The 286083-nt window shown below is 40.7% G+C and overlaps 3 protein-coding genes, 1 long non-coding RNA gene and 2 pseudogenes across 10 annotated transcripts; 2 read left to right on the forward strand and 4 right to left on the reverse strand.

Moving 5' to 3' along the window:
* Positions 1-40147: 40147 nt before the first annotated feature.
* TMEM182 (transmembrane protein 182) lies at positions 40148-89737 on the reverse strand. The gene is made up of 5 exons (XM_079110713.1): positions 89421-89737; positions 89085-89184; positions 87404-87502; positions 57118-57255; positions 40148-42324 (listed from the first exon to the last, which is right to left on the reverse strand). The coding sequence occupies exons 1-5, from the start codon at positions 89550-89552 to the stop codon at positions 42104-42106; spliced, it is 690 nt and encodes a 229-aa protein (XP_078966839.1). The 5' UTR covers positions 89553-89737; the 3' UTR covers positions 40148-42103.
* On the reverse strand, positions 55413-56735 carry LOC306644131 (rRNA-processing protein FCF1 homolog; annotated as a pseudogene). Its single transcript has one exon. The product of its transcript is annotated as an rRNA-processing protein FCF1 homolog (transcript).
* Positions 89738-111392: 21655 nt separating the features above from the next.
* On the reverse strand, positions 111393-113627 carry LOC306643626 (nucleophosmin-like; annotated as a pseudogene). The gene has a single exon. The product of its transcript is annotated as a nucleophosmin-like (transcript).
* A 102-nt stretch (positions 113628-113729) lies between these two features.
* MFSD9 (major facilitator superfamily domain containing 9) lies at positions 113730-134217 on the forward strand. 3 transcript variants are annotated; one of them, XM_079110714.1, is made up of 6 exons: positions 113730-113970; positions 118125-118212; positions 119410-119453; positions 123770-123899; positions 126732-126941; positions 131261-134217. In XM_079110714.1, the coding sequence occupies exons 1-6, from the start codon at positions 113779-113781 to the stop codon at positions 132046-132048; spliced, it is 1452 nt and encodes a 483-aa protein (XP_078966840.1). In that variant the 5' UTR covers positions 113730-113778; the 3' UTR covers positions 132049-134217. The 3 variants fall into 3 exon arrangements, with proteins under 3 accessions (XP_078966840.1, XP_078966841.1, XP_078966842.1); XM_079110715.1 differs by having other exon boundaries at positions 113730-113943; XM_079110716.1 differs by lacking the exons at positions 113730-113970; positions 118125-118212; positions 119410-119453 and adding an exon at positions 119762-122201.
* A 3432-nt stretch (positions 134218-137649) lies between these two features.
* On the forward strand, positions 137650-141183 carry LOC306643925. Its single transcript, XR_013759125.1, has 2 exons — positions 137650-138982; positions 139045-141183. It is a non-coding gene; the product is annotated as an uncharacterized lncRNA (long non-coding RNA).
* Positions 139771-237185, reverse strand: SLC9A2 (solute carrier family 9 member A2). 3 transcript variants are annotated; one of them, XM_079110265.1, is made up of 13 exons: positions 235570-237185; positions 204160-204623; positions 196268-196518; positions 178462-178679; positions 177641-177843; positions 164517-164606; positions 163903-163973; positions 157878-158039; positions 147650-147746; positions 145243-145374; positions 143562-143652; positions 142972-143010; positions 139771-142274 (listed from the first exon to the last, which is right to left on the reverse strand). In XM_079110265.1, exons 1-13 carry the CDS (start codon positions 235856-235858, stop codon positions 141904-141906), a joined length of 2478 nt encoding a protein of 825 aa, XP_078966391.1. In that variant the 5' UTR covers positions 235859-237185; the 3' UTR covers positions 139771-141903. The 3 variants fall into 3 exon arrangements, with proteins under 3 accessions (XP_078966391.1, XP_078966390.1, XP_078966392.1); XM_079110264.1 differs by having other exon boundaries at positions 142972-143013; positions 235570-237184; XM_079110266.1 differs by lacking the exon at positions 142972-143010 and having other exon boundaries at positions 235570-237183.
* Positions 237186-286083: the final 48898 nt, after the last annotated feature.

A 286083-nucleotide genomic window follows, 5' to 3' on the forward strand; every position in this document is an offset into this window, starting at 1 on the left:
TTTAAAAGGAGCTATAACTGAGAAATTGTACTTAGTGAAATCTACCTAAAGCACTCATTCATACCTGGACCTAATTCTAATAATGACATTCTGAATTTTTTTTCACTGTACACAAATGGGATACAACTTTCATTTCTCTGGTCGTACGCAAAGTAGTCACGCCATTTGTGTATAGGCTAATGATGTTTGTCTCATTCTATTATTTTTCTTTCCCCCCACCCTCTCCCCACCCCTCATTTTCCTCTATACAATCCGTTCTTCCTTCATTCTTGCCTCCCCTTACCCCCCATTATGTATCACCATCCACTTATCAGAGAAAACATTCGGCCTTTGGTTTTTTGGGATTGGCTTATTTCATTTAGCATGATATTCTCCCACTCCATCCATTTACCGGCAAATGCCATGATTTCATTCTTCTTTATGGCTGAATAATATTCCATTGTATATATTTACCACAGTTTCTTTATTCATTCATCTATTGAAGGGCATCTTGGTTGGTTCCACAATCTAGCTATTGTGAATTTAGCAGCTGTAAACATTAATGTAGCTGCATCACTGTAGTATGCTGATTTTAAGTCCTTTGGGTATAAACTGAGGAGTGGGATACCTAGGTCAAATGGTGGTTCCATTCTAAGTTTTCTATGGAATCTCCATACTGCTTTCCAGAGTGGCTGCACCAATTTGCAATCCCACCAGCAATGTATGAGTATACCTTTTCCCCCATATCCTTGCCAACACCTATTGTTACTTATATTCTTGATAATAGACATTCTGATAGAAATGAGATGAAATCTTAGAATCTTTGTCACACACTTCAGATAGAGCACTAATCTCCAGACTCTATAAAAACTCAAAAAACTTTACGCCAAGAATACAAATGACCCAATCAATAAATGGGCTAAGGAATAGCACTTCAGACACTTCACAGAAGATCTACAAGCACTCAACAGATATATGAAAACAAATGTTCAACATCTCTAGTAATAAGATAAATGAAAATCCAGATATTCTGAATTTTGAGCAGAGTTATGATGGGATGTGGGCATTGAGAGGCTGTGGATGCATTTTACAAATGAGAGGGACAGAAATCGAGGAGACCGAAAAGAACATTTTGTTAGGCAACCTGTAAGATGGCCTTCAAATTCCTCCAATTCCTGGAGGAATTACTTCAAACTTGTATGTTCCCTTCACCCAGAGTGTGAGCTGGATTTTTATTGATTTGCTTCTGGCATAGAAAGCTGTGGGGATCATGGGATGCCACTTTTGAAAGCACATCTCCAAAAGAATGATTTCTTCCTTCCTGGGCACCCTTTCTCTCTCTCAGTCAATTTCTCTGCAGAAACCTGCCGCCATGTTGGAAAGTACTCTAGGGAGAGGCACATACAACAAAAAATGGATGTGTTTGGCCAAAATCCAGAGAGGAACTGTGACCCACCAAGAGTCATGTGAGTGATGCTCCAGGTGGATCTTCCCAGTCAAGTCTTGAGACGACTTCAGCTCTGGCCTAGACCTCGTTGACCACCTTGTGAAAGTTCCCAGGCTAGAAGCAATCAGCCAAGCCATTTCCATTATTCTCATTCTTCCAGGGCTGCTGATCAGACATCCCCTTATTCTTGACCAAAACCATGAGATGACAAATACTTAACCAATACTCCCACTCATCCATGGTTTCACTTTCTCAGGTTTCAGTTCCCCCTGGTCAAAAAACGTAAAATGGAAAATTCCAGAAACAACTTAATAGTTCTAAATGATGCATGATTCTGTTTCATATGATGAAATAATTCTTGCATCATTCTGCCGCAAATAGGAACCATTCCTTTGCCCAGCACGTCTATGCCTGTGTAGGCTACTGGCCCGTTAGTAACCTAGTCCTCCTCGTGGTTATCAGACAGGCTGTGATAGCATTGGGGTACTTGTGTCCAACTAACCTTTCTCTTACTTACTAATGGCCCCAAAGCTCAAGGATACTGGTGCTGGCAATTCACATACGCCCCAGAGAGGCCTCATCAGAAGGAGAAGGGTGAGCACAATACGATAAATAACTTTGAGAGAGATAAAGGGAGACCACATTCACATAAATGTCATTACAGTAGATTGTCATAACTGATCTAAATTATTATTAGTTAACCTTACTTTCTTACTGTGCCTAATAGATGAATTAAACTTTATCGTATACTTGTGTGTTTCAGGCATCCTCTGGAGGTCTTAGGAACAGATTTCCCCCTGGATATGGCAAACTACTCTATTGTAAGCCACTAAATCTTGGGACACTAGTAGTAGGTAACTAGTGTAAGTACCCTAACACCAGCTAACTGATAATATTTCTTTAATAATTTTTGCTACATAAATATAGTATTTTTATAGATGTTATATGTACACTTCCAAAAAAGCCCCATATATTCAGCAGTTCTTGAATGGCTTTTAAATCCATAGAAAACCATCAGACACCATCAGACAAATTAGTTTCTGTTCCATTCTTTCCCTCTTTCCTGTATGATTCTAATTAAACAAATATTAAAGTTGTGCAGTATAAGCTCTGTCTGCAGCCCTCTTTTCTGACTTTATTTGAAAATTAGACAACGCTTTGATCTCCAAGACTTCCTATGCATCATTATCCAATTTTTTCCTACTCTCTTTGGTTATGTCTAATCTGTTTTTAAAATGACCCACTAACTTGCGAATTTCATTTCAGCTGTCATTGACAACTCCAATATCAAGAACCCTTGGGTAGTCTCTTATTTATTTTTTCTATTGTACATTCAGATTGCCTATCTGGGAGTCTCAATCAGATAATCATATTTTTATTGCTTTGCTTTCTAGGCATTATATTTGCCAAAGGGCACCTACAATACATCTAGGGCTGCATGAACGTTTGCTGTCTGTTTTTGACAAGTACCTGGAGATTTCTTCACTCTCTAAAATTCAATGCAGATCCAGTGGTCCAGGTGAACTTTCTCTCCATCTGCAAAAGAGTCCCAAGGAACTTTGTCTCCATCTGCAGAAGGGTCCCAACTCAAAGCCAAGGAGATTCAGAGAACTCCTTCTCTTAACAGATCCTGGATACCAGTCCATGTGGCTTTAGTCCCCAGAGCTTGACACAAGCAATGCCAGTTCATTCCTCTTTCATTCTCTCCCTTATAAATCACTGTTTTTCCTTCAGAGAAAAGAAGACCAAAAAGCCAATGTGTTAGTCATCTTTTCATCCCTGGGATGAAATACCTGAGATAAGCAACTTACAAGGAGGAAAGATTTGATTTTCGCTAGAAGTTTCATGGATTTCTGTCCATGCATCCTGGGCCCTGTTGCTTTGGGCCAGTGCTGAGGCAGAACATCATGGTGGGGCACAGGGGGTGGAGGGTGACTGTTTTCCTCATGGCATCTGGGAAGAAAAGAGGCAGAGAGAGAGAGAGACAAAGAGCCCAGGTTCCCAGTGGACCCCCTTCAACACATGCCCTTAATGACCTAACTTCCTTCCACTAGGCCCCACCTCCTAGAGGTTCTACCTCCTGTCAACAGCATCGCAGGCTGGCAATTAAATCTTTGACAAATGAGACTTTGAAGGACACTTCAAATCCAAACTATAGCAGCCAGTATCAGTTTTTCAGATCTCTGTCTTCCCTTTAATGCCAAACCACAATACAGATGATTATCACATCATCAAGACATTAACAGGAGGTTCATTCATACAGAGGCAGCAGGAGAGGAAATAACATTTGTAAGTAATTACTAGATGCTCTATGTTTACTATATGACATCTTATTTATTTATCGCTTTAAAAAGGGTTTTGTAAGATAGTTTTCATTCTTGTGTTATAGATGACAGACCTGAGATTCAGAGTGATTAATGACTTGCCTAGGATTACAGTTAGCAGAAACAGAATTTGTTTCCCAAGTATGTCTGACTACAAAGACAGTGTCTTCTATACTCTGTGCCCATGTTTCATTGGGCTCCTATGATGGTCTAGATATTAGGTGAGTCCCCCTAATAATTTTCTCATGTGTAAGGCAAAGCAAAAGAGTTTAGAAGTGAATGATTGGGTTTGGAAAGCCTTCATCCAATCAATACATTATTTGAACAGATTAACTGAGAGGTAACTATATGCAGGTGGGGTGTGGTTGGAGGAGGTGGGTCACTGGGGGCGTGCTTTTGGGATGTATACCTTTTCCGTGGTTAGGTGAGCTCTCTTTCTCTCCCTCTGCTTCCTGGTGCCATATCCTGAGATGCTTCTCTCCACCACACTCCTCCACTGTGGTGTTCTGCCTCATCTCAGGCCCAGAACAATGGAGCTGGCTGTCTGTGGACAGAGATATCTGAAACTATGAGCCCCAAATAAACTTTTCCTCCTCTAAAATTATTTTTCTCAGGTCTTTTGGTCACAGTGGTGAAAAAAATGACAAAAAGCATCTTCCTTCTATTAGACTGAGAAAGGAAAATGATTCTCATGATATGCAAATAACGTGATATGCAAATAACACAGCAATGACCCCCTCTTCCAGGGCCGCTTACCACTCAATGTCCTAGGGCTTCCAACTTCAGAAATCATTCACTTCATAACTGCATATTATGTGTCCTTCTGGATTTTTTTTTTGAGCCTCTTACAAACTGATATTTCTGCTTCTTATACAATATTTATAATAAAAGAAGAGAAAGAGTCATAACTGTAAGACCTGGTCAAACATAATCTATACTCAGACTACTCAATGAATGGTCTACAAACCATTGGGTCTACTTGTTGATAGCAATTCAAGAGAAGAAAAGGAGAAGAAGCATCCAGAAGTCTTACCACCTTGACATTGCATGACTTTCACGTGTGCCTGGTAACTCCTCTGCCTGAACACCGCTTGGGCTTTTCTCAGTACTGCTGGGCTGAGGTACTGGGTCACAAGTAGCAAGCTGCACACTAATCAGGGACAATGGACACAGTAGGACCGGAATCCAAGAATCATCAAAAACTTTCAAAAGTGTGTCATTCATGATAAATAATGTGGGAAGCACTGACCATGTGCCAGAGTTAATTTATGTGCTACTCAGGGTTGGGGCCTTTCCTTTCTGGCTAGAGTCGCTTGATAATGGCTGCCGCTCTGCAGAATTCTGGACAGCTCCCTTTGCTGCCTAGATCATGCTTGGTGTCAAATGCACCAGCCCTGTCTGACAAGATGATATCTGCAGGGCCTGGACACAACTGGAAGTGGGGAGCAGCATTAATCAAGGAGAGAGGAAGGGCTGGGAAGTGCTGGTGGACAATTTCATCTTGCCTTTCTCCAGGGAATAAGCTTAGCTCAGACAAAGTGAGACCCAGCTCGGCAACTCCATCACACACCGGAAATGTGTGTTCTCCGGCCCTGCTTCCTGCTCCATTTCCTCACACCACCTTCCCAGGGCCGCCTACCTCAAGTATTTACTCAGATAAGTAAGTACTTCATTGGCCTGCGGCTCTGTTTCTGAAGAACCTGAGCAAGACACACACTGTGTGACCTGGACCCAGGATCAGCTATCTCATGCTTTTGAACAGTGGTTCTCAAAGGGTAGTCCCCAGTCTGCAATACGGACATCACCGACATATTGTCAGAAATACAGATTCTTGGGTGGCAACGCAGAATGACAAAATCAGAAACTCTGGGAATAGCAAATCCAGCAACCTGGATTTTAACCAGTTCCAGATGAATCTGTTGGCTCCCAAGTTTGAGAATCACTGCTCACACTGACAATGAGTATTGGAAAAAGCACCTTGTTCTTTTGTGATTTTATTTGTGCATTATAGTTATACGTAACACTGGGGTTTATTCTGACATATTCTTACACGAATGGGATATAATTGGCTTCACTTCAGTCTCTAGTAAGTACTTCCTCTTTTCCTCCATCTGGTTCCTCTTCCTCTTCTCAGTCTTCCATTTATTTATAGTTTTTTTCTTTTTTCTTTTTTTTTTTTTTTATTTTTACAGACTGCATTTTGATTCATTGTACACAGAAGGGGTAAAACTTTTTGTTTCTATGGTTGTGCACGATGAAGATTCACACCATTTGCGTAATCGTACATATACATAGGGTCATGATGTCTGTCTCAGTCCACCATTTTTCACACCCCCGTCCCCTCCTCCCTCTCATTTCCCTCTATGTAATGTAAAGTTCCTCCATTCTTCTCTCACACCCCCACTCTTCTACCCCCACTATATATCATCACTGACTTATCAGAGAAAACATTGAATCTTTGGTTTTTGGGGATTGGCTTATTTCACTTAGCATGATATTCTCCAATTCTGTCCATTTATCTGCAAATGCCATAATTTCATTCTTCTTTATGGCTGAATAATATTCCATCATGTATATTTACCACAGTTTCTTTATCCATTCATCTGTTGAAGGGCATCTAGGTTGGTTCCACAATCTAGCTGTTGTGAACTGAGCTGCTATAAACATTGATGTGGCTGCGTTACTGTAGTATGCTGATTTTAAGTCCTTTGGTTAATTAGTGTTTTATGCTATACATAAAGGTGGGATTCATTGTGATATATTTATATAGGTGCATGATATAATTTATTCTATTTCATTCCTCTGTTCCTGCCTTTTCCCATCCCTCCTCTCTCCTCCTCAGTCGCCTTCCTCTGCTCCACTGATCGCCCTTTTATTTTCATCAGATTCCCCCTCTCCGCCCATTTTTTTCCGTATTTTGGTCCAGCTTCCACATATAAGAGTCAACATTCAACCCTTGACTTTCTGAGTCTGGAAGAAGCACTGTCTTAAAGTGCAACAGTCATGCTAAATCTTAACTCACGAATGGCCCATTTCTTAGGCAGTGTTCATAATGCTAACTTGACAATAGACTAAAGGCATCTATCTACTGGCTGAAATACAACATTTCTGTCATATACCAGGTTAACTGAAAAATAACGCAGCTGTCATGACTTCCATTCTTTCCAAACCACCACTTTTTCCATATTATTTCTTTGTAACTTAGACCAACAATGAGGAAACTCAACCCTCCAGATAAATACCCTCACCTCTTTAGAATGGAACTGCTGTTCAACGTGTCCTTGGTCTGCTTGACTTCTCGTCACATCCTGCCCCCCTGTTCTACCCTCCAAAGTTACTCACTTAAATTATAAGGTATATCTAACCTACTTTTTAGAATTTTGCAACACACCCTAGGTCTCCCCTGGGCTCTGGGCTGTTGACACCTTCAGATTTGGAATCAGTGCTCTGATCTGCCGTCCTGGCTGCAAGTTGGAATAACAGTTCAATCACTAGCACAACACATACACGCACAATCCCACTTCAGGAGCTTTCAAAATCTGCCCATGTCTGGGATCAGAATCCAAGTATTTTCTATGTAAAAAATCCTACAGGTGTATTGGAACACGCGCCAGGGTTGAAAAACACTGAGTCTAAGTCTAGCTCCAAGTGTCTCTGAGTTTTGCTCTTTGACCTCACAAGTCCCAGGCAAATCCACTGACGATTTCAGATATATTTCTGCTTTGCACCAGTACCACCTCCTTACAGCAATCTTGAAGAGTTCTAGTAAAATTACATTCTGGAAATTGAAGGTACAGGATGAATAAGAGTCTATTAGAAATTATTCTGCAGCTAGGTCTCCAAGAGACACAGAACTTAGGCTTACAGTAAAAATGGTTTGCAACCTTTTGTAGAATTTTGATTGCTTCTCTCATTTCGTGCAATCTTGGTCCATAATATTGCAAACCCGGGACCCCAGCCTGGTGTTCTCCAAGGTGGGTGACAGCGTGGGAGGAGTCTGAATGTTCGCACACAGCTAGCTCCTGGATGCGATCTCAGGGGGCCAGGAGCCAGCTCTGGAGGAAGGCTGCGAAGATACACTGCTCCAGAGCCAACACCCAAGATTCGGCACCCCAGCCTTCAGCCTTAGCCTGTGGGTTGGCTTGTACTGAAATTTCTGTGTTTGATTCTCACCTTCTATTCCCTGAGTGAAAATCCCATTATCTCTAACAGCTGTGTGTCAAGAAAAGACATGAATTTTGTGTAACAACAAAAGGATCAGATACTTGTTTCTCCAGGTAGCCTTAGGCAAAACCATTTTATCTCACTTTCTTCATTTATAATATAAAGACTTAACTTCCTGCAGAAAGAGGGGGCATAGGTACTTCAGGGTGGGAAACTTTAGAAAAACGAATTAAATCTTTACAAAACAGAAGCAAGTTTACAATTGTGCATTGAGGAAAAAACAACCTGGACCCCCCAAATTGTATAAATATGCCATTGAAATGTTATTTGAAATTTACCATTTCTAGACAAATTCATAAAGGAAAAAGAAAACCAGGAAGGTGACATACCCTGCTTGTGTAAGCTTTGAAATTGATTTCTGAAGCATCAGAGCTTGCTACAAAGGAACTTCACAGTTTAATTAGGATGGCTCAAATCCAGGGTCTATATTTAGGATAAACTGGAAATTGCAGTGTAGAAAAGAGAATCACCCAACTAGAGTCTAAATAGCGGGTGGTGGGGGGAGATGGATAAACTACCATAGCTTTTCTTAGCTAACCATAAAATTTCCTAACTTTTGTTTTTCACTGAACACAAACTGAATAATCTCTAAGGATTTTAGCTATTCCTTTGAGGGATGTGTTTTTACTAAAATTCTTGAACTATGAACTTGTAAATCTGACTTCATATGTTACCCAAATTCTCCTCAATACCTGTATGATCTGCTGAAGTTAGATGAATCTGGCATTTAATATACAGCACATCAAAAGAAGCTCATTAAAATTCTGAATGTATATAAACATATTTTATACCGTTAATATTTTGGCTTCTGCTTCAAGTGGTTGGCAGAGGACTCATGGCACTATATCATTAATTTCTTAAATATTCCTGTTTTCTTCTCATCATTGGTATATCATCAAATAAATTAGTTCAATCCCAAAATGTGACAGAAAGAACCATATGATTGATTTTTTTTTCCGATTTTTTTTTTTTTTTTTTTTTTTTTTTTTTGCTTCAGGAAATGTTTTGAGTGATTTTGTACAACTTATATTGGCTTGCCATCCCATAATTTATTAGAGGAGCACATGATTATTTGTGACCATAATTATGGTTTTTGGAAGTCAAATAGGGGTGTTTATCTTTTTTGTCGTTTTTTTCTTTACAGTGACTGGGTTCTGAATTTAAATATTCTTGTCGGTAATTTCCCTAAAAGCAGTTTAAATGGTCTAAATAATATACTCAAAATTGTTAAGAAAATAAATCGCCTTAGCGAACTGACCTCATCAGCAGATGACTATACAGCCAGAAAGATGCAGAGAGAAATTAGCATCGCAAGAGTAGAGTTTGAAATTCATTCAAATTAAAGTTACTAGCCTTGGCTGAAGGTTTAATTTTAAATTACAAGAAAGGAAATAGGTAAAATAGCTCTTACCTAATTTTAACTAGCAAATAAATTGCAAATATCCGGTTTGGAGCTTGCATCTGCACTTGTCATATATTAGTGAATTAATTCCCCCTCATTTATTAATTTTGCAGTAGTACAAACCTCATCCTACTCCATTCTTCTAGTGTCAGGCTCCTCTTCCAGGGTGGTGATTCGAATTTTGAAATGGCCTGAAATTCACCAAATCCCAACTCTGAAGACCCCGTCTAATTGAGTCCGCTCACCTGCTTGAGTGTTAATGATAATTGGAGGACAACTCTCTGACCCAGATACCGCTCAACTCGTTCAGTCCTTACCAAGCTCCTTACTGGTTGTTACTCATGTTCTCCAGGTGAACAAACTGCCATGAAGAATGATCTGGAACTTCAGTTGCAGAACCTGAATGCAGACTCTACTTCCAAGGTGACATCTCCATTTCCTGCGTGACGCAGGTCGCTGTTCCCAGTTTGGACAAAGCAGTTTAGGAAAGATGGAACTGACCTGCCCAGGAGTTGCCTGACACTCATGTGAAGAAATAGGCGGTTCTTATTGTTCTGAACCTGTTTTAGTGAGTGAAGATCAAACTTGGGGTCAATAGTCATCTTTGGTCATTTGCTCTCAAACTATCTGTTGTCTGGAAGACTTTGAAAATCTCATTGTTTATTTTAACTCAAATTGAAAAACCTCAGTCTTAACGGGAAAAAAAAAACAAAACACTTTAATACTTTGAACCAACTCATCTAAATGTGAACTGGCGACTTCCGTGACAGGGAAAGCAAACCTGTCTGGGAAGAGCATGTCACTCTGGGTCCTGAGCTCTGCACCCAGATACATGCAGCAGACCCCAGGAGGAGGAGCCGTGGACACCATGAGCTGCCAGTTGACTGGAAGCTGTTCATTGTACAAGCACTGCAGATGCCTTAGCTGGCGGGCACCAGGAAAATGCAGATTTCAGGAGCAAGGTCATCAGTAACATGAAGACTTGGGGTGGAAGGAAATGCTGTGCTTAACACTGCCACCAGGTGGTCTTCCCTGCAACAGATTCCTGCTTCTCTGATAATGATCCAAATCTAATCAAGCCTTAGTTCACGGGTGTGCTGCTAAATGACACTGAAGGAGTCCATCAGACAAGCCCGGTGTGTGCAAATCTTCAGGTTTAATAGCCCACTGTCCTCAGCAAATTCATGGTAGAAAGAAAAAAAAAAAATGAGAGAAGTAGAAGAATGCAGGGAGAAGGGAAAACTACCTCAAAAGATACACCCATAAAATAAACCAGTAAATAGATTATTTGGATCCTGATTCAAACAAACCAATTATAAAAAAAATTTTTGGAGGGCTGGGGATATAGCTCAGTGGTAGAGTATTTATGCAGCATGTGAGACCCTGGATTCTATCCCAAATAACAGAAAGATAGAAAAAAGATTTTTTGAAAGAATATTATGATGTTTAAATCACGGGGATTTACTATCTTGTTTTTTAGACTTGTATGTATGAAAATATTTCCAACAATTCTTTAAACTTTCTTTTAATTTACAGGGGAAATAATTGATAATTCTGAATTCTTTTGACTGCTATATTAAAAATATTGCTTTTTCAGCCAACGCTTCACAGAGTTTTCCAGTTCATCACATTTCCCTTCATACACAGGCACACACGGTGGCCACGTTAGTTACGGCTGCCGTCACATGTTGCTGTACATCAAATTATACCAAAGAAAGCCAGTGTTTGAAGCAGTCACCATTTCATTAACCAACACATCCACAATGCACTTGGAACGTCCATCGACCTTAGGAATCCATTTTTGTCTTCTCTCCTTGAAAGCTTTTCCTCCAGAGGAAGAAAATCAGCATAGAGCAGCAGTGGTTTGGAGTTAAATCTGGTCTCAGACATGTGGCAACTGAACCTTTGAACTGGGCTACAGACAGCTCCTCCTGCCCTGCCCGCCATGAGCTGACCTTTGGCCTGGGCCAAACCACAGGTTCCCAAAAGATTGTTTTTTGACCTCCATTCACCCCTGTACAAAGGACTATTTCTCTCAGACTACCCAGAGTCTGAGACCACACCCAATTCCTTTCTTGCAAATGGTTTAACTTTTGCCAATACCAAACATCATTCCTTACTAAGGAGCAATGGAATTAAAGACCCCCTGAGTAGAGTCACTATTGTGTAAAACCTTGGAGCACACTTTCAAGCCTGCTTGGATCTGTGCTTCCCTGAAAGACACTCCTAATTCAACCCCAATAAATGTAATTTTCTTTGTCCTTCACCTGGTTGATTTTACTCTGTTGACACCATTACAGTTTATTTGTATGGCACAAAATGACACGGGATGTCCATTTCTTGTTTTTTTTTTAAATCCAATTTCTTAGACACATCTTAATATATTTCTAGTACCTGTGGGCAAAAAGTCTTTGATAATATAATGTAGTTTCTGAGCTTTGAAAGTCAAATTGACATTTTGTGTTTGATTTCCAAAAGAAGTAGTACCCAGGCAATAATAATATCATATTTATAGGTCCAGGAAATATAACAAATCAGAGCTTCTCATGAAACTGGACACACAATCAGTTTTGATTTTTCTGGTCTTCTTTTGTAAGAATAAGAACTCTGACCATAGTGTGAACATTGGTTTAAAAAGTTTAGGGATAGGAAGAAGAAAAGAAAATGCCTAAACAAGAAAAGGTAATAAGGATTTTTTTGTTTACTGATTTTTTTTAAATTCCACTAAAAATAACTTTAAAAATATCTTCAGAAATCCTTATTGGTTTTTCATGCTGTTTTATTTGCTTGGGGGTGGGAAGTCATAAGTAAACACTCCAAAAATGGTAATCGTCTTATATTTCTGAATCAAAATCACATGATGAGATTACCAAGTGCTCAAAATTTATTGGTTAGTGTTCAATGATTAAAAATTGCCAGTTCTATACACTCAAGGAAAAAAAAGATGATTTGACTTCATGAGTTTCAGGAAAGTCTCCCTCTCCAATCACATTTGATCTGATAAGGAGAGAGAGACTTTCCTAGAACTTTTGTTCACCTCTTGTTTTAAGTGTGAATTGTACCCCAGGACAGAGGCTCTGCTCCACAGTCTAGGTAAAAATCCCAACTTAGCCATCTGATAAGTTGGTGAACAGGACAATTATTTATTTCATCATTCAGCTTCCTCAGGTTTTTTGTTTGTTTGTTTGTTTGTTTGTTTGTTTTGTTATTTTTTGTTTTGTTTTGGTTTGGTTTGGTTTTTGGTCCCAGGGATTGAACTCAGGGGCACCCGACCACTGAGTCACATTCCCAGCTCTTTTTTGTATTTTATTGAGAGACAGGGATTCACTGAGTTGCTTAGCGCCTCACTGTTGCAGAGGCTGGACTTTGAACTCGCCATCCTCCTGCCTCAGCCCCCGGAGCCCCTGGAATCACAGGCATGTGCCACCGGGTCCAGTTTCCTTGCTTTCAAAATGGCCATAAATCACTCCGCTGTTGTGGAGACCCAGCGACTCTACCTCCTCAAAAGCTCAGGGAGAAGTAGCAAGGCGAGAGCAGCAAGGCAGCCCAGCCAGCAGGGGTGCGCTGCCAGCCCACTTGGAGGCCATGTTCATGGTCACCCAGGTGGAATTCAGCTGTGACCAGGAGGAATCAGTGCAGGTGGGCCTGGGTCCTCCTACCCTGCCTGTCTGCCGGCACTTTCCCCCTTCCAGTCCCCCTCACTGCCTGTGCCCTCGGCCTAGAAAAGGTGCCCCAGGGTCACCCTGCCCACTGCTGTACACTCTTCCTGTCTCCCTTTCACCATCAGCTGCTCACGAAGCCTCAACCCGCAACTAACCTTTCTTCTCCTGGGAAGGTGAAGCCCCTCTGGCATCTCGGTGATACTTGGGCTTCGGATGTTCATTGGTGCCGTGCAGAGGTCACCTAACGACTGAACCCTGACCATTCCTGCCAGGACGGGGAGAGGGCGGGACCCGTCATCTCCACGGCTACCCCGCCAGCCCTGTGCTTGCACACAGTAGGTCCTGAATAAATATGTATTATACCAATGTCACAGGATCCAACAGGAGCTACAGGCAGCCCCCTCTGCCAGAGACGTGCCAGGCAGGGGCCTGTGTTGGAGGTTTCCAGGAGAAAGAGTGCTTTTTCCAAATCAGCACGCAGTTGTAGGCGCCCAGAGAGAGGCGCCAAGATAAGGGCAATAAGAGCAGAAGTCCGTGGATTGGGTACAGTGTGCCGCACTTTTCCAAGCGGTACTTGTGGATTTCTTCTACTCTCACGCAGCCCTGGAGGATCCGGAACTTCATTTTCCCACTTGACAACTGAGACAAGCTAGATGCAAGGGGATGAAGTGAATGTCAAGGTCACACTGCTCATGAGTGATGGAGAAACTTGGCCATCCGGGCACTGAACCACCACACTGTGACCCTAACCCAGTACCTCTAACAGAACTCATCTGATGTGTTCAGAGAGCGAGACTCTCCCAAAACTTTGTATGTATGCCAGTTGCAGATACGCTAGCACCCAGGGAGAACAATAAAACCAGGGACACAGAGGGAAGGATCTTTTCTCCCAAGAAATATTATTAGCACTTCATTTTGGAGAGCCATTTATTTTAGCCTATAGAATTCGGCTCCATGTTAATAACTGTTCCACAAACAATTGTTGAACTATTCAGAAGGTTTTCCCTAGCATACTCTTAAGCGAGTTCCTGAAAGATAACATCAAATTTATAAAATTACTAGAAAACATTTCCTTAGTAAGAGTACTTATAGGAATAGTCTTATTTTTATAAGGATACTTACAAGAATAGAAGCTGTGTGGCTTTAAGACAAGTTACTTAACTTCTCTGTCTCACACTTTCTGCCTCAGCAAAGTGGGACTCGTAGGCACACCTGACGCAGTTGGGTGCTGGGAGGAGTAAATGTCAATTGAGTGTGCGCAACGCTGCACCATCCTGGCTCACCTCTTGTGCGCTAGTGCACAGACTCAGGGCTACTACTAGTTCTGGTGCACTCACAGGGTTCACTGTGGCTCCCTCGGACCAGGAACCTGACTGGGGAAGGGAAACAGGAACAGGGGGCAGCCCTCCTGGGACACTGGCTTCCTTCCCACTCTGGGCTCTAACCATTGCTGCTCCACCAGGGGACCAGAGCAGCTGGATCCCAGAAGAAGAGCACCAAGAACATTCATGACAGCAAAGTGACAAACATAACTAACAGGGTGGAAGTCCCTTCAACCTGGACACAGGTCCCTGCAGGAGACGTGGGGAGCCCCTACTCTCCTCACTCCCGCTCAACTTTGACCCCGAGAGGCCAGCACAAAGACCCTCCGCCTGAGGTGTCAGCCAGGGCACAGCAGGTACAGGCAGAGGACCGAGAGCGTAAGGAAGAAAGTACATTTGGCCCAAGGCACTCGCCTGACTCCGTCTAGAGTGACCACCCCACGTCCCTGTCTTGAGGGACTGGCAGGCAAACCAGGCCTCCCACCTGGATGTAATTAGCCATCAACGGACTCCAGGAATCCACATGCAAATATACCCATAATGCAACCTTAGCTCTTTTCCAAAGGCATGATTTTCTTTTTTAATCTCAGGCAGGGATAGAAATATCTGAGACAAGGTGACCTCTGCTGACCACTAGGTCACCATGGAGGTTCCTGGTCACAAGCCACTCTCCATTAATCACCCTGACAGGAGCAATTACAAAGCAGACATTCTACAAAGGGGAAGTTCCTTTTCCCAGCTAGGAGGGAACCAATGAGGAAAAGGGAAATTGGAAGCATTTTTGGAAAAACTAATACTATAATCCCAATTCCCTTTATTTAGAAATAGAAGCAGGTATGTATTTCATCCATTCACTTTATACATATTTATAAGGCATGGTATAGGAGGAGAGAAACATTGAAACAATAAGTATTTAGGAATAAGAGTATACACAAGCATTTAAGCATTAAGCAATTCAGAGAAAAACATTTAAAAAACCAATGCAAGACTTTGTGTCTGCTTTCAAGTGGCTGCCGAGATGGGAAGATGTATTAAATACAGTGCATAGATAAATGGGAATGTGAGCCCCTGTAAGATAAATGATGAGTGAGTGGTTTATACCAGCAGTGGTATAGGAGCTGAGAGAAATGAGTCACCACTGAAGGTCAAAGAAGCTTCGGGAAGAGTCTGGGGCCTGGGGGTCTTGATAAAGGTAAAGAACAAAGAGGAGAGGAAATTTTACCTAGAAAAAAGTAAGATATCTTAGGAGAGCCTTTAGAGAAGAAACGAGTGCAGAATTGCGAGATGGATCAGGCGACTGGAACTCTACAATGAACAGACTCAATCTCCAACCACGTAGGAAGTTCACTTTATCATTGACCAACTAGCAAAAGCAACTAGCATTGGACCCGGGGAGAGAGGGGCTATTTATTTCAGGTGTCACAGTATCCTTTGATGTGGTATTCCTGTGCACCTGAGCTAGGATGGGCGGTCCCTGGGAGGTGTCTGGGAGTCTGAGTCACAAGAACTCTCCAGCACGGGGCTTACAATTCACATGGTTCAATGCCCGTGGCTTCCGATTTCAGTGTATGTCCACTTCATTTTCCATAGTTTTGGAAGATAACATCTCTCTGTATATGTTGGATCAAAAGCTTGCACCCTGTGTCAACAGTTGTGACCAAAGAACTATGTCACTGGCTCTCCTCTCTGTCACATGGTCCCAGGAGCAGAGGAAATGGCAACCACCAAAGGTAACTATTTTGAATAAATGCCCACCGTGCACCAGGCATGTTGCTGTGAGATAAGCAAGTTGCATATTGTTGTTGCCTTCATGGAACCTAAAAATTGAGTGACATCACCTGACCACAAAGTGATACATCCTCGAGGAAACGGGAAATCACAGGGGTGTGCTGCAGGAGAGGAACAAAATAGAAACCGGGCTTGAAGAAGAGCCTTCTGTCAGTCAAGAGTACTTTGAATTTAAAGGTGTATCTGACTTGGGGTCAGAGATGCATGTGACCTGATTCCTAGCAATTTTCTCAGTGTATGTGAAAGCCGCACAATCCCAAGACCCCCTGTGGCTCTGAGGTTGTGGATCCAGGTGGAGCCATGGGATTGGAGTTTGGGGAAAGCTCCTCAGGAACTCAGTGGCCAGTAATCCTGACAGAGGGCTTCATGGGGCAGTGGACAGACCCAGAAGGCAGGGGAACAGTCCAAATGGCTTTGCCAATTCATGATCTGTTTGAATACAGGAGGTACCGGCCAAGGGGTGGTTGAGGAGATCCTGATTCTATGCTCAGGAAAGAGGCACAGCAGCATCAAAGGGAATAAAGAAAGAGGAAAGAGATTTGGAAGATCATAGACAACGACTCTTGAGCCCAAGCAAGACAGCTGAGCAGAGCTGGTTGGGAGTCGCGGGGGCTACAAACCAGAACCTGGAGCAGAAGAACAGGGCTTCCTCCTGGAGGTCGTCACCTCTATTATGCACATGGTGAATCCTGCAGGAGCAGAATTTATTCAAAATGAAATGAAAATATTAAAACCGTAATGAAATCTAAACTTCACTTCAGTGATGCCTCTGGATTCAGATTTAACCAACCGTTCCAGGTACTTCCATGAAGACTACTTTATGTAACCTTCCCAATTACCCTGTCATGCAACTGAGTCTTAAAGTGCTAAATTATGTAAATTCTCCAAAGTAACATATGCAGAAGGATAGCACAGCTAGACTCAGGACTTGGATTTCTAGATGCCTGCGTCCTTCCCCTGACAGCTCATTGCCTCTCCTAATTCAGAAACTCACAAGGGAAAATACTTGTCCAGTCAAGGAACACGACAAAAACTTGCATGTTCATCGCCACTTTGAAATGCAGATATCTGCCTCTTTAATGTCTCCATGGGTAAATGTTCAACTTCTATTTTACTTTCTAAAACTTAAAAGATGGGGTGACCTTAACAGTTCAAAGACAGCAGACGTTGACTATTGGCAGAATTGGCGTCCCTGAGGGGAGCTCTTAAGTCCACGTATGTGCCATTGCCACGTGACCTCTGTGCAGTTTGGGTCCAAGGTCCTATTCTGGGGCTCCGCTTGCTAAAGCGGTTCCTCCTCTTCCCCTGGTGTTAATAATTCCACAGTGACACCTGCTGGGAACAAAGAAGAGCTCAGGCCCTGGTCCAGCCGTCAAGCAGGAGAGCTCACAGGCTGCCCAGAGGGGCTGGTCTACAGGGTGGGCAGCCATTGGCCACCACTTGTCCCTTGTCCTTCCACATCTGACTGGCATCACGTGGAGAGTGAAGGAGCTCCCACGTGATTCATACCCAGACCCTGGTGTCTTTTGGGGCGAGGCTGGGGCCCCCTTCAGCTCTCGAAAAGAAACACCTCCAAATGAAGGGCTCCCCTAGCATCGTCCACCTGAGGTGCCTGCTTCAGCTGCCTGCTTCGTCTCTGCTGGTAGCTGTGGATTCCCTCCCAACACGCTATTTTGACACCACTTCTTGTTTTTCCGTGGATCTCCAGGACCCCATACTTAATAACAAAGTAAAACTGGGGAAAAAAGAAAAAAAAAAAAAAAAAGAAGTCCCAGCATCATCGAGAAGGAGACGAGTTCCTCAGAAAAGTGCCAAAATGTTTTAGAAATAAATGGCAGACAACAGTCATTGCATATTTCACAAGGCAGGATAGTAATTTCTGTAATGTATTTTTAACTGTGAGGAGTGATGGGGAAGCCACTTAAATATAATGTGAGTTGAAGATTTGTCAGTTCTGTAGTTGGTGCAGTGGCAGATCTAGAAACTGTCATAAAAGTGAAGGATTACCAACAGAGAATGCCTGAGTCGGAGCTCTCTGGTTTGAGTCCTAACTCCCCCTGTTGCTGGGAATGTTCTGCTTTCTGGGAATATTTTCTTTCTGGGAAAGGACTCAGAGTCCCACATTGTCTTTCAAGTGTTCTCTTCTTTCACTATTATTCTTCATTTTTGTTTTTAGCCCCAAATGTGTATTGCCTGTGTGGTTGAGGTGGCCTGACACTAAGTGCCCCTCTGCACCCTCTGTGCCTAATCCATCTCCCTTAACTGACTGAGGCTCACCCTGTATTCGCTGGAATTCCTGTCCCCTAATTTAGGTGGATGGGTCCTTTGGAGAACAAGGCAGCATCCATCCAGTTTGGACCCTCCATGGGAGAGTTATATGGGAATAGCTAGTCTTTAATTTCTCAGGAAAATACAGCAACCATAAGCCCTAATGACTTCTCACTTAGGCACATATCTTCCCCCAAAGTTATCCAAGGATGTATCTCATGCCACCTCTCTGATCTCCCTCACCCTGCCCATACACAGGTGCCTCTCCCTTACCCCGTCCCAACCCCCACCCATCCTTTGAAAGGTGCTCAAAAGCCTGTTGGAAAGTTCCCATTTTTTTAAGAGAATTTCTTTATAGATGAAACGCGCCCTCTCGTGGTAACTTTGAAAGTTGCAGCCTGCGCCTGTAGGATTTTGAGTACTAGGTTCCCTTGTACCCTTGAAGAAGGCATCCAGAGTGGTTCTATGAACTGGTGTACATCCCATTCCTTGTGACTGCTTTTCCCAGTGTTCAGCCTTCCCGAGAATCTTTCTTTTGTGTGTTATTACCTGTGCAATTCGTTCTCCTGGATTGGCTGCCAGAAAATGAATCTGTCATCCTCCAGCCCCTGTGGTTCTGTCTAGAACTGCCGCACTCCTGACGTCAGAGGTCCCCGTGCTGAGACTGATGCGCCACGTTGGCAATCCGCCTCTGAGCACGACTGTCGTGCACCAACCACCTTCTTTACCAAGGGCCACACTCAGTTTGGTTAGGTCCTTGGGCTACCCTGCTTGCCTGTGACTTTCATGGTATTTCAACATTTACCCAAGAAATCACACCATTGGCTGTGCTGGTCATGTCTAATACCTGCAATTTTGTAGTGCTCAAGAAAAGAAAAATTCTGAAAAGACAAAATTTTGAAAATTTAGGAAAGGGTACCGGAGTAGATTTAAAATCTACTCTTCTAGCAGCTTGATTGAATCATTCCAGTGTATAAATATATATATACGTTCCAGTGTGTGTGTGTATATATATATATATATATATATATATATATGTATAAATATATATAACTCATACATATACATATTAATTTTAATTAAAAATAATTTAGACTTTAACAATGGGTATTACTTGAAGACACTATAAACAAAGAAGTTGATGTTAATCCACAGGTGTGTGGCCACAGTTACAAATTGCTTTATCTCCTATGTTCCATGAATGATGATCAATACAGGAAATCCACATAGCTGAGAAAACACTTTGATGTCTTCTGTGGGATCTGAATCAGTCAGGAAAAAAGGGCACATATTTAGCACCCCCTGTTTATGCCATGTAAAACAAGCATAATTGCAAAGGCAAGAAAAGAATCCTACTCGTGGTCAAATGCAGAAGGGATCAAAATGAGTAGATGAGGAGCAATTGAGAATCTGTTTGTCAGAAACATAAAAACACAGGCACAATTACCCCTAGTGACTTCATTATCAGTGACTAATAAGATGCATGCTAAGCACAGATGAAATATAGGACTTGGTTTTCACCACATTGGTGAGGCTTTTTATTTCCTTTGGAGAAGATGAAGGTTCTTTAACCATCCTTGACTTCCCGCTCATCTCCATTTTTCACATCCTCAATGTATCTCCATTGCATTCTCTTGCTGCCCTTGCTCTGCCAGTGGCTTAGGTGAGGTCTCCAAGATCTGCCTGCACAGCTGTGAGATCCGCATGGACTCAGGTCATTCACATTTACTTCTCCCCAGGACCTTATGTCCATTCTCTGCAGAGCTCCTGAGTTGTTTTTCTAAAACACATCTCTGAACTGATCCCTGCTTTAAAATGGTCAGTGACACCCCCCCCCCATTGTCCACTACAACAGTTGCTAAAGTGTCTTTAGGATTTTGGTTTCTCAGGACTTTACTACTGGCAAATGAAAAGGGGCCACGCGTTTAGAAATGAAAATGTGCGCTGTGAATTCCCAGGGGAAGGAGGAATGAATGGAGACATACACAGATCTTCTACCCCATAGTGCTGCCTTGACTACCTGAGCTGAGTGAGTCCTCCTCCTCTGCACACCTGTCGCTTTTTATACATACATTTCATGCATCCCATGCTGTGTAACACTAATTGAGTTACACGCTTATGCACTAATAGAATATGAGTGCTTGAGAGAAGTGACAATGTCTACCATGTTTGCAGTTCAACACACCAGGGTTTGGAACCAAGGGAAACAAGAAAATAACTTCCTTGAATCAAATAAGTTGGACCTAAAGGATGATAAAACTTTGAGTTTTCCTGTTAAGAAATTTGAGACCAATGAAAGTTACATCAAACTGGGGAAAAACAAATACATCAAAGTAGCCCAGGATAATTACATTTATTAAGAAAAAGGGAATAAGAGTAAATTTGTAAAATGGTCATACCAAACTGGTGACCTTTATTTCTTAATAGCACTGATTTCCCAGGGAAGGGAGTATAGGCCACGAGTAGAGTAATTTTACTACATCTTTCTTCTTCCTGAACCATAAAGAGCTGACGCAATGAGCCATGTTCATTTTTACTCAATTCTATTCTCATACAATGAAGGTTTAGTTTAAGACAGATTCCTGAAACCTGTCTGAAACCTGACACAGGTTTGTTAGAAGGATAAGAAGAGATAGTCACGCTGGACAGGGCCAGCTTCAGGGGCAGGTGACCTGTTAAATTCTTTGGTCTCACGCTGGTTTAATGCTGTGCTCCCACCATCTTGAAATTCTCAATGATTTTCAGCAAGGATTCCATGTTTTCATTTTGCACTGGGGCCCACAGATGAGGTGGACTGTCTAGCAGTGGAGAGCTCCCAGAAGCTGCCTCTGCCTCCCTACATAGGCAACTTCCCTGGAAGTTCCCTGCACTGAGCAGAAAAGAGAACACAACAGTCTTGTTTTCTTGGGTCTCCAGGAAAAGAAGTGCACCCTAGCTAGGGCCAAATCCACCTGAGGCACTCAAGGCTCAGCACTCTATTCTGCTGCAGGATCGTGCAGCTAAGCAAGCTGTACCTCTTCTGCTCCCATACCCATGGCTGCTTTCCTTATTGCCTTTCACAAGTAGAATCCAAGACTCTTTCAATGTGACATCACCATAGCCCCGGAGTCCCGGAGAGCCCTCCCACAGCATCCCTACACGCAGAGATTCCACACAGTCTACTCTGGTCACTTGCACGCTCGACTCTGTCATCCATTTTAAGAATTCTCATATTTATTTTCTATAACAGAATCCTCACCTATCAACAACAGCAAATCATTCTACAGTACATCCACAGAATCTACTTAGCACCTTGCTGTTTGTGCTTTTTTCCCCCACTTCTAGTTCAAGTTTATTTTTTTTCTTATTCATCTAAATGAATTGTTTTATAATTTTTGACATTTTTTTGGAATTGCAAACTCTGAAATTAGAAAGAAAAATGAAAACTTCACCTTCTTCTAACATTTGTTTTTAAAATCCAATTGGTTTGGAACTAATGTTCTAAGAATTCTCTATGACACATGAAAAAATTAGAAACACCATGGGGTATCAGAGAACTGGAAATGGAAACTACCTAAGAAAACAATTAGCGATGGAGGGAGGTGCCATAATAACCCAGGCAGAGTCATCATCTGCAGCTGGTGTTCCTGCACAGGGTAAGCAACAGAGCTTAACCAGATCATGAGGCAAAACTAAGTTTTATGTGTTGTACCCAAAAAGGTGCTCTGTCTGTAATCTGAACACAAAATTAAATGTGATGAAAATTAAGTACCATATTGGCGAAGCTTGGACTGACCATTGTATATCAGGATTCCTAGTGTAAAGCTGAAGAATGCACACGTTCTATTGGAAGCAAATTTTGACATGATTGATGGCTGAAGAGTTGCATGGCATTAGAGAGCACTGCTGATAAAGACCAGATACTCCTTCTGCGTCGTGCTCTAAATAGCTGTGTGATTCTGAGCCCTGCTGCAGACCTGGAATTCACATCCTCCTCAGGAGGTAGCAGGCAAGCAGACCAGTTTTGTGACCACATGGTGATTTACTTTCCAAGATATGAACATGTGGCTTTGTGCTTGCTGTTGATGAAATCTTGGACAAGCTAGGTAACTTCTTTAAACTTCCATGTATTCATCTGAAAAGTGCAAAGCTAAAATTGTAGCACTCACCTATATGCAGTTCATTTAAGGACCAAATGAGATCCATGTTTCAGGTAGTTATCCTGACGTCTGTCACTTAGCATGCTTTCAAAAATTATAGGAAGATGAGATAGCACTCCGCAGCTATTACAACTGCTCCAAACCAGAAAATCAACAGCACCAAATGCTTGTGAGAATGCAGAACAAACTCTCAATCCTTGCTGGTTGGGAATGCAAAATGGCAGACACTTTGGAAAAGGAGTTGGCATTTTCTTAGAAAACTAAACATACTCTTATTATATGATCCAGCAACTGCTTTTATTTACCTAAAGGAGTTGAAAATGTATGTCCCCCAGAACACTTGCACATGAATTCATTACAACTTAGTTAATAATTGCTAAATAATTACCAAAACTTGCAACCTAAGGTGTCTTTCAGCAAGTGAAGGGGAAAAAATAAAATGGTGGTACAATGGAATAGTATTTAGCACTAAAAATAAATAAGCTCTCAAGTCATTAAGAGAAATGGAGGAACCTAAAATGCATATGACTAAGTGAAAGAAGCCGATCTGAAAAAGTTACATGCTAGATGATTCCAAGTGTATGATATCCTGGAAAAGACAAGGGAGACTGAGATAAGCAGTAAGTGCCAAAATCTCGTGGGGAGGGAGGAAGCAATAGACAAAACACGGAGGACTTTCTAGGGCAATAAACTACTGTGGATGCTATTATAATGGTAAGTACCTGTCACTATAAATTTGCTTAAAATAAAATACAACTCCAAAAGTGAACCCTCATGCAATCTATGGACTTTGGCTGACAATGTTCAATGCAGGTTCATCACTATAACAAACGTACCAGTGGAGCGGGGATGTTGCTAAAGGGGGAGACTGAGCAAGTGTGGAGAGGCCTTAGGCGAGACCTTTCTGTATGTCCTGCACAATATTGCTGTGAATTTAAAACAAATCTCAAAAAGGATGTCTGTTAACAAAATCCAAGCTACGGTTATTGTCTAACATCCCTTCTAGCTGTAGATTCTGATGTTAAATTTGTTAAATGGATTTAAAATTTGCCTAAAGTTTGTGTCATCCTGGCTTCTGGTGGTGAATTTGAAAGAGGTCATAATTCTTGCTACTGTATTTAGCATTTCCATAACACTTTTCCCTGATTTGGGTTTTTCTGTGAGCTATTACAATTATTGAGCCTTCTCCGCCCCTGACCCTCACAATTGCTTTGTGTGTAGCTGATTACTATTATTATCCTTAATTTCCAAAGAAGGAAACAGTCACAATGGGTTCTCATGTAGGAGGTGTTATTTGGGTCTAAATAACACCTCAGGTGAAACAGGTGAGGTACAATTTGCATCTTGGCATTAAATTATAAGCAGACTCCAGGAATATTTTATTCCTGTGATAACAACCATCAAGTAGAAACCTTGAGTGATTAACTAAGGGACCTTGGTTTTTTTTACAACTTGATAATAAATTCAGAGTTCACGCTACCTGCTTCTACGTTGGACTGTTCTGGACACGCGAGGGCCCTGTGCCATTGTATTGGTGCAAATTGACAATAGGCAGGTCAATAGATAGTATTGGGTCTGTGGATTCTATAACAGACCCTACACCATCTCAGCTATAGACCTTGGAGAGTCCTTGAATGTTTTGAGTATCAGTTGTTTTTGTTGCTGCTGTTGTTTTGTGTTGTGTTGTGTTTGTTTTAAGATGGGAATCTAGCTTTATTGCTGAGGCTTGTCTCAAAATCACAAGCAACTCTCCTGCCTCAGCCTCCCAACTAGCCCGAACTACAGGTGTACACCAGCCCACCTAGGTCAGGTTACTTCCCACCCACCCACCCCCATTTATAGATTAGAAATAATACTCTGATTTTTCTCACTTCCAAGGCTCAATTGTGCCTGTTTTGAACATAGGTTTGGGATTGTGGGGCATGGGTGGTAGGTATTTCTACATTCTATTTCATATCTTCCATTTTGGTATCCTCTAGATTCAGTTCATTGTAGAGGATCCCAAGTGAAACTAAGGAGAAGAAAAAAGAAAACGTAACACGTACAGATAAAAAATGGCCTTAAGATAATACCTGGATGGGTATTTTTTTCTTTAGATGGACTGTAGTACATGCAACTCATTGATGGATAATCTTGCAGCCTTGGAGTCAGGACCAAAGTATAACAGAGCTAGGAGATGACTCTGTGAAGGCTACAAGCAAGCAAGGTATTACAAGAGATATATTTAGACCTATATACATCTTGATGGTCACAAATCATAGAGCACAGAAATTGAAAAATGCCAGTCCAACCAATGACCAATGATTCAAAGCATTGAATCTTTGCTTAATGTACATATATGCTCTTTAACCATAACCTGCTAAATTAATAGTTAACCTAAGCTTCCTTTGCTGACTCAGGACCTATTCACCTAAATGGGACAAGTTGTATGCCATTGACTTAGCAGACCCCACCTTCATCAGCAGGTCAATGTTACTATGCCCAGTATAAATACATTAGTATTGCATGTACCCTGATATCATGCAGGGAGAAGCACACATTACCCCTGTGATATTCTTTCCAAAAATTCATGACTCCAATCTGTGATAACATCACACCAAACTACAATAGGCATGCCTGGCAAGGTACCCTTCAAAAGTGTCAAGGTCATGAAAGACCAGGGAAGACTGATGAATTGTCATAGATTAGAGGAGACTAAGGAAACATTGCAACTAAGTTCAGCATGGACTCCTAGATAGGATTTTAGAAGAAAGACAGGTGAGATTATTTTAAATAAGGTGTGTGGTTCTTTTAGTACTAAACTTGGTGTTTTTCTGAGATGAATCTCTGAAGGGTGTACCATGGTTTTATCAGATGTTAATGTTGGGAATGGAAATTGAGGGTGTGGGGAAGCTCCCTGCTCTGTCTTTCCAGTTGTTCTATAAGTCCGAATGTATTTCAAGATAAACAGTTTTTTCTAAAAAAGATGGTGCTTGATTGGATTCTCTAGTCCTACCCACAATAACCCCAGGCAGAAGGCAGAGCCAGGCTTGGTTATGGCAGAGGAAGAGAAGAATGTCTAAGCTGTCTGAATGGATGCAGAGGTTCAACATTGACATGGTCGTCATTTCCACAGAAAGTTTGTCCAAGACTAATTTATACCAGACTGTGAACAACTTATTGAGAATTCATTTGGTAAGCATCAGCCAGCAACCCTCCTCTCACTACCCACCACCTTCATGCCCAACCTCCCACCTACCTAAAAATGAGGAGCCCCTCCCCAAAAGCCTCGAGTGTTCCCGTTTTTGTGTAAACCACTGCAAAACATCAACTCTCTTCTTTTTACATTATTCCCATGAAGTGTGCCATTAGGGGCTCAGAATAATAAAGACTGCTGTCATAATTAAGCTCTGGGATGTATTTCAAAGACTCGCAGACATTAGAGATGAGAAAGACCCAGCGGGTCATCCAAGCCTGTCTCCCTGCCAGTGCGGGATGGCTGTGTGCAATTTGGCAGCTCTGTTATCAGGCTATAAAAATTCTAAACTATTCAAAAAATTATCACATTGTATAAATTATGATAAAAAGTTTACCTTCTTCCTGAGCGATTCTTGAGGGGTAGGGGGAGTGAGTCACTGAATATCTTTCTAACAACAATTATCCTCCTATTTAGAATATATTTTCCAAGATGAAAATGTGGTTATTTTCCACTCATTGTGACAGCCTGTCTTATTGTTATTCAGGAGTCCTCCCTGCATCTGATCATTTAAAATTTAGCACTGACCCCAGCTGTCCCTCAAATGATATTATAAACATAGATGGCAATAGTTCCAACCTCCTCTTTCTTTTATTGGAGTGCTGGGCTTGAACACAGTTTATACGATTCTGCTTTTGGCTCAGGCATCCCAACCTCAGTGTCTTCCATTTTTTTAAGAGTGAAGTTTGCAATACACCAACCCCCCAAAGATCTTCAAAGAATAACGACCTGAAACACTACACCCTGTTGAGTGAGGGGAGACCGTTTTTCAAGCAGAATCGTGACATGACAGTGACGTACATACTAATCTAAAATAACTGCAGGACAAAGCAGCAGCGGATTCAACGACAGCAAAAGTAGGGGGTATTTTCAGGGAAAAGAACTTGGAGGAACATTGACAGCGACATTGAAACGGGAGAGCGAATTCACAGCCCAGAAACGTTTCCCTGGAACAAGCATTGATTATGTCCAAAGTGGGAAAAGAGCAGAAACAAGGATGTAGGCGACAAAATCCAGTGAAACAGATGACCGTTTACTCCATCCAGAATGCCTGTCCGTCTGTCACTCTGTCCTGCTGGAAATGGGGGTGGGGAGACTGGGGCATAGAACAAGATATATGTCAGAACTTCTCAGGGTTGTTTTCCTTCATTGCTTTATATTTGCAGTGCTGGGAATCTAACCCCGTGCTTGGTGCATGCTAGGCAAGTACCCTACCACTGAGCTACCTCTCTGGTCCCAGTACTCTCTCTCTCTTTCTCTCTCTCTCTCTTTTTTTTTTTTTTTTTCTTGAGTAGGTTCTACTTGGCATAAACAAGTTACCTTAATATCATGCATAAGTAAATGTAGGTGTTCTATGGGGAAAAAAGGAGCATGGTAGCCATGATTGTTCTTTGCCCTCTTTCACAAGAACTGGAGTCATTGGGCACATCATGTTTCCAATATGCCATGGTGGAAACCCCCCTTTGGAAGCAGAGCCCAAGAGGTACTCATTCTGCACTGGACATTCCTCATCCCTCTTAACACTACTGCTTCATCAACAGGTCAATGTTACTATGCCCAGTATGAATACGTTAGTATTGCATGTATGGAAAACGTATGTGGGCTGCATCCTGCTTCTGAACAAAAACCTCATTTTTTCAGTTGGTTAGAAGATAGAATGCACTTTCCCAAGGTCCCCGTGTTGTGAGCAAAGCTTACTTCCTTGGCTTAGCTCACAAATCCATGATCGGAGCTGGGGCCATGGCCTTGGCCATCCATATATGAACACTTCAAACCAATTTGCTGGAAGTCTCATGGTTTCACAGCCTTCTGAATCCTCAGACTTGAGTCCAGAGACTAAAAATGGTCGATTGCATGAAATGGTTGTTAGAAATTGATTGCTTATTAAGTCCATGGATTATGGTATTGAAAATAATAGGTAAAGATTTAGATACATGACAAAAGCAATAGGAGTGAGACATCGCTAGGATTTTAACAGTGAATGACAGATTAGAAATCAAATCTACCGTAAGAGACATTAACCCTTAGAAAGAAAGGGGGACCACTGAACTCTCAACATGTGAACAGCTTCTTGGATTCCCTCAACGGAATACAAGCGAAAAGAATCTACATCCTTTTATCTGTAACTATCTTTCCTACAGGCAATATGGTATTAACCTGGAAAAGTGCCCCTCTGTTTTCCTTTTCTGTTTTGGTTTAGCTCCTTGGGTTGCCAAGTACGTGGGGTAGCTTCCATCTAATTTAATGGAGGTGGGGAATGTGGTCAAGCAAAAGGCAGGATGCAAGAAAGGAAAGTCTCGTAAAAAGAAAAGGACAAGAAACAAAAACCCAGGCTTCCTGGATCCTGGAACTTGAAGCAAGATGGCTCCAGGAGCCTCAAGGGCAAAGACCCCTGGACCTGGCAAGAGTCCTCTGGCCTTCTTGGGACGCCTCTGTATTCTCGCTGAGCCTGGCTTTCTGACCTGTTGGTTAAAACTTTGTGTGCTTAACAACGTTCTCTGTCCCCTTAAGCTCTCTGCCTGTGAACAGCCTGTCACCTTCTCTCCTGTTCCTGTGGTCACTATTGAAGCACCCTTCAGCTTCTCTCACACCTTTTCTAACACCTTTGGGTATGTCCCCAGTATAAATCAATATCCAGGCAAGAGATGGGAGAGGAAAGATGAAGAAAGAGGGAGGGGAAGCAGGTGAGAAGGACCTGACTACCTAACTCATCTACGACCCTGGACTGTCATTGGCTCAGTTGCCCTCAATGCAATTAGGGGACTGCTCATGTGGCTCAAACTGGGGACCTGGTCCCCAGAAAGTATAACAGGAGCTAAGTCTGAAACATTACTAGCACCTTTCCTAATGAAGTGCATTTCAACAAAGTGTCCCAGGCAAATAAGAAATTCTGAATCCAGTAATGTCAGTGTAGATGGAGAGATCATTACCACCCGGTTGGGAACATCAGCTAAACCTAATACCTCAGTCTTCCACTTCAGCTCCTCACAGTGGGAAAGGGGCGAAATAACTTGCTCATCCATGGACCTTCTTAGGGAAAGTCAGGAACTAGAGGAGTCATTACTTTTGCTGTGTTTCAACTCTTCAAAGAAACAAGGTCCTTTTTCTAAATAACCACAAATGGGCCACAGAATATTTGCCTAAGATAAGTATGTGCATGCTGATTTACATATCCCTTATGTTCTGGAAATCAGTTCTTCTGCAATTTCACGATAAACATTTAGTACTACAGTTTTTTTAATTTATTTATTTATTTTTTTTAAGATGTCATCCCCTACATCTCCATACCCCAATTTCTTCTAAGTCATCAACAAAATTAACAGTGCTGTGGGCCACATCTTCACAGCAGCGTGGCCTTGTCCCTTTACCCATTCAGTCCGTCAGCATTCAGCACGGCACGACCTTATGTGGAGACCTGGTCAGAGAAGTTTTGACTGGAAAAGGCAAGGAAGAGGCCAGGGCTTCAGAAACAGTGGGCAGAGTGTCAGCAACCCTTCCCTTAATTTGAGGCTCATTTGGAAGAATTAACTACCATCACCATCATGTTAGAGCAAACCACCCCAATATGATCATGATATGATTGTTAACTACCATAACCAACCGATCATCTTCCATCAGAACCGAAAGACAAGTCGGCATCAGGACCCTGATGGCTTTTTTACAAAGATAACACGACAACCTGGGACATGAGCTGCTACTTTGTTTTTACAAATTCTCTAAATGACTATTTTTAAACAGAAAAAAAAAATAATAATAATAAGTAACCTCTTTCCTATTGTGTTGGGACTAATGACACGTTAACTAACTCAGGCTGACTCCTTACTCCCTGGTGAGTGAGCAAGATCAAGGCATCAAAGGCGGTTTCAACTGTTAATGACGATAAACGGACCACCGTCAGGGATTGGTTAACAACAGTTCCACCAACGTGATCAGCTCTGCTTGCCATAAAGTCCTATGGACTCTCACCTGCGTGAACCCCCCCTGCCTTGCTGACCTTTAAGCTGATTGGTTCCCACCTAGCCCCCACCCTACATAAAAGCTGTGTGACTTCCTCAATAAAAGAGTTCCTGCTGTGGCTGGTCTCCTTGATACATCTGCCTCTGATTGTCCTCCGCCTGGAGGGCTGGGAACAGGCGGTCAGTTGGCCCTACCTTTCCCCGTCTGAACTTGTTGGGGAGTGTCCCCTTCCCTTGTCGCTGGTCGAGAAGAGCAAGGGGTCTTAAGACCCCGACACTATAGTTACTGTATTTATCAGCCATGAGAAGAAGCCGGGTCCCCATGCCCACTTTTTATCAGGTACTAGTAATTCTCTCCACGTGTTCCCCCAGGAGTTGCCTCTATTGATGTGATCTGAGGCACCTTTAACGACCTTGGGCCACTCTTCAGGTAGGGATTTGATTTTTCTAGCTATTAACTGCAAAGAGTTCTATCTCTTAATCACATCACATTCCAAAACATTTCTAGTTCCTTAACTTCAAACACCAAGTCACCGTTGTCTGATGCAGATATTAGCCAAATCCACGTGAAAGTTGCTTTGTTTGTCTTTCTGGAATATTCTGTGAACTTCCAATCCAGTGCATAATAACGAAGGTGAAATTTAAGTCTGCTCTCTTGACACCCAACTTTCAAGTGCACTTCCAAATCTTGTCTTCCATCTCTTAGGCAGGGGCAAAATGAAGCTTTCGAAAATATAATCTTCCAATATTAATGATGCCAAAAGTCCTTCAGCAAGAAAGGAATAGGAGGTGGGAAACGGAAAGGAAAAGAAAAAAAAATAAAATAAAACAAAGAACTCAGTTTCAACAAAAGCTCAGAGCTCAAGACTGGAGCACCTTGAAGCCAGGGAGTGTTTGAAGTTATTCGCAGAAGCAGTATCTGCCCTTGACAGGTCACTTCCTTCCAGTTAGCACTTTTAATTCTCTGTGGTTTATAAGCTCTTAAGCAAATTTAGAAAGGAGGGAAAGCTAACCCATCCAACCATACAGGGTATCAGACTGACTACCTGAATTCCCCCTGGGGTGTGAGCAAGTCGCCATTTCAAAAGAAAGAATGCAAAAAGAAAGAGAGGATCGAGCGACCCTGGCTTCACATTTCATTTCGGAGAAGAGGACCTGACGCTGCTTTCTGTTTAGATCAGCGATATACCAGTTGGAACACGGGTGCCTGGCGCTCCAACACGGTAACATGATCTGCGCTTTAAATAGCTGCCAAATAGCCATGTGGTGGCTGGCAGGCTGCTATGTGTGGCGAGGAGAGCGATGCGCTCCAAAGTGAAGCCACAAAACAGGAGGGCTCCGGAGGCCGAGGCGCAGGGGGACGCTTCTCATGATCCGCCTGCGGTTCTCTTTATCTCTACTGAAACGCATTCCCCGTTTAAAAGGGGCATTAATTCAGTGTGGGCCTTTCTTTCTTTTTTAACGTGAACGGCCGCGTTTGGAGAGTCCCCACCCAACTCATGGCTGAGCTGATTTCTCTTCTCGGGTGGTCCGTCTTCCGACGCATTACCACGGCCACGCTCTGCCCCAAGTTTCCCTGGCTCTCAGGACACCCGGGGACAATCTGGGTCCTGCAGATGCAGCGAGCTGAGCTGTGAGATGTTCCCGAGATGAGGAAGGGGATGAGTAACCCGTAATGAGCAACGGGTTTGGGGAGGGAACCAGTAACCTCTGAACAGTAAGGTAGGCGGCCAGGGGTCAGCGTTACAGAAGCATGACCATTCAACACGAGAGCGGCAATGGTGACCTTTGCTGGGCACTGACCTCTGTGACAGGCGCTGTTCCATTGACCTCTAATGAACAGTTCACTGTCCCACTTTGTGGAAGAGAAGACTGAGGCACAGGGGTGATTGCTCAGCATTGCGCTCTAGTGGAGAAACTCAGATTCCAACCTCAGGCATCTCTCCTTTTCCAGAGCACTTCTCTGAACCATAAGGGACCCCTTCCTACCCTGCATCACATAGGAACTTTGGTTTTAAAAAAAGACCTTCCAGTGGATTCAAACTCCTTATTGCCTCATACCAGAGTCTAAGTCACTGAGGTCACTGAACATGTCACAGAGGTCTAGACATAACATTCAGTTCCATTTAATACTTCAAGACCAAACACTAAATCAGGGAGGGATCTGCCAAGGTTATGAAAGGAGTTCACTGTATGAACCCATGGTATCTTAGAGCATGGAGATTCAGACACCCGGCAAGTGCCTCCAATTCTTCCCAGCTGTGTGACCATGGGAAAGTTACACACCCTCTCCATTTCAGTTCCATTAATTCTCCAGCATAAAAGATACCACCACATAGTGTAAAAAAATAAAATAAAAAAAGAAAGAAAGAAAGAAAGAAGAAACAACTATCAGCACAAAGAAAGGGTCCAAAAATCAGATTTATCACTATTGTAAAATTTGTCTTGCCTTCCATTCAGTAGAAATGTAGAGAGCACAAATGGTTTGTTTATGTATGCATGTATGTATGTATGTACGTATGTATATTTTTTGTTTTTGTTTTTGGTAGTAGGGATTGAACCCAGAGGTGCTTTACAACTGGACCATATCCCCAGCCCTTTTTCTTTTATTTTTTGAGACAGGGTCTCACTACATTGCTTAGGTCCTTGAATAGTTGCCAAGACTGGCTTAGAACTTGCGATCATCCTGTCTCAGCTTCCGAAGCTGCTGGGGTTACAAGCATCCACAACCACATCTGGCCACTTTTTACTTTTCTAATAGAACTTCATTTGCCCACATGAAGTATAGCAAGGTGGCTCAAACAACCAGGGCACTCTCCAAGATCAAAGATCAAGCCCTGACAGGGTCAGCTTGTGTCTGGGCTGTGCTAGTTTGCCTGTGGTTGAAAGAGCATAGATCATTTTTGAAATATATTTAATGGCACAAAAACATGTCAGAACTATGGTGTTAAGTGAAAAACTAAGTTCACAGAACTTTACCTCACTGTCTTCCAGTGACCCATCAGAACACCCCGTCATGTCTAGTGGCAGGCTTGTGGGTGAAATTTGCTCCTTTCCTGCTCACTCTTTGTGCTTTCTGCATGCCTGATGAATACCTGTATGTATTACTTTCAGAAAGAACATAGGCTTGGAGAATTAACAGATGTCTTTAACATCTCTTTCTTCTCTGTCCTATTGCATCTTTGAATAGGTAAGCACAGAACTTGGGAACTGTTTGGTAGGTAGCAACATTTTTGGCTCTGGGGCTCCACTTTTATAATTCAAACAATAACAACCAAATTAACTTGGAATATCTTTCCCTCTATGAACAACAGATAAAAGTACTAGAAAATGTAAACTATTGAAGATGTCATCAACTTATCAGTCAAAAAACCACAGTATCTATAAGCGAAAGATACAGACATTGTCTATTTCCATCCATTTTTCTGCAAATGCCATAATATTATTCTTCTTTATGGCTGAATAATATTCCACTGTGTATGTATACCATAGTTTCTTTATCCGTTCATCTGTCGAAGGGCATCTAGGTTGGTTCCACAATCTAGCTATTGTGTATTGAGCTATCATGCTAACTGAAATAAGCTGATCTCAAAAAACCAAAGCCTGAATGTTTTCCCTGATAAGTGGGTGATGATGTATAATGGGGTGGGGAGATGGGGATGAGAGAAGAATGGAGGAACTTTAGATTATGTAGAGGGAAATGAGAGGGAGGAGGGGGCAAGGGCATGAAAGATAGTAGACTGAGACAGACATCATTACCCTATGTGCATGTTTGATTACATGAATGGTATGAATCTACATCGTGCACAACCATAGAAACGAAATGATGTACCCCATTTGTGTACAATGAATCAAAATGCAGTCTGTAAAAATAAATAATAATAATAATAAAAAAGATATAGGCATTGATTGTGAGAGTAGACATTAGGACCAATGACAGAGAGCAGTAAAGGCAACTCTTTGTATTGTCTCTTAGCAATAAATGAATCAGGGCTGGGGAAGTAATTCAGTGGTAGAATGCTTGCTTAGCATGCAGGAGGCCCTGATTTTGATCCCCAGCACAGCAAAAAAAAAAAAAAAAAAAAAAAAAAAAATTGAAAATAATGAATTAAGAAAATTCTGAAAATTCAAATCGAGCCCTTTTGTGAAAAGAGCCCCTTTCTGATTCTTTCAGAACAACTTTTTCATATATGACACTTTGTCTTTTATCTTAAAATTTTCTCCTGTATCACAAATGGACAGCCTAAGTATGTGGAACCCTAGTCCTGGGTTCTAGTGCAGTAGCACCACACACGCTCTGGTAGTCCTTAAATAGGAAGCTGAGAACTCTCATTAAACCAGAGGATGGCCTTCTGAGAGTCACTGGGATTCTTCCAGATAGGAATAAAATTAATGGCATCAGAAGTGAACAAGAAATTTCCTTCTCAAATACTCACCTAGGGAAGCAAGTCAGGGACCATTTAACTATATTAGCAATTGGTGGAATGTTCTAGATATACAGTAACATTCTCACACACTCAGTCTGCTATCACTTTCTATTACCACTCAAAATTATAACAGATCTATCTGACAACTATGTTGACTCTTTGGGGTCTTATTAATGTGTTTTGCTTCTAAGTAACGAAGACTATACTACATTTGACTTATACAAAGTGATTTGCCAGCACCTAATACTAGAACTAGTACTTTGTACATTTATAGTAGGATTTTTGTTTGGTTGGTTGTTTTGTTTGTTTTCGTTTTTGTTTTCATCAAATTGAATTCAATGAGTGCTTTCTACATTCCTGCTTTTTTTGTTGTTTTTTGTTTGTTTGTTTGTTTTTGTCAAATTGAATTCAATGAGTGCTTTCTATCTTCTAGGTATTGTCAAAATTGTGATGTCCCTAGAGGGAAGGTTGGCACCTCTCCCCTCCACGTGTACATAGGTATGCTCCATTCCACACTCAAGCATGAATTCCCTGATAGGGATTAACTGGGTGGTAAATGCAGGCAGGTAGGGTGTGGTTGGAGGAGGTGTGCCCCCCAGGAACATGTCTTTGGGGTGTATATTTTGTCCCTGGTGAGTAAGAACTCTCTTTCTACTTCCTGATTGTCATCTCCTCAGCTTCTTTCTTCCACCACAATCTTCCACCATGATGTTCTGCACCACCTTGAGGCCAAAGCAATTGAGCTGACTGTCTAAGGACTGAGACATCTAAAACCATGAGCCCCAAATAAACTTCCCCTACTCACAAATTGTTCTCCTCAAATCTTTTGGTCACAGCAACAAAAAAGTTGACTACAACAACACTCAAACTTACTTTATCTTCCCAGGTGTGAAGACTGCTTGCTTTCACACATTCTGTCCTACCCAGATGCATGACTCTCTGCACTCCTTCAAAGAACATCTTCTTTCATAAGTTTCACGCAGCTTTCTCCACTTCCTACCTACTGATAATCCCTCAAACCAGCTCAGTCTGGTCTATTTCTGGGCTTTCTGAAGGTTCAGTCTCCAACTCATACTCTAACGCTGGGTTCTCCAGTGCGGAGACTCGCTCTCTCTAGCCGTCCTCCCTAATGTCCTGTCTTCCTCCTGGCTTTAAACTGCATGGTTCTCCATGTCTCTCCAGCTCAGATTGCTCTTTTGAGCTCTGAACTGCCAAACCCCAGGGCTTCAACATAGGCATTTCACATGCATCTCAAACATGACATCTTCAGTATGAAGCCTGGGTTCCTTTCCTCGCAAACTGACTTCCCTCCTGTCTTGCTCCAGCCTTCCCTAGCTACTCATATGCTTAAACTGGAAATCTCAGTCATGCTGGATTCCTCTCTTTCCTTACCCCATCTCCAGTCCACCAGCAAGGCCTTTCCATTTTATCCCTCAAAATATACTGCAATGGCCCATGATTCAAAGGAACAGCACCTCCTAACTCTTCCAGCGTAATCACAAACCTGTCCTTCCAACACATGACCACAAAAGCTGCATTGCAGTTCCTAGACACATTAAGCTCTTTTCCACATTCAGAACTTTTTTCCACTTGTCCCTCTACCTGAAATCTCCTTGCTGCCATTTTTCACATAGATAGCCCTTTGATTCTTCTATGCATCAGAATATTCAGAATTCTTTCTTTTTAGAAAAAACTTCTCTGGTTATACAGCAAGCATGGTTTCTTAGTTCATTGTCTTGTGTATTTCATATCGATTTTTTTGTTCATTTGTTGTTGTCTATATTCCTTGATTGAGCTCTCTCTGATGAATGAAACAACCATGTCTGTTTTGTTTAGGAATATATATTCAATATTTGGCACCATTTGTGACACTTAGCATGGTAGATAATTCCTATTTATTGAATAAACAAGCAAATTTTTTGGATGAAGACACTGACTCAAAGTGAAGTGGAATAACCTGTCAATATATGATTATAATCCAGGATTGGAATTCAGGTTTTTAGACATGGGCTCAATTACCCTTCCCTTCACACCATATCTGTCTCCACTCAGGTAACCCAAGCAAGGAGTTCACAGAGAATCCAACTGGCTTAATCTGCAGGAGAATTGAAAGAAAAAAAACAATCTCAGCATGCTTCTTTAGAGGAAATTTTGTCCAGAAAAGCTTATAACTATTAAATAAATATTGATAAAACTATCAATTGCTAGGTGGTTCCAAGAAGATGTTCAGAAACACAATCAGTGCCTTTGGTCATTTAAAGGGAAATTCAATCAGTCCACAGCACCTGAATCACTGCAAATTCCTGACCCCAGGACAGGAGGGTCATGACAACACTCACCAAGTCCCATCCCCCTCACTTTCCCTACCGGGATAAGGATGGAGAGGTTCCAAGATGAAACATGGACTTCTTTTCAGCTAACCTCAAGAGCATAGGAGTGTCTGAGACAGACACGTGCACATGTATGTTTAACAGGCATTTCTTATATTTAGGCATACATATGTTAGGTTACATGAAGTATTTTTATAAATACACATACTGCATGTGTATATATATATGTGTGTGTGTGTATATGTGTGTTTGTATTCAGACACATATATGTACATACACACACATCACTCGTGTGATATATGGAGAGGGTTATCCAGACCCATCCCTACACAGGCCTACATGTCACAGAAGGGTACATACACATAAACATGCATAGGTATGTGAGTGTATTCACACTTACAGGTCAATCCAGCTTTCTATTTCACACTCTCCAAGGCATTTACTTGCACCCATAACACTCTTGAGAGGAAGTTCCCTTGTATTTTTGGAAGGTAAAGACACTTTATCAATATCCCTAATATTTATTTGTATACACTATGCTAAAATATGAGGCAATAAGCATTACTCTTGGCACATCACTCATTTTATACTATGCCGTCTAAACACCTACTTGTTTAGAGAGTTTTTAATGTCAATAGTATCTGTAAGCATCCATGAACTTTTTAATAGTGGCAGTCTCTCTTTAAGAATTAATGGCAAAAGAATTGCTCAGAAAAGAAATATAGGAATTGTCACATAAAGGGAAAACCAGCCTATATTTTCTATGAATTATGTTACAACAACTCTGGACTCCCAGAAGCACGAGAATATTAAGATGGTTGCTGTGTGTGCACTTACTTGATCCCAGAGAGAACTCCCTGCCCCGAATTATCCCCATAATACTCAACACTGGTACCGGATATCAATTACTCCCACCATGCTTATCTTATAAAGCCAATTTAGACTCCCCCATCCACTGGGTACACCAGGAGAACCATTCTCTTTCTGATATAACCAGAAGTAGAATCTAAAATCACTCAAATCCAATTATCTATAAAGATACTTTATAAATTATATGTAGTTGTAAATAAATTGTAATGCACATAATTTACAGAGAAGGGGATCAAATCGCCTACATAATTTAGACTGAATTATATAGAAATATTAGGTTTATCATGTGGTTCTTTATATTCAGAGGTGGATCCATTTACAAAACTCCATCTTGCTATTACCTCTTTAAAACTCTGCAGGATTAGGCCAGGTGTGGTAGCACACACCTGTAATTCTAGTGACTTGGGAGGCTGATGCAGGAGAATAACAAGTTTGAGGCCAGCTCAGCAACCTAGTGAGGTCCTAAGCAACTTAGACCCTGTCTCAAAATCCAAAATGGAAGAGCTGGGGGGTATCTTAGTAGTTATGCTCCTCTAGATTCAATTCCCAGTACAATCAATCATCCATTGATCAACAAAATAAACAATGCAGGAATAGAATTCAGGTCTTTAGACATAAGCTTCCTGTTCCACAAATCTGGCTTAACAGCACACAGGCTGGGGAGCATAGCATTTAAATCTAGAATGGACCTCTGGTATGTTTCCATCTTCACATCAGACTCTCCTCTCACCCAAGGCCCCCTAAAGACTGTCCTGAAGTCCAGCCCTCCTAGAACTACCCTTAGCCAGTTCAGAAACTCTGCACTCTAACTAGACACTTCTTCCTCTTCTTCCTGCTAACCAGACTCACTGTTGCTCTGCTTAGTTGGTGCATGTTATCATCTGAAACATGTTAACTGCTTCCCCACCTTTCTTAATTGTTAACATGGCTAAGGTTCTGTCTTCCTAAATTCTTGTGGGGCCTTTTTTCCATCGACATGTGTTAATCACCAAGGAACAACTCCATATATTTAATTCCTTTAGATAATCAATAAAAATTTGGTTTTCTGTGGGGTGTGGTTTTGCTGGCCTGTAATCCCAATGGCTTGGGAAGCTGAGGCAGGAGGATCCCAAGTTCAAAGCCAGCCTCAGCGATTTAGTAAGACCTGAAGCAACATTGTAAGACTGTCTCAAACTATAAAATGCATTTTTAAAAGACTTTTTAAAAATTAAGAAAGGGCTGTCAGGTTAAGGTCCTCTGGGTTCAATCCCTGGTACAAAAGAAAACCTTTTTTTTTTTTTTTTTTTTATTTTTTCAGTTTTCTGTGTCATCTCTTTTGCATGAGCTCCCCATTCCAGGTGAAGTCCTACCACAATCAAATCAGGTTTTGATTTTTGCCTATGAACAGATTTGTTCCTATAGCTGCGACACTATTGGTCTTCCCCACAATTCCAACAAGGTACAGCTCATGTCCAGCTAATTTTACTAATATCATATATTTGTAAACACCTCAGACAGTCTAAATCTCTTTGTAAGTCCAGTTGGGTAACTTCCATAAGAATACAAATCAAGTTCCACATTGTGCTGAATAAACATCATCAGTTGCGTGAAATAGTTAAAGGGCTCTCCAAGGAAACAACTGTCTTAAATTCCCCCAAGGGAAACTGATTTTTTAAATTTTGCTTAGCTGAAATATAGTGATTTAAACCATTCAATTAATCTTTTTCTGCCCAAACTTACAATACTTTCTCTTTCTCTCTCTCTGTCACACACACAGACACAGACACACACACACACACACACACACACACACCTGTACATATTGATGATTACTCTAAACAATACTTCCTTCTCCACCATAGTCCTTTATAAGTAGGTTTTACCTCGAAATTTGATAACGACCTTCCACAGATCAGTAGTAAAGATGACCACCGAGAGCATACCTGGCAGCATTTTTTTTAAGTCTTCCCGTCAACACATACTGTGGGCCCTACCGCTGGGCTTCCCTGTACCCTTCTCCATTCAGTTTCCATGCCTCTGCTTCCTGCTGTCTGACTGCCCCCAGCCAGCTGAGCAGATCCCAGAGGGAGAGCTCACAGTCTTCCCTAGTGTCCCAGGCCTCATTCTCTATCATTCTCTGCCCTCGTTAGTCACCCTTTCTAGAAGTGTCACTGAAAATACGTCATATTGCTTAAATTGAAAGTTTATAATGCAAAATCAACCCTTTGGGGGATTTTTTTTTTTTTTTTGGTACAGGGTATTGAATCCTGGGTGCTTAACCACTGAGCCACATCCCCAGCCCCTACTTTTATTTAGAGACAGGGTCTCGCTGAGTTGCTTAGGGTCTTGCTAATTTGCTGAGGCTAGCTTTGAACTCACAATCCTCCTGCCTCAGCCTCCAGAGTCACTGGGATTGTGGGCATGTGTTGTGCTTGAAGGCTTCTGAAAATTTATCAATCCACCCAATATGCAAATGAATATAGTGAGGACACTTGGAAATACAAGTGTTCCAAATCAGATATAAAGCTGTTAAAACAACTTACTGTGTGTATTCATACTATTTTTATGTATAGTTTGCACCTTGACATAGCAACACAACTTACCTTCATTCCTTCACCTCAGCAAATAGATGAAGATATGCACTTGAAATTAATGTGAGTGACACAACACCACCCTAAAAGACTTGCAAAGTGTGGACCTGTGTAAAAGTGGCGTACCATCATCTATTCAGGCAACTGTCTTACAATAAACGCATGGTAGCCACATAAAGATATTAGAAAGTGAGGGTAATCGTCTGAAACTTACAAACATTCAAATCTTTACTAAAAGTAGATTGTACATGAACTCTAAATTGCATACAGGACTCCAGAAAAATGTTTCACTCCACAGTTCTATGAAAAGGACCTGCATTTTCAAATGACACGAACTAATTGAACACATCTCAGCATCTTCGGGAAAACCTAATGGCATGCCATCATATCACCGGCAATACACATAACAGAACCCATAGTTAATTTTCTGATAATCAAGCCAAAAAAGCCAAGAAGCAAATGAGGCAATAAGAAAACAAAATAGAAGACAAAGGAAAGGACCACCCAAAACACATTTATGATATCATTGAGAAACTTAGTTTTTTAAATGGGGAAAAAAAATGACTTGAAAACCCAGTTAAACTCCTGGAGTTTTAAAAAATTATTATGATTACAGGCAAGTCCTGTTATAAAATGCCCTCCCGAGTCTGTAAATAGCTCAGACCTCTGCTATTCCTCCAGTTCCCTCTCATGGAAACAGGCGTATTGATGGAGTGTGTATGATGGGCAGAAAGGGCTGGCGAAAGCTCTCCATTGAAGCAACAGCTGGATGCGAAAAGAAAATCTGTCCTTCCCAAAGCATCGTCCAGGTGGCCGTTCCTCTGCCTGAGCCCACTTTCGACCCAGCTGCAGAATGAAGCTCGGAGCTTCCAACAAGGCTCTTGAACTATGCTGCTCCTCCATTCCGTTGCCAACACCAAATTTCTCCTTCGAGGAAGCTTCCAGAATGAAAACACAACCTGTGCCCCTCAGATGGGTTCGATTTCAATCAACATCTGAGCCAAACAAGCATCTTTGATATGCAAATGTCTGTGCTAGTGAATAACAAGAAATTATTCCTTTTCTTCCAGGAGGTTAAAGAAAATTGCAGATCTGTAAATGTTAACACACCTATTGCAAAGATGAAGAAATTGAGTTGCAAGAATTAAGGACATCAAATGAGCAGAAGAACTGGAACCCATAAAATTGGGGGGAAAGTTAATACTTCATGTTCTTTCATAACACGAGACTATTATAACCCTCATATGGAAGTATTTTGAAACTTTATAGCTAGAGAATATTAAAGGCATGTTTCATCAATAAATTTTCACAGGCAGAACATCTTAGCAATATGATTTTTAAGTGGGAATTTAAAAATATCAAATAGAATTATGTACTAAGCTGAGGTGCTTGATTTTTACCTGTTTTAAACCATATTACATTACACAATTAACCCCCTTTAAACTCATAAAATTCTCGACTGCATGATATAGAAGGTGGCATAAAGATTTACTGCTTTTAAATGTAGTTTAAGGTTTGTGTAAGAGAATAAAATTAGGTGACCAAACTATTGTTGGTAATAAAGTAGAATAAACACTCTCAGTTTTATTTGCTACTGCCCATTTTAACTTAGGAGTCCCTGGCTCCTGTTAGCAAGAACAACTGTGGTCTATTTTTAAGTAGTGAATAACTTGCTTACAGGAGTCTGTCAATGTGTACATGGATACGTACGTGGGTGGAGAAGACACAGAATATACTTTCTGACAACACTTGTTTTCCATCCTTCATTATTCTCCTAAGATTTTTTTTTTAATCAGTGGTAGAAGAGAATGTCAACGAGGAGATTTAAAACCAACCTTGATCTGACCACATAAGGGCCTCATATGCTATTACCAGACCCTTGCAATCTCCATGAACTCCAAAATACAAAATGAGAGGGAGGCCTCTTTCCCTGCTCCCTAGAGATTAAGTCCTTGCTAGCACTTCAAAACAATGGAAACATGTTGGTATTCAGAGAAATTCCAGAACCTTCTCAGAGGAAAGAACAAGTAAAATGATTCCTTCGAGATAACAAAAGGTACATCAACTAATGTTATGCTGATTCCATTGAGACAGAATGAGGAAAAAAAAATAAGCTCTGTTTTAAAAATCTCTTGAAAAATGCTGGTGACCACCGTTGGATTAGTGATGTATTTGAATATGCCGTCCAATAAGTAGAAAGAGCAACCCAGCCAGCAGAGAAAAAAAAATCCCAGCTGGAGCCAGGAAAAAGGACCAGCCGTACAGGACGGAAGGGGTGAACTCCAGGCAGTCTTCCATTTTCGTGTTTGTGTAGCTTTCCATGTCGGCCACCGCCTCCACCCAGATGACATACAGCATCACCACCAGGGAAAACAGGACACCTGAGAAGGACAAAACAGGCACTTTTACTTCCTGAACTTGTTGCTGTAGAAATACTGCACGACACCCATGGATCGCTTGAGGCTATGCCTCTGCAGGTGTCCCGAGCTGCATCACATACCCGGCCATGAAAACCTTCAGAGTCCTGTGGGAAGGCCTGATGCAGAGGAAGAACAATAACAAGGGCTGATGTGCCTTTATCAGTACTTACCACGTGCCAGGCTGTGTGCTGCCTGTTTGCAAACATCAATGTCCAACATCCAAATCCTGGTGGGATTTGCATTCTAACCCTTGTTCATTCTTTTACTGTTCACCTGGTTTGGAATAAGCACCCTAACAGGTCATCTCTCTCAATTCACACAATAAAACAGCCAAAGAGGTGCCACGACTCCCAGCCCTGCTTCCAGTTTTAAGAATACACAGACCCAGCTGGCGGCTTCCAGTGCTGTCAGCCCAGGTCTTTCTGATTGTCCTTATACCATCATAATCCAGCTGTGGAGAGACACAATGCAATAGGACCACGAAAGCAGAAGCCAAGATGAGTGCCAGACAAGGAAAGAGAGGAAAGGCTGAACACACAGAGAAGAACATCTGTGATTCTTTAAAATATAAAATGCACATACAGGCTGGGGGCAGTGGGGCACCCGTGTAATCCCTGCAGCTTTGAGGGTTGAGGCAGGGGGATCACAAGTTCAAAGTCAGCCTCAGCAACGTTGTGAGGTCCTAAGCAACCTGTGAGACCCTGTCTTAAAGTAAAAAATAACAAGGGCTGTGGATGTAGCTCAGTGGTTAAGCACCCCTGGGTTCAATTCCCAGTACACACACACACACAAAAGTATACTGAAGATTGATTGCAGCATATGCAGTGTCTTGAAAGAACAAAGGGCGGGGTTGATTATAAATGTTCTGAGGAGGGGCTGGGGAGATAGCTCAGTTGGTAAAGTGCTTGCCTTGCAAGCACAGGGCCCTGGGTTCGATCCCCAGCACCACAATAAATAAATAAATAAATAAATAAATAAATAAATAACTATCCTGAGGAATGTAAAACCCCAGGTTCAAGAAATGAAAGGAAGGAAGGGTAATAGAAGCCATCGTAACAATTTATCAACAACTTCCACGTAACTATAACCCACCAGGCAAAACCACAGATGGAGTCTGAGAGTACAGAAAGTATTACAGGCTGGACCACTGACCTTGACAAGTGATGTGACAGTTTTGAAAATTCGGAAATTGGAATATTATGTTATAATTTTCCAAGTAACTGTTACCATGATTACCAGAAGAGAATAACGCCTCTGCATCAAGCTGCAGACTACAGAGAGTCACTTATGCTGATTTTCTATCAAGTAGAGCTCCACTCACAAGACACACAGCCCAAGGATTCAGATGTGCCCCACAGCAAACTATATTTGAAGGCACTTGCTATTTGTCCAAAAGTCCAATTAGAATATGCCAAAGAACATTACACTCATTGAGTTAATCAACCAAACCTTCAGGTATTGTGTTAATCATGTTTCTATCACTGTGACAAAATACCTGAGACAATCAATTTATAAGAATAAAGACTTGTTCTGGTTCATGGTTTCAGAGATTCAAGTCATGATTGCTTGGCTCTGTTGCTTTTGGGTCTTGGTGAAGCAGAATATTATGGCAAAAGTATATATCAAGGAAAAAAGTCTCAGCTCATGGTGGTCAGGAGACAAAAACAGGGAAATGGACAGGGTCCCAATACACCGTCAGGGACACAACCCCATTCTGAGGAACCCTCCATAGACCCCACCTCTTAACAGTTCCACCACTTCTCAATAGCACCATAGGATGCCAATCACATTTTCATTACACGAGTCTTTGGGGGCATTCCAGATCCAAACTCTATAGAATCTCCAAGTTCCAATTGCTAATTTATCTCAAAAGTAGATGCAACTAGAAGCAGAGATGGAGGCATATTGATAGAAGAGAGCAGCTTTTTTGGAGCCCCGCCATCCATCACACTTTGCATATTAATTGTGCTCCCACTGTATTGAGGATGCCCCACTCCTCTAGGGCAATCAATTTATGGAGAATCTTAAGGCATAGGCACAAAAGAAAGGCTCATAAATATGTTTCAGTATGCTGGTACCAGAACTTAAACTTTCTCATAATCAGGATGCCAGGTACAGAGCAAGAAGGAATCAGTATAGATGCTTCACTAATAAAAAATAACTTCCACACAGTGGTCTTCAATGTGACTGCAAATACTGGTGCACAGGTCAGAGAGAGAGAGAGCGCCACTGAACAAGAAGTACCTCACAAAGAAACAGTAAAGTCATAGATGTCGGCAAGCAAACTCCTTAGAAAGCTGTACTGCAGATTTTGACAATAATATGGCCATGCTGTGTGTGGTCTAGTGACTCTGTGCCTTCCAGTACATTTTCCAGCACATACACAGGCAGCGTTCTCTGTGAATGTAAAGGCCTGGCATCTTTTGCCTTATGCAAACATCTTGCACACCTTTGTGTTGTGGTTTTTATCTTTCTTGCACGATGTGAATCTCATGCTTTCAAATATCTTAAGAAAAAAAGGAAATTGCCTTTGTGAAAAGCCAGTAGCCCTATCTACTTCAAAAAGTTGCAAAACCCAATTCAATTAAGATTATTAAAAACGTATTGTCGGTAATCACACAGATGAGTCTTAATAAGGAAAAATTAACTTATATTTAAACATTGCCATTATTTGAAAAGGAATCAAATTAGAAAAGCATTGAAGAATAGTCATTTCTATTACTATAGCCTTTAACTTGTTTACTAATTGAAGATGCAGTCCATTTAATTTGTATCAAATCAGTTTAGGATTATATCTCACCCATGGGGTAGTCAGTGCCTCCCTACCCATTAAATGACAAGTGGTCTGTGTGTGAGTGTATGTGTGTGTGTGTGTGTGTGTGTGTGTGTGTGTGTGTGTGAAGAGAGAGAGAAAGACAGTGAGAAGGAAAATGAGCTAACCAACATTGGGAAAGCATTTACACCAAAGGGCAAATATGTAGCTGATAGGCAGCAAGAATTTATCACAGAGGCCTGTATGAGGTCTATAGCCAAGACAAGAGGCAGGAAGCTGCTATTTACAGCTGCACTGATAAATAAATACATGCATTAAAGCTAGTTTGAGTCACATGTCTTATTACCCAAAAATTCAGTTACAAATTGGAAAAGGATGGAAAGCTAGAATAAGCGCTATAGAATTGAATATATCAGTGTGAATTCATGATTTTCATTTGATGAATAGTAGAGAGTGATGGATGGATAGATAGATAGACAGATAGATGGATTGACTGATTAAGTAGGAGAGAAATAAATGTAGAAGCAAAAGTTTTCATGTGTTTCTTTTAAAACATGCATGTCTACATATGTCCTGGCTCTGTTCCCTGAGAAGATCTGAAAGCATCAAAACCAGCAGCAAGTGTCCAGATCTTGACTCTTCAAAGAAATAACTGAAGCCAGGTCGTGTCAGGCTGTGCAAGATGACCCTAGACCATCTTGTTATTCTAGAAAGCAAAGACGTGTTGGAAGAATGATAGGGTATGGATGTGAGTTATTTCCCCAAAGCTCCTGTTAATGCAGGAATGCTCAGAAGTACGATGATTGGATTGTGAGACCTGTAGCCTGCTCATTCCATCCTAACTTGAAAGGACTACTGTGTAGGAGGTAACCATAGGCAAGTAGGGCATGACTGGAGGAGGCAGGTCACTGGGGGTGTGCCCTGGAAGGGTTCATCTTCCCTGTGGCTCCTTCTCCTTCCTCTCTCTGCTTCCTGGCCTTCGTGAACAAGCAACTTCCCTTCACCACCCCTTCCGCCATAATGTTTTGCCTCACCTCAGGCCCAGAGTCATGAAGTCAGTCAACCATGGACTGAACCTCTGAAACTGTGAGCACAAAACAAACTTTTCCTCCTCTCACATGACATGTTTTTGTCATGTATTTTGGTCACAGCATCAAGATGCTGACTAACACAGTGGTGTTTCTGGTAGCCAATTTGATGGCGCCTCCTATAGCCCAAACTGAGACAATAGCCATCAAATGAATATCAGAAGTGCCATATTATATCTCAATGAATAAAATAGGAAGCCACAGAAAAATAAATAATTAGTGAATAAATAAATGGGGAGAAGGAAAAGTTATCCCTTATAGTAGTAAACCAAATAATCAATGTAGAAGAAATGGAAGAATTAGAAATCACCACTTGGCATTCATTTAATAACTCAAGACAAGAAACTAAAAGGGGCACTAAAATCAGGGAATGAATTTGAATGAAACAAAAAGATATTTACTTAGGCTCAGAATTTCTCTCCACAAAATACTTCACGTTGTAAATTGGACAAATTAACTTTATCCTAAAGAAACTCAGCAAATACAACCATATTCAAGTGATCAAAGTCAACATCACCTGTGCTATGACAAATCAATGTCACATGTCACTCGATGAACTGCACTAGGGAGGACACAGCAACACTGCTATGATAGTGTAACCCCAAATGCAAAGCCTAACTAAGTCCAATCACAAAGAAACAGCAAATACCCAAATTCAAGATCATCCTACAGAATCAAAGACCTTTATTTTTCATGTGTCAAGGTTGTGAATGTCATTGAAGGACTTCTCTGTCAATGATTTGGTCCACCTGCTGGGTGGAGTGTCCCCACTGGGACAATACTATTAATATAGAAGACGATAGTTCTCTGATATCTTAAGACTCTCATTTATATAAATAGAAACAATAACTGGCTTAGGGAACAAATAAGTTACATTTCAAACTCATTTGTCCCTGTGCTTTTTAGCAGGAATAGAAATTATTGCTAACATTTAGGTAGTAATTTGTTTTTAAATAATACTATTCTTAAACTTTATCATATATGTTTAAAACACAAATGTATTTACAATTAAATTTTATGATGCCAATTTTTTTAAAGTTCAATTTTAAAATTCAAGAAATAGCTCACTGGAGGCAGAATCAAAATATGACACCAAAGCCTATGAAGATTTATGATCATAATAAAACCAGGGGCAAATAATTGCACAAAGAGAACACTGAGTCTCTTATTGGCACCATGCAGAAAAATCATTCAAACATGATCTTGCATGATCTTACAAAGTTAAAACATTTTCCTGAGTTTTTTTTTTTTTTTTTGAGACAATGGACATATGAAATTTCATGGCAAATGGACATAGGAATATAACTGAAATATGAAAACAATATATAAAAGATACATAAATGGTGTATGATAGTCACTGTATGGAAACAAAAACATGAGAATTTCCCCAAGGCCAAGTCAAACACTGAGAAAGAAAAGTGTGCATCCTTAATATTTCACAAAAGCAAGAACAGAAAAACAATGCATGCTGCAAAAAATCTTTTTTATTGTAGTGTAAAAACCAGATTTAAAAATATATTCCTAGGGGGAAAATTAGCTACAGATATGAAAATTATTTTCTTAAAATATATAGGCAAATGGTCAAATGTCTTTATTCTTGCCTGATACATGTGTTATATTTTATTTTATTTTTTAAAGAGAGGGTGTTTTGAATTTACTTAAAAATGATAAAGGTGATCTTGAGCCATTGAGATATAACTAAACTTTCTCTAAGTGCAATTTAGATCAAATCAAAGGCAGTGATCAGCGACTTCTACAGACTCTTCTTTGGCTTCCCCACAAATACAGTGGCAACTCCTTTCAACTTTCAACCAGCATAAGAAAGGCCATCCATCAGATTTTGTAATCAAAAAAACAGGTTATGAAGGAAGTTAAGGTGAAAAGAAATTCAGAATCAGAAAATGGTCATTCCTCTACTTGGACACAGGACATGATCCAGCAAGGGCATCTACACAGAAGCATGAAGTCAACATCGTAAAATCCGGGGGACGAGAGCATCAGCTTACTCACTGAGGCTATTTTCAGAAGATGAGAATGAGATCTGCTGTGGTTAATTGTCTACCAGGGTCACACTTTTCCCCTGTGGCACATCTCAGGCTGGATCCCCGACTAGGTGTGGCCATTAGGATGAGACTTTCATGACCATCCAACCATAGGGAACATAGCCCAAGGAGGCAGTGGGGAGACCCGGTGAACATTTTAGGTGGAGCTGTTGGTGAGACAGCAGGGAGTTTGCGCTCAGTTACAGAAACAAAGACAAACTCCGGGGGCATGGGAATGTCAAGGACAGCAGCGTCAGTAAAATGGTGAACCTTTAGTTAAGGTGACCCAAAAAAGAACCAAGAGAAAACGTATAAGGGATGTGTTTGCTTTCATTTTCTGAGAGGAAGCATAGCAATTCATTGAGAATGGTAATCATAGCTGGGCTTGGTGGTACACACATGTAATCCCAGCCACTCAGGTGCCTGAGGCACAAGGATTGCAAGTTCAAAGCCAGCCTCAACAACTTAGCAAGGCCCTAAGCAACTTAAGGAGATTCCATCTCTAAACAAAAAATTAAAAAGAGGAGCTGGGGATGGGGTTCAGTGATGAAGTGCCCCTGGGTTCAATCCCCAGTATCAAATAAATAAATAAATAAAAATGAGGAACAGGGACCATGAATGCTTTTCCCACATCTGCATGCTGCATTTGATGACTTTTGACAAATGTAAACCCCAGTGAAGTCCCAACCCACTAAAAATGTTCCCCTGGCTCAGAGAGGTCCTGTGGGCCCTTCATTTTCCTGCCCACCAAAGCCTCTATCACTGTGACTTAGTTTTGCCCTTAGAACATCCTGTAAATGAAGTCATAATGGCATGCTGCCAGTTGCTTTTGGCTGTTTTGCTCAACATGATGACTGAAAATTCATCTGTGCTTTCGATGTGCTATTCCATCACGTGAATACACCCCACATTGTCTATCCAGTCATCTTCTGATGAACAATTGAGTTGCTTCTTGATTTCGGCTACTATGAATTAAACAATGAGGAATATGTGGTTTTGCTATGCTCTAAGATATATGTAGATTTTTGAAATGATGGACAGCATTTGCTTAGACAAATAGTCTTTTTTTTTTCTTTTAGCTGCAGTAAGATTTTGGTGGAGCACTGTGATACACCAAACTGAGCAGACAGCACCAGGTTTCACTGATATAAGTAGAGTCCCAAAGTGCACAGGTGGAAGGTCTTTCCCTTCTCTTCAACCTGAGCTCATGACAGCTCTGCTAAATCTGACTGAGAACACAGTTCTTTCAAAAAGTCGCCTTTTTCTCTTCCCTCAAAACAGTTTTCTACACAACATTTTTGACAGTCACTCAAAAGCACGCAAAAGTGATTAAGATTTCAAGTGCCTGGATCATTTTCTGACTGGTCATTTTTAGTCCTTTTGTTCATTTTGAAACTTTCATTATTATCTGAAACATTTAAAAATGACATGTGAATGAACATCCTGCATCTTAAGTGTAAAATACACACTCTAAACAGCTTTCCAACCTGGGAACCTGGTACCACCATGTTATCACCGTTTTTTTTTTTTTTTTTTCTGGGTCTCCTCTGGAAAGAGAGGTGACTCTCAAATTCTTAGAGACCCTTAAAAAGTGTATCTGAGGAGAAAGTGCTAGAGAGCTGGCTGTGTGAGGCGGGCAGGGAACCTCACCTCTCCAGAGGGTCTCACAGTGCCCCCTTGCTATGGATGCCCCTGGAGCCCATTGGAACAGTTTGATTTGGGTCCTGCATTCACAAAAGACTCCCAATTAGATTTTGGATGATATCTGCAAATTATATTCTAGAGTACTCCCCTATTACCTGTGGTTTCGTTTTCTATGATTTCAGATCACCAAGGTCAAGTGTGGGCCAAACATATTGAACAGAAAATTCCAGAAATAAGTAATTCATAAATTTTAAATACATCTTCTTACAATATATCGTTGCAATTGTTCAATTTTATTAGTAGACAGTGTTCTCAATTTCTTACTGTGCTTCGCCCATTAAGTCTCATGTTTTTAATTTTATAAATCCTTTAATAAAATTGACACGGGAGCATCAAAATGGGCTGGAAATTATAATCTAGAGCATACATATTCTTATGTTAATAATAGTAATTATTACAGTTATTACCTTAGAGCATAATTCTATTATTTTTATTTATAATTACATTATATATTAGATACTATAAGTTTTTTAGATGTTCCACATCAATAATAGGACAAAATGGGTTAATTTACAAATTTAACTTTATCATCAGGGCACATACATAGGACAAAAACATATAGGTTTCAGGAATCCATGGGAAATCGTGAACCACGTCCCCCAAACATAGGAGGGGACTATCGAATACAGCTTCCTTTGACCTATGTATTTTTAAAGCATAGAGCATTAATGAATTAAATACAAGCACTTTTAAAATTGCAAGCCCATTTTCCCTTGTTATGTGCTAGAAACCTTAAGAATTATGGTGCTTGAGGCCACCCACAGGAGGCCCCGTGTGTCGTGCTAGCAGCGGAAACATGGGGATCCAGCAGCCTGACCCGCCCTCAGAGCTCATCCCAAGGTCCAGCACATACACTTCTCTTTCTCCGAGTTAGATGAGGAGATAAAGGGAAATGCCAAGCCTACATTTGCCGAAGAGGAATACCTGTCATTATATTGTAATATACTTTCAAAGTAATCTCATAATGACTGAATTCGTTAAAGAATGAGAGTTTTTCTGGGGAAATAAGCTAGATGTTCTTAAGAATAGTTTGGATTTTGTTTTATAATAATTAGTTCTTTCTTCTTTACATAAATAGGCTGTTGTTTGCTCTTATACCAAGTTTGTGCTCATTTTGATGTGTCACATTTCAGAAAAATGTAGAACAGCTCATGCATAATAGCTAACTTCTTGACTTATCTCCCTCCATTATTCATTTGCTCAGAACTTGCTTCCTGCTGGTTTTTCTCCAATTGTCTGAGACAATTTTAATCCCTTTCATAGTTATATCATGGTTACACCTATCTAATTTCCTAATATTCCCTGCTGCACATTCCAAATTCATTAATTTGAATTTTCCATACCACCTTCCAAATTCATTAATTGCCTCTTCCCTTTCATTCTTCCAGACTCATATTTTGGAACCTACATAAGCATATTGGATTTCCCAAACATTTCTGACTTTCTTAGGTTGGCATGATAATTGTCAGCATTATACATCTGAACACTCAATACTCTGTACTCTACTGACAATTATGATCATGAGGTTTTATGCATCCCTATAATTAGGATTTAATATGGAAAGTAGTGTTTTATTTAACGTCAAGGAAAGATTTATTCACAATAATTGATTTTCAGGATATCGTTGATGGGCACAAGCCTAGATTCTGACCACATCAGTTTAAATCTCATCTTATAGTTTTAGTGGCAAGAAAAGTTTACACTTTACTCAGTACATTTGAGAAGGTTTCTTACTTCTCCCTCTCAGTTTCTTCACTGAGAAAATAGAGATAATGCAGAAAGAAGTCTTGAGAAATGGAATGAGATATAACACCAGGCACCATACTTAAAATAGCAACACCCAATGAACATTAGGTTGTGTTTGTTATTATCATCATTCTTAAGCTTTGGCATGAGCTCTTTCCAATGACAAGAAAATATCACTCTCTGAAATCTTCTAAAGCATTGCATGTGACGGAGCTATTTCAGGACTGGCCAAGAAGTAAAAACGTCACCTCATCATGGTACCTTCTAATTCTAAGAACGGAAAGTGAGGAAATGATTACCTCGGTGTCTTACTAGAACTCCCCACAAGGTGGCACCAGTCACCCCACAGTCCCATTACTGAACATCTTGCACAGAAGGAGAATCCCAACTTGTACTCATTCATATTAAAGAAATGTTCTGCCTTACGTGTCCATTCAAGTAAATCACCTGCCCTTCTCTACCAACCCTTTAGTTATAAGAAGAAAAATTATTTCTAGAACGAGCTCTGAGCATAGGTCAATATGGTAATTCTAATGAGAATATAGCTAATGTGCCTTTTCTCCATAACAAGAAAGTGTGAAGAAAACCATTCTCATAAAAATTATAAGATATAGTAAAAAAGCCCCAAACAATATTCTTTAGCTATTCACTACTAGTCGTTTCCAATCAAAGTAACTGTTTGGGGAAAGGTGTGGAATGAAAGGCAATATTTACAAATAAATTAAATTCTTACCATACTAAGTAAAGAGTAGATGTTAATAACTCACATAGTTTAAAAAAATAAAGTATATGGGAATTCATTCTGTCTTTCCATGGCAACAAAACCTAATTCCAGTTCAGACACACTATTTATAGGCCAGCAATAATCTTGACACACTGCGTATCTGAAAACTCCCTGAAAATAATGAAGATTAATTATACCCCATAATAATATGTCATGTGAATGAAAATACTCACTTGCCAGCCTTGGCTCCAATTCTCAGAAGAGCAAGAGTTTTTTTTTTTTTTTTTTTTTTTTTTAAGGGGGAGACATGGAAGTTCCAGGAACTGTATTTACTTTAATTTGAAGTTCAAAGTTTCCCAGAAAAACTACATCAAATTTTTGGTTGATCTGGACTCTTGATTCCCATATTTGTGTGGGCAGGAGTTAAGAGCTTGACCCAGACTGTCTCCAAAAAGGACACAGAAGAGCCAGGTGATGGGGTCTCAGAACAGACACCTCTCTCCCTGGAGAAACCACGCTCTCTCTCTCTCTGCTTATCCCCCCACTAGTTCCCTTCCTGCCTTCGCTAGCTGCGATGGTCCAGGCTCAGAATGCAGTTCAAAATGCACCTAGGGAATTCTTCCTCTAGGGCTTTGGATCCCTTTTCTGCCTGAGACCTGTGAACACCCCATTGGAAATAGGTTCTAAGAATCTGTCAGACACATTTAAACTGAAAAGTGTTATGTGTGTTGCGGGGGCAGTGGCAGGGAATAAACATTCACAGAAGAATCTGAGAAAGAAAAGTAGTAACATTTTAAAATATGTTTGCAATTAAAACTCTTTGCAACCATTTCCTATGTAATATTGAGCAAGGCTGATGTTAACACTTGACATTTATGGAAAATGTCAAACCGAGGATGTCAGAAAACCCACATTAAAATGTGAAGCAAAGCCTTCCCACACTGTAATGATATCAGAATCCAGACAACAGCTTTTCTAGATAAAGTCCCAAATATAACAACAGACAGCACACTGCAAGGCCCACAACAGGCCCGCTCAGAAACTTGGAGATAACTAGGACTTCTCTTGTCCTGCCTAAAGAAGTTCTGAGGAAATCTGAACTGCTGTTCCTGGGTCATTAAATTTAGGACACTATTTCTACTGTAAGAAGTACGTCTGGCTGGTAGGTATGCTGGGAACACATAGCTTTTATTAAGAATTTTTTCACATTCCACCCATCTCCAACACACCAGGGCTGAAAAAATATGTTAAGCACTGGACTTTGGGAAAATATTCCTTTCCATGTTGGAAAGTCGGACTTTTGATTTTACCTGAAAGTCTGCTTCTGTTAAAACACAGACGCTTTAGAAAGGCACTGTAGCCAAGTGTCTGTACCCAAGCCTGTTCTCTAACACGGAGTCCCCTTTGGCGTCAGTGGCAGGCAGCTGTTGACAGCCTGGAGCTTTGGTGATGCAGAAGTGCAGGTGCAGAGGGAGCCGCATGTGCCCCCAGGCCGTCAGCAATTCTTCCCTAATCCCTTCCTGCTCGGGGCTTCTGTTGCCTCCACATACCCTTCTCCTGCTCTGAGCAATGCCACACTCTGCTTTATCTAGAGGAACAGGAGAGGAGCCAGGCAGGACGCAGAGCACCTCTGTGTGACCCACACGATCTCTCAGCCCGAGGAAAGTGCCTGAGAACCATGTCCACTGGCTTCTAAGCTTTCTTTTCTTTCTTTTTTGATTAAGTGAGGGACACAATCTCTTGTTTGCATAGCCCTCATAGCGCTCTTGTGTAGAAATAAATATGGTTTACTAATGAGCTATTGCAATGTCTCCCTGGTCTTTGGAAAGAAACAAGGTTAAAAAACGCAAATCCCACTTCCTTCCAGGTTAATCCTTCCTGCTGGGGATGGGAATTGTTCTAATCCTTTTAATTCCATTGGCCTTTCCCAGTCTAGATTTTCAGGAGGTCCACCTCACTCAGTTATTTACAAAACATCTCTAGAGCAGGCGGGATAGCAGGCCCTCAGGAGGCTGGTCATCAGGCTGCTCATCCTACGTGGCAGGGGACTTACATGGCTCCTGATGATTTGCTCTGTTTATGACCCTGATCAGCAATCATAGTCCAGGAAACCATTGCCCCAGAGGGAAAGCAAACCAGGGTCTGGGAATGGCCTAAGCAAACAGGCATGTGCAGCGGACAAGGCACAGCTCGGCCTCCGTCCGTCAGCACCCAAGAAGACTACACAGCAAAAGCAATTCACTTCCTTTAACAACCTGTGCCTGGAGCGGGGTCTCATCCTTTGAATCTCAAGGTATCTAAGTCATCTCATCATCTCAAGAGGTGCAGAAGCTCCCCAATTCCCAGCTCCAGGTGACAGCCTGTCCCCCTCTGGGTCATCCCAGACCGCACGATTTCAAGTATGGAGGGAAGCATTTCTACCCTAACATGCTGTCAAACACCCATCTCTGGTTTTGATGCTTGTCCTTCGATGTCAGTACCTAAAATGTCCAGGATTTTTTTCCTTTCTTGTACGCTTTGACATTTTCCTTAAACAGCAAAATGTGTCTTGATGTCACTTTGTGTTGATGTTTGAATTGGGAAGTGCCAGCTGTATGGTAAATTTCTCTGATTAACCCCAAATTCCTACCCTTTCTAACTCCTTCTGCAGTTTTCCCGTCTCACCTGATGCCTAGTAAGGGGTCAACACTTTTCCTCTGGCAAGGGAAGACAAGGGTCAACCCCTTTGTATGGGAGTTCTCCATGAGCCCACATGAAAACAGATCATAGTAGCTGTTCAGGCTTGTTGAGGAGCTTGGTGAGTCACTGAAACACAAGCTTGGGGTTGTAATGTCCTGACAATGACTATTATATCCTGTCTGTGAGAAGCCGACCCTTCCCAGGAAACACACGCCCTGCCCTGCCCTGCCTGAGGAAGGTGCCGTCCTCCAGGCCTGGCCCTAAGCCCACCCTTCGCTCCCGCCCTACCCAGCTGTAACATTAGCACCATCTGCCAAACACAGAATGCCCCAAAACAGTCATCTTACTGAGGACAAAGAGTTTTTCTATGTGCACACGCCCGGCAATGGCCATTTGGAATCTGGCCTTGCCCTTCCCTAAGACCATCTGCCTAAATAAGGAGTGTCCAGTTCTCTTCGTGGCATTGATAAAGCAGCCACTAGCACCCTGAGCCCGCACAGCACCTGTTCCTAACTGCCTTGTAGAGCACCAGGCTGGCACAGAATGGGCAAGGAGATGCGAACAGGCAACAGTGGAGCCAGCCCTGAGGGAATGAAATTTAGATGTTCTTTGAGATGTTTTCATTTTGAAAATATAAAATCTAACCAAAGAAAGCACTGGAAATTCAATTTGATTTAGCTCAGTAAATGACTATACACATGGTGCTGTATTAAATGTGGCACAGAGAAGAACTTGGCTGGTTGACAAACGTAGCTCAAGAAAAATACTCCATTTTGTCTTCATCTTTCCCTGGGACAGTATGTAAGTTTCCATCTTTGATTTTGAAAGGATAGAATGCGGATCCTCATTACCAGGGATTGTTAATAATAGGTGTAAGATTTTTAAAACTCCTTCTGTTGGCAAGTGTTGAAGGACGATTTATTGGCTTCATGATTACTTTAAAAAATTGTTTAGTGGAAGAACTTGCCAGTGGACAGTCATCCTTAGTTACCTGTAAGCATGAGACTTTTCCTGCCCAAGAGGATATAACAAATACTAATATTTTATCTGTCATACCCTGGATGTTGTATCTATTGGTAGAAATGTACATGATAGGAACTCCAGGGATCTTCTGGATTCTTCGTTTAAGGTTGCGGTCAACTGTGGCCACAATGTAACACGTGCTGAGTTACTCTTTATACTAAGCAGTCATCTGCATAGGTTCTTTTGTGTGTGCACAGTAATCATTCAAATTGTGGATCCTTTGCAATCCTTAAAGACACTCGATACTTCTGCCCCAATTTCTCAATTTCAGTCATTACACAATCAGTTATACAAGGGATATACACTTGGCATACAGACAGTCCATCACTGACTACATTAAGTCCAGTTTGGCTTTAATGGAAAAATTGATGAAGTTGGTATCAACAAGGATATGATAAGGTGGTCCCAGTTGTGTATTATATTGGAAGAACGAGCAGGAAGGGTGTTGGGAGACTATCGTTCCTTCGATGCACTGGGATGTTTCTTTGGTTTCTCTTTATGTTTTAATCTCTCCTTTCCTTTAAGCCTCTCATATCTGAGACTAAGTATTTGCTTCCTGGTCTCATACTTCTTGCTTTCTTTTGCTTTTCCATGTTCATGCCCCACACCCGTAAGGAGCTATCTTTTTAAGAGCATAGGAAAATGTACCTATATCCTGACATATTGTGACCCCTACTCTCTGACAGGTAGGAAATTAACACAGCAGGAAAGATAAAAAGGCTCTTGCTGACCTCTCCCCTCGGAGCCACCGTGTTCTCCTTATGAAATGAGCCAAGACGGTCCTGAGGGTTAATTGTGGTGACACACACAAAACAGAGAGAGGCTCAAGTGTCAGACACCTGAGAGCTTTTGCATAGGAACATTATGGTATTACTATTTCTAGAAGACCTGCATCTAGACCTATATCTAGAAATGGAAATCACAAACAGGTAGAGAAAACCCAGGGCCAGAACCCACCCCCTGCACGGTACATACCTGCAGCAATGTAGGAGCCTCCCCCAGCTTTATAGAGAAGGTGGCTGGCGAAGGGGGCCGCGCAGATGATCAGAAAGCTGGCGGTCACCACCGCAACCACACCCAGGAGCATCAGGACTGCCCAGAAGCCACGGTAAACTGGAAACCGCAGGAGAAAAGGAAGAAAGAAAAGCACACTTAGCTTGTGGACACAGCAGGCTGTCATGTGGAAGGTTCCCTAGCACTGCTAGATGGAATCCCAGGCTATGGTCCTGAATTATCTTAAACAGGACTTCTTACCAGGTGACCCTGGACTCAGTGATGACCAAGATGATGACCTTCAGTAACTCTGGAGTTCAGAATTTCGTTGTTATTGTTGTGTGTGTGTGTGTGTGTGTGTGTGTGTGTGTGTGTGTGTGTGATTTTTTTTTTTGGTTTGGTTGGTTGATTTTTTTCGTTTTAGGGAGATATTTTTAGTACCAGGGTTTGAACCCAGGGGTGCTTAACCACTGAACCATATCCCCACCCCTTTAATTTTGTATTTTGAGACAGGGTTTCACTAAGTTTCTTAGGACCTCACTGAGTTGCTGAGGTTGGCTTTGAACTTGTGCACCTCCTGCCTCAGCCTCCCCAGCTGCTGGAATTACAGGCATGGGCCACTGCACACAATTTATGTTCGGAATTTGCACAACACACATATCTCATACACAACAGGAGCTCATTTTCCTGACCAGATTCCTCATTTTAAAAGTGGCGACACTTAAAATTCCATTTACTCTCTTGGGTAAGCGCCAGTTGGTAGTTACACATGGGTATTTCCCAGCAAATGTACAAAGGCATGAAAAGACATTCACATTACAAACACTGCCCAAGCACCTTGTACAAAAATGATTCTTTGAAAGCTTATAATAATAACCCCAAGCCCCTAAACAAAAAGTACAATTTTATTTAGATCATACCTCAATTGCAAATATACTAAGGCAATAAAATTAAAAAATGACCAGCAAAATCATAAAAGGTTTATACAGATGGGTTTTCCAAAAACAAATCTGAAATTTTATATCAGATACAGTTAAGGAATACCACATTCTATTAATATTTACATTTAGGAAGGGTCAAGACAAGAAGCTCAGGAATCTCATAGTCAAGGACAAGTAAGGCTGAGTGATCGGATGCAATTGCTGATAAACGGATTGTGGGTTTGGAGATATATAGTAATCAAGTGAAAAGGAACTCTAATAATCTCTTTTGAGCTGGATAATTACCAATCTATTAAACAAATTCACCATTTCCCTAAGGTTAAAAGAAGAAAATGAATTCTTATTCACATAAAGGAAGAAAAACTCAGTGAAATATTTCAGTCAAATAATTAAAAAACAGAAACTTCATTGCCAAGTGAAGAATTATTTTTCTCAATAATCCTGCTTGCAAGAAAGAACTGTATCAATCAACTGGAACCTTAGAGAACAGAGAATGGCAAGATCGGATTTGAGAAGAACCCTCACGGTTGAATGCGAAAGGAAGGCTGAGGGTTTCTGCCGTTATCTTAGACCTCGACAGGAACAAAAGGTCAGCATTTACCTCACTCCTCAGTGCTTCCAGCTCTGCTATGTTAAAAGTATCCTGCAGCTGTTTTTAGGTTCAGCAAGGAGCAGAGCAACAAAGAAATACAGTTGTCCCTCCAAATGCATGAGCTCTGTATCCAAGGGTTTAACCAGCCTCGGATAGAAAACATTTAAAAAACAAAATCACGCCTGCAATGAACATGCATAGACATTTTTCCTTGGCTTTGTCCCCTAAACGATACGGTATAACAACCAGGTAAACAGCACACACATTGTATCATGTATTCTAAGTCATCTAGAGATAGTTTAAATAAAAGTGAGGCTATGCAGAGGCTTATATGTAAATACTATGTCATTCTGGACAGGGGGCTTGAGTATCTGTGGGTTTCGGTATCCTTGCGGTCCTGGAACAGATCTCTGGTGGAGACCAAGGAACAAGCGTTATCAATGGCAGCTTTGAGCGTGGGAAGTGAGAGTGGCAGACTACAGACCAAATATTTGCCAGACTTTCAGAGATAAATGATGAGTCTCGCATTTTTCATTTTCATTCACTTCACTTACAAAATGGTTGGAGCTGTCTGTCACGCAGTGGGTTCTGTGCCAAGCAAGTACTCAGGGAGAAACACGACGAAGAGGCAGTCCAGGAAATAAGGCTCTCGTTATGTGATTCGGCTGATCACAACTAAATCTGGATAAGAATGACCAACAGCTGTGTGGAGACCCTAAAAGGAAATAACAGCCAGTGGATTGAGAAGGAAAGTCAATGGCAAAGAAGGGTCAAGTTGGCTGAGAAGGGTTTTCTACATTTTGTTTTTCTCTTTTTCTTTTTCTCTCCACCTGGATTTGGCCTGAAGGCCCGTCAAATTAGGAATTAGGTAACTGTAGAAGAGGCAAATAGCAAAGGAAAAAAAAAAAAAAAAAACTAGGTAAGTGCATCATCTGGATAGAGAGAGATCAAGGGAAAGGGGCCCCTGCCAGCCAGACTCAGGCGGGGGTTCTCCCTTCTTTCTCCTAGTTCCACAGCTGGATCAACTTCATATGTAGGTCTGCACCCAGTGGAGGAAAGACCACTTACTGCAGAGGAACCAGAAGGAAACTGTGTTGTAGCAACAGTGGAGGTGGCCTTGTCATAGATTGCCTCCTTTCTTGGGGTGTTTAGTCCTGGGGCTGAAACGTGTGAAACTGCGCTACAGCACAGGAGGCCAAAACTCTAAGAGAATTCAGTCCCTCTGGCCAGAGAAACTGGGAACAGGGGACTCTAGAAGCCAGAGGATGTGAAGGAAACCCCCCGGGGAGAGAGCTGGAGAAGAGACTCTGAAGTTCTGTATTTGAATATACACAAGCACCAAGCAGGAGGAAGAACAGCCAAGGGAAAAAATAATGACCAAACATGAGTGGCATCCCAGACATTGTGGGACAATATCAAAAGTTCTCACATTTGTGTCATTGGGGTCACTAAAGCAGAGGCAAGAGGTAGTCGTGCAGGAAAATATAAGCATAATGCCTAAAGAATCTCACAAATGTGACGAGTCATGTTTACAGACACACACACACACACACACACACACACACACACACACACACACCAAAAAAAAAAAAAAAAAAAAAACTCCAAAGAGAAAAACTTCAAAGAAATCATCCCTGATGCATAAAAGTAAAATAACTGAAAACTATAAAGTCTTAAAAGTAGCCAGGGAGGGGGAATATGACACACTACATACAGGGGATAACAACCCTAATGACTGAAAATTCCTTATCAAGAATGATGGAGGTCAAAAGACAATATTACTTTTTTATTTTATTATTTGCAGGATGGGAGGGTAACCAGGAATGGAACCCAGAGGTGTTTAACCACTGAGCCACATCCCCAGCTCTTTTTTCTAAATTTAATTTTGAGACAGGGTTTCACTAAGTTATCTAGGCACTAGTCACTCCTGCCTCAGTCTCCCAAGCTGCTGGGATTATAGACATGGCCCACCTCACCTGGGAGTACAATTTTTTTAAGGTGCCCAAAGAAATGATCTATCAACCCCAAACTCTGCATCTAGTGATATCTTAGAGACATAAAGATGAAACGAAGCCATCTGTGAAGGAGGACAGAATGTGTCACCAGCACACCTCACCTGTTCTATAAGGAATACTAAAGGTTAGAGGGACATGACACAAGAGCATACCTTCAACTTGTGAAATGAAGGAAGAGGAAACATAAATATAGTAGTGAATACAGTAGGCCTCTTTACTTCTTTAAGGTACATATGACTGTTAAAATTTGAAAACATTGCCAATATAATAAAACATAGAAAAATGTAGGTTTGTGAATCAGAGTGACCTGTATGTTTACCACACTCCCAACACTCTTAACCTTGGGCCAGTCACTGAATCTTCCTGAACCCCTGTCTCTTTTTCTGTAAAATAGAGATGATTATATTCATCCTTTAGACCTATTAGAAATATTCAAAATGAAAAGTATGTAGTATATAAAAAGAGGCCACTGAATGACATTTTTTGGTAGCTTTTATTGTTGCTCTTCTTAAAATTTTATTGTCCCTACAAACAGTGATAGTGTGTTCAAAAATAGGAAAATGGATTAATTCTCTTAGAAATTATGAAAACTATGATAAATTATGGTTTTCATGTTCTATCGAGGTTGGAAAGTCTCTTGTATGGCTTACAGTGCATACAAAAGCTATACTTGCACAAAGTAGATTACCAATATGGAAAGATCCCCAAAGACATTATTTAGTATCCCACGGGAAATTTCCTTGTCCACTAACCTTCTAAGAAATTATTGGCCATATTTTATATCATGTGATTCTGCTCCTAAATGCCTAAAACACAAATAAGTGAAAGCAAACAGCTAACATAAGACAGCCAATACCTGGTGACCTCCAAACCAGACCCTCTGACGTGCAGTTTGAAAGGGTGATTCCCTGAGAACTGGAAACCTAGAAAAGTAAGGTGAGCAGAGAGGAAGCCCTGGTAGCTGGGTCCACAGGGCCATGGTAAGCCACAGTAAAGGGCTCAGGCTACACAGAGGGCAGAGGAATCAGGATAAGTCCCCACACAGAGAGAAGCAGAGGAGATATAAGATTGAGAAAAAACATGGGAGAGAAAGTAAGAAAGAATCCATAACTGGGAATAAATGTTCCAGAGCTGTCATGCTGAGTCCTGTCCTCTTGTTTGCTCTAGCCGAATAGCCTAACTTTTGATTGTGACTCCCCTTTACAAAACAGGAACAGCAGATAGGTATTTAAAGAAAGGGAGGGGGCAGTTTGCTAGCTGCCTGGAGAGGTTTGACCCACAGAAATATCCTTCAAGTGCATGTCCCCATGTACTTTACTTTTCTACTTATGCTTCTAACATTCAAAAAGCACATAGCATCATGCATATTACAAAACTCGGAGCTTCCTTCCCATTTCCTGAGCTGACTATATTACATACTTTTCCAATGCATCACACTTTGATGACAGAATTAAAAGGGTCAGTCACAGTCATGAATTGGCTTGTGGGGTCTGGTCATGTTTGGTCACTGTCTAAGTAAAGCTAAGAGACTCTTCCACATAAAGTGAATTAAGGGCATGTACTTTGGAGTCATATCCAATGTGGAGGTGGCTGTGCTCACTAATGGGGTGACTCTAATAGACCTCACATGGAAAGCAATCTCTTTTTCATAGGTTTACAGTAAAGATTAACTGAGATAATACATGAAAAGTGGCTGCAAGCAGTAAGCCCTCAGTATATTTGCTGTGATTATTGTTAATTATCAAACCTCTAATGAAACATTGTTATCAACAATGCAGTTGACACAGATATCTTCTAATTTCATAGACCTAAGACGTGGACAGGCTTTTGATTCTAATATGAATTGAAAGATCCTCGGACATCCAATGTGTGTCTGTATGTGCCTGTGTGTGTGTGGATAGCTCACATACATATACACATACACATATAACTTATACAATTTAATATTTAATAATGTTTATGTAATAATAGTATATTATATTTTATATAAAATATAATTTTATAATATATAATTTTATATAGGTAGACATTTGAAATTATTTGCACATTTATACAATTTTGAAGAAAGCATATTTTTGTCTGGGTAGTGTCCTACATTGTTTCAGATGCCGAGATCTTGAAAGGACCTCTGAGAAAGTTGAGTTTCTTTCCTACAGGCTTCTCGATGGCAGCCTGCGAGAGCAGTGAGGCCTTGTCTTTGATGGTTTTGGATTGTGCCTAGAGAAAACATCTAAAAATCCATCTCACACAATTCAATGTTTAACTTAAACAGTACTGAATATTTATTAATTCTATTGAAACATGAAGATCTACAATGTAAATAGATTTACATGCAATCTATATTATTACAATTTGGATTAATTAAAGGAAAGCTTTATCTGAATCCATGAAAGGCCAGACTCAAATACTATTTTCAAAGAAATTAAGTTCTGTTGATTTTAAATAAATTGGTTGATTTTAAATAAATTGACCTAACCAAGGTCTTTGGCGAGATGAGGAGGTGGAAATGAGGAAGATGGCTGGTAATGAGTCTCACCTCAGATGTTACATAAATGGCTCATCTAGACTTTATTTTCCTAACAGATTAAACTTTTACCCTTGTGGTATTACTTTCCCTAGTAATTTACTTAGTAACTTCATCCTAGTAGATGTCGAATGAAATTCATCAGCCAGAGCATGCTGAAATAGGACATTGACATATTCTGTATACCATTTCATAATTGATAGCATTTCCCTTACTGAGTATCTCCTCGCTTGCATTTGAGGAGTATTCTGTCATTTCCTCATAGAGAAGAGCCACCAAGTCATTAGAGATTGTCTAGCTTGTTATCAAAGTATACATGCAAAACTATATTCACGATGCCTGTTTCACTCACATCTCAGATTCAAACTTATATCAAAGGAGCTCATATCTTGAGTATATCCAAAAGGTCAAAATCCAAAAGGGCCTAAGTAGGAAGGGTAGCAAAAAGAATCTGTTAAGAATTGTTCACAGGACTGTGGGGACCATGAAATAAAATGGAATATTAACTAAGCATGCACATTAGTATATGTGCACATTAGTATATGAGTGTGCCTGTGTGTGTGTATGTGGCTGTATGTTTGTGCATATGTGTCTGTGCAGTGTGTTAGTGCACGTGCATCTGTGTGTGTTAGTCTGTGTCAGTAGGGATATTCCTGTGTGTCTTTGTGTGTGTGTATGTGTGTGCAGATTGGCACAGACAGGAAGCAAGTAGCAGAATGGGCACCTATTTTGAATTCTGTGTAAAGAGTTAGAAAAATAAAGCCCCAAGCATCTCTCTTCCACTAGAATATAATAAAAATACACCACAATCTCATTAAGTTAGATGATGGGCAAAAGCAGCCTGAAGCTCAAGTACCAGTTGTTTTAGAATAAGTTCCCTTCCAAGCCATTCACGTTAATCCAATAACTCAAACTAGTGTCTCACCAGGGACCCCTAAGAGCAGCCCTGCCAGGCTCGCTTGGCAAATGGGCACATGGCTGACAACCAGAAGCCACTTAGTTTAGCAAACATATGCCGAGGGCTCCCCACAGGCAAGGCACCAAAAGCTGCCAGAGTAAGACATAATCCTCACCCTCCTGTGTTCCTCCCAGCAGGGGAAAGTAACCAGGTTTAACAGCCTGTGGCCAGTATGATGGAGATGTGGAACTATCATAGCCCTCCATCAACGACTGCACAGAGAGGACACTTTTTTGAGGCTGAGAGCACTGAGAAAAGTCACATGATACTAGGTCTGAATGTTTGCCTAGAGTTTCACGAGGCTAGATGTCAGTTCAATTGGAGTTGGAAGCATCCATGGAAGGTGTGTGCCATTCCAAAGAGCTGGTCTCTTGTACTGCTGTTAGTGAACCATTCATGCGGTTTCACTGAACGTCTTGAGTCAGAGCTAAGGATCAAATTGGTATTGCAATATAATTCTTACCACTTCATAAGGAATGCTTTGCAAGGAAAAGGTATAGAACCCTAGTTGGGTAGTTATTGTAGTAAACCCAATGGGACCTCATGAGGTAGAGATGAAATTAGCTTTGGTATTACTATTGTTACAGGGGATGAGAAACCAGAAAGAATAAAGAATGTCTTTATGGGTTTTGAGTTATATATACAGTTGGTTCAGTTAAGATATTACCAATTTCCACTGGAGTTTTTTTTTTTTTTTTTATTGTAATTTACACAACCAACCTTCTTTTATTTGGAGTAGAGGGAGAAGTCAACCCAAGTGATCACAATTCCAAATCCGTAGTGTTTTGATAAGCTATTTTGCGGTACGTACGTACCCAAATGTAAATATTTTATTTGCAGCTTAAAGATAAACTTAAGTGTTATCCATTTTTTCCAAACTTGCTATGTTGCCTTAGACACCCACAAAGCTAGTTCATCCAGCGAATCCTCTGTTCCGACACATCCTGGAGCCCCAAGTGTGAAGTGCTGGAAAAGCTCTAAATGAAGCCAAAACAAAGCATGCACCCCTCCCCCAGACCCCACGGCAAACAGGGGCCTCCAGCATATGTTGCCACCGCTCTCGGCGAGACGCTTCTGTCGCACAGGCCAGCAAGCCTGTCCTCCATCTCTGCACTGCCTGTCTTGGCAGTGTCAGGAAAGACTAAAAATACAGAAAGCCCTGCACCAGAGCAGAAGGAACAAGCGTACAATATGTCCACGTCTGAACTCTGCAGCTGCGGACGTGCCAAGAAAAGTCCTCCCTCCCCGACGTCCACGGATGTTTTCTTTCCCAAAACAAAAAGAACACTGAGAGACCCAATGGAGTTCAGGCACCTCCCTCCTATAACTACTGGCCAAGTCACCCGGGACGAAGCACCCTGGCAGAGGGGCACAGTCCCTACCTTCCACGTGGGTGGTGACTTGAGACAGTCCTTGAAGCAAAGTCTGGGTGTCTTCCCAAGGGGCGAGAGCCTTCAGGTTTGAAACTGCATCTCTGTTCATCACTACTTGCTCCTCCTGAGGAGCTTGTGGGGGGAAGGGAGCCCTCTGAGGCCTGAGAAGGGTGGCTTTGCCTTATTGGACCTCCACAGTCCAGGAGTCTGGTGGCGGCTGCTCTGATAGTTCAGATGGCACAAAACTTATAATGGTTCAACTTATAATTTTTTTACTTTACAATGGTGCAGAAGCAGTCCACACTCAGTGGGGATTGTACTTGGACTCTGGATCTTTTCCTGGGCCAGCACTGTGCCTTCTGATCCTCTCCAGCAATGCTGGACAGTAGCAGCGAAACACAGTTCAAGCTCACTCAGGAGGGAAGACAACCAACACTGGGCAGTGCGCTGGGTTGCTGAGCTTGGGTGTGTGGCCAAGTCAGGGGCAGTAAATGCATTTTTGACTTAGGGTAATAGGCAGTGGGTTAGGAGTAAGGGGTCATCACCCTGCTGTAAGTCACTATAAGTCAAGGAGCACCTGAAAGAGTAGCAGTAGCAGTCAGCATGCTCAATCCCAATAAAGAAGAACTAAGCAATACATAGGAAGCCACTTGATGCCCAATCTGGAGGACCCGACTAGTAGCCAGAGCTTATTCTTCAGCTCCAAGGTTGTCTTCTGCTCTCAGACCTCGGGGACGGTGGGTGGGATGAGTTGGATCAGCATCTCCCATCCACCAGCAGAGCTTTAACATAGCATCCATGCCAAGATTCCATACCAGACCAAGTAATGAGAACCTCTGAGGCTGGACACAAGTGTCAGTCTCTTTTAAAACCCATTAGGATGCCATTCATTGTGTAGCTTACAAGTTCAAAGCCAGCCTCAATAACTTAGGAGTCCCTAAGCAACTTAGACCCTGTCTCAAAATTAAAAAGTGAAACAGCTGGGGATGTGGCTGAGTGGCAGAACGCCCCTGGCTTCAACCCCTGGTACCAAAAATAAATTAATTAAATAAAACCCACAAGGAAATGGTAATAGGCAGTCTGGTTTAGAATCACCAGACTCCTGGTCTCTCTGAGTGACTGTTTTTATTGGAAAAGTACCTCAGTACCTGCAGCAGTTTAGCTTGTACAGATATCCTTTGCTTTATAACTATTGCCATTTTGTGTTTTGCAGATGAGGCTCAGAGAGTGTCACACTCAAAATTAAATAATCAATAAAAATAAGTTGAAGATTTTATTTCAGGGTTGTTTGGAATCTCAGCTGCCATTCGTCTCTGTCTCTTGTGTCTTTCAAAATAGTGGGCAGTGATCTTTCTAAGTCTTCTAGACTCAAACTCTCACACTCTAAGTCCTCCAACTTCAGCCTCCATAAATTAAAAGTGAAATTGTGCCAACCTTCCTGGGGGGACACGGTTGGCTCATGCCTCAAGGACTTTGCAGTTCTCTTTCTTCTCACTGGAATAAACCATCGCCATATTTGTTTTGAATTGAATGCTTGTGGTTCCTTCCTGCTCACCCAAATGCAAAGTCTAGATGAGGTCAGGAGGTTCGGGTTCTTAGGATGGAATTCATGACTTGATAAGAAGAGGAAGCCATCTCTCTCTGCCAAGTGAGGATGCAGCCACACTGTAGCTACTGCCCCCTAGGAGGGTCCTCCACAGAGCTCACCGTGCTGATGCACTGATCCTGCGCTTCCGGCCTCCGGAACCATGAGGAACAGATGACTGTGCAGGCTGTGGGATTTTGTCACAACAGCCAGCTACAGCACTCCTCGTCCTTCAGGATCTGATCAAACACCCTTCTCTTCTTGAGGGGACAGAGTGGAGTTGCTGCCTCACCTCCACCAAAAAGCAGGAGACAGTAGAATCATTAGGAATCCCGAGAGATTCAAAAGTCAGAATATCCCTCACCAGTCATGTGACCCTGGGCAAGTTACTTGGCCCGTTCATGCCTGTTTCCTTCCCTAAAATGTTGCCCATTTCATAGTGCCGGTCAGCACTATGTAGAGTGCCTGACCCAAGGACTTGCATTAGGGACACAGGGTGGCCTCTGGATTGATCAGTCTGCACAGTAATCTCTCTTTACTGAACCACCGCCATTTTCTGGCTATGAATTCCTTCAGGGCAAAGACTCAGTCTTGCTCATGGTTATTACTCCAGTGGAAGCCTTATACCTGGCATGAAGTGGGTGCTCAATAAAATATGAGTGAGTGAATAATGGTTAATTTACCACTCTCTACACACTGTAATCTCAAGGTTAATAGGAAATGCAATGGTTATGCAACAGAAAGAAGGAAATTCACTCCAAATAAAATAAATAAATCGGTGGTCTCGACCTCATTGTCACATGGCTGGAGAGGTTATATCACCTGAATCCCTTTGAGGAAGAAGAGAAGAGCTGAGGGTTTAGGAGCACAGATGGTACACCCAAGTATTACCCAAGGATCTTGATCATCTTTTCCATCACCTGAATAGCAGTGCATAAAAATTAATCACAATTTCTGGGAGTGTTCCTGCCCAACTCAAAAAAACAGAAGAAAGCCAAATTCCCTCATTCATTGATTTCCATTTTATTGAAAAAAAAATTTGATATATGCCTGGAAATATTTTCATGGCTAATAACCATGAAAGGAACATTTTTAAGACTACTCTATTCGTATACTTTTTTGAACACCAAATTGGAATCTGTTTACCCAAACACTTTTATACAGCAGTAAATACTTAGAATGAAAACTTACTTACCTGGTTACAAGTATTCTAGTCTAAATATCCTAGGGTTGCTGACTGTTCAATTTCATGTCTTCCAATTTCCCTCTACAAATTTCCCATACACTAGAAATCATATATCTCTAGGGGATCTTGAGGTCCCTTATTATATAAGGGATTATACTTTCAGGAATCTTCCTCTGAGGAACATGACTCAAGAGTAGTTTCTAGCTTTCTACACCAGAAAATTTACTTTAGGAATTTCACATCGCTAAAATGATTTGGTATTTTCCCACTATTTGTGTCATAAGACACCCCATGAAAGAAGTGGCTAACAACTAAATTGAATTCCACTCTTGCATTCGCCCATGCTTGGACATTGATTGAAAATCTGCCCTGTATCAGGCACTGCAGTAGGTAATCAATTACTGGTGTTATAATAGCCAAAATGTACAATATGTGCCATCATGTAGTCTAAGAGGACAAAAATGCACTATCAGATGGCTGTCAGCCATCAGTACAAGTTCGAGGGAAGGAAGAGAGGTGGGCTATTATGCAAGGATAGAGGAAGCGCCTGCCCCAATCTCAGCATACTGCATAAGGCTTCTTGGAATAGAAGGGATGGCCCGGAAATGGACTTGGTCCAGTGGTCAGACAAACAAGGAACCCAGGAGGAGGGTGGAACAGTGTGTGCCAGTGGCTCAGTGTGAAAATGCAGAATGATGGAAAGCTTTTAGAGCTAAGTAAAAAGCAGGAGGGAGAAGTGGAAGACAGAATGGAATCCTTTACAGCATGAGGTCTTTTTCCAGCAAAACATTTTTGGTTCAAGTTCTATGGTTTTACCCTAGAAATAATATAAAAACAATCACTGGCAAATTAAAATAAATTAGGCCTCTTTTGAGCACATGGGGCTTCAATCTATGACTTTCAAGCAACTGAGGACAAGCGTGCATACAGTTGTCTTCAGTGAGAAATATCCATAAAGAAAAAAGCAAGCAGTTGCATACTCCCTTTTCTTTCTCTCAGAACTTAATATTTCCCTTAATATTCCCCTTTTTCCTTAAGGGGTAAAATGTTTTTAAATAAGGCACCAAAAAAATCTGACAATACTTTCTGAAAATTGATCTGCCTCATGAGAATGATGAATTTAGCAAGGAGATGTGATGAAGGAATTAGAAGAAAATGGAAAAGGAGTAAATAACATTTTCTAGGAAGAAACTAAAGATACAGAGATGAGAGGAGCCATTGGCTCTACTGGGGATTTGTCCTGGAATTTGTGATCTGCGTCAGACAGCAGATGCCTTGGAAAGACATTTAACCAATGCATAATTGGGGCCTGAGTAGGTGGAGATATGAGCTGTCCCTACAAGAAATGAGTCTGAGCACAGCTGAAATAAAATGAGTGTCTTCTTGGGACAGAAAAGATAGCTGGGACATCACTAGCATCACCAGGAAATTTACTCTGGAACAAACTTTTTCAATTTGCATATTCATGATGAAAGAGTCAAGGGATTGACACCCCAAAATATGGCGCCCTGATGTGCTGATCGTTTTAAATTACTGAAACATAAAAAAGTGGCAGATGACAGAAAAGGCATTCTTGGGACAGCTCCTTGTCCACTGAAAGTCTGGACCCACCAACGAAGAAAGCAATTATCTCTGATTCCTTCCCCAAGTTCTTGTTAAGTAAACTCTTAATGCAGGAAGAAAGACTTGTCATCACATTTGGACAAACTTTTGTCACATACTAGTGTCTTGTATTTAAGTCCCATTAAATATTCCAAAGAGAATCATTTTAAGATCCATTGTCTGCTCTTAGAGCACAGGGGTATTTGTCCCAGGCCTTTGGATGTGTCTCTGAGCCTACTAAATTCACCTGAAAATAACTTCCTATTGCCTTAAAAATGGGTTACATTCTGTCTTCCCCTTCCCTATGGAGAAGAGGTGTATACGCTTCTGATCACCCAGGCTAGACTGGTGGGCACTTACACTTCATGATGAATAATAAGTGGGCATATCTTTTCTTAACTCCATTATCAGCTCAAAAGGTTCCTTTTGGTCCCTGGTCACCATAGTGAACAGACCAAGTTACATTTTCTCCACTAAGCAGGAAACATGATCACTGGCTTTCAAAGTCAGCACTTGCTAAGAACAATGCCAAAACCTTCTTTGGACTTCTTTCACTCACTCGGCCTCTTCCAAGGATGGAGTTGAAGGAACAAGATGGAAATGTCTACAGGCAACCCTGTGTTTGTTCTCCCCACTAACCAGGTGACTGTTTGCTGTCTATTTTTAGAATCAGGACATTTAACCAGCCTACGGTTTTCTATTGACTACTCTATTTGAAAGTACTACTGGCTGCATAAGTCACCCTAGTCCTTCTGTTTATAGAGTCCCAAGCAAGTGGATCATCAATATGTCCCTTTGCTAATGAACAGCATGCACCAAACTTCAAAGTCTCCACTACAAAGGACCAGTCTTCTAAAACTGCCCATTTGAAGCAGAAAATCTTTACAAAGATCAAACGTAGTGTTCCCCTGGCCACTCTGCCCATGGTCTGAAGGGGTTTGGCTTTATGATTTATTTGTCATTTGTTATTAATTCAGCAAACTGTGGAGCAAATACCCTCATTATTGCACAACAATTGCCGTTGCTCTGGAAACAAAAGTAACACTTTCTTTCCATGAACTTTTTAACTTTCTTCGACAACTCTAATAGAACTTAGTCAATTTTTATAACATATGTTGGGGGGGCCTTTTCATTATACATAACGCTGGAATTCATTTTGGCATAATTATAAAGGCATGGAATATCATTTGCTCTAATTCAGCTGCAGTATATCCCTTCTCCTCCCTCCTTCCTTTTCTCTTCCCTCCACTCTACTGACCTCTCCGCTATTTACTTATAGCTTTTTGTTTTTTAGTTACGGTCTTACGGACATACATGATGGTGATATTCACTGTGGGATATTCATATATGTACACAGGAAAGCTAGGTCAGATTCCCTCCGCTGCTCTCCCCATATCCTGCCCTTCTCTCCTTCCCTCAATTTCCTTCATTTAGTTCACCAATCTTTCTTCTATTTTAACAAAATCCTCTTTTCTCACTCTTTCCCTTATTTTATACTAGCTTCTGTGAATACATCACTATGGAGACGTCTCAAAAAATTACCAACGGAACTACCATAAGACCCAGCTATCCCACCCCCAGTGTAGACTCAAAAGATCTAAAATCACATACTGTAGTGATGCAGCCACATCAATGAGCAGTAGAATTCATGATAGCCAAGTTATGGAACTAACCTAGGTGCCCTTCAACAGATGAATGAAGAAAGAAAATGTGGCATATATACACAATGGAATATTACTCAGCCATAAAGAAGAATCAAATTATGATATTTGTTGGTAAATGGGTGAAACTGCAGACTATCATGCTAAGTGAAATAAGTCAGATTCTGAAAGTCAAAGAACTTCGTCTACTGATGTGAACAACAGTGTTGCCCTTGACTACTGAAAGATCTGAAGCAATGAATTTAAGTACTAGGACAAGCACCTAGTAAAAATCATAAATCTATCTCCCCAAACTTGTTTATGAGAAGGAAAAGAAATAGCAAATGAAAAACTGATATTGACACACTATACTGAGACTAAAAAGTAAAAGTATAGAATAAAATAAAGTATAGAATAAAATAAAAGTATAGAATAAAAAGTAAAAGTATAGTCTTCCCTAGTTAACAAATAGATTTTGCTTTAAAGTATGTATTGCTTGTGAAGAACACACAAATTATCTTTACAATGTTATCAGGAGGTTAATTACAAAGTTATGGAAATGAAAGCGGCTAACCAGATAGTCTGATTTTTGTGTTGAGAGAGCTAAACTCTCCGTTTCCTTGACTTTCAAACAGCAGCAATAAATCTGACCTCATGATGCAATCCCCAAAATTCAAGACAGAAATACATAAAAGTGGCATGGCTATGTGAAGGTGGCCAGCCCGAGGGACGCACAGGACATGAGCTCCGTGCACATTCCCTCCGGTCCCTTCCACGCGCAGTTTTGAAGAGTGAAGTTATTTTAGAGAGATGTTAGCAAGTTTTGTAAAATAACAAAATAGCTTTTATTCCGTTTATACTTTATTGATATGTGAGTGGGTTTCAACAGAGGAAAGAAGAATATAAATGAATCACTTCTAAGAAACGGTGATGGTGCCTCTGAGCAGTTTGCCTCCAGTTGCGGATGATTTCATTTAGCCAAGTTCCGCCCCTGGAATTCGAGCAGTTCTAACGTCCATGTCTCGTGACGCATGTTAACTGCAGTAGTGGGCCTGGAGGCAGGACCCTGGCCACACACCCTTCTTCTGCTCTGGACCACCTGCAACCCGAGCCAGGTTCCCGATGGTCTGACTCTGCTCCTCAGCAGCACCGGCGGCCAGCACTCCCGCTCCCAGAACCAGCCTCTCCACCTGGTTTCTAAAACACTCTTCCCCTCTGGCTTCTTCCTGACTCCCAAGCTGCCCATTCATCTGGAACCTCCTTAGCTCCTCTTCTCTCTGACCCCTCGCCACTGGGGCATCCTAGGGCTTGATCTTTGGACTGACCTCCTTTCTGTCTACACTCACTCACTCCACAAATGCTCTCTCGCTCTCTCTCTTTTCTTTCTTTCTTTTTTTTTTTTTTTTGTACTAGAGATTGAACACAGGGGCACTCAACACAGAGCCAATTCCCCAGCCCTGTTTTGTATTTTATTTAGAGACAGAGTCTCACTGAGTTGTTTAGTGCCTTACTTTTGCTGAGGCTGGCTTGAACTCAACGATCCTCCTGCCTCAGCCTCCTGAGCCACTGGGATTACAGGCATGTGCCAAGACACCCAGATGGTCTCTTGTCTTGCTCCTTTGGCTTTTCCTATGCCTCCAGGCAATGACTCCCAAGCATGCAGTTCCTGCCTTGAATTCCAGACTCTCTAATCCAAAAGCTGATATCAGCCCTCCACTAGGCATCTTAAACTAAACATACACAAAACTTCCAAAGCTTCCTAGCCTTCCCATCTCCACTAATAACAACGCTATCTCTCCCTTTGCTAAGACAACAAAAGAGTCACCGTGGGCTGTTCTTTCCTTTCCATTAGCAAATCCAGTCATCTGCCCCTTGAGAAACAACCAGATAAAGAGATTGTTTGTGTCTAGAATGATGAAGTAGACACACTTGTCTCTCTCTATTCTTTTCACTAAGTATAACACAACACCCTGGGTATTACACAAGTAAAGGTAAGAAGACACTAAGGTAGACAGCAGAAGACAGACCAGCTAGGGACCTTGGGACAAGGAATAGCACTGTGGTGAATTTGTCGGGTTTTCTTAATGCCCCATGTAGGAGGATACCAGAATCAGAATCAACAATGAACACAGACAAAAAATAATAAAATAAAATAAAATAAAACATTAACCAAAAAAGAAATATGTCTAGCCAAGAGACTTGTAGTGAGGGATAGGCTAGCAAGACAAAACTCTTCGAGGGCTTAACCCCTCTATTTTAGCCAAACATCAGAGAAAAATTGCATCTCTACGCCCACAATTAAAAACTGAGAGGGGAGCACATACTTCTACCCAACAGTCTGTAACAAGTATCTCCACCTCCAAGGAGCCTGGGCTTCCAACTCCACCGTCGGAAATGAAACCACCATTCAGCAGAGACCAGGTGGGGTGCCCAGGCTTCCAGCCCTATGGGGTGCGTGAGGCAGGACCCTCCCACCTGGGAGTCTAGGATGTCCAGGGGAGAGTCAGGACTGTCACCACCCCTGCACGCTGCCCCCCAGTCCCACCTCGTCAGTGAAGGCCGTGGACACAGCCTGCCCTCTGAGGAAGCACGGTGGGGGTCACAGCCCTCACTGAACCTGCGCAGCAGCAAGGAGCATCTCCCAGCCAGAGGGTCAGAGGAGCAGGGAGGAGCCTGAACTTCAACCCCACCTGGCACGAAGTCTGCCACATTCACCCTGTCCCTCACCAGAGTGTTGTCCAGAAAAGTTGAGGATAACAAAAAACTTAAATAATAAGATCCATATTCACATAACATCCTATTCAGAAAGTCCCATTTGCGGTAAAATAAATCACTAGTGATAGCAAGAACCAGGAAAGCCACACCTTCCGTGCCAAAGGACAGTCCAGAAACCCCAGCACCAAGATGAGAGATGGTGGATGAGGATTGGAAGCTGCCACATTAAAAATATAATTGCCTCAATAGCAAATGTAAAAATGCTTAAACCAAATGAAAAAGTAGAAAATTGAATAAAAAACGAAATGGAAATCTTTTAACTGGAAGATACGATAACTAAACATTTTTAAAAATTGACAAACATGTTTTACCCAAGAATGAAGGGAAGAGAGGAAACCGTCAGTGAACTTCCAAATCGGATGTTGGAAATCACCCGTCTGAACAAGAGTGAAAACAGAATGGAAAGGAATGAACAGAGAGGCTCAGAGATCCATGGAATTGTAACGAAATCCAACAGTAAACTTTCTGAGTTTTAGAGGGAGAGAAGAAATAAGATAGGACCAAAAAACTTCAAGGACAAATGGCTGAGCATTTTCTTCAAAGTTATCAGAAGACATAAAGCTAAGGATCTGAGGCGAGGAGCAACGCCACGCAGGATAAAGCCAAAGAGACTCATGACAGAACACAGGATGATCATCCTTCTTTCAAAAAAGGCAAAGAAAAAAAAAATGCCCCAAAGGGAATAATGGAGAAAGAACACCTGGAAGGGCAAATCCAGTGAGCGGGGACTGTGGCTAGCTACTCAAAACCCAGGAGGCCAGACACTTTGGCACACCTCCAAGCACTGAAAGAAAAGAACCGTTAGCTCCAAAGTTGATACCCAGCAAAACGTCCCATTCGGGACTGAAGCAGGAATGAGGGAACTCTCAAATGTGGGAGGAACAGTGAGATCTGTCACCCACAGAATTCTCTGAAATAAAGGGTGTTTTCTAATAAAAGCAAAATAAGAACACCAGCATGAAAGTAAGAACAATGATTCAAAAACTACTAGCCTGCATGATACAGATTCCTTCTCCTTTTAAGTTTTCTAGATCATTTTTGGCAATTTAAAGTAAAAAGAAAATGTCATATGCCACATGTGGTTCTCAATAGATGTGGGAGAAAGAGGTGAGGCAATTATAGTTGTCAAAGGGCAAATGGACACAAAGGGAGTTAAGGTTTTGCACTGCACTTGTGGGTAAATTTCAAAATAATAGCCTGGAATAGCATGTGTATAATACAGAACCAACAGCAGTGCACTATAGAAAAACCCTTAAAGATCTTTGCTGGGAGTTGGGGGAGAGATGGACAGAGCCCGGAGGACTTCCAGGGTGGTGAAGCCATATTACAATGGCAGACGCCCGCCATTACACATCTGTCCAAACCCACATATAGCACAACATATAAACCTTAATGTAAATGATAGACTTTAGTCAATTACAAGGTATCAATATTAGTTCATTAACTGCAACAAATGTGCCATGCTAAGACCAGACTTTAGTAACAGGAGAAACTGTGTGGGTAATAGAAATGGAACTTTCTGTATCTTCCCCTCAATTTTTCTACAAATATAAAACTATTCCAAAGATAGTCTGTTAACTATTTTAAAATCAATGAAAGTTCTTTATACTAGCAAAAAAAAAAAAAAAAAAAAACACACACACACACACATGGAAATTAAAACACAATACCATTTATAATTGCTCATAATTAAATCAGTTAGATTCAATCAGATGTAAATGTAAGAAATCACACATGGTATTTGTATGCTGAAGGATATAAAATGCTGATGAAATAAAAAGGAAGACCTAAATAAATGGGTGGATATATCAGGTTCACAGATTGGAAGACTCACCATCATAAAGATATCAAGTCTTCCCAAATCAATACACAGGTATAACCCCATTTCTATCAAAACTCAAACAAGACTTTTCACATACACACACACACACACACACACACACACACACATACACATACACATGCACACACATGCACACACAGGCACACATAATATTCTAAAAGTTATACAGAAAAATCAAAGGATATAGAATAGTGAAAGCAATTTTGAACAACAAGAATGTAAAAGAAATCACTCTATTCAATTAAGCATTTATTAAATGGCTATTATGTATCAAGATGGGTGGTATTAAGAGCGAAACAGATCATGAAACAGAATCCAGAAAACATGGCATGCAAATATAATCAGCTGTTTTTTTACATAGAAGCAAAAATGGCTCAGGGGAAGAAGGGCAATCTTTTCCAACAAAAGGAGTTGGAACAACTGGGAAAACACTGATTAAAAAAAAAAAAAAAAAAAAAAAAAAAAAGAACCTCCTGCCTTATTTCAAAATTAACTCACAATGCATCATGAATTTAATTGTAAATCATAAAACTTTTAGAAGAAAACATGAGAAAATTTTCAAGATTTGACTTAGTGAAGTTCTTAATTAAACAAGATTCCAAAAGAGTGGTCTGTTTGTTTGTTTGTTTGTTTTTTTAACTTTCTTTATTTTCTCGGGATTGAACCCAGAGGTGTTCAACCACTGAGTCACATCCTCAGACATTTTTTAGATTTTATTTAGAGACAGGGCCTCACTGAGTTGCTTAGGGTCTCACTAAGTTATTGGGGCTGGCTTTGAACTCACGATCCTCCTGTCTCAGCATCCTGAGGGGGATTACAGGCATGTGCCACTGTGCCTGGCAGTGTTTCTTTTTTAAATCAATAAATTAAACTTCATCAAAATTCACTATTTTTATTCTACAATAGTCCCTGCTAAGGTGCTAAAAAGGTAAGTTGTATACTGGAAGGGATTTATAAACCACATATCTTGTAAAGAATTCCTATTTAGATGATACAGCACTTAGAACACCCATCAGTAAATACTCCAGCTAGAAAATGAGCAAGAGATGTAAAGAGAATTTCACCCATGGGGATCTGGGGATGGCAGCAAAGTGCAGAAGTAGATGTTCACACCAGGGGTGGTTAAGGAAATGGGAGATAGTCCAAATGGGAGATGGCTCACATGAAAAACAGAGACAATATCAAAAGTTGTCGAGGACACAGAACCTGCTCTCTCATTCATCACCTGTGACAGGTGGACTTGGGTCCTCTGGCCAATAGTTGGCAGTTAAGAAACATGAATGTCCAGTCACCATATGACCCTCAAAAAAGTAACACACATTCTTTATAGTAACCCCAACTGGACACACCCATGTGTCCTACAATAGGGGATTGACTGAGCAAGCTGTTTAGCAGTAAAAGTAAATGGACTACTGATACATGGTGTAACAACTTGGGTGCATTGCAAGGGCACATGTTTTTAAAAAGGCAGTCTCATATGATTCCTTTTAGATGACATTATTGAAATGAGAAATTACAGCATAGACAATAGGCCATGGTTGCTAAGGGTGGGTAGTGGTGGTGGCTAAGGTGCTGTAAAAGGTACAGGAGCAAGATCTTTGTTGTTTATTGGTTAGTTTCGTACTAGGGATTGAACCCAGGGATCCTTTACCACTGAGCCACATCCCCAGCCTTTTTAATTATTATTATTATTTTTTTAAATTTTGACACAGAGTCTTGCTTAAAGCTTTGCTAAATTGCTAAAGCAAGCCTCAAACTTATGATCCTCCTGCCTCAGCCTCCCGAGCTGCTAGGATTACAGTCATGTGCCACAGCACCTAGCATGAGCTTTGTGTGGATGGAATAGTTTGGCATCAAGCTTGTAGAGTGATCACACCACACAATCTACACTAGTGATAAATAACATGATCTGTGCACATGCAGATCCATGTTCTGGCGTGGATATCATACGACTGTGATGCAAGGTGTAACCAGTGAGGGAACAAGAGAGGAAGGGCATGGGGGACTCTGTACTGTCTTTGCAACCTTCTGTGACTCTATATGAATTTCAAATTAAAAAGTTTTATAGTCAGATAGTATAGAATCTGCTAAAGATATGTGCTGATAGGTTTATCATAGAAATAACATAATTTGTTTTAATAATTTAATTTAAATTTTAACTTACAGAATTTGTTTACAATTTGTTTTAAAATAAGCCGGTGTGAATTATGTTCATAGATGAAACAAAATGTGTTGATAATCACTGAAGTTGAATAATGGTGACATACAAGATCATTATACCATTTTCTTCTGTAAACATCTGAAAATTTCCTCCAATAAAGTTGTTTTTAAAAATCACAATAGGTGCTGGGATGGTGGCACACATCTGTAATTCCAGTGGCTCGGGAGGTTGAGGCAGGAGGGTCTCAAGTTCAAAGCCAGTCTCAGCAAAGCCGAGGCGCTAAGCAATTCAGTGAGACCCTGTCTCTAAATAAAATACGAAATAGGGCTGGGGATGTGTTTGAGTGATCGAGTGCCCCTGGGTTCAATCCCTGGTGTGCTCCCTGCCAAAAAAATAAAAAGAATGATCCAGTTGACAATATGTATACCACCCAGGAAGAGGAAACCTGTTCCATGTTCTACCATCATGAGAGGACAGTTCCCCATTTCAGAGTGGAATTTCCATAGAGACCACCAGAAAGCTCTGCAGAGTTGGGAACCTGTTCTTTACCAAAAGAAAGCCAGGTCACACTGCTGTGAGTGACCACATGGTCTTATTTTCCCAATATATTCAACCTTCTATTATTGAAGCACTGTTCCATAATTGCCAACAATCCTGAGAATCCCATGAATAAATGGTGGACAACATGAAATAGCACTCTCCAAAAAGGGACTGATTATTAACTACAACTTCGATGTCAGGCCTTGTGAGTACAAAGCTGCCTCTGTTCTCAGGAGCCCTATTGGGGGCTGGGGGTCGCTCTCACCCCCAGGGAGCCTGCCCAGGGCCTTGCATGGAAGATCAGCTGTTGACCAAGATTTGCAACCACCTCTGTAATATCATGCTGGTTCTGTGGTCATGGCTGTGTGATTCCACATGTTTTAATGAATAACAGGAAATTAAGTGGCCATTAAAGTGTTTTTGGATATCTAGGTGCCTGGCATTTATGAGAAAGAAATGACTAGATCGCATTTTCCATTAAATTTCATAGTACATTTCTTTTCTTCACAACAAAAGCAGAAGACCTATTTGGGGGAAAATGTTTTAAAAGTCCAGAATTAACATATAGAAATATATAAGAAGATTGATACAGTGAAGAACAGGAGCCCTCAGGATTAAGAGAAGAACATGTCTCAGGAGAAATAAGAGAGCCAAGCCAGCTCTCGATCTCGTGGGGTGAACAGCCACACCAGAAAACCAGCAGTTAAAAGGTGGACCGCTGGAGGCTCTGGGAGGGACATGGCCCACCAGGAGACAGGAGTCTGGCAAGGTCAGCTCCCAGACTTTGGAGACTGTGGTCAGCAGAAGTGCCAGCTCAAGTCAGACACAGCCGGGTCTGCACTGTTCTGAAAATATCAGAGACTTTTCTAGAGGAGAAGGCAATTCCCAGTGATGAGGGACAAATGCCTCACTAACTGGAAAAGTCACTAACGTAACCCAGTCACCTTGACCTTATTAGCCTAGGTAGAGACTTGGGACAGTGGCTATTCGGGCAGCACGAGAAGAGCCATGATGAAGAGAAGGGTGTTACTCAAGTCCCACCTCCACATGTGAGGAGACCACATCAGGAGACCAGGTTCCTGCCTCGCCCATAGAGGCCACAGAAGCTGCGCCCCCTTGTTCTCTCTCCAGTTGTCACCTCCCTGTATGTGATGGGACTCCCTCTGGCTTGAGCACAAATTCCTAAGAAAGCCTGTGTGTGTAAATTCTTTCTGGGTCTAATGCTAATCTACAAGTTTGGGATCCCAAAATCCAAGTTGGGTGACAGACTCGGCTACCCCAGAAAATCAACTGGAGAGAGAGGTCAGTAGGAGGCATCCAATGAGATTATTAGAAACCTAGGACCGGCTACCGTGTCTCCTAAATAATCTAAGTATTTACATTTACAAATCCTAATTCATCCTGGTCCTGTTTCAAACTGTCAAATGTAAAGACATTCATTTTTATATTTTGTACAGTATACTAAAGGCAAGTTTGTGTGTGTGTGTGTGTGTGTGTGTGTGTGTTTGGTAGACTTGGTGCTCTCTGCGATACCATGCTTTTATAGAAGCTATTCCAGGCTCAAGCTTGGCGACAGGCAAAGGTCTGTACTTTCTCACCGCCCACGGCCTGCCCGGCCTGGCGGTGTGAGGCTTCACATTCCCAGCATTCTGCTGCCCTACCCCTTTATAAGGGTCACCACTGCCAAGAAAAGCGAGGAGAAGCCTGGGCTGGGGCAGGGCTCTCTGGAGGATCATCAGGCACGGAAATGTGCAGGAAAAAGGAATGAGTTCCCTGGGGGAGGGTGGGGAGCATCACCTGGAGAGAGACCTGGAGTTCAGCCTAAGAGAAAGGGCGGTCAGCTGGAACTGGCTCCAGGGTAGAAGTTCTGGAAGTTCTCGGGCTGCACCAGCAGAGCATGCAGCTGGAGGGGTGCAGGTGGTACCCGGAGAGAGGCATCTTTATGGGCATAAAGCTGAGACTGTGGTGGGGAGGGAATGAGTAGCTCCTTCAGAACTTATGTCTTGGCAGCAGGTGGGCCAATTCCTTCTCCCCGCTTTCTCTCTCTCAACTCTGCTTGGGTCACAAGGGACCACTGCCTGCTGCCCCAGCCTCTCCCTCCATGGGCTCCTTGGACCACGCATTGGATTGCTCATCCGTTTGTCTTCAGTGTGTCTTTCTCTTTGTTGTTTGTGAGCTGTCTTTGGTTTTCCTTCTCTAAGTACAATGGATATTTTACAGTCTTTTTTCCTTTGATATTTTTCCTGCAACATTACATCTGATATCCAAAAATCAGCTCTGCAACTTTCTCATCAGTACCAGTTGTGCTGAAGACAGTGCCTTTCGGGGAAAAGCAATTTGCCCATAGGTTTCCTGCCGAACTTCAAACTGTGGTTCCATCATCAGCTCAGATTTAATATGTCTAAGCCCCTAACTCTCCAACCTCCACTGCAGGACATAGCTCCTTCTCTTAACCCACATTTCTGTCCTCCATACCCAATTCTCTTAGTTGAAAACCATTCACAGTGCAGTACCAGTGGGCAAGCAACCTGGCACAGCAACGAAGAAAACCCATTCCTCTATTTGGATTCACCATTCATCCTTCTGGAAGTATATCTGAAGCCTTAATAAAGATTACAAAATAGACATAAAATCATTTTTAATCTGCAGGTATCAACTGTTCCTGAAATTTTGAGAAACCAGTAGAAATATGGGGAAATGTATACTAACATAAAAATATAAATGCAAGACACATATCAGTATGTCTAATGATCACAACTATGCATATAAAAAGGACTGGAAAGAAAAAACACTAAAGTGTGACTTGCCGTTTGGAGGTAAGTCACCACATTCCCTTTTCGTGTATGTTGTTTAAACTGAATCATACCTTCTTCTAAGGAAATTTTGTCCTAGATTTCTCAAGCTGTCTTTTATCTGGCTAGCAAATTTCACTCATGAATGCTTCGAATATCACTTATGCCCATTATTCCCCTCTCATCTTTATTCTCACATGCTTGTTCAACCCCTGATGATTTTCAGGCAGGTCTACGTGTTATGGTGTTGTCCCCCGAGGCACAATCTTCTTGTCGATCCACTCAACACTCACTCCTAGCTGTTTTCCCTTCTACTCCTCTACTGTAGTGGTTAGAGTACCTGAACCTCCACGCCCCAGCCTAAGGGATGTGCAACAGCACCCATCAGCACTCTGATAAATAAAACACTGACAGAAACCTACTGGCAAAGTCTAGGAACCTTGAAGATAGTAAAGCATGAAAACCACTGTCCACTTGCCAAAGATGGCCTGGGTCCCTGACAGCATCACTACGGCAGGTGCATCTGATCTTGTTGTGACCAAAGTAGTCCTTATTTTTTAGCAACTATTTGTGTTTTCTGTTACTTGCAGCCTAATGCATTGCTGACTAAAATTGCACCCAACTATCTTCCTGCTGCTAGTCTCACATTCTTTCCATCAGCTTACACTTTCCGTAAGTGCGAAAAAAGGAAAAACTGGGATAGAGAACTAGATGCATAAATAAACACTGGCAATAAAAGCAAAGAACAGCAGACAGGTGTAAACAATGCTGAAGACCAGAAGTTACACAGCATGCAAGAAAAAAACAAAATTGTGAGGAAATCTGGGATCATTTTGCAAAGTGCCCAAGGAATCTTCCACACATCGATAGATACTTGGGCATGAGTATTCATATGCAGTGTAATAATGGAGTCTTCCCCAAAATATTCACTGGGAGTTTAGAGTGGATACAATAAAATAGTGGGCTGGTCACACAAGACTCCCATTCTCATAGACTTTAGATTTGAATTGCAAAGAAAACACATGAACAAATAATTATGCAAATAAATAATTAAAATCTTTCCTATAAATTATCTAAAGACTGTTTTCATAGAGGAGACGTTGACCTAGTCCACGTGTTGGTGGGGTGGAGGAACAGCAAGTGAGCCTTCCTCCCAACACTGAGGCTTGAAATTGAACTAGCAAAAGAATCAATCTGTTGAGTTAAGGAAATGAAGGGAGGATGGAGTGCGAAGAGAGGAATAGCATTTGGAGAAGGTTATGGAATATACAAAGACCCCGAGGCCAGAGACAAACAAGGAATTTGCAGAGCTCAAAGGCTAGGTTGGCTAGCTGTGTGTGTGTTCCGACTTGCTAAGAAAAAGCAAAATTACGTTCAATACATGTGGCTTAATAAGAAAATTAGAGCTGGGTTTTTAGTTTAGAAGCAGAACATGTACAAGGCCCTGATTCCCCAGTACTGTCCTCCCTTGAAAAAAAATGGTAAGTTAAGTTTCTAAAATTTTCCACCTGAAAAAAAAAAAAAACTAAAATTAAAATGACTTATTGATGAAAACACTAAATGCAATTTTTTTGTATAAAGTTATTGTACACTAATTTTTAAGTTATCTCCCAATTACCAGGTACAAAACTAAGTCCTAGGGATAAAAAAAAAAAAAACAAATAGGTTACCTTCTGTACCATTAGGGAGCTGGCAGAAATGATGAAAATTTTGAGGTAAACAATTATAGCTAAGCTAACAGCACTTTGATACGTGGGGAGGGGAGTGAGTGACACTATGTGGCCCTCAAGAAAGGGAATAATAATTCACTCAGAGTCAATTTTTTTTTTTTTTTTTTTTTTTTTTTTTTGGTATCAGGGATTGAACCCAGGGACAGTGAACAACTGAGACACATCTGAGACACATCCCCAGTCCCGTTTTTGGATTTTATTTAGAGACAGGGTTTCACTAAGTTACTTAGTACCTTGCTAAGTTGGTGAGGCTGGCTTTGAACTCAGTCTTCTTGCCTCAACCTCCCAAGCTGCAGGGATTACAGGCATGTGCCACTGTGTCCAGTTGAATTATCTTGAAAATTAATTTATGTACAGTATATTATTACAAAATGATACCAAATAAGTGAACTGTGACTGAATGTAAGCATGAAACAAACCAGAAAATCTGAACTCTGACAAATCCCATAAAGTAATAGAATTGCTTAACAGATTTCAAAAAGGTAAGCCCCTGTCACAGACAATTCTGAGAATTAGGCCACCTTCACTAGGCGTGGCCAGTCATTCAAATAACTAGAATTGAGAATAACTGGATTTCAAAATATGCATTTAAGAGTTAAAAAAGAATAACTGAAGGAAATACTGAATTAGACCCGAACATATACACAGATTTGGTCCAGAGAGAAAGACAGAAAAAGCCAATGTGGATCTAACTTGTTTTTTGGTTGAGATACAAATAGAAGAATTACACTTCTTAGAAGTAGGCACTGCCGTCAGTCTTATCCTTCACTGTAGTTTATAAGATTATCGATTAAAATAAAACCAGAGACTTGGACTTTTGTCTTAGTTCTACCAATAATCAACTGTGTGAAGGGGTCTCATGCTTTTCCCAAGCCCCAGTTACTGATGCCACCAGTACTGTCCTATGACACTTTGAAAGAATAAAATTAAGAGTCACTCCAAAAAAGAAATCATAGACCATGGTATTATTTCCCCAGAATTCATTATTGACACATGTATTGTAAAAGCTCAGAAGAACACAGGATAATTTTGTCAATAATGTTCTGGGTCAGAATACATCAGACTTTACAAGCAATACTTTTGATTTACTGAAAATAACTTGCAAAGTATACAATGCCTGATAATTATGAAGCTATATAAAGCTAAATAGTAGCTCTGGGGGTCTAGTGAAGACTCTTAGTCTCATTAACTAGGAAACACATACAGGAAAGCCGTGTAGAATACTTTTGGTCAAACCTATGTCATTCTCTTGGATACAGGAATCAAAGAATAACATAGAGTGCACTAACATCAGAGATCTGTGTATATTATTATGAGGATAGAGGAAACTCTTGTACTATTTCTGTTGTAGGACCTGTATTGCACATCTCAGCCACTTTTACTTAAAGTTTCTGATAAAGTAGCTTAGAGTGAATAAGGAGTTGCAATATGTATGCCAAAGAAGAGTTTGATAATTAAAAAAAAAAATTGGAAATGGTTTTGTCACTAGATCCAAAAAATGACACAGTAATTATATGCAGTGCTACATAATAATTCTAAGTGTAATTGCAGTGTAATTTCTCTGACATGTATTTACTATCCATCTCCATCATAATTATTATGCACAGATTATGTTACCTTGTTTTGCTACTTCCCCACTATCTTTTTGAAGTACAGAATTTTCAAATATATAGATACTTTTTAAAATATATAGTGTCAATAATACCTATCACATAGAAGGACCTCAACATACGAATAACAACATCAGTACTAAAATTAATGCAAACACCTTATGATCTCTGTATTACTTCTTAATTTATTTTATAAAAGAAAGAATGTTCTTTGTAACTTTTCCATAAATCAAAAGTAGTTTCTTCTACTCTTTCCTATACCATCATCTCTTTTCGTAGCAGTAGATCATCCACATTCTACATGAAACTGAGTCCAGTCAAGTGTGGGTGAGATGCCTGGTGTGATTTTTAATGGGAAGGGACACCCAGGCCTCACGCATGTTAAAGGCCAGCAGTCACAGTCCTCTGAACCCAAGAATCCTCGGTATACACACAGCTAAGGTCAAAGCTTCATCTCTTTTTTTCCTCCAGACCACACACCCACTTCTTAAAGTGTCGTGTTAATGGGATAAAGGCAAAATCTTCGACAAATATAAAACTAAATTACAATGTATGGAAATGCATATTTGACAAGCTTGGGGAAACAGATGAATCCCTCTATCTGCTAGGTTCTGGGATGGTTAATGTTATGTGTCAATTTGGTTAGACTACCGTGCCCGGTGGTTGGGTCAAATACTAAGCTAGATGTTTCCAGGAAGGTATTTTTAGATTTGATTAGCATTTATAATCAGTTAACTTTGAGTAAAGCAGATTATTCTCCATAATGTGGGTGAGGCTGATCCAATTTGTTAAAGGCCTGAAGAGCAAAGTTTTCCTGAGGAGGAAGGAATTCAGCCACCAGACTGTAACATAAAAATTCTGCTGGAATTTCGAGCCTTCAGACTCAAGACTGCCACAGCAACTTTTATCTGAATCTCCAGTCTGCCAGCTTGCTCAACAGACTTTAGACTTGCCAGGCCCTACAATCACATGAGCCAAATCTTTAAAACCAATCTCTTGATTAAATATATAGATGGATAGATAGACAGATAGATGATAGATAGATAGATAGATAAATTCTACTAATTCTCTCTACCCCTTCCTTTTTCTCTTTCTGCACATACACACACACACACACACACACACACACACACACATTCAGTCAGTCCTCCATATCTGGAGATTCCACATGCATGGATTTAACCATCTACTGGTTGAAAATATTCAGGAAAATATTCAGAAAACCATTGTGTCTTTACTGAACATATACAGACTGTTTATTTATGTCATTATTCCCTAAACAATATAGCATAGCAACTATTTACATAGCATTTGCATTATATTAGTTATTATAAGTCATCTAATGATGGTTTTAAATAAACAGGAGGATGGGTGCAGGTTAATGCCAATTGAACACCATTTTATATGAAGGGACTTGGGTATCCAGGGATCTGGGCATCTGCAGGGGGGCACTGAGACCCATCCACCAAGGATACTGAGGAACAGCTACATAAATATTCTATTGGTTCTCTATCTCCAGAGAGCTCTAATTTTAGTTTATGCAGAGAATTAAATATATTAGGAATTCTTTTCAGCAAACAAATACTCTTTGGCCCTATATATGGCATTGAGAGTCTATACAAACCCTTGGTTTTAGTTTCTGAAAACTTAATGTTTCCAATATATCTTCCAGTTAAGACTGTCTGATTAGCTATCTTTTGTAGGGTATTACACTCTACAGAGTTCAGTCATTAATGTACAGAAACAATAAAATAATAATTCTCATATGTCACAATTGAAAAATAAATGTTTTAAAAAGTGTGTATTATAATATTTTGAGTTTTAAGACTAGTTTTAGGTCAGCTAAGCCCTTAAGCAATTCTTTCTTAAAAACATCACTGTCTTCATATTGAAAAACACATTATTTTCATATGTAAGAAGTGAATCAAAGTAGGTCTGCTTTGATTTGGTTTATTGATTTTATTTGATTTATTTAATTTGATGAATTTATTTAGTGGTTTCAGGGCACTCTACCACAGAGCTATATCCAGAGCCCACCCTTTGTTTTTGTTTTTTTTTTTTTTTTTTTTTTTTTGTTTTGAGACAGGGTCTCACTAAATTTCCATGCTGGCCTCTAACTTGAAATCCTCCTGCCTCAGCCTCCCAAGTAGCTGGGATTACAAGTGTGCACCACAATGTCTGACAAAATAGCTCTACTTTTTAGATCAAAGTTATGTGGTATTAAAATTATAAATGGTGTGTTAAGATAACACCTTTTAATATTTAACAGATTAATATCAGGTAAAGTATTGGAATTATAGGTGCGAAATGATTTTTTTTAATTTCTCACAAAAATTTCTCAACAGGCATCCTGCAGAAGAATAAGTCACTTTCAGAAGCATGTGGAGTGTGGGGTACTTACTAATGGCAGAGTCATAGGAGGTTGAGTTGTGCTCGCCTCTCATGAAGGGGTATGGTGACAGGTAAGCATGTGTGCAGTTCTTGGACGGTGGCTGATTGGCTGGGAAGAAGAGCACATCAATACTATTGGTTATTGAGATACTTCAAGATGACGCATTGCTAATGGAGCAGAAATAGGGGGTTGGGGTGCACAAGCAAAATCAAACTACTGGTTCCATCAACAAATATACAGACTTGCTGTATGAAACCTCTTACTGAGTAGTGCAGGGGATCTGGAAGTTAGACTGATAGAGAATATCTAGCTTCATGACATAATTCAATGAAATAAATGTAATTTGTATCAAGTGCATTTTCTTTCATCTGTTTTCACACGTTCCCCAATACCTAACATAAGTCCTAACACACTGCAGGTATTCAAAAATAACCTTGAAAAGTCTGATAAACTTAGATATAACTTAGATTAATTCCAATTGATAGAAAATTCTTCTGTATCAATTCTACTTTTACAGAAAAGATGCAAATGAAAAGATTGTCCAAGTTAATGATTCAAATAAATTTTTAGCATTTGGGGAAACCACATGAACGACTCTCATTTGTCAGAAACTATAAAATGTATCATTGTGTACAATGAAAATAGGAGTGAAATATTCTTTCTCTGTCTCTTTGGCAAAATCTTCCTCTTGCACATTCTGACTTACTACATTTTACCAAGGTCTAAATAATTTGCATTGGCAATTTGCATGCTTATTCTCCAGCCCAAAATGCTCTGTAGGATAGTTCAGGCACTCTTCTCAAAACACTTGGTCACTACTTTGTTCCTTTTGTATATAACAACTTGCCATCAGCTCAAGTCTTCAGTGACCTTATGTTCTTATTATATATTCTGTAACCTTGACAACTAGGTAAATACACACTTTGATTTTTCACAGGAGTATTTGATAAGACTAACAATTTCAATCCTCAATAGGCTATAGGCTAATAAACAATTCCTTTCATTGTTGGAGACAATAAAATAAGTGCTAGCTTTTGTCAATGAATTGGTTTTCAAAGATTAATATGATATGAGGAATACAGTTGAAAGAGTGCATCATTGTCTTAAAAAGTTACTTGACTTCAAAAGGGAACTTTAAAGTTTCTATACAAGAATGAAAACATCAAAAGCAAACCGTTTCTTAATATTGCCTACAAACTTGGGTGAAGACCAAAGGAAAAAGCTTTCATCTGCCACTGCTGGTAATTAAGTTTCATTACATAAAAAAGGACTTCTTTTTTAACTTTGAAGCTATGAATATAAAATAATACCATTATTTCTGAATTTTTACATTTGAGATCTCATGTGTTTATAACCCCCCAAAAGAACATTTATTTGCAACATAGAAATAGACACTTGAAAAGAAACACCATAGATAATACCTGTTTTGTTTGTTAGAGTTAGTGTATTTTAAATGTGAGCAGAGAAAGAGCAGATACCTCCATTTTTCCATAAACATTCAGATTTCTAAATTAGGTAGAAAATAAAATAATTATACCTACAGACTTTTCTCTTTAGGACCTTTGAAGACATCTCATTGAGATTTTACAATCAAGAATCCAATTCTTTTGTAAGGGATATGTACTAACTCGGAAACAGTCTGGTTTTTGTTTCACAGACAAGGGGGAAAATAAAGCTAAATTGCACTTACTGTACCAGAACTTCCAGATGTTGGAGTTGTTCTCTTCCACAATCCCATTAAACCAACACCTCCAGAAGAATCCTTCATGGTGGAAAGTGATATTCTCTATCTGTATAGGAAACAAATATAGTGACTTGCCATCAACCCAAAGAATATAATCAAAATTCCTGCATCCAGAAAATTGAAAGAAATGTCTTCTTTCCCCTATAATGATGACCAGTAGCTTCCTACAGATCTCTTCTATAAAGAAAGGCACCCCACTGTTATTCTCTCTAACTTCAAGAGGATGCACAGTGCTGTCCTCCTCACTAGCAAATGCATCAGTATTTTGAAGAAGAAACGCACATTGTGTTCACCTGAGCACCTTCCCACTTCCGTTGCCAGAAGCCAATAGTCTGATCCAAAAGCCACCAAAAACAATAAAACCCCCAAAGCTCCGAAGAGAGCCCCAAAGAAGATGGCAATGTTGAGTCTCATTTTCAGTCCACTGGTTTCCTTTTAAATAAAATAAGGAATTGCAAAAGGATAGACACTTAGCTTCTCAGCAAAAATAAAAAGAAATAAAAAGATCTTTGAGAATGCAAGCTCTTCCTGAGAAACCAGTTCTAGCTCATGCTTTGGTGGCTTCTCACTTAGACCCAGCCCGTGGATTTGAATTCCCTTTGGTCTTCCCTGGAGGGACTCCAACCCGGCAGCTGAGAATGGTTGGTTATTTTAAGATACTGATTGAGGAGCTGTCTTTCTCTCATGGGGATCAAAAAATAGCTGACCTTCCTCTGACTATAGAGAAGCGTATCAGGAGCTGGCTGGGATTAGCACTATTGCTGTTAGGTAATCCATAGAAGTGAAAAGAAGATGCAGTGGCTATGAAGTCATTGACCGCATTGGACACAAACTTAAGAGTCACAACGAGCTCCTCTTAGTCTAGAAAGACCGTTACAACCCCAAAGACACATCAGATTCTCCTTGAAGATACATAAAATAGCAGCTATAAAGAACTAAAGAGACTTCTCTGGAATGTAACTGAAATTATAATTTACTCCTTAAGTTTTGTGGACATTTCTGAGATAGAAAATAAATTTTGGGTTCAGGTTTATAACTTAAACATGAAGATGTGCCTTTAAAAGATCAAGAATTGTGATGGTAACATACTCACTGAAAGTTTAAGAAACACTTTTATGCAGCATCCACATAATGACATAAAAACAGTACTTTCGATGGAAGCTCATGGAACTTATATAAGTGAATCCAGATAATCATCCCCAAAGTGAACTGATTAAAAAAAAAAAGAGTCAAAAACATAACTACCTTCAGGAATACAATGAAAGAATCTAATCTAGTTTTTTTTTCTTTCTTATTTTCTCCATTATAAATATCTAATTTCCTCAAAATACAAGTCACACTAAATGCCCATACTGACCACCTAATGCAACGCATATACATTTTATCTAAGTCTTATCTTTTTTCCTAGTTCATTTGTTTGTTTGTTGTTCACATTTCAATGTGCCTAAGAGTGTTCTTTTTAAAGTATTAGTGCACTATTTACGATCCTGTACTGTCCCTCTAGCTATTGGTTTATTACATCTCGATGATAGCACAGACCATTCAGTCTTCTCACACCATGGCCCCTTTTTTTGGCATAGGATGAACTCTTATGATATATTTTATGAAGGCAAAAAATCCTTAGGAAGTATGAAGGGTCTTGTTCATTTCCATTTACATGCAACTAGAAGTAGTTAATAGCCAGGAGTGGAATCCCAGCCATAGAATCAGTAACCATGGGGGTTAAATTGAATTTGAAAGCTCATCAGGGATGATCTCCCCTCTAATGCTCAAATCTTTATTCGACTCCCTGCACTATTCAGCTATGGCATTACTAGACGACCATTTAAGAACATCAACAATGGTAATACTGCTCTGTTATATGTCCTGCCAAAAATTGAACCAAAATTTGGATCATAGGAGTTTGCAGATTATTGGTCTGATGTTTACTCTGAAAATATAGACTACACAAGTTTTTTTAAGTTCTCGCCATGGGACAGAACTTTAAGATATTTTATAATCTTCTCATGCCTCCTCGAACCATTGCCCCACCCACTCCAATTTGAAATGATAAGGACCCACTCCTAATAGTCTTTTTTTTTTGATAAGCTAAACATTCTATTACTTTACATATTCTTCACATGAACATAATTCCACAACTCTCTTTTCTGTTTCTTTTCTACAATTCTCAAGCACTTGACCAAAGTGAGGCACAGTGAGATATTCTAGATATGGTTATTTTGAATGAATCTGGCTGCTACTGCTTCTAGAAGCCACCAGAGGACAAGACAGAAGAAGATGGCAGAGGATCCACCTGCATGAGTCTTCACTGGGCTGCCTCTTCATCAGACTCAGATTGCAGAAATTATTTCAATAATACACTCACAATGTGAAATTTTAAGTGTTTTCAGTCCATATACCCCTTGAGGGATACATACCATATTTAGAAGGTCCGCACATGAAGGTCAGAGAATACAGGCAGATTGAGAGACACACTTGCAGGCCCTCTCCTTTGCTGTGTCCAGACCCTCATCCAAACAGATTTCCTGCAGGAAACTGTGATTGGTGGGTTTCAACCAGAGGCACTGGACCCAGGAGATCACACGTGTCTGACAGGTGAAATGCATGGGCATATATCCAAATGGTTCTTTTAAAAAAGTGGCACCAAAGTGTGGAGCCTAGCCTGCTAGGCAGGAGAGATGCCTCTGAATTATTACCTCTGGCCACCAGCTTGAGCCATTTGGATGTGGTGTAGAATTGGAGACTGTTAACAGCCTTGGAGACCTGTTTCTGGTGATGAGAAAGTTAACTTTATTTTTAGAGATGGATGCCAAGGCAACTTAAAACTATAAGCAATAATCTAACAACTTAATACCACTACCTTTCTAATTTTCACGCTGCGATGACCTTAATCACAGGCTCCCAAAGATACCCATGCCCTAATCCTAAACATAATCATATGCTCCGTGAATACATTAACTGACATGGCAATATCCTGGTGGGCCCTGTCTAACCACATAAATCCTTAAACCAAAAGCAGAGAACCTTTCCTAGCGGAACGATCAGAGAAAACATATGACGATGGAAAAAGGTCAGGGAGTTGCTGATTGAAGGTGGGAGGAGGAGGACTCAGGCAAAGGAGGTGGGACCCCTGTGGAATTTTAGATTTCCAGAAATGTGGGATAGCATATTTGTGTTGTCTTAAACCACAATTCACAAGAATTTGGGGGTTATGTTTCCATGTGTATTTCCTAAATATCATTGCTTTACTTTATGACTTTCAGCCCGTTCTGTGTCCCCTAATGAAGGATGCAAAGTGGCCAAGTGGCAACTAGGGATGTGTTTTTAAGGTAAGCTGAGCCTTTAGACAAGAATAGGAACTGCAGGAAAGAGCTCCTTGCCCCGCTTAGTACCTGTCTTATAACGAAGAAGAGTGGGAGTTTTCTTTCATAGATGAGTGATTGGGGCAAATCAACTCCCCAACTCTCAGTTTTATGGAAAATAGAAACTGTTCGGGGAGATTATTGAGAAAATGTGATAAGCTCACATATGTCAAAGGAGTTATTGCCTCTTCCTATGAGACTTGTCTTCTATCCTGCCGTTAGCTGGAGATCATTCTAGACAAAGAAGTTTAAAAACAAAAATACAATAAAACTCCCATGTACCAGCATTCGAGATCTTTCATCAGACTAAAGACAGCAGGTGTCTCCAGCCTTCCCACACCCCTCCATAGACATCACCCTCCCTCTTGGGCCACCATCAGCTCCCCAAATCTGTATGTTCGGCCCCCCTCTGATTAGAAGTTCTTTCCCTGCCATGTACCTCATTAATGCACTCACAAATATTCAGCGACTTCCTACCCTGTGCCACCTGTGCTTCTAGGTATTGAGTTAACAGCAGTAGAAAGGAGACCCTCATACAAGCTCTGCCACATTTTTATATCTATTTACATTTTCCCCCTTCTACACAGCTTTTCTTTTCTTGGTACTGGGGATGGAAAATAGGACCTTACACATCCTAGGCAAGTGCTCTACCATTGAACTACACTCCCCAGCCCTTTTTAATTTATTTTGAGACAGCGTTTTACCATGTTGCCAAGGCTGGCCTTGAACTTGCCATCCTCCTGCCTCAGATTCCTGAGTAGCTGGGATTACAGGTGTGTACCACCACACCCGGCTTACAGTTTTTGAATTCATGTGTCTTGAAACAAATTGGATTAAGAAATGGTTGTTCAGCCAGGCACAGGGGTGCATGCCTGTAATCTCAGTGGCTGGGGAGGCTGAGGCAGGAGGAGTGTGAGTTTTAAGCCAGCCTCAGCAAAATGGAACTAAGGAACTCAGTGAGACCCTGTCTCTAGATGAAGTACAAAATAGAGCTGGGGATGTGGCTCAGTGGTCGAGTGCCCGAGTTCAATCCCCAGTACCAAAAAAAAAAAAAAAAAAAGAAGAAATGGTAGTTCAGTAAACAATGACTGAACAAATGAGTAAGTGCTCCAAGTAACAATTGCTCCACGATTCTTACAGATGTTCCCAGGGACATTGCTCCCTACTTCTACAACATCTCCTTATGGAGGAAGGCAATTTCCAAGTGCTAAAAAGAAGTTGAATTTCTATAGACCACTACCATTATTTATAATATTAGAGATACTCTAAGTCTTGATTCATTTAATAAATGTTTATGTAAAGTATCACTTGTGTTAGGAGAGGAATGTGCTGTGTCCTGGGCTGACGACAGTGCTCCATGAGGCGGTATTTTCATGTAGAGTGCTCCTCTCTTTGCTGTGGTTCCTGGGGAACCCAGCAGAAAATGTCCAAATGGTGGTGTCCAGCTTTCTGACTTCCTGAATCTCCCTCCTGTCTACCTGGTCTCTCCCACACAAATTTTAAACTTGCTATTTTATATATTTCTGTAAGGGGCTTCACATGCTTTTGAGAAGAAGATGAAGACTAGGATGAAGCAAGTCAACGGAGGCAGCCTGTGAACTCAGGTGTTAGAAGACAGAAACACCAGGATACCAGGATAGGAACACCGCTTCTATTTGGTTTCTCCACTGGGTAAGCTCCTGGAACTCTTTGGTCACCCCTCCCTTCCTTCCCCATCCTGATGATTTCTCCTGTTATGATTTCACTTGACGGCTCTCCTCACTCCCTGGAAATAATTCCCCTTTTAGAGTTTCTAGTCACTTAAAGAAATTGTGGTAATTTTATAGTTCTGATTTTTTAAATTAAAAAAAATAAAAGTTAAAAAAGCACAAACATTCCAAGATATTATGATAAATTTCCCCCTTGATTTTCACATGGTAAATGTGACAACCAAAGGGTTAGAGGACCACAGACATTGGAAGACTTGGCCTGTTTTGATCCAATGCCTCTTTGTTTAATTAACTGTGGATTTAGTTGCATATGTGTTTGTAGATGGATAGATAAATAATAGATAAGAGTAGGTATGCTGAAAATTAAAGCTTAGCAGAAAATAAAAAAAACATTCTTTTTTCTAAGACCAAAATTCCTGACCCTGGTATTCTCGTATTCTTAACTATCTCAAAATATTTAATGGACCATTTAAACATTCTCAAAAAAAAAAAAAATTCAGATCCACTTCTGTTTAAGAAACAAACATAGGCCTGACAGAGTTCCACACCCAAAAGTGATGAGCAAATTTGTAAACAAATATAAAATCAAACTCTCATGGACTCTATGTTCCAGAAAACTTAGATGGTTAACCAAAGAAAACTGGTGCACATTTTTTTTTTGAAAATTCAGGGTAAATTCTTTTATTCATGGGATAATATAGGTTCACAATATCCAAAAACCCAGAATCTACAAGTCCCTGAAAATCAAAAGCTTTTAGCAACACATATCTGATGAACACAAGGCTGCGTATGAACTGTAATGTGGATTCTCATATACTGTTTATTCATAAATATGAATGTTTGATGGGAGGGCTCCCCAGGTACCACTGGGGGGTCATGTTAGGTATTGTACCAGTATATACACCAGGCCATTTTTCTAAATTCCCCCAAATTCTGAGTTCTAAACCCATCTGTCCCCAGGGGTTACAGATAAGGGATTGTGTCCAAGGCTGAGACATAAGACAGTAAACTAAATGATGACCCTAAATTACTTTCCTGCAAACATTATTGAAACAGATTCCTACTGTGGCCCACATCTCCATGACTATCTGTTAATCTGAGCTTCACATTATAGTGCCTTGCCATCCTCCTACTCTCTACCTCCTACCTAACCAATATGACCACCTGGCCACATCATAAGCATTTTGAGGCACTTTTCAGAGATCTTTTAGTCTTAAATAAGAAATTAAGATAGAAGTAGTTTTTATTATTTTTGTTTTCTCTTGCATCCCTGAGACCTTGTTCAATACTGTAGATGGTTAAACTGAACTTACCAATCTTAACCATTTGAATAAATTGGTTTGAACACTGCCATCTGCTGGCCATAGGTAAAATTCGCATTCTTCAGTGCTATATGATCAGTTGAGCTTTTTGTATGTTAAAAATATTATTCACGAATGGTATGCATCTACATCGTGCACAACCATACAAATGATGCACCCCATTTGTGTAAATGAATCAAAACGCAATCTGTAAAAATAAAAAAATAATAAAATATTGTTTTAAAATAACGGAGAGCAGAGATTTGCTGTTTTCATAATATAAGATATGGAATAGCCTTAAATAAGATGTTTAGTACCATAGAGCCAAGGTCTTAATGAATAGCTTATATCAAACAGAACTGTATCAAGATCCGCAGGCTCATTCACATTATAAATTTAGGCAGTTTACTCTCCATTAAATTAAGGGCTATGGCCATGCCATGCATGCAACCCTGGCAACTCTGGAGGCTGAGGCAAGTGGATCACGAGTTCAAAAGCAGCCTCAGCATTTTAGTGAGGTCCTAAGTAACTTAGTGAGAATTTGTTTCAAACTAAAAAAAATAATAATAAAATAATAAAAAGGGCTGGGGATGTAACTCAGTGGTGATGCTCTGCAGGTTTAAACCCCCAGTACAAAAAAAAAGGAAAGAGAGAGTTAATGAGTTACCTATACAAATGGATCACACAAAGGAAGCTGTATTAAAAATATCTTTCACTTTGTAAAAGTGTTTGATGCTGCCAGCTGTGGAAAGAACACAATTAATGGACTTAAGTGCATTAACTCTTCAAATAATTCATTACAACACTTCTGTGGTCTGAGAGAGAGAATGGGCTTTGGTGATACTGATTCCAGTACCTAAATTCAAACTAATTTAGGAAATTTATGCTCTCCCATGAATACTTGCAAAAACCATGAAGAAGCACCAATAATTATTTCATAGCATTTGACTCTGACATTTGGGAAAATGTTCTACTATGACAAACCAGACAGATGGACAAAAGAGGAAAAATATTCCAGATTCCAGAAAATAGAAGTCTTTCTTCAAGGAACCCTGAAATGGAAGAATTTCCTTAGGACAGAAGCAACATCATCAGGAAAAACAAAACAAAGCAAAGAACAAGCATAATTGTCCCATTTCCTACCCCAGGAGATCCATATGAGGTGGTATGTTTCATTTTTCAAACCTTGTACATCTAATGTTAAAGTTTTGTATAGGAGGCTTTGTCCTCTGCCTTATTTCACCATCTTCCTTATCTTTGGTTTTCTGCATTGTAGATTCTCTGGTATTTATCCTGCTTGGTGTTCTCTGAGCTATCTAAACTCATGATTTGGTGTCTATCATTACAATTGGAAAACTCTAAGCCATTACTACTTCAAATAATTGTTCTGTCTTTTTATCCGTCTGGAACTCCGATATGCTTATCTTACAATTCTTGAAATTGTCCCAGCATAATGAATGTTCCATTCTTTTTTGAAATTTTCATTTTCTTCTGTTTGCTTTTCAGTTTGGGAATCTTCTATTGACCTATCTTAAAGCTCCATGATTCTTTCCATGAGTGAGTTTAACCCACTGATGAGTCCATCAAAAGCAATCTGTACTTCTGTCACAGTGTTCTTATCATTTCCTTTCCATTCTTTCTTAGATTTCATCTTAGTTCATCTGTCTGATTATATTATCTCTCTGTTCTTTCATATTGTCTATTTTTTCTATTAGTGCTCTTAATACAGTAAGTAGTTATTTTTTTATTTTTTATTTTATTTTATTTTATTTTATTTATTTTTTTTTTATTTTATTGTAAACAAATGGGATACATGTTGCCTCTCTGTACATGGCGCAAAGGCATACCATTTGTGTAATCATAAATCCACATACAATAATGTTGTTTGATTCATTCTGTTATTTTTTCCCCTTCCCCCCACCCCTCCCATCCCTCTTTACCCTCTGTACAGTACTTTCTTCCTCCATACTTGCCCCCCTCCCTAACCCTAACTCTAACCCTAACACTAACCCTTCCCTCCCCCCCATTATGTGTCATCCTCCACTTATTAGCGATATCATTCGTCCCTTGTCTTTTTGAGATTGGCTTATCTCACTTAGCATGATATTCTCCAATTTCATCCATTTGCCTGCAAATGCCATAATTTTATCATTCTTTATGGCTGAGTAATATTCCATCGTGTATATATACCACAGTTTCTTTATCCACTCGTCAATTGAAGGGCATCTAGGTTGGTTCCATAGTCTGGCTATTGTGAATTGAGCAGCTATGAACATTGATGTGGCTGTATCTCTGTAGTATGCTGATTTTAGATCCTTTGGGTATAGGCCAAGGAGTGGGATAGCTGGGTCAAATGGAGGGTCCATTCCAAGTTTTCTGAGGAATCTCCACACTGCTTTCCAGAGTGGCTGCACTAATTTGCAGCCCCACCAGCAATGTATGAGTGTACCTTTCTCCCACATCCTCGCCAACACCTGTTGCTTGTATTTTTGATAATCGCCATTCTAATTGGGGTGAGATGGAATCTTAGGGTGGTTTTGATTTGCATTTCTCTTATTACTAGAGATGTTGAACATTTTTTCATATGTTTATTGATTGCTTGTACATCTTCTTCTGTGAAGTGTCTGTTCATTTCCTTAGCCCATTTGTCGATTGGATTATTTGTATTCTTGGTGTAGAGTTTTTTGAGTTCTTTATAGATTCTGGAGATTAGTGCTCTATCTGAAGTATGATTGGCAAAGATATTCTCCCACTCTGTAGGCTCTTTCTTCACATTACTGATAGTTTCCTTTGCTGAGAGAAAGCTTTTTAGTTTGAATCTATCCCAGTTATTGATTCTTGCTTTTATTTCTTGTGCTATGGGAGTCCTGTTGAGGAAGTCTGGTCCTAGGCCGACATGTTGAAGATCGGGACCTACTTTTTCTTCTATAATCTGCAGAGTCTCTGGTCTGATTCCAAGGTCCTTAATCCATTTTGAGTTGAGTTTTGTGCAGGGTGAGAGATATGGGTTTAGTTTCATTCTGTTGCATATGGATTTCCAATTCTCCCAGCACCATTTGTTGAAGAGGCTATCTTTTCTCCATTGCATATTTTTGGCACCTTTGTCTAGTATTAGAAAGTTGTATTTATTTGGGTTTGTGTCCGTGTCCTCTATTCTGTACCATTGATCTACCTGTCTATTTTGGTACCAGTACCATGCCGTCTTTGTTACTATTGCTTTGTAATAAAGTTGAAGTTCGGGTATTGCGATACCCCCTGCTTCATTTTTCCTGCGAAGGATTGCTTTAGCTATTCTGGGTTTCTTATTCTTCCAGATGAATTTCATGATTGCTTGCTCTATTTCTGTAAGGTACGTCATTGGGATTTTAATTGGGATTGCATTGAATCTGTATAGCACTTTTGGTAGTATGGCCATTTTGACAATATTAATTCGGCCTATCCAAGAACATGGGAGATCTTTCCATCTTCTAAGGTTTTCTTCGATTTCTTTCTTTAGTGTTCTGTAGTTCTCATTGTAGAGGTCTTTTACCTCTTTTGTGAGATTGATTCCCAAGTATTTTATTTTTTTCGATGCTATGGTGAATGGGGTGGTTTTCATAATTTCTCTTTCTGAGGATTCCTCACTTATGTATAAAAATGCATTGGATTTATGAGCATTGATCTTGTAACCTGCCACTTTACTGAATTCACTTATGAGTTCTAACAGTTTTCTGGTGGAATTTCCTGGTTCCTCTAAGTATATAATCATATCATCCGCAAATAGGGATAGTTTGAGTTCTTCTTTTCCTATTCGTATTCCTTTAATTTCCTTGGTCTGTCTAATTGCTCTGGCTAGAGTCTCAAGAACGATATTGAATAGGAGTGGTGAAAGAGGGCATCCCTGTCTTGTTCCAGTTTTTAGGGGGAATGCTTTCAGTTTTTCACCGTTTAGAATGATATTAGCCATGGGCTTAGCATAGATGGCCTTTACAATGTTAAGGAATGTTCCCACTATCCCTATTTTTTCTAGTGTTTTGAGCATGAAGGGGTGTTGTATTTTATCAAATGCTTTTTCTGCATCTATTGAAATAATCATGTGGTTCTTGACTTTAAGTCTATTGATATGGTGAATTACATTTATTGATTTCCGGATGTTGAACCAACCTTGCATCCCTGGGATAAAACCCACTTGATCGTGGTGCACTATCTTTTTAATATATTTTTGTATGCGATTTGCTAAAATTTTATTGAGAATTTTTGCGTCAATGTTCATTAATGATATCGGTCTGCAATTTTCTTTCCTCGATTTATCTCTGTCTGGCTTGGGTATCAGGGTAATATTGGTTTCATAGAATGAGTTTGGGAGGGTACCCTCCTCTTCTATTTCATGGAATACTTTGAGAAGTATTGGAATGAGCTCTTCTTTAAAGATTTTGTAGAACTCGGCTGAGAACCCATCTGGTCCTGGACTTTTCTTTGTTGGTAGGCTTTTGATGACCTCTTCTACTTCATTACTTGAAATTGATCTATTTAAATTTTGTATGTCCTCCTTGTTCAATTTAGGCAATTCATATGTCTCTAGAAACCTGTTGATGTCTTCGAAATTTTCTATTTGGTTAGAATATAGATTTTCAAAATAGCTTCTAATTATGTTTTGTATTTCAGTCGTGTCTGTTGTGATATTTCCTTGTTCATTCCGAATTTTGGTGATTTGGGTTTTCTCTCGTCTTCTCTTTGTTAGAGTGGCTAAGGGTTTATCAATTTTGTTTATTTTTTCAAAGAACCAACTATTTATTTTGTCAATTTTTTGTATAGTTTCTTTTGTTTCAATTTCGTTGATTTCAGCTCTGAGTTTAACTATTTCCTGTCTTCTACTACTTTTGGTGTTGGTCTGTTCTTCTTTTTCTAGGGCTTTGAGCTGAAGTGTTAGGTTATTTATTTGTTGATTTTTACTTCTTTTATTGAATGCGCTCCATGAAATAAATTTTCCTCTAAGTACTGCTTTCATAGTGTCCCAAAGATTTTGATATGATGTTTCTTTGTTCTTATTTACCTCTAGGAATTTTTTAATTTCCTTCCTAATATCTTCTGTTATCCATTCATCATGTAATAGCATATTGTTTAATCTCCAGGTGTTGGAGTAGCTTCTGTTTTTTACTCTTTCATTTATTTCTAACTTCAAACTATTATGATCTGATAGAATACAAGGTAGTGTCTCTATCTTCTTGTATTTGCTTACATTAGCTTTGTGGCATAATATATGGTCTATTTTAGAGAAGGATCCATGTGCTGCTGAGAAGAAAGTGTATTCGCTCTTGGTTGGATGGTATATTCTATAAATGTCCGTTAAGTCTAAATTATTGATTGTGTTATTGAGATCTATGGTTTCTTTGTTCAATTTTTGTTTGGAAGATCTGTCCAGTGGTGAGAGAGGCGTGTTAAAATCACCTAGTATTATTGTGTTATGGTCTATTTGGTTTCTGAAATTGAGAAGGATGTGTTTGACATACATGGATGAGCCACTGTTTGGGGCATAGTTGTTTATGATTGTTATGTCTTGCTGATTTATGGTTCCCTTAAGCAGTATGTAATGTCCTTCTTTATCCCTTTTGACTAGTTTTGACTTGAAGTCCACCTTATCTGTAATGAGGATGGATACCCCAGCTTTTTTGCTGAGTCCATGTGCATGATATGTTTTCCCCCATCCTTTCACCTTTAGTCTATGTGTATCTCTTTCTACGAGGTGAGTCTCTTGCAGGCAACATATTGTTGGATCTTTCTTTTTGATCCAATCTGCCAGTCTATGTCTTTTGATTGATGAATTCAGGCCATTAATATTCAGGTTTATTATTGAGATATGATTAGTATTCCCGGTCATTTGGTTCATTTTATTTATTTATTTATTTATTTATTTATTTATTTATTTATTTATTTATTTATTTTGAGACGACTTGGTTCTTCCTTTATTTGACAATTCCTTTAGGATGGTTCCTCCCATTGCTGATTTGTTTCTTTGTTTTTATCTCTTCCTCATGGAATATTTTGCTGAGAATGTTCTGTAATGCTGGCTTTCTTTTTGTAAATTCTTTTAGCTTTTGTTTATCATGGAAGGATTTTATTTCATCATCAAATTTGAAGGTAAGTTTTGCTGGGTATAAGATTCTTGGTTGGCATCCATTTTCTTTCAGGGCTTGAAAAATGTTGTTCCAGGCCCTTCTAGCTTTTAGGGTCTGGATTGAAAAATCTGCTGATATCCGTATTGGTTTCCCCCTGAATGTAATTTGATTCGTCTCTCTTGTGGCCTTTAAAATTCTGTCTTTATTTTGTATGTTGGGCATTTTCATTATAATGTGCCTTGGTGTGGGTCTGTTGTAATTTTGTATATTTGGAGTCCTATAAGCCTCTTGTACTTGATCTTCCATTTCATTCTTCAGATTTGGGAAATTTTCTGATAGTATTTCATTGAATAGATTGTTCATTCCTTTGACCTGTTTCTCTAAGCCTTCCTCAATTCCAATAATTCTCAAATTTGGCCTCTTCATGATATCCCATAGTTCTTGGAGATTCTGTTCATGATTTCTTACCATCTTCTCTGTTTGTTCAACTTTGTTTTCAAGGTTAAATATTTTATCTTCAATGTCTGATGTTCTGTCTTCCAGGTGTTCTATTCTATTGGTTATGCTTTCTATGGAGTTCTTAATTTGGTTTATTGTTTCCTTCATTTCAAGGATTTCTGTTTGTTTTTTTTTCAATATCTCTAACTCTTTATTGAAGTGATCTTTTGCTTCCTGTATTTGCTCTTTTAACTGTCGATTGGTGCGATCATTCAGTGCCTGCATTTGCTCTTGCATCTCGTCATTTGCTTCCCTGAGCATTTTAATTATGTACATTCTGAACTCCCTTTCTGTCATTTCTTCTGCCATGCTGTCGTTGGGTTTCATTGATGTAACATCTAGATTTGTTTGCAGCATTTTCTTTCCTTGTTTTCTCATATTGTTCAGGTATCAGTTGACCGCTGTGATATTGCAGATTTCCTGTATTGTCTTATAATATTCCTGAAGATTTCTATTATATCCCCTCTTAGTCTTCAGTAGCCTGAAATCTTGGAGGAAGTTGATAATGCAGTGCTCCACAAGGGAGCTGACTCCCTAGGGGTGGTGGCCTTCTGGTGGGGTATATTCCCTGCTAGTGGGCAGAGGTACCTTCACTTGCTGATGAATGGTCATCCAGAAGGGAAGTAGGTTGTGGGCTGATGCAAGACCAGTTTGGGCCTGTGTCTCTGATTTTACGGTCCTTTTGGGAGAACCTCACCCAACAGGGAGGAGTCACCCGGTGGGGATGTCTCGCTGGTCGGTTTTCCTCCCAGAGGTTCCGTTCAATTCACAACTACCGCCTGGGCTGGGCAGCCGCCTTCTGCAATGATCCCAGGGACCCGGACCTACCTCCTGGGCCTGGAAGCCTCACCCTTCACAAACGAATCTCCTTCGGCTGCCTCTCCTCAGAGAAGCTGCCTGCAGTCCTGGAGCCTTCGCTCCGCCCCTCAGTTTGTCTGTGGGGCCCTTCCACCAAGAAGCCGTCTAGGACCCTGCTCTGCACTTTTCGCCTGGCTATGCGGTCCCTCCTCTGAGCAGCCACCTGGAGCCCCTTACAATCGCTCCGAGTCCCAGTGACCCGCCACACGCCTTTTCCTCCGGCAGCCACCTGTTGTTCCGTGCGGTCGCTCTAAGACCAAGTGACCCACCACGCACCACTTTCTCCACCAGGCAGTTACCCAGAGATCCGGTGCGTCAAGAGTCCCAAGAACTCACTGTGCACCTTCTTGTCCCGACTGCCTCCCGTAGCCCTGGTGCAGTCACTTCGAGCCCAAGCACCCCGCCGCGCTCCTCCTCCTTCTCCAGACAACCCCCCTATGTTCAGGAGCGGATGCTCTGGGACCAAACCACTCACCATGCTGTTCCACCGGATAGCCGCCCAGAGCCCTGGCGCAGCTGTTCCAATTCCAAGCGACGTGCCGAGCCCGTATTTCTCCTTCTCCTCTGGGCAGCCCCCTGTGTTCAGGGGTGGTCACGCTCAGTCCAAACAGCTCACCAAGCACCTTCTCCTTTGGGCAGCCTCCCAGAGCGCGGGTGGGTTGCGCCGAGTCCAAGCGCTGTGGTGAACAGCCACCTCTTCAATGCTCCCAGCTGTGTGCGATCACTGCTCCGGCGGGGGGAGGGGCGCCTCGCCAGCAGTTCTACTTTGCAAAGATCCCTGCTTTCGGGGCTACCGCCCCGTCCGCCTGCCCAGTGGGAAACACTCACCCGGCTGCTTTGAGTTGGTCCCAAGTCTCTCAATATCTCCTTTTCTTGAGTCCTGAGTCCACGCTGCTCCTCCGGATAGCCGCCCGGAGCCCTGGCGCAGCTGATCTAATTCCAAGCGACTTGCCGAGCCCGTATTTCTCCTTCTCCTCTGGGCAGCCCCCTCTTCAATGCTCCCAGCTGTCTGCGATCACTGCTCCGGCGGGGGGAGGGGCGCCTCGCCGGCCGTTCTACTTTGCAAAGATCCCTGCTTTTGGGGCTACCGCCCCGTCCAGGACTCCTGCCCCGTCCGGGATGCCTGCCCAGTGGGGGACTCTTGCCCGGCTGCTTTGAGTTGGTCCCAAGGCTCTCTATATCTCCTCTTCTTGAGTCCTGAGTCCTGGAGCAACACGAAATGCAGCCACCCTCTAGTCCGCCATCTTGAATCCCCAGTAAGTAGTTATTTTAAATTCCCTGTCTGATCACTCCAAGACCTGTGTCATCTTTGAATCTGACTCTAATGCTTGATTTGTGTCTTGGGACTGTTTCTCTTGTCACTTAGCATGCATTGTAATTTTTTGGTGGAAACACGATGTAGTGAGTAACAGGATCTCTGGTAGCTAGACTTGTAGTGAGAATTTGCCCACTAATCTGGCCAGCAGGGTGACTATGTTGAATATTCTCACAGGTAGAGGTGTGAGAGACATCATTTTCTTTGAGAACTCTTGTTTATTTCCCTCTTTTTGTCTTCGGATTTTCTCTAGAAACTCCCTGCCTCCACCTTGTTATAGGAACTGTTCTTTTTTTTTTTTTTTTTTCTAAATACGACTCAATTGTATGGATATATCATATGTGTTTCTCCACTCACTTATTGATGGATATTTAGGTTGTCTCCAGCTTGGAGATAGTAAAAATAAAGTTTGTGTGGACATTTGTGTATGTATAAAATCTTGTTTCATATATACTCTCATATCTCTTTGGTAAATGTACCAGTGTGTGAAAACTGGGTGGTGGGGTTTGTTTCACTTGCTAAAAAATCCTAAACTCTCTTTCAAAATGCGTATGCAGTTATGCATTCCCCCACCATTATTGTTTCATGTCCTACCGATTCTTGGCAAAATCTTTTAGTATTTAACCAATAAAACGACAAGCTGTCCACATTGTCTGCTATAATTAAGAATGGTTATCTTAATCATATTCAATCTTCTAGTTCACTGTGGTGTTTTAGTCATTTATTTTAGTCTTATTTCATATCTGTCAGCAATGTTTCTTAGTTTTCAGTGGGCTGCACACTGTTGGGTCTTTGGTTTGACCTTAACCTGCTTAGAAAATAAGCCTGTTAAAATTTCACGGCTATCAGAAGAAGACATGAGATTACAGGGCCGGAGACAAAACTTCATCACCCACGTAACAGCAAGTGATACAAACGTGAGCATATCTGTGTTGCTTTCCGTTGCCTCCAGATCCCGTAGGCATGATGCTGTAGACCCTATGAACGCTGCACACATAGTGGTTTGCATCACAATGGAGGGACACAGAGCTTGGCCTATCCATCGCTTTCTCAAACAGTAAGTAAGCTTTCTTCTTGACCAGTTGGGAGACGTGACCTCACATTTCAAGGCCACAAGATGTAAAATCACCTGGTGAAGATCAAAGAATGGTCAGATGGGTGCTATCCTGGAATTCCCACCATGAAGTGCAGGACTTCAGTAGACCAAAGCAGGGTTGTCTCTGCCCACTTCGGTCATACTTTCCCCTATTGAATGTCTTAAAGATGGTTTTGTTCTGACACTCTGATTTCGGATAACACATGAATAAAATTGTATTTTATACAATCTCTTCTTTTTCTTGAGAAAACTCACTGAGAAGACATCATCAGGATTGCCTGTGGAAGTAACTCGGAACTACTTGCTGGGGCACTTGGGAGATGACTTGGAAACCAACTGGAATGACAGTAAAGTTTGCTGCCTACTTGGTGCCACTGAAACTCCCGGGGAGCAAGGACCACCAGATGTCCCACACTCTTCTGGCTGTCACTCTCCACAGAAGTAGGAGAGAAAAGCAGATGAAGCTGTAAGAGAAATCCCTTCTTCATACAGTGTCCCTTAGCACCATCTATTGACAAAACTTGGCATGCCATTCAATAAGAAGTGCTCACAGGATCCAATTCCTTCAGCACAAAGTCGGGCAATGTCGGGCATATTTGAAATGGAGAGAAATAACAAGATAACTGGCACATTCCACCTTCTGGCTACTCAGATTCCAAATGCATCCTTCTATTCTTCTTTCAATTCTATGACACAAAAACACCTTACAAAAAGAAACAATCTCAACAGTTGTACTCATCACTAGCTATATTGACTATTCTTCAAAATTCGTCAACCTCATTGTTTCCTCAGTACTAAATTGTAAAGTTAAGCTCCAACTACTTGTATATAAAATTATACTTGGAATAAGGTCTCAGAAGGGGAAAATAGCATTTATGTAGAATGAACAGAGAAAATAAGCAAGCTTTCTGCAGTCCTCATTCTGTAACATCATGAAGTTATAGTTGACATCTTATTTTTTCTTTTGCCACTTATTTCATATTTCACTCAGCAAAAATACCGATTTGCTGGCATTCTGTAGTTCATGGAGTGATCTGCATCGTTCATTCATGAAGGATGTGATTCTTCAATAGTTCCACCATTTTGTTTTCATAGTTTTCCAGATATAGTCCTCTTGTCCCTGTTGTGTAATATCAACTCAACTTCTCCTTGGTAATCAGAATCATTTACTCCCATCAGTAGAGTCATTTCTCTTTCTTCCAAAATGCCCAAGAGGTGACCTCTTCTAATTCAACAGAACCTTTGTTACACCTCCTGGTGGAAGCAATTCCATCCTGGGATTTAGCTCTTTAAGCCAGCAGAGCTCCAAGTTCTCAGGTTGGGAAGTAATTCTTCTGTCAGTGAATTATTGACTGATTTTTAAAAGGAAGCACTCTCGCTTTCACCCCTTGATTTCCAAACTCATGTATTCTATCCATTGAGCAGACAGCACCATAAATTATCTCTGATTCAAAGCCAATTCTATATGCTTTAAGACAAAGCTCTGTCTTTTCAGTTGTTGTCACCATCTGGCACTACAACTCTACAACTGAGCCTTCAGTGAGCCAATCTTCCATTCAGTTAGGTTGGACTCGCCCAGGTGATGATGAATAAGATCAGGTAATTCAACACAGGTGAGTCCATTATTTCACTGTTTCACTTCTTTTGCTGTCGCATGAGAAGACTGATCAGGAGCAAAGCTTTGTGAAGTGCCATATTGAATAAAATATTCTGGGACTCCAGAGATGGTGGTGGTGCCACAAGAATTCGGAATAGAGTAGACAAATCATATTGAGAATGTGTGTTTTTTCCACGGATGACTGCACTTTCCTTAACGGAAGAGGTCTAATGTATCCACCAGGTTACTCACTAGTCAGGAATTGGTGGCATAGCAGGGTCTCAATGTTGGTCTCTTTTGTCGGCAGGTTAGAAGGAAATAGCATTAGCAAGGAGAAGACCATGCTGTTAAGCCCATAGCCTCCAACAGAGTCACCAGTTACTTTGTTCAAGGTCTTGCTGAAGAAGCATTGTGTGGGTGGTAGCATTCGAGGAGTGCATCATGGTGTCTGTCAGATCATTAAGAGCAGCCACTGCAGTGGAAACTCATTCATAGGCATTCACATAGGACAAAAATACCTTCCACATCCTCCCTTGAGACATCCATTAACATACTTCTCCAGACTTCCTTATCACCAATCTGTTGCATTCAGCCTGTTTGAAACTGTCCACAAATAGTATAATTTATTTTTGTCCATCTCTCAATCTAGACAAAGTAAACAACCCAAAATGTCATTTGAAGTTCCAACCACTGGGAATATTTTTACTTACTATAGTCTTTCAGAGTTGCCCCTGGATAGTATGCAGTAATCTAGCTGCCCATTTCAGGTGATGAAGAATATCTTGCATGGCTATTTGTAAACCAGGTCAAGTTTGTTTTTCTCTTGATCCACTGGTTATAATGAACTCCTCAGGAGGCTACGGGTAAAGAGAGAGAGTGGGGAGACATTGTAATGGGTTTCAGTTTTGAAGGATTTTTTTTTTTTTTTTTTTAGTAACAGGGATTGAACCCAGCAACACTTCACCACTGAGGTACATACATCCCCAGCCCATTTTTATTTTTTATTTTAAGACAGGGTCTCCCTAAGTTGTCATAATCTCAATAAGTTGCTGAGGTTGGCTTTGAACTTGCAATCCTCCTGCCTCATCCTTTTGAGTCACTGGGGCTATAGGTATGCATCACCACACCTGGCAGCGTTGAAGGATTTTGAATCAAGCTACAAACTTCAGTTGATGCATACGAGCAATTTATTTGCACTGTCTAGAATAGTCCAAAATTGATCTTCCATTTGAAAATGCACACATACCATCTCATGTGTGCATGTTAGGCCAAAAAAGAATGGCTTCTCAAAAGATGTTCAAACCCTAATCCTTAGAGGCCTATGAGTGTTCTACTACATGGAAAAATTAAAGTTATTTTTAGATGTGATTAAATGAAAGTTCAAGAAATGAGAGATTATTCCAGATTATTTAGAGAGTTCCTAAATGCAATCAAGTGAATCCTTAAGACATGTACAAAAGAGGAGGTGATATGAGTACATAATGGAGACAACTTTAAAGATCTTAGCATCAGAGATTGGAATGAAGAAGTAAGGGAGCTACCAGAAACTGAAACAACAAAACAAAATAAGAAGAGCATTCTGCTCTAGCGTTTTCAGAAGGAGCACAGCCTTTCTGACTCCTTGATTATCACTCAGTGATACTGATTTTAGATTTATGTCAATATTATAAAAAAGTAAACTTGTTATTTTTAACTGCTAAGTTTGTGATAATTTGTTACACCAGCTATTGGAAACTAATGCAGAGATGAGAGAACATGAAGTTGATAGGCCATATGAACTGATTAGCTCCATGACCAGTTATGTAGTCTCCACCAAGTTCCAGGAGCAATCTAGAAGTTTCCAAAGAATAATAGGTATCTGCTGAAGAAAGCATATATTTCCTATATTATCTTAGAGATTTGTGCTAGGATTCTCATGTTGGGGTTGACAAAGGTATCAGGCAGTTTTCCTATTTGCCATAGATTTTTTATTGTGTTGGTTGGTTTTGTTTCTGGCAGTGCTGGGGACTGAACCTGGGTCCTTATGCATGCTAGGCAAGCACTCTACCTCTGAGTTACATCCCTAGTTCTTCCATACATACTTAAGATCAGTGGATATACTGAATCTTGAGGTTTGATTATGAGCATACCTTGTACTGCTGCCTGAACTTGTTGCAGAATCTTCTGTTACTGAATTTCCCACTCAAAACTGGCAGCCTTACTGGAAACATTCTAGCTGACTTGAATTGGCACACTCAAATGTAAGTATGTTGTCTCCAGCACTCAAACAGGCCTGAAAAGTGTCATGCCTATTATTTCATGTTAGATGACAAGAGCTTGTCTTTTCCCTTAAAGGGGATCCGTTTATGCATTTCATATCTTTGATCCTTCAGAAACTTCATGATTTTTGGTGGAATTTATCTCCCACTCACTAGTTTGCATTTGTCTTAATAAGTTACTTGAAGTTCTTACTACATCCTACAAATCAGATCCAACCAGTATGAAGTTGTAAACCTAGTGGACATGTATTGTGGAATGTTTTGTGGATTGTCAGGATGATCAAGATGTCTGTGAACAACTTCCTTATGGCAAGAGACAGAAGAACTGACTCTGCCTGAGGCAAAACTGTGAGTATGTACTGTGAAGTGAATGCAATTTCTATTTTCAATTTGCCCTTACCAACTGGTGTGGACAAAAAATAAAAGAAAAAGAAAGAAGCATCAGTCAGGCCAGTAGGTGCAGTTTGAATCTCTGCTGACAATGCACATGAGAGGTCACAACCATTCTCTAGAGTCCACTTCACTTCTTCACAGGGCAAACAGATGAGTTAAACAGGACAGAACAGGTCTGGCTACCTTTGCTTCTCACAGTCTTTGACGATGACATTCGTCTCTAGCTCCCCAGGAATGAAGTATGGCTTCTGTTTCACTATCTTTACAAGGACATTGTAGAGGCTTCCACTCAGGTTTTTCTATTATAATAGAGCTTCCCTACAGGTCAGAGAGCTTAGGTGTGGACACTGCCAGTTGTCAAGTATAGTATTCCAATTATGCATTCAGGAACTGAGGAAATCCATTGAGTAATTGAACCCACTGTGAATTGTGCTTAAATTAAGACTCCATTTATCACTTGACAAAAAAGAGTTACCATAGCAGCCCTGACAGTTATCTTTTGAAACTTCTGCTTGAAATACCATCCCCTGGCTGATAACTGGAAACTCTTTGGTTCTCTTCATTTATGGCAAATCAAGTCAGAGTTTGAGGTATTAGTTCTAGAATTTCTTCCATTATAAAGCTTAAGTCTTTCACCTATTCATTCTTAGGGATACTACTTAATTAGTCATAGTCAAAAATACTACAGAATAAGACCTTCTGATTACTGGGGCATACCAGCTGCCATTTGTGGTAAATGTGCCCATATTATATCTGGGATTTAAATGCTGCCACCAACTCTCTGATTATCTTGCAATCTCATTCTTGTTTAAGCCAGGAACTCACCTCTCTAGTGGTATCATCCATGGCTAGTCCTGGCCTATGAAAGAGGGCCATCACAAACCTTTACAGGAAAGGAAGCAAGTCTCCCACAACATACCTCTCAATGCCTTAGTGAAGGGAGTGGCTTTTGGGCCTTCTCATGAAATATTTCGGGAGATTAGACTTCAGTTCGTACATGATAAATTCATTATAACATGCATATCTTCCCAAGCTTTTGAGTTCCTTTCTTCACATTAAGCCAGGAAAACCCTGGCATCTAAACTTCATTAAATTTAGACTACTTTGAGTCCAAGATTCAGTCAACCAAGCAAGTAAGCTGTTAGAGCCACCTCCAGCTGCACAAGCAAACATATCACATATGGAATCTGTAGTGAATGCATTCATTAATAAATTTTACCTAATCTAATATTCCCTGCTCTCTTAATCTAATATCCTTAAAAACCTCTTCCCTGTACAGTTCTAATGTTTCTGCTGACTATATATTAGCAGAATCTCTCAATTCTTTTCATGTGTAAGCAATTATCCCCCAGGTCCTGGTGTGTCCCTATACCCTGGAGCATGCAGATTTCAATTTAGTTATGTACCTAGTGGCCATGGTGGGTAATCTATGATCTTGAAAAATACAAACTTCACCCTGCAACACAGCTATCTCAGATCAATCCATCACAAAATTTCAAGCAAAAGAAGGCTGGTTTCCTTAGATTCAGAACAGCAAACTACAGCTACTGACAAAGGAGATTCAGAGTGATTTGGGAGTTAAGGGTCAACAGTTTCATTTGGATCTAGTCAGATGTCTTCATTCTAAGTTTTGGTATCACATCGTTCCTAAACACAGCCCTTACTTTTGCCTGAGGAATTTTGAAAGACTGAATTTAACAGATCTCAGAATTCATCCATAGGCACAATTAAATTGGAATTTTGAGCAAATGGTAGTAAAATCTAGACTCTCCTTGATATCAGAATAAGGGAGAAATATGGAATGAAATGAGTTTCTGAACAAAAGAGGGCTAGTAATCAATATTTATGAAGGGCTTATCATGTGTTAGGCATTGTGCTTAGTGGTTTATACACACTATTTGGTATTGCATCCATTTAATTTTTTGCATTGAACTCAGAATGAACTCCAAAGCTCTTGTTACAGGGCTTGGGCCTGCCATGAAACTGAGGAGACCCCCTCCAATCTTCAAACCAGATTGTTGCCATCATGCCAGAAAGATTTCCCACATGTCACTCAGAGTAACAGGTATAAGTTTATTAGAGGGAATAGCAAAGGGGAAAGGGGGACACTCTCAAGGGAAAGAGAGGGTCCTCTCAGAGAGGAAAGGGGCAGTGTGCCTCTCTTGCCTTCCAGTTTTTTTTTTTTTTTATTAAAATACTGAGTTTATTTCACATGTATATTTTTGTCTTCCCACCATCTCCATGTCTGACCACCCCTGTACTATGTCCTATCATAACATTCCATACATACTTAAAAACCCAGCAAAGGGTGGAGTTCCATCTTTAAAAACTAAACAGGCATTTTGGAAAACACATTCTTGGCAAGGGAACCTGGACAACCATCATCAAACACGGTAGAGAAAGTTCTCACTTTGCCTTATACAAAGGAAGCCAGATAACAACTGTTACAGAAAATAAATAAGATGAAAATTTTTCACAAACTTTTAAACTATTTTCTTAGAGACTTCCTCCACTGCCAGAGATCTTGAATAGCCTCCTGGTCAGTCATCTTCACATAACTGATGAACTTGGCTTCCACTTTGGGAAGAGAACCACCTTTCTCTATATACTAGCTTACATTTTTGCTTTAATGTCTTCTACAGAACTAGGTCCTTTGGGTGTTTTAGGGAGTTTTTTCCTGTTTTTTGAAGGATTCTTGACCTTTTGATCTTGGTGTTGATGGATGTGAGTCTTTTCCATTCTGGTTTGATTTTTGTGCATTTTTGGCTGGAGTATCTCATACAGATTTCTTCACTGGAGCTTCTGCTTCAGTTTCCTCATCATCAAAATCATCATCATCTTCTTCTTCTTCATCATCATCATCATCAGCAGCAGCAGCAGCAAGTTTTACTTTTTATCTGGGGAACCTTGCCACCACCTACAGGGGCAGATCGCTTTCCAGATATATTTAAGAGTTTTACATCCTCCTCTTCTTCATCTTCTGACTCTTCATCTTCCTCCACAGCTACTAAGTGCTGCCCACTAATAGGCACAGGTCCTGAACCACACTTCAACCTTAAGAGCACAGGTGGTGGGAAACCATAGGTTTGTACAGACATTTTCAATGTTGCAAGTGTTACTTTAATTGAACTGCCTTCATAATTCATAGCCTCTGCTTCAAAAATATGCAATTCATCCTTTGAACCAGCCGCTAAACTGACTGTTCTTGAGTATAACTGGTGTTGGTTTTCATCATTATCCACCTTAAAGTGATAATCTTTGTCAACCTTTAGCTCACAACCGAAAAGACAGTCCTGGGGCCTCAGGGGGGCTCATGTCCATATCCATCAAATCTTCCATGGGGTGGTAGCACGCACTTAGGTGGGAGAGAAGGCAGATGGAAAATAGGCTGCTGAGAAGAGACCTGCAGGACACAATCCCACCAGGGCCTGCCCTCCAGTTTTAATGGGGGAATCCCACAGGAAGTTTCCAGAGAGTCCTGCCCAGGACCACATCTCAACTTTTGACTGACAGCAACCTTTCAAGTCTCCATTGCATATAACACCTCTATATCACTTTGGTGCATGTTGACTTGTTCTAATTGGAACCTGTTCTTACAGATTTCGTGCTAAGGGCAATTACCCTTAATACCCTGACTTCCTAGTCTATGTAAGGGTCACATAAATCTCCCAGTTCAGGGTAACTAGAGTTCTTCATATCAGCATTTTGGGCCTGCATTTCTCCTGCAGAAAACTGGTAGTCTGCTGAGGAATGTAACATATCCTGTCAACTTAAGCAAGGCAGGGCTGCAGATAAATTGCTTTTTAAAAAGGAAAGCATGAGAGGGCCAGCACAGTGGGCCCAGTTTATAGAAATATTCCCTTAACCTCATGTTCCCATCACTCACTAATTCCTATCACTCTGACATGACCATTTAGGTCCTCAGTGATCTTTTTCCTCACCTACCTCTCTGACCTCTGTTTGTTCTGAAAATTTCAGCCGTAAATATGTCTTTGCAACTCTTCTCAGCTTACATGTGACAAGCCTCCCGCCGCTGAGCCGCCGCCTCCCTGCCGTCCTGCGCATGCGCGCGGCCCGCTTCCGCTCGGGGCGGGGCTGGCGCGTCGGGGGCGGGGCTGAGCGGCTGCGGCGGCGTCAGCACTCGCAGCCTGAGCTCCTATGGAGCTGGGGGGTCGCCGGGGCCTGGGCTTGGCTCCGGGGCTGGCCTCGGCGACCCGGGAGCCCCCGCCCGAGCCGAGGACAGTGCCAGAGACGAGGCCTCCGGGCCCCCGAGCCGTCCGAGCCCGTCGCTTCCTGCTCTGCCTCTACCTGGTGGGATTCTTGGTGAGTGAGCACTCGGCTGGGGGCCAGGTACCGCTGGGTCTGGGACTTGGGACTCAATTGGGACGGTGTGTCGTTCAAGCTCTGGGGATTTGCAAAGCTCAGCAGGGATGCGGTCCTGCCCTCTGCTTGTTCAGCTGCCTCCCACCTCTCAGCCCTCATTTGGCCCTGTCACCCTTCACTCACGTCCCTCTACATCTGGCCACACAGCCTACTGCCCTGCCTGCTTTCAGTTGGACCCAGTCCTGGGCGCCCTTGACCTTCCCTGGCGTTTAAAGAGCCCCAGGACGAGCCTCAGGTGTGTCTCGTTGACCTAGCCGCCCTCGAGGGTGACCCTGAGTGTTAAACACTGGCCAGTTCAAGTCTGAGAGCTGAGGCTCCTGGACAAGCTTGGGAAAGGCCAGCTGCTGCTGTGGCAGCGGATGCGGAGATGAAAGTCTGTTGATGACCCCACCTGGACTGAATTAGGCACATTTTCATTTGGGCTCCCGGTTGACTAGATGTTTGAAAATGCAGATCACCTGAACCGTACCCATCTGCCTTTGGATGAAACGTTTATGTGTTGCACAACGCAGGTTTCCCTTCATTATGATGTGTGTGCGCGCATGCGCCCGCGCGCAGGTTTGGGGCCAGAAGTAGTCATTTCCCCTGTAGATTAGAAAGCTTAGAAAGCTGAGTGTATGGTAGGGTAAATCCAATAATTTAGTATTGTGGAATTTTTGAACATATGCCATGTGGTAGGTGCCATGGAACTCCAATATTGTAATACGGAGTTCTGCCCCCAAAGAACTTAAAAATCTTACCCAATAAGCTTGTTCCTAGTGCCGAACCACTGTAACTGCCGTGACTCTGATCCACTTCCTCACCCTCCAGTCCCTTCCAAGTCTGACTTGGCTCAGTAGTCCTGGTTGTGAGCTAATTCAGGTTAGAACAGAGGTGGAAGAAGTACCCTGAGAAATTTCTTCCTTCAGAGAAAGGAGCTGGTTAGATGTAGTCTCAGTGGGCGAAGACCTTAAAGAATCGGATGGCAGTGGGCCCTGGGAAGAGGAATTACTGTTTTCTGCCCATATACACTTTAAGACCACCACTTCTCTCCAGCCTGATTCTTCCCTGGAATTAGGAATCAGGACACTGAGGTCACGTATAAGAGAGAAACAAAGAGGCAGTTTCCATCCTTCTTCTGCATGCAAGAAATCCAATAGTCCATAAAGGTTCTGTGTGTAAGTAATGACTAAGTTCATGAAGAAAGCATATTTTTGCAAATTGCTACACACAGAGCCAGGGCTCATCAAGTGAGTGCAGATTTAGAGAGTTCCTTGGCTTCCAGTCAATATTGCAGACCCTGTGCTTCACCTTGGCCCTGACCTATCCTCAGGGTCCATGCCTTTGACATCAGAGCCTGGCACTCCCTCTGCCACCCACCCCTTTCTTCCTTTCATCTTTTTCTTGGTTCAGCCTTGGGATGCAGGTGTTCTTCTACTTTCAGTCTGGCTGCCTCGAATTCAAAACTAGTGAGTGCACATCTTCAAACTTAGAAAGGAGTGGGCTGCCATCTACCTTCTGAGAAGAGATGTGGACCTCCAGCTACTGTGGTCTTGCTGGGCCACCTCTGCCAGATGGAAAAACAAAACAAAACAAAAAAAAAGAGCTGTCCCTTGCAAAGTCCAGATTTGTTTTCCAAAATTTTAGGAACTGACATTGCCTAGAATTCAAAATAATTTATTTGAGCTTTACAACGCAACAAATTTCAAAGATCACTCATGCTGCTCAGCCTCCCAGTAGAGATTGGTGTATTCACAGACTCTTATGTATTTACCATATTGTGTGTGATGCCATTTTAATCTAGAAAACCTGATGTAAAATTCTGTGATTGTAACAATGTATTGAAAAAAAATCATTAGATGCCTAATATCTTGAGGGCAAAATGGAATATTTCCTAACAACTAAGAGTAGAGATAGATTTTTTATTGTGGTGGAAAATGTAAACAATTAAAATATTTGCAGCTTTGTATATCTTTGAAGGATCTAATGCTTCTTTGCTAGGTAACATTTAAGGATTATATACAACTGTTATTATTTTTTGATATATTTAGAGATGTAAAGAGTCCTGGTAAAATGGTTTCTGATTGGGAGACAAGAGGAATAAGATTAGAAATGTCATAAGCCAAAATGTTCTGGTTTTCTGTACTTTCATGTTTTAATTTATTTTTAAAAGAAAACTAAGATGACCTGGTCGGCCTGTGTTGATTAGGAATCTGAGGTGATGCTAAGATCTGTGATTTTAATCCTGTCTTTCCTCCAGATCCCTGATGAGATTTCCGTTTTATTAGCTTTTAGCAAATGGGAATTCATTTTTATTTAGGTAATCCACCAACCAAAAAACAGGAGTTTCCTACCTTGAAAAAGGTGCCAGTTTTTTTTTAATGTATTCATCAGTTTTCATTGAGAGATATGATGTTCAGTGAAAGTCTTAGGTGATCCCATTTGACCTGACTTTCTTATAAATGATTATAAGCATGTGATCAGTTGCCAACTGCAAAGTACCCCCAAAGATGGTGGTTTGGGAGGCTATGGACTCAGAAGAGGAGAGGACATTTTTAGAATAGGACTTCCTGAAAGAACCAGTAGTCTGTCTCTTTGGGAAAAGATAGCATTTTTCAGACTCACATGGTACTAAAATAATACTAATCATCAGCAATTTCTTCTGAAATCTGTATTTTCATATTTACCTTCCATTGATCTTGACCTATGACATAAATATTTCTCTCCCATTCTTTCTTTAACCATTTGAATAATAAATTACATGATACTGGGAACATTTCTGGAAACAGAATCGTATTGGACAATTGAGTTTCTTTTTCTAAAATGCTTACTAGTTGATGCAGTATGGTAAAAGTGATAAACACCTCAGAAGACTGATGGGACAACTGATAGCAAATCCCCAAAGAGATTGATGCAGCCCTGAAAGGAAATTTAAGTGATCTTAAAATTGACATAATAAGCCATAGTTTGGGAACTAAATTTATGAGCTAAGAGTACTTGATATTAGGTATGGCTGTCTAAAGATGTAATCGTGAAATAGGACCTTTGAAGTATATGTGGACATTCATTCTTCTCTGATTATGTGAATGCACAGCTACCAGAAGTTCAAATATTAACTCTGGGCCTAAACAAAGAAAAATTTTGTGTGTGTGCATACTCTTTGAATCTAACCAGGTTTGTAGAAAAGGGAATTCAGGAATTATAAAAGTTGAATGTATATAATGTTTTTCTTCCCCTAAGCCCATTGTAGCAGGTAACCAAGTGAAATGAGAGCAAAACTTAAAGGAAAAATTAAGTCTTCCTGATAACCTCAAATAGCCAACAGGCACATACCTGTCCTCTGAACTCAATAAAGGAGATGGATTTGAACCTCTGTTTTGTGTTAGACCTTCCTCATCTGTTGTGCCACTAAATACTCATGGTGGTTTTACTAGCCAGCCTTTAGATCCATTCTTCACAGAAGACAGCACTGGAGCATGGTGGCAATAAGTAGCGTTCCTAAGGCACAGGTCCACTAACAGCTGGAGCTGGGATTGAGAGCCGCTGCCTGACCCCTCCACCGTGCGTTTTCTGTGACTTGACAGCAAAACATCGCCCTTCCCACCGTGCTTCTCTCTCCTTCCTGCTATCCTGAGGATTTCTTTTCATGTGTTACCTTGTAAGGACAAACTGCAGGATCTCGCATATTCTCAGCTTTTTATAACTGCACAAGGATATTCTAATTTTTAGTCAAGTGCTGCTCCACCAGTAAATATGAATCATCCCTCTCTCCTCTCCTTCATTATTCACAAAACACTGTGGGTTTTTCATTTGCTTGTTGTTTTAGTTAAGAAACTTCTGTTACATATCCTCCTTGAATGTTAAGGGTCAACTACAAAGAAGGTGAAGTTAAAATCGATTCTAAGTTAGGGTAACCCAGTCTTTCACACCTGAAAACTGTTATAGCACATTTTATTAGGATTCCTTCCTAACTTCAACCTGAATAATACGGCATACTATGGAACGTAGTTTTGATTTCTTGTATGCTCAGAAGTTTAGATATTGGTTTTATTTTAAAAATCGGTTTATAATTTTAGGATAATCCTTTAAAAACTGTTATATTTCAGTTACTGACCTGATTCTGTCATTGTTTGTTTTCTTAGGACTTGTTTGGTGTCAGCATGGTTGTACCTTTACTGAGCCTTCATGTCAAGTCCCTTGGAGCAAGTCCTACGGTAGCTGGAATAGTAGGTGAGTGGTTACTGATGCTCATTTACAGAGCAGTGAATTTTAAATCCCCTGAACTCAGTACCTGAAAACATCTTGGTCTTACAGCCAGATATGATCCAAATAAGGTAAATGGAAAATATGAGCAAACGTATTTTCTAAATATTTTAAGACACAACCCTGGAGCAAAGGAGATTCATCTTTTCCTGGAGTACCCATTTTTAGAATGATTTTGAGGTTGAAGTGCCATCCCCATATTCCATATCACCGCTGGTGTAACCAGTACACTGATGTAGCTTGTCCAGAGATCTGTCTCTGTTAAAGGGTAGGATGAACTACTGCCTACAGGAGCCTGTAATCTCATTTGAGAGACCAGAGAATCTACAGAAGTCCCACCTTGTGGGTACATGCTTGGGTGAGCCTTGGTAGGTCAGTTGCAACCTTCCTATAACACCACCAGTACTTCTTAGATGGGGTTTCTTGGCCTGTGCAGCATAAAAATTCCATCCAGAAGTCACTGATTAGTGGAAGAGGCGGAAGTTAACAGGGTTAGGACAGGGCTGGTGAACGAAAAATTCTTAAGATTAAGCATTCGCAAGCTAGACAAGCAAATGTTTTGGGAGAGTTTTGTGAATAACCTTTATTAAATCCCAGTCTGTACCACAATTGGCATTTTCTTTGAGAAACACACTTTAGAATTATATTGGACCACCTAGATTCCTGAAGATTTTTAGGAAAAGCAAAAGAATAAGTTACGTGATAATAGAGGTTAAAAAAAGAAAGAATGAAACTCTAACACTTTGTACTTTGTAAGACTGCAAAATGTTAGATATGTATGAGCCAATGTCAAAATTTTAAGACTGCATAGAACTTCATTAGAATTCAGATTTCTATTCCCCTGAATACTCATTATGCAAGTTCTTAAGTCAGAGCCACCCAGTTCTCACGAAACAGAAGGACTGTCTTTCAGAATTTTTGAAGTCAGCTCCTATCTTTATTCTCTCTTCTGCTTTTCCTCAATTTTATCCTAAAAGCCTTGTACAAAAACTATGTCATTATATTTTTCCAACTTAAAAAAAAAAAGATATGAGGCAATCTCCTTTACTAAAAACAGTCCTTATGCTTTCTGTTGATTTCTCTGAAATTGTTTCCACATTAACTTATTTCAGGGCAGCAGCATCTTGGGGATGTTGCTGATGTTATTGTTTGTTTGTTTTTCAGGCTCCTCCTATGGCATTTTGCAACTCTTTTCTAGCACGTTGGTGGTAAGTTATCTCCCATCTGGCAGCTCATCTCGAGAACATAGTTGTACCCCTCTGAAGGATGTCTATCTTGGATTGAGTGCTTAAGGTTTACCAGATGGTTGGAATATGCCACGTTGTTAGATCAAGTAGGATCCTTTTGCCATGCATTCTTCCTTATGTGGCCCAGGAGAAGGTAGAGGATGATAGGGCTTAGGTGGCTTGTTCTGGGGAAGACACTGGGTCAGTGGTAGATCTGGGTAAGATTTTAACCTGCTCTTCCTATAATTCCCTGCTACTTAAAAAAAAAAAAAAAATTAAAAAAAAATAAATAAATATATACATATATATATATATAAACAAAAGTATTGTCAATTCTATTGTTTCAGTTAATCTATTTAAATTTCTAGGACTCTGTTTGGAGCTGTGTATGTTGGACGATGAGTCCTATTATACAAGACTTAGGTGATGAGACAGAAGCTCTTTGGAGTGGTTGATAGTTTTTAACCTGCCACATGGTATGGAATGATGCAGAGGCGATCTTGTCTCTCTGCTTCTAACCCGTCAGTGATTTGAAAGAGACTTCTCCTTCGCTCTCCCTGGTGTATTCTATTGTCGCCACTCTGATCTTGGGACCTTGGGGTCCAGTGATCGGTAGAATGATCAGTTTAGTGTCATGGATTCATCATCAATGACCAGTCTAAATAGTTGGCCTGATGTTCACACATTTAGAGAAAAAGATAAAAGATGTTCTGCACTTATGTAACCCAGTAGTTGTTTCCTTGAATTTTTAAAATATACGTATGTGTGTGTGTGTGTGTGTTTTAAAAATTTAGTTGGATTCCATGGTAAAATTTTAAGTAAGTAAATAGCTACTCCCTGATTTATCTTTGCTTTTGAAATTTTCCCTTTATTAAACTGCATAACAGTCATAGTTTTATTCTCATTTAAACTTTTTAACAACACAGCAAAGTAGTTTGATGTCTTCATTTTATATAGGTGAAAATTAAGACTCATAGAGTTTAAATAATTTGACTTACCCACCTGGTCTCAGACTTGAAGCGCATATTTATTATTGTCTTAACAGAACCTGCCATTGCCTTCGTGATATAAGAAATACATGACTGGAGTTAGCAGTCAGGCACTTGCTTGTCGGTCAGAATGTCACCTTTTATACTCTCGTGAGAGCAGAATCTGGTCTATATCTTAATAAACACCTGCTCTGCGTTATTTGGCAGTTTACTCCCAAAGTACTGGTTGTGTGTGTTTATTCCAGCATGAGGCCATGGTGCATGCTTCCCACTCCTGTCCTGGTGGACTCTGGCTTCCTGGAGCTAAAGACTAGTTGTGATTGATTGACTTTTGTCACTAGCACATATTGGAGGTCCTGGCATGTAGTTAGCACTTTATGGATGTGAATTTCTACTGCTAACTATGACCCTACTCACTTTTTCAAATAAGTTTCTTTTGTGTTTGTGCTTACAAAGCATACTTCATATACCTTACAGCTGTAACTAAATGAAATTCTTAAAAATTCTTCAGAGAACTACCAAATTAAAATTTCTTTTTTAACCAATACTTCTGTAAGTACATATTTTATGACTAGCATTTATTACATTTTACATATACATATTTATATGTATTACATATATACATATGTGTATGTACCAATTCCTGTTCTGTGCACCTTATTTAATCTAAATAATAACTAGCAGTGGAGGGACATTACTGGTCTTTAGTGATGCATTTTATATGAAGCACATAGTAATTGTTGAGGAGGAAAACTACTCTGGGCAGAGTTTATTCAGGCAGCCTGACCCTGAGGCCCATGGTGTGACCACCAGATTATACCAGTGCTCTGAGGGCTGCAGGGAGGCCAGAGAACCAGAATCAAGAGGTCAGAATTTTCCTGAGTCCAGGAGGCCAATGACCCACGATCAGAAGGGAGCGGGGAGTTTCTAAAATCCATTGAAATGTATACTGGGGAGAAGGATTGATGCCATTTGTCAAAGGATGGCGTATTTGGAGGATTTGCCCTCAAAATGTTTCATAGACAAATTTTAGGGCAGGTTATATCCTAGCATAATGAGATATTTTGGGTCCTTAAAGATAAACACATAAATAAAAATGAGGACAAAGCAGCAGCAGGTGTGCCTGACTTCTGGCCAAGAGAACAGGCTGAGGTCCCATGGTTATTGTAGAGGGTGGGGTGCTGTTTCAGTCGCCTCCCAGGCAGGACTGATGGAGATGTGCACGTTGCTCAGGAAACACAGACCATCCAGGGAGCTTCACAGGCCCAGCATCCTAGGTCGTGACCCCTCTCAGATGATGCTCCATTGCTATCATAGTGTCTGACAAGTTTATATGAAGGCAGTTAGTTTCCTTCAAACAGAGCTCCACCCTGCACACTGCTGTATAAAATTGTCAGTGCAGGGCGCAGTGGTTGAACTGGGTGTTACTTGTCAAGCCGATGTCTACCTGCTAGTAGCAGAGCACTTTGCGCAGTGTGAGGACAAAAAGTGAAGCTCAGTGCCCCAGTCTATTCAGGTGTCTTAAGTTGCCATCAAAGGGCCAAACCCCTGCTATCATCCTGTTCTACCATCCTTGGGTGGCTGCTCAGCCTTCAGCGTGGTGGGAACTGCCTGAGCAGGAAGAAGGGAATGAGGAAGAACAGAAGGCCAACGTGGCCACCTCTGAAGAACGTTCTCAGAGGTGGACCTGATGATGTCCAGGTGCTTCTTCATAAGCCAGGACCACTGGCTGGCAAGTGAGGTTCGTTCTTCTAGCTGGATGTGTTGCTGAGGGACAGAATATTCAAGTAAAGATGAGCTGGAAAGGTGGCCTGGAGCCCTCATCCCACGAGACACCTATGATCCACCCCAGGGGACAGACAGCAGGACTTGAGGCAGCCTCTCTGTGCCTATTTCTTTGCAGGCCTCTGCTTGCTCAGTACTTCCCATTTGCCTCTGGGCTTCTGTTCCCTGTGGCTATGCTTTCCTCCCTGCCTCACAGAGACACTGGGAGGTCCAGCTGGTCATCATCAGCCATCTCATTCCCTTCTGGGCAAAGCCTCCTCCTGGTCCTCCCTGGGCTAAGCAGTGTCCTTACATAAAGAATGGCATGGCAGGGAGCACCTACCTGGCAGGACTCTGAGGCAGATGTGAGAATGTTAACCAGCAGACACTGCAGGGCTGGCCCCTCTCAAGAGAAAACACAGATGGCACCCACACACAATTTCATCTCACCTGGAAGGGAAAAGTAAATTAGCACAGGAAAAAAATGCCACTTAACGAATTTGCAGATTTTTTCATTGACAGTATACAATGTTGGAACATGGGGAACAGAGACATGCACCAATGTGGGATATAGATGTTTCAAGGAAGTAATTTGTCAGTCTATGTCAGATGCCTGAAAATATGCCTGTCTTTTAACCTAACAGTTCCAATGCTGGAACTTTATTCTAAGGACATTTTCAAGGGTGTTTGCTATGCGGATGCCTCTTGTTGCATTGTTTATTTTGTTAACAAATTGAAAGGAACCAAAAATCTAACAGAGAAGATTTGTTAAGTAAATATTGGTACACAGTGGGATATAAAACATGATTAAAAATGAGAACATGTAATCCCAGTGACTCAGGAGGCTGAGGCAAGAGGTTCACAAGTTAGAGGCCAGCTTCAAAGACTTGATGAGGGCTTAAGCAACTTAATGAGACCCTGTCTCAGAATTTAATAAAAATAAAAAGGGCTGGAGGTACAACTCAATAATAAAGCACCCCTGGGTTCAATTCCTAGTATCCACGCCCTCAAATGGTAACAATGGCAAATTTTTAATGACATGCAACCATGTCCAAATAATAAGGAAGCAAGTTATAAAATAGAGTTCTGCATGACCATTTTCTTTAAAAAAAAAAAAATATATATATATATATATATATATATATATATCATACATAGATTTTGGATCATGAGGTTTCTTTCTGTTCTTCATTTTGTTTTTCAGTATTTTATCAATTTTTAAACAATGGACACTTTCTCTGAGTAGTTGCATAAAATAATAAGAATAAAGAAAAAAAGACTCTGAAAATCATATTTTATCCTTTCTTCGGATAACTCAGTTACCAGATCATCAGGCTTCAATTTTTAGATGAAGAAAAGTATTATATTTTTCCACTTACCTTGTGGGAGATCTAGAGGAAATAACTTACCTGGCCAATAGCATGGTAGGCCCGAGCACCGGAGGCCTTCAAACCAGGTTCCCTGACCTGTTCCTCGGGGATCACGGTGTCCTGGGCATTGAGGTAGCGTTGGTCATTATTGTGGATCTTTTCTTGCTTTCCTCAGGGATGCTGGAGCGATGTGGTTGGAAGACGGTCCTCCTTGCTGGTGTGCATTCTGCTCAGCGCCCTGGGTTACCTCCTCCTCGGGGCGTCCACCAATGTCTTCCTGTTTGCCCTGGCTAGGGTCCCTGTGGGTGAGTGCTGGGCCCTGAGTGTGTCTTCACTCAGAGTAAAGCTTACGTAGAGCCTGTCCCTTTGATTAGAGCTTACCTAACGAGAGGGCTGTGACACAGCAGTGAAATAACAACCCTGTCGCTCGCAGCTGGTTACTGAGTACTTATCCTAAATCTCGTAACAGATCCCCAAGCCCCTCAGAGTGTGTGGACCACAGTGCTATTACACCTGAGCTGCCTGCTTCCTAGTATCCTCTCAACAGTCAGTAAGAATTGCCAAATGTCTTTGACCAATGCTGTGATGACTGTTGCCTCCCTGAGTTCTAGTTTCATAGTTGGGTTTCCTGACTTCAAATGGAGATTTACCTCCGTCTGTTTCCTGCTTACTCCTATTGGGGAATAGGGCTATGATTGTGATGTAACAACTCCTGGTTGGTTTTTTTTGTTGATTTTGTCTCGGGACTGGTCTTGACTATTTCTAACATTTTGAAATAGCTTTTAGTTTGTGCATTCATTGAAACATTGTCTCCATTTTTAGAAACACCATTTTTTAGCTGGTGTCTGGTGGGTGGATAGTTATTGTGGAAGTCCTTATTCTTTCCTGGAGCATCCAGAGACCTGGAGTTTCATGTTTGTTTCTTACTGTACATATGAGAGCACACACAGTCTTTGCTACCCTGGTCTCCAGATCTGGACATCTGCCCATATTCAGTTCAACTGCTTGGTCTAAATTAACACCCTAAAGGAGTAGAGCATCAGATGAGGCATTGAACATGCAACTGATAATCCCCTCACTTGGAATTTCTACACCATTTCTGGAACATGCATCTAGACTCTGAGAGTCTATTGAATTCACACTCAGAAATTTATACTTTTTGTTTTACTGTAAAAAAAAATATGCTTGGGAAGGTTTCTGCTCAAGCATGGTAAACAATCCTCCCAAACCCACAACCACACGCAGGCTCACTGAGGAGGGCTTGTCCATGTGCACCTGTGCTGAGTGCACTGTGTTCTTGGGGTACTGGCCATGTGATTTACACAGCATGCTCCCTTTGCCCATTCAGTGGCACATGCTGCTCATGACTGAAGAAGCTGAGGAGGGCGTTGGACGAGAACCTGGATTTATTACAAAATGAGTGGAGATTCATGGGGAAGATTAAAATGTTTTTTCTCTAACATGAAGTGAACCTGGTAAAGTGTTAACAGTTCTATTATGTGGACATCATGATCTTTGCAAACAAGTAGAGAGAAACATAAAATTCCTTCTTGCCCACGTGGCCTCCACACTGTCTGGTGCTCAGAAATGGGAGGGAGTCCTGGAGAGCTTCACCGGGGTTTTACTGTGCTCTCAGTTATGGATTTAGATCCTGGTGTCCTAATAATGAGCCACTGACTTTGAATGTGCCTGAGATGAATACCTGGTTTTCCCCTCCCAGCCTGAAAAAGACTAGAGAACCTTCACTGGAATTGCTCCACACTCCTCTTCCTTCTTACGTGTAAGGTGAACCTGACATTGATATAATTTTAAAACATCACAGAATTCCTGTAAGACCTCTAGGGGATCATCTTCTACTCCAATCTTTCTTTTTTCTCTCTCTCTCTCTTTTTATTTGTTTTCCTTGTTGTTATTTTTTTCCCTTTTTATTTTTATTGTTTGTTCTATGTAGTTATACATGGCAGAATGCATTTTGACTCATTGTACACAAATGGAATACAACTTTTCATTTCTCTGATTGTACATGATGTAGAGTAGCACCATTCGTGTAATCATACATGTACATAGGGTAATGATGTCTGTCTCATTCCACCATCTATCCTTCCCCCATTTCCCTCTACACAATCCAACACCATCCCAGCCCTTTCTTACGTTTAAGAAAACAAGTCTTGAAAGAGTCATCCTACCCAATTCCAAAAGGGATTTATAAGTTTGCTTCTTGACGATAAGGTTTGGCAAATGTACTCTCTGATTTTGAGGCAGAGCTGGGCCCAGATCCAGGACTCATGTTGAATCACATGGTAGCACAGTGCTGTCCAGTAGCCCACCCATGGGGAGGTCAGCAGAACCACCATGTCACATCACAATTAGGAGTGATTCCGACCGACTTGCTGGCAGCAAGTGATCCACAGAGCACCAGCCTGTTACCGGAAGCAACGTCCTTGAGAGTGTGTGTCCAGCACGTGGGCATCTGAGTGGGTAGAGCCAGGTACATCCTCAGAAACATGAGAGTGCAGAGTCAGCTCACAGCTCTCAGGTGGTTTGGTCTCTGGCTAGTACAAATCAGCTGATACTGAGTGGGGGCACGTTCACCATTTTTCTGCTTCCGCCCCGTCCACTCTCCTGCTCTGCTCCTGTTGGTAGCCTTTTACACCTTCTAATGTATGCTCCATGTTCCCCTCCTTGGAAACCCAGGCTCTGGGAGGGTAAGAATAGCTTTCATATTTTTTTCCTGGCCTCTGTTCATGGCTTTATCCCCAGGGTCAGAATGAGTGCTAGACACACAGTAGGCACTCAGGAATACTTGTTCAGTAAGTGCACGGATAAAGAACTGGAGTCGTATGTGGAAACCACCATGAGTTAGGGTTGGATGACAGAGGACTGGAGAAGCTGGGATGTCATGACAGGAGACAGGCCAGCTGGGGGCTCAGGGACTTGCTCCCAGAGATGGTGACCTACCATGGTCATGATGCCACCCCAGCAGTACAGTTCTGGTGGGATGGGACCTGTGGGCCTTACAGGTTCAAAGAAACCAGGGGTCAGGACCCCATCTGGGACAGAGATTAAGTGGGCAGGACCACAAGGGAGATCCATTTGGTCTGGAAGAAATTACAGAGCATTTTCTTGTCCTCTTGCAGGTATTTTTAAACACACCCTCTCCATCTCCAGGGCTCTGCTTTCTGATCTGGTTGCAGAGAAGGAACGGCCACTTGTACTGGGACAGTTCAATACAGCCTCTGGTGTGGGCTTCATCCTGGGCCCCATGGTCGGGGGATATCTCACTGAGTTAGATGGTGGATTCTATCTCACGGCCCTCATCTGTTTCTCTGTCTTCCTTCTCAATGCTGGTAAGTTGATGGTTAAGCATGAGATCATTCTGCATACTCATGTATACACACTGTGCATGTCTGCCTACTTTTATCTCCTACAATTTGTTTTTGATTAGAATAGGCAGACTCATTGTTCAGAAATTGAAGTCATTTTGAAGAACTTCCCTATTGCTTATTCAGGGGTGACACCAGTTTGCATTCCCCCCAGTAGTGTGAACAACCCGTTTCTTCACATATTTGCTATCATTTATGTATTTATTTTTTTATAATAACCCTCCTAACAGAAATGAGGAAGCATCTTGTTGTGCTTTCAATTTGCATTTCCCTGATCTTTGGTGATGTTGAGCATCTTTTCATGTACCTGTTGGCCATTCTTAGAAGAAATATCTATTCGAGTCTTTTACCTTTGCCCATTTTTTTCAGCAGGTTTTTTGGTTTAGTGTGGTTTGGTTGGTTTTTGAGGGTCTATTTGTTTGTTTGTTTGTTTTTGCTATTGAGCTGTGGGAGCACATTGTACATTTTGGATATCACTCCTCTGTTAGATAATGGGTTTGCAAACCACAGTCCTTGCCGTAGTTGCTGGTTCAATTTCCTGTTTGGTTCCTTTGCTATGCAGAAGCTTTTGGGTTTGATATTGTCACAGTTGTGTATTTGCACTTTTATTGCTATTCTTTTTGTGTCATATCCAAGAAATCATCACTAAGGCTAATTTTAAGAAGGTTTGTCCCTCCTTTTTCCTCTAGGAATTTTACAGTTTTTGTCTTGAATCTATTTTGAGTTTATTTTTGTGTGTGGTGTGGGTAAGGATTCAGTTTCATTCTTCTCCATGATATATATTATCTTAGTTGTAGTTTAAATGAAAACATTTTTTAAACTAGTTTATTAAAAATTTAGTAAGATCATGCTAACTTTTTTAAAAGGAAAGCCTACCCAGTCCTGGCCTCAGTCCTTCCCCACAGTGGCTCTCTGTCCTTTGTCATTGTTGCAGCCTCACGTAGCCTGCACGGCTGCTGCTCCTCCGTGCTGGCCACGCTGGTTCTGGTCCCCACCCACTGGCGGGCTGGCTCTGGGGGAGAGCACTGCGCTGGTGCCTTCCTCTCCCTGCCCCGTTCTTCCCACATCTCCTGGTTTTCTCCTCTTCCCCTTGTTCAGGTCTCAATTATTTGCTGCCTTAGGCCTTCTCAGTCATTTTGCCTACACAGCTCAGTTGTCTTTCTAGCACTTTCTTCATAGAACTTCTCTTACTAACTTGTTCTCCTGCTTATATTCTATTTGTTCTCCCTGCTCCCCACCACCCCCTCCCTCACACGCACCTTTGGCCAGCACCCTCCAGGGTCAGGTATTTTTTCAAAATACTGCTGCTGCCCCACATAGAATGGACCAGGCATATGGCAGATGTTCAGTAACATTTAACAAACAAAAGACTAGATACTGGGCCGTGTGCTCCTTGGCTGCAGGCCTCATGGCCTAAAGCATCTCTCACCCACTTTGCTGAGAGACTAGGGCGAAGCCATCCCTTGGATAAACAACCTCATAAACCGGAGAATTTGCCCCATTCCGTTTCCTTTATATGTAATCAGTTTACTATAACTTTCTGAATCTTTTCACTGGGGGCACGCTGTCCAATGAGGATTCCGTGTTTGGTTAGATTATCAGATCCAGGAAGAAAAGTTCAGAAGTTAAATCTCAGTCCTCAGAGGAATTCTTTATGGTTTTCTGCCAGGAACTTGACCTATAATCTCAGCCAGGGAGCGGGCTTGGTTGGTGTAAATTTGGATAAAATGACTTCAAACACATGATCAGTGGTGGGGCCAGTTCATGAATGTGATATCACTTGAAGTCCAGAGTCAGCATACAAACAAACGAAAAACGATTATGGAGTTATAGTGCTAGCATTTTGCCCTCACTGCAGCCTGTGAATGGATATGGGTCAGTTGGGAACACATTTAGTTGCAGGTGTTCCCAGTCACTGTGGCTTAAAGCAATAGGGCTTTACTCTCCCCACATTCAGCCTGGGCTGATGCAGGGCATAGCAGAGGAATGGGAGAAGGACTGGCTAGACAGCAGATGGAGTCTCACAGAGGGCTTTGGCCATCCAGTGCAGTAAACATGATCCACTGCTATTTTCTCATTCCAGTTTTGCAATCTTTTCCTGCTATTATGGTTTGGATATGAGGTGCCTTGAAAAAGAGTCCATGGGTTAATGCAGGGGTGTTTAGAGGGACTATGATCAGATTATGAAAGCTGGGACCTGATGAGTGGATTCCTCCACTTGATGCATTAATAGTTTGAATGCACGCTGGGTGGTAACTGCAGGCAGGTAGAATATGGCTGGAGAAAGTAGGTCACTGGGATGTGCCTTTGGGTGATATATTTTGTCCTGGCACCTTGACATCTCTCTGCTTCTGGGTGCCCATGCACTGAGCAGCCTTCCCCTGCCATGCCCTTCTGCCATGATGTTCTGCCGCATCTCACCAGCTGTAGAGCTGGGGAGGGGTCCCACCATGGACTGAAACATCTGAAACCGTGAGCCCCAAATAATTGTTTCCTCCTCTAAATGTGCTTGTCAGGTATTTTGGTCACAAGCAAAGCAAAGCTGACTGACACACCGCCCCACATGACTTTAGCTGGCTGGCTCAGCCCTTCTACTCTGCCAGCTGCTCATGTCCTTGCCCAATCTGCAACTTTGCGGAAGAAAGCCTTCTCTTGTCTTTACCCCATGTCTTTACTTCTGTTCTTTTGGCTAAGACTCACACTCTAGAGTCTGACAGACTCAGGTTCAGTTCCTGCCTCGCCACCTTTTAGTGTGAGCCTGGGTCAGTTGCCTGTTTTCTCACTTGCAGTGTGAGGTGTCAGAACTCATGAGAACTGGAAGAGGTCGTGCCTGTAAGCAGTACCCTAGTACCTCACCTGTGGTAAGCACTCAGTAGATGTTAGTTACGGCCACCATTTTCGCTTTCATTATTTTCATTCTACTCTTACTTTTAGTCTGAAACACTTGTAGGGGTAATTCAGAAAGCGGTCTTAGAATGGCCAGTTGGAGTTCAGTTTTAAGAAAATTTTTGAGCCTGGGTTGGAAACAGGTCTTGCTACTTGGATGGTGTAGGCCATCCGAAACACTAGGGGTAGGAAACGCCAGTCCTGAGGGCAGGCGCAGGATGGTCTTAACGGTGGTCAGAGCTGCAGCGTGAAGGCTGTGTGTCCCGGTCTGTGAGAATGGCCGCCCCTGAGAAACACACAGGCCTGACTTGGGCTGTCCTGCCGTGCTGTCTCCCTACCCTGAGCCAAGGCCGACTGTTGCTCTACAGTAGTCTGAGCCTCCCCACAACATGACCTTTACATTGTAATCTAATTGCCTCTTTACTCATCTGAACCTCTTTTGGGGCTTCAGTTCTTGGAGGAGAGGGATTTTATATGCCTCATCTGGCTTGTTAAGATATTCCTGGTGTTGAGCACACGGCTTGGCACTTAGGAAGCACTCTGTAAGTATTGCATATTTAGATGGACAGATAGGTGGATGTATGGATAGACGGACAGAGGGATGGATGGGCAAGTAGTTAGATGATAGACAGGGATTTAGAAATTAATGAAGTTAAGAATTTAAATAATTTTAAATTTGTGAATTCAGATATGAAATGATGCAATATAGTGAGTTATAGGCTTTTAAGCTTGGGAGAAAGTGAATGTTTCATAATTCTGGTTTTGGTGGGGGTTTTGGAAGGTGAAGAATCTTTCTCTAGAATCCCTTCATCACAATGGAGCTGTGAGAATAGAGGACAAACTGCAATTGCAAATGCAGACTGCAGTTGCAAATGCGACTCTGAGATAAAAATGCAGATTCATAATCTATGACATGTAATTGCTTATACCCCGAGGAGAAAAGAGCCCTGTAGGAACTCAGTGCTTTGGGCCTGTGCTAACAGGTTTTGTAAGTGTTCTTATGAGGATTACGATTATATGCATGAACTTTGCTTCTCAAACATGCAGTTCAGGGCTGGGGCTGGGGCTCAGTGGCAGAGCACTTGCCTGACACGGGTGAGGCACGGGTTCGATCGTCAGCACCACATAAAAATAAACAAAAAAAGCAAAGGTGTTATGTCCATCTACAACTTAAAAAAAAAAAAAAAAAAAAACAAACAAACAAACCACGCAGTTCATTGCTCAGCAGCGTGCCCTGGTGGTGAAGATTCAGTCAGTCAGTCGTGGCTGAGGATGAGGAAACCTGGACAGCGCGGAGTCTCTTGTTCATGATGCTCTTATCCTGGGGTGGGTCACGCAGCCCTGTAGGAACTCAGTGCTTCAGGTCCTTGCTAACAGGTTCGCTGCCCTTTCAACAGGTCTCGTCTGGCTGTTTCCTTGGAGTGAAGCAAAACTCAGTGGTACAAAGAATGGCCTGAGATTGGGCAGGAAGCCCGTACTGCCCGAGACAGACAGTGACGTGCAGGAAGCAGCCCCCACACCTGGGGCCCCAAAGAGCAAGGAGACTGCTCAGTGGGCCTGGGCAGAAGTCACATGGGCCTTGCGGGACATGCGGAGCCTGCTGTTCTCCGAAATGTGGGACATATTCCTCGTGCGCCTGCTGATGGCAGTGGCTGTCATGCTGTACTACAGCAACTTCGTCCTGGCCCTGGAGGAACGCTTCGGGGTACGCCCCAAGGCCACGGGCTACCTCATCAGCTACAGCAGCGCCCTGGGGGCCCTGGCCGGCTTCGCCCTGGGGCCCATCCTACGGCTGTACAGGCACGACTCGCACACAGTGCTGCTGCACTCCAGCGCGCTCACCTGCACACTGCTGCTGCTCTACTCCACAGCCCGCAGCATGGGCGTGGTGGTCCTCTCCTCCACACTCCTGTCCTTCTCCACCAGCATCGGCAGGACCTGCATCACGGACCTGCAGCTGACCATGGGCGGGGCGCAGGCCAGCGGCACCCTCATTGGCATGGGGCAGTCGGTGACTGCAGTGGGCCGCATCATCGCCCCTCTGCTCTCGGGGGTGGCCCAGGAGGTCAGCCCTTGTGGGCCCCCCATTCTGGGGGCAGCTTTAGCCTTGGTGGCTATTTTCATAATGTCACTAAACAAATCTCGCTCTGGTGGTGATAGAATCGGTAAATTAAAACGTGAATAGGGTGGATTTGGACAACACAAAGAAGCAAAGTGGGTTCTGTGAATCAGGGACAAAGGTCCTGACTAGGGCTCTTCAGAGAGGGTGGCTGGTGTGAGTGAACCTTACCTCCTGGCGGGCAGCTCTGGTGGTGGGCTCCCAGGGGGGGCCCAGGGCTGTGGAGCTGAGCCTGAGTCAACAGAAGTCACAGTGGAAGGCAGGAAAGTTAAGACTGGAGGTAGACTTTGCCAGCAGGGACCATATTCAATGTTTACCTCTTCCTCTCTGGTGGACGAACAGAATATGGTGAGTGGATGAAGGGAGGGAACCACATCTTTTTCCCTACTGAACAGCGTGGCGACAGCTAACAGTCACATGCTGACCACCTGGAACCCAGGCTTCCTGGTACATTCCATGAGCTGAAAGGGAGCTTTGCTGCTGTCAAAATCCTGGAGGTTGAAGACGCTCTTTTATTAAAACCAGCCCTTCACTTCCTCAGACTTGATTAAAAATCTGGTGCTGACCTCACCCCTGAGACAGACTCTGTGGCCCTGTGAGACCGAGAAATCCGCAGAGTCAAGCCTCATGGAGTCAGAAGGAGGAGGCGCTGAGATACGCTGCTTTTGATGAAAAGCCTGAGACCAGGGTGTTTTTATCAATGGCTGATGAAATTTAGACTGTTAAAGCTGTTTGTAGTCACCATGTGTCACACTTTTCCCACCTGACAGCAAATGTGCTCCGTGATAGGAGGGACGGGTTCTGGAGCCTGCTCCCTGTCCTCACTGGGACTAAAGCCCCCTGGACTTCAGCCATGACAATCTGCTCCTAGAATACTGTGTCCCAGTCACATTATGTCATTCTGGTGCTGATAGGAGCTGGCGGTGAAATTCAAGTGCATGGGTGCATTTAAGCAGAATGTCTCATGCAGAGTAAGGGCCAGGTGTCGTGCCGCATTGGAGGAACTTGATTCCATGGGGTTTGTATTAAAGATGATTTCCTTTATTTCAATTTAGTGTTGTACCCAGGGAGAGCCACATTAACCTACAGGGAAGTGTTCTGGTGCCTTTCCTGGGCCCTCTCTAAACTGCCATTCATTAGCAGCACACGAGGGGTCAGGAAAGGGGCCCTGGGCGAGGGCCAGGCACATGCGCAGGGAGGCGAGTGTGGGCAGGCTGATCAGTGCGGTTACACTGGTTCTTCATGGAGACCATTTGGGGCCCCACTTTTCTTCACACTGCCAAAGTTCACATTCCTTTTGATCCTCTTAATTAGTCCACTAGGACATTATTCCTATTTTCAACCTAACACACATGTAATTATAAACTATGTTAATACACTAATTTTTCATAACTTGAATATTTATTGTTTGTAAATTGGAAAAAAAATTTCCATAGTTTCAGAAATTTTGAATGGGGTGACCCTAACACCCTATTATAACAATTGAAAGTATGTTTTAGTTTGAAGATTGTCCCTTCTCTTATCCGGCTTCAAGAAAAATAATTAACTTTTCATTAGGTGTTAAAATGGCAATTTTTTACCCAGAGCTAAGTGCTTTTGAGACCAAAATATTGTATGAAATGTTCTTGCCCATAAGGAGCATGCTAAATGTCGTAGAGCTGAGACTAAAAGGACAATAAATAATAAGGGTTTATGCAGTGAAGTGTAATTCACAAGGATTTTTCCAAAAGATTAGCTTTTCTTCATTCTCAGAAATAGGTGAGTTTCTAAAAAGCTCTTAAATACACTTTTTTCATTTTTAAAATCATAGCACTTTATTTTGAAGTTAAACGAAACCTAAAACTTAATGAGGCTTTGTAACTAATCAGACACATGAAAATATTTAAAACCAAAGATTGGTCTTACTCTACAGAATAGGGAAACATTGTTATTCTCCACTGGTGATCTGAGTTTTTGTTAAGCTGATTTCTTTTTTCTAAGAAATATTTCTTCCCAGTTCCTCTTACATAATCTAGTACCTTGTTCAAAGTTTAGTACAGAGACTGGCTGCCCCATCATCTCTGGGAGCTTAGACATGCAGATGCTTAGGTCCCAGCATAGACCTCCTAGGGACCATTTTGACAAGATATCCTGCTGATTTGTTTGCACAGTAAAATTTGAAAACCACTGGTGTAATGAATACTGTTGTATTGTTTACAGAATATAATCTCAGGGAAATTAAATTTGTTCAACTAACATTCATGTTGTTTTGTTCTTTAAATTTTCTTGGGTAACTTCCATAATCCTGTCCAAAATTATCAGGTTAGGTCACATACATGGAATTGCAGTTTTTTTTTGTTTTGTTTTGTTTTGTTTTTTGTTAGTCAAAAATATTTTCCTATGGTTTAACTTAATATTCCATGGAATCTTGCATTAGAGATATTGAACTTGCCTGGGTGTTTATGAAGGAAGCAGAAATCTCTCCAACATTATTCTGTGGAACAGGGCTTGGAGCTTGGGGTTCTAATAGACATGGTGCTCACTCATGTCCTGACAGCCTAGTGAGAGACGGAGCCCAGGTGGTGACCTATGCCTGTGATCCCAGCAGCCTGGGAGGCTGAGGCAGGAGGATTGTGAGTTCAAAGCTAGCCTCAGTGACTTCGTGAGTTCCTAAGCAACTCAGCGAGACCCTGTCTCTAAATAACACACACACACACAGGTCTGGGAATGTGGTTCAGTGGTTAAGCACCACTGGGTTCCATCCCTGGTACCAAAAAATGTTTTAAAAAGGGAGCAGGGTGTTCTCACTGCCTTGGGTGACCTAGACCAGGACGTGCAAGGGTGATGCCTGGAGCCCAAAGAAGGGGCTGCAACAGCTGGTTCTCAGCCTGGCTGCATGCCCCAAACCGTGGGAACCAGACTCCTGGGCATGAGGGCCATTCCACTTGGGGCTCTGGTGCCGCCCAGGTGTCTGGTCTGGGCAGAGCTCCAGGCAGAGTTGGAGAGGCTGGTGGTTGAGTGTGGAGCCCATTCTGCTCCCTCCTCCGTTACCCTGCAGAGAACACGTGTGGGCATTTATAGGAACTTGTTCTCTGGAACACGGAAGATGTTTCAAAGATGTGGCACCTTTTCCTGAGGACACTTCTGTGAAAGATTTAGAAACTTATCAGGAGTGAGCATCAGGCCACGCTGGGGAATATTTCAGGAATTTGGGCAGCTTCGTTCAGAAAACAGTTATTTATTTGGAAAGCCCAGTAGAAACCTCATCGGGGTGATTCATCATGCTCAGTTCCCCCCAAAAGCAACCTCACCGTGCCTTTAAGAAATTTTGAAGTCGTTTACTCCAAATCTCTAATGATGCAACTCTTCTTGAAAAGGAGAATAGATTGAAAAATCTTTAAGTCAGGACCCTTTTTTTTTCCCCTAAAGAATATACCAGTTACATGATAATTTTGCCAATAAAATCCCTTTAAAACTATAATTAGGTGCTATTTATTCTAATAAATTATGTTTTTAGAAGTCATTGTTGTATCCTGATTACATATTTAAAATTTAGGGTTCTGAAGTGCTTGAAAATCTAACTTCCAATATTCTAAAACACAACAGTAATAAGACGACTTTTACAACCATATGGTAATATCAAATAATATATGTAATCTGAAATTTATACTGATGGCTAATAAGTAGGGTGATTTTAAGATAACAGAGTAGAATTTGTTTCTAATGAAGTAGATACATAAGTGCATATTTTAAAACACTTTTTACTTTAGATCTCTGCCTTTACCAAAACAAATCATCTAAACCTAGTAGAAATTTTATAGGTAGCTTTCTATGAAAACAAAAATAGTCAAAAACTTGTTTTTCTTGTTCAATACATTGTAAGAAATGGTGCTGATTCTTACTTTGAAAAGAGATACTTTAAAACAGTTTGTATTGTTCCTTGAGGGGCAACGACAATCACAGCTGTTATCAGGGGGACTGCTAATTAGTACTAATAACTTACAGAGCATAAAAGTGCACTGTAAGGATCTGGTTTGAACAAAGAATTATATTTTTGTCAATCTCAATTTACACTCTGTTATGTTGAAAAATAATCTTTTCTGCAAATCATACACTGGAGGAAAAACAGTTAAAATACTTACTAGTCTTTGTCATTTACAACATGGAGATAACCTTCCTTCAGGCCTATCAAAGAATCACTTCAGGCCTTAACATTCATCTCAAGACCCCAGAGAATGCCTGAAACCATGGTTAGTCCTGAACACTATATGTCTTGCTTTTTTCCCTAAGCATACATAAATTTAACACTTGTTCCCTCTAAGCTAAGCTCTTAACATGCATGGTGGCCATAACTTCTGCAGTTGGAGGTGCGTCAGCAAGATTAGCAGGCATTTCTTCCTTCTTCACAATTTCACAGAAGATTTGTTCTTACCGTAGATCTTAGCAACCTGTTTATGACTTTCTTTTTTCAAGTTGAGAACTTTCACCTTTTTACTGAAAGGAAGCACTTTGAACTTCTCTTTGCTATGTCTAAATTGCCAGCATCATAAATAAGTAAAATACGGGTTACTTGAACACAAATGCTGCAGTACTGTGGCAGTGTCTGATAACCAAGGTGGCTACTGAGCAACTAACCAGCAGTGTATAGTGTGTAGATTCACTGAACAAAGGGATGATTCTCATCCTGGATGGGATAGAGATAGTGCAAAATTTCATCACACTGCTCAAAATGGTGCATATTTAAAACTTATTGTTTATTTTTGGAATTTTCCATGTAATAAGGTTATATACAAAATGGTGTGTATCTGAAACTTATGAATTGTTTATTTCTGAAATTCTCCATGTAATATTTCTAGATCTAGGTTGGCCAAGAGTAACCAAAACTATACAAAGTAACACTTCAAAAGGAAGGAGAGCTGCTATATTCCACTTTGCACAATTCACTCTCAAGCTCTTAACCAAACAATTATTTTTTGATGTGATAGCTTTCTACCTAAACCTGTCTCAAGTTCACTTAATGAAATTGAAGTCACATGAAGTAACTTAAATAAGCCCAGTGTCATCAATGTGTGCTGTGGCTGACCCCTGACCTAGGCCTGATCCCTGTGGGTATGCTTGCATGCCACTGGGTACATGCTTTCCTTAAGTGGTCTGTTCCATGTGGCTAAGGCAAAGGCCTGGAAGCACAATTTCTGGAAGTACTGGTCTGAGATGTCAGAGACAAGGATATTTTCTCTGGGTCACCTTCAAAGTGTCTTCACCATGTCATCTGTTTGGGATGAATGACATTCTAACAGTGTGCCAACTAGTAACTGCTGCTCAAAATAACTTTGTAGCTAAAGGTAAGGACTTATAGATAGATGGCCAACAGTAAATAAGAGGCAATATAAATACAGCACATTTATTAATCAGGTGCCCAAATCTGTGCATTACTAAAAATCTAACTTTGGTAGATTCATACATATCTCTGCATAATCTTTGAAAATCAATTCGTAGGACAATGATTGGCATTAGCTTTTTATTTATTTATTTATTTTTCCAAGGTTTGGGTCAACTTGGGAAGGCAAGTATTCAGTATCTCAGAGCATAGGTTATCTGAATACTTTTACGAGGTTTTATTTACATGTAGAAAATTAAAGGATCTATTAAAATGTATACTCCTCTAATAACATTGTTGGCTTCTTGAAATTTTTTAATACTCTAAAATTCTTAACTTTCATGAGTTGCAGCCATCATGACCCCAGTTACTGTCAATGAGAGTGATTTGATACATCAATATAAAAACTGGAATTTATGGGACTGCTCTCGTTTCTTGTGATATATTATTTTGTCCCTGGGGGATTAATTAAACATTTACATGTGGTTTCATATTTAAACTTCTGCAAGAACTTCTATAGAAACGGGAAATTACCAATGTTCATATACAAAAGTTTGGTTTGCCAGAGTTAACCATAATTGGACATAAAGAGCCTCATTTAAATTACAGATTTAGTTACCAATCATATTTATGACTCAACAGGAGCCCCTGAAGTTAAAAAGAAGAAAAATTTGAGTATTTAAAGTATTTTGTCAGAGGTAAACCATGAGAAAAGTCACCAGTGCTGTATCTTTCGGTCCATCCGCTGGGCATCTGCTGAGCAGCGTTTCTAATGCCCTGCAATCTGAGGATGGCAAGAGTCCCCGGAAGCCCCTGGAGCATGCTGCCTGGACTCGAAATAGGTTTTGAGCGGCTCAGAACGATCTGTGTGCCATGCAGATTGAAAGAGCGATTATCCACTTTCTGGTTCACGCTAGACCCAGAAAAACAGGTGCGAGAACTGAACCAAAATATACTGACTGTGCTTAGAGGTAGGTTGTAAGAATTTTATTTGAAAAATGGCAGAAAATTAAGGAAACAAGAGATTTAAAAAAAGATGTACCTGTGTAACATCACAGAAACGAACAACACACACACACACACACACATACATACACACAAAAGAAAAAAATGGGGTTATTTTCCCTGACCTGGTTTGAGGGCATCAGCTAAATGTAGAGTGGATGACATGAGGAATTTTGAAAGAAAATGTCCTTTACCAGGGACAAAGAACCACGGTGAGTGCCACATAGTCAAATGGAGTTCCTGTTTTTCTTGGAGAGAAGTGGAAGAAAGGATTTGGTTGAAAAGTGGGGTAGAAAGTAGCAATGAGCTACATGTATACTTCGTTGTAAAGGTGAAGAAAACAAAACAAAAAATGGGGTCACCAGCCTGGTTCTGGGTCCTAAGTTTTCTTATTTAGGTTGATGAGGGACAAAATCAAAACCTGCCCCCTTCACGTCTGCGTGTGCCACATCCACAGATTCAACCAACTCTGGGAAGAAATTTACAAAAATAAATAAATAAAAAATTCTGTATTGAACAGGTAGACTTTTTTTACTGTACCTTAAAAACAATACAGCATAACAACCATTGGTGCAGCATTTACATTGTATCAGGTCTGTAATCTAGAGATGGCTTAAAGCATACAGGAGGATTGTGCAGGTTATATATGAACCCTCTGCCATTTACTATAAGGGACTTGAGCATCTGCAGATTTTGTGCAGGTTATATATGAACCCTCTGCCATTTACTATAAGGGACTTGAGCATCTGCAGATTTTGGCATCCTCAGGATGTCCTGGAACCCAGGATCCAAGAGTGTTCAGGCCCTAACCTGATAATGTCAACAGCTACTTCATCAGGACAAAGTACTCTTCAATCACTCTTTAAAGACTAAATTCCAATCTGCATTCAGAATTACCAAAAATATTAGATCTCGTAATTGATTATGAAAGCCAATTTTAACATCAACATAATTCAGGGGCAGTGCAAAACATGCTCAGACATGTATGTAACTAAGTTTCTCTACACTCTTTACATGCATAAACACCCCAATGTCCTGGTGAGAGGGCAGCCCCCCGCTATTATATTAGGAAACTCTGAAATATCAACCTCAGGACACAGACATAAGACACATACTTTAAAACAAATTTTGGTGCTGATTTCTAATTTGCTGGCTGGCATAACTGTTCCCAGTAGTCACCATTATATACAGAAAATTAAGCCCAGACTTTTCACCAAAGATAGTTCAAATTTTGTTACAGCAGAAAACCTATCCAAATGTTGATTGGATTAGGTATTGTTTGAACTAAGGGAGTCATTTACAAAGGATTGGGGCTCTCTCTACATCTAAATGGTATTGTACTTAGATCTCATGTTCATATCGGCTCCTTTCGGAGGCTAAAATTCAATAATTACCCCAAAAATAAAAAATTAGAGAGAAAGCTAAAGTCAAATTTATTTTTTATTGCCTTTGCCATTCAATGACTAAAAATAATTAAACAGATAATAATTAAGACAAAATGACTCCAGTACTCTTTTTCAGAAATCTACACAGAAATCTATTCAAACTCTTTATTTGACTTTTATGTTTTTTTTTTCATGTTTTCATTCCAGAAAGTTAAACTCAAGTATAATATTTATTAATATAGAAACCGGAAAATTTATTTTTAAAGGTCATTTTTAATTTCTATCTTAATTTGTAGATTTCAAAAATTAAGTATTCTGAAAATTCACCCTTGGCATTCTCAAAAATACACATTACATCTCTTGATAAATTATATTTCAATCATAAAATTCTGTGTCAGTTTTAATTTCTTTTCAGTAGAAGGAATGCATATTTGATACTAATATTTTCATTTAAAACTCGGATTTTTGGCACAGAGTCCTAGGCATATGGCTTTCTACTTGCCTTCTCCAATGCTTCCCACTGACCAGCCTAGGATTGCTGGGGAAGGACTTGTGCTCTTTTCAACTTGTCCCTTCTGTACCCTCCTCCCTGTCTCATGCAAGCCACCGATAGTATTCCCAGATTTTAGAACATAAGAAACAAGGAAAGAAAATGTCTCCATGTTGCTGGGGTGGAGGAGGGGCTGAGAAGGAGTACTGGGGACTGTCTTCTTTTTGTTTAATTTATTCTTGTTCCTCCCCCTGTCACACCACCGTCACTTATATCCTTTGCAGGGTGTGGAAAGTTTCCAATATAAAACCAAGAAAGTACATGAATGGCTTCACTTAATATCTAAACCCAGAAATTTAGAGTCTTGTACCTGCTAAATTTTAAAGAGGGATTATTCAGGAAAAAAAAAATGACAATTCAATAAAATCTGCAGTTTAAGAGACAGTGATTTAAATATTCATACACTTTTCTTTCTGTTCTACATCTAAAAAAGTATGCCAATGAGTAGAATCCAATTTTATATGAAGAATTTGAGTCACTGTGTTATTGAAGGCGAAGAGGTAAATTACAGACTAGTGCAAAAAAAGAAAAAAAAAAAATAGGATTCCCACATTCTCCAAAGTGCTTCCTAAACAAAAAAGTCAAAACCTGAAATCTCACCAATCCATTAAACGTTAGAATACTGTTTCTATAAACGTTCATCTTTGTCCGCTTGACCTGGACTCCAAATTCTAGAATGTTCTACATAAAAATTATATTAAAGCAGGTGGCCATAGATGCGTGTGAAAGGAATCATTCACATCCTCCTCCCAATATTGCACAATATAAAACACGCCATCTCACAGTAAGCAGGTCCTACCTCTTTCCCACTGGCCACAGGAACTTCTCTAGGGTGGGAATTCTCAATAGCTGCCACCAAATCCATCAAATGCAGTAGGCTGATTTTGTCCCTGGCAGAATTTCTCTTTGCACCATGAAAAACATCAAAAAAGAAGGGTAGATGGAACTTATATGTCACCCCCAAACACATGGTACACGGATGAACAATTAAGAACAGCTAACTCTTGTTTCACAGGAGTGTGAGGAGTCTAGTTCACACCCTGGAAGCCAGGTCACTTCCTCTGATTGTGTTCCCAATTCAATAGTCATGACATACTTCTGCTACAGACTCTGCTCCTCCTTTACCAACAGGACCACAGCTCAGCATAGGGAGAGGTCCCTACCTGAGTTTAGGATTCACCCCTTAGAAACTGACCACTAACCCTTGGAAAGATGCTCTAGGAACTTTTAGTGCCATTCACTTAACTGATCTGCTACAGACATACACATTTTTTTCATAAATAAAATTAGAGGCATATGTGTAATATATTAAAATTTCCACCAACAAGGGTGTGTTAAAATTTTCAAGTTCTGTTGTTCAAGTTCGATTTTAAAGGCACACTTTTTTTTTTTCTTCAGTCCTTCATAGAGTACAATTTGCAAGCAACAAGTCACAGAAGATATTTTGTGGGATTTAACTTAGTCTCTGATTTCCCCCTTCTTGGGATACAAATTCATCCCAATAATCACTATTGACTCTACCATCCAAAGACAGCCTTCGGATTGGGGATCTTAAAGGAATTCCACTGCTGCTTCGGGTTTGCTTGGAGGGGTCAGCCAACCCTGATCTGCCTTGGCCACTTCCCTCAGAGCTTTTCACTCCCAAATCGGGCTTTCTGGTTTCCAGGTTCAGATGCCCTGCGGACCAGCCTCGGAGGAGGCCTGGGTGGCATGTCTTCAGTCAAACTGTCTTCCCTCCCACGGCCAAAGCCGTCCTTGGAGAGAAGGGGCTGGCGCAGCACGCCTGGCGTCTGGGTGCCCCCTTCTTTGCTGCGGGGTGCTGGGGGCGTGCTGGGCTGCCCTCGGCCAGAATCCCCATCGACCTCGTTCTTCCATTCCATCTTATAGGACTGGGAGGCTTTCTTGGAGAACTGTTCTGGCAAGAAGCGCCTGGTTCGGGGTTGCAAGTTGAGCACGGTGGTCCCGGTGTCTATGTCTGAGTCGCTGCTATTGCCATCTATCACAGAGCAAAAAGGACAACATGAGCAAGCATTTCAGAAAGGAGGCATCACACGTGACCTCAGTCCCTCAGCAGGTCGGGCAACTGCTGCACCCTGGGGCCCTGGGGAGGAGGGGAAGTCAGAGGGCTCACTTCGAGGTAAGCTTCAGGATCTGTCTGTCACCTGAGATCACCCATGTCCACTAGGCTGATTTTGCCAGGCAAGGGATCAGAAGCACTTTACCATGCACCTCATGCTCACCCAGTTTATAGAGTGGGTAACTGGGTTCAAGAGGTAAGAGTAAGCAGTGGAGCCGGAATTCAAAGTGAGGTCCTCTGGCTGGTGGTGGCTGCGTGTTCAGCTGCACCACAGGACTGGCTGCCTCGGGCTCATCTCCCCTGGCAGTTAGCAGTCTGATTGCCATCTGCTGTAAGAAGATCCCTCCCTTGCTCTAGGATCTCATGCACATTTTGCCGGTTTCCTGTACATTTCCATGAAGGACCAAAACACCAACGTGCACTTTCTAAACTAAGTGAGGAGGCACGATTCGGAGCAGATTCCCTTCTGGAGTTTGGTGGATAGGACAGTTGAGAGGATGGGCTGCTGGCCTGAGCTGAGATTCTCAGGATCCAAGGACACCTTTGCAGGACCCATGGAGGGACATACACACTCCTGCTGTCTTGGCTTCCCCTACCCTCCCTTCTCATTTCTCACCTCGCCCTCCATTACCACCGGCAATCCTTAGACTTTCCTCTTCTTGGTTAATTAAACAAACAAGCAGGAAAAAAAAAAAAAAAAAAAAGCAAAGGGTTTTTAATTATTGTTACATCCCACACTTAAATAACACGGAATCCTAATATACTTTTGGGATTCATAGAAAATAGCTTGAGGGTCTACATAAAGATTACCATCAAATGAAGAGATATCAGACCTTGTGAGAAAGATTTAGCAATTGCAGTCAGAAGTAAACTATGCAGTTGCCTCTATGGAAATATATTAGAATTATATGGTAGAACTAAACACACATTTTCAGAGCTGTAGCTTTCTGTTGATCTGCTCAATAACTCCATAGTGACAATATTTATTTACTATATCAAAGAATCATTATGGAAGATAAGTAATTGAACCATTTATAACTGACACAAAATGCAAATCCAAAAGGCTAATCAAGGTCACTGGTATTATTCTGTACTTGAAAACAACTGAACTTATCCTTAATGAAGAAAAACAACAAGAAAATTTCTCTATTTTATAAGTGTTAGTAAATGAATCTGAAGCATTTCTGCTCTGACTATATTCATTACCTGTATTGGAAATATTCTTTTTCTTTTGTAGCTTTTCTGGCAGCTTCGTATTTTTAGGTAAGGATAAATATCTAGATGTTGAAGTGGAAGCCTGTAAGAAAAATAGAAAACCTTATTTAGATCACATCCATGGTACTGATTGTAATACTAGAAATTGAAAATTTTGTAGCAAAACTTGGTTTTAAAATTGAATCTTAGTTCTTTGTTCCAAAATTACTTTTGAGGCACTCTAAGTATTGTACTTTTAAATAACTAAATTCCTTCCCACACCTAATGGAAGATCCATGCTAAGAAAAATAGAACTAATGGGACCATTTGAAACAAGATGAGAAAACCATTCGTTCTTCTTAAACAAAAGTTATGGAAACACCTGTTTATAAGGTATTACCAGAACCTACTCACATGGGGAAGAAGGTATGTGAAATGTGTGTCACACTTAAGTTTTATTTACTTTAATAAATCTTGAAAGTTATAGGATAAAAATAGTTTCAAAATCTAATTTACAGACCTTCTGAATGCTAGTCTTCAGGTTCGCTACAGGTTTCTATAATTAATCTTTAATTGACATTACATTTCATGTAGGAGAAAAAGAAATCTCATTCACACAGAATCATTTGGATCTCTGACGACATAACACAGAATATTATTAAAAGTAAGATGTAATGCCTGCCACGTTAAATCAAAAAATCATCAGCCTATTTTTAAAATGACTTTCACATCTATTAGCAATGGCCCAAACCAACCAGACTGCTGAACAAATCCTACTGTGAATGCTTATGTCCCCAGGCTTCCTGAAGTTCTCCAGAGAACAGGTGGGCTTATCCAGCTTTGGCCCTGTGCACCTTAGCCACCTCCCCTGAGAAAGCTCAAATACAGTCATGTGACACACAATAACATTTTGGTCAAATGCCAACCCCGCCTGTGACACTGATCCCATAGGATTATATTGCCTAGTAACATCTTAGCCATCTTAGTTTCTATAAGTACGCTCTGTGATGTGCTTATACCAAAACTGCCTAACAACCAATTTCTCAGAAAATATCCTTTGGTATATGTCTTCTGATCAAGTCATTTTCCAGTCACAGAAACCTGTCCCAGCCATTCTGATTAAAACTGAAAACTGATTGTCTACTCCGTATATTACCAATTTCCTTCTCTCTCTATCATCTATCTGTCATCTTTGAGCATAACAGATAATTTACTTTGATTCTATTGCTATTAGCTTTCTCCCCTAGTACAATAGAAATCTTAGAAGAAAAAGGGTGTTTGTAAATTTTGTTCACTAATATGGTCCCTGTCCCTGTGACAGTGCCTTCATGTCACAGGTATTCATGAAATATTTGAAGAGACTTTATTATTCTTTGTCATTTTCTTTTCTTGTTTTTCATTTTCTTTCTTTCTTCTCTCTCTCTCCCCCTCCCTCTTTCACAAATCTCAGTATGTTGCTCAGACTGGCCTCGAATCCCTAGATTGAAGCCATCCTCCTGCCTCAGCCTCCTGAGGAGCTGGGACTATATGTGCATGCCATTGCACATGAAGAAGTACTTTTATGATTAATTCTGTCCCTGAATTCCTCGGAGTCAATCCTCAGCAGTCAGCCAATCAAAAGAGTCAGTGATTCTCTGGGCTGATTGGCTCCGCCTACGGAAGCCTTCTGCACCAAGACGCCAAATTCACTTACCCTGCGCTCTCGGTTCAGGCTGTTGTCTTTCCTGATGCTTTCTCGCAAACTGTGCCTGCGGCGGATCAGAATCTCTTTGGCTTGTCTCTCGCTGGTGTCTGCTGTCAAATTGTGTCTGTTGTATGACAAAGTCTGAAAAGAAAACATACACGTGACATTCTACCAAAAGATGGATGATTTCCCCAGAAATTTCAAAACTGTACCACATTTGTGTGGGTTTACACCTCAGTAACAACTTCCCCATGGGCTAACAAAACAAAATTAAAGTCCTGATTCAGTCTTGCGTAACAGTCAGTGCACACATTTTTTTTCATTGCAAAGTGTGATCTTTCAAAATTAGAAAAATGATTGAATTTGTCAAGTAGCCTGCCTACCTTGAATTGCCAAGTATGTGTTTAGCCATCACCAATAACTAGAAAAAAAAATCATTTTCCTACATTTTCTATTGGATAAACCAATTGGATAAACAAACCACTTTGACCACTTGGTGGTGCCATGTCCTTCTGATTAACTTCATAACTGATCCTTATTCAACTGGGTCCTCACATTGAGAAATGGTTAATAGCACCAGCAATTGTTATGTTTCAGTTTGTGAAGCAGTAAAATTTCTAAACTAGGGATATCCAAGTCATCTGTTTTTAGATTCATAGGCTACACGAAAACATGTTTTCTGAAATAAATCACGATTAATAATCAAGTTCACTTTTTGGTAGAATTGACAGGTACTTAGGAATATTCTTGTGCCAAGAACAATACTAGGCCCTGTGGAGACAGACGTGCAAAGGTGACATGGAATAAGACTCGTTTTGTCTGCTGCTTTGAGCTGTTTAATAACTAGTTGGGCATCTAAGTGTAGCAAAAAAATGTCATGAAATTAAGTACTAAAATCAGTGGTACCCAGTTTTAGCTCACTGAGGGACAGGACTGGAAATAATATGGTGTTTGTTGGGGGAAAACAAACTTAATGTGATTTTAGGCTATGGAACAGGTGACAGGAAACAGGACATATCCAAGGGGAGAGACCAAAAGTGGGCACCACACAGGCCAAGAGGAGGACTGAACCTGTCACTCCACAGCCTCTGGGGTTCCTGGGTGGAGCTTAAAAATAGACACCCCAAGTTCTGAAAGAATAGTTTAGCGAGCAAGCCGTGACTAGTGCTTTGCTCACTTTCAGCCGGAGGATGCTGCCATTAAAAGATGCTTGAGAGAACGTGGCTGGATGGAGGGCAGCCTGCAAGGAGACCAGCTAAGAAGCTGCAGACATGGCCCCACGGGAATAAGGAGGCTCCCAGCTAGCTCTGTGGCCCAGGCGCCTCTTCAACTCTCTGTGCCTCGATTTCTTCATTTGTGAAATGGAAACGATAGCAACACCTATCGCTTGTCATAGGAATCAAGGGACTGACAAGAGCAATGTGCTGACGTGGGACTTGGCAAATTGTCCCCACTTGCTAAACATCAGTAAGATCATTAGCCCACTAGTGGAGCCAGGTGTCAGCAGCTGTGAAAGAAGTGACTTGGAAGATCCGACAAAGGAAGGAAACTACAGCGCTTTATGAATAACCAGGAGCCAGGAGGAGTCAATATATTCAGAAATCTAAGGTATAAAGCTGTTTCTTTAAAAAAAAAAATCATTTCATTTCTTCACAACTGTTCAGTGGGTATTTCTTAATCTCCAAGCCCACAGCAGCAGAACTTCCAGGGGACTTTGGAGCTTTAGCCATGCATCCAGGAGGATGGTGGGATCCAGACAAGATGGGATGCTGTGAACAGGGATCTGAGATGACGGAGATGCCCTGAGGCGGGTGTAAGAAATTACGGGAAACTACAGTAACATAGACACATCAATGTTTATAGCAGCTCAGTTCACAATAGCTAGATTGTGGAACCAACCTAGATGCCCTTCAACAGATGAATGGATAAAGAAACTGAGGTATATATACACAATGAAATACTATTTAGCCATAAAGAATAATAATATTATGGCATTTGCAAATAAATGGATGGAATTGGAGAATATCATGCTAAGTGAAATAAGCCAAGCCCAAAAAACTAAAAGCCAAATGTTTTCCCTGATAACTGGAAAATGATATATAATGGGGGTGGGGGTGGGGAGTGAGAGAAGAATGGGTGAACTTTAAATTATGTAGAAGGAAATGAGAGGGAGGGGGTATGAAAGATGGTGGACTGAGACAGACATCATTACCCAGTGTGCATGTATGATTACACAAATGGTGTGAATCTACATCGTGTACAACCATAGAAACGAAATGATGTACCCCATTTCTGTACAATGTATCAAAATGCAGTCTGTAAAAAATTAAAAGATAAATAAAAAAAAGAAAGAAATTACAGGACAAAGTCAGAAGGTACATTTCTAGCCAAAGCCAAGTAAATAAATTATTCTCACTCGCTGACGGATTTGATACAGATTCCTTGATAATATTTCTCGAATTTCATCCATTTCACCAGGTGTGAGCTTCCTTATTTTTTCTTCACGGCAATCACTGTGAAAATTTAGACAAAGAATATTTCACCTTTCAACAGACATCAGAATCACCCATTTTCTTCCTTAGAGATATAAGACCATTGTTTCAAAAGAAGGATCTTAAAGAACAACACTTGAGAATTATTCGATATTTTTTAATATTTTATATATTTTAATTTAATTTTAAATATTAAAAAATATTCAGTTTGAAAATAATTAAAAATCCCAAAACTTTTTTAGTGCCCAAACCTTCATGACAAGTTCAAATGTGTGCAAGTTTTCAGTCTATCCATGCAATTATATTTTAAGAAAGAATATCTATAAAGTTTGTAATGCTGTCATTTTAGTATTTCTAATACTGTATAAAGTAATACAGAATTGGGTTTTCCAACAGAAATCTAGTAAGCTGCATTTTCCTAAGGCTTCATATTTTAAAGAGTTCAGTATAAATATTTGCAAACATGCTATCTATCATATGTGTGTAAATACAATCCATTCTCATTATTTAAGGATTCTGCATTTGTGAATTCTCCTAACTCGCTAAACTTAACAGTGATACTTGTGACACCCATTCTCAGACATGCAGAGTGGCAGAATTTGAGTCCCTCCACACATTCCCAGATGATGTTGAACACTCTGCTTCCTTATTTCTTCTTGTATTGTAATAATGTTCTCATTGTAGTCTATTTAGTGATCTGTTGCTTACACTTTTATGCTACTTAATGGTAATTTCACTATTTAAACTGCCCCCTCCCCCAGTGTGATGTGAAGTGCTGTCTGGTGTTCCTAAACACAAAAAGGCAGTGATGTGCCTTATGGAAAAAATTCTTCAAATAAGATTTATTTACACCGGGGTCATGTATGTAGTTTACCATGAGTTAAATATTAATGAATTAACAATAGATATTAACCAAGGTGTCTTTAATAGTTTTGTGACCACAGGCTTGTAGGAACCTGAATCTGTATGTCCCCTAGGAACAATGTGTCAGTATTTGCAAATAAATAACTCAAAGATTGATTGTATTTATACAATTTGGAATCACAATTCCTTCCAAAAAGGCATTGAGGAAGCCTACAAAAGTACAACAAAATAAATAGATAAAATAAAATTAGGGAAATCAATTAAGCCTGAAAAGGCTAATAGCATACATAATGTATGTCTTACAGTAAATGTTCTCATGTATTTTAAAATGTACACTTGCCATTACTGTAAACCAAGCAATAATAGGAATCACCAGGGCTCAATATCCAGGTGAACAGTAGGGAATGAGATGACTAAAGGAACACAGGTCTAAGGCTCCAGGAGACAGACCTCTGCAGATTTAGATAGTTACAAAAGCTCAGAGGATGTTTAAAGAGGCATCTTCTTAGGTTTTCTTGATTGGCAGTCAATTCACAGAATTTTAGAGAAAGAAGGAACATGAAAGATCATTAGCGATCTTTTTGTATCTGATGTTCTCCTACAATGTCCCCAGCAAGTTCTTGCCAACATATGCTTGCACGTATCCATGGCAAGTGCATGTCCCCCCCCCCCCCCTCCCCCCCCGGTTTATGCTTACGGCATTTTGTATGAAAAAGAACCTAAAAGCGAAAGATAGGCAACCCTTCATGTAAACTCAATGGATTGTCACAAAGTGAACACACATCCCACTAATACTCAAGTCAAGGAATGGAACGTACTTAGAAGCACAGAAACCACTTCAGGCCACCCCTAAGCTAGTCAATAAGTCTCTCGCCCTCTTTGCCCAAAACAATGGCTGTACTGACTTCTAATGTCATAGAATCATCTCTGTGTAATATTCCATTATATGGAATAAAATTATATTATATACCACAATTTATCCATTTTACCGGTAATAGATATTTTGTGTATTTCTAACTTTGGATATGATAACTAATACTTCCTTGAATAGTCATACACACACACACACACACATGCATGCACACACATACATATCTAGGCATATATATATATGCCTAGATATACACACACACACATATAATTATGGGCCCTTTGGATATCCTATTTTGTAAGATACCCAGAATCTTCTGTCCACTTTTTGGACTGTAAACTGTTTTTTGGTTTTTTTTTTTTTTTTTTTTTTTTTTTTTTTTGACAGTTTTATGTGAAGCAAGTATCTTCCCCCAATTTGTGGTTTATCTCCTCACTCCCTTTATGATATACTAGAATAAAATCTCACCATTTAAAACAATTTTTCAGTCTTCATCCTTTTGGTTAGTGCTATTGGGGATTAAGAAATATTCTCCTATCACAACCTATAGGAGACATTCTCCTGCATATTCCCAATCTTCACTGTTTCCCTCTTACATTCAGACCTAGACCTTGATTCCATATGTGGTGAGATAGGTCAATTTCATTACATCTCCATGTGGACACCTAATTGACCCATAACCATTTTTTTTAAAGGCCACTTTTCTCCACTGCTTGTCTTGTGAACTTTGTCATTTAATCAAGTATTCACACCCACTAGAACTCTGAATGGCATTTTTTGAAAGAGTAGACTAACTTAAGGACTACTGAAAATTTTACAGTATTGACATATTAACATTGTCTACCTGCATGCAGTGTATAGCTTTCTGTGCATGAGTTTCACCGTCTGTCTAAATCAGAGGTTGATATGATGTTTCAGAATGCTATTTTAAATGAAGCATTTGTAAAGATAATCTTGTTTGTTGTTATCTGTACATATACCAATGACTTTTTAAAAACTGTGTATTCAGAAATTTAGATAAATTTTCTCACTTTATTTATATGTGGGTCACTTCCAATTTTCTATTAAAACAATCAGCTGTTTGTGAAAAGTGACATCTTTTACTCTTCCTTTCTTTATCTTTAAACTCTTCTCTTTTACTTGCCTCACACTGGCAAAATATTAAATAGAAATGGTGATAACAGGTGTCTTGCTTTGTTTCAGATCTCAGGATTTCAATATCAAAAATATTTGCAACAGGATTTTTGTGAATAATCTTTAACAGCTTAGAGAAGTCTCTCTCAATTTTTTTCAGATTTTTCGAAAATGAATAAAGAATAAAAATTGAATTTCATCTAATAATTTTTCTATTTCTTTTGCAGATAGATGACAATCTATGATTTTTTTTTTCTTTTTTGTTCTGTTAAAGTGGTGAATAACTTTGATTTTGGACAGTTCAGAAAGCCTTCTGCTCCTGGAATAAACCTGAAATTATTGTGACATACATCTTTCTATGCATTTCTGGTTTTGGTTGGCCAATATGTTATTCAAAATGTTTATGGAACTGTTATGAGTGACGTTAGTCTGTAAATTTCCTTTCTCGCTAGTCTATAAAGTTCCTCTCCAGCAAATAACTTCGTCGGATTTAGAATCAAATTATGCTGTTTTCATAAGGAGATTCAGGATGTTTTCCTTCTTAACAGATGAAAGAATTTGTGTAAAATTGGCATTATTTGTTAAATGTTTATTTGGATTCACAAATGAAGTCATGCAGTCTTGAGGTTTTCTTTCCTGAAGGGTTTTAATTACAGATATACTGACCTGATGCTTAGATTAGAGAATTGCTTGATTTTTTTATTCTTTTGTGAGCTTAATTTGGTGTGTGTTTTTGTGATTTTTATATCAACATATCCAGTCCTACTTTATTTCTGACATTTGCACGGAAGGCTTAAAACCTTCCTTTTAAATATGTCTTAATACAAGAGTTGATGTGTCATATTTTCACTATATTCCATGTCAAAATATTGTCTGATTTTCATAACTTATTTGTGCCAATTTTTATTTAACTTCTAAAATATAAGTATATCCTGGGCTTTATTTGATTTTGATTTCCCTCTTACATGAGAACATCCTTCATATGAAGTTTTTTAAGACTATTTGTCTAATTGTGGGGGTGTTGCTGCCTATCCTATCAGTTACTGTGAGAAGAGTATTACAGATTTCCACTATATGGGTCTGTGTGTGAATTCTCTCCAGTTTGACTTTGTATATTTTGAGGCTATTTTGCTTTTGTATACTAATTTAGAAGGTTCGTACCTTTTTCCCGAATGGAACCTTATCATTATGAAATTATCTCTTTATCCCTAGCAGTGTTTTTTTTCTTTATGGAAATCGCAAAAACTTTCTTCAGTGTTTTTGTGGTATATCCTTTTCATTCTTTCTTGTAACCTTTGTATATTTTTTCATATAAAGGGTGTTTCCTATTAGCACATCTATGAGTTTTTCATTTTATCCATTCCGATCATCCCTTTCTTTTATTGGAGTTTTTACTAAGTTCATATTTAATGTAATGACACCTTTGGGTTCAAATTTACTATCTTATTGTTTACATTCTATTAGTGTCAGATAGTCTGGGTTTTTTTTTTTTTCTCTTTTGTTTCCCTCCAACCGTTTTTTGTTATTTAATTTTCCTAAAATTAAATAGGGATAGTAGGAACATACCTGAACATTGTAAAGGCTATTTATGCTAAGCCCATGGCCAACATCATTCTTAATGGAGAAAAACTGAAACCATTCCCTTTAAAAACGGGAACAAGACAGGGATGTCCTCTTTCACCACTTCTATTCAACATTGTCCTCGAAACTCTAGCCACAGCAATTAGGCAGACTAAAGAAATTAAAGGGGTACGAATAGGAAAAGAGGAACTTAAGCTGTCACTATTTGTGGATGACATGATTCTATATTTAGAGGATCCAAAAACCTCCTCCAGAAAACTTCTAGACCTCATCAATGAATTCAGCAAAATAGCAGGCTATAAAATCAACACACATAAATCTACAGCATTTTTATAAGCAAGCGATGAAACAGCTGAAAGGGAAATGAGGAAAACAACTCCATTTGCAATAGCCTCAAAAAAAAATAAAATACTTGGGTATCAATCTAACCAAAGAGGTAAAAGATCTCTACAATGAAAACTACAAAACACTGAAGAAAGAAATTAATTAAGGAAGACCTTAGAAGATGGAAAGATCTCCCATGTTCTTGGATAGGCAGAATTAATATTGTCAAAATGGCCATACTACCAAAAGTGCTATAGAGATTCAATGCAATTCCAATTAAAATCCCAATGACGTACCTCACAGAAATTCATCTGGAAGAATAAGAAACCCAGAATAGCTAAAGCAATCCTTAGCAGGAAGAATGAAACAGGGGATATCGCAATACCAGAACTTCAACTATACTACAAAGCAATAGTAACAAAAACAGCATGGTATTGGCACCAAAATAGACAGGTAGATCAATGGTACAGAATAGAGGACACGGACACAAACCCAAATAAATACAATTTTCTAATACTAGACAAAGGTGCCAAAAATATGCAAGGGAGAAAAGATAGCCTCTGCAACAAATGGTTCTGGGAAAACTGGAAATCCATATGCAACAGAATGAAACTAAACCCCTATCTCTCATCCTGCACAAAACTCAACTCACAATGGATCAAGGACCTTGAAATCAGACCAGAGACCCTGCATCTCATAGAAGAAAAAGTAGGTCCAAATCTTCACCTTGTTGGCTTAGGATCAGACTTCCTTAACGGGACTCCCATAGCACAAGATATAAAAGCAAGAATCAATAACTGGGATTGATTCAAACTAAATTGCTTTCTCTCAGCAAAGGAAACTATCAGCAATGCAAAGAGAGAGCCTACAGAGTGGGAGAATATCTTTGCCTCTCATACTTCAGATACAGCACTAATTTCCAGAATATATAAAGAACTCAAAAAACTCTACACTAAGAATACAAATAACCCAATCAACAAATGGGCTAAGGAAATGAACAGACACTTCACAGAAGAAGATATACAAGAAATCAACAGATATATGAAAAAATGTTCAACATCTCTAGTAATAAGAGAAATGCAAATCAAAACTACACTAAGATTCCATCTCACCCCAATTAGAATGGCGATTATCAAGAATACAAGCAACAATACGTGTTGGAGAGGATGTGGGGAAAAAGGTACACTCATACATTGCTGGTGGGGATGCAAATTAGTGCAGCCACTCTGGAAAGCAGTGTGGAGATTCCTTAGAAAACTTGGAATGGACCTACCATTTGACCCAGCTATCCCACTCCTTGGCCTATACCCAAAGGACTTAAAATCAGCATACTACAGAGATACAGCCACATCAAAGTTCATAGCTGCTCAATTCACAATAGCCAGACTATGGAACCAACCTAGATGCCCTTCAACTGATGAATGGATAAAGAAACTGTGGTATATATATACAATGGAATATTACTCAGCTATAAAGAATAATAAAATTATGGCATTTGCAGGCAAATGGATGAAATTGGAGAATATCATGTTAAGTGAGATAAGCCAATCTCAAAAATCCAAAAGAGGAATGATCTCACTGATAAGCGGATGATGACACTTAATGAGGGGTGGGAGTGGGACAAGAATGGAGGAAGGAGGGACTGTATAGAGGTTAAAGAGAGGTAGAAGGGGTGGGGGGGAAGGAAAAAAATAATGGAATGAATCAAACATCATTATGTAAATTTATGAATATGCAAATGGTATGCTGTTACTCCATGTACAAACAGAAACAACATGTATCCCATTTGTTTACAATAAAAATAAATTAAAAAAAAATTTCCTTCACTTTAGCTTATTGGTTACATGCTTTTGCTTTCTTATTGTTATTTTTTATTGGTTACCTTGGCCTGTGAAGATCCAAAATAAATGATTATTTTCACCACTTTTAGAACAATACAAAGTCCTTCGAACACACTGACAGTTCTCAACTTCAAGGCTATTATTGTTGTTGATGTTATATACATTTGGTCATTAATATTATACAATATGGTCATTAATATGGTCAATACTCATTTAGCTTTTCCCAATATTATCATTTCCATTATCTTTAATTTTTTCCTTTCTCTTCAAGTTTCTCTGCAGGATTCTTTCCTTCTGTTTGATACCCTTGGTATTTACTCTAGTGTGATGATTTTTATTTGCCTGAAAATGCTTCTAATCTATTTTCTGAATGATATTTTTGCAAGGTTTAAAATTCCAGGTTTCCAGTTATTTTCCTTCAGTGTTTTGAAGGTGTTGTTGGTTTCAATTGATTTTGTTGAAAATCAGTGATTTTTCTACATTGAAGAATACATATCTTATTTGGGTGTTTTTAAGAAACTCTTCAGTTTTTAATTTTTTCAGCAGTTTTACTAATACATATCTAGCTTTGATTACCTTTTTATCGAATCCACTTGAAGTTTATTATAATTTATCTCTTACTTACCTTGGAAAGGCCTCAGTCAATATCTCTTAAAATACTGCCTCTTCCAATTTCTCTACCATCTCCTGAACATTTTCACCACATCCTGAACATTTAGTATTTTATTTCCCATATTTTTCAAACTTTTTTTTTCACTCTGTGCTTTGTGGTTATTTCCCCCTGACTTGTCCTTTAACCAATCAAATTTTCAACTCCGTCTAGTCTGCTGTTCAATCCATCAAAAAAAATCCTAAATTCAGTTACTTTTTAGCTCAATAATTTCAAAGCAGATTTTTTATTTAGGTAATCTCCATGATACTGGAAAAAAGTGTCACTATCATTTTCTGTCCTCTATCTAAACTCCAGTCTAATAAATAAATTATATGAATCCCCTTTGTGCTTATCACAACTGTCTTTTCTCAATGTTTTTTAAGTCACATTTTCTTCTCTCCTCAAATGTTTGGTTATTTTTGATCAGTTGCTAGATACTATTTATAAAAGAACACAGAGGCACTGTTTAAAGCTCTTTATAATCTTATTTTCTTACACAGAGAATTTAAGTTCACTTTTCTGCAGCACGTGTGATAGAGGTTTTTCAATACCACAGATTTAGATAATCCCCAGCTGGACCTCCTTCTGATGATGGGTAAGGTATAGGACTCACTCTGGAAGCAGCATTCTGTAGCTGGGTATAAGAGCTCCTCCTTCTTGTTTAGGTCTTGAATTCCAATCTTACTTTCTAAGGCCCACTAGTTTTGCAAACCTGTTTACCTCTTAGACTTCCAGACACCTCTTCTATAACTGAAAGATATCCTCACACTGGAAATGGCCCCAATTGCCAGTTCCATGTTTGTGATTTCTCTCGTCTCTTGACCACAATATTCCTCACCATGGTGGCACTCTCCAGCTTCCAAGGAAATTTTTAAAATACGTTTTGTCCTTCTTTTCTAGTTGTTCATAGAAGATGATTTGGTCCATTAATACTCAACCATTATTGCCAAAAACGCAGTGTCTTTTCCCCTCTCTGATTGAGTCTATTTTCCTTCAGAGAAAACGTCTGGGAGAAGTAGAAGGGTCAGTGTCACAGAATGTCTGTGTAGCTGGCCAGACATTTTTCTACATACCCTGTAACTCTGAACCCTTGCCATTACTCTTTTCAAAATAAACTATATTGATTTCAAAATAAACTATTATCAGAAAGGAAAACTGAGATGCCCCTCATCTGAGATCACAAAAATCATGGCTCTCTTAAAAAGCTGTTTAACAAAGGTTTTCCTTGCCCTAAATGTAAATGGAATAGTGCTAAAGAAACACTGTAAAAGTGAGGGGCAGTGGAGTACGCCTGCCATCCCAGCAGCTCCAGAGGCTGAGGCAGGAGGATCAGGAGTTCAAAGCCAGCCTCAGCAACTTAGCGAGGCCCTAAGCAACTCAGTGAGATCCTGTCTTTAAATGAAATACAAAAATGGACTGGGGATGTGGCTCAGTGGTTGAGTGCCCCTGAGTTCAATCCTTAGTAGCAAAAAAAAAAAAAAAAAAAGACCATAGGGGAAACTTAAAGATCCAGTCTAAAGCCAACCTCATTTTTTTGATGAAGACTCTCAAGCTCAGGGAATAGACCAGCTCAAGATCACAAAGCAAAATACTTGCAGAGCTCAGGTGACAAGTCAGGTATTCTACTGTTCTGTTCTGCACAGTGCTGTTTCTAATGATATATAATACCAATACTTCTGAGCCATGGTGACCACACCTTTTTATTCTGGACCATGTAAACTCCCATAATTTATTTATTTGTAGTTGTGGGGGATTAAATCCAGGGACATGCTACTACTGAACTACACCCCAAGCCCTTTTTCTTTTCTTTTTTTTTTTTTTTTTTTTTTTTTGAGACAGGTCTTGCTAATTTGCTGAGGCTGGCCTGAAAGCTGCAATTCTCCTGTCTCAACCTCCCAAGTTGCTGGGATTACAGGCATGCATCATTGTGTCAGGTTTAAGATCCCATAATTTTTATAGGAGGCTTAGATTCCTAGTAAAAAAATCATAGATTATGTGATTGGATATTATGTGGGCTTCTTCCTCTCTCACTTCAACTTTCTCACAGGTAGCTTTTAATTACATGAAATTTAGTTTGAATGAGTTTCAAGCTCATCTGCACCAGAAGAAATCAGTGGGAACCTATAATTTCTAGCACCTTGGTACAAGAAAAGGAATGATGTTTACAGGATGAAATAACCTCATTTGCCAAGTGTGACTGTATTCATTGTTATGCTGCTGAAAGATAAGTCACTTCTCCATGCTGGGTCTGCACTTCCTTGTTTTTAAAATTAGGGAGACAAACTAGATAAGTGGATCTCAATCCCACCTGCATATTAGATGCATCTGAAGAACTTTTAAATATACCTAGACCTGAGCTCAGCACCAGAGATTCTGATATAATTGGTCGGGAGTAGGTCCCAGACATCTGCATTATTTAAACTCTCACAAGGTGTTTCCAGTGTGTTGAGAATCACTGTACCAGATGTCCACTACTATTCTTCCCAAGCCTTCAACTATGAGTGAAGAATCTATAACAAAATAGCTATGTTAGTGCATGTATATTTATACTAACAATTATAACACAGCTTAAAATAATTTCACTTCACAGTTCAGGCTAAGGGGACTTTAATTTCCCCAAGCAAATATTATAAAAGGCATAAACATCCTAAACATGACAGTATGTCTTGACTCATCAACTCTAAACTAGGATAGCATAAAACATAGCATAATGTCACTTAAAATATGACACATTTCCAGCTTTTCCATTTTAAGCAGAATCTCAATCTGCTGTGAGATTAAGGCAACCCTCTAGGATGCAGGTCAATTTTTTAATAATTATTGGTTTCAAAAAACTATCAAAGCACATTTAGTAATACTAATTTTAGGTGCAAAACCATACTTACTTCAGAGATGCAAAAGAGGGGACGGTACTTATCATTCCAGTCTCTGCCATCTCAATGGCATGTTTTATTTCAAGTTTTTTATATAAGGACACAATGCTTGACTTGGGTTGGTTTTCCCGAATCAAAAGCTTCCGAAGATATTTATCATCGAATTTCTTAAACCTGTGAATAAAGTAAGTCAAATTTTCAATTAGTGAATACTACACTGACAAAAAACAAGTGAAAAAACTCCAAGGTAAAAATTACTAACAGCAGTCAGCAAATCTGATCTTAATGTATATTTTTATATATGCATATCGATATATATGTGTATGTAAAGTACACATCCTATACTTACGATTATGTGTACATATAAATATCTACATAGACACATACACTTGCATATCAATAGTTTTGTATATGACCAGAACATACATACGTGTTATCTACTATTCACATAAGATTAAATATGTACGTGTGGATATATATATTTCTCCCTTTACCATTTTCTACTTCCTCTTTCAGCAACATGCTATCTGTGCACGCTACCTCCAATTCCTCTGCTGCGATTCTTGGCTAGTCACAAGTCAGGGCTTCGCCTCCAGCACTCCACTGAAGCTGCTCTTGTGGAAGTCATCAGTGAACCCACGGTGAAATCTGTGGCCAGGTGTCAGAATCATCCTTCTTGGCCTCGCCTGCTTAACACATGGTCTTCATCTGGCTACCAGTGCACCACACCCTGTCAGGTCCCTCCTATCTCCTTCTTGGCTTCTTTGCTTGGTTCCTTTCCTTCTTCCTGACCTCTGAATGTAGGCGTGTTCTAGGGTCCACCCCTGGTCCGCTTCCCTGAGCGTCTTGCCCAGTGTCATGCCTTTTCACCATCTCTAAATCCATGACTCCGTAATCCGTCTCTCCAGCTCTGACCTCCAACCCCAGACATGAATACTCCCGTGCTTACTCACCGTCTCTGGTGAAGTGTCTAACAGGCATCTCCTACCTGACCTGTTGAAACTGAACTGACTTCTCCCATAGTCCTCCCCACCTTGGATTATGGTGCCTCCACTAGGCTTAAAGCTCTGGTGTTATCTTTACTTCTTCTAGTATATTCCATAGTATGGGCTTAATTGTGCCCCACCCAAAATTCATCTATTGAATTCCTAACCCCTAGTTCATCCGAATGTGACTGTATTTGGAGACAGGGTCTTTATAAACATGATTAAGTTAAGATGAAGTCACTAGGGTGGGCTCTAATCCAACATGGGGTCCTTATAAGAAGAGGCCACTTGGACATAGTCACATGCAGAGGAAAGACAATGTGGTGAGTGAGGGAGAACACCTTCATCCTGGGGCAGCCCTGCCTCACAGCCCCCACAAGGAACTACCCTAGCTCAGACCTTGATCTGAGACTTCCGCCCCAGAACTGTGAGAAAACTCATTTCTGTTGTTGAAGCCACTCAACATGTAGAAGCCCCAGGGCTCAAAAATTCCACATCCACTCTATCAATGATTCCTGTCGGTCTGCCATCCAACCACTCAGGAAGTCCATCAACCGCTCACCACTTCTCCCAGCACCATGGTCTAAGTCCTCTCTCACTGGATGCTCACACTGAATCAGGTACCTAATGGGTGTGCCTGCCTCCGCTGGCGGCCTGCTGGTGGGTCCTGGGGCCTCTCAACACAGAAGACAGAGTGCTCCTGCTGGAAAGTCAGGCAGAATGTAAGACTGCTCTGCTTCTCACTTGAATAAAAGCACCTTGGCCCATGAGGCCTTCCAAAATCTGGGTCTGCACCTCTTAACAGTGTGCACCCTCTTCCTCGGGTGCAGCTTCACTAGGGTCCTTTCTGCCTTAGATACTTCCCACCTGCGCTCTGGGCCCTGAAACTCACATTCCTCCTACTAGGGATGTGCGTCCCCAGATCCCTGCAGAACTCATGCAAACACCCCCTTCAGCCTCTCCGCAGTGGTGATTTTCTCTGAAGAGCCTTCCTATCCATCTTGTTAGAACTGATCACCCTCTCTCCACCCTCTACATTCTCTATTTCACATTCCAGGTGCATTTTTCCACATAGCCCTGACCACTTTCTAATGTGATATGTAATTTCTTTATCTTATTTTCTGTCTCTTGGCCCTGAAATGTAAGATCTACATACCCAGGGACTTCTGTCTTCTCCTGTATCGCCTGTGCTTGGAAGAGTGTCTGGCACATGTTGACGAGGTGGAATAGAATGGATCATTTGGTCCCAGTGCCTCCCTGTGTTCACATTCTCTGCCTCTTACCTGAGATGTCATTCTGCCATGGCTTGGTGACATGCCCTGCCTGCTTAGGGCCACTGGACTCAATGACATCATAGCATATGAGGAGGGAAGGAGAGGCTTCAGCTGAACTTGCACACTGAAGCCTGCATCCTGTGCTTCCACAGTCCTCCCAGGAGCATATGCACAGGGTGGCACGGACAAAGGTGCAATCACTCCAGTGAGGCAGAGCCAACACACCCCTGTCACATCTGACAAGGGCAGCCAGGATCAGCTGACCACCATCCAAACCACTGCAGCATGAGCAAGACCAGCCCAGATCAGCACAGCCCAAACCCAGACCAGCCGAGTGGCAGCCTTATGACTCAGGCATAGTAACAATAAGCGAAGGCTATTTTGAGTGGTTGTGTTTTGGCATGGTTTGTTAAGCAGCATTATTCTGCCAATATATAAGTAAAGTGGCATGCAATAAATATTTGTTGAGAAAGAAATAAGTGTGTACAGGGATCACCATAAACCCAAGGAGGTTTACAGGCACACCTGGGCCATGAAAGGAACCAATGTTAACCCACATTCTTGGCACTGGTCCTTTGTTCTAAATACTGGAGGGCTCTCAATAATGAAAGGGGAGCCATCCTGAATGAGCCCTGGTACAGAATGGCCACCACAAAAAGAGGGCGCCTACTGTTTCCTACTTTATTCTGAGTTTCATGTTCAGCCCATTGAGCCAGGATTCCCAACAGCAACACAGCATCTTAAACTCCTTTTATTATTATTATTGTTTTAGCTTTTCCCTAGAGATAAGCAAAAGGAAGGATAAACATTGAGGACAAAGGCATTTGATCTGTTCTGTACAGGGACTGCGTGTTTTCTCTCTTTCTTTAGTTCTGCTTCTTTCATTTCTCTGCCAAGTTATACACAGGTGCTTTCTTTCACCATCATTAGGTCCCTTTTGCTAAGCCTGAGGAATGTGTCCACTCTGTAACCCTTTCCTCCCATTCCCAAAGGACCAAATGCCCCATGCACTCTCTGCCACTAGAAATCCAAAGCATAAGGTCTCTGGAGGAAAAAGAAAGAAACCCAACAGGCCTAAAACAATCACTTATTTTTGGATGCCATTTTTAGTCAGATAAATAATGATGTGCTTAAGAGAGATGAGCTCTGAGCAGAGCTGTTTTAAAAATGGCCTGTTGGCCTGCCACTCTCCCAAACCTGCCGACGTCTTTGCTCTGCCTGCGATGCACAAGGATATTTGGCAATCCAGAAAATCATTTCAAATTTACCTGGAAATAATTGTGCAAGGAAATCTATGAATCTTTGCAAAATTATTAACTGAAGGACATTCACTGCTGAGGAGAGTGTTAGAGAAATTTTACCTTCCAGACATGAGCCAGTTGGCTTGGTCACAGTCCAAGTAGCCTGGCTGCCTGGGGATGTCTGCCTGGGACCCAGAGACAGTGTCTCTGCCCAAAATACAGGGCAGAGCGACTTCTGTGACATTCCTCTGCCTGAGTTTCAGACCAAACCTTCCTCATGACAGGGCCCCTCTTTCCAGTGCCCTCGGGGACACCAACCTGCATCTGATGCCTACTCAAGTCTATTTTTTCCCCTTCAGGGCGGCAGAAGCGGTAGGAAGGTAGAGCCCAAGCTTCACTTCTGACAGGAACCTAGCTGTTCTGGGTTACACCTCCCACTCACCTCCTCGAGAGATCATCGAAGGGGTTCTAGAGAAAGGGAAAAGAGTGGTTGGGTAGAAAGGGAGACGGTGGAAAAGAGGCAGGGCTACAACAACAATGGAGAAAGGAGAAAGGAACATCAGGTTCCCTGGTTTGGCACGAGCAAGGACTCGTCGACCTGGGAAGGTCCCCAGAGGAGAAGCAGGCTCGGGTAAGGAGACATGGGACAGACGTGGTGGGTTTTCCGGTTTACCTCCTGCCTCTGAAGAAGAGCTTCCCAGGAGAAATGGCCTTTTTCTGCACATGTTCACAATGTAGACTGTAGTTTGCTTTCTCTTATTATCTCCTGCTCCCATGTGATTCACCGGGCACTCTCCCCACCCATAAAATATCTTTTATTTATGAACTAAGGCAAATCCCAGGTGACCTTTCTACATTAGTAAACAGTACTGCAAACCTTGTAAAGGTTGTCCGGCAGCATAGTTCACTGCATTACTTAATGATCTCTGACTCTCTTCTCTCTCTCTCTCTCTCTCTCTCTCTCTCTCTCTCTCTCTCTCTCTCTCTCTCTCCACACACACACACACACACACCTGTTTACTGAGCTGCTGTTTTGTTGTCTCTTATTATGTTGCAAAATTTTAGAGGCCCAAGAGTTAGCATCCTGTCAGCACAGATGAGCAAAGTAAGTCTCAAAAATTCTCTGATGTTAAATAAAGTACCTGGGCAGGTTGGCTGACTTCAGGTAAATTCGTCGTGGGGAGAAGGTTTGTTAGCAAGTTTGGAAGGAAAAGGCAAGAGAGATCCTCCAAATGCCATCTTGAATATTGTTCTTCTGTCTTTAGGGTCCAAATTACATGGTGCTTCCTTTGAAAGTCTTTACCTCGCCAGCAATATGCTTACCAATGCTCCACAGAACACTCTATGATAAAAGGTCCCAACTTTGAGCATCTGTCAGTTCTGTGCTGTGAGCGGCCATCTTGGTGGCATCCTATGTGCAGAGGGGAAGCCAGGCACCTGGTGAGTTCCCGCTAGCTGGTGCGGGCTGGCTCCTGGACCCCACTGTCCCCAGCTCTGCTGTCACATCTCATCTGTACTTGATCCTGCAGCTCTGCTTTTCAAGCATCCATCTGATTCTGCCAGGCTGGTCTACCTTCACTACAACTCTAAGAACCATGAAAAGCAGAACTAAAGCACATACATCTGCCACAGAACCATTCACAAAAAAGCCAACTCTGTGTGCGCATGCACGTGTGCGACACAAAAACACATGCAATCTTTCATCTTACTGAAGCCTGTGAAATAGTTTAGATGTTTGTGACTTCTACTAGCTTATTACTTACATCCCCAGCTTAATATCTGCATTCCACAAGTTCTCTCGCTGTGACTGAATGGCAATAACTGAAAGTAACTGAATCCTTCTCTTTTCTTGAGCTTGAACCCAGGGGCCCCTTACCAATGAACGGTATCACCAGACCACTTCATTTTTTATTTTGCAACAAGGTGTCGCTGAATTACTAAGGCTGGCTTCGAACTTGTGATCCTCCTGCCTCAGCCTCCCCAGTCACTAGCATAATAGGTGTGTATCACACCTGGAAGAAACCTCGATTTTTAACCAAGTATACTGCATTCCTCTTAGCCTCCTTTGCACAAGAATGGCCATACAGCTGGGTCACAGCCACATGATAAAAATGGAGAAACCTTGTGACAGCTTCTGATAGCTGTGGAGGAGGCAGGCAGCAAGATGTCTTCTTTCTTTCTTCATGCAGCCTACAATGGCTGATACCAAAGTGCCAATTCTTGTCCAAGAAGCAAGCTTGGAAATGGAGGCCACTTTTAGTGTCTCAGCTAGAGAGGGTCCTGGGTTCCTGAGGACACTATAAAGTGGGATTCTTCTATTGACAGCCTACCTCTGGCAGTTGACATGAGAAATAAGCTTCTACTTTTGCTTTAGCTCCTGTTATTCTGTGTCTCTGTTATAGTTAAACTTCATCTTAAAGGACATACCATGCGCACCATAAGAAATATCTGCAACCCTGAAAATTGACACAAGTCAAAATGTTCAGCTTCCAGAGTGACCCGAGCCACTTCATCACGCAATGACTTACGACCTTACTTGTCTCTCCAAAAGTTGTGACCCCAATGTCCACAAACGTCTTCAATTCCAGTCTTCACATGGTCAAAAAACTAAAACAGAAAAAGTAGGCTAATCGATTAGTCGTGACCTGAAATCAGCAATTTTGAATTTATAGTCATGACTCAACTCCAATGACCCTAATCGTTCTTGTTTCTTACTGTTCGTTTCTTTTCCTGAAAGCAATAAAAACAGTTTGCCTGCAAACCAGCAGAGATGTTTGTTATATCAATATTAATGAATGCTTCAATTATTTTGACTGTTGTAAGAGTTTGTTCTGAAGTTTGAAAAATAGGAAAAATGGTAATAATTGTCAAAGTAATTGTAAAAATTGTGTAGAAATATTTTCAGTTTGGAAGAAGTAAAGAGGGGGTTTCTTGTACCCTCTGTTGATACAAGAGTTTAGCAAGCAGCTTGGAGATGCTCTCATGGGATTATGATTATTGTGACATCCCCACGCAGACATGCCCCATGCCTGGCTCCACCCTCTGCCATTCCTTTCTACTGCAAATGGGCAATTGAGTGTCGAGATGTTTTAATGACTCAAATATTTCTTTCTTTGATCATGTAAGTTGTTACAGTCCATCAGCACTTACCCGGCAATGGATTTCTTCACTGACAGCTTGCTGCTTCTTATTGGATCTCTTTACATCAAGAAACTCCACCAGTGGCCGAATGGTAATTCCCTAAAATGAAAAAAAATTACATGACTCTTCTTATAAAATCAAAAATTTAAGAACTCCTGCTAAACATTGATGACCCATAACATAACATATTCTGCTGCCAAGATTCAAGAAAGGAAATGCAACATTTTGTTAATTTTCTCTTCCTTTTTGATTGCTGGCCTAATTTTGGAAGACCAGGTCCTAACACAAAACAACAGATTAAAATGGAAGAAACGACAGTAATTCTACGAAATGCTAGAGAATTATCCAGTTTGTTGGAATCACCTACTTCTTGTATGATCCACAGGAAAACAATCCTTTCATTTGCTTATTTATTAAGACAAGTTTAAGTAAGCTTCTACTGCATCCATGCCAGGGGCTTGGACATTTGGAACACATGATGGGACTTTGGACTCTAATACACAGATCTACCCAACAGCAACTAATGCAGGGAAAAGAGGAATGAGAGAGGGAACAGCAGCAGCTGGTCAAGGAACGCTTCATACGGAGAAGACCTCAAGAGGAATTTTTTTTTTTTTTTTTTTTTGTGGTACTGGGGATTGAACCCAGGGGCCCACTGAGCCACATCCCCAACCCCCTTTTTTTTTATTTTATTAGAGACAGGGTCTTGCCAAGTTGCTGAGACTGGCCTCGAACTTGTGATCCTCCTGCCTTAGCCTCCCAAGCCACTGGGATTACAGTCATGCGCCACTGCGCCCAGCTCGACAGGAATCTTAAAAAGTGTTGGAAGTATCTCCCAGCAGTGACCTCAGGACTGCCAAGGGCCAGCAGGGAGCGAGTCTGGCTTGTTCATGGGTGAACCTGGGAATTGGAGAGCATTATAAGCTCTCCAATAAACCGAAAAGAAAAACAGAAATTCCCTAACGTGTCCAAAGATGTTCACCATGATGGGACAGTGAGCATCTCATTTAACAATGAAACAGTAAAAGCATTTATTTCCGTTAGAGCTCCCCATCTGTCACTCACCGTGTTCTCCCTCCCCAGTCCATTCAACAAGAACAGGCAAAGAAGGGGCAGCTGCACAGCTGTCTGCTGCCAGAGGGTGGTCTACTTTTCTGCCCAGAAAATGAAGAGAATCAATTTCTTTCTTTAATGTTGTGTAGCTTTCATTGTAGAGGTCGTTCACCTCTTTGGTTAGATTGATTCCCAAGTTTTTTTTTTTTTTTTTTTTTTTTTGATGCTATTGTGAATGGAGTTGTTTTCCTCATTTCCCTTTCAGCTGTTTCATCGCTTGCATATAAAAATGCTGTAGATTTATGTGTGTTGATTTTATAGCCTGCTATTTTGCTGAATTCATTGATGAGGTCTAGAAGTTTTCTGGAGGAGTTTTTTGGATCCTCTAAATAGAGAATCATGTCATCAGCAAATAGTGACAGCTTGGGTTCTTCTTTTCCTATTTGTATCCCTTTAATTTCTTTAGTCTGCCTAATTGCTTTGGCTAGAGTTTTGAGGACAATGTTGAATAGAAGTGGTGAAAGAGGTCATCCCTGTCGTGTTCCCGTTTTTAAAGGGAATGGTTTCAGTTTTTCTCCATTAAGAATGATGTTGGCCATGGGCTTAGCATAAATAGCCTTTACAATGTTCAGGTATGTTCCTACTATCCCTATTTTTTCTAGTGTTTTGAGCATGAAGGGGTGTTGTATTTTGTCGAACGGTTTTTCTGCATCAATTGAAATAACCATATGATTCTTATCCTTAAGTCTATTGACATGATGAATTACATTTATTGATATGGATATTGCATTCCCAGGATGAACCCTTAGAATGGACCCACAATTTGACCCAGCTATCCCACTCCTTGCTTTATACCCAAAGAACTTAAAATCAGCATACTAGAGTGATACAGCCACATCAATGTTCATAGCTGCTCAATTCACAACAGATAGATTGTGGAGCCAACCTAGATGCCCTTCAGTTGACGAATGGATAAAGAATCTGTGGTATAAATACACAATGGAATATTACTCAGCCATAAAGAAGAATAAAATTATGACATTTGCTAGTAAATAAAGCTGGAAAATATTATGCTAAGTGAAATAGGCCAAGCCCCAAAAACCAAAGGCTGAATGTTTTCTCTGATAAGTGCATGATAATATATAATGAGGGGGAGTGGCAGGGGGAAGAGAAGAATGAAGGAACTTTGGATGGTGTAGAGGAAAAAGGGGCGAGAGGGGTGGGGGACAGAAAGATAGTAGGATGAAACAGACAGTATACCCTATGTGTATGTATGATTACAAGAATGATGTGAATCTACATCATATACAATCATAGAAATGAAAAGTTGTACACCATTTGTGTACAATGAATCAAAATGGGGTCTGAGAAAATTAAAAATTAAATAAAATTTAAAATGAAGTTAATTCTTTGTCATTTAAAAATAACAAGAGAGATTTAAAAAGTGATGAACATAAAATGAACTTGCACAATGCATTCCCTATACTAATTTAAAGATGTAACATATATGATAGCAATGAAAAAAAGTCTGTATAATCAGTACATATTAGTGTATAATGGTATGTTAAATGTACTAGTATGTTATATAGATAGTAAACACACACACACATTAGATGTGTGTGTATGAGTGCATGTGTGTGTATCTATTTGGATATGTATATATGCACACTATAACAAACACATAAACCTTATGAAGCAAACTATAACCCCTAAAGGATATTTAAAAGATTTGAGTGTAAAAAGAGACATAAACAGTTTCTAGATGGGATAACAATATTCTGATGAATATTCAGTTATCATGTTTATGCAATGTAATTCTAGTTATATATCCGCAAGGACTTTTAACAGAACTTGAGAGATTCATTTTAAATTAACCCAAAAGAATAAACATAATCAGAAAATTATAGAAAATAAAAGAATGAGGGGAAACTTGCACAGAATGAGTCACCAGCTGGTATACTTATAAGTGTGGGACAGGGCACGGAAGCAGGGCAGGTGAGAGGGGAGTGACGGAGGGCGTGAGGGGTGTCTGCTGAGGCTCTGCCTAGTGGACAGACTACAGCAAGGCATGCTGAGTTTGGGGGAGGGGGTGGAAGATATGTGAGGTCTAATCCGTAGCACTTGATTTCTGTCTTGAAGTATCCACATGTCCTTAAGTAAGAATGCATTTGACAATGTATACACACACACACACCTTTTTTTGGGGGTAGGAGGTATACCAGGAATCGAACCCTCAGAAGCTTAATCGCTGAGCCACATCCCCAGTCCTTTTTTTTAATTATTACTTTTTTTATTTAGAGACAGGGTCTCCCTAAGTTGCTCAGGGCCCGCTAAGTAGCTGAGGCTGGCTTTGAACTTGCGATCCTCCCGCCTCAGCCTGCAGGGATGCAGGGATTACAGGCGTGCACCACCACACCCAGTTCACACACACTTTTAAAAGGAGGTCATAGGTTTTGTTCCACCCTCCAGCTCTGGGCAGTTTTTCAGCTTAACTTTCATTGAACTTTCTGAAGTACAAAGTGACTTGGGCCAAGTTGGCAATTTTTGTTCTGTGTGTCTTCCAGTCTGCCACTTTGCAGTAACAGCAAGTAATGATAGTTTCCTTTCAACACATGTTCTGTCATTTATGTTAATCTATGTAAATGAAAATGGGTCTAAACATGTGGCTTTCAGAGATGGCTGAGTTTGCGGAATTGTCTATTCCAAAAATCCACTAGTGTGATAATAGTTCAAGGAAGAGTCAAGAGAATGCATACTTTTAAACTTGTCTAATATCTTCTACACTAACTGCTGCTTCACATTTCTCTGTGTCAGTGTTCAGTTAGTAAAGAACAAGTGAGTGTCCAGTGTTTGGAAATACAGAACATAAATATAGAGGGTGCATATATGAATATATAACAATAAATTCCACCATCATGTACAACTATAATGCACCAATGTGGTATATATACACAATGGAATATTATTCAGTCATAAAGAAGAATAAAATTATGGCATTTGCAGGTAAACGGATGGATTTGGAGAATATCATGCTAAGTGAAATAAGCCAATCCCCAAAAAAACAAAGGCCGAATGTTTTTTCTGATTAAGTGGATGATGATACATAATGGGGGGTGTGCACAGGGGAATACGAGAAGAATGGAGGAACTTTGGACTGTATAGGGGGAAATGACAGGGTCGGGGGGAGAAGGGAAGCTAGTGGCCTGGGACAGACCTCATTACCCTATGAACACGTGTGATTACACAAATGGTGTGAATCTACATTGGGTACCACCTTAGAAACGAAAAGTTGTACCCCCTTTGTGCACAATGATCAAAATGCAGTCTGTAAAAATGAAATTTTTTTAGAAAAAAGAAAGATGGAAGAAAAGAAAAGAAAGAGGGCACAGGGCCAGCCCCGGCCCTCACGCTGCTTCTTCCCCCTAGACAGATAATCTGGGAGTGAATGCACTAATAGAATAAGTCACAGCTCACCAACTCCAAGAAGCAAGTGTGGACGCCACCCAGACCTACTGGGTTTCTCAAAGAACCACATAGTCGATAGTAAACATAAAAACGTGTGCTCGCGCAGAGCTCCTTTTACTATCTGCGCCGTCTCCTTGAACAATCTGCAGGCATTATGGCATGTTCCTCTCTCTCCCCTCTTCCTCTCCTCCCTCCTTAAACCATCTGCTTCGGAGGCAGAGGACGTGGCATTTGCAGATGCCACATCTAGCTAAGCTGGCTGTTAAAGTCTAGGAGCCAGGATCTCTGGCTGAGAGGAAGAGAGAGAAAAACAACAACAACAACAAACACAGGGTATCTTTGACAAAGCCCTTATTTGGTCACCTTGGAACATTTCTGATTAAGTCAGAAATGGAGAGCAACTTGATAAGGCTTAGAAGAGTAAGTTGAATTTTCTCCTGTCCCTTTGACTTCGGCACAGACAACACATTACTTTCCAGGCAGGACTAACTGACACTCATTGGACAGTGGTGCAGAGGATACTAGGGAGGTGAGATTTGTTTTCCATCTTGCTCTGTCTCTGCTTTCCTCCTACTCTGCAATCCTCTGCTTATACTAACATGATGGAGAAAGAAAAAAAAAAAAAACTTTTCTGTTTAAAATGAGCATCCAATTGGTCTGTTCTTTTTGCAGGGGGGGCGCGGGGGTAAAGGAATTATTGTTTTGGAAATCAAACAAACAACAAAGGTTGAGGAGAAGCTACCTTCTACTTCCTTGCTGACTTAGCAGTCCATTCCCAGAAAAACTTGGAGAAGCTGCGTCCCTTTATTTTGAAGTGTCCCTGCCATTGCTAAGCTATCTCACATAAGACCTTGCTCACATTACAGACTAGATCACAAAGACTGGAAACCCGGTTGCACAACAGCATTGTTTGAGAATGGCATATGTGGAATGAGGACCACGAGAGGGCTGGAGCAGGTGTCCCTGGCCCCTGGCTCACCACCCTATGCAGGGGTGACCTGCAGGACGTCTGTCTTCCCCTAAACCACCTCTCTTTACTGTAGACTGTACACAAACAGGGCTCACACCTTGGAAAAACTGAAATAAAGCCACCCTTTGGCCAGTGTGCTCCTTTGCCCACTACTCCTTTCTCTGCCAGACCCCCATGTTCACTGTCATCTGTCTCCAACATCTCTCTTGTTCCTAAACCTCATCAGAGGCGTTTCACCCTCCCCATCCAATCCCTACGGGCCCTTGTGGAGGGGCTGCTGTATCCCAAAGTCCACTCTCCATTCACTCTTTGCTTGAACTCATAGCTGCTTTGGCAGTTTCCTTCAGCTACTTCTGGGTCACTCCCTCCTAGAATTAGTTCTATTCCCTTTGTTCAATCTTCTCCTTGCACCTAACTCACCAAGGTTCCATAACATCTTTTTTTTTTTTTTTGGTGGTGGTGCTGGGGATTGAACCCAGGACCTTATGCTTGCGAGGCAAGTACTCTACCAACTGAGCTAGATCCCCAGCCCCCTCAGCATCATCTTGATTCACAGATATTGCAGGGTCTCAGGGTTTAGTCCCCAAAGCCTTCTTTTGTATACTCCCTCTACACCATTTGCCAAATGATTTCTTCCAGACTCAGTCTTCCAAAACTGCATGTAGACTGACAGGTCTCCAATGTGCATCTCCCACTCTGATAAGATAAATTCTAGACTTATGCATATGCTTGTCTATTCAATATCTCTTCTCAATGGTCCAGCAGGCAAATGAACAAGCCCAACAGGTACACATCCAAGATTCAACACTTGATTTCCAACCCTTCAAATTCAATAGCCCCCCAGTATTTCCTGTCAAATTAAATGTCACCTCCTTTCACTTGATTGCTCAGTCAAAAACACCAGGAAACTTCTTTAACTATTCCTCACCTCACATCCTAAATTATTCACCTATTTTTCTATTTCTAAAATGCCTACTAATTATTTTGCTTATCATATTATTGGAGTATAATTATTCTGAACTCTGTGGAATTCTACCAAGTAGTGTCCCTAAATATAGGGACAGTGTCATTATGAAATAATACATATGACATATGACCATTTATTTGAAGGTCCTCACAATGTTTATAAAATAGTGAGCATCACCCCTTCAGTTTGAGAAGCTAAATCAGCAAAAGTTTATTCAATTGTTGGGATACCACAGGCTCTGATTATTCCCCATTATTCTTGCAGGGGGCACTAAGAATCAGTACTTTTTACCTGGGCCATTTCCCATGGTTGAAGCAAGGAGCAAAACTGAGAGATAAAATAACATCGAGCCTAGATAGATTCCCTATACAGGATAGTGTCCACCTCCTGTATTGCAGCCTTACAGGAACAAACATTCATCATGAACCCTCTGTCACTTGCATGAGGTCAGAGGCTAGGGATGATTGACACAAGCCCACACAAGGACTCTGGCTTTCACCAGGAGTAATAAAGTCTTTTGTCTTTGACCCGGGAGACTTGTAACTTCTACCAGCATCTATAAAGCAGTAATAGGATAACTTGTTAGCCTGCATGCTTCATGTGCAATGATTTACAGTAAATTACATCACAGATCTGCAATGGTGGCCAAAAGAGACTGCCATCTCTAGAATACCAGTTGATCAACTTTTTTTTTTTTTTAGTATGTTCACTTGTAGAAAACCACTGATGTTTGGAATTCTAGTGATTGTCATGTGACTATAGTGATTAAGTAATAATTATTATATTTCATTTTTTCCTTCCAAATAAAACTATATCAAAAGAAGTTAACTTTTCTTTCTTCTAATACTATTTTACTTAATGTTGTATATTAAATCATGAGATTAAAATCTTGTGTTCAGTACTGTATTTGACATACAATTTCTATACATCTCCACTCTGCCTGAGAAGGAAATTCCATTAAAAAGCTTTCACAGCAAAGTAAACTGAGACCCACAGGGACTATGACCAATGCCAGATTTCAGATCAGATTGGCCTCATTCCAAAATCTATACTTTGTTTTCTGCACCATACCCTCCCTAATTTTGAATATGATTTTAATATGTGAAAAATGGTTTTTATTTTATAAATAACACTACCAATTTATTGAAAAGGAAATGAACTCAAATGTCTAAGGAATCAGAATTGTTTGCTCATGCAATATCCCATAAGCAAAACTATATCCTGATAACATGACAATGTATTATTCAAATTAGCAACATGTTCCAAGCAATGCTTAAATTCTCATGACAGATGATGATATAAAATGATAAGCCACATGTCACATGAAATTCTGTTTTTGAAGACAGTGGTAGCTCAACAATATTAAGTTCAGTGGAGTTTATCATCTAAGAAATACAATAAAAAAGAGGCAGAAAACATGTCTTAAAGGTTAATAATAGGTTCCTCAGCATAAAAACAGTCATTTGATGAAGAATACACAATTCTTACTTGAGAGGCAAAATTTAGTTATTTTTTCCATATCTGAAATCCAGTATTTCACTCTAGCTTCTTTCACTGGGTTCCTTAATTATGGATGTGTTCTAGGGGCTAAATGAGTATATTTGTGTGTGTGCACCTATGTCTGGGGGTGTTTACAGCATCATAGGAGCAGAGGAGGGAAGAGAATGAGACAGAGATGAAGGGATCACAGGCAAACAACACACACTTTGGCCTCCAGTCTGTGCGTACAAAATGGCGTCACAGAGCTCAGGAAAGGAAGGCTTCCAGTGTATGGGGAATGAAGCATTTCTCTTTTCCAGGGACATCCAAGTGAGTTTGGCTGAGCTATTCTTCAGCCTAATCAAAAGAAAGACACATGAGCACATATGTGAACTCCAAACACCGACCTGCAAATTACTCCACCACTGAAGAATCAGCTTGACCTGTTCACGATACCAAACATAGCCAAGACATCTCAATCATCCTTTCTCTCTTTTGATGAGGACCTTTACCCACCTTCGTCCTTCTCTTCCTCTCTACCCTCCTCCTCACCTCTCCGTACTTGGAGAAAGCCAGGATCCCACATCACTGGGAGCAGGTGGACCATCTCACATGAACTCCCCGGCTTCTTACCTCCCACAAGCCCTTGGCTTTCTGCATGGTACAAGAGTACAGATTACGTTTAGGGTCATCCTTGATTCTTCCAAGATGGGCAGGAGTTCATCTACTCTTCCCATCTCTCTCATTACTATAGAAGGTCAAACCATCAGCATTTCTTGCCTGGACTACAGTGCAAGCACCCCAGTTGGTCTCACTGCTTCTATTTTAGTCTCCTATAATTAATTCATTCTCCCATCAAACAGCCAATGGTATCTTTTTAAAATGTCATTCTCCTGCTTCAAATCTGTCTTATCACCCTTTAATTTAAACCACTCTGTCTACTTTACCCTCCAAAGCTCGGTAATGCATGCCTTCCTCTATCCTTCCATTCCACTCTCTCACTACTTGGTTCCTTATTTCCGTCCCATGAGTTTCCCATCTTAGAGCTTTGTGTCAGCTCTGCTTTCTGTCTGCAATGCCCTTGGCTCCGGTCCTAGCTGACTCCACATCTTTCATATCTCAGATTAATCATCACCTCCACAGAAAGGCCTTCACTAACCTGATCAATATGCCCCATACCTTATGTCCTCGAGAGCAGAAATTTGGCAAGTTTCCTTTGAGTAACAGCAACCAGTCCAGTGCATAGACCGATCCCACTTGAAGCATGGTCTGTTAATTGATGCTATCCAATAAGAAGCACTGGTCTGCAAACTGTTATTAGTTGGCAATGAGATCAACATAGACACATCACCTCTACTGGGTTAGTTTAAAAAAAAAGCAAGCTTATTTATTACATTAAAAACTTAAATATAGCTATACATGGCATACGTTCAAAGTGGGATACAGGAATTTAATATAGGCAGTCAGTATTTCACTTACATTTCTCTGTTAACACTCAAATCCAAATAACCAAAAGATTATAATAGTGATACCCTACATTAATCACTTATACACACATTCCATAAATAATATGACACATTTTACAATACTTTTTCCCTATGCAATGCTTTTTTCTGATTATAAACACATACTTTATGTCTGATAAACCTAACTAAAAACATCTGAGCTTCTATTTTTGACTGTCCTGTCTTGAATTCTATCTTTCTCTGAAGTCACATCTATTATGTTTTACAAATGCCTAAGGCCACAGTGCTTGGGGCAGGAGGATTAGATTCGCGCCACAGGTATTTGAGAAGGGTGTGTAGATGACTACGCCAACAGGGTCAGCTCCCCTCAAATGAGTTCCTGTCGCGCTAGACTGACGTGACTCTACTTTTGCATTCCACGCTCCCATTTGACAGTCTTGGTTCCGAGAGGACAGAGAGTCTGAAGCACTGAATACCTTGCTGGACTCACTGTGCAGATGAGCACAAAGGCAGCAAGTCTTGGGGCTCCTGCATGACCTTCCCCTCCCAGCATTTTGCCCTGGGATGCTGGGGGGTTTCAGACACTCAAAGCAAAATGGATTCCTTCACAATCCTGCCTCTGGCAAGTTGTGAGAGGGGCAAATTGGATGGCTTGTTACAAAGGTCCTATGAGCCCTGAAGATAAAAGACAAAGCCAAGGGGTGCGCCTGCCCTGGGTGCCCAGAAGGCTCCATGGTATTTTGTGAGTTTAGAGAGGAGAGTCAAACCAACCTGGGAGATTTCAACAAAAATTACTGCACATAACAATAGATGAAACTAAAGTCAGGTGCCAGAGAACATTTGGTCAATAACAGGTCAAATATGTCACAGCCATCCTGGGAAATTACCAAGGAGCTGAAACACTCCTGTTCCAGTGACAACATAGCAGTCGTGACATCATATAGCTCAACCATGACTCATGTGTTTGATGGGGCTGACAACAAACCTACCCTGCTGCCAATCACAGGTAACATGCCTAGCACGTGATCCTTGATAATACTGGCTGCCACTGGTTTACTTACTTACTCTACTACACCTTTAATCATTATTTTAGAATATAATCCTTCTACTTAAAAAAAAAAATTAACTATAAAACAGCCTTAGGCAGTTCCTTCAGGAGGGGTTCCAGAAGGAGGCCATTACCATAGGAGGTCACAGCTCCATGTGTGGCATTGCCCCTGAAGACCTTTTAGAGGGACAAGATGTAGAGGCAGAAGAAAAAGATATTGATGATCCTGACCCTATGTAAGCCCAGACCAAGGTGTGTTTTTGTGTTTTAGTTTAACAAATGTTTTCAAAGTTAAACAAATAAAAATACATTATACCACATGGCTGGGGTGTATAAGAGGCCATACCATCTGGGTTTATGTGAACATCACAGAACTTTGTGGATAAAACATCCTAACATTGCCTCTCTCAGAGTGTGTTCCCATCATTCACTGACACACATACTATTCAACATCACCTGGTAAGGTATGTCTTCTTTCAGTAATGACACTCAAGAGTAAAGAGCCAGGTCTATGCAGTGATTCTTGGGTTCCACTTCAAGTCTTTAGTCATTTACAAATGTGAGTCCTGGGGTCAGCCCATTTCTCCCAGAGACTCAGCTTGCTTAGCAGGAAGTGACAGTGGTCTCCACCTCAGATTTTTTGAGGATGAACTGTACACACAGGACAGCCTTGTCTAAGAGCCTGCCACACTGCATTGTGGGCAGTCACTGAAGGATCCAGCATTAAAAGGTGTGCATGACAGGGACAGTAATGGAAAGTGGCTATATCTTCTTAACTCAGGCAAGGGTTTCTCCAGGAATCCTTCCCCAGGACTCAGAGGGCCCACTGGGCTTGCTCACTGCTGAGTGGCAGGGAGGAATGAAGGATGGACTGGCTTCTAGAGAGGTCAGTAATGGGAAGGAGGGGAGCCAGGATACATTACTATAGTGAGCATGCACTCCATACCACACTCTCAGGCAGGCACTTCCTGTAGGGTTAAAACCAAACTGCTTTTCGTTACAAAAAATTGTTTGACTTTATTTCATTTGTTTATTTTTTTATGTGGTGCTGAGAATCAAACTCAGTGCCTCACACATGCTAGGTAAGTGCTCTACCACCGAGCCACAACCCCAGCCCCAAAACCAAATTGCTTTTGACCCCCGCTCTACCTTTAACTGGCTATGTAAAGTTGACAAGACCACAGAACCTCAGTTTCAAAGCCCCACCTGCATCTACGAAACAGGAATAATGATCTCCTAGAGTGACATGCTATCGAGTTCTTACAAAGGTCCATTGGGTTCATATTTAAGACACTTAAATCTGAAGACAGGCACCTAGGAAGCATCTTGTAACTAACTGTTCATAAAAGTAAAACGAAAGTTAACACAAAAAAGTAAAGAGAGAAGCAATCCGCCTTTGCTCCCTCCCCACTGGTCAGCTGTAGTCAGTCTCCTGATCTGCCTTCCTCTGCTCTCCACTGTCTTAAGGTTGGGCCATCATCTCAGGGACCAATCCTTACCTTCTTTTTTGGTCCTTTAATATATTCTTTCACTTCCACAATCACTTCCAGTCTCGTGGCTTTGAATGCCATCTTCTGATGACAGGTCTCTTTCCCAAGCCGGTGCCTTCCCATTCAGCCTCTCTTCCAGTAGGTCTCAGACACCCCTAACCCAGCATGCCCGTAACTGAACCAGCAACCTCCTGCTTCCGTCTCTTCCCCTTCTCACCTGAGCAAGACCTTTCTTCTAACCCCTCAGGCCAAACTCCTGAGGTTACCTGTGCCTCCTTCTTCCCTCACACCCACTTTAGTCCATAGGGGACTCAGCAGTCACCATCTCCAGAATGCACTCTAGGACCTCATCATCTCTCCTGCCACTACGGGGGCCTGCCAGATGCCTGCCTGGGCTTCTACTTCAGGTGCCCCATGTCTGCTCCTTCCTCTCGGTAGATGACTCTCAACACAGGGCCCAGGACCATCTATTAACAAGGTCAGTCAAAACACATGGGCTTCTGCACAATGCTACCCAATGGCTTCCTCTTCGCTCGAGCTACTTAGAATGACCCAAGCAGCCCTGCACGATCTGAAACTCCAGAATCTTCTTCACCTAACGCCAAGAACATAAGTTCTACAGGGACAGGGATCTTTTTACACTTTGCTCATGGGTGATCCTAAGCACCCATGACACACAGTCAGAAACCAATAAATACTGACTGAAGAAGTAGCTGCAAAATATAATCTCCCGAGAGCTGGCATATTGATTAACTCGTAAGGTCAGGCCCTGGATGCAGGTCCAGCACACTGGCTGCTCCTGGTGTTAAACTCCCATTTTCCCAATCCTCTGTCTCAGGGGAGGCAGTGATCAGCAGTCAACTCCTGTCAAATAGCTGTCGGAAGGTCACCATGCACAACCAGCATTTGGGGGTTGAATTTACTAGGTCAGAAGCAGAGCAAATGACTGGGATTAGGAAGTGCAATTCCTAAGTTTCCAGTAGAAAGCTGAGCTCACTTAGCTGGGTTTCCTTAAATAACAATTCTTCTGTGAAGGCCAAGTGACCAAATTGGACTCTCGTTACTCCCTGGACAATTTGGTGATATGAACCCAGACAGGAAATATCATTTTCCCTCATAACATGACTACCAAAACCTTAACACACTTTGCAAAAGTAGAGAATTTTTTTTTTCTAGAAGAAAGAACTCTACTCACCAGGATGAAGACAGTGAAGAATATGACAACAATGGCAGCTGTAATGAAGAGCTTCTTCCGAGGGAACACGGCAGCAGGGAGGAGGAACACCAGGGCGAAGCAGATGGCCCCGCGGAGACCTCCATAGGCAATGATGAACTGGTCCTTGAAGGTCAGGGGAATGGTCCGGAACCAGTTAATGACCTGAGTCAGGACAAAGACACCTAGGAAGAAAGACAGCCCAAGGGAAATGGAGTGAGGCCAGGATGCACAAAGGTGTGGACCTGTTCTCTGTGCTTCTGTGAGTCAGGTATTTAACGACAGGTCCCAAGGCCCGTCCCCTTTTCCTCCCTTAGGACTACTCCTAGGTTCTTGGCTTTGCTATCATCACTCTGATTTAAGTGGTGGAAAAGTGGAATCAGAGATGCGTAGGGAGACTCATGTGACTTACAGCAAAACCATGAAGATACGCAGGGTAGAAAAGAATATATAAAGAAGGAAGAGAGCAGGAAGAGATGAGGAGGGAGAAGATGAAGGAGAGGGGGAAGGAGAGGAGGAGGAGGAAGGAAGAGGAACAAGAAGAGGAGGAAGAAAAAAAGAAAGGAGGAGGAGTAGAGAGGGAGAAGATGAAGCAGATGAGGAGGGAGAAGAGGAAGAGGAGGAAGAGAAAGAAGTGGAGAAGGAAATAGAGGAGGAGGAGAAAGAGGAGTAGAGAGCAATACATAAGGAAGAAGGAGAAACAGAAGATGAAGCCACAGCTGTAGCACACAGGCAGGGACAAGAAGAAAGCCCCATTGTGTTAGCGCCCCTGGAGGTTCACTGAGCAAACAAGTGCTTATTACCCAGTGCTCGCCAGATCAGACAGAAGGCCAGGGTGAAGCAGACGAAGGCCCAGTTCCACTCGTGGTTCTTGCCAACAGTGGACACGCCCATGAAGATGAAGATGAGGGTCTCGCTGACGCTGCTCAGCATCTTCATGAAATACTTGATGGTCGTGTAGGACTTCTGGGACACATTTTCTTCCACATACTTATTCATAGTCATTGCACAAGCTGTGATTCTAAAGGAGAGGATGCAGCTTCCGTTTAGAAACGGCAGGGTCCTAATCCACACACCAGAGTGGACTCCAAAGAGCTAAATTAGCATTCTACCCTCTACCCACAACCGCAAGATCACTGATTGATTTTTATGAGTCAATGTGATTGGCATGTGAACCTTGAACACATGAACATGTATTAACATGTTCGTTAATACCCAGGGCTTGAGTTCTCCTGCTTCGTGCAGAGTGCTCATCACCTCAGACTCCTTACCCCAAACACATACCTCCCAAGGTCTTTAAGCGTCAGCATCTCTCCTTTTAAGTCTCAAATAAAACAAGTTCAAAATAAATTTGAAGCCAATTATACTCCTCTAATACCAAGTCCTTCTCTTCAATAAACCCTATTCTTCTATTATCTAAGAATCTTAACCTGTTGTATAACATCCTAAACTTGCAGCCAGAGTCTCATTGGACTTCTCCCGGCACACATTCCCATATGGCTGGGCTCCAGGTATTTTTGATTCTTCATCCTGAATATCTCTTGGACCCACTCACACTTTTATAAAAAAAAAAATCAAAACACCTTAGTTCTGGGTGTCATTTCTGTTTATCTATTATATCTACTACTGTGAGATTCAAAATGTCCAATAGGGGCTGGGGATATAGCTCAGTTGGTAAAGTGCTTGCCTTGCAAACACAAGGCCCTGGGTTCAAATCCCACAAAAAAAAAAAAAAAAAAAAAAAAAAAAAGGTCCAATAGGCTCTGAGAATTCCTAGAGGAAAGAAACTATTTTGTTTTTCCCCCCAGCATTTGACTCCAAAACTTGAGGACCTTTATTCCACTCGTGATACCTATTTTGATGTGGAGCCTTTGGACACTCTGGAAAAAGATCAAGTCCACAGTTCTAATTGGACCCCCCCATGCTCTTTACACACCTCCCTCGGTGGACAACTACAGTCTCACTGTCCTGCAAGCCTGGTGCACGCCACAAGCCTTGGCTGTCTGGAATTTGCCAAAATGCCCTCCATCTTGACTGCCTTCTTGCCTCCTGGGCACCTGGCCTCCTCCTTATCCACTATATCACCCACAATCAACTCAAATGCCATCTACAACTTTAGGTGACAACTCACGCTAGGTCCCATCAAAAGAGACCTATAGTAGTTACTATAAAGCATCAAAAGGACTTCATTATCTGAAGGTGCTGTGAGGTGAAAGCAGAAGATGAAGGAAGGTGAGCCACCCCACCTTCCATACAGTGACAACCAGCTGCCAGTCTTGATCTCTGAAGTTTCCACATTCCCACAACTGAAGAGCCACAGTGACCCTTACAGGTACTTCACCTCTCTACCCTGCCATCTGGTCCCCCTTATCCTGAGAAGATACCTGCTGCCTTAAGGAGATTTGCCTACCTTGAGCATCAGGACAAGCAGAAGGTGCAGACCTTTGGGTCCTCTGAGTGAGGGAAACCACAAATTTGTTTCATTGCAAAGAACAGACCTGTTCCTTGTGTAGAAAATGGGTATGTTGATTTTTGTGCCCTCTAGTAAAACAAGGATTCTCCCAATGCAAGGACCATGTATTTAGCCATAACGTCACTGCCTCCAGAAAAAGCAGGTGTTTCTTTTACCCTTCTGAGAGTGAAGAAATAACCATGTATGTGATTTCTCAACAGAAAGAGTGGCCTTATTAAATATGCTAATAAATTTCAGCAGACACACACATACACACACACACACACACACAGGGTAAAGCCTTTGCATAGCTGAGGGGTTATCTAACAACAGCCCAGGTTTACAGCACTTTTACTATGTGCAAATACTTCATATGGATTGTGTCAGTTAAACTTCACAGCATGTTTATGAGGCAAGTTCTAAAATCATTCTTGATTTTATAAATGGAAGAACAAAGGTGGACAGAGGTTCAGTCACTCAAGATCACACAGCTCATAAATGGCAGTGCCAGGGTGGAGAGCAGGCAGCCTGCTTGCAGGCCCGTGTCCACTCAAGACCACTGAACTCTCACTTTTCCCCCATTCTTGGTGATCCCAGTGGTCTGAAATGGGAGGGGGTCCTCCTCTCCTCGCCACACCCTGGGTCACCCGTTCTCAGGCACGAGCCTGTCTGTATTCGTTTCCTATGGCAGCCGTAAGAAAGGACCTCTGATGTAAATTGTCTTGAGCACAAATTTATCATCTTAGACCTCCAGAAGTCAGAAACCAAGAATCATTTTCCCAAGGCTGAATCCCAAGGGCTGTGTTCCTTCTTGAGGGTCCCAGAGAAACCGGTTCCTCACTTTTTCTAGTTTCTAGAGGCTGTTTGAATTCATTGATTTGCGGTCACATCACTCTGCCCTCCTAACCACATCTCCTCTGACTTCAATTCACCTCCCTTTCTCTCACAGGAATCCTGTGATTACCTAAAGCCCCCTGGATATCTCAGTTCAACCTCCCCATCTCAAGACTAATTTAGGTTCATCTGCAAAGTCCCTTTTGCCCTGTAAGGGAAGACCTTAGCACATTCCAATAATTAAAATACAGCCATCTCTGGGGGCCACTAGTTCACTGTCTTTCTAAAAATTTTCATCTTTAATATTTCAGTTTAGCTTTTCTTTAACCAGATGATAAGGAAGTAGGATTTCCTAATAGAAAATAACAAGGGCAAAAGTTAGATTAAATTAAGAATCTAAATGGGAACAAGTTTCATAAAGACCAGATAAACACAGCAACTCAAAGCAAGTGAGCTTCTCAAATGTTGAAAGTAGGAAATCAGTAACAGGTTTATAATGGTTACTTTGCCCCTGGAAATTGTTTGTTTGTTTTTTGTGGTGCTGGGGATTGAACCCAGGGCCTTGTACTTGTGAGGCAAGCATTCTACCAACTGAGCTATATCCCCAGCCCCCCTGGAAATTCTTTGATCCTATGCAAAAGATGTTTCAAAGGGGGTTTACTGTGATGTTGTAGCTTATAGACAAATATGGAGAATAAAGGACACGGAAGTACCCATTACCAGCTCTGTCCTGTCTCTTTTTCATAATTAAACAGTGGTGGCAATCAAGTCGAGACCCTTGTTCCTTCCTTCTTTGCATCAGATCGTCTGGTTTATACCCTGGACCAAATGATTAGCTGTGTAATCTTGGGTAATGAAACCTCTGTCTGCCTTTGTTCTCCCATTTATAAAAGTGGGAATGGTAACACAATTTGCCCCATAAACCTGTGGAGAGGTTTAACTGACATGACCCATACGACGTGTTCGCACCTACCTAGCACACAGCAAAGGTGCTGTAAACATGGATTGCTTTTAGATAAGCCCTTGTTTCTCACATCCCTCTTGGATTTTGATTTTTTATTTGCTTGTTTATCATGAGAAAACTAACATTTGCCAAGTTTGAGAAACAGTACTTTGGTGCATGTGCTAAACACTTCCCCTCTGAAATCAGGTGCCCATCATTCACTGGGCAAGAAGTAAACCATTCAGGCAAAACCTCATCTTCAGTTCACACACGAGCAATTCAACAAACCTCTCTAGAAATGATTGAAAGCAAAACTTCAGTGCAGGAAAAATAAGTGAATAAATTTTACATAAATGTTCACAGGGTCACCTTCCTTGGCTCTGTATTGTTAACAAGAGACCAGGAAAGAGGCTCCTCCTGGCCAGACACCCTGCTGTAACCCGACACAGTTTCCTACCAGCATTGCTTAGCAGGGAAGAAGAGCTAGGTGGGTACCAGAGGGCCTGGCACTCGCAGTGCCTGTTCAGGAAGCATGTGCAGTTCTATGGCACTGAGGCATATTAGGGACTGGGGGCAAATGTTCCACAAGTCTCCTTCTTGCCTGACATGTAAATCTGACACACACGATCACTCAAGTGAGGGACTGGAGGTCTTTCGATGGCAGAGATTTTTGTTGTTGCAATCTACTGTGACCAGAAGTCAAAGCACCTTGCTTCACAACCTCCTAACTACATAAACTTCAAATGAGCTAGGCCCTGTGCATGAGGGAGGTACAGGCAAAACATTCTCCCAGGAACAGAGAAGCATAAAACTTTCTCTCCTCCATCACAGTAAATTAGGTTCCCCATCCTTTTTCTAGACAAATCACAAGACAATTAATTAGAGTTGGCAAAAGGTGTAGGCTAGGGTGTGCCACTCCTTGGCTTTACTCAGTTTGGAGGATGTGTCCTGGAATGTCCCTGGGGACAATTTCATGTCATGGCATATCACAGCAGCATGACCCACTGTGGAGAAGTGAGATTTCCTCATCCCTCATCATGTGAAGATTGCATACCTGAAGTCCACAACTTTTTATACTCATTCTGTAACATCATAATGTTCACACCAAAATGATAGTCTAAGTGTGTTATGTTTTAGAAAATTCTAGTTGAGCTTCTTAACCCTAAAGTGTTCTTCAGAATAAAACTATTGGCCTTGAGTATTCCCAGAATAACCTTGCTCTTATTAGCTCACGTCTTTGAATCATCTGCCTCCCGCTCTTTCCATGCACGTTACTCTTTCCTAACCGCCCTATGAGTTGACCAGATTGTGAAGAGCAGTTCAATAACAACCAAAATTTTCTGAGCGTCTTTTCTGGGCCAGTTTCTGAGCTGGGGTCGAGGAAGATGAAAGCAAGCCAGACAGTACTGAAACATCAAAAGCTCTCGTTGTAAGGCAAGAAAGAGTCATGAAGAGCTGCTTGTCACGCAAAGCTGTATGGGCTAGAGATGAGAAATGGGAAGGCGGCTTAGGAACGCAGGGAAGGAAAGGTCAATTCTGCCACAAAAGGGGAGACAGCTGTGCCAAGTCTTTATTAGCAAATTAGGACTCAGCAAGCAAGGAAAGGGAGAGGGAGGGCAACCGTCCCTTAGTATCTGCAGGGATTGGGTTCTAGAAGCCCCCACAGATACCAAAATCTGAGGATGCTCAAGTCCTTTATACAAAATGGCGTACATATTTCCTACACACATCCTCCCATACACTGGGGTGGCTTATACTACCTAATACCACATAAATATATGCAAGTGGTTATTATACTGTATTGCCTAGTGAACAATGGCAAGGAAAGGAAAGGTTTGCGCGCGTTCAGAACAAAACAGGTACAGAAGTCACTGGTGGATTCTGCTTGGTTATTATTTTGATGCACTTTAACATACAAGTATGGTGATCATCAACATTTTAGAGATGGAGGATATTTCTGATCTGCAGTTAGTGGGACCGATGGATGTGGACTCTGCAAATACAGACGACTGACTGTAATTTGAGGAAAAGAATTGGCCTTGATCAAAGGTATGAAGGCAATGAAGAAACTGGCATTTTCAAAGACCTGCCTGCTGATTCTGCCAGCTGGAAGAAAGGGAGATGACATAGTAAGAGGTGATGATGAAAATTAGGGGTGAGATAATGACATGTCAATAATGTAAAGTTTAAAAGCTTAAATTTTATTCTAAAGACTGGGGGCGAAAATGAGAAATGAGATCATTGATTATATAATTAATATCTACATTATAGGATTATCTGTAATCTCTATCTCTTCCAAGACCCAACTGGATACTCCAGTAAGAAAAAGAAAAGTACTTCCATGCTGAGTGCAGTGTCCAGAATGACTGCATTCTGAATCAGTAACCGCATGGAAGGATTGTTAGTAGGAATGGCAGGGTGCTGTGAAAAGATTTGTACTTTAGAAAGAGAACTCTGAAGGACACGTGGAGGAGAGATTTGGAGGGGCGTGGACCCTGGAGGATGGAGAGAATTTGTTTCCCACAATGATTCCTCATTTTATCTTCAAAATCCATTGCAGCACCTGGTCCATCTAACATTCCAAAACACGCCCATGTTTTGACAGGTGTCAGGTTCCATTTTGTGGGACCACATGGGGGTCAGTCATGTATAGAATTCACTGGTGGATTCTGCTTTGTTATTATCTTGACTCACTTTAACATAAATGTATGGTGATTATCACCAATTTAGAGATGGAGAAGCAAAAGCACTGTAATTAGTGGTTTTTGCACTCACCACCAATTGAGGTTTTCTTCATTCCTGTATCACTCAAAATACAGCATAGGAGGAAATCAGGCCAACTAATACCACCTCCAGAGTCTTCACGGGAAAGACAGGCTTTCTATTTAGCTGTTCTGCGATCTGACCATTTTCTGAATAGAAAATCCCAACCAATAATTTTTCTATAGTACTGCGAGACTCCATTAGAGCTCAGGGAAACCTGCCTTCTATGGAACTTCATTTTCCTTCTCTAGAATGGGTACTTTGAGAGAAAATGAACCAGCATTCATCTCTGCTTGGCATGGTTCTGTGTCTAGTGGTACCATGTTCTGGTTCGGTAAGTGTTGGCTAGTATGAGGAAGGTCCAGAGTGCTTGATTTAGATTCTGATCTTCAGAATCAAAGGGATCAGGTGTCAACGTGGAAGGGGGCTGGTAAAGGCAGATTTCTGGTTGGGAACATAATACATAAAACATGTTTTTATACATACTGTTTACATGCATATAGTGAAGAGACTATACATATTCTTTCCATCTGAAATACAAATGCCTTTTCTGTTTTTAAAGTGTGGTCAATTCTCTAATTTCTGTTCTCAGATCAGAACTCTCTTCCTGGAATTTGAACAGCTTAGAGTGAGTTAGACCAATAAAGTGTTGCAAAATTCATTTGCTCCTCTTCCGTATCTGTACATGATCTTTAAAATATGGATAAAATTACAGGAAACTATAGTCCAAACAATACATTCTCAATTAAAACTTCGCCAAATATGAAGGCATATTCAGTGCCAAGAACTAGCAATGATGAAGACAATTAAAAAACTTTCCATGTATTGATTAAAGTCAGGTCTTGTGGTGACTCAGTGTACACTGAATGTACTCAGAATAAAGTACTCACTCATGTGAAGTAAATTAATTATTCCAGGGCATGAACTTACTATAGAGTGAATTGCCTCTTCCAGGAAACCTGACAACCAAGAGAAAGTGAATTTGACGTATGAGAAAATGCAAAGAAAAAAATTGTTTTTCAAAGGAGGACCCAAGCATAAAAACTGAACAAACTTTCTTGAAATACCAAAAATGAAATAAGGAAATTGGAAGTACCATAAATGTTGTATTATTCATGTAGTTGTACTCATTTTGGGGGGTTCTCTGGATCATTTTATTTCCTTTATAAATGCTTTCAGTGCAATTCAACTAATGTTTATGTATCACTTATTGGCACCTAAGGCAATCATGGTTTCATGGGGAGAGAACATGCAAAGAATCACAACTCACTGTCAAAAGTGTAATGAGGCGTGAGGCAACACAGGACCCATGGGGTTTACTGACTCTTTTGGGGGACTGGATGAGGAAGGCTTCCGAGGGCAGGAGATTTGGAAGATCTGGACAATGGGATTAAAATTCTCCAGGTGGACAACTCCAGGTATATGTTGGAGGTGGGCTGCAGGTGGGTTCTCCATATAAGAAACCGCCACACAGCAACACTGAATTGGATGTACACCCCGGTACCTCCAGGGTTCCACATGAGTCCTGGGAACGTCGGCACAAGCCACTGCTTTCTGGAAGCTCTCACACGTCTATGAGAACAGTGTGGTCTAGAGACCACACGATTACTGGAAATTCTTAGAAAAACACAAATGCCTGGTCCCCATCCAAGACCTTAGAGAACAGGGTCTCTGGCTGAGGCCTGGGATTCTGCTTACAACCATCTTCCAGGTGATTCCCGAATACATCAGAGGGTGGGGAGAGCAAGTGGGGTTCCAGGCGGAGGGTATAGGAAGGAAAGGGGAAGGAGAAAAAAAGCTGAAGCTTGAATCATGTTATTTAAATTGTTCTGGGAGGGTGAAACATAACAGTTAACATGGAATTAGAGACAACTGTGGATTTAATGACACTCCATGAATTCTTCCTCCTGGGACTCCACCTGAGCATCTGCGCCCTGCTGTGCAGGGTCATTTCCTCCCTGCACAAGGTGTTCCTGAACCCTGGAGCAGCTGACCAGCTGAGGGCTATGACCTTCAGCTTGTACCCCCACAGTATCATTAAATCTTATCAGTTGTGCCTGGCACAGGGGTGCACACCTATAATCCCAGCAACTCGGAGGCAGAGGCAGGAGGATTGCAAATTCAAAGGCAGCCTCAGCAACTTACCAGCTATATGTGTATGTGCAGTGGTATAAAAAAGTTCTGGAAGCAGTCTGATCATGGAATCACCATAAAAGAGAAAAACAACAGTGTCGCCTCTTTGCTCAAAGAGCCTGATGGCTCCCAAGTGCCTACACAGCAAGAGACCAGGTCAGCCCTTCTGGCCACCGAAGAGTTCAGCTTCTTGGAAGCAGAAGAGCATTTTTCCACGAGGTCTTCGATTTCCCTTCTCCCCCTTCCCAGAACGTCCTTCTCTGCATCACCGAGGATTCAACTCAAGCACTCTCATCCCCACCCCTTCCTTAGCCTTAGCTATAAAGGATCGATTTCCTTGAGAACTTGCAGTGAACGCAGACTGGGATGGGCATCTCCAAGTGAGCTGAAGCTCACTGCCTTCTACTGAGTAAAGGCTGTGTGACAGTCAAAACAGAGGGACTGCTTTTGGGATTGGTAACACACCTACTTCTCCAGCCACAAGAGCTGGTCATATGACACAGTGTGATCCAATCACAGTTCTCTAAACCCCTGGACCAATCACAGTCTTTCCTTTGAATTTTTTCCTCACAGGCTCTGGCAGGCCAGATCCCACCCTACTCTCAGTGACAGAGGTTCTGAGATACAAAGTCCCATCTGTCTGTAACCCTGGTGTTACGCTTTGGAAGTGGCTTACCTAAAAGATGCCATCACACAAAGACAGACAATATTGACAGAGGTATGGTTCAGTGGACTTGGGAGACCCTGGTCCTGTCAGCCTAAAACCAGATCCACACCTGTCCTCCTCAGGAATTTATGTACTTAATAACTCAGTAAGTGCCCCTTTTCCAGCTTCATCTGGTTTGAGTAGGGTTCCCCTCCTTAACACAGAGCTCCCTTCTCCTGTTTGAGTTAGACTCTTGGCTGCAAGGACACCAGATGACTCAAGTTACCTCAAACAGCTGGGGATTAACTGAGAGGACGCATTTGGAAAGACAGACTCTTGGCCACTTGGCCAAGAACACTGAAAAAGTCAGACCCCGTGTGTGACTGAGGTAAGGGGAAAGTAGCAGCAGCAAGAAAGATCATAAGAAACTCCAGAACCTCAAGAGAGTGGCTCACAGCCTCTCCTCACCAAGGAATCCAACACAGAAAGTCCCCGGTGTCATGCCAGGTCAGCTTCCTCTCTGGGTAGAGGCCTGCCGAGAATCAAACAGAGGTTGATCAAGACAAGGGGAAGGAATATCAGTGTCCTCAGGGACCTACCATGTCAATGACCCTCTGTGTCAGTCAGACTGCTGTCGCTGAAATACCCAAAACTAACAACCTAACAGGAGGAAATGCTGATTTGGGCTCATGGTTTCAGAAGTTTCAGTCCACGGTCACTGGGCTCTGTTGCTTTAGGCCTGCTTTGGAGGAGCACATCATGGCCCATGTGCATGACAGAGGTGTTGCTCACCTCACGGTGGCCAGAGCAAAGAGAGAGAGGGAGACAAAGAGGCAGAGGAACCAACACCCCCTTCCAACCACTGACTTCCCCCAAAGGCCTGACTTCTTCCAACCAGGTCCCCCCTCTCAAAGGCTCCGCCACCTACCAATAGTACCCGAGGCAGGCAACCAAGCCTTTTTTCTTTTTGGGTGCTGAGGATCAAACCCAGGGCCTTGTGCTTACAAGGCAAGCACTCTACCAACTGAGCTATCTCCCCAGCCCCGCAACCAAGCCTTTTAACACATGAACCCTGAGGGATGATTAAGGTCAAAACCCTAACAACCTGGTGGCTGAATTCTCTGCTCTAACCTTGTCACCAAGATGCTGGAAAATGAATTCAAACCTGCCTCACACGTCATGCTCAGAACTCCTAGCTAGGCATTAATTGTGAACTTCATTTCCATCTCAGGTGACTGAAAAAAATATTTTAAAAGAAAAGGTAATTATTTTTCAGCAATGCTGCAATACTTTTCATTTCTCATTTATCATCTAGTTTTTTACATGAAGGCCTATGTGTGAACAGAAAGTAATATCATTTTCTACAATATTCTTGAAACATAATCCAGCAGTGAAATAATTTTTTAAGTGAATGTAGGGCAGTCAAGACACCGTCTTAGGAGCAACGTGGTAACAGCACTACCCTTGTATGAATATGCCTTCATTCTTCAAATGGATCTGGGAGACTCAGGTCTTAATTCAGCAGCAAATTGTTGAAGTTTTGTGTCCCTTAAATTAATCAGGCAAACAACTTGTTTTTTTCCTTATCTGAAGAATTCCCAACTGTCCCCTCTAATCTACACTAAAAGAGAACAGTCCTAACGACATGAAGAATGGCATCCATATTCTACCACTTCCAACCAACGCTGTCATGGGAACGCACTGCATTGATTTTCATCAGCCGATCATATTCAGAATTTATTGGACCTACAAAGTCTATCAAGGATCTTTTGAGAACAAAACTCTAGTGCCCTTAATTTATAGCTTCTATTGTTCTTTTTCAGTTCACTGATTAATTACAGACAAAGATGCAAGTAATTTCTTTAAGGTTGTGTTACCTCTTAGAAGATGAGGCAAGAAAATATATTATTTTGAATATGGAATACTGTATAAGTGTGCAAATTAAGTTCACACACACACACACACACACACACACACACACACCATGTACCCCAGCCCAGGGAATCTGTTTTAAAGAATTTTAAAGTTGTGAGAGTCACAACTACCCCCCAAAGAGAGTTCCACCCCTCAGCCAACTTTTGAAGATGTTTCTGTCCAAATCCCTGAGGTCTGGGGTGTGGTTCGGCACAGAGGCTTACAGTGTGAGCAAGACCTGGGTTCCCTAGCACCTCAAATAAAACAAAACAAAAACCCTGAATGTGGACTTTGGATAACACCCTGCTTTTCTGAAGGTGGCTTTAATTTGTTGTCTTAATTACTGCAAGCCCTTTGAGAAGAACTCTCCCCTTTGCCTTCGGTTCTCCTTCCTTGTTCCTTCCCAGTCTTCCCAGAGAAATGTTCCTTACAAAGAGCATCCTGATCGCTGACAGAGGGGAAGCACTTTTCTGCTATTTGCCCAGGTTTTCGAGTTCTATTTTTTTCCTTTTACATTATCAATGGGAATAAAATTTCCTCCAAGTCTTCAGAAATCCAAACAGCAAAAAGTAAAGGTGAGTTCTACAATATACTGTCCCACCAAAATAGAATTAGAGCTGTGTGTGTGTGTGTGTGTGTGTGTGTGTGTGTAAGTTTCAATTTTCTAGTCACTGCTATTCAAATATAAAAAAATAAACTGATGAAGTTAATTTTCATACCGTATGTATTTAACCCATGATAAGGATACATCATCATGTCAACACCTAATCAATCTAAAAATCACCAATGAGATAGTGTATGATCATTTTTCCTACTAAGTTTTACAAATCTGCCATAGGGTTAAACCTTAGAGCTTTATTCAGCTTGGACTTAATCACACTTCAAATGCTGAAAGGCCACAGCTGGCTGGCGGCTGACCCTTTGGACTTGTGGAAGAAAGAAGTAACAGAGGTTTTATTTGCTTCTCCTTTAAGGAACCAAGAAAATGCTATGTTCCTCAATTGAATCTATTCGATTAAATAGGTCAAACAATAAAAATAAGCGCAAATAACTTCATGTGTTATTTACAACCTTGCGCAAAGGCGTAGCATTTCAGATTCTTTCCTTCCTTTTGTACTCATTCAGTCAGTGTAGGCAGTGATACAAAAGAAAAGAGACAACACAAGCTCTCTGTTCATTCTTGGTCTTTACTTTTTCCTGAAGTTATACAGAAAATTAAGGGATCTATGATGTTACAGTTTGGACCTTCAATGTCCCCCAGATGCCCACCACGTCTTAAAGGCTTGGTCCCTGGTCTTTGGTGCTATTGGGAGGTAGTGGAACCTTTGGGAGGAGAGGCCTCGTGGGTCACTGGGGCTGTGCCCTTGAAGCAGGTACTGGGATCCTGGTCTCCCCTACCTCACTTTCTCTTCATGGCAGCTTTGCTCCCCCACATGCTCCACCATGATGTTCTGCATCACCAAAGGCCTGAAAGCGAGTCAACCAGCAGAACACTGAAATCTCTGAAACGGTGAGCCAAAATAAAACTTTCTTCCTTTTCAGTTGATTATCTCGGTTATTTTGTCACAGGAATTGAAAGCTGACTGACACAAACATTTTGTTTTTTCTATTAATAATCTAATTTCTGACCTTATTTTACTATCCCACCACTTGTTTAGCATTTATGTTCAGGTGGGCATACCTGATTTTAAATGGCTTAGTTTTGCCAAATCATGGCTATAAGTGAAGATACGTACCATAATTAAAAGTAAAGTTCTTATTTTCCAGGGAAATAGAAGATACACTGACCCAGTGAAGTACAGGGACCACTAAGGCAGATATCTTAGACCATAGCCTTGACCCCCTTCTGCCCTTCCATCCAACTCTCAGCCTGCCCATCTTCAAAAGATCAATCTAGTGGCTCCATGTGTTAGAAAGTGTGTTATAAATGTTTTGTATAATGTTTTATGAATGGTCTGAATGTCATATGTTCTTCTTATTATTATTTTTTGCAGATCTTCATGAATACAACCTAGTCATTCTGGAACCTTCTAGCACACAGGGTAATGATTTCATATCATTGAATCTTGAAGAGGTGGTCTCCCAAATGCCACAAAGTATGGGTACGAGGAACTAGGGGAGAAGCCGTGGCTGCACATATGGTGACCCTTGGCTGGAAAGAGCTTGTCTCCCTGAGTACACAGCCCTCATTAATCATTTAACCTAAGAGCATGAGGTTCATTTACCCGAAACTTCCCTAATCTCTCTCCTCCCCCTGCAAGACAGATGCAAATCAACAGATGACCAGCTACTGGGTTTCATCAATCATTTCCTTGTAAAGATAAAAGGGGCTTAAGCCTATGTTGAATCAAGATGGTCCTTCAGGAACTCGTCCACCATATTCCCAGTCTTGCTGACTCCCTGAATAAATCTTTTTCTTTGCCCCAACAATTGGTACTCAAGTCATCGGGACTTTTCAAGCAGTGAGTAAATGGACTTGGGTTCAGTAACAAAGCTACGAGATAGATGGCAATTGTCCACTCCACGAAGCAAACCAGTAAGCAGAGGGAATAAGATCCTCACCCTTCAGCAGTGACTACCTCAGCCCAGCCAGTTGGACCTTCTTCTTAGACCCCATCCCTGAACCTCTTATTCTGGAAATTTCTATTAAATTCTCTTTTTAAAAATTTCTTGAAATATATATATATTTTTCCTTTTACTGGGCTGGACTTGTGCCATCACTGGAGACCCAGGGTACTGGTGTAACTATGCTCGGTCACCCTGTGGTCATGTTTTGCACATCTGGACCTCTGTTCACACATTTATATAAAGGGACCAATAATCACTGTTTCCTACATTTTTTGGTAATAATGTTTCTAGAATAATCGAGACCATGAATAAAAAATTCCTAGAAAGTACCCTTTCCTTTAAGGGAAGAAAGACTATGACATTAGTAATCCATAAAATCAAAATTCAAAAATGTTGGGCAGCTATTGTTTTATGGGAAGGAGAAATTAGTCATTTTTTAAATTCATGGGGCATATCAAAGAGAAATCAGCGGTCCCTAGTGGACCGCAGGCTGATGCAAAAGCTGAGCATACCTCTCTGCAGGACAGTGCACCTTCAGTGTCCAATTAATCAGAGCCCAGGGAACTGGGAATGCCCAAAAAGGAAAATGAACCTTACTTACTTTCTTATCTATACAGATCTGATTTTCGGGAATCACTTGAGGCAGCTGCCAAGGCCCTCGGGTAAACAAAGTAAAATGAGGTAAAATCCGCCATTGTCTGTCATGTATTGTCAGTGCTTTGTCTCTGAATATTTTTCTGAATGTGAAGTCTGAAATACATGGGCAATGACAAGAATTTCTGAAAGCATTAACTGGGAGTCACCCCTATGTTCCTGGAGGCAGTGCTTCAATACCGAAAGGTGTCTAATGCTGTGGATAAGCAAAGTTTCTTGTTTGGGGGATGACAGAAACTGCCCCTTAACTTCAGGTCTCACGCTATGGAACTAAACTCCGAAACACACACACATACACACACACACACACACACACACACACAAATGCACATGCACTTTTCCCTGCTGCAATGATCAACTCTACTGAAGAAATGAGCAGAAAAATATTTAAAATCAGGATTTTCATCTTCCCTCTTCATGTTTGAATCTAAAACCCTCCTGAAGACACAGTAAAACCTGAGCAGAAACAATTCCTTAACATTAATTCGATTCTGAAGTGCATATTCGGAAAGACCAAGTAGGGGAAACCAAATCGAACTGTGCCCAGTTCATCTTCCCCAAATAGCTCAAAACACATATGTGACCCGGTGGCCTGCTACTCAGTTCACTTGCTGTCCGTGAAACACATTTAAAACCAAGGTCTGAGGACAACTGACAGCAGCCACAGCAGGCTGTGTGCATATGGGAAGCGTGTCCCTTCCCACATTGCCAAGGACATCAAGACACAAGTCCCACCCAGGGCTTTCCCTCCCCGAAAGACTGGCTGCATATTAAACCCAAAGCTAAGTCTCCTGTCATACAGAAGGAAGTTCATTTTTAATCCGACTCTTTTGTGAACTGCCTTCTCATGAAGTGATCTCACTACAGGACAAGATCCACCCAAGGTGAGGCTCGTGTGCAGAGAGAACAGGACCCAGGCTGGGAGGGCAGCTCAGTGGGGGGCACAGTCTCCAATGCATGAGGCCCTGCATTCAATCCCCAGCATGAGGAGAAGAAAAATGGAAGGAGAAGGAAAGACAGGTGGAAGAAGACAGGGGTGCAGAGCAGGACGACAGCAGACAAGACTCAAGGGGGCCGGGTTTTACAACATTACGCGAATCCTGAGCAGGCTTTCTCCAGACTCGCCCGCCGCCCCTCTCTGCCAGTTTTCCTTTGGGTTGCTGCCGGTTTCTCTCAAGCTCCTCGCCACAGGCATCTTCGCACCCATTAACCTTAAAATTTGTTTTTCAATGGCAAGAAAAAGAGTGCAATTAGCATGCAGTATGATAGGAATTTCTAAATTTGGTACAATTTAAGTCTCCTCCAAATTACTCATTCTCTAAGAGGTGTGTAGGTATGTGCAATTTTAATGGCATCATTAAATTGGATTCCTGGATCACATGTCCCAAGGTAAATACAGTAATTACAATGTGGAAGTGCACACGACTCACTCCAAAGGTGGGGGGTGGAGCACGTGCAACTGTGATCCACACCACATGGAAATATCATGCGTTTCCAGGCTTGAATAGTGGGTATTGATTCCCTGGTATTAGAAAAGAGCATCACTTCTGAGGACTAAGGTAGACCAGTGTGACTCTGTCCCTTCATTGGCAATCACAGGGTAGTGAGTACAGATGGCAACTCTAGACACAGAAATGTTTACCTCTCCTGTAACGTTTTCTATAAGGGTTCATTCATTGTTTTGGTGCACTAGGTACAAGGACAATATAATTCGAATATACTCAAGGAATTTTCTCCACCCTATGTTGTAAAGTATAAGTTCTCTTCGAAGTCGGAAGGAAAGGTAGTGTTCAGCATCCGCCTGCAAACCACAGCAGAGGATTACCTGTGCTGGCGAAAGCATATAACTCTATTTGTCTCCGATCTCTGAATTTCCAGTATGACTGAACCCTGCATCCTGCCTTCATGAGTGGCCAGGACCTGATGCTCATGAGCTTTCTGACTTCAGTCAACCAACTTTGGGCCTCACTGACATTTCTCAGGTACCAGGATTCCAACCTCGTCCAGTTCTTTCACTGACTTCCCATACTGTGGATCTTTAAAGATCACAGTTCAGGCAGCTCCTGGCCTGAACATCAGGTAAAATGACTCTTTCAGGTAACTGCTCTTCAAGTGTTCTAGAATGTTTACATATGCACGAGTCTAGGAGGATATACCAAACTCTGCACCTCGAGGTTCCTACACAGTTCCTACGCAGTTTCTAGAACAACACTACTGCAAAATTAGAAACTGAGTCCCACGCTCACACTCTTTTTACAGACCTGTGACTAGCTGATCTCACATTGTCAATGACACTCTTCAAAGAACGGAGAGGAAACTGGAAGTCACACAAATGATATGAATAGTAACCAGGAAGACATTTCATTACTGGGTCAAACTGGATTAATATGTTGCTTTATTTAGGTTCTCTGTGAAACAGGACACCATCCAAACTTCCACTCACGGATTTCACGACAATGTGTCCCACTCTCCTTGTGTAGGGGCCTAGATTTCCTCCACCACGAACCTCATCTGCTTCTGATGCAAAAGTATAAGGTGGAAAACAAGATCATCTTTCATCAAAGCATCACATAAATCAGGGTAGGAGAGAAAAGTTTGGGAAGAATGAAGACTCTGTTGACAGTAGCAAAATTCTAACTGCATTTAGCAGTCCTGACTTGCAGCCTAGTGCAATGTGGGGCTGCACATAAATATGTGTTCAATTTTTTTAGAAAATGTAGAGCTGTTTCATTATTCATTACTAAGGTGTTTCTCACTAACCCTATAGAGAGTGTGACCATAATGTTCTAGGCTTCTTTTGAGAAGCCACATAAACATCCACACCCAAGGCTTCAAAGCAACATGCTAAAGGCCACAGGGGACTCCAAATGCTACCGCTCTTCAGTTCATTTAGTTTGTTTGTTTTTGTACCCAGGACCACCTAACTTGTGAGCCACCTCCCTAGATCCCTAGTCCCCCCCCCCAAACCCCCCCCCTTTTTTTTTTTTTTTGAGACAGGGTCTCACTACGTTGCTCAGGGTCTTGCTAAGTTGCTGAGGCTGGCTTTGAACTTAGGATCCTCCTGCCTCAGCCTCCTGAATTGCTAGGACTACAGGTGTGCACCACTGCGCCCAGCCATTAACTTAATTTTTAATAATAACATCTTGCTCTATAATCAGAGCTCAATATTCTAACAACTAAGCTGAAATTACATGACCACATCCCTTTGTTTCTCTGAATTCTGCTTTCAATGATTTTAGCTCTTGCCTCAGTTCAAATCTGTTACAGAACATATTTCTACCCCTAAGATTATTCAAATGGATAGACAGAAGCAATTCCAGAACTTGTGGAACAGTTTGTGCTATGTGACCTTGTTAGAGTATTTTACAGCCTCCCACATGGATCTCACTCAATGGCAATCAACCTCATGAAATTCTGGTGTCTGACCAAGGTCAACCCCAAGTTTATTGTCACGTTTCATATGAAACTCAAGAGATGACTTTAAGGTAGCTTTCCATCTCAGCCCCAGATCATATGAGCATAAATTTGACTGAAGAATGTTTTCATTACTTTGTAACAAAGGGTAAGAAAAATCTATTTTTAATTTTTCTTAGAATAAGAAAAAACCGAGTCTTTCTTAAAACCTATTCATGTTAATATCTTCTCTTTGCATGAATTCAATGGAAGGTACTGATCAAGGGCTTTCAGCAAAGAAATACTTACGCCATGATGCCCGAGAGATGGAACATTTCGGCGGTGATGTAGGACAAGTAGCTGTACAGGAAGACAAAGAGCGGCTCAATCACACGGATATTGTGTGTGAAGCGGGTGGTAAATGCTGCGATAAATCCCAGGAAGATGCCAATCAGCACGCCGCCAATTCCCACCACAAAGAAGTTTGCAATTCCCGCAAACACGTCAATGGTCTCGATGGTCTTCATCTGGCAAAAGGACTTGAACAAGTTGTAGAGGACCTGGGGTGGGGGGGAGAAAACACATTGTCAAGGACCCCTGGGATCCCCTCTGCCATCCTGGGCACGGACGACCCACCTGGCCTTTATCAGGGACCCTTCTTCTGTGAACCCCAGAGGATGACAGGGGGCGCTGGTTATGTAGCTACTTGTCACAAAACTTAATATTGTGGTTTTAAAAAAACACAAATCTTTGATGAAAACGTGCTGTCAGGAAAACCACTTCTAAAAGTAAAGGAGAGGCGATTCCAGGGTTATGACCCCCTTTTCTGAAAGCATTCCCTTTAACAGTGATCACCTGAAAGAGTACTTTAGAGGATCTGTTCGCCAGCTGGCATGCCTCCGTCTCGTCTCCACTGCCTGGGGAGTCACGTGTCACAGAGAAGCTTATCAGTGCTCCGGGCTATTAGCAAGGTCCTATCGTGGAGTCACGCCAGGGAGGGTGGAAGGGACCCACGCATCAGAAGTACTCAACTGAAGAAGTCCTCCTCCCAGGTCACCCGGGTCCTCACTCGGTATCCCCTCTCCTCCTGCCTGCATGGGACCTAGAGGAGTTTCTTAAAGCAAAGAGGCAGCGTGTGCGTGTGTGTGTGGGGGGGGGGGGGGGGAGAAAGTGCAAGTGCTGGAAATTCATACATATTTTATACCTCTGAAATAATGAGTCGACACTGTTGTTTGGTTTCTTGGTTTCTCTACATGGGATAGTTAAGGTTTCAGGAATGTTAGGCACTTCATGTGTTTGGACCTGGGGAGGGTCGGGGTGTCCTGAGTCAAACAGAATGGGAAAGGATGGTTTGAGTCCTGCCATTTTTTTTTTTCCTACAAAACCAGCAAGTCAAATACAAGTTCAGCAGGTTTCCTGCAGCTTTTCACCATGATATTTACAACCCTGAGAGCACCTAGGATCTTGGGGAGAGCCAAGTCACAAGGACACAGAGGCTGTGCTGTACCTTCATTTCAACTCTGAGAAACTCGAAATCGACCCAATCTGTCCCTGGTCAAACAACAACGTAATGTCAGAGGCAGTATTAAAATGCAAGTCTCTTGACCTGGTTAAGGTGCTCAAGGTTCAACCACGGCCCAGCCTGTGTCCTGGCAAAAGCCACCTCACTAGTTTTCTGCTTCACTTGAGATAATTTATATAGCACACCACATTACAGGTTTGGCATACTTTGTTTTCTCTTTTCTCCGAGATTATAAATTCCTTGGGGTCAAACATTACCTTATGATGTACACCCCCCAGGTTACCTAGTACATTCAATAAATGTTTGTTGGTTTTGATAAAAGTGGATAATTCTTGAGGAAGCAGTGGGCATTTCCTTTCTCCTGATTATTGATGTAATACCCAAGAACATTTAGTATCTTACCACCAAGAAATAACTTGAAAGAAGAAAAAAGAGCATTCTACCCTTAAGGAATTAAATATTTTGAAGACCTCATCATTTGCCAAATATGGACAAAACTGGTTCCAAGTAGTATCTGCTTCCTACTTGCAGTCAGAGGCTGGCTGCAGGAGGGGATCACCACAAGGGCTTCCTGAGAGAGGGTCAGAGATGTGCCATATATACCCCAGGCCTCCAAACTGCCAAAGCCGAAGGCGACAGTCACAAGCATCTTGGAAAAAAGGGAGGAGAGAGATGGTTTTCCCACCATTTTGTGATCCGCTGCTTCTACCCTGATAATGACCCTCTCGTCCACTTGGGCGTGGTGATCCTCCCCACACTCCCTGGCTCCAGTGCTCCCTACCTCCAGCTTTCCCAGGAGTCTTACTGCTCCCTTTTAATAATGCCCCCTACAGTCACCCCAAGATACCTCCTCTAAATGCTGCCCTTCCACTTTCTACTTCCAAAATTAAAATCTTTGGCTGACTGACTCTGGAAGGCCTACTATTTTCAATATACCTGGCGTACCTTTAAAAAATTTTTTTTTAATTTTTATTTCTTTCCAACACCCTGGGGGAAGTCTGGGTGAGGATTTCACTGCTGCTTCAAGAAACCACATCATATTTATTCATTCCTGCCCTAGACTTTCTTTCCTGTTTTCCCTTGGCAAAAACTTGGTCACTAAACCTGGGGCAACTCTATTTATCTCTTAAGGCACAGCGGGAGCTGCTGTTTCTCCCAACAGCCCTCCTGGATTCTCCCACGACCCTTGCAAGTCCTCCCTTCACCCTGATCTGTCACAATGCGCAGCCGGCTGCATCCCAAGCTGCTCTGTGCTTTGCAATACGCCCTCTTGGGTTGATGGTGCTGCATCTTGAATGAAGACCTCATTTCCTCAACAAAATCAGAAACTCCTCTTCACACACAGAGCCCAGGGCTTAAGTGGGTGTCCTCCCCCTGTCCCTCATCTCCCTGTCCCTACCCCATCTGGCACTCTGATGAGGCCTCCAAGGGACACAAGTGCTCAGGGCCACAGACCAACTGGCACTAGCAGGTGGTCATACTTCATCCTTCCAAAACAGTTTTCCTGGCGACCCAATCCATCGTTCTATCAAAGGTACACTCTACTCTAAATATCCCTGTAGATGCTATCAAGAGTCACAGGCCCTTTACTTTCAGCACACCGGACAGAAGCTCCAGTTTGATCAGTCTATCACCTGAGATGTCAGCTCCATGTCTAAAGAAATGGCTTCGGTAGAAACGTTACCTTGACAACCAGAATGCCTTCCAGGACCTCCAACTTGGTTTACACTGAACCTGACACCAGGGGATCAGCACAAGAGAAAATTATTTTACTTACAACTGCCTACATTCCCCAACTTAGTTCATTCTATTTACATCCTTTAATTCTACCCACGGAAATTTATGCAGAAACATGCTTTTGAGTTTTAATGTATATATGTGTATTATGATATATGAGGGCTGCTAACGTGTCCCTACCAAGTCTGTACAAAGAGGGACCCAACTTGACACCTGTATTTTTAGGAGAGTAAAATTTCAGTAATGCCTTTGCTAAATTCCATAATGGGCTAATTGGACAGCTGAATGCTTTTAAATTGAGATAGAAGTTCTGTTTGTTATGATTATTCAAAAAATTATATATATATATATACACATATAAATATATAAATTGGGAATTATATATTTTGAATTTTGATTTAAAATGTGCACATGTAAAAAACAAGGATGCAAACTGCAAATACAGTTTTATTAAAGTAGCTGTATTCCAGAAAAATGGGGTTCAGGTCACTTCTTACATAAAACATAAAGGATAATCATGTTTGCATAATGAATTTTAGATCTATTTTGCTATATGCAAAGTCAAAATTAAATTACATGTGGCCACTGCTTACAAGATTCCACCTCGGAGCCCACAATAACTGGCCCCTGGGGAACACCACAGCTTCTGTCTCCCACCAAGCACTCCTGAACCAAGCCTAGTTAAGAGTAGAGAACTAGGAAATGCTTGAGGAAGCTCTTTAAGACTTCTTGGAAAACTTGTGAAACTTCTCAATAGCTGCATTAACAGGTTCTAAGAACGATGTTGGGGATCATGGCATCTGGCTATGGACTACTATGGACGTAACAGGGCATCTCGGGCAGCTGAGAACCCGAAGAATTTCCAGATTTTGAAAAGTTTTCATAAAACATTAACTATAAGGGACAACCCAAAAATCCTATTTAGAAATTACACATTTATTGTTTGATCGTTTGCCATTTTTTTCAGTTAATCTATGATAGCCCCAGACAATACCGTGAAGTTTGATCTACAATGTATATATGAGAAATTTCTCTTGCTTAGAGATATTTCTATACTAGAATTTCTTCCTTTGACCTTTCTGTCTCAGTATTTAATTCATCATGACCAGGAAGAGGTTAAGAGCTCTAAAGATATTTCTAGCATTAGTTGTCCTTGATTTACCTAAATTGTTCCACCTACAACTCCTTTCCTGTAGGCATCGAGATCCACATTTCAATACCTTCTCCTAGTCTCTGAGTTTCTCTCCTAGAGATTAGTCCCTCATCTGGAGATAAGACTGGAAGAATGAATCAAAGAATTCCCCCATAAAATGTCAGGTATTCTTTGAGGATACCTGAGTAGAAGAAAAAGTAGTAATTTTGACATCGTTGTTCTCATCATTCAATTAAGTACAGAATCCCACCAATTCAGTGAGAGAAACATCAGGTAGTTTATTCTGGGGCATTAGGTAGGGAAACCCTGGGTCACACCCTGACATCCTGTGGTCTGGGTTCTGAGGGCATGGGTGGGTGCTGTCAAGCCAGTGTCTGCCACAAACCAAGGAAGGCTCTTGCTGCCGGAGCCATAAGAGTTGTTCTGATGTACTGGTTCTGTCTGTGGTCAACGGCTTCCACCTCTAAACCAGCCACGTCCTTTCTCTGTCCTTGTCCCCCTTCCTTATTGGAAGGGCAAGCTCCCTGTTTGGCCCTCTGCCCTCCCAGAGCCAGGTCTCACTCTCTCTCTGTCCGTAAGTCCACAGTTGATGGCTTTGTTCCTCTGACAGGAAGCACAGGACATGTCTCCAGATTGCCCCCTGCCTTAGCACACTCTGAACAGGGACTTAGCCTAATCTCTTCCTGAAATATGATTCTGGAAAAACTTACAGAATGGACGAAGGTGCTTGAGAAATTTCCTGAGACGTAGGGAAGCAGTATAAATGGGAAGCATTCTAGAACTGGCCTGACTCTGCTGAGCCCCCCTAGGAGCACAGCTGGGTTCCTTTCTCTGTCCAGCCCCCTTTTCACTAATAAAGCCACTCCAAGCAATTCCACATGCAAATGTCCACACTCTCCTTCAACAAGGGTAAAATTTACATGTCCAAGTCACTATGGAAAACTTGATGCCTGAGATCACTGCAATGAGTTATAAAAACTCTTTAATATTGTGGCAGTTTCAAGTTAAAATTTAAAATTAGTAAGTTAATGACTAATTACTGTTAATAAATAAGAGAATATATGAGTTGGGTTTGGTTACATGAGTGAGCTAATTTAGCTATCTTAAAATTATGGTCAATAATTTTTATTCTCTAAAAATTATGGTCAATAAACTATCGATAAATTATTGCCTACATAGCAATATCTATACAGAATCACCAGACAGCCAGGCACAGTGGAGCAGGCCTGTAATCCCAGCAGCTCAGGAGACAGAGGCAGGAGGATCTAGAGTTCAAAGCCAGGCTCAGCTAAAGCAAGGCACTAAGCAACTTGGTGAGACCCTGTCTCCAAATAAAATACAAACTAGGGCTGGGGATGTGACTCCGTGGTCAAATGCCCCTGAGTTCAATCCCTGGTACCCCACAAAAAAAGAATTAATGTACATCCTTAGAGATGATATTTTACTTAGTTTCAGGGATCCACGTTTGCAGTAGAATATAACTAACAGAGAATAATGGTTTCTCTGCAGGCTTTTGAGTCAGTAACATTGTAAGGATAGGAGTTAATGGAAAGGGTATTTAAAATTAAGTTATGTAAATCATGCTTTACTTAACCTCTCCCTGTCTCAATTTTCTTATCTGCAAAATGGGAACAATATCTATTTCATAGGTTCTTACAGAACTGACCAGATGGGAAGCATTCACTAAAGGCTAATGGTTATCTTATCTGTTACCCCTACTACAACATTGCCAGTACTGGCTAATTGATTTACTAATCCAGGATCATTTGGGAATCTCTAACTCCTAGAGGAAGAGCCGTCTGCAGATCTGAGGGTGAGGGGAGATGTGTCCTCATTCTTCCTTTCCACCCTTGCCTAAGTTTGGAAGGCAGGGTGGTGTAACTTGTGCTAACCTTAAGATCAAAACAGCCTCCGAATCTAATTTCATGGCAATTAAAAGAGAATTAAAAATAAGTTTTTCAAATAAATACCCACTCATGGAAAAACAGTGAGGACCAGAGATGTGCTGGTTGAGTAGTGAACACATGGCAAAAATTGTCATTAAGATTATTAACATGATACATACACTGCCGTCAACTAGAGAACGTCACTTAGTAGGTATTGCCATTTCGCAGATATTACACCATCACACATGGATGGCATTACCTCTCACAAAGACTTCTGGGATCTGAAGTGTAACATTGTGATGAGAGACCATCACATTCAAAAATGCTGAAATGCTAAATCATCAGAGACACAAAGGCCACAGTCACGTCTATGCTCCTCTGGGGACTAGGCCCTTGTATGAAGGTACCAGTTACATACTTTGTGAAACCTGGTACATAATGAAAAGGAGGGGCCAGTTGTACAACAATAAATCAGCACACTACAGTGACGCAGCCACATCAATGTTGATAGCAGCTCGATTCACAATAGCTAGATTGTGGAACCAACCCTAGATGCCCTTCAACAGATGAATGGATGAAGAAACTGTGGTATATATACACACACACACGCACACACACACAATGAAATATTACTCAGCCATAAAGAAGAATAAAAGTATGGCATTTGCAGGTAAACAGATGGAGTTGGAAAATATTGTGCTAAGTGAAATAAGCCAATCCCAAAAAACCAAAGGCTGAATGTTTTCCTTGATAAGTGGATGATGATATATAATGGAGGTGGGAGGGTTGGGGGTGAGAGAAGAATGGAGAAACTTTAGATAATGTAGAGGGAAATGAGGGGGGGTATGAAAAATGGTGGAATAAGACACACATCATTACCCTATGTGCATGCATGATTATATGAATGGTGTGAATCTACATCATGCACAGCCATAGAAATGACAATTCGTACCCCATTTGTATACAATGAATCAAAATGCAATCTGTAAAAATAAAAGCAAATAATTTTTTTAAAAAAATAAGCAATAAGTTTACAAAAGTATGAGGAATTTCAAGACAGAGACACCGGAGTATTAATCTAAGTAAGGAGTTGTGATGCTGTGATATAAATACTTGGTCTTTGTCCACTTTCCTGGCATACATCTTCTAAAATGCTTAGAATCTCTGAAGTGGATGCTAATGATTGATGGCTGGTGGCCCCAGTGTGGCTTCAGGATGAGCACTGATCACTGGAAAGACCAAGGTGGAATTAAAAGGTTGGGACTATTAGCTTCAACCTGTGAAGAGGGCAAAGGGGCTGAAGGTTAACTTTATCACTAGTGTCCCATGATGTAATAATCAGCCATGCCTATGTGATGCAGCCTCCCTAAAAATGCCAAAAGACCGGGTGCACAGAACAGTTGGAAAGCTGCTCATGGGGAGGTTCTTGAAGGGCAGAGCACATGGAAATGTCCTGCCCGCTCCTGCTGCCTTGCTGGATGCATGTTTTCATCTGTGTCCTTGGTAATATCCTTAGTAAACCAGTAAATGTGTTTCCCTGAGTGCACAAGCTTCTCTGGCAAGGAAGAGGTCACAGGAACCTCCAACCTAGAGCCTGTCAGATGCACAGGTCAAACACCCAGGGCTTGGGATGGGCATGGGGGGAGGAGCTCTTGGGGAGGAGCCCTGCACTGGTGGGACCTGAGGCTCTCTCCAGGTGGGCAGCCAGAACCGCACCAAACCCGCCAGCTAGGTGTCCACTAGGGGAAACACCCTCACAACAACGGTCAGAGGTGCCCTGGGAGAACATGGAGGGAGGAAGTACATTTGGTTGTTTTGTTTTGTTTTTCCTCTGCATCCTGGGACGTCCCAGCTAAGATGCAGGTGGGCGCAGGGCTCCGGGCTAGAGTGACATGTTACTCACCACGGTGACCGCATCGTTCAGCAGGGACTCCCCGAAGACCAGGATGTAGAGCTGCTCGTTGACATGGATGTTCTCGAAGACAGCCAGCACCGCCACGGGGTCCACGGCCGAGATCAAACTGCCGAAGAGCAGGTTCTGCAGCAGGGTGATGTCGCTGAGGCCGAACGCTTCGATCTGGCAGATGCCAAACAGGGACACACCGATGCCGATGGAGTTCCAGAGTGTTCCGACCACCGCATACCAGAAAATAGTGCCTATGTTCTCAAAGAAGGGGCGAGTGGGCATGAAGTAGCCAGCATCTAGCACAATGGGCGGCAGGAGGTACAGGAAGAACACATCGGTCTTCATGGCAGGGGGCGACTTCTCATCCACACCGAAGATGATCCCGCCCAGCAGCAGGCCCACCATTATGAGGAGGCAGCTCTCGGGCACAATGGTGGGCAATTTGTGATAGAGATGGAAGCCTGGTAAAGAAAGCACCAAGGCACAAAACCTGGGTTACGCAGGAATTCTGGACAGGGGACACTTGTTTTTGTCCAACCAATGGGTCAAATTTCAAAATCTGGGCCATTTTGAGACAACCGCCAGGCCCCGTAGGACCCCTGGCTGGACTGACTGAGCCTGTTTCCAAGATCCCTCAGCACTACCCATCACTCCTGCCTCTGGGGCCCTCACATTGACTGACCACTCCCTGCCGCCAGGACCCCAGACCAACTGACTGCGCCCTATCACCAGGACCCCAGACCAACTGATTGCACCTGGCCTCCAGGATCCCACAACCACACCAAACACACTGGACCTCCAGGACCCTTGCCTGACCAACCGCATCCCGCCTCCAGGACCTCCTGCTGACCACGTCCACCCCTGAGCTGCAGCTCCCCATTTGCCAACACATTTGGAAGCCAGAGCAGCCATCTTGGATAATCCTGGAAGCCGGAGCTCCGATCTTTAGGTGGCGTAAAACCCATCCTGAGAGACTCCTGGACACTTTAAGCTCATTGTCAGGTACCTCTCATGCATCAGGCTACTGAACTCTGGGAGATTTCATTACTATATGACTGTTATACTGTAGATTTTCTTTTTTCTCCTTATTGAAAAATTTTGTTTTTATTTCTTTAGTTTTCTTGCTCTCTTTTCCTTTTGTTTACCTGTTCCCTCAGAGTCTTTTTCTCCCTTTTTTGCATGCTAACATCCAATTTCTTTTGATTACACTCTCACCCTTTCTATTATCTAGAACTTCTGTATATTCTTTTCTTATCCCATGAACAGCCACATTCTACATCCCTCTGAATCCTCTTTGTCCTCCATTAGAAACTGTAGACCTTATTGCAAATCTGTTTGTTTTACTGAAGATAATATTTGAACTCATTCTGTTTATTATGACAATTTTGTTATTGTCCTCATAGGGGCTATTTGGTCTAGGATTGCATAGTGTCTGATTTGGGCACTGCTAATATTGATCTCCCCTTAAAGAAAGGGTTTTGGAAACATATAGGACCACTAAAAGCCTATAGGGGGAAATCTGCAATACCCCAGATCTGCACTGCTAGAGGGGAAGATACATGAACAACATGAAAAAACAAGGGAAGAAAATGATCCAAACTAATCTAGATTCTATATAAATAGAATCCAATGACAGTATGTTAGAAGAAATGTCAGAAAAGGACTTCAGATTATACATGATTAAGATGATTCGCGAAGCAAAGGATGAGATAAGAGAGCAAATGAAGGCAATGAATGATAATACCAATAAGCTGAAAGAGCAAGTGCAGGAAGCAAAAGATCATTTCAAAATCTGCCAGGTCTCCCAGCATGATTCCCTGGAGACTGGTTTTGCAGATTACAAGGCAAATCAGTTGACTCCCTCAAAACCATCCACGTTTCTTTACTTATGTACACATCATTCATCTCCATCAAGGTATAAACTGAACTGTAAATCAAAATGACAACACTACAGATACACATCGTCTAGATAGTCCATTTATTTTCCTTTTTCTTTTGTAAGCCCCTACTAAGTTTTTCTTAAATATTGGGACTGTGGAGATGAAATGAAACAATGAAATTCTGTATGTAAAATGATTTAGTGATTTTCCAACATTTCTAAATGTCACATCTCACTTCGTCCTTACGAAAACTCTAACATACAAGCAAGGCGGTCATCTTCATGCTTTTTAAAATTGAAGTGGCCACCCAGGTTCAAAGCTATCCATCCAGGATGTTACCAAGCTGGCTGGGTCACAGACTAGTCTGGGGATTACTATTGCCATCTCTGGCACTCACAAAAATTAATAACTTATTTATTTTTCATTTCAGATTCTTTCATTTGGAAGGCTGAATATATTTATTTTTTGAGATATATGCTCCTTCAGAGAAAACAGTCCAAGATGCATCAATATCTACTTTGTGAAAGATATAAATAGACCACGATCTCCAATTTCAAAGAGCTCCAAGTCAATTGATGGCATCGATTATTTGTGACTTACTCCAATATACAAGGCTAAGTGGAACTAAGCCCAGCTAAGAGCTGTGAGAATATAGGGGAGGAGTTAACGTGCTGGAGAAGACACCATGGAGGAGCCAGGATCCATGCTGGCTTTAAAGATGAACAGACATTAAACTCACAGACAGATGTAGGAAAGGAAAACACAGAGGGAAATATCCATTTCCCAAACCAAGGCAGAGTCCATTGTAGCTTTAACACAGAGAATATGTGAAAGGAGTCTTGTGGCAGAAAATGAGCACAGAAATGCCAACACATGAGGGCAACTAGGGTTTGGATCTGAAATGTCCCTCAAAGGTGTTGGGGCTTCCCATTGCTGCCATTTTCAGAGGTAGAATTGGGGAACTGAAAGGTGGTAACTGTGGGCGGGTGGGGCATGACTGGTGGAAGGAAGTCACTGGGGGCATGCCCTCAGGGACTGTAACTTGTCCCTGGCCCTCTCCCCTTTCTCACTTTTTCTCTGTTTCCCAGCTGTCATGAGCTGATGAGCAGCTTTTCTCCACCATGCCCTTCTGCCATGATGTTCTGCTTTGCCTCAGGTCCAGAGCAGTGGAGTTGGCTGGCCCCGGACTAAAATCTGTGAAACTGTGAGCCTCCTAAATCCTTCCTCCTTTAAGTTGTTTCTTCAGGCATTTTGTCACAGCAATGCAAAGCTGAGGAACAGAGACACCTAGCTCACAAAGGTCACTTGACCGGGCTTAAATCAGAAGAGAATTTATTTGCAAGACAATAGAAAGTCCTCCTGAAGAAAGTTAAGGATATTTTAGAATTAAAGCAGAATATATTAATTTTATAGTCCAAGTAGATCCCCTCTGAAATTCCAATGTGATAGTATTAGGAGGTGGGACCTGTGAGAGAAACAAAAACCTTCAAGAAAGAAACTTCTTGCAGTGTTTGGTGAGTGCACTACTCCGCCCTGGCTTGCCTTTCTGCCTTCCACCATTTGAGGACACAGCAAAGAAGGCCCTCTACAGAGACCAGATGCCAACATCTTGACCATGGACTTGAGGCCTCTAGAACTGTGAGAAAATAAATATCTGCCTTTATAAATTGTCCCCGTCTGTTCTAAGAACATGAATGGACTATTACAGACATGTATCTAATTATGGGACAGTAATAATAAAATGACAGAGTAAATCCTAAGAAACTAACAATCACATAAGTTCTAATATGTAAATCCTTATAACAAACAGAACTAAAACCACAGTGTGAAATAACTTTGTGAGAAAGCATCAGCCATCACAGTACTTTGAAAGGATTCACAGAACTAATTTCTAAATGATAAAGTGGACATCTGTATGTGGAGTATCTGAAGGTCTCTTCAGTGTTGATTATTTTATAATTATTACTATAACAGGCTGTTAAACTCAGTGAGGAATTAAGCTGTTCTTTACTATGACCTCTGCCCAGTCCACTGACCTAACCATTACACAGAGAAGTTAAAAAGTCCTCTGACAACCATATCTTTGCAATCTACCCACATGCTGAGTCCTTTTACAATTCGCATTTCCTGTAGGATAAGAAACTTGCCAAGAGCAATCTCCCTGGCCTCCCAGGATCCGAGTGCAATCACCACGTTTATGGAGCACAGCTCCTACCTGAAGGTTTCCTGCCTTCAAAGCTGCCATCGGATGACAGCCCCCAGCTTGAGTGCAGCTGTCCCCCTCTCTGCCTCTCTGACTGTGGACAGGTTACCGGCATGACCAGCCCCACTGACTCATCTGTATAACAGAGACAAATGCACCTCCCAGGTAAAGATTTGTGAGAATAACTGGGTGGGTGACTTTCTGATTTCTCCCTACACCTGTACTGTCACAAATGCCCCCAAATTTGAGTCACCTCTCCCTGTTCTACAGGAAAGAGCAAGAGAAAAAATGTTTTAAAAGAATGCCCAGGAAAAACAATTTAAAAGAAGACTGGATACAAACTGGGAATCTGGGCAAGGCCTGTTTTTAGAAGCTCCCACTCACTCTGTGTGCCTTTTTCTTTCCTTTCACCTACTCGGCTTTGGGGACCCAGTGGTCTCACAAGAAGGCTCACCAGAGTGGAGGCTAGGAAGCCAGGTGGTTGGGAGAGAGCAGGGTTTTGAGCCTCTACATGCATTTCAGAGACCAAAGCTCAAGGCCCCTAACTGATCCTGACCAGGAGCCCAAGTCAGTCTGAAACAATCAAGGAGAAGCAAATAAAATACAGCAACAGAAACGCAGGGTGCAGTTAGGAAGAAGGGCCACTGGGACAGAAGGCCAAGGGGTGTGGAGGAAGCAAGGAGAGAAACTAGGTCGTATGACAATCAGGAAAAAACTGCAACAAACCCAGGAACATTTGTTGAAGAAATCAGGCATTTCCATTTCTAAAAAATCTGCTCTCCTTTCTCTAATGAATTTCAATTTTGTCATTCAAAATCCACCTCAGCGACCCTTCTAAAGAGAGGATAGCCCTTGCTGAATCTGCCCCAGTGATCCACGGGCAAGAAGGGGTGATATGAAAGGCACTGGCCATAGGTCTTGGTTCCTTGCTACTTGGTGAACAAAAGCAGAGCTGTTGAATTGTAAGGTATAACCCTGTGCTGACAAACAAGGCTTTGTGTGTGTAAGTTTCTGTGCTTTTGTGAGCTACCGGAATAAAAATACATCAACAAAATAAATAGTGCAAACAAATTAGAAAATTCTAATACTCAGAATAAAACAAATAGATCACCAATCACAAATGGGCATGCCTTTATGCCTTCCCTCTAAGTATTTCTTCAAGGAAAATTTGAAGTTGGTAGGATTGGCTTTTCCCATCGTCATTCCACCTGATAAGACCAAGAAATGTATTAGAACTCTTTGATGATCTTTACCAGGCTGAACCATGAGCCACTCTAGATGTAATCTGTGTAGTCCAGAGACTGGTCAACTTTTCTTTGAAAAGGGTTACACAGGAAGTATTTTCAGCTTGCTGTCCAAATTTTCTTGTCTTTGCAGTGCAATTCAGCCACAGATAACAGCCAAACAAATGGGTCTGATGTGCTTCAATCAGACTTCATTAACGACTATGGAAACTAGAATCCCATATAACTTTATAGGTCACGGAATATTTTTCTTTAGATTTGATCTTCACCACTTAAAAATGTAAAAGTCATTCTTACCCCACAGGCCTTACAAAGCCAACTTCAGGTCATATCTGGGTCCCAGGCAATAACATTACCAACTCCTGGCTTCATGTATTCTTTATATTTCCTGCTAATTTCTGTTTAGAGTGTTTGGGACATATCTTGAGTGATTCAACTTTTATTACTAGTACATAAAAGTCAATGAGGGTTGGTGCCTTAAAAATCTATTATTTTATTTTCATTGCAGTAGAAATGCAGTGTGAAAACAATCAGGATTAGAGGTCACTTACACAAAACATCGTGAAGAGATTGCTCTACTAAGGTGCACCTATTTTAATTTTTCTCTGTATCCAAGTGCTGAAATTGATTGGGCTTAAAAACTAAAGACCTATGAATAAGTGCAATGTGATGAATTCACTCGATTTTCTCATTATGTCTAAAATAACCTATCTGTCAAATTCTGGGAAAGGAACAAAGTGTGAAACAACGCAGGAAGCCTCCAGATAGCAGGATCCACAGAGAGCAACAATGTAAAAGTTAGAATCAGAAAACCGCCTCCAACAGAAACTGTCAAAATAAGTCTAAAAATCAACAACAAAACCCCAAACCAACCAACCACACTGTTCTAATTAGCATGAAGAAGAAGAGGAAATCTCAAGGGTGAGTAGAGATAGAATCACAGGAGAGCAAGCACTAACTCTGGGCAAAGACAGAGACAAACATTCTATGGAGTGTTCTAGATTTCATTTATTTCTTGTTCAATATTTTAAAAGGGCTTGAAGAGAAAATAATGGCATCTATTGGATCAACAAATATTTGCCAAGCTCAGGTTAAATACAGGGTAAGTACTCGTGGGTACCAACAGGCACCACACAAATGGTGGCTGCCTATCCAGGCACCGGGTCCCAGAGCTAGGATCCTCAAAGCATGCTTCAGGAAGCCCTGGACTGAAAGTCAAGAATGACCCAAGGTCCAGCCTATATGGCTAGGGAAGAGAAGAGTACCATTTATGGACATGTTAAACTTGTTTTGACAAGTATTAAGAGGGATAAGCAAGTTCTTCCAAGTCTAAAAATTCTGATTTTTATGTATTTCAATGTACATAGTAGCCAAATATATGTCTCAAAACAGAACTGCAGTAAACAAGAGACATACAGAAACAGAGTACAGTGAGATGCACCATTTCAGATACACCAACAAATCTGGCATCACTACATGGTAACTCAAGAGGACAAAAATTGAATAATAGAAATGGTTTCTGAAAATTGAATCATACTGAGTACATAAATAATGCAAAAAAGTAATAAGCAAATAAGTAATACATAAAATAAACAATATATAATAATAAAATAAATCAAAATTAATTGATGTACATGAGAAACTTATTAACGTGAGTATAGATTTATCATAACATTCAGTCATATGCTGGACTAAAAGATACATCTACAAATCACCCCGCCAAAAATAATTCAGCTATAAATAAACAGGTTTCTTAAATATTCCACTTATTACATTTACTGAGAACTCATAGTGCAAAAATTATTGAAAATCACATGAAAAGTTAAAAAGTTATTTGGATTATTTCCAAGCAGAATTTAAATAGTATTTAATTTTCCTAAATGATGTGGCCACTTTCAAAGAAAAAAAAAAAGTAGTTTAGACCATTGAGATGGACTTTGGAAAGGGAAAAAAAAAAAAGAAAAACACAGAATTAAACCCTTAATCAGATTGTATATTGAGCGCCTTCTGTGTATGAGAGTCTGAGGGCCCTGGAGTTGAATCAAAATGAACTCTGTCTTCAAGGAGCCTATATTTAGTACAAAAGATAAGACGAGATGATAACTAATTATGATACGGGATACAAAGTGATATGTGCTATACAAGATGAGCTGTAATGCATACTGGAGAAGAGAGAAATGAATTCAGACGAGAAGACTCAAGGAGAGGAGGGGACACTGAGGTTGCTGGAGGTGGCTTTTCCAATCCCCCAGGGAAATGCAGCTGCCTTAAAGGCTTGAGGAAAGAAAGGCTGGGAACGGTGAGAAAGGCCCACGGAAGGTGGTGTGCCCGGCTCCGTGCTCAGGGTGACGATCAGGGCGCGACAATCAAAGGGCATGAAGCCACACTGCTCAAGGCCGGAAAACCAACTGTGGAAGATGTGCCCCTGCACCAGGGCTAGCGGGAGCTAGAGCAGAAGGCTCAGAGCACCTTGACTTTCACACTTGGAGTGACAGGGAGAAGTTCTTCCAAAGGACAAGGCACCAGAGAACATAATTTGGAAATAAAGGGAGCCAGACTGTCTCTTGAAAGCATTAAACCAAATGGATATGATTAACCATCTGCAGAAAGCAATAAGTTGTCTGTAAACATGGGCCTAAAAACCTTAAGAACAGCCCAGACCCCCAAAGGGATCTACACACAATCCCAAGAGACATTCAGGAAAAAGAGCCATTCAGAAGAATATGACTACTTAGCAGTGAAAAAGAACACCTCCATATAACAAAACAAGGAACTGTAGCTTTTGCAGGTGGCATGTTTATGAAAGTAGAAAATTCAGTAGAAAATTCTTCATTTACCCAGATTATTAATGGAGGCACTATATGTGTGATAGGAGAAAACTGGGGCAATAAAGATGATCAACCTCATTGAATCGCTTTTGCTTTCTTCAATATATATTTACTGATCTCTTACCACGTACTAGGTATCTTAGCAAATATACAAAGGGATACAGCAGAAATTACACAAAGTCCCTGTGCCATCAGGACACAATCTAGTGGTGGGAAACAAATTAAATACATCAGTCAGTACATAAATAGGAGCAGGAGGGATGAGCATTCAAAGAAAAGCAGAGAAGAGTGAGCAGATCCCTGGTGAAATATCCCTGGGAAGCCTCTGATGGGTGAGAGGCAGTGAAAACCCTGAATGAAATACAGGAAAGAAACATGGTAAAAGAATAAGGAAGAAAGGAACAAAGATACAGGCACCCAGTCAGGAGCACCCTGAGCCATGAGGGAGTGAAGGAGAAGATGGTAGGAAATAAGAAGACAGGGACAGGAAGGTCCTGGAGCATGCAGAGCCCAGTATGATGGGAAAGACTTTGGCTTTGTCCTGAGAGCAATGAGAAGCCATGGGAGGCTTTGGGGAGGGTGAAGCTCATGATGAGACGCACAGCTATGAAGGGTCATTCCGGCAGCTGCTGAAGAATGAAAGCAGGCATAACAGCGAGGAGTCTTTCCCAGGATTCCAGGAGAGGGCTGGTGGGTGTCCTCATTAAGGTGCGGGTCAGTATGGCAAGGCATTGGAGGAAGGGGTACATTCTGACAGTTGCTTCAGTTGAATATGTTGCCAGATGAGGAGGTGAGACAGGTGGGCAAGGATGGATCCACAGTTTGGGGTTCAAATAATGAGGTGTACAGGAAGGTCATTTATTGAGGTGGAGAACAACCAAGAAAAACTTCAAGGGAGAAAACCAAGATGGAAGATATCAACCAGAATCTCCTTGAAAATATCACAGAATTTAATGAATTGATAGCAGATTTAGCTAGAAGAAATGGCCAAAATTTTCCATAGTACATGAGAGGAGAGCAACAGCTTCCTAAAGGTAATGCTGCAGACTCACCCAACCCCACTGACAATGCATGGCCCCACGTGTTCATTACCCTCCCAATGAATCATGGGAATAAAATGGTGCATTTAGATAATGGTGTGTGGAGGCGCCCGAAGTTCACACAAAGTTAGAAACCATACACCAATACGGAAAGAAAGCATAACTGCACCAGGTTATTGGAGCAGGTAAATAAAGAGACACAACCAACAAAGACTTACAAGTTTCTCTTTTATTTCTATCACGGTGGAAAATTCCATGAAGGTCAAGAGTTTAACAATGGGGCGGAGGGGAGAATCTACAAGACCAACAGGTAATCCTGACTAAGAGGGGATAGATTTTCATCAGTGGCAAAAGTAAAGAGTTTTAAGATCGATGAACTCAGTTTTCATAAAGTCTGTGAAAAACATACAAGTTAAGAAAAATGAAGATTTCGAAACAGATCTCTACTTGTGGAACATAAATAGGGGCCCTGAGTCGGAAGCACCCTGAGCAGGGAGGCTGCTTTGGTTGGAGCTTGGGGAGAGAAGGCGAACATGGTAGGACAGATGGATAGGAAGGTCCTAGAGCATGCAGAGCCCATGATGATGGGAAAGGCTTTCCATTCTTCCCACTCAGTACATCTAAAGAGCCCAGATATTATAAACTTTATGAATAAAAGAAGCAGGAGACAATTCTGGAAGGTGAAAGAAGAAGGAAGACTGGCAGGGCCTCTGGACCTAGAGAATGATAAGGCTGTGAACTGAGTTCTCTTGATATTCTTTTTGCTTCCAATGAATCCCAGGCTTGGAGCTGAAGCCAACGACCAGGAAATACTAATGGGCACAGAAAACAAAATCGCAAACATACCCTCCTTTATCTGCATAAGGGACTGCGAAAAGTTCAAGAAAAGAAAAGTGTTAGACAATGGTGGTTCGACTTCAGCCAAACATCCCAAATGAAACCCTGGCCCCACTCCAGCACAGGGTGAGTGGATGGTGCAGCTTCTACCTTTGCCAGAGGGCAGGAAACTCCCCAGCCTCCCCAGTGAGAGCAAACCAAAAGAGGGAAAGGGGATTCTATTCTAATCTGGGTGGTAAAGAATCCGCCCTCCCCGTGGGGCCAGCCAAGACTGCTTGAGAAATGAGAACTTCTCCCACTGGACAATAATGAGGCAACCTCTCCCAACCCGTGACTAAAAAAGGAGAGGCAACAAAACTCTTCTGATGTATTGGGAATAAAACAGCTCTATCCCTACAAACCCTGTCATCAAAGGCCTAAAAAAGGAATGCTCTGATCAACCCTATGTCCTTCCTATCATAACTGAAATGAACCAATTCTTTAAAAACTGCAAACAGTCACTATTTACCCAATATGGGTAAATATATCATTTGACTACCCCTATAACTAGCAAGAAAGTTTAAAAATTGGGATTATAATGTTAAAGCATCCAAAAAAGAAATATCTCAGGCCCAGGTAACTTTACAGTATCACCCTCATTCCAAAACCAGACAAAGACTCCCCCCTCAAAAAAAAAAGACCGATATCCTTCATGAATAGATACAAAAATCTTCATCAGAATATTTGCAAATAATTCAGCAGTACAAAAAATGAGTTATTCACCATGATCAAATGAGATTTAGTTCAGTGATGCAAGGATGGCTCAATATCCAAAATTTTATCAATAAAATCCATGATATCAACAGAATGAAGAAGGATTACAGGATTATGTTGATGGATGAATTAAAAGTATTAGACACCACTTGACCCAGCTAGCTTTCTCACTCCTTGGTTTAAAAAGAACTTAAAATCAGCATACTATAGTGATGCAGCCACATCAGTATTTATAGCAGCTCAACTCACAATAGCTAAACTATGGAACCAACCTAGGTGCCCTTCAACAGATGAGTGGACAAAAAAAAAGTGATATATATATATATATATATTATATAGTATATATAGTATATAGTATATATATAGTATGTATATATATATATGATGGAATATTACTCAATTTTAAAGAAAAATGAAATTATGGCATTTGCTGGTAAATGGATGCAGTTGGAGAATATCATGCTAAGTGAAATAAGCCAAACCTAAAAAACCAAAGGCCAAATGTTTTCTCTGCTAAGTGAATGCTAATGGGGGTGGGGGTGCTGGGGAAGAACAGAATTACTTTAGATTAGGTAAAGGGGAGTGAAGGGAGGGGAAGGGGTATGTGGGTAGGAAGGAGAGTAGAGTGAACAGACATTATTACCTCATGTATAGATGACTTCATGACCGATGTGCTCCTACAATATGCACAATCAGAGAAATGAGAAATTATACTTCACTTATGTATGATATATCAAAATACATAAATGCATTCTACTGTCATAATAAAAAAAATTTTAAAGTATTTGACAAAATTCAGCACCCATTTATGATAATTCTCACAAACTAGGAATATGAAAGAACTTCAACTTGGTAAAGAACACCTTCAAAAAGTCAACTGATTCCAAATGCCAAATTTCAACCACCACACAAAACAGTGGCCCGTTCATCTTTCAAATCCAAGGAGGTGAGTTCCCAGATTCATTTGAAGGTCTACTAAACCCATCAGAACAGATGCTCACAGCTCACCCTGTAAATAAAATAGGGCAAGTTCTATTCACTTTCTCGCTTCCATTGTCTCATACGGTATGTAGTAGGTTGTGACATAACAAATATATACTTGGTCCCTGCTCTAGTTCCTGGCACAAAGCTCCTGAAACCCTTGTTATCTCCTCAATGATAAGGTGGCAGGAGTCTCATTGGTTGTAAAATTTGGCCTTGGTTCCTGACACAGGAACGAGCCAAGTTGGAATCTCTGAAGTCGTACGAGTTTCTTTTGTATGCCAAGGAGATGACTGGTGGCTGGGGACCCTTGGGCAGCTGCAGGATGGAGCTAGTTGTGACAAGACCAAAACATGACTGGAACTTTGAGTCCCCCTCCCCCTGCCACCTGAACTGTCGGGAAGGGGCTAGAGGTTAATTCATCACCAATAGCCAATGATTTAATTAGCCACCTATCTAAATAGACCCTCCATGAAAACCCTGAGCAATCAGGGTAAGAGAGGTCTGGGCTGCTGAACGTGAGGACACGTTGAGCCAGCAGGGAACAGGGATGTTTCACGCCCTTGCCAGACCATGCCCTAGGTACTTGTTCGTGCAGCTCTTCATTTTATCTTTTACCAGGACCAGAAACCTTGAGTGTTTCCCCTAAGTTCTGAGAGCTACTTTGGCAAATTATCAAAGCAGCAGAGGACGTCATGGGAGCCCCAGTTATACCCAGTTGTTTCAATGTAGGGCATCCAAAGTGAGACTGAGCTCTTAAACTCTGGGCTCTGCACTAAAGTCAGGTAATCAGTGTCAGAACTAAATTTTAGGTCACCCAATTGGCTTCCACAGAGGTGTGAGAAAAACATCCAGACCTTCTGTGTGAAGGGTTCTGAGGGTGTAGAGAAACATGAGTATTTTCTAATGTAGGCAGACAAAAATGGCAATAAAGAGAAAAGCTCTTAATATGCTTTTGATCTCTTTGGTCCCCATGAGGGATTATATGCTGAGCCTAAGAAGATATACCACCGCTATAGATGTGCATGATCTTACTGGGAGTTCCCAAAGCTGAAAGCTCAGGACCTTGAACCTCACCTTCTAACACAACCCTCACGTTCCTAGTTATAACACTTTCTGTTTTCTTTAATCTTTAATTTTGTTCTTTTATTTCCCAATAGAATATACAGCCAACTGTTTTATATCTGATTACACAGAAGGTTTATGCTTTTATGACTGCTGGTGATTTCCACCTTTGTCTCAATTTCATTAAGGTTGATAGAGCTTATACTGTTCTTCCTTATAATCTTTGCTGTCACCAAACACACACACACACACACACACACACACACACACACACGCACACACACACGATAAATACTATGTAATTCTACTTAGTGAGTGAGTGGATAGAATGGACCAATTCATAGGGACGGAAAGTAGAATGGAGGTCAGCAGGAGGATCGGGAAAATTGTGTTAGGAACAGAGATTAGGAACAGAGATTCATTAGGGAATATGACAAAGCTCTGGCGATAGATGTTTGTGGTGGCAGCACAACAATGTGAATACGCTTAATGCCACTAACTTTTGCACTTAAGATGGTTAACATGGTAAATTTTATGTTATGTGTATTTTATTGTATTGTATTTTATTTTATTTCCATTATTTATAATGGAAATAATTCTCCAGTCACTTTTTTTCCTTTCCTTCTCATTGTTATAAAATAATGATGGCAAAGCAAAATGAAATATTGACATAACTGCATAAACACTGCTAAACAAACAGACAGAAGAGAGGATGCCGGCAACATGGATCTCTGCTGGTGGTAGTTTGGTATGACCCAAACTACTAACCCATTTGCTGAAGCAGACTCTGAACTGGGCTTCTGTGCAGCAACTCTATGAGTACCAAATTAAAATGCTCAGTGGGTAGGCTGTTCAAAAATAAGGAGCCAGACATGAGAATATTTGGCAACTGAAAGGAAGAAATAAGTAACATGAAAAAATAGTCTTAGTTAAATGTCAGGGAAATGGATGAGCATTTTACAACATATTAACATGATATCTTCCACGACATGCATTTTTATTCCATCAGTTCTTCTGTTGGTTTATTTTAAATAACATTCAGTGAAAAAGAGCACAACAGTTACAATATTTAAATTGATATTATTTACAGATGAGAGGAAGTAACATTTTGATTTAGGTAATTAGTAGTTGCCAGGATGATGTCTAACTTACCCACAGAGTTTACCAGTCACATGATGAAACCATTGCATAGCTTGTCCCATGACTTCCTGAGTTCTAGTCCAGTGTGACTTCCCTTTTACCTATGCTATTTGGTCAAGGGGCAAAACATGAATGTCTTTCCCTTAAATATTCCATAACAGACTTCCCACTTACCAATGATCAGGGTATCTTTATACATTTATTTCTATTTTAATAACAGTCACTTGCTGAGAACTGTTCTCCTTTGGATCAGCACTAGTTGGACTATCAAGTGCATAAGTGTCACAGCTATGAGGTTTAGCTTCCTTAATAGAACCAGGTTTAGAGACAGACAATGCCTAGGACTGAGGATGTAGCGAGGAGGTAGAGCACTTGACTAGTAAGTGTGAGGCCCTGGGTTCAGTCCTCAATACTGCAAAAGGAGAAAACAACAGGTCTAATTTACGAAGTGTCACATATGATCTTCTGACTTTGCAGTGGTGCAAAAGTGGTATCCTCTCAATAGAAACCAGACTTGCAATTTTTGACTTTTGATCTTTTGTTGTGCTACAAAGCATAATCCTCTCTTGTGATCTGGGCTGCTGCGCCCAGTCAGCCACACCATCTCAAGAGGAAACAACTGAGACTGAATAGTGAGCTATGCTGCTAAGCATGTTGTCGCACAGCTTGGGTTTGCTACATGCATTCCTGACTTCTGATATTTTCAATAGGAGAATATCTTCTTGGGATGTGATCCTATCATAAGTCAAGAAGCATCTGTACTAGAAATAAAATTTCACATAGCCCAAAGAATTCTGGAAGAGAGGGGACAAACTGGTGTGCCATGAGTCTCCATGACTTACAAGCCCATTTTGTTCAGTCTATCTACTGTTTCCAAATATTGATCTCATCTTTAGAAATTAAGAAGACCATGTCTAAATCCTTCTGCCTGACTTGTTTTTGAAAAATCAGCAGAATTGGCCCCTCCCTCAGTCACACTCTACATAGCAATTTCTGTGAGGTGGCCTTCAGTCATAGGGGTTTCCCTTGGTCAGGGCATGAGTTGGTTCTGCAGATCACCTGTCCCCATTTCCCCATCTCTCCCATCTCACAGGGTTCACAGAGGTACCTGGGAGGCTCACAATGGCTGCTGTGTGTCTAGACCCTAAGTCCAATGAGCCAGGCATCAAAACGACTAAGACTGAGAGTCAACTGGAAGAGAGCAAACCCTTCCACTCCACACTTCCTTGCTGATCTTTTTGGACTTCTGACTTCAAATCTCAACCACAGCAATGGAAAAAGACGTAACTACTGAGCTTCTTCCACAAAGTATAGGACCCGTAAGCACTCAGTGAAGGTTCAACTGCTGACCCAGGAGGGCTCCCATCTCTCAATGGAAGAGATCTCTGTGGGTCCAGGGCAGCACACAGGGTTGGTGAAGTTCACATCCAGGGGCTGAGGGAATTGATGATGTAAACTGCCAGCCTGGCTGTCTCCTCGTCATTGAAGGCAGCTGAATCCTGATCTGATTCCAGAGCCAAGGCTGGGAACAGAACTTGACTCATGCCCTGGCCTCATTACTGCCTGCCTTAAATCCTTTCTTCAACCTCAGACTCATTATTTCCAGACTGGGTCATCAGTAAGATAAGACCGATTCTTAGTAGGATGTTTGCCTCTCTAAAAGATGTTGTGTCTAACCAATTAGCCTGTATCCAATGAGCTGAAAAATATCTTACCCAGTAGATTCTTCTAATATTCATAACTAGAGATTTCAAATTTAGTTTTTAAATAGTAATCTCATAGTTAATTGCTCTTCATAGACTTGAAAATAGTCAAATATGCATGAAGGTGTATGTAACACATGCAGGCAAGCACCACACACACACACATACGCATACACAGAGTCACCCATGAGACCTTTTGGGTAATACTGCTTCATCATGGAGTTAACACTAATAGAGAGTTTCCTGTCACACACAAGGACAAATCCACTGGTGCCAAAGACAGAAGTAGCTGAAGATGTCGCTCTCAGCAATCTGATTTGGAAAAAAACACAAGACAAAACAAAACAAAACAAAAAACAGAAAACAATCTCTCTAATTTCAAGACAGTAAGGCATCCGTTCAAGTGACAGGGAATTCTTTTATCCCTCACATTAAGATGTTTTGGAAAAGCTGCTTTGAGCACCAATAGGGTACTCTAGGTAGATCTCCTGGAACTAAATCCCTCAGCTCACAAGAACTTTGAAGGGGAGCTACTAGGACCAGGGTCTCCCCAGGATTCTGCTGCCCAAATCAGTTCTGCACAAGCCGGGCACAGAGGACGTTCTCCTGAGTGCTAAGGAGGGTAAGCCACAGAAACGAGCACATGAAACACACTAATCACTCCATCACTACAGCTCCCATCTGTGACCTTCTGCGTTTCTACAGCACTCCAATATCTCTAAAATCTACTCCTGTGAAGGGACAATCAGTCTCCAAATACTTGAGAGCAGGCTCCTTCCGCAGTACAAAACTGTTTTTCAAGGAATATTAAGAGAATGACATGCAAAAGAAGAGGTCATCTGTATGCTGGACAAGTTTAGGTATTGAATTCTTTTGGATATGGATCCTATAAAGAGCGAACGATATTTTTTTTCCTTCCAAGAAAAAAACTGAACTTGTAGCTTTAAGAAAGATGACAAACAGCAAATAAATAAATACTGTACCTTTCTGTGAATGATATGACTCACTTCTGATGTAGGTTTATTCACGGTTTTTAATTTTATATTTGATTATTTGCTGCTGACTGGCTTTCACATAAAACAAAACCAACCATGCACTTGAACACCTTGGCGACTTCCTGCTGAAAGTCAGCATCTGAAATTACTCTATTAATGTGTTCAGTTTCCTTTTTGAAGTTAGAAGTGGGATAGACTGGGGTTGGAGGATGCAGGTAAGAACGTTTTCTGCTTTGGGAAGAGTTCAGTTTTTGCCACTCATATGGTCAGATTTCCAGCCTTCAAGAGAAGAACGATAGCAGGTTTGTGTCACGTGGACTCGGCAAAATGCCCCAAAGCACAGTGAATAAACATGAAACCCACATGCCATCCCTTCGGCCGGTCCAGAAAGTAAAATTGGCTTAGTTGTGTGCCACACTGCAAGTCTGCTCCAGGAAATAACAGTAATGACCTGGGATGGTTTTCAGTTTTCTGCATATATTCTATCTGGCTGTGAAATGTGTGTCTCCTCGAGCTGAGAAAAGAAATTCACTGATGCCAGGAGAATTTCTAATACAGCCAGGTGGGAAACGAGATCCTTGCTGTTAAAACATGGCCCTTGGCCATGCAGAGTGTTCTTATTTAGAAATGTCCTGGTCTCGAGCTTCACAGGAGGCACAGCACCCAATAGAGTTCATACCACTTGTGCCCAACTGGGAGTGCAGGTGGTGGGTTTTACAGCTCTGATCAGATTCAACAGGCCTCTATGATACCAAACATCTTGATCTCTGCTGAGCTTCATCTCCATATGGCTCTAAGCTTTCTGTTTTTACCACCACCCTCCATTTCAGAAATAACATTTGATGAAGGGGTTTGACCAAGAAAGGATTTAATTTGATGAGATCATTATACAGGTAAAACTTTCCAGTGCAAAGGCATTATTTAGGAGGAAGGACGGAGTCTGAGACTGATTAAGTTCTGGTGATGATTTCTGAGAGGACCATATGCACAGATAGCCTACGCTAATAAGGACTCTGGGATACTGTGACCTGGATTGCAAACGTTCCATGCAGGTCCATAGTTGAAAGCAATTTTTACTCCGTAGCCCCGGCTAGATGCTAAGCCCAAGGACCTGTCATTCTTTCAACCCCTGCGTCAGAAAATGACCCATGCCCATTTTGGTTTTGTGGTTTGCACACTTCCATCATTAAGTTGTTCAGAGTTTTCTACTCCACCCACCCAACCACCTTGTGTAGGAGCTTTATTTTCTGTTTGGTTTTGATTCCTCAAGGAGCCTGATTGCTAAACAAATCTACCACTTGCTTAAAATAAATTGACAAAAATATAGTCAATGAACCCACAATTGCCAGTAATTGCTACCTAATTTCATTTCAATTAAGTGGTGGCTAACAGTTGACGGCAGCCATCGATTATTTACATGGCAGGGGATATATTTGCACACTGCCGACCCAGGCTAAACTAAGAAACTACCCTATTTGGTAAATGATACTATTTTCTAAACTACCTAGAATCATATCCTTGGGTTCGCTTTGCCTCCTCCCGGACTTGTGATTACTGAGTAAGTGAATTTTTACATCCATGCGCTGTCCAGCTGGCCTATAGTTGCAGATTAAAGGGTTTTCAGTGAGCACAGGGATGTATGCATGTGCGTTAGGGCCTACTGAGGGTTTTTAGGATCACACCATTTTTATAAGTGCTACGTTTCATAAAATAGTAGTCCAACCTATTAACACATTTGGTAGAGAAATGGAGGGTTGGGGTCTCACCAGTGACACAGATTGGTTCAGAGACTTAGGCACAGTATTGCTCTGTGGGTTTCAGTGGTCTCAAAACACAAATTGAAACACAAAGATCAAACAGAAGCACAAAATACATAAAGAAATAAATTATAGATAGAGAGATCACTAAATACATAAATCAGCAATCTCATCAGTCAAATCACTTTTGCAAAATCCCAAGCACTCCCAAGCGGCCTTAGGATGTGAGTGCATGAATGAATGAATGTCAGCAGTAACACAGAACACAATCCAAGACTCTCGGGAAGATCAAAGCAGAGGATGGATGTGAAATGACTGAAAACAGAATTGTTGCTGGGAATGCAGACATCCCTAGCTTTACTTATTGTAAGCAGAACACAAACAAAAGCACAGAACCTGTGTGTGAAGCCTCTCCCCAGGAGGGATGGATAGTAAGTGAGCACTACTAATAAATAAGTAAGCACATCAGGTGAGACTGACGCTCACAGGAAGTCAGCCTGGGCAACAGGATCCGGAGAGCTTGGCCCAAACTGTTTCACATGGGTGCAGATGGTTCCCAACTCCCCTTAAAACCATGAGTTTCTCAGACTAGAGTCAAGTTCTTCCATAACCTTCCAGAAGCTTCTCAAGAGAGCTGACAAAGAATTAGGCTATTCTAAGTTGACTCTAACGATGTGTTTCCCCACCCGACCCCTGAAGGCCAGGAGTTTCCATCAGATAGAAGAGAAGGGGGGGACTTCTTATTGGCATTGCTCCTCAACTTTCCAGTGTTTTCTTAAAGAAAATACACTCAGTGGATTTATAATTCTGCCTTAGGTAATTGGAGAAAAAGCAAAAAGTACTTTAAGAGGGATTTTGTTTTAAAATCATTTCCTATCTAGAGTCTCCCCCAAAAAAGTTATAAGAAGTTTATATACAGAGGACTTAGAGAGCACAACCTTGTGCATGAGTTGAAATGGCTTCAAACTTTGATAACAAGAAGACCCAGCAGGTCTGGGCCTTCCAGGAAGTGTCCACAGCAGGGTCCAGGAGACAGCCTGTTCCTACAGAGAGGGCTCACCTAACTGTCCCTGAGCCAGACTCTCTTCTGCCCTCCACCTACTGTGGCTCACCCCTCAGTTTCCAAGGTGGAACCTGGGATAAAACAGGGAGTATGCACTGCCCTGCTTTTCCACTGCAAGCTAACTTAATGAAAGCAGAAAGATAAGTCTTTCTCTCTTTCAATTTTTTTCTTATGAAACCATTGGAAACTGAAATATGTATGATTTGGAAAGAAACCTACTCATAACACCAACAGCAGGAGACCAGAACATCTAAACAATTTGTCATGGAACAAATGGACACAATAGGACTTCCATGGTATAAGGCTATTGTGCTTTGGGGGAGGAAGCAAGCAATCTGTCGTGGTCCAAGGCTATTTAAATCTCTAGGTCTCTAAGATAGAAAGTTTTGTAAGTGCATTTACTCTAGCTTCTCAGGAACTGAACAAAGAAGCTACCATTATTATTCTCTCATTTTAGAGATGAAATAATAGATGTTAGAGAGTTGACTCACCCCAAATCAGTCTTTAGTTAAGTGACAGGGCTGAGATTGTGGGAACCAGAGCTTAAGTTACCACTGCAGGTATGTCCCATAATAGCAAGGGTATTAAAAATAAGTGAAAATACACAATGCTGGTGGGGCTGCAAATTAGTGCAACCACTCTGGAAAGCAGTGTGGCAATTCCTCAGAAAACTTGGAATGGAGCCACCATTTGACCCAGCTATCCCACTCCTCAGTTTATACCCAAAGGACTTAAAATCAGCATCCTACAGTGATGCAGCCACATCAATGTTTACAGCAGCTCAACTCACAATAGCTAAATGATGGAACAAACCTAGGTGTCCTTCAACAGATGAATGGATAAAAAAAATGTGGTGTGTGTATATATGTATGTAATATATATATATGTGTGATGAAATATTACTCAGCTTTAAAGAAAAATGAAATTATGGCATTTGCAGGTAAATGGATGGAGCTGGAGAATATCATGCTAAGCAAAATAAGCCACACCCCCCAAACCAAAGGCCAAATGTTTTCTCTGATAAGCAGATGCTGATCCATAATGGAGGGGGTGGCAAGGGAAGAATGGAGAAACTTTGGACAGTGCAGAGGGGAGGTGGTGGGATGGGGCAGTGGGGATAGGAAGGGTGGTGGAATGAGATGGACATTATTATTCCTATATACATGTATGATTACACTACTGGTGTGACTGTACACCACGTACAGTCAGAGGAACGAAAAGTTGTGCTCCGTTTGTGTACAATGTGTCAAAATTCTACTGTCATGTATAACTAATCAGAACAAATTAAAAAATAAAAAAAAAATGAAAATACCAAATAAATGATCCTTGGCACTAAGGTATATGAGAGTAAACCTGTGCCCGGACAAGTATACACCAGGGATGCTGTGCATAAACCAGAGTGTGTGGTTACCTTAAAAACCACACAATGAAAGTGGTGAAATAAAGTGCGTCTACACGTTCTCTGTAATTGACTCGGCAATTATTCAGTGGGTACCAACTGTGTGCAGACAGTGAGTCAAACAAAGTTCCTCCCATGTGCAGGTGATATCCTAACAAATATCACCTATGTACGTATGCATACTATCTATATGTGCCTCACTGGGTGTGCAACAACAAAACGTATTTAATAATTTTTTCTCCCATAAGTATTTTAGGATTGAACTTTGGCTTATTAAAATTTACACTGTAGCCCAAGTTACCTGGGACTAAATTTTTTTCTATAATCTATGAATTCTTAACATGTTAAACATCAGTGGTATCTTCTTATCTATAGAGGATATGTTCCAAGACCCCAGGAGATACCTAAGTCCATGTATAGTACTGAATCCCATATATACTGCGTTTTTTTTCCCTACACATACCTTTAACAAAGTATAACTTATAAATTAGGCACAGTAAGAGATTAACAATAACTAATAATAAAATAGAACAATATACTTGGTATGTAAGAGTTAGGTGAATGTGGTCTTTCTTGAAAAAGTCAAGATGAATATTATTATCTTCAGACCACAGTTGTCTGCTGATAAATGAACAGTGGAAATCAAAATCACAGCTGAGGAGGTCAACTTTGTTTCAAAACCATTAAAATTCTACATTCCCCAAGGCACGGAAGAGACTGCACCAAGATTCAGAAGTTCTAGATTTGCATTCTAGCTCTCTACTAAGAAGGAGTTCTGCCATCTTGCCTTTTTGTTAGCTCTTTCTGTTCTACCCACTTTACAGAGCTGTGTGAGGTCCTGCAAAAATCTTAACTGGGGGGGGTCACAATTTGCTTTCATATTTTACTTCAGATGACCCTCACAGTGATCCGTGAAGGAGATGGGTGGAATTATCATTATGGTCAGATTTTACAATGACTACCTGAAAGGGTTAAAATGAAGTAACAGAGATCAAGCACAGAGCCAAGCACAGGGCTCTGACTCCATACTGCCACAGATGGAAGCAGGGTGTGGTTGTCCTTCAGTGTCCTTGGGCATTGGTTCCCTGTCGATACCTGTTGGATACCAAAATCCGCGCCAGCTCAAGTTCTTGTATCAAATGGTATGTATCTGCACGTAACCTGCACACATCCTCTTGTATACTTCAAATCATCTCTAGATGCCATGCGCTACCTCATAGAGTGTAAATGCTAAGTAAATAGTTATTATACATTGTTGAAGGAACGATGATTAAAAAAACATTGTGCAGCTTCAGACATTCAGTACAGATGCCTTTTTTCTAATTTTTTTGTCCATCATTGGTTGAATCCACACATGCAGAACCCACAGATACAGAGGGCTGCCTATATTTGATTATTCTTCTCCATGAGAGGTAGGATGGCAGCAGCAGACACAGTGAATGAAGAGGAACTGGCTGGGGACCCATCGCTACTCCTTAATGCTGTACGCTAGGGATAAGAATGGGGCCTACCTTGCAAAGTTACTATGAGGAGTAAATAAGATAATGAATGCAAAGTAGTTAGTTGACTGCACGACATGGCAAGGCGCACGGTTTGTTCTTGTCAGCTGTTATTATTTTATTAAAGAAACTGTGATAGATATAGCCTCACCCATCTCCACCCTCCACGCCACAAGAAAAGCTGATATGGGTGGCAATACAAAGCTCAGGTTTCCCAGCCAGTGGATCCCTAGGAAACAAACCTAGGAATTGGGAGCCGCCAAAGTACTAGTGAGAGGGTCACAGAAATGTGGTCAGGGAGGTGCTTCTTGCCCTGTTGCTCCTCAAGGAACTTTCTAACAAAACTCTTGAACTTGCGTAGAATGTTTTCCTGTGCACAACAGGCATGTGTAATCTGGTCATTTTTAGTGGGCATTTCTAAATGTAATTGTAGGATGGTGTTTTTGTTTTGTTTTGTTTTCTTTTCTGTCCTTCCCTCGTGAGACTTTGTATGCCCACGTGGAGTAAGAACACGGAATTCATCTGCAAAGAATGATTCTGTCCCAGCCACATAGGGAGCATGATGAAGAATTGCCCTGTCTTCTCCTTGGAATTATTGGAGATGAAGAGGAAATATAAGATCTCTTCATACAAGGGACCAACTTGACAAATCGAGATTAAGAAAGCCCATGAACGGTGATGAACAATGTACAGGACTATTCCAGGAAATAACTCAAACATGACTCATTATATTTAAGAGATGTAATTGCAAGAGAGTAACCTGTAATTGGACAGGTATCATTAAGAATGACAAGATGTCCACGTCTATACTTCACTCCATATAATAAGCACATGATTCTCTTGGCTTAAACTTCTTTTCCTACAGAAGTAAAAGCTTTGTTATAAATGATTTCCTCCCTTACAGATAATTTTATATTATCCTTATAAAATACTAAAAAATAGGAGAGATAATCTATCCCAATTTTGACCAGTTTTATAGGAGGACTGAGTAGGTAAAGACTTGCCAGGGTCACAAGACCAAGTTAAGGCAGAACTGGAGCTACCACAGGACCTTCCTGCTTCCGCTCTGGGAGGACCTTTTCCAAAATTCAAATTCAATACTTCCTCACCTGCTAAGCTATTCTTCTTCTATCCAAAGCATAAAAATATAGAATATGAAGCAAAGGCAGTTATACCTCTACAGCCTGCAGATAAAAAGAAAAGTAGTATTACTTCCATCTTACATTAGAAAGAAGTCATTGTGATATTCTGTGAAATACAACCATGAACTGTAAACACTGTATAGAAAGCTTTCCTTTAAAAGGTGTCCTGCAAAATATGAATACAGATACAGTCTTCTCTTGTTGCAAATATATAATATTAATATCTATCCAAGTTTAAAATAAAGGAAAATATAGAGGAGGCCAGAAATAAGGAGAGAAATCAAACTGATTAGAGATTGGTCAGTAGGATTTCAAGCCATAGTGACCAGGGGCATTCCAGACATGGACTCAAGTCCTGTGTGCTAAGGACCTGGCACCTTTAACACCTGCATGAAGAAAAGAAGTCTGACTTTAGATCACTAAAGGAAGGTCTCTTGCATAAATTCCCACATCTCAAAGAGCTACTTTGTCCTAAATAAATAAATAAATAGGGGGGAAAAGCGATGCCTATAGCCAGGAAAAAAGAAAGGGCAACATGCCAAATCTTTCTGGCTTTGGACCAGGGAGACGTGCACCTGTAGAGTATTAAACCCCAGGTTTACAGCACATACAGGTCTAAGGCATATATTAGAATACTTGAGTCATATAGAAAGGCCAAGCTAAGCAACGCACTAAAAAACAGATCATTCATGAAACCATAGGTTCCAGGGGTTGAGGGGAAGACTTGAAACCATTTTTTAAGAATATTTTCAACTTAAGGGAAACTGCCAAATAAATATGACCTGATAAAGCTAAGTTCACAACAAAACTACAATCTGTGCAAGAAAAAAACACACCAAAGGGAAAGTCAGTACATGTGCTGAACATGAAAATCAGCACCCCAGAATCAGGAAAAAGAAGAACAAACTGAAGGAGCCTATAACATGACTACAGTTTAAATAAATAGAGGAATGAAAGATGATTTAAAATTAAGTAATTAGTGGCAATTAAGTATATTTAAGGAGAACACTATGAATGAAATGCAGATAGACTTGAAAAAGGACCACAAAAGCTTAAATGAAAACATAATTAAAATAAAAGCCCAATGAGTAGGTTAACTATAGCTCAGGAACACACTGAGAGTAATAAGATAAACTGGAAATAAGGATCCAATGAAATCACCAAGAAATGGCACAAAAATGAAAAGTGCTGAAAAAACATAAAACCAGTTTAAAAACATGGACAGGACAGAAAACTTAGGTCCCAAGACAGAAAAATTAGGTAAGTCCATTCCTACACACTGAGAAAACAGCAGAGAATTAGAAATAACCAAACAAAACATTTTTTTCAAGAATCAGAGGAAAAAAGCCAGATAAATTCGAAAGGACAACAAGAATAAAAATACAACTCTCCTTGGCAAAAAGCAAGAAAGCAATGAAATCACATCTTCCACGTGGTAGTAACTCCAAACCTCATACTCAATTATATTTTCATGCAAAAGTATAATCAATATAAAGACAAGTTCAGACAAGACTAAAGACAAACCTCCTGAAGCATCTACGAAGGAATATACTGCAGTACAAAGGAAAGGAAGAAAGAGACAAAAGAAACAGTTTTTAAAATTGATGAACATATCTGCAAGTCTACATGAACATTTGTTCATAAAAAGATTAAACTGAGCTGGGCACAATGGCATATACCTACAATTCCAGTGGCTCAGGAGGCTGAGGCAGGAGGATTCCAAGTTCAAAGCCAGACTCAACAAAAGCGAGGCACTAAGCAACTCAGTGACACCTGGACTCTAAGTAAAATACAAAATAGGGCTGGGGATGTGACTCAGTGGCTCAGTCCTTGAGTTCAATCCCCGATATCAAAAAAAAAAAAAAAAAAAGATAATATTGCCAGACACTGTGGCTCCCTCCTGTAATCCCAGCAACTCAAGGAGGCAGAAGCAGGCAGATCAAAAGTTTGAGGCCCACCTCAGTAATTTAGTGAGACTGTTTCAAAATGAAAAAAAAAAAAAAAAAAAAAAAAGGGCTGGGGATATAGCTCAATGGTAATACATATACAATTAATTTGAAACTAAACCAGGCCTAAATTACAAAGAAAAAAAAGCAGATTTCAAAATAGGGATTTAAAACTTTATAAATGTCAAGTATTACACAGGAAGAGGACAATAATAAAATAGATGTTGTATTTACTATGATCCAGAAAATTATTTTAACACTCTACATATATTAACTAATTTAATTTTCACAATTACCCGGTATTGATATTTTTATTATTTCTATTTCTCCACAAGGACTGAAATCCAGTCCAGAAAGATTAAGTTATGCATTCCAAACCACACAACTACAAAATATGTAGAAAAATCCATGTAGGATGTGAGTCAAAGCTCCTATCAAATCAGATAATTATATTAAAATGTAAGAGTAACCACAAAAAGAAAAGAATAGGTCACTATGCATAAGAACACATAAGAAAAAAGTGATCATATCAAAATGTGGCAGGAAAGGAAAATAAAGACACCAAATAAAAGAGAATGAACTAAGAAAATAAGTCTAAATGTATCAGTGCTCACAATGAATATCATTATAGTCCTCTCTGAAAACCATAGGGATTTGAAATTTAAAGATATAAATAATATTTGTCCATTTTAGCATCAGCACACATCCACTTGGGAGCTCAGAGATTCATAAAACCATGGCATTCCATACCAGAGGGACTATTGGAAACAAGAGTGATTATGTTTTCAACTCTTAGGATTTTTTTTTTCAGGGATCAATTACACTGTAAGGTGGGGCTGACATATTAGAAAATAAGTAAATTCAACAATTCGCAAGTCGAGCTTTTGATTCAAGAATTAAATAAATACATAAATAAATTAAACCCAAAGAAAGCAGCACTCAGTAAGTCATGAAGGTAGGAACAGAGGCTGATCAATTAGAAGTTGATTAAAAAGCAAATTATATTTCAAAAGAATGAGATGGATGAATTTCTGAGAATTTTGATCAAGGTAAGAAAAGAGAATAAACATCTTAGGAATCAAAAGGACAACATGAATGCAGGTAGAGTGGAAATCTTTAGAATCATTTTTTAAAAATTTCCAATAAATGCAAAATATTAAGTGAAATGATAATTTTTAGAAAAATGTAAATTGCCAAAATTGGCCCATAGAACCATATAGAGCTATAAACATAAAAACAATTAAATCAGTGGTCAAAAATCTACCCGTATATAAAAACCAATAAATTCACCCAGTTTTATATAGGCAAGTTTTTACAACCATACAAGGAACAAACAAATTTACACAAAAGTTCCCTATGTACTTCTTAGGGCTTCAAGATAAGTCAAAAATTCTGTAAAAGAAATCAAACATCTCATCAGTGCTAAATATTGCTCTCCTCGTTAAAGTTGACACAGAGTACCATTTTCAACTGGTAAACAGTTATCTGTTATTATTTTAAACAGCGCAAAACCACTTTGGCAGTAGAGCATAGTGACGAAATTCTAGACGACACCTGAGTTGGTCTTTAGAAAAACACACCAGAGAGCTGCTGAAGTCCTCCTTCCCACAGGACACACATAATGTACAGCCAGCCCTATGGGAGTCGATGGAAGGTTCCAGAAAGCAGGAAATAAAGACTCTTCTTTTAGCTTTACTGGGACCCAGCACATGCCACGAGGAACACTTGACATTAGAAGTACATTTAGTGTCAGATGTTGTTGAAATCCTAGGTGAAGAGCAGGCCCTTCAGACCATGGCCAACCACACACGTCAGGTAAACCAGCAGCACAAAGAGAAACAGATCCAGTGCAAAGGATGAGTAATCACAGAGACAAAAATCTCTGTAATTTAGGCAGATATGTAACTCTCCAGCTTTATATTTCAGATTCAGGACAGCCTGGAGCCCAGAGGAGACATCTTCTTGGACCAAATTGTTTTCTGCCGTTCCCTTAAAATAATAAGAATTCAAGTTATTTAATTCTGAGACAACAGAATGGGAGGAAGTGGAAGATTCTGTAGCCTTACCTCAAGGATAGGGGCGAAGGAAATCAAAAAGACAGGATGACCATTCCACCTGGCAGGAGCGACAGAGAGACCAGCCCTAGGAAGCCACAAGGACTAGGTAAAAGCTCATGAGGAAGCTGAGTGAGGGTAAGCAGGGGACCCAGAGCTTATGTTCACTCAGGTGATTACAAACCCCACTGACCCAATTCATGGGCCAAAAACTCAGAGTAGATGATCCTACAACACACCAGGAAATTCTCCTCTTCTTCATTCCTTGGCAACCTATCATTCCAAGCTGGAGAACTCATCCCTGCATCCAGGGCTCACCAGGCAAAGTGTATATTTATAACTACAAAAAAAAAAAAAAAAAAAAAAAAAAAAATCAAGGGTTTCTCAAAACATAAATATTCAAAGCGAAAGAATAATAAAAGCTCACGTGTGTGAGGCCTTAAGGGGGAAAAAAAACAAACTAGGAAATGTTTCTTGCCAACGTGTTTAAAGCTTCTCCAGAATGCACTAAATTTACTGTTCTGTTGTTTTTTTAATACTACCTCACACACACATGCACACCACCATAATTATCATCACCCTCAGACTTATAGGAAATTTTATAACTGTAGAACTTCTATTTTTTAACCAAATCATTAGGAGGCTGATTCTTTCCTGATAGTCAGGTAAAACATTAAGCAGCTAAACTGAATCATTCAACGCTCCTCCAAACAAGGGTTTTCTCAGTCCTAACTATAATATTTCTAAGATTACAGTGTGCTGTAATTTGGAAAACCATTATGAATTCACTACTGGGTGTTATTTCAACCCACTACAAATGTTATGAGGAGTTTTCACTTTGGGGAACCTGTTACCCTTGTTTAGAATTATCACTAGTAATGTCTGGCTACATTCTCTGGGGCAGGTAAGCTCAGGTACACTGGGTAAGTGGCATAAAGTGCCCCAAATAAAATTGTCGCACTCTGCATGAGTTAGCATTTGTATTACCTTGTAGTCTCACATTCCCTTACCTAGCCCAACTCACCCTCCCTCCCAAATAGGAGCAATTTAGGATACATGTTATCCCCCGCTTTTCCAACACAAAAATTAGAACAGAACTTCAATGCCTTGGTGACTGTTTAATGGGTTGTGACACCAGGACAATCTTGCCCAAAGCCAAAGTTCAGGGCCCAAGGGCAAGAGCAAGGGTTGGGGCTTTCTGGGCATTGGAAGGATGGTCTAGGTACACAGCTAAAGAAGCAGGAGAGGGTGGAGCTATGGAAAGCAAAAACATAGCACCAGACTCAGTACCAGTTGTTTGGACTCCAAAACTCCATTTGCTGCCCCAAGAACTATACCTTTCCCCTCACCCTGCACATATTCCGCTTGGGAGCTCAGACCCCTCTCTGGACAGGAGATGTGAATGTCCACGATGTATCTCTTAACTGCCCCAGATGCAAAGAGGAAAGATAAAATAGTAGCCAGAGAACTGCAGAATCGAGTGAATAAATGGCAGATGGATCTGGAGGATGCAAGTGCAATATGTAATGTTTTCCACAGTGAAATGCAATACAGCATGGCCGGAACCGTGACAGGTAGCAGAGAAGCGGCCAGGAAAACAGAAACACATTTAGGCTAAGAAACTGCTAACGGGCAGACGAATGCACCTGCGGACTTTTACGCAAGCAAGCATGAACGACTTAACAAAATACCACACGATTACAGTGATAAGGTCAACTAAGATGAATGGAACACCACAGAAAGACATCAAGTGCAAAAGGCCACCCACAGAATACAGGCGCTTGAAATGAGCTGAGATAACGTCGGATGGAGAGAAACACCGGAGGCAGCCCAGGACAGTGGAAAAGGAAGCAAAGTGCCAGAAACAGCACAGTTACTACTGCCACTCTTACTGGTCCACCATCGCCATTGCCACTGAGGATAACGCCAAGGCGCGGTGCTACTACATGCACGGTTCAGACAATGTTGGGCACATCTGTTCTCAGTCCTCGCAACAGAACAAGTCTCCAGGGCAGACACAAAGATGAAGTGTAGACTGACCTGGCTGGATTTCTGGCTCCCCACCCCCGTCCCCCCACCACACACACCAGCAAATACACCTCCCCATGCCTCAGATTCCTGCTATACAAAACAGGCTCATCACACCAACCCAGGATGGAGGCTGTGAAAATGAGAGATAATGAACTTAAGTGCCTACTAGCGGCTGTTATTAGTGTAATTAATCTGATTAAAATAATCAGGAGTGAAGAACAGAGGAAGGAGTTGGAATAGAAAAGGCAACAGAAAAGCAGTAATGGATACAGGTCAGAGTCAGCCAGTGATGGAGCTTTCACTCAGAGGGAGGCTGAAGAGAACCCTCACCCAGGTTCCTGACTTTGCAAGCCCCTGGGTATGCAGAGTCTCTGTGCCTCTATCAAGCAAGAGCCTCTACCGGTACTCCCTACAGGGCAGGGATGTTGCAAGAATCTTATGAAAAGATGGCATCTGATTTTATTATTAGAGGCCATGAGTTTATGCATCTGATGGGTAGATGGATGGGGAAGTTCATTTCCTTTGCACCATTGCTCAGGGGGAATTAAAACACTCAACTAGCAGAGCCATGCCAAAGCCAGGCAATTAGAGACTGCAAAGTCATGAAATATTATGTGGCTTCTTTGGTCACCACAAATCTAATTAATTTAAACTGACATGGATGATGTGCTTTATCCTTACCTCCCACAACTTCCACCCTCTTACAAATCATCCCTTCCGCCTGCTTTGCGGTCCTCTTCAATTTATGCCTTTGTTCATTCCTGTCTGGAATGTTGTACCCTGTCATCTCCAATGGACCAGTCCCTGGTCATCTTGAAAACCCAGTTTACATGCTTCCTCTCTCAAGAAGTGACCCCTGCCACCCTATATTGCCATATGATATTTTATGAATTTCTCACCCTTCTTAGCACTTCTCTGTGCTATAACCATGGGTGTAAATGCCTCTCTCCACTAATCAGTAATTTCCCTGGGGGTGACAGGTCATGTGTTCTTTCATCCCCCAAGGAGAATGCATAAAACAGATAACATACAAAATCTGTTGACCTTATAACTTTTTCCAATCATTACAATAGTAATTTATGTACTTTAAGGTTTTTGCAAGAGTCTTTAAAATGTAAAGTGAGAATAAAAGAGAGCACCATGAATATAATGTAAAAGATTACTTGTAGGAAGGGTAAAGTTGAGAAAATCATCCTAAGCTTACTGTTTTCCAAATAGGAGTTAAGGATGAGGTGAAAATGGGTTACTTTTAAATATGTATCTCTCACCTCACTGGCCTTAGTCATTCCTAGAGAGTGACAGTCTCAGCTCAAAAGAGGGAAAGAGACAGGGCACTCCTGTCCCTGCTGCAGGCACTCAGGTGTCCCTGGTCTCCTTCCATGCACTTCATTAGTCAGGGGCATGGCTGGGTCTGTGTCACTGCCAACGCCCTCTGTCCTACAGCATCCAGGGCTTTAATGATTTCAGCCTTGGTACTTACTTGCACCTGTCTCTTGTAGGTGCGACTGATACGCTTCAGCCTAGCCACTTCCTCCCTCAGCAAACAGGTCTCACTTAACTTTGGCAAAGAGCTGTCAAACTTGGCATTCAAAGCAGGATCAAGCAGCAAATCGCTAAATTTGTATGGGCTAATCCTTTGGGGCCATTTCAAGGCCAATATCCACTTAGGAACCAAAGCATGAAACTATTCTCAAGAACTTTTTCAGTGGGCAGAAGTTGCTCTATGGGTCGCCCCTGTTCAGGAGGAGGTGGCCACGACTAGGAGGTCGACTCACCTATTAGGTCACCCACCAGGCGTCTGCGTCGCGATCGTCCCCGCCCCCACCCTGCAGGTCCAGCCACCTTACCAATCTTGGCCAGGGAGGCCAGCAGGATCCACAGGGTGATCTCGAAGGGGATCTGCACGTGGGGGTAATCCAGGGTGAACACCGGCAGACGGCTTTCCTCAAACGGCGTGGTTCCGGGAGCCACCACACTCGCTGGGCTAGGCTGGCTGGAGCTGGTGCCCTTGGCCTTTGGCGTGTCTAGGAGGGTCTCTGCCAGGGCGCCCGCCGGCCCCGACACCTGCAGGAGCAGCAGCAGCAGAAGCCCAGGCGGCGGCGCCAACAGGCTCCGCCGGGTGCCTGCTGGTTCCATGGGGTCGGCTCTGGGTGCAGCTGTGGAGCCGGGCGCTCGGCCCTCTGCGCGCTCAGCGCATCGCGCCGGGACAGCGCCACCCGCTTAGTCCTGCGAAGAGCCGGACAGCGAGAGGCTCACGCCGCCGCCGCGGAGCCGGGTCTCTGCAGCCAGCAGGCTTGGTCCGGGTCGCGAACAGGCTCACTGGAGGGGCGCGCGCGGCGACAGGAGGTCACCGCGCGGACCCTTGGCCGCCCTCAGCCGCCCTCCGCCGACAGCCGCCCGCCCATGCCCGGTCCGCGGCTCGCGGGCCCCAGCTGCAGGCCCTGCCCGGGGCGGCCCGCGGGCGGGGACGAGGGCGGGGCGGGCGCTGCGCCCAGGCCGCGGGGCGGGAGGACTCGTGGACCCAGCCCGTGCACTGCGCACCTGCTGGAGCCTGCGGGCGACACGAGGCCCTGGTGGCCGCGGGGGCGACGACTGTGCTCTTTTCTTGTGGGTCCCGTATGCCAAGACCTGCCACCCCTGGGGCCGGTGAGCTGTGGGTGGAATCGCCCCGCTGCGCGCTGGTGGCCGGAGCTGTCCCCGCCCCGGAGGCCGCCTCTGGCGTCCAGCCAGTGAAGAGACCGACGCTACCCACGCGACGCACTCTTGTCCCCACTCCCGCAAGGAGACACCCGGGTGCACTGGGCACGCGAGAAGGCGCTGCAGACTCAAGGTAGAGAGGAGAAACCCGGCTCGGTGGAATGGGGGTGCCATCACCCCAGCCCGGGCACTGCGGAGGCCGAGACAGGCAACGGAGCTCGCCTCACTTTGCACCCCTTTGGAGAGTCAGCAAGTCGAATACAAGGCACTCTCTGCACCGAAACTCCCTGTGCAGAACGCAGTGTTCCCACGCTCCCACAGAAGCCTTTCCTTTCCTACCTTGTGCTGGTCTCGCTCATTGTAACACTGTCGATTCCACTATTCTTCTCCCTCCCCCAGCTCGTGAAAAAGAAAAACATCTTTCTCTGTTTTTAGGCTTAGAGGTGAACATGTCTGAGAGCATCAGAAATATAATTATTTCATGGAAAACCAGTGATTTGCCTAGCTCAGATTGACTTGCTCCGCTAATTACAGGACCCAGCTGTGGTTTGGAAAGGGAAGGAAAAGGGAGCGTGATTCTCCCAGATCTAAAAGAGCTTTATCTTTCAGCGCCAACCTCTCGCCTCTTCTCCTCCTCCTTCGGGTGTTTTATGCTTCGCTGGTTGCAATCTTACTGTCCAGGCATCTTTATCACCAGAAATTGAAACGAACAAGAAAAAGGAGACCAGTGGCCACTCATATTCACTGAAACAAGCCCCCCTTTGATATTTGTGAAATAAAATCCTTCTCTTTTTTTGTCTTGTGTGTGTGTGTGTGTGTGTGTGTGTGTAAATGTGTAGCCCTGGCTATTAAACAAACACCAGGCAGCTCAACATTCAAAGCAAAAATTTTTTTCAAGTTCTAACAGTCTGCCAGATGTCAGCAAAAGGTACAAGAAACAAATCCACGAGCTGAACAGAAGCAAGTAAGCAACAGTCACCTTTGAGCCTTAAAAGGAAGGTGCGGACAAGTCCAGGGTAAGAAGGGAGAATGATTCTCAGAGATGACATGGAGTACTTTGGTTAATATTTTACAAAGTTTCCGTTTTTCAAATGGGAAACAAAATTGAATCCAAAGATATTTCTATTTTCTTAAGAAGAATCACTGAGCCATTGAAAACACAGTTTCTCCTTGCCTTTTCCCTCAGGTTTATTAAAATTATGTGCCTAATATACTCTTGTGAGAAAGGCACTTGCAAATAAGAACTTGTTTCGATTGTTCTTTCTGCATGGGAAGCTCTGGGTCAAGTAGTGTGTGTGTGTGTGTGTGTGTGTGTGTGTGTGTGTGTGTGTGTGTGTGCGCGCGCCCGCGCACGCACATATCCATATATGTGTGTGTGTGTTCATCACAAAAAGCTAAAGAGACAGACACTCTTGCATTCATTTATAAGTAAAGAAATATAGAAGTATAAGTGTTTCAAAATAAACAATCACGTTTACAAATTAAATAAGGTTCTGGAAGGAATTCACACCCAGGTCTGTCCTTGTAAAGCTGACTTCATATGCCCCTCCACCCAATGACCAGATGCCCATGAACCTCAGGTTATTTTTTAAATAGGAAAAAAAAATGAAGAAGAGTTTAGGGATTGTTCAAAAATATCATAGCAGAATAAGGTTTTACTTATGGTAATCAGATCAGGCCAGTTCTACAAGCTTAGTGAAATAATAGGGCAAGGGCACATTTAGACAATGATTTCTAGGAGTTTGAGTCACAGGACAATTTTCAGAATGATTGTGAATCATAAACAAGATGAGTGATAAATCCACATTTCTGGAAACTTACTGCCCATAGTAATTGTAAAGATTACAGGCTTGGAATTACTTTATAGATCTATGCTACTGCAGTTTAAGTCTACCCACATTTTTTTTAATATTTGGAAAAATACTCCTTTATTTATTTTTGTAAATGGAAGACCAAGGATTGAGTTTAGTAAATAATCTAAGCTTGGTCACCAGCCTATGGAGCTGTTGGTAGGTAGTGGACCCTTTGGTAGCAGGGGTCTAATTAGGTCATTGGGAGTATGCCTTGGGAGGATATTGGGACTTTATCCCCCTCTTTTTTGCTGAGAAGCTCTTTTTTGCTTCCCAGCTGCCGTGAGAAGGGCAGTTTCTTGTGCCATATGTTCCCACCACAATGCTCTGCCTCACCGTAGGCTCAAGTCTTTCCTCCTTCTTAATGGCTTATCTCAAGTATTTTGTCACAGTGATGGAAAGCTCACAAATAGCCCCTATGCTAATCATGACTGGACCAGACCATTTCTTAAAGGGCCTTATGAATAGGAGCTTAGCCCCTTGAAATGATAACATTCCCCATTAACTGTATACATGGAATGACTGAAGGCAAGTATCAAATAACATCTCTACTAACTTAAAATCCTTTAGTGGCAACTCTGTGCCCTCTGGAAATGCCAAAAAGCCTATAACGATGTACCTCGTTTGACCTCTCCCTTTCTTATCTCTTTCCCTCCCTTCCCTACTCCCATGCTATATGAACCCTGGGCATTGCTCCAGGCTTGCTCTTACCTCAGGGACTCTGCACATCCTGTCCCCTGTGCAAGGGAACCTTTTCTCATTATCACCCTTCACTTTGGTAACTGCTCTTGAAGTCTCAGCTCAAAGAAGGTCTGGGAAGTCTTACCTGTCACCTGCCTCTCTGAATTAGAGTCAAACTAATGCCTGAGATATCTATTATAACTTTTTTTCTCCCTGTACTTAATCATTTTACTTTTCTCCTACTAAAAGGCCCCAAGAAGGTGACAACAGACACTGGTCTATTTGACTCACATTTTTATTCCTAGATTCTAGCTGAGTGACTGGAACATAACAAATACCCACTAGAAATGTGTTGGATGGATGAAAATGTGATTTGACCAGAAATCAGCAGCTCAAATGCCTTAGGAATCTAGGCTGTGGGCCTTTCTCATGGTGGGGTCAGTTGCAGGATAGACATGAATCCTCTCTAGTTCCACATTAAATGTTTCCATCCAGTGATCCCTTGTTCCTATTTTGGGGATTCACAACTCTGTCTTTTCTTCCCTTACCACCCAAATGATGTGTAATCCAACTGAATTACAGAATTTCTAAATATTTCCAGAAATAATAGTTACCTGACTTGAGAGTGACTGTTAGCATAGGATTTACTAGGAACTTATGAATGCTCTCAGGGAAGCTTGTGAATGTTTTGTGCACTCTTGATTTACAGTAGTATATTATAATATTAACATACTCAGTGGAATTCTTTAATAGGAATAAGTCCTGAATCCTATGGTCAGCATACCGGACAGTATTCCTGTCATCATTAAGAATGGCAGAGGATTTTGGAATCATTTTTGAGTGCCATGGAAAGAAGCTAGGGAAATAAAGGTGAGTTAGTGTGAGAGGACATGCACCTCAAAAGTGACCATGTGAACTATGCAGAGAAAATTACAACCACCACCTAACCCAAGACCGGTCTTAAATCCCCTCCTTCTGCACTGGAAACTTCCAGAAGACTCCATGTTTCACTTGGTCCGTTGCTGCACAGAACCTGGAGCTTGGGCAATAACGAAATGGTGACACTCTGTTCCTGTGAAGGAACAGGCAGAGGACTCTGCACTCTAGCAAAAGTATTCTTTGCAACAATTCCGGAAGATCGAATGTGTCGTCCCTATTGCTCAGGTGACCAATGGAGGCTGACAGAGGACTAGAACCACTAGCAAATGGCAGTGGCTCCCCTGAGCCACACGGGGGCGCCAGCACTCTCTCCAGGAGGCAGCATCTACCTAGCTCCTGGTGCAGGAGTAGTGTGTGCTTGATCCACTGACAGGGACAGGGTGCATGGCTTCACCCTTAAATACGACAGGTTCCACGTCCATTGTCCGAAATGCTTGGAACTAGAAGTGTTTCAGATTTGCATTTTGATTTCAGATTTGGTGATGTTTGCATGAACATCACGAGGTATCTTAAGGATAGGACCTCAGACAAAACACAAATTTCATTTATGCTTTATATATCCCTTCGACCTGCAGCCTATAGTTTTACAAATTCTTTCTAGTGTGCCTGAGTTTTAACCGTGACGCATCACATGGACTGGGGTGTACAGTTTTCCATTTATGACATCATGTCGGAAATAAAAAAGTGACAGACTGTAGCATTTTGGGGTTTCATATTTTCAGATTGAGGTGATCATCCCGTAGTATAATGCTCTCCATAGTATCTAGTAATAGTTAGATATCAATATGTCATACTATTCTTTCCACATTGGTATGATATTCATATTTTAAATTCTCCCTTGTTTGACATCAACTTGCCTAACCACTCACCCTTAGTTGTGCATTCAGTTCAAAATCTTTCACTATAGAAAGTCAGTAGTTGTATTGTTGTTGACTTGTGACGTTGTGATTATATTTGAAATTTCCTAAAGTCTAAACCAGCTTAATTTTCCTAAGAGACAGTCTGCAGCAGTGACCAGCAGCCCTCTTCTTCAAGAGCTGCCCTATCTAGGATCATGGTGTGGAATGAATGTTTTATGTACATGCATAAAACTAAGTGTTTTCCTCGCTGTTTGTTCAGAGATAGTTGTTGTGTTTGAGCAGAGAAATGTTTTCTGGTATGAAAAGGCACTTTCTGCAAATTTGAGGTTGTAAACAACAGTGATAATTTTAATATTGATTCACTGAGTACTATATATTTGAACTAAGATTCCATTTTCAAATATTAAGTATATTTTTAATTCCTTCAGTTTTTGTTTTCCCAGAGAATGAGGGACTTGGAATCACTTTATGTTTCTTTATAAAAGGCTTTAAAAATCTAGGGTTCAAATCGATCTGTGCAAAAGGGACCCACCCTTACATCCTGCCTCAGCCTGCTTCTGTCACTGTGGTGCCACGTGTGGAAGGAGACTCCCTGTCTTTAAAATTCTACCATGTATGGTCTCAACCCTGCCCTACAGTGAGCCAGAAAGCAAACAGACAACCCACAGAGAATTCTGAATAGTATTCCTTTATTGCACATAAGGTGCCCCCATTCATCCACTCAACAAATATTTACAGGGTCTCTATAGTTGCTAGACACCTTCAACTCAAATCTTTTTTGAACATTTGAGGACCTAATAAATAAGAATGCTTCAAGGTCTCATGATAAAGATGTTTCTAGAAACAGGAGTGGGAAAAAAAGGAGTTATCTTTACAAATGCATCCTTCATTTAGGGTAGACCTAAACCAAATGCTACCATACTGGAAATGGTCAGAAATCTGATTGCTATGGTTTGGATGTGTCCCTCAAAAGTTCATGTTTTAGAAACTTTGTCCTCAGTGCTATAATCCTGAGATTAGGGACCTCCGGGAAGTGAATGGCTCATAAGGACTCTGCTCTTTTGAATGGACTAATCCGTTTTCGGGTTAATGGATTCATGGGCTATCCCAAGACTGGCTTTGTTGTGAAAGTGAGCTATCTCTGGCACACTTGCTCTGTCTTCTACAACGTTATCATGCAGCAAGAACATCCTCGCTACATATCAATGCCATGGTCTTAGACTTCTCAGCCTCAAGAGCTGCGAGCCACATAAACTCCTATTCCTTGTAGATTTCCCAGTCTGTTGCTAGATGGACAAAGACACAGATGGAACCCAATTCTGAAAATGGAGGATGCGGAGTTTAAAATGTCAGCCTTCATTTAAGCACCTTGGTCCACTTCCCACTCTACTCTTTGACCTTAAGTAATTCCATGAAGCCTTTGGAGTTTCCATTTATGTGTCTGGAGTTCACTCTAAAATGCACCCCGATGCAGATTGCCTTTGAGAAAATCTCATCAGTGTTTCTTCATGAATAAGACCCATACTACTCCCAGAGGAAGGTTTCTGTGGTTCTCTTGGTTGTTCTTCAAGGAAAAAGTAGTGACTATAATCCTGAATCTCCATGCTTCCAATAGTCCCTGAGCACCTGCTGTTCTTATCAGCCTTGAAAAGAGACATCAGTTTAAAATTTAGTGTGTGCTACCTTATGCCTTGCCTATATTTCACCTTCTTTCATCCATCTATCCATCTATTATTTAGTCATATAACCCAAACTTAGTATTTTGAGAACCCACTGTGTGCTGAGCATTAATTCCTGCAGGAGATACAGAGATGGATCATGTGGATCCTGCCCTCAAGAGCTATAGAACATGACAGAAAAGATAGAATAATAGCAATAGCTAACATTTACAGAAAGCACACCCTGAAATGGACTTTTTTCCCCAAAACACAATATATACTGTTATAGTTTGGGTATGAGGTATCCCCCCCAAAATCTCCTGTGTTAATGCAGGAGTATTCAGAGGTAAAATAATTGGATTGTGAGAGCTATAACCTAATCTGTCCATTCTAGTTTGAATGTCCTGGTTGGGTGGTAACTGAAGGCAGGCTGAAGGCAGGTGGGACATTGCTGAAGAAGGTGGGTCACTGGGGGTGTACCCTGGAAGGGTGCATCTTCCCTGTAGCCCCTGTCCCCCCCCTCTGCTTTATGGCCACCCAGAGCAGAACAGAGCAACTTTCCTCTACCATGATGGAGGCCCTCACCTTGGGCCCATAGCAAAAGAGTCAGCTGACCATAAACCAGATCTCTGAAACTCGGAACCAAAATAAACTTTACATTCTCCGAGTTGTTCTTATCAAGTATTTGGTCAAGTAATATAAAGTTGACTATAGTATCTACTATCTCATTAAATAGTCATAAGGCCTTCAAATTATAGTCATCATGAGCACAAGCACAGAAGCTAAAGATAGAAAAATTGCTTAAAAATCACACAGCTATCCAGGATTTGAAATAAGTGCTTCAACCCCAGAAGTTAATGATGAGGATGATCATGACATTGATGATTAAATGACTGTAATGGTGATGGTTGGGTTGATGGTGGTGGTGAAGAGGATAGTGAAGATAATTACAATGTTGCTATAACTTTGATCATCTGGTGTCTTTATTTATTTTTCACTTACTAGTAACCCACTGCATTAGCTTTACACCACTGTAACAAAATGCCTGAGATAATCACTTTATAAGGGGGAAAGATTTATTTTGGTTCATTGTTTGAAATGTTTCAGATGTTTCATTTCATGACCAGTGGCTACACTGATTTTGACCCTGTTCTGCATTAGAAGGGATAAACTGGCATGAAGCAGAATTCAAGAATGGAATGTTTGACATTTAAATTTACTTATTTATGAATTTGTTTATCTTAATGTATACTGTATGAGAACAAGGCTGCAAAAGTTAATATAATTAATTTGTGAAATTCATTCATTCACAGATTTCTTCTTTCCATAAATGATTATTCAACTGGCTTTGTTTTTTTTTTTTTTTTTTTTTTTTTTTCGACTTTTCCATCATGATAGACACTCATGATTGGACCTCATGAAGCATTTTGACAAATGATCATCTCATTTTCTCACGGATTCTGTTATGGTTTGAAGTTGGAATGTTCCACAAGAGTTCATGAAAATCTGGTCCTCGGTGCAGCAAGGTCCAGAGGTGGGGCTTTCAAGCAATGGATCAGGAAAGCACTGACCTCATCAGTGGGTTAATTTGATAGATTGACCCACTGATAACTGAATGAACTACTGGGAGGTGGGACTCAGTTGGAGGAACTAGATCAGTGGGAGCATACTCGGAGCATGCCTGGAAGGGGGTCTCTTCTCTCCAGGTCTTCCTTCTTCTCTTCCACTTCTACTCCCCACTTCCTGTCTGCCATAGGGTAAGCAACTTTCATCCCTGCCATGCCCTTTTACCATGATGTTCTGAAATACCTCAGGCCCAAAGAAAGGGAGCAGACTGGCCACAGATGGAGACCTCTGAAATCATGAGCCAAAATATACTTTTTCTCCTTTAAGTTGTTCTTGCTAGGTATTTTGGTCATAGCAATGCAAAACTGATTAACACAGATTGCCATAAATCTTCTGTGGTAACTGAGGCCCCAAAATAGTTCTGACTCTAGAGGCAAATGAATGGCCTATAAACACTGACCTTGTAAGCTCAAATTTATCAACTGAAGATCACAGATGGTTTTATACAAGGCCATGACTTGGGATTTCTTCAGAAAATTTCTTGAGTAAAATGTGCTATTTATATTGTCAATCTAGAATAAAGTCAACTTAGTCAAGAACAAAGAAAATTATGTTTATTTGAGGCTAAATAAGATTGCGGTCCAAGAAAACAGATTTAAGCAGGCATGAAAATGTGCTCTGAGATTTTACAAAATGGTGGCTGTATTAATAACTTTAAACCACAAGGGGGTTGGAAATGGCATTACTTATAGGTCGGGAATTATGATCAGTGTTGGCAAAAGTTAAGCTGTTGTGAATAAACGGACTGGATGTAGCCTCGGTCTCTGGGGAAGCAATCTATTGTATAGAAAGTCAGTTGAGGTCAATCATGTTTCAAAGGTCAACCAGCGTCTTGGGGTGGGTGCATTTACTGCCCAGTTCAAAGATTCAGCTGCAGTTTGTCTGAGATCTGACTTCATTTTAAATGTCCCAAATCAATTTTATTCCATTCTGATATTTTTTTTCCTTAACAGAGTTAAATAGTAACATCCCTACTCTAAGTACATAATTTACAAAACCATATAAATGTAGAGCAAGATTTAAATACCACAAAACAACATAAAGTGCCAAATTTAGCAAAGTATTTCCAAATAATTTCCAATGTATAGATATCGCTTAGAGGTACTTTAGTCAATTCTGGAATTCTAAGTGATATTATAAGGAGAGAAACTCTTGTAGATAGCTTTATTTAGCCCTTCGTTTCTTACCTATAATTCCAGAGTCTCCTCCCTCTGTCCATTCATGACACCAACACTGTTGTGAACAACTACTCCTCCAAGTGTACCATCCCTCATCAATCCAAAATCCAAAAGATCCTCCCACTAAGTCATGAGCTCCATAGAATGGTAGTAAATCAATGTCATTCAGCCAGTGTTTGAATGAGTGAAAAACCAATCAGCAAATGGTATCAATTTGCTTTCTAGTCCTTTGTTACTTCTTAGAGTGTACGTTTTCCTTCTGTTAAACTCTCCTTCTATCTTTCTTCATACTTTTGTCATCCTTGAAAAGAATCCAGAAAATAAAAAAAATTAAAAAACCAAAAAACGTAACGAGTTCTATGATACACACGTCCAGGTTTAAACTGGCCTTTTCTATTCAGGAGTCCTGGGAACTGTCTCACTAATGGTAGCTCTGTCCCTCTTGTGATTTTCCTTCTGAAAACCTTCGTCTTCTGAAGTCATGGAACCAGTTTTCTTCAAGAAGCAATGCTCCTTCCAGCACATCCCTGTTTTGTGTTGTCGTACAATAAGCACAATAAAAGCTGTTTTTCATATCACATAGAGCGGGTCCTTTAAAGCACCACTTCTTGGTGTGTCACAAATGAGCAAAGTCATCTTGAGCGCATTGCTGGTCTCGGTGACCAGGACGTGACTATAGCATGGCAGGTCTCCACAACCTGTTTCCACCTGAGGTAAGCCCTAGCATTGAAAGCCACGAACTTTAAGATTAGAGCTCAAGTGCATTCTGACAATGGGAGGTACAAAACAGAGGAATCTGACAGATATCACATCACAATCACAGGCAATCGGGACAAGGACATTTTCTGCCTCACATGCATGTCCTCTTTTGAAAGAGAACTTGGAAGTTGGTGAAGAACCATATTTTTTACCTTCAATTTGATAAATATACCATTTGCATTTTCAATTTTTAGGTTTTTAGAAAACAATATACACTTCCTGCTTTTTCATAATCCTGGAGAGAGAAAATAAACATTTCACTCATTACCCAGCTCAGAGAATCTAGATAATTTTGAGACATTTTTTTTTTCTCACAAAGATAACTAATATGGCTTCCGCACAAATTATGTTGCAAATATTCAGGAAAGTTTTACTCCCTCTGAATGATTTTAAATACACATTTTGTGATATGGATTCAATATCCTCAGTGCTCTTTTGCAACACAGATTTAATTTTATGAAGAATACAACAATGACTTTGAAGGAATAAGCATAACGTAGGTCAACGAACAGTCACAGTTTCATGCATTAAGATGATGACGATAATAACAATAATAGCAATAATTTTATCCTACTGTATTATAAAAGTATTGTTTTAGTTTGGATCTTAAATATCCCTCGAAGGCCCATTTGCAAAGACTTGGGTGCCTGCCTGCTGCTATTGGGAGGTGGTGACACCCTGAATACGTGAAGGCCAGGAGATCTTCAGGTCGTTCAGGATGGGCCCTGAAGGGTCGAGTGGGAACCCAGTTTCTTCTTCTTTCTCTTTCTTTCAATTCCCTGCCATTGGATAAGTGTTTTGTGCTGTCACACTCTCCCACCACGACATAGCCTCATAGGCCCAAAGCCATATGGCCAACTGATTATGGACCGAAACCTTTAAACTTGTGAGTCAAAAAAAAAACCCAACTTACATAAGTATGTTTCGGTAACAGTCAAAAAAAAAAACCCAACTTACATAAGTATGTTTCGGTAACAGAGACAAACTATAAACATCCAAAGAGAGATGGATTTATAAAGGGAGCACAGTCCCATCATAGCAAATGATTGGACTATGCAGTGTCACCGGCAATTAAAATGAAATCTTACATTTCAGTGAGACTCGCTGGGAATTCTACTGAGGAAGCAAAATCACCCTTCTGTAAAAATTCCCTTTTCTGGAATAATTGATAAAATATTGGACCTGATTGTCTATCAGGGCTTATTATTGTTACTCTTCTTTGACCATTAGATATGCTTCCTATACTTTATTTATCATGCTATTATCTTGAATTATTCTTTAGCATTATATGTTTAAAGTTGTTTCCTCCTAGAACTAATTGAGAAAAAAGATATTACACGTATACAAATGACTAAATGATAAATAAAACACAGTAGTCATCATGAATGTGTATGATATGGGATCATCACAAGAACTGGCAACATGGACACATTTCTATAGTTTTTCAGACTTTTATTTTTTCACTTTTTCCTTTATGAGATCAGAGTAGTTATACTTGCTTTAAACAGCTGTTGTCAAGATTGATTTTGGAAATGCATGTTTAAGCACCTCGCATAGGTCTGAACAGAGGAAACACTAAATCAATATTAACTGCCCTCTCTGTGTGGTCCTGGGAGGTTCCTGGCAGGTCCAAGGTTCTGTGTATCACATGACTGTATTCCTATAGGCCTACAATACAGGCCAAGAACACTTGGGTCCTATACAAATCTCAGGGAATCATATTAACATATACGTAGACTGAGCCTCAGTTTCTTATATAAGGATGATCGTCTGAGCTAGTAGAACAAAAGTAACACTCCTTCATCAGTGTGACTGAATCTTTGTCTTTAAGGACTTAAATTGTCAACCACTCAACTTGTTCTCTCAATTTTATAGTTCTAATTTCTTGTAGAAACTGACAGAAACAATAAGAAAAATAGAAAATTAGAAGGGGAGAGTAATTGTCCAGAACAACAATCTGTACCACGTATTTAATCTACTATTTTCCTATGAATCTGTAGGTACATAGACAAGAAAAAAGGATAAATCATATAGGGTATGTAAGTTAGCCATTAATTTCAGTTCTATTAGACTTTTTCAGTAGTGCCCAGGTTTAAATCAGGCCTGTTTAGGTTTATGTTCTAGATAAAATATCACACCTACTCAGATTTTTCCAGCAACTCAAGAACAGCAACACAGTTGCTAAGCTGAGGAGTTAATGGCTCCATTTGCCAGGAATTCTGTGCAGTCCTTGAAGTTAAAGGTCAGCAGAAAGGACTTCCAACAGTACTTTATTATGAACACACCACTATCACCATCAAAGAGGCCGCCAGCGAGAAGTCACACCATGCCTGGGACACTGTTTTCCCAGATGTTTGTGTTTAGTAGTTACATCACGGGTGCGAACCAGGTGATCCAGACCAGGGACTGCAGCCAAGTGAATCCCTGAAGTGGAAAGAGCTCAGAAGGCTTTTCAGTAGTACTCATGATGGGGGTGTGATACCCCCAGAGTCTTAAGAGTAGAATGAAGCCAGGAAGTACCACATCCAGATACCAGTTCTAACAATTACAGCATCTCCAATTACTCTCCTTTCATAAACTGGACTCTGGGGGTCTGGCTGGAAAAGGAAAAATGCAGAAGAAAGAGCTGGGTATTCCTCCTCTGGGGAAAATTTATATGCACACATGTACACACACACACACACACACAGAAACTGCACACACATACACACATTCCCAGTCAACTCCAGTTAACACCTGCATTTGCAATTAAAGACAAGATCCTAACAAATGCACTGACTTTCTCAAACATTAATTCCAAATCTGATAAAAAATATATGGCCTAACTTGCAAATTGGTCTCTTCTCACTTGACAGTTTTTGATAGGGTACCTTAAATATTTCCATCTAACTATCTGACATTGTCTGGGAAGCTTCCATAGGAATGAGTGATCTAAATAAAACTAGTACCTGAAAAAACAGAATCACAGATGTTGGTCAGACATACGAGATTATACACAACTGGACTCCCATGAAATAACCACTGGCCCTCCACATCCAGGGGTTCCCCATCTATGGATTCAACCAAGTGTGGATGAAAAATATTCTTTTAAAATATCACATCTATACTAAACTTATAGACATTCTTACCATTATTTCCTAAAGAATACAGTGCATCCACTATTTACATAATGTTTACATTGTATTTGGTATTGTAAGTAATCTAAGATGATTTAAAGCACATGGGAGGGCAGGTATGGAGGCACACCCTTATAAACCCTTTGGTCAGGATGTTGAGGCGGTAGGATCTCAAGTTCAAAGGCAATCTCAGCAACTTAGCATGACTCCAAGCAACTTAAGAGTCTTAAAATAAAAAATAAAAAGGGTTGGGGATAAGGTTTGGTGGTTAAGCACTCTGAGTTCAATCCCCAGTACCAAAAAATAAAATAAAATAATAAAATAAAATTTAACAAAAGTACATGGGAAGGTGTGTATAGGTTGCATGCAAACACTACAGTTTTACATAGGGGACCTGAGCATCCGAGGATTTTGGTATTTTGGTATAGAGCAGGGAATTTGGAACCAAATTTCCATGAATATCAAGGGGCCACTGTATTATATTTTCATCATGGAAAATGATGTGTAGGAGGAGTTATCAAAGGAAAGAAGTGAAACCCAAATGATTCTTCTGATTCCAAAGAATACAGGAACATCGTGTTCTGTTCTCATGACTTGCAGGAGACAGAATTGTGGAAGGTTCTTGTCCATTTTCCATGAAAATACAAGCTCACTCAGAGGCCGAAATCAATCCAGCAAAACCCAAGGAACTGATTTTTGCAACAAATACACACACACACACACACACACACACACACACACACACAGGCATGGATGGCCTGGATTCTCAGCAGGGAAGTCAGGCAGGACCTTTACTGACACCAGCACCTGCTGTCTTTCATGCCCTGTTTTCTAGACACCCATAACCCTGCCTGCCCCTCTTAGGCAGAACAGCTGCAGTAAAGAGGTTGTAGTGACTAAGCTGAAAACCCATGAAGCTCAGCCTGCAAGGGCAAAGCCCAGTGACAGAGGTCAGCTGTGATAAGAACCTTCATAGCGCTTGGTAAGGAAGAAACAAAATTAGAAAAGAAATCTCAGCACAGTTTTTTTTTTTTTTTTTTTTTTTCTGTGTTCATTTAATGATGTCTTTACTATTTTTTAAATTTTGATTCGTGGTACACAAATGGGGTACAACTCTCATTTCTCTGGTTGTACATGAAGTAGAGTCATACTATTGAATTTTAAAGGCTGTGAGAGAAAAACATCTAGATTACATATAGGGGGAAACCAATATGGATATCAGCAGATTTCTCAGCTCAGACCCTAAAAGCAAGAAGGGCCTGAAACAACATATTTCAATGCGCTTACTATTTTTTAAACTTCGGGTACCTGAAGTGGAAAAACCTGACAAGTGAAAAAATAAGGTGAAGTAAAAGGAACAAAATAGTTTGTGTTCATTATGCTTGTCTTGTTCTGAATTATTTGTATATTTGCTCACTTTTCCTTTTGGTTTCTGTGATGCAGAACTGGCCTCCAGTGAGACTACATGGAAGACAGTCTTTTTCCCATTTCTGCACCCCTCAGGCTGAGTGCAAGGCACATGTTAGGTACTTACTCTTCATCAATTCTTTATGCTTGTGTTTGTGCTTTTTCTTCCCATTTGTACACACTTTGCAGTGCTAGAGATTGAACCCATGGCCTTACACATGTTAAGCATGTTCTCTACCACCTCCCTACATCTCCAGTCCTCCCCCTGTATGTTTTTGCAAAGTAGGGTAAGGAAACTAAAATTATCTCTCAAGGTGGGCAGGGACTGGGCCATGTGCATAAATTTTTCTTATTGTGTATTTATTTATCTATTCCTTCTCCTCCCCCCACCTGTGTCCTCCTCCTTTGCTCTTGCTGTCTTCCCTCTTTCCTTTCACACACACACACACACACACACACACACACACACACACACACAAACACACACCTTTAGTTTGAAGTCATAAAGAATTAAGTGATTTCACCCAGTGTTTGTCAATATCTGGCTCTATCTCTCCATCTTAGATATTGATATGAATATTTGCATCCCCATAACTTTGCCACATCAAAACCAAGGAGGCACACTTCATTTTGTTTATATCCTAATTCCAATCTAATCCTAGGGTTTTACTATATTTTCTCTGGGTCTGAAGAATTTCATATTCCTCTCAACATTTCCATAGCACTAACACCATTTGCTACAGTTCTAGAGGGGAGTTATGAGAGATTCAGGCTTATAACAATGGCAAGACAACCTGGAAGTGAGACTACTTTTTCCTGGAAGGAAAAAAGGGAAGTTTCCATTTTCTTAAAAATAGTAGATGGACTGTGTTCCCAAGAACACATTATTATATTTAAATCAATTTTAACAATGATGTGGCTCACTGACTGGCATGATTATAGTTAGATTGTGAAAACAACCGGAGGATGTGAAATATTTTGGTTCAGACTCTTTTCGAACATCCAACTCAAAGTACGAGCTAACTTTTGAAAAACATGCTTGTGGTACAATCCAGTTCTTACTACTTAAGAACCAGTTTTTAAGACCTGGTGCTTAATTCACTGACATCAAACAAAGCTGTAAAACCAGTTCCTCTATTAGGCTGATGCAAGAAAACAAGAATCTCTTCCTATAAATTTTTTATGAGATTATGTAATTGTCTCCATAAGTAGAACTACATTCTTCTACTAGTACCTGGGATGGCCTCATGTCCCTAAATTGTTTTCCTTTAAACCACCAGTGACTTACTGGTCCTGAGCTGCTTTGTGGTGGTTTGCAAATCTGCTGGCATTCTCCTGCATTCCATCTGCAACTCAGTGTTTGACCATCCCCAGGTGTGCTTACAATCTGGAACACAGAAGGCAGCTTCCTGGTGGCCTGGTTGCATCTTGATCCAAAAGGCTATGTTTGAACTCGCTTCCATTTAAATGTATGTTTTCTAGATAGATGCAATAATGTACAAAATGTTGATCCATACAAATCTTTCACAGTTTTGAAAAATATCATGATATATCAACATATCACCGTGTAGGCTTGTTCCTAGGTATTTGGACAGAGAATAAGAAAAACCAGCATTATCAATGCCTCCATTGAAGTCATTTGAGGGGGGAGAAAGTATAAGAATGTTAACAGGAGACTGTGCGATTAAATAAGTATTGCTATTGGAAATCTCATTTTTATTTCTCTACCATTGACTAAAGAGTCAATTAGTTTTGAAAAGCACCCAAAATAACCAAATTCCAAATGTTTTAATGGATTCCAGGAAAAATGTTAAAACTACAAAATAAGGAGTGATTCTGAGCAAAATAAATTCAAAGTCTTCAAATCCCTGGCCCCATCATTCCTCTGGTGGCACACCTGGCAAAATGCTTACATCTGGCCGAATGTCCACTTTCTCTGCAAGTGCACTCAGAGACTGTGGACCCAGCACAGCCCCTAAGACCTGGGACATGAGGAAGTTATGATGTCCTGCCATTCCTGGGCACTCTGTGCTAACAAGAAAAAAACAGGCTTTCTTAGTTTCTTCTCCCAATTTTTGTTGGGGGTTTTCCAGACGTTCTCTAGTTTCCTTAAACATGATACTTCACCTCCTCACCCACACAACCCTACCCTCCTTTCTCAAAGGAAAGAGAAACTGTCAACAAGAGCTCTCTCCCATAGGCCACATTAACCATTTACCTGTTTGCATGCCTGTCCTATTCTCATTCGCTACTGCTACAACAGAAAGGGTGCTTCAGTTCCTACAGGACAGGGATTTTGTTCTAACATCTGAGCTCCAAATCCCACTCTATTGGGTCGCAAACTTCACCATGGTGATTGTTCCCTTGCTCGTTGCTCTTAAGGCTCTGCCTTCCTGCTGCCATCCACACTTCCTCCCTGGTGTTCCCACTCTGGCTTTGATTGTATTTCCTAAAGCCTCAATAAACATGGATCGAAGAAATCATACACGTGGTCAATAGGTTTATGAAAAAATGCTCAAGATTGCTATCACCATGGAAAGCATATCCTTACCCTCGTTAGAATGGTTATTATAAAACAAAACAAATGAAAGACAAATGCTGGTGAAGAGATGGAGAAATGGAATCTTGGCCCACTGTTGGTGGGAATGCAAAAATGGTGCAACCACTATGGAAAAACAACAGGAGACTCTTGAAGAAATTAAAGATGGAACGATCATGTGGTCCACCAATACTACTTCTGACTATTTATCTGAAAGACTAGATATCAGGAGCCCAAAGAGATATTAGTATTTGCACAATTATTAGAGTAGTATTCACAATAGCCAAGATGTAGAAACAACATGAAGGTCTATGAGCAGACAAATGCATTTTTAAAAATGTGGTATATGCCTAGGATGAAATATTATTAAACCTTTAAAATGAAGAAATTTCTGCAATATGCAGAATCCTGAGAATATTATGTGACGTGAAATGAACCAATAACAAGTACAGCATGATTCCACTAAGCCAGTTAAACTCTCAGTAGAATGAAACTTGCTAACTGGGTAGGGAACGAGAGTAATGGGAAGTTGCTCATCCATGGACACAAAGTCTCAATTATGTAAGAGGAATAGTTTCTAGAGATCTGCCATATAACATTGTCCCCATAATTAATGATATTTTACTGTACACTTAAAAATGATTAAGATGGTAGATCTAATTTTCAGTTCTTGCCACAACAGGGTTCAATTTTCAGCACCACATATAAATAAAAATAAAGGCCCATTGACAACTAAAAAAAAAAAAAAAAAAAAAAAAAAAAAAATTCTGTTTCTCCCACAAATTTAATGTGACTCTTTCCTCTGATCTGTATTCAGTAAGTGCAAAATTATATATTTAATCCCCCAAGAAATGTGGGCATTTTACTTGGTTTCCTACTCTCTTGCCTGTGCCACATTAAATCAAGCTCCAAGTCTGCTCACTGTGATTCCCACGTGTCACTGGAATCCATTCACATCTCTCTTCATCCTTCTGATATGTACCCCTGTGCATTCCACTGTCACCTCCTTCCTGGAATACTGCAGTAGCCTCCCTACCTCTTGTTTCTCTGCCTATGTGGTCCATTTACCATTCTCTGGCCACCGTAATCTCTCCATGCACACTCTACGCTGCATCTAACTACTTGAATTGCTAAGTCATCATGCTCTGTGCAAGCTAAAGCACCTTTATCCTGCTTCTCCCTTTACAGCTCATGTTCAATTGCCTTTTTAGTTCATAGCTGACATTTTCTTAGTAAAATCTTCTTTTGTGTCATGAGTCCAGGCAAACTATCCTTCTAAGGGGTTTCTATAGCATCCCACTGAATTGAAAATTTCCTACTTAAGTTATCGGTATTAAGTTGTCTGAATTGCAGAGACTCTGTCTCTCTTGAACACTGTTGTGGTTCTGGAAACCAGCACAGTTTGGATTTACTTTGCTTACTACTTTAGATGAATTCCTGGGAAACCGTACATAAGTCAATCATCAAATCACTTCATGCCCTGGAAGGACCCATTATCTAAAAATTTCACTATTTACAGGAATATTACACTAAACCTTCCTATAATTGTGACAGCATACATGGTTGTAAAAGCACAGGGAACACATTAATTTTCTCTAAAAGGACTGAATGCATTAGAAGCTTAACTGGGACTCAGAGCATTAACAGTTTATGTTCCAAACCAGACTGGCCAAAGATCTATGTAGCACTGTGCAGCAAGAACCACAGCCAAAGCCACGCCCATACTGCAGCTGCCACTGCCACCTGGTGAGCCTCATACCGGTCCTTGCCTTCGGGCCACTTTCAAGTGTTGGTGTTCACATGAGGGTCCAATTGTCAAAGGGTAAGCCACAATGGGTCCTTTGCTTTGCTAGAGTGGGAATGATGGAGTGAGACCCCAGAGTTTCCTTGGGGAGGTTTGGGTGTACCTGCTATCCCAATGACACACAGCAGAGCAGTGCTTAGAAAGGCCAGTCTGGAGCTGAAACTGGATAGGGCCAGATGCCACTAAGCACCCCAGATGGATGCTGGGCTGCTGAAGATAACAAAGGTCAACGACAGCTTCTTCCTAACTGTGAATTTAAAACTGAAACAAGGTGGAGATATAGATTTTCTTTTAGACTATAAAACTGGCAAAGATTAAAATATCTCTAGTATGCAGTGTCATTAGGATGCTGGAAAGCAGACTCCTATTCTGTAGTTTGCACAATTATTTAAGGGGCAATTGTGCAATTTCTTTTTTTGTTTGTTTTTGTTTTTGTTTTTGGTACCACGGATTAAGCCTAATGGAGTTTTACCACTGAGCCACATCCCCAGCCCTTTATTCTTTTTTATTCTGAGGCAAGGTCTTACTAAGTTGTGAGGCTGGCTTTGAGCCTGTGATCCTCTTGACTCCAGCCTTCAAAGATGTTGGGATTACAGGTGTGTGCCACCATGCCAGGCCAATCTGCAACTTCTGCAGAATGTTCTAGAAAGCTACCAGTAATTAAATCAACGCATGTGCAAAATAGATTTGCAAAGATGATCTGACCAGCATTATTTATTAAAAGGACTGGTGAGAAACAAATAAATGTTAACAATAGAGACACTGTCAAGAAAATTATGGTCAAGATTTGTTCTGCCAGGAAATTTTTTGTTTTGTGAATTTTATAAGAATCTCATATGTCAAATCAGGGATTAATTTTGAATTCTCTTGTATTGGGAGTAAATTTTAGTATTACAGATACACAAAATTTGAAAAGTCAGATTTTAAAACTTCAAGAATATTTATTGAGGGCTGGGGAGGTAACTCAGTGTTAGAGTCTGTGCTTATCAAGCAAGAGGCCCTATGTTCAATCCCCAGCACACACACACATACACACACACACACACACATATATATACATATATATAATATTTATATATAATATATATGCAAATATTTATTATATATACACATATTTTACATATATACCCATTATATATATGATTATATATATATATGGAGAGAGAGAGAGAGAGAGAGAGAGAGTTGAATGTGAGGAAGAAAATTTAGTCCCCCATCCTGATTACATTTAAGTAGCTACACTAAGAAAATGCAAAGTTTTATTATTCACACTAAAATTAATAGAGTAGGTTATTGAGTGTGCTAACTGGGCCAAATGATGGGAGTCTCTATACCTATACCACTTTCCATAATGGTTACACCAATTTGCAGTCCCACTAACAATGTATGAGTGTACCTTTTCCCCCACATCCTTGCCAATACTTACTGTTGCTTGTATTCTTGATGATTGCCATTCTGACTGGAGTGAGACGAAATCTTAGAGTAGTTTTGATTTGCATTTCTCTAATTGCTAGAGATGTTGAGCATTCTTCCTATATTTGTTGATCAATTGTATTGTTTCTTCTGTGAAGTTTCTGTTCAGCAGCCACATCAATGTTTATAGTAGCTCAATTCACAATAGCCAAACTATAGAACCAACCTAGATGCCCTTCAACAGATGAATGGATAAAGATACACAATGGAATATCTCTCAACCTTTAAGAAGAATGAAATGATAGCATTTGCAGGTAAATGGATGGAGCTGGAGAATATCAAGCTAAGTGAAATAAGTCAATTCCAATAAAGCAAAGGTCAAATGTCTTCTCCCATAAGTGGATGCTGATCCATAATTAGGGGTGGGGGTAGGGAAGACTGAAGGAGTTTCAGACTGTGCAGAGGGGAGTGAGGGGAGGGGGGGGGTTGTGGGGTTGGGAAGGACAGCGGAATGAGACAGACAGTGTTACCTTATATACATGTATGATTACGCCACCGGTATGACTCTGCACCATGCACAGCCAGAGGAAGAAGTTATACTCCATTCATGTATGATGTAGCAAAACGCAATATGTTGTCATGTATAACTAATTAGAACAACAACGAAAGGATAGAATAGGTTATTGAAACTTTGTTAGGAACAATTTATCTAGAATTGAAAAGGGGAAATCAAATGACTTTGAAGATACTTTTGTTTCCCAGGCAACTAAATTTACTGTAGCCTCTGTATCCCTGGACTCCACATCCACAGGTTCAACCAGTCTTTGATGGAAAATATTCAAGGAAAAGATGGCATCTGTACGGGACATGTACAGATTTTTTTTTTCTCATTTTTTTCTAAATAATACAGTAAAACAGTTATTTGCTTAACCTTTACATGTATTAGGTATTACAATAATCTAGAGATGAGTTAAACTGTTTGGGAAGATGCACATAGGTTTTATGCAAATACTGTGATTTTTTAAAATGAGGAACATGAGCATCTGAGGATTTTGATATCTGTGGGAGTGTTCTACCAACCTCTGGTCAATACAAAAGGGCAACTACAGTTTTAAAATGTGGTATATGTGCTAAATAATAGTGTTTAGAAATATTTGTGAGCTTTATTTTAAAACACTGACTCTTAACGTAAGCAAATCTAAAGGATTCAACGTAAAAGCATTTAAAAAGTCTGTGCGATGTCATTTTTGTAGAGTGTTTCTTTTATCAATAATTGATACTTTAAAATTCATCTGGAATATCTTACTAGGTTCTCACCATCCATTGTATTGATCAGAGCTCTGTTTTAAGGTACTAAGATATGTCAATGCCCAATTATTTATTTGGCATTAAGAACAGAAAAGGTAAGTAAACGAAAAGCACCGTTTCCCAGATTGTTTGAAGGGAGTGATAATGACCTGCCTACCACAGTGAATTTACATGCATTTTTTTTTTTTTTTTCCAGTGGTATCTCCTCTGGTCCGCAACATCCCCAAAGTGATTTTTCCATCAAATGTTGTAACTTTTTAGTGTGGGTGAATATTGTAATTTTTTAGTGCATTTACTTAAAACCACTAAGATATTGCCCTGATTCTCAGCTGGTCCTTGCATGGTGTCACACATCTTGATCAGTGCAAGCAGCAAGCACAGAGGTAGTGATCTGCATTTTGATCTAAGCGCCTCCTGGGTCACAGATTTAGAAAATCAAAATACAGTTACCCAGGTAATTTTGAATCACATTTAGCGTGTTTCCTTTGTTTATCTGAAATTCAGATTTAACTGGGCACCCCATCAAGTGGCATGATTTGAAGAAAAGCCCTAGGAAATTTTGCATTACGATATTATTAAGAATGCTGTTTATTTTATCATGAAGTTTCTTTTGCAATGAACCCAAGCCTTAGGATGTTCTTGGTTTTGTTTTTCTGGTCTTAATACTGGATGAATTGGTTGCCTTCTGTGAACTTTGTTTTTATCTTATAGGGTCTGTGAAGAGCTTAGCAGGCTCCTCTTTACACTCCCACTACTGGAGACTTAGTGCCAGATATGTGACACACGAGCGTGAGGGCATAGGTACTATGGATGTGTGTATTCTCAACCTCTTTTCTGGCTCTGTTTCATAGTCGCATCTTTGGCTTCTTTACTTCTGTTTCTTCTACTTTATTATTGTTATCTTCTTGGGTTTTGTATCACTTTTAGCACTCTTCAAAAGTTTTGGGGACAGGGTGTGTAAAGAAAAATAAATAGACTAAATCTGGAGTCTTACAAAAATAGTTTGATAATTTGATATGGAAGTCTTTGTTTTGCTTTCCATCTAAAATGGTTTCGCAGCTAAGGTTTGCCTTTTGGTGTTTGGGGGTCTACAGTATAGGCGCACTGGGAAGGGGTCCCAGGGCTGAAGCCCCAACAATGCCAATGGCCTGAGAACTCAGTGCGTTTTCACTCTTGGAGAGAAAATCGCGTTTTAGTTCAAATGGCATTTTATATATGTGGACCTTTTGTACATAATATGTTGCCACCTCTAAAGTCATCCTTGTTTTGTTCAGATAACATTTGTATTAACATCTGTATTCCAGTAAATACCCCCCTTCCTGTTTTATTTTATTTTTTTAATTTCTTTAAACTATAAGTTATCAATCTGCAGATAAGTGGTTTTATACTTCCTTGTTCGATGAGGAAATAGGAGCATAGTCCATGTGGGGTGTTTTACATGTAGTCTCCTCTGAAAGTCAGGTTAATTAGGCAGAAAGCTAACTGATTCAATCAGTGCAAAGGTTAGAACTACATTGCTTGGTTTAGAGCTGAATTCTCCAAGTTAACTCTTAGCTAGCTGATCCTCTGCAGCATCAGGGTTCATGAGTTGGTGACAATTTTCCGATTTTTACTTCTTTTATTGGTTTAATATTCTTGCCCTTAATTTCTTAAGTAGTTATTACCTTAAATGTTATCAAGCCAGCCTCTTTTATTTCTCCTTCCCCCTCAGTTTTACATCAAGCAATAGGAGAATGAGTGAGCTGAAGAGGAGGGTCTCAGATCAATGACTTTATGCATCAGTACCCAGCAATAAGAATAAATCAAAACAAAAAGTAGGAACAGTTTTGAAAATCTACGTTTAAGTACTGTAACTTTGTCGGCTAAAGTGTGGAAAATGTTCGGCAGTCATAGTTAGCAATGCCTTGGGTGTTTCATCATAAATAGATGCAGAGTATGAAATATTTAATTCCTGGAATGATGACAACTGAGTTAAATCATTTAAAAGAGTGAATTGAAGCTTGGTCCACTGGAACATGGTCACGGACAGAGAATCAGACTAGCTGTGAAGAAAAATGCTGGGCTGGGCTCTCACAGAGACAGACCAGTAGAGCTTTTTCTCTTCCTGTACTCTCTAAGCTCATTCACATTCTGTATGATTTCCTCTTGAATTCCAAGATTGACAATAGCTCCTATTTCAAGTTCAACTTGAAATAAACTCCTGTCTGCGGTTTCTCACTGCACTTCCTGGTTTCATCAACAGAGGTCACTGTGGCACTGTTGCTACTAACAGTCTATCCATCCAGGAAAGCACCTGAAAAATGCATTCAGTCAGTCAACAACCATCATAGATGGGGTAACCCACTGTCGCCGGCAGGAGGAAAACGGAGGTGTACAAAGGAGTCATTCTGGATGTCACTGGACAGTGTAGGACTAAAACAAGAGAAGACAGACATGCTAAAACAATAATAGGGGGCAAGAGCAGCAATGTCCTATTTAGATTTGATCCTCTGATACAAATATATTTACCAGCATTTATGTAAAGTCTTAAATAAGAACTTTTTGAATAAGTTCCTGTTTAAAACATGCATCATTAGAATACCTTGCAGGCATTTCTTTAAACAAGCAAATAAACAGGCAAAATATATATATTTTTTTTATATATATAAAAATATATATTTTTTACATGTAAAAATATTTTACATGTAAAATATATATATTTATATATAAATATATATATATATATATCTTCATGAATACTTTTTTTTTTAAGTACCAACATGTATTATTATTATTTTTTTTTAGAGGGGTGGGTACCGGGGCTTAAACTTGGGGACTCTCAACCACTGAGCCACATCCCCAGTCCTATTTTATATCTTATTTAGAGACAGGGTCTCACTCAGTTGCTTAGCACCTTGCTTTTGATGAGGCTGGCTTTGAACTCTCGATCCTCCTGCCTCAGCCTCCAGAGCCCCTGGGATTACAGGCATGAACTATGGTGCCTGGCTTCATTTTTTTATGAATTAAAAAAAAAAAAAAATAGGTAAGAGTCAACCCTATCCATGATCTTTCATAGAGTAGTCAACGAGTTTCAACCATGTTTGGGGAACTTTTAAAAATTCCCATTCCTAGGCCTCATCCCAGAATGATTACATTCGGGACCTTGCGGGGGAGCCTCTGGGGGTGGGCAGACATCAGTATCACTTAAGGCTCTCAGCAGAGTCCAGTAGGCAGCCAAGATTGAGAGCCACTGCCCCAGAGTGTTCTCAGCTGCGGTCATTGACCTGGGTTCCAACACAGAAAGCAATTTTTTTGAATTGTATATATGCGTAGATAGATAGATAGATAGATAGATAGATAGATAGATAGATAGATAGATAGTTATATATTCACATATTTATGTATTTTATGGAAACCATCTGACAAATGCAGCATCGTTTACTTCTAAAAGCCAAGTTGCATGGGCTGCATGTAGGCTGCTGCTGCTAGTTTTGAGCTACAGTACTTGGGAGCTCGTACCCCTTCGAAGGCTGCCAACAAATTATCATTGGGCATGTGATATGAGTTTTATGTCAATATAGTTGAAGTTATTTTTTTCTAAGCTACTTTTGTCTGGTTAAATGAACAAACATGGGTGAAACAGGGAAAGCAGCAGCTTGATTAACCTTGTGTTCACTGAGATAAGTGGCCTCTCTCTTTGGTCTGCAACAGAAACCGTCTCTCTGGCCTCCCCACCCTTTTCACAATTGATAGCTGATTCTGATTGTTACAAGGAAGTCAGCAGCTGGCAGATTCACTGGTTCTCATCACAACATGCACAGGGATAGGAAGTGAATAATTTTTACAACTTCCTTCTCAAGTGAAATGACTACTCTTTTCACTGATATGACCTTTACTCCATGAGGATACTAGATGCTTGGTGAGAACTGGCTTTATTACTATCATGGTATTACTGGTGGTTTGAACATTTGAGTTCATGGAAACCTAGAGTGATTATTTTTAATGCATGAAACTAAAATATTTTCCACTATATTGTTGCTGAAGTATGTAAAAAGACCAAATATATAAAAAGATATCTTACCTTAAAAGGAAAGTGAAAGCCAATAGAGGTGGTGTAGGCCTCTAATTCCAGCAGCTTGGGAGGCCAAGACAGAAGGATTGTAGCTTCAAGGCCAGCCTCAGCAACACAGTGAGGTCCTAAGCAACTTATGAGACCCTCTCTCAAAATAAAATACAAACAGGGCTGGGGAGGTTGCTCAGTGGTAAAGCTCCCCTGGGTTAAATCTCCAGTACCTAAAAAAAAAAAAAAAAAAAAAAATTAAAATTTATAAACCAATGGAAAATTGTTTGCCTTCATTTATAGTGAAAAATTACAGCAAAAGAAAAAATGAATTTTGTTTCCTTTTAAATATTTTTTAATATGGTTCCTAGGGTTGGTGAAGATATAAACAAAATTGGTATATATATCCATTGTTGAAGATAATATAAATTGTCAGAAAATGTTTAAAAAATAATTTGACAATACTTACAAGAGCCTTAAGAAATCCAAACACTAAATGATAGTAGCCTGGTAATGTTAATATAATATACACTATTTGTAATATTCTCTCTGAACATGATGAAAATTAAGTCTTAATAAAATCATAGTGACATTTGCAATTATGGAGGAAATCTGTGAAAAGTGATACCTTTTCTTAAAATTAAAATTAGAAAAGAGAGCAAGAGCATATATTTATTTAAATATTTGTGGATAAAAAATTTGAGCCAGGTGCAGTAATCCTAGCTCATGCCTGTAATCCTAGCAGCTCAGGAGGCTGAGGCAGGAGGATGGAGAGCTTAAAACCAGCCTCAGCAAAAGCAAAGTACTAAGCAACTCAGTGAGACCCTGTCTCTAAGTAAAATACAAAATAGGGCTGTAAATGTGGCTCAGTGGTCAAGTGCCCCTGAGTTCAAACCCTGGTACCAAAAAAAAAAAAAAAAAAAAAAAAAAAGGAAAATAAGAAAATAAGTAAGTCTAAATGGTTAAAATGGTTAATAACATATTATGCAATTTTATCTACATAGAAGATATGATGGAGACATATTTAACATGCTAATACTAGTTAGTTTAATAATTTTAAAACTATCTGTGAAGCAACATGGAAAAAGCCCACAGTATCTCTGTGATCAAAAAGAAGTAAACTCGAAACTCAGGAGTATAATAATGAGTCACTTAAGACCCAGGTGAGGATGAGAAATTGACCAGCAGCATGGAAGACAATATTGAGGAATCCATAACCTTAGAATAGAATAGGAAGAATTTAAGAACATCTGAGAAGACAATTTCAAGAGGCAGTTATTTGTGTAAAAATTGATCAACTGGCCAGAGGCAGTGGTGCTCACCTAAAATCCCAGGGACTTGGGAGGCTGAGGCAGGGAAGATCAAAGTTCAAGGCCAGCCTCAATAACTTAAGGCCAGGTAAGCAACTGAAGGCCAGCGAAGCAACTTAGCAAGACCTTGTCTTAAAATTAAAATAAAATAAAAAGGGCTGGGGATGTGGCTCAATGGTTAAGTGCCCCTGGGTTCAATCCCTGGTTTAAAATTTTTAAAAAAGCTCATCTGTAGGATGCCAATTAATCAAAGAGGAAATACATGTAAGACACACAAAGGCATGCTGGGAGGTGAAAAGAAATCATCTTGTTGAGGGCAAAACCCATACCTTCTCATCCAGCCAGTCACTCACACTCTAGGCCTGAATCCACTGAGCAGCTACAGTGGATACAGGCTGCTTCCAGGTGTTCACTTTTAGGGGGCATAATACACAGCATCTGTGCTTGTGGGGTTTGTATGCCAAAGCATGAGGTGGGACAGAAAGGAAGTAAATGTCAGATTGATGTAATTGCCATGCAGAGAATTAATATGAGGTCACGATGCTCCCAAATATTTAATGATGATAATAACCATATGAAATAAACTGCTGAGGTGAAGGAGCAACAGTTGTGACATCAATAGCTAAACTCAAACTGCATTCTGGAAGGGTGCTTTCTGACGGAAGAAGGAGTACAAGCAGGGGGACAGAACCACACCTTCATTAAGGATGCCTAGAAGTCATAGATTTTCAGTCACTGGGCTTTATTCCCCTCCCATTTCTACTTGGACTTGGAGATTTCATATAAAACCCTGTTTTCTGTATTCAAGATAAGCCCTTTCATTTAGTGAAGAGATGATGGCTTGGTACCTACTATGTGTCACGTTGACTGTCAGGGATGGAGACACAAGTCTTGTCCTCCACCCTTAAAGACGAGGAGTTCAGCCGAGGAGAACCCAGACTGTGTGATCCGTGCCGACAGCAATGACCTTCAAAACCCAGCTGGGAAGTCAATGTCAGCTCCCTGAATGTTTTGGGTAGGGTTTGGAAGAAAAAAGAATTCAAAAGTTAAAAGAAATAAGAGTGGATGAGTGGGAAAACATTCAAAAGGAAGTGCATCGTGACAATACACACACTCACCACAGCTTGAGGTGACCCCATGAGAGACATTTGACTCCCATCTTCATCATCTGTCATGTCTATTTTATGGGTGAAAAGACTAGACACAAAATTGTTAAGTGCGGCTGTGGTTGGCATCGCTAGAATCTAGCTAGACTCTTCTACCTCTCAAAGAGTTAGGCTCCTCTCCCTGACTACGTCCTTCTGTTGACCATACCAGAGGCAGGTATGATTCTCTTTGCGGATGTTTTCTGTTTATGGATACACTTTGCCTCCAAACCCCACTAAATGCTCCCAGATTTCACTACTACGCTGTGCTTCTCGGCACATTGTGCACGGTGTTTGTAGGCACGCTGTGGTTTCATGTAATCTGCTTATTCAAGAGGACATGTCTATTTTTAACCAACTACTAATGGAACAGCAACAAAAAAAGGTAAAGGAAAAGAAATCTCTTGAGAGAAATTCCCTGGTCTCTTTCAAATACTAGAGATTAGTTTGAACATACTTGATTTTTCTGAATTATTTCTTCATGGATCTAACCTACATTAACACCTCAAGGATGTTCTTTGATCGCATAGAAGCTCAGAGCGGGGTGGTTACCAGAGGCGAGGGAGTTTGGGCGGAAGGTTGATCACAAGTGCTAAGTACATTATAGTGAGATAGAAACAAGATATGCTGCTATGTTGATGTGACTACAGATAACAATAATGTACTTTATTTTTTCAAAAAGTTGGAAGGAGTTTGAAAGTTTTTACCATAAAGAAATGACAAACGTTTATGAAGCTAGACATATTCAATCTTATGTAAACATTACACAATGTTTATGTGCATGGAAACATCCCTTAATACCTGTTAATATGTACAATTTTTGTACATTTATCAGTTAAAAATAAATTTAATCTTTAATAAAGACTTATTAACAATATTTTACATGATTTATTTCTGAATAATAAGTCACCTATATTTAATCTATAATTTGTTGGGTAATATATTTATTTTGTCCTCCTAAAAATATCTCCACCAAACTGATAGGTTTGTTTTTCTTTTCTTTCTTTTTCTTTTTTAGGAGGCCAGGTTGGTTTTGCACTTACTCACATGTTCCCTGTGTCTCTGAAGTGGGAGGCCAGCACTTCCTGTCCCCGTGGTGACACCCAGTTTTCCAGTCTACCTCTCTGCTCTTACCTCTGGGAATATTTTCCTTCTCAGATATACAGATCCTGATCTACTTACTCGCCTCATGTGAAACCATTGGTACCATTTTAATCATACGGTTTCTTGTCTCTTTGCAAAGTGAGATAACCAAAGTCATGTGACGGACTTCTAGATGGGTCATTTCTAAGGTATAAAGTTTATACCAAGAGAAACGGAGCTGTCACGAGGGAGAACGTGTTTCCCAGGTGACCAGCACCTGCCCAAGGGCACACACCACAACCAGGTGTTCAATGAGGCACCAAGGAAATGTGGTACCATGGAGCACAGTGCCCCAGGGCAGGACATGGGGCAGTAGAGGGGAGAAGGAAGGGCTGGGGGCTCACAGAACAGGTGAGACCAAGGAAGAGGTGAACCTTCAAACCACAACCAGCTAAAGAGTCCAGTGGATTAAGTTAAGGCAAAACCCTCTAGTACACCCAACACCACACACTTCCTGTGCATCTCAAAATGCTGATGTCTCAGCATCAACGCGTTGGATCCTTTGGAAAGAGAACGAAAGAAGAGGTGCGGAAATCTCAACTTTCAACAAACTCCCCAGATGATACTTAAACATGAAGAGTTTCAACAATCATTAAGATGTTAGTCTAATAAGCAAGTATTTTTTTCTTTTGCATGTGATTTCCCTTGCTCCTAAGAAAATATTTCGCATGTCCAAATGTCCAGAAAAGAGACTTTTAATCCTTTCTTCTTGTCTAGTTGCTTCAATGAAAAAAAAATAAAAGGAAATCTAAAATTGTATGGCAAAACCAAGATGACACATTTCATACTCCTTTCAACTAAATTTAAAGATAGACTCTTGACTGGTAAGACAAAAGTGCTTTCTAGCTTTTATTTCAATAGGTTGGGCTCCAAATGATTGTTTTGAGTTAGTTCAACTTCAGTTAAAATACCAGTTCAGACCAATTGTTGTTTTGTTTTGTATGTGTACACTGATCTGTGCACACATCCCATTTCCTCTGAGGAAGCGGAATGAGAGGGATGTCCCTCTTTCCCACAAAAATCCTTCCAACGCTTGTGCTGCCTAAAATTTATTTTTCTGAAAATAAAAAAAAAAGAAAGAAAAGAAAGACAAAAGAAAAAGAGAAAAGAGAGAAAGGGGAAAAAAATCTCAAATGCCAGTACTTGAGGAAAAGTAACACACCGAAGTAGAAGGTGCTAATTCTGAGCATTCCTAAAAGAAATTTTGAGGAGGTGTGGAGGAGGGGAGGGGCAGGCAGAGAAACAAGGTCCCAGATCACTGCGCCATCCGTGGCTTCACTTCCCAGGGTCCAGCTCGTCTGTCTGACCATTTTTTTTCCCCCAGAGGAGGGAAAGAGCCATAGGAGGATGGTAATGTAACATTTCCAGAAGCACAGCTACTGGTGCTAAAGGAATCACTGGCTCAAAACCTGTCCCTTGTCTGAAAGTAGCAGAGGAATGAGGGTTTCGTGGACCCAGACAGTGGATCAGTCCCAGGAAAACTGATTAGTCCATAAGTGCCTTTTAGCCCCCACTATACAGAAAAGAAAGGCTTTCTATTTTAACCATTCTGTACCTCCTCCCCGTGCTGAGTTAATTAAGGGTCACTCCAGGATTTTCAGAGTTTTCTTTGGTGGCTTCAGAGAGGAAAGATAGGAGGTGGCTTTGAACAAACAGGAACCTCACCCATAAAGCCAATCTCCTATTTCAACCTCAGTTCTTTTGCCAGCTAAAGCACCCGCACAGAGCTGGGAGTGTCCCATTGTGCCAGGGAATTCAGCCCGAGGGAAAGACAAAACCCCAAGGAGCTAGGACTAACAAAGATAATCTCAGAAACACTAGTCACACGGGTTTTCAGAGAGAAACACGCTCTGAGTACTAATTCCGTATCATTGACGATAACAAGACCAAACAGGGGCTCTGGATCCCCAACGTGCCAGGGTATAGCATGTACTTGGGCCCAAACTTGGTGCTCTCCAGATGGTAGCTAGAGGCCACTTGTCTCTGGAAAACTTTGTGGAACTCTTGGGTCTAGTGTCACTCACTAGTCTTTGGTCTAGAGTCACCTAGTGAGTCTGTCCCCAGTCCCCACACTGCCATGCCTAAGCATGAAAGCATTTTCTAGGAGGATTTGAAGAGGAGCCAAGTGGAAGGTCAAACAGGCAGAAAGCTTAGCAGGAGATCAGTTCACGTCAAATATGCGTGCTTTGCCCGACAGTACTGCACATGCAGAAGCTGGGCAGAGGTTCACTTTGGCTTCAAATAGTTAAAAAATACATGTACTAAAGTTACAAATATCAAATTCAAACCCTCAGTTCTTTCTATAAAGTGTTCAGCTTGGCTTGAAAGCATAGAAGTCAAGCTAATTTTTTATGGTTTTGATTGGTGTGTGGTAGTTATACATAATAGCGGGATTCACTGGAACACTCATCCATGCACATAACTCAAGTTGGTCAGTCTCATTCCCCAGTACCGCCCCTTTTCTTCCCTCCCTCTCTGATCCCCTCTACTGGTCTCTTTTCTATTTTTTTTTTTAATTCATGCATTATAATTATACATAAAAATGGGATTTGCAGTGATATATTTGTAGATGGACATAATATAATTTGGTGATTTCATTCCCCAAGATTTGCTCTATTGGTCTCTCTTCCACTTTCATGAGATTCCTTTTTTTAATTCCTTTTTTCTCTTAACTTCCACCTCTCTAGATTATGCCTTTTTTAATTCCAAACTTTCCCTCTAGGGAAAACATTTGATCCTTGACTTTCTGAGTCTGCCTTATTTCACTGGCAAATGACATGACTTCATTCTTCTTCATGGCTGAGTAAAACTCCATTGTGTATACATACCACATTTTCTCTCTCCATTCGTCTCCCGAGGAAGTCTAGCAGAGTTTGGCAGTCACTTTTAAGAGGGTACATGTTCTATCTACAGATTCCCTATTTCTCAATAAACCCGTAATTAATTTGAAAACATCTTAAATCAAAAATGCATTCGATACCTAGCCTAACTAAGCATCATACTTCAGCCTTGTCTACCTTAAACACACCTTGAACACGTACAGTAGCCTAGAGTCGAGCAAACTCATCTAACTACAAAGCCTATTGTAGAATAAAGTGCTGAATAACTCATGAAATTTATTGAATACCTACATTTCTAAAAGCCTGGCAACACAGTACCCTCTAGAATAGCCATGTTCCATCTCTCCCGGCATCACCAGAGTGTTCTACCACATATCACTAACTTGGAAAATGATCCAGATTCAAAAGTTGAGGTAATTTTTCTATTGGTCACAGATTGCTTTGAATCAACCATCATAAATTCAAAAACTCACAAGTCAAATCATCAGAAGTTGAGGACTATCTGCACTTTATAGACAGGAAAACAATATCTTAAGCTGATTTAAACATTTTAATATATGAATATTCCAGTCAAAAATCTTTAAAAATATATTTTTAAAAGTTTGATGAATCACACTTAAAACTGTTGAGAAACTTAAATTCTCAATAATTCAGTTGTTAATGTGCTACAAGTGTTATGGTTTGGAAGTGAGGTGTCCCCTAACATCTCCTGTGTCAATGAAGGAGATGAAATGATCAGATGGTGTTCATCCTAATTTAACTGGGTGGTAACTATGGGCAGGTGGGGCGTGGCTGGAGGAAGTTAGGTTACTGGGGACATGTTGGGATTATATCTTGTTCCCCTGGTTTCTCTCTTTCTCTCTCTCTCTCTCTCTCTGTTCCCTGCTTCCATGAGCTGAGCTAGTTTCCTCCACAGTGACCATGTTCCTCCACTGTTGGTCATGTTGCTCTGCCTCACCCTCAGGCCCAGAGCAATGGAACTAGCTGACCATGAACTGAACCTCTGAAACCATTATCCCAAAATAAACTTTTCCTCCTCCAAGTTGGTCTTCTTGGATATTCAGGTCACAGTGATAAAAAACTGACTCACACAGATACCTGCTTAAAAATTATGTGTCTATACCAATTACTTAAACATAAACTTTAAATCAGAGCTATGAAGTCAATCTGTTGTCTACATCTGTTTAAAATTTCAAACAACACAAAACATAAAGGACCAGTTATGTGCAAATTCTTTACTTCAAAGATATTAATGCTACTGATTTGATTCTCTCAAATAGTTTCTATATTGACTCAAAAAAGGATATTGACTCGTTTAGAAACAACTATGGCATTCCAGTTTGGGCTCATTTTCCAGCGCAATTTTAGGGAGCACATCTCAACTCAGTGTTTCTCAATGAATGAAGATTTCAGACAAGAATGACAGATGCTTGTTTCTGACCCTGATGGGTCTTATTATACCCTATTTGCTGTTGCTGGATCAATGACTCCATTCTTCAAAGTAGGTCATCAGATAGTCCCAGACTCAGAATCAATTATTTAAGGACCACTTACCTAACAAACAGCCCCAGAAGTTGCACCATAACCAGGTGGATTAATTGTATTTTGTATTTATTTGGCTCTTAAGATAGGTGTGTTTTTTCTTAATTCTAAAGAACGTTGAATCTGACTTTTTAGATATTTTCTCTCATTGATATTGAATGATATTCAACTGAATGTTAAATCTCCTCTTATGACTGAGTATTACAACATAATTTTTAGTCATTCTGCTAACATGAGGATTTAATTAATAATATTGTCAAGAGGCCACCTAGAGAACCATGTGGATCTTATTCATTGGAATATATGTGGATGATAATATGTGGTCCTTTGTTAATAAATTTTCCTATGATAACTTAAGTGGTCATTTTAGCCCTATTTTTTCCCCTCAACTCCTTCCTAATATTATTTTCTACAGTCCTTGCTAGTGTCAGAAATGAATGACAGTGGGGATCATGTTAAATTGAAGCTCAAGAAAGAGCAAATGATTTTGTTTCACAGGGAAGACGAAATGTACTACACCCTGACAGGCCAGGTAGGTGATAAGTATCCACTCGGAGGAAACACCACTCACAAAACTCTACAGAAAAGCAGAGTTTTGGAGACGTCTAGCAATATGGACGAACTAAAGGAAAAGTTCCAGATACGGTAAGGAAATAACACAAACCAACCAACCAACAAAAACTCTAGCAAAAAACAAACCATCTGTTAGTTCAGTATTAAATAACCTAATTACCTTGGCTCCAATTCTTATTCTGCCACTTACCAACTGTTTGGTCTTGGGCAGGATTTATATATATACAGTGAGACTGGTCATGCAGGGCACCAAGAAAGGAAGAGTGTTTCAAAATAAAATTTTGTCTTATTAAAGTGATAGCTGACATTCCAATAGGCAAATTATCAATGTCATATGAAAGGGGAAATCATCATTTTGTGCATTTCCCACATATATTTTGCAAATTTGAGTTATTTTAATTTATGTCACCATAACTTTGGAGTCCAAAGTGCCACAAAAGACCATAGTATCTGGCTCAGTTCCTGAAGTACTATGAAAATTACTTTTCTGTGAAAATTAAAACATTTGATAAGTATAGCATGGGGTTAAGTTTTTAGTGTAAGAGAGACAAAAATAAAATGAGTGTTTCACAGCTTCTTTGCCCACCCCACCTGCTGAGGAAATTTTTTTCCTTGATCAATGACATTCAAGCTTTCCTCAGCTTTAATATCCTTATCTAATTGGATCCTGGATCATAGTGTGCAGGATGTGTAAAGAGAATTTTGATATTATTGCTCTGGAGTATAGTATAAGGGCTGATATTGTGATAACTCCTGTTTCACTTTTTCTGCTCAGGATTGTTTTGGCTCTTCAAGGTCTTGTATTCTTCCAGATGAGGTTCATGATTGCTTTCTCTATTTCTATGAGGAATGTAATTAGGATTTTAATTGGAATTGCATTGAATCTGTATAGTGCCTTTGGTAAAATGGTCATTTTGACAATATTAATTCTGCCTATCCAAGAACATGGGAGAACTTTCCATCTTCTAAGGTTTTCTTCAATTTCTTTCTTTAGTGTTCTGTAGTTCTCATTGTAGAGGTCTTTCATCTCTTTTGTTAGATTGATTCCCAAGTATTTTATTTTTTTTTTTTTGAGGCTATTGTGAATGGAGTGGTTTTCCTAATTTCTCTTTCAGAGGATTCATCACTTATGAATAGAAATGCATAAAACTATGTATATTGATTTTATATTGATTTTATATCCTTCTACTTTGCTGAATTCATTTATTAGTTCTAGAAGTTTCTTAGTGGAGCTTTTGGATCCTCTAAATATAGAATCATGTCATTGGCAAATAGTGAAAGTTGAGTTCTTCTCTTCCTATTCATATCCCTTTAATTTCTTTTGTCTGTCTAATTGCTCTGGCTAGTGTTTCAAGGACGGTGTTGAAAAAGTGGTGAAAGAGGGCATCCAGAGCAATAGTTTCAAAAACAGCATGGTATTGGCACCAAAATAGACAGGCAGACCAGTGATACAGAATAGAAGACACAGAGACAAACCCACATAAATACAGTTACCTCACACTAGACAAAGGAACTAAAAATATACAATGGAGAAAATATAGCCTGTTCAACAAAGGGTGCTGGGAAAACTGGAAATCCATATGCAGTAAAATGAAATTAAACCTCTACCTCTCACCCTGCATAAAACTCAACTCAAAATGAATCAAGGACTTAGGAATTAGACCAGAGAATCTGCACCAAATAGAAGACAAAGTAGGCCCAAATCTTCATCATGTTGGCTTAGGACCAGACTTCCTTAACAAGACTCCCAAAGTACAAGAAATCAAAGCAAGAATCAATAAATGGGATGGATTCAAAGTGAAAAGCTTTTTCTCAGCAAAGGATTCAATCAATAATGTGAAAAAAGAACCTACAGAGTGGGAGAAAATCTTTTCCACACACACTTCAGAATAGCTAGATTGTGGAACCAACCTAGATGCCCTTCAACAGATGAATGGATAAAGAAACTGTGGTGTATATACACAATAGGATATTATTCAGTCATAAAGAAGAATAATATTATAGCATTTGCAGATAAATGAATGGAATTGGAGACTATCATGCTAAGTGAAATAAGCCAATCCCAAAAAAGCAAAGTCCAAATGTTTTCCCTGATAAGGGGATGATGATATATAATGGGGGTGGGGGTTGGGGGTTAAGAGAAGAATGAAAGAACTTTAGATTACATAGAGGGAAATGAGAGGGGGGTATGAAAAATGGTGGAATGAGACAGACATCATTACCTTATGTACATGTATGATTACATGAATTGTATGAATCTACATTGTGCACAACCATAGAAATGAAAAGATGTACCCCATTTGTGTACAATGAATCAAAATGCAGTCTGTAAAAATTTTTTAAAAATAATTTAAAAAAAGAGAACCTTGAAAAGAAAGGTTACTTGTTACAAGGAAGAAAATTTTGTTGCAGAAAGAAAGATAGGGAAGGTTAAATCTAGGACATGCATGGTGACTGGGTTTGGACCATTTTGGGAAGCCTGGGACAAAAGTCTAACTTCAACTAGAGAGAAGAGAAATTGACTTTAAAGTGTTTTAAAGCATTTGTCATTGAGTGTTCTTCAGATTTGGCCTTTTCACAAAGGTAAGAAGGTAAAGTGTTTTTCAATTTCGTGTTTTATTCTTAGCTTCACACATGGTTGACTCCAAACCTGCATGGTGAGGCAAGCTTTGGCATTATACGGATTACCTGTACCATTGCCACCATACTGTCATTTAATTCCAAATAAGCTTGAGGAAGCATGGTGGTTATCAGTGAATCCATGCAAGCTGAGAAAAGGCGGTCAGGCAACCAAGAACCAGAGCCTCTGTTTGAAAAGGCCTCCAAACCAGGCACAGGGCAGGCTGGACATGTGAGCATATGCTTCACTCCACACACCACGATAGAGACGGTGGTGTCTACAACACAAAGTTCTGCCTTCAAGGGGATCACAGTCTTGCACAGGAAATAGTCGAACATTCTGTGCATACTAGGTAGGAAGTGTTGTTACTGAAAAATCACAACAAAATTCTACTGTTATGTAGAGGAGGAGATGATTCATTTCGACCAAGTTCATGAAAGAGATGGAACATTATAGTGAATCTTGAGGTATAAATTGAATTCAGGCTTCTGTAACTGGGGAAAGGAACAAGGTCACAGCCTACTTTTTGTTCTTCTTATGATAAATATACCCCTCTGTTATGTTTCCTGCTCCATATGAGTATTTTTATGAGTGATAATGATTTATATTATAGATATGATATATAAAAATATATATAAATTTATATATAATTTAAATACATATAGTCTGAAAAATTATATGTTCATATTATATATAAATTATATATGTCATGCACATATATAAAATGAACAGACCCCATGAACAATATCGGAAAGTCTGACATTTGCTTGATTAAAATCTCAGAAGAAAAGGAAAAATAAAGGGGGGGGGCAGACAAAAATATTCAAATAAATGGCAAAAACTTTGCTAAATTTGAGTAAAAATATCAACAAGTAAATCCAAGAACATAGGGGAAAATCAGGTAGGATAAAAACAAAAACATAGGTAAGATCTCACAGTAAAACTGCTAAAGTGCTCAGCGACAGAGAATTGTTTGAAAGGAAACAGAAAAAAATTCAGAGAGAAACAACAGTAAGATTGCTGCTGAATTCTCATCAGAAACAGCAGAGAACAAAATACTATTAAGTTATGCCCTTAAAGTGCTACAGGAAAAAAGATCAATCTAAAATTTTAGGTCCAGGGAACAATAACACAAAGGGTAGCAAAAGTTAAAGGAATTTACAATTAAAACACACGTGTGTGTGTGTGTGTGTGTGTGTGTGTGTGTGTGTGTGTAAAATGTTAACTCAAGCTAATGCAAGCAGAATATGATGTTAAGAATTTATGTCATAATCCTCAGTACAATTACCTACAAATTTAGCAAAATCCAATCGAGGAAACAATACGGCCAGGCTAAAAAAATCATGCAATGCCAAAAAGAAAATGATAGAAAATGTAGGAATGAAGAAACAAAGCATGCACCCTGCCCAGAGAAAAATAGACATATAAACTCACCGATAATTACATAACAGTTCATTTAAACTTCAGAGATACAAAAGATTCTAAGGAAAGGACCAACTATGGGATTTTTCACAATCAATTTAGGTGTAAGTCACAGATAGTTTAAATATACAAGAATAAGTACCAAAGATACACCATGCCATCAGTAAGTATAATAATTTGCTTTAGCTATCTTAGTGTCAAAGAAAGTAGGCTTCAAGAGAAAGACAAGAGATACTTCATAATGATAAAGAGTCAATTCTTTAGACAAACATAATAATCTTTAAGGTGCATGTAGGGTATAAAGACCTACAAAATAATTGAAATTGGCAGAAGTGAATAGAAAGATCTCAAAGTATAATTCAAAATTCTAATATCCTTCTTCAGAATTGATAAGAACAAGAAAATAGAACAAATGATGTTAAAAAAAAAAAAAAAAACTTGAACCACACTATCCAAATTGGTCTAACTGACATTTGTAAAATAAAACACTTAACAAATGCATAATATACATAACCTTCAGGTGGACACAAACATTTCAACATAATTGATCTTATGTTAGGCCACAGAAAGACCTTCCATAAATTATGAAATATTGAAATAATTTGAACTCAAGAAATTGAAGGAGAAATAAGTGATAACAAAATATCTAGGAAATCCTGATATGTAAAAATAGGGATAAATAAGATATGGTTTATAGGAGAAAGAACATGGAAAATAAACCAATGTTTTGAGCTGAGTGATAAAGCAAAATGTGTGGGATAAGTTAAACAGTGCTTAGAGAATCATAGTGAAATATTTGTCATAGAAAAACAGACAAAATGACATAAGTTTCTGTCTTAGGAGTTTAAAAAAGAAGAGCAAATTGAAATAAGTAGAAGAGAAGAAATAATGGCAATAAGAGAAGAAATGATGTGAAACAAAAGACATCAATAATAGAAGTCAACAGAGCAAAACTTGTTCTTTGAAAATATTAATAAAATTGAGAAAGCTTTAGTAATATTGAATAAGCAATTGTAAAAAAAGAACAGAGTTTTTTATACAGATTTTAAGGGTCACATAAACATAATAAGGTGCTATTATGAACAGTCAATAAATCTGACAACTTAGAATGGAATAATATATAGACATACATAAATTACTAAAAGTGATTTGAGAAGAAATAGAATATTTAAATTGTCCAAAATCTGTTAAAAAATAAATTCATTATTTAAAAGCTTCACCAAAAACTGTAGACTCAAATAGTTTTACAGGTGAATCTGATCAAGAATTTAAGGAAGAAATAACATCAAGCCTATGAAAAGTCTTCCAAAAAATAGAGTACCCATCTGATACCAAAACTCATTAACATTGTCATAAGAAAAGAAAGCGATGGATTGATATCATTTATAAACATAGAGACACCAATATTTAGCGAAATATTCGCAATAGGACCAGTAATGCATAAAAGATATTGCATCATGGGCAATTTGAATTTGTCTCAAGAATGCAAGGGTAGTTCAATATTTAAAAATTAATCCAAATTTAAAATTCCAAAAAATTTTTACCACATTAACAAAGGAGAAACCAATGTGATCATTTTACTAATAAAACATTTGACATAATTCAACACCCATTAATGATAAAAATTCTTAAACTAGAAATGGAATAGAACTTACTCTGATACCAGGTTTCTATAAACCAAAAAATGCTACAACCAAATTTATATGTAATGGCTAACTAGTAACCAATTTGTCCTGCTTCACATCTTTTCAACTCTGTATTGGAGTTACTAGTCAGTGCAGTATGGCAAGAGAAAAAAATAAAATATATAAATATTGGAAAGAAGCAAATTTATGTTTATTTGGAGATGACATGATTGTATATATAGAAAATATTGACAGATTCATATAAAAATACTAACTTGAGCAAGTAAATTTAGCAAAGCCATAGAATATAAGGTTAATTTGAAATTCAATTATATCTGCATATATTAGTAATAAACTAATTGGGAAATACAATCAAAAGTAGTAATATGAAAGTATTTGACAAAGCATCAAAATGTTAAAACATTGATAACTGAGGGACACATTATAATCCATTAATATGTACAGTTACTAGGTCAGTTAACACATACCCACACACACACACACAAATTCCATAAAGTTTGAAGGTTTGAAGACTTATATTTTAGATCAAAAGATTTGTGAGATAAAGAAATCAAGACAGTGGACATTGACAGCAAGGTTAGACAATAATTCAATGAAGCAGAAGAGAGGGTCTGGGATAGATGTACACATACATAGTCAGTGATTTGTGACATGGGCACCAGGATCCATCTGCGTGGAATCTGTCAGCCTGGATTTACAAATCCCAAAACCAGAGAGTTGGGCTAGCCACACCCCAAATGAGAGCACTGTGCAATTAGAGGTGGGAAAATATTTCCTCACCTAAATGTACCACAACTTTAAACAGAAATGTTTCTATAATCCTCCTGAACAAAATGATTCAATCATGTTTCAGTTGAGAATTGAAAAAATATTTTTTAAATGACAATGTTCAGCTGGGCGTTTTGGCACATGCTTATAACTCCCAGAACTCGGGAGATTGAGGTAGGTGCATAACAAGCTCAAAGCCAGTCTTGGCAACTTGGAGTTACCCTGTCTTTAAATAAAAAATAGAAAGGGCTGAGGATGTAGTTCAGTGGCAGAGTCCCTGATTTTAATACCGAGTACTACCAAGAAAAAAAATTACTCTGGTTATCAGAATTATTAAAAGTCCAAAGGAAATTTGAAAGAAGTTCAAGGGGTTTTTTGGAAATAATCAACATTTATTGATCAGTTAGTATTGACAAGCAGTATCCTAATGCTTTGCAAGCACTATAGCTGTTAACTCCCCAACAACTCATATAACCAGCACTGTTTTGGAGATGAGAATGTGAGGGTCACTTGCCCAGTCTCATAAAGCTGGTTAAAGTAGTAGTTGACATGAAAATCCAGATGACTGGATTCCAATGACAAATCGTCTATAGTAATCACCTCCCTGAAAGGAAACCTTGACACCTTTTCTTTGTATTTGTTTCTCTGTGTTTGATCGTGGTAGTCCTTTATATTTCCTTACGATAAGAAGCTTCGGTAGGCATGTGGGACATGGACCTGAGGAAACTGCAGAATTCTGTCCAAATCTACTAATTTTTACCCTGCAAAGGTTACTAGAATATAATTAACAATTGGATTTTTTGCCAAGGGACAGTTTCTTTAAACATTATATTCATATCAAAAAACATCATTCTCCTTTTTCCATCCTCTTAAGGAAACACTTTTCCCGCCCCATGCTCAGCTTGTATACTTTCCTTGTTCCCACAGTCTGTGAAAGATTGATTGCTGTTTTTTCTGATATGATTCATTACCTCCCTTTCTGAAGCATACTGATCATTTGATTTCTCAGTACTTTCTCCACTTTTGTGTGAGATATCTCAGTTTTAGAGAAATACTTGCTCATTGTCCTATCTTATGTTAAGTCAAATACTCTCAGAAACCTTAGAAAATTCTTATATTAAACCAATATTAGTGGAACAAGAACTTTATACACTGATGCCCTCATCTAAGATAAACCACAGATAAGAAAGGACCACTGTCTTTTTGCCCCATTTGTAACTCTTTTCCTGAAAGAAGACAACAAAGTCCCTCTCTTCACCATGACAGGGGGAACCTGGCCTCCGTAAATAGCTGTGTTGGTTGTTCCCATAGACCATCAGATGTAGTTTAGGTATGAAAGATGGTGGAATGAGACAGACAGCATTATCCTATGTACCTGCATGATTACATGAATCATTGTGAATCTACACTGTGTACAACCATAGAAATGAAAAGTTGTACCCCATTTATGTGTAATGAATCAAAATGCAGTCTGTAAAAATAAAAAAATAAAAAAAAGAAGAAAAAAACTTCAAATGGAACAACCATTTGACCCAGTCATCCCACTCCTGGATGTATACCTAAAGGACTTAAAATCAGCAGACTACAGTGATGTAGTCACATCCACGTTGATAGCAGGTCAATTCACTATAGCTAAGCTATGGACCCAACCTAGGTGTCCTTCCATAGATGAATGGATAAAGAAAATGTAGTATATATACACAATGGAATATTACTCAGTCATAAAGAAAAAATAAAATTATGGCATTTGCTGGTAAATGGATGGAACTGGAGACTATCAGTGAAATAAGCCAATCCCAAAAAACCAAAGACCAGATGTTCTCTCTGATATGTAGATGCTAACATACAATAAGCATGGGAAGGGGGACAAATAGAACTCCATTGAATTAGACAAAGGGGAATGAAGGAAAGGCAGGGACATAGAAATAGGAAAGACAGTAGATGAATTGGACATCACTTTCCTACGTTCATATACCGATTCACAACCAGTGAAACTCCCCATCATGTACAACCACAAGAATGGGATCCTAATTAGAATAAGTCATACTCCATGTATGTATAATACGTCAAAATACACTCTGCTGTCATGTATATCTAAAGAGAGCAAATAAAGAAAATAAAGAAACTATTGCTGTTGAAATGGACCTCCAGATTTCGAAGTGGATGATAGACTCCTGATATTGCAGAGACCAAGCAGAAGTACTTAATAAGCACAGGCAAGGTAGTCTTTCCTGCTGTAATCATCAGGTTGGTTGGTGTGGTTAGGAGAATGGTCCAATCCTCAGGAATCTCCTGCAATCATTGGTTGGCCATTGGGTTCCCAGGACTGAAATAGCTAGGAAACCTACTAATATCCTTTTTGATCCCTAAAACTATGGGACTGTAAGTAGAGGTCTGACTTAAACCACAACAGATTTATGACCACTTGCCAATTCTTGGATTCTCAAACCCAGAATCCTCTGAATTAAAGGCAGACCAGGTTCACTGGAACATCCTCTTAGGACATCAAAACCATATGCATTAAACCTCCCACCTAATATTTCCCGAAGTTACTTGCAGATATTTTCCATGTAATTCTATCTGAAGAAAAGAAAACTCTGGGTGTTCAGGGAGCAATCGAGGCAGACTCTTTGGCAATTTTCACTTGTACTGATCCAAAATTTCAGGTAGAGCAATAGTTCAAATAGGGGCTTGTAGGGTACAGCACTGCATGGAATATTTGACCAACATCCCATAGTTAATGATACACTAAGTCTGTGAATCCACTGTGGTTCATTCCCAGATCCTGGATGTATATTGTAATTGAAATAGACTTAGCACCTGGGCCCCTGACGGGGTTTATCACATCATGAAAGAGCAAGTAGAACTCTTTGGAGCATTACTATTAAACAAAAGAGTAAGTCAAAATTATGACATATCCCTCGTGAAAATGACAAATACCAGAAACACTTCAAGAGATTTCAAAGATACAAGGATAAAGTTTGGAGGGTTCAGGAGTAGAATGTCGTGGTTTGAAAGTCTCCTCCAAAACTCACGTTGAAATTTAATCCCCAAATTTATGTGTTGGTGGTGTTCAAAGATGGAGCCTCTGAGAGGTCATTTGGGTCAGAAAACTTCGTTAGGATGGGGCCACCATAATGGGATTTATGACTCTAGAAGAGGAAGAGAGACCCAAAGGGACATGTGTTTTCTTGGTCTCACCATGTGATACCCTCTGTCGTGATACGAAGCAATAAGAGAAGGTCCTCACCAGATGATGAGAGATGCTGGTGCCATGCTCTTATACTTCCCAGTCTCAAGAACCCTGATCCAAAATGAACATCTGTTCTTTATAAATTACCCAGTCTCAGGTATTTTATTATAGCAACAGAAAACAGAATAAGATGGAGATTTCCACCACCAGCCCATTCTACTTACCTGTTGAAGACTTCTAGAGGTCTTTGTGCTGATCCACCCTTAGGAATGAGGTACAGCTTGTCAGGACTGTCACCTGCTGAAGTGTTGAAGCCTATTTTCTTCCCAGAAATTCCCTCAACTGAAGAGACTGGCCTCACCCAAGATTATGAGCCCACTTTAGTGCCACCCACATCTAAGGGAATGTCCTCAAAGAGTTACAAAAGACAGGCTCCCTTGCCTGTGTTCAGGTCATTTCTGAAGGGCCATGCTAGCATTTGGGCTCCTTTGCGTTGGGCAGAGACCTTTTTTGTGACTCTATAATAGTTATACCTCTCCCTCTACCTAGTTGCTAGTCTCTCTTATTCCCTCACAGGTGTGACAGGGAATGTTCCCTATTAAAATTCCTGCATTTAAATCTCCTTCTCAGAATCTGTTTGATAGGGAACCAGACCCAAGATGGTTGCTGCCCAAATTAGTCCAAGGAATTAGACTCAAAAATGAGACTATAGAAGTGGACCACCCAGAAGGTGGCAAGAAAGACCCCCATATCTGATGGTAGGTAGAATATATATATATATATATGTATATATATATATATATATATATTTATATATATTTATATATATATATGCATGCCCTGGCTTGTTGTTATTGTATGGCTATTAAAATTCCAGTGGTAACCTGTAGGGATTAAATACAGATGGAAGGAGATGCACTGGCAGGTGCAATAGCTCAGGTGTCTAAAGGGCTTGAGGAAATAGTAATTATGAGGAAAATGAAATTGGATGCTGCTGCTGAAAACCATCAATGCACTATGAAAAGCTAGTTAAATGGTGAGGATGATTGTTTATCACTTTCATACCAAACATGAAGTCCCATACTATGAATACTAGCATAGCTGGGAAATTCAAGTTGAAGCCTCTCAAACATCCTTTCTGTAACTGGTGTATTAATTGCAGAAATTAGTTCCACATGAAAGACTTAACTAATACTGTGGGTATAGTGCCAATAATATTCTCATTTAACTCACTAATCTGGTTCCCACAACAAAGGGATGGGTCCTACAGGTTAATAGTAGGTTGTTGCAAATTCAAGTAGTTACTCCAAATTGCAGCTGCTGTCTATATGTGGAATTATCTTTACTAGATCTAATAACATGAACTCAGATATATCATATTCAGCCATTTATCTGTTGAATGCATTTCTTATATCCCTATCAAAAAGGTGGACTATAAGTAGTTTGCATGCTCATGGAATGGATAACAGTATACATACATGGTATTGCACCAGGGCTAAGTTAACCCTCTATCCCTCTGCTGTAACATATGTTGAAGATGCTTAGACATCATGAACTTCACATACAAGGGCACCATGCCAGCTGGCCTGCCTGAGCAATGACTGTCAAGTGTTTTGAAGGTCGTGGCAAGACACATGCACAGAAGTTAACAGATCAAATGCCATAGATTCAGGGACCTGCCACATCAGTAACTTTTTGACACTCCAAAGATCTAGAGCACACTGAAACCACCCCATCCAACATAAAGGTAAAAAGAGTGAGTCTTGCATTTCTCATCACTAAGAAGCAAGCCCAAGGTCTGAGAGACCTTTCTTTTTTTTTTTTTTTTTTTTTCGGTGTGTCAGGAGCAGTTATAAAGATGGAATATTCTATATTTGAGAATGTTGCTCTGATCCTGTTATCCAGTGACTCAAAAGGTTGCCAGTTTCCATTGGGACTTATCAAAGGATTCTGCAAGGGCTCTGGGCAGTGTTGCCAATAGTACTGCCACTGGAGCCACAGGATGTAATTTTCTAGGGCATTAGAAATATACGTAGTAGGAGAAGATGCTATATGGAGTTTATGGGAAGATTGGATAGAAGACACACAAAATCAATTCTTGGAATTCTAAAGCAAGAGCATGACATCTCTAGAAGAAAATCAGATGGGTTAGAAATCTGTTCGCATGCTACTGGGAACCTGTAGCACCTGACAATGGGACACCCCCAGCGACTACGTGGCCAAACTGCTCAACATGAACTGAGTTGTGCCAGACAACCCGAGTGTGCCTTGAGTCTAGTTGGGCAAAGCAACAACTAATAATATCTGATTGGTATAGATGAGACTGAGCATGAACAGGGCCAAGACACACCAGCAAACTGCACCAGCAGGAGGCCGGGACCCTCCCGCTGAATTTCCTAAGTCTACTTTGTAGTCTGACTTATGTAATCGAACTGAAGTTGATGGAACGTAAAAACAAATTGTCAAAGGTGTAGTACTGTAGCTTCCAAGTAAAAGAAAACGCTATTGATGTTTTCCATTTATTGAATACAGGGGAAAATCATTTTCTAGTTTACTGCATTATAAATCCCAGAGGCTATTTTAATTTTTTTCCAGTTAATTTACCAACTCTGGAAACATCTGCTCATGCTCCCCAGGAAATTTGTGTGCCAAAAGTTTACTTGAGATGAGTATTAGGGGCAAGCCTGGAGAGGGTGAAAGGAAGGCACTGCTAGTCACAGAGATAAGCTAAACTATAATGCAGTCGCCACAGAGGCTCAGCTAGGGGCTGGGGATATGGCTCAGCTGGTAGAGTGCTTGCCTCACATGCATAAGACCCTGGGTTCAATCCCCAGTATCAAAAAAACAAACAAACAAAAACTCAGTCAATTTCATGGAATGTTCTGAAGCAGAATGATCCAGCAAGGTGCCAAATTGCTGATCTTCCTTTGGCTTTCATATGGAAGTGTCCCTGGATCCAGTTTGACTCCATGGGAGAGGAAAACTTTGGCAATGCTCTTCTCCTCACCTGAGGGCAATTTTTGGGAAAAGACCGAGGGTCCAGGAAGACTGGAAGGCTGGTGACAAGGGGGCAAAGGAATATGAATGGACTCCCCAGGATGGGAGGACATTTGAATCTCATCTTAGTGCTCAGCCGACGAGAGACCTCCTGGGATCAGACTCCCTTTAGTAGGCCAGGTCCACTCATGATGACTCATCTCTGTTGTGCTTATCTGAGAATGTCTTGATTTCGCCTTCATTTCCTGAAGAAGAATTTTGATGCATATAGAATTTTTGACTGACCATCTTTCTTTTAGCACTTTGAATGTGTCATCTGACTCTTTTCTCCAACCTATGGTCTCTGATGACAAACCAACATCAACTTTATTGAGGATTCCACCTACATGAGGAGTCATTTCTCAGCTGCTGCTTTCAAGATTGCTTTTGTCTTTGTCTTTCAACAGTTAGACTATGATGTGTCTAGGGGTGGATTTAAAAAAAAAAACTTACCTGAGTTTTTTTTTTAATTTTTTAAAAATTTATTTATCTATTTATTTTGGGTGGGCTATGAGTTTTCATTTCTATGGTTGTACACAATGTAGATTCACTCCATTCACGTACGTAGGGTAATAATGTCTGTCTCAGTCCACCATCTTTCCTTCCCCCACCCCCTCCTGTCCATGTTCCTCTATACCATCCAAAGTTCCTTCATTCTTCTCGTCCCCCACCTCCAATCTCCCTTGTTATGAATCATCATCCACTTATCAGAGAAAACATTCGACCTTTGGTTTTTTGGGCTTGTTCCAATTAGTTGTACATGACAGTAGAATTCATTCATACATTTTGATCATGCATAGATGGAGTGTAAACTCTCATTTCCCCGATCTGAGTTCTTTGAGCATGTTGGATGTGCAGACTAATGTCTTTTACTAAAATGTATGAGTCCTCAGCCATTATTTACTTACATATTTTTTCCTCTTTCCTCTGTTTGGTTGTCTATAAGGAATCTGTTGGTGTGTCTTTTGAAGTCCCACATAATCATGAAGGTCTGTTTGTTTTTTATTTATTTTTTTCTTTCAGTTCATCATACTGGGCAATATCTAGTAATTTATTGGTCTTTGTTGAGCCTTTCTTCTGAAAGCTCAGATCTTCTGGTGATCCTTTCTAGTTAATCTCTCATTTCAGTTATTATACTTTTCAATTCAAGAATTTTTATCTGGTTCTTTTGAAATAGTAACTTCTGCTGCTTTATTAATATTTAATACTTCACATCACTGTCCTCCTTTCTCTTCATTCTTTAGGAACGTTTTTAAATTTTTTTGAACATATAAGTTTCTTTCAAGTTTTTGTCTACTAAGCCTACCATCAGATCATCTTCAGGGATAGCTTTCATTAATTATGTTTCTTCCCCTGTGTATGGCTTTATTTTCTGTTTCTTTGCAAGTACCATCATTTTTGATGGAAATCAGATATTTTCATTAACATAATGTTTTCTAAATCAACCTAGCCCTCTGTACCCCAAGGGATTTTTATGGGTGTATTCTTCATTTTAGCCTTTTGGGGTGTTTTTTGAATGTTTGCTTATCTGGTGACTCTGTTGAATTCATTTGATAAAGTCACTATTTCCCAGAGCATATAGTTGCTGAGGTCTCTGCTTTGCTAGCTAAGTGGTCAAGAAATGATTTCTCAGGGGTTTGCTTAAGTGCTTTTGGACAGTAGGACTTCTACTGGCTCTCTGTGTTTATCTTATGCCTTCAATGCCCAAGCAGTTTATAACTCTACCTTAACCTTTATTTTCTGCTTATATAGGAAATTAGAGACAGTTGGACGGAATTGTGGCCTTTTGCTTTATTGATCACTTGTGTGAGGCCTTCTAAAGTCCCAGGAAATAACATCTTAAAGCTCCTACTGATGACCCACTTTCCAGATCTCCTCTTAAATATTTAACCAGTTCTTATTTGCTGCAAGTGGTACCTAACAACCTTGGACAGCTGTGTTATTTATTAAACAATTGCTGCTGATTGTTTCGGACAAACACAATGGGGATAGAGCTTTCCACTGAGTAATCTCCAGGTAGGTCAAAAAGGAAAAGAAAAACCCCATGAATAGAACTTTTCCAGAGACTTATCAGACAAATCAAGTAATCACAATACCCAGCATGAAATTTTCGAGACTGGGAGTGTGTCATGTGAGATATTGCAAAACCTACTCTTCTGATAGATTCAGTAATTTTTTTTTTTTTTTTTAACTAAGCAATCTTCAGATTGTTGAAAATCTTTGGTTAATTTCCAGAGTTCTGCAGTTGATTTTGATGACTTTTCTGGCATTTTTATTGCTTTTATTAAGGGGTGGATTTATGGAGTTCCCTTCTCTGTCACAGAAATCAGTAGAAATGGGGTTGATTCTTGTTTCTATTACACTCGAAGGAAATATTTTGCACTTGCTTCTATTGTACTTGAAAATATTTTTCTTTCTGTTCTCATGACATTGGTTTTTCTGACTTGTTCAATTTAAAGATGGAATTGGGTCATAAACACTATTAACACCGTTTGACAGGAAAAATGAATTGTGACTGTTTTGTGTTATGGAAGAAGGATTCTCTTGATGTTGAGTACCTGAGAGGGAAGAGTTGTAACATTTTTTTCAGTTTTATCGCAGTTCACTGTTCTTTGAATATTTTCATATTTGACGTGGTGGTTATGAAGATGCTTTACTCAGATATCTTTTAAATAATTTTTTGTGGGGAACACAGCTCATTACCGCCTCCTGTTGGTGTGCCTTTGGGTCTGTATTGGTGTTCATAGCAGGCTAGAATTCCCTGGGACTGATCTCAGTCAATAGATGAACACAGGAAACTATTTGAAATAGCTATTCTTGCCCCATATTCATGTTTCTTAAAAATGATCTTTGGTTCAGCAAACTCCTACCAGCGTGGTCAAGCCTCTCTCAGAAACTTTTTACCAAATTGAGGCTCTTCCAACCCAAAGCTTCCTTTCTTACCTCCTTCCACAGGTTCAAATCCTGCACTGTGGTCTGACGTCTCCTTGGCTACACCCAATGCATCTCCATTTATCCCTGAGATGTTTCTCCCAATAAATCTCATGCATGTGTAGTTACCTCTGGGAATCTACTCTCAAAGGACCCAGAGTAGCACAGGGAAATTATCATGGGTGCTATCTTATCAATATAGTAATAGTCAAAATGCAATTTTGACTGCTAGAATGCAGGTATATGATGCAGATTCTAATGAGGAGGCACACTTGAATGAAATGCTTCATAGGGGAACATTTTGGACAAATCTCTTCA

Source organism: Sciurus vulgaris (assembly GCF_902686455.1).
Source record: "Sciurus vulgaris genome assembly, chromosome: 14".
Classification (NCBI taxonomy): Eukaryota; Metazoa; Chordata; class Mammalia; order Rodentia; family Sciuridae; genus Sciurus; species Sciurus vulgaris.

Bases quoted from the DNA above. Each gene is read 5' to 3' on its own strand.
- TMEM182 (XM_079110713.1), bottom strand. From the start codon at position 89,552: ATGAGACTCAACATTGCCATCTTCTTTGGGGCTCTCTTCGGAGCTTTG. The intron at 89,185-89,420 runs GTGCGTTTCTTC...TTTCCTATACAG, and splicing joins GGTGCTCAGGTGAACACAAT to ATAGAGAATATCACTTTCCA. The intron at 42,325-57,117 runs GTATGTACCGTG...TGTCCTTCTCAG, and splicing joins AGGCTCCTACATTGCTGCAG to GTGTCCTGTTTTCCCTGGTG.
- MFSD9 (XM_079110714.1), top strand. From the start codon at position 113,779: ATGGAGCTGGGGGGTCGCCGGGGCCTGGGCTTGGCTCCGGGGCTGGCC. The intron at 113,971-118,124 runs GTACCGCTGGGT...TTGTTTTCTTAG, and splicing joins AGCACTCGGCTGGGGGCCAG to GACTTGTTTGGTGTCAGCAT. The intron at 119,454-123,769 runs GTAAGTTATCTC...TGCTTTCCTCAG, and splicing joins TCTTTTCTAGCACGTTGGTG to GGATGCTGGAGCGATGTGGT.
- SLC9A2 (XM_079110264.1), bottom strand. From the start codon at position 235,858: ATGGAACCAGCAGGCACCCGGCGGAGCCTGTTGGCGCCGCCGCCTGGG. The intron at 196,519-204,159 runs GTGAGTAACATG...CCCCCACCCCAG, and splicing joins TGAACGATGCGGTCACCGTG to GTCCTCTACAACTTGTTCAA. The intron at 142,275-142,971 runs GTGAGAAATGAG...GCTCTGTGATAG, and splicing joins CGGTGGTAATGGAGGGCGAG to ATGGCAATAGCAGCGACTCA.